We start from the raw sequence: 288358 nt of genomic DNA on the forward strand, positions 1-288358 counted from the left end.
TTCTGCCTGCATCTGCTGGGTGAGTAGCCATGCCGTCACTATTAAATGAACCGGTGACCACACTTCCCCCTAAACCTTTGCAATTTGTTTCTTGGAATTTGGGTGGTTTGAATACCCCTATTAAGCGGAAAAGGGTCCTCACCCACCTTAAACGTTTTAACCCGGATATAATATTTTTACAAGAGACCCATTGGCCTGCATCAGAAGAACATACTTTAAGAGCTAATTGGCTGGGCTCCTCTTCATTCAGCTTCTTATAGAAATAAGACAAGAGGGATGGCCATACTTTTACGATGAGATCTGCCAGTCTCTATACTCTCCCAAACGGTTGACCCGGATGGAAGGTATGGAATTCTAGACGTCAAATTATATCAAGCCACATATACTCTGGTAAACGTATATGCCCCAAATATCAACACACACCTTTACATTCAGGATTTAGGTCATATCCTTCAAAGTAGACTTACACATCTGCTGCTAGTTGGGAGGGGGGACTTCAACATGGTGTAAGATTCCTCGCTTGACAAATCACCAGTGATGCTAAGACATCAGATGTCAAATAATCGTATGCTCAATACATTTAGGCACAATTTAAATGTGTCAGATCCGTGGCGATCATTGAACCCCACTGATAGAACACATACATATCTATCCATGGTACATGGATCTCTTTCAAGAATTGATAAAATATTGATCTCTGATGGTTTGATGTCTGAGGCTCAGGGGTGGATATCCATGACATAATTATTTCAGACCAAGCTCCTGTCTCTCTGGCTCTTACCCGCACATAAAACAAATAGATTGTTTGGCGCTTTCCACATTATTTTGCTCAATTTGATGATTTCAAATCATACCTTATTCACCACTAGATGAACTACGTAGACGATAACCTGTCTTCTTGGGATGATCCTGTTCTCTTTTATAGAGCCTCTAAGGCTGTGATGAGGGGCCATGTTATTAGCTATATGTCCCACAAACGTTGAGAGGCTAAGGCAGAATACAAGGCCTTAAAAGATGTAGTGCAGGATACCTTTCAACAATACACTGTTGATCCCTCACCAGAAAATATGAACTTGTACAAACAAGCCAGGCAGTTATTAGAAACATATCTGCTAACACAGGCAAAACATTCTATGGCATACACTAAAAACAAATATTATCGTTGGGGAAACTAGGCAGGCACGCTTTTAGCAACCTTCTCCAAACCTCATAGATAACACCGCACAATTACTACACTAAGAAACCCTATTACAGGGAGAATAATAACTGACTCTAAAGAAATTGTTAATCAGTTTCAAACTAATTTTGAAGAATTATTTCGTTCCTCGCCTATCGATAACACACTTCAAACCGCTTTGCTCACTGATGAAGTATTACCTAAGTTAACAGTGGATCAAAGGGAGATGTTAGCAGGCAGTATTACCATGGATGAAAGTAATAGTGCCATAACATTGCTCCCTACAGTCAGGAGCGTATCTACCCATTGGCCAAGATGGCACTCCCCAGGGGCGCCGACCAAAGGGGGGCTGCCGCCCGGCAGTGCCACCAGTAGCCAAGGGGTGGACAAGTCCCTAGACCCCACAAATGTAGGGCAGACTGCAGTGAGAGCGGTCTGCCCTACACAGTTTACAAACACGCAGCCGCCAGCTGCTGCGTCGTCCGTGGAGGGAGCCGGCTGGAGCTCACTCATGAGCTCCGTGTTCCGGCTCCCCCCGCAGCATGTGACGGGAGAGACGTCATACGTCATACATTTCTCCCATGCAGGAGAAGAGCGGCCGGGACTCGGACATCGGCGGTCACGTCAGGACCAGGGACCAGGTAAGTTAAATTTTTTTTTTGTTCTTTGTGTGTGTGTAAGCCTGGCACTACAGGGGGTGGGCACTGAAATAGGGGGTGTCCGCTATTGGGGCACTTTATGGGGGGGTGCCCGCTACTGTATTGGGGTGGCCACTACTGGGGGCAATTTATGGGGGTTGGCCACTACTGGGGGCACTGTATAGGGGGTCTACAACTGGAGGCACTGTAGAAAGGACTACTACTGGGGGCACTGTTTAGGGGGGCTACTATTGGGGGCAATGTATAGGGGGGACTACTACTGGGGGCACTGTATAGGGGGGACTACTACTGGGGGCACTGTATAGGGGGGACTACTACTGGGTACTATTACTGGGGGCACTGTATAGGGGGGACTACTACTGGGTACTATTACTGGGGCACTGTATAGGGGGGACTGCTACTGGGTACTATTACTGGGGGCACTGTATAGGGGACTACTACTGGGGTCTACTACTGTTGGCACTGTATAGGGTGGACTACTACTGGGGGCAATGCAGCATAGGGGGGATTACTACTGGGGGCACTGTATAGGGGGGCTACTACTGAGGGCAATGCAGCATAGGGGGGTTTACTACTGTGGGCACTGTATAGGGGGGCTACTACTGGGAGCAATGCAGCATAGGGGGGATTACTACTGGGGTATTACTACTGGGGGCACTGCATAAGGGTGGTATGGGGGTGCCAGTACATTACATTGCCAGGGGCGCTTGGAACCCTAGATACACCACTGCCTACAGGTTAATCCCCTGGGCCAGATGGATTATCTGGCGAATATTATCGAATATTACAAACCTACATAACCCCAACATTACTGGAATTATATAAGACTATACACGACAATAATACACTATATGAGACCTTGAATGAGGCACATACAATTCTGCTGCCAAAACCTGACAGGGACCCAACTTTGATGTCATCTTATAAACCTATTAGTCTCCTAAATGTTGACTTTAAACTCCTGGCTAAGATTATGGCGTTATGACTCCAAAGAATTCTACCTCACATAGTAACAGAACATCAAACGGGGTTTGTACAAGGGCGACACGCAGTAAAGGCTATAAGGACGGCAATAGCAGCAGTGGTGGCGTCGGGTGGTTCGTCGGGTGGTGAAAATATACTTTTGAGCTTGGACATTCAGAGAGCTTTTGATATGGTCTTATGGTCATACTTGTTTAAAGTTCTGGAGAGAAGAGCCTTTGAGACTAGTTTTGTTGAGCTTATACGTTATTTTTATTTAATCCTTCATCATCATTAATGGTTAATGGAGTAGTAGGTCCCCGTTTTTATCTAGAAAGAGGCACCCATTAGGGTTGTCCCTTTTCGCCGCTATTATTTAATCTGGCATTTGATCCCCTCCTTTGAACCCTTCAGAACTGGCATGAACTTAACGGCATCTCCGTAGGTAGACAGGAGTTAAAAAATGTCCGCATTTGTGGACGATATTCTTCTCTATGTTGGTAATCCTGAACAATTTCTTCCCCTTCTGTTACGTAAATTGGAACAATTCGGTCTAGTGTCTGGTCTACACATTAATATGAGTAAGTCAGTGGCTGTGTCACTTAAAGGCTCTACTAGATCTCCTGGATGGGCCTCTCAATACCCCTTACAATGGACTAAACAGTTCATACCATACTTGGGAATTTTTTTACCACGAAATATTTTCAATCTCTATATATTGAATATTAAAAAAGCGATTAACATATTGAGTGCAGATATTAGGAGATGGGAGCATCTTCCTTTGTCATTTTTGGGAAGGGCTAATTTGTTAAAGATGGTGGCTATCCCCCGTTTAATGTATCCCTTACAATCTCTCCCTGTTATTTTAACAAAAGCAGATCAAATTAAAATTAATATGTTGATACATCAATTTATCTGGAGTGGAAGCAGAGCTAGAATAGCCCAATGAAAACTTTGTCAGCCCCGAAATAACGGAGGCATAAACTTTCCAGATATAACTACATATAACCAGGCAGCTCTATTGCGACATTTGCGCGACTGGTTGCTTCAATCCTCCATATATACTAATGTCCCAGTAGAACAAAGTTTTATAGCAGAATGTGATATAATTAGCTTTCTTCATCAACATGATCAAGAATATTTCTGAGATATATAAATAAAATCCGCTATTGTGGACAACTCGAAAAATATGGCATATCTTATGACATGAGGCTGGATTAAATGCCTATCACACTCTTCATCTCCCACTGATCCGTAACCCCAGTTTCCTTGACGGCATGGCTGCTCACCCTTTTACATTATGGCGTTTAGCAGGTATAACCAATATTAAATCCATGGTTTCAATGGAGGAAAAGCGAGTTCTTACATATATGGAGGTCTCAAATAATTTCCCAATGATAAACCCTTATCCATTGGCATTTCTGCAAATGCGCTCTTATCTCACACATGTTTTGAAGCATTTCTCTGATAAGGACTGGGATAACACGTTGGACACTTTTCTGTCATATCAGGTACCACAACGCAGAGCTATCTCAATCCATTATACTTTCTTAAGAGATATAGTAGACCACTCCACGATTTCTGGAGGTATGGCTAAATGGCTTCTTCATTTCCCAAATCTGACGATTCCTAGGTTAGAGACGGCCTTGGAGTTCTCTAGAAAAACCTTGTCACCCAGCATGTATACTGAACTCTTTATAAATATCTATCACAATGTTTATTTATCTCCAATTAGACGTTTCAAAATGGGTTCATCTAATAATCATTTATGTCCACGATGTCAACTGGAAGAAGCAGATAACTTTCACTGTCTCTGGGCATGCCCAATAGTTAAACATTTTTGGTATCAGATTCGTAGATATGCAGAGACAAAATTTGTAAACTATGGGCCTGATTCAGAGCCGCTCGCTATTTGCGGTCGTTCGTTCTAAAACAAGGGGTGGCTATTCAAATGAACCGTTCGCTAATTGCGGTCTGTTCACGCCTCTAAGTCTGAACGAGCGAGCAAAACTTGCGGTTGTAATTTTGAAAAATACACCCCCTGGCCGCTCGCATCCTACATCATGTCCGCTATTTATTAGATTAATCGAGCACATCGAACAGCGTATGAACTGCTCGCTATTCTTGTGGCTGGTTTTTTCAACCGCTATTTTGCGAGCAGTTCGGGGTAAAAAAAAACCAAGTGACGTGGTCAATGACGCTGCTGTATTAATTATGCACTCCCTTAAAATGCCCGTTTTGACCTTTAAGCACGCCTGCGCTAATTCCACACCCCCGTTTTCAAGCACCTTCCCCTGTTACCACCCACATACGCCTCCTTCTGTCACTCAAAATAGCAGGCATTCGCTATATAGCGAACAAACGATTTTCGGCCACACTGATTGGTTCGCGCATGCGTATTACAATCCGTGCGCATGCGCAGATGTGCGAACATCGGTCAGAACGAACGAGCGACCGCTTACGAGCGGCTCTGAATCAGGCCCTATGTCCCTTTTTTCTCCTGAGTGGGCAATACTAGGGGTTTTTGACCCAGAACAGCATATGACCCCAGATAGTAAGAGATTACTGATGATCATGAGTGCGGCAGGCAGGAAAACCATACTGCAGGGTTGGTTAGATATCTCACCTCCCCAATGGTCTATGTTCATGACAAAATTATATTTTATTTTCAAAATGGATTGGGTAGAAACCATGATACAAAAAGAAAAAAGGGTGGAACGTTTCTTTTCACTATGGGAAACGTACATAGACACACTTCCACTTACCACAAGAAAACAAATACCTCATAGTTTGAGGAATACCACATGGTATTTCACAAGACTGGTGGTATGTGACCTTCCAATAAATATCACCTAGGTGGGTTAGGCTGTTTTTTTCTTCAGGTCCCCAGGAAAAAATTTACTCAAACAACCACAAATCAAACAATAATTTCGTACTGATTTATTTTATTAAATAGATATATGCAAAAGACAAAACTATAGATTTGTTCTCAAGTTTATAAGATATATTTTAAACTGGATAGTTGAATACTATATATGAATAGAATTTGTTTCTGTATTACATTTTATTATGTATGATTGTATATCAAATGATGTTTGAAACAAAAATATGTTCCTTATTTTCTATACACATTGTCTCAATAAAAATATTTTAGAAGAGTGACCACTGAGTACCTGGACCATCCTGGCTCCAGTTTCTGGGCTCCGGAGTTACTTTGAGCCCCATATCCAAGTGAGGCCTACGTACTCCTCTACAGCCGCGGCCTTGGGCTTGGGGCAGCACGGACTTCCGGCGACGCTCCTGTCGCGGCTGCTGCCGCTGAAATTAACTGACTCCCGGGACGTGCCGCTGCCACCACCTCTACTCATGGGAGTCCTGCTACTACAGGCTTCCCTGTCACCGCTAGCGGAGCCCTGGAAGCGGGTCTTTGGACAGCCACACCTCCGTTACGGCGGCTGCCGCCGCTGATCTCTGCTGCTCCTGCCGGCTCCTGCAGCCCCCTGGGGTGCGCCACTGCCTTCATCCGGGGGGGCCCTTCTGGTGGAGACTACCCTACTATCACCTCTGGACTCCTGGAGCGGCTCTATAAGGTACCGCAATTCGCACCAATCCACCATTTTGGTCATCAGTACACTGCCTTCAGCCACCATTACAGTCCGTGGTCCACTGGCCCCTGTCACTCCTTATCAACAGTAGGGGACTATTATGGCTGCCTCTATACCCTCCACTGAATAATCCCCTCCATATCTATATCTTGCCACAGAGGATATTCTGTACTGGAACAAATAGATATTACATTCCATTTTTATTGAATGTGTGCAGTTCTTTTGAAATACTGGTACTCCCCCATGTGGTCATAGCTGGGTGGTGCAAGACATAAAAGCATTTGATACTAGATGCTGGAAGGAGCAGACGTGTGAAACAAGAGCTCCGCTAAACACCCCTAAACTAGCGAATCCCTTTTGCTCTACATTTCCCCCCAATAACTGGGCACTGACCCCCTCACTGAAGGGCATTCCTGACACTGGCTAGGACCCTCCTGATTTACCTCTATTCACGGGACCCACCCAGCTCTCTACACTAGCAACGTGATTTGTACCAGCTGCATTAAACTACGGGTGCCGCAATTTTACCGGCTTTCACTGCTGAGGGGGTCTAACCTTTTCCACTCGCTGGCAAAGCTCAACAGACACTACACGGGAAAACCTCCCAGATCATAGGTGCCCACGAGGCCCACTACTTGCCTAGAGGTTACAGCCTCCAACACTGCACTGTCTGCATCGCTACCTGGATTCAAAGAGCGACTCCCCGCCGCTTACTAACTGCAAGCATAATACTTCGCCTTACGGACTTCCACTTCCACCTCACCTATGAAGTTTTGTATGGCCTTCCTGCTCTCCTGAAAGATGCAACTTGCCATATAGCTCGTCATTAGCGAAGGGGACCTCTCCTATGTAGAATATCCTCAACCACTCTTTGACTCCTCGCGCTCACCATCAGTGATCTTTTCTACAACCCATCTTCAACTACTCATTCGACTCGATCCGCTCCGATTACTCAATATGTCTAATCGTAACAAAAAATCTGTTACAAATGAGTCGACTGATTTCTTTTGTCTCAAAGATAAAAGCAAATCCAGTTCAACGTCAGCTCACTCTCCGCGTTCCTCTGAAATGACCTCAGGATCTGTAGACGACAGCTCGACGGTGTCTCTCTCTTCTGAAATCACCAAAATGATACAGACAACGATACAAACTGAACTCCACTCCTTGATCTCCTCTCTCAAAACAGAGATAGATTCTTTGGGTACAAGAACGGACTCCCTCGAGCGCAAGGTTGATGAGATCTGTCAGTTCCAAGACGTCACCAATCAGGAAATGTCAGAAATGCGCTCTGAAATTTACACTCTTAAGGAGCAGATGGAGGATGCAGAGAATAGATCCAGGCGCAATAATATCCGCTTGAGAAACATTCCTGAATCAATTGACTCTGATGCGCTCCCCGAATATTTGGAGGGATTGTTCCTTCAATGCCTACCAGATTCCCCCATAGACTCTTACCAATTGGACCGTGCCCACAGAGCTCTGCGTGCCAAGCCCCCACCTGATCAACCTCCTCGAGACGTACTAGTCCGTTTTCATTATTACAAAACCAAGGACAAGCTTCTTTCTTCAGTCCGTTTCTCACCAACCATTTCATTCCGCGGTCATAATCTTCAGATGTTTCAAGATCTGGCTCCCTCCACCCTGAAGAAGCGTAGAGACCTCATATATGTCACAAAAACACTCCGAGAACCACAAAATCAAATATAGATGGGGGTTTCCCTTTCATCTTTCTGTGACTCATGATGGCCATAAAATCAAGACGCCAGAAGAGGGACTTGCTCTGCTCTCCACTCTGGGTATCTCACCCTCTCCACCTACTGCATCTACTGGCGGAGGATCTCCACAACGGTCTTCCCCATCTCCAGAATGGTCTAAAGCCTGAGGCTCCTACGCTAGTTTCAGATTTTCTTTTTTTCTCTGACTTGCTTTCCCCCTTCTCTTTGGTCTGGGCTTCCTCATCTTTCATCTTATTATGTTTTTGTCTTATGTTCATTGAGATGTTTTTCAAATAATGAGCTTTGTCCCTGGAGGTTGATCGAGATTGGGCCATGCTGCACCTATTCTGGTGTTACCTGTGAAGCTCTTATTATGTACATGGTCCTCTCTTGCTATCTCCAGCCTCAACCTCATTGAGTTAATCTGTATTCCATTTAGATTGCTAAAGATGTCACTGTTCAAGTGTTATATTGTGATGTCTTTCATCTCAAACCTGTCCCTCTTTAAATGTTTTAAATGTTTCTACTCTTTCTCTGTTGTCTTTCTTTTAGCCCCTAGGCCTACCGCCTCTTCTTACTATATTTTTAGATATCTCTTTCTCCTTTTTCTTTCACTGATGTGTTAGACCGTGTTTTTCTTTTTTATAATCTCAATTTGACAATTGCTATTCGAATCTTCTAAGTTCCCCACGCTAGTTCTGTTTGTCACATGACTTTACTCATGTTTTGTGTCCTTTGTGCTACCACCCCCGAGCCCCAAGTGCACAGGATGTGCTGTTTTTATTGTATTATTGCTGCGTTCTGTGGAACAGACGCAGTTCCTACTATCTCTTTTCCCTATCCCATACTAACAACCCTTCCTTTTCCACACCTCTCTCACCCGATTTCCCCGCTGGCGTTGAGCGTTTGTTGTGAGTGCTATTTAGGTTTAGGAGCTCCCCTAACAAAATCTCCATGTCGCTGAAACTAATCTCCCTTAATGTAAATGGTCTCAACTCCCCCCAAAAACGAACCATGACTCTCCAATACCTTAAGCGACGACAAATACACATAGCATTACTGCAAGAGACTCACTTTCTCAAAAATCATCCAAACTTAACCAACAAAACATTCCCCCATGCTTACTATGCTTCAACTGACCATAAATCTAAAGGAGTTGCAATCCTCCTACACCAGTCCTCCCCGTTCGTAGTTGACTCCTCTCATGTTGATCCTTTGGGTGGTTACCTCTTTCTTACAGGCTTAATTGGTAGTGTCCCGGTGACGATTGCTAATATATACGCTCCTAATGTCTTTCAGGGTGCTTTTCTCTCTATGGTCTTTTCTAAATTGTCTAAGATCGCTAAAGGTAAAATTATAATCGTAGGAGACTTCAATGTGATTCCCTCCGTCGACATGGATCATACTGGCCCTGCCAGGTTTTCTCCTATTCAGGTACGTGAATCTATTAAATTCACCTCTTTATTAAAACTGTATAATTTATACAACGCATGGAGGACCTTGTACCCGTCAGCTCGCGAGTACTCTCATTACTCCCACTCACATAGAGTTTTCTCCAGAATAGACTTCTTCTTAGTTGACCATACCTCCACCCCCATCCTCCGGTCCTCGGAGATCTCCCCTGTGTCTTGGTCCGATCATTCTGCGGTCCTTCTGGACCTGGTTTTCCCCACTATCAGCCCTCATCGATATATATGGAGATTAGATGACTTCCTTCTTTTGCGTGAGGAAGTACGTAACCAAATTCTACACGCAATTTCCGACTTCAACCTGCATAACATCCCGGATCACACCTCGCATGCGATAAATTGGGAGGCTCTTAAAGCCTCGCTTCGCGGCCACTTTCTACAGATCTCCTCCGCCCGTAAAAAAATTGAGAGGGAAGAGATATCAAAATTAGAGGATCAAATTGCCTCTCTGACAGAAAAGTGTCAACGATTCCCTAAAGACAAATTTTTTAGACAACTACGTTTATTTAGAGGTCAACTAAATCAACTTCTTTCATCCAAAGCCTCTCGTACCCTTAACTGGCTGCAGCAGAGATTCTATGAACGGGGAGACAAAGCTGACGCCATTCTTGCACGAAAACTTCAAACCAGACGAACTAAAAATAGAATTCTACATATTAAAGATTCATCTGGTGATCACTATGATCCGAAATCCATAGCCAATAGCTTTAAAATTTTTTACTCCTCCGGACTTCGGAATCGTGAGCTATCACCTTCCTCCCTTTTGGATGCAACGCGGAAATATCTTTCCTCCTGTAATTTGCCCCATCTCTCTTCCTCACAACTATCCGCTCTTAACGAAGCAGTTACTGTTGAGGAACTTGAATGTTCTGTGAAGTCCATGAAATCCTCTTCTGCCCCCGGCCCAGATGGCTTTCCTGCAGCCTTTTATAAGAAATTTATCTCTCCTTTGTCTCCTCTGTTAATAAACCTTTTCAATTCGATTCTGTCTGGCCAGAAATTTGATGAAGCCACCACCAGGGCGGAAATAGTGGTCATACACAAAGAAGGCAGAGAACCTAGTTTGTGCTCTAGTTACCGGCCGATCTCCCTTCTAAATGTGGATTTAAAAATTTTCGCTAAAATTCTTGCCTCCCGTCTGGCCCTAGTTATCCCTTCGTTGGTTCATTTAAATGAAGTGGGTTTTATACCGGGTCGACAGGCCTCCGATAATACACATAAAATCATTGATCTCATCAATTTTGTTAACACTAAGTTGCTCCCCGCCCTGTTGGTGGCCTTGGATGCGGAGAAGGCCTTTGACAGGGTCGATTGGACTTTCTTGAGGTCTACTCTACATGCATTCGGCTTTCATGGAAACTTTCTGAATGGAGTGGCTTCTCTATATTATAATCCCTTTGCCTTAGTCTTAGCCAATGGGTTTGCTTCCTCCTCCTTCAATATCCAAAATGGCACTCGACAAGGCTGCCCCTTATCACCACTTCTCTTTCCTTTAATTATGGAACCCTTAGCAGCCAAACTTCGAGGTAATCCTGCTATTACAGGAATCCAAGTTGGTCACACAAATCACACCGTAGCCTTGTATGCAGATGATGTTCTGCTTACATTGACTCATCCCTTATCTTCTCTCCCTGCTGTCTTTGATGAAATCCAAATTTACGGCCGTTTATCGAATTTTAAAATTAACAGCGACAAAACTGAAATCCTACCTTTACTTCTGGATCCATTCCTGACACAATATCTCAACTGCGTAGCTCCTATGATTTTCGCTGGTGCTCCCGTTCCTTGAAATACCTAGGGATCCATCTAACTAAATCTTATGATAAATTATTTTCTGCAAATTTTCCACCTCTTTTTGATAAGATACGCCGTGATCTTAACTCGTGGGGGACACACTTTATTTCTTGGATAGGGCGCGTAAATGCTATCAAAATGAACGTACTTCCGAGATTTTTATATCTTTTTCAAACCCTTCCAGTCAGAGTTCCTTCCAACTTTTTAACCTCTCTTCAGCGGCTGGTTTCCAGATTCATCTGGGCGAGCCGCAAACCCAGAGTTAGATTTCGTATTCTTTGCTATAATGTCAAAGAGGGAGGTTTGGGTTTACCTAACTTCCATAAATATTACTTAGCGGTCCATTTATCCCAGGCTGTTCTTGCACACGCTGCCACACATACTAGAGATTGGGTAGATCTAGAAGCTCAACTTCTTAATTTTCTTTCTCCATACTCCCTTTTTTGGATGGACCATAAACACAGACCGCATTACTCCTGCATCCCCCCCACACTCCGATTCTCCCTGTCTATATGGGATTATTGCAAAAGAACCTTCTCCCTAATTCAAAATCAACTTCCTATGACCCCTCTTTGGAACAACAAGGGTTTTTTACCTGGCTTAGATCATGGAACCTTTGCTCCTTGGATTTCCCATAACATTAAGTTTCTAAGAGACATTTCCCCCCTTTGTCCATTCCCAGAATTTTCTGAATTACAAGACAGATTTAACTTACCGAGGAGATGCTTTCATCAGTATCTTCAAATACGCCATCTCTTTTCTTCAACTGTCGGCTTTAAGTCTCATCCATCATACTCTCCTTTGGAGTCCCTCTGTTTACTTAGATCTTCTTCTAAAGGCCTTATATCCACCCTTTATAATTTACTAATTGTTCATAATCGTCCTCTTAAAGACCCACATGAACTAGCTTGGGAGAAGGATTTGGGGAAGTCCCTGGAACCTAGAGAGTGGTCCAAGATTCGCGAGCTGGCGGCGAGGGCTTCAATATGTGTCAGAATAACAGAAAATACTTATAAGAGACTATATAGATGGTATCTAGTTCCCACGCATATCCGAGCCATGTTTCCACAGTCCTCCAGTGCATGTTGGAGGGGCTGTGGAGAGGAGGGAACGTTTGCACACATTTGGTGGCATTGTCCCAGGATTAAGATATTCTGTACAACCGTTCATCGACTCATCCTAGATATCACAAATTTCTCTCTCCCCTCTTGCATGTCTTAATATTTACTCCCGAGACCTATCCATAACTGTGACAAATATACCCAAACGCTCATAAGACATATTACTAATGCAGCTAACTGTGCAATCGCGGCCTCTTGGAAGAAAACTGACCCCCCCTTCTCACACCGCTCTGATCAATTCCATTTGGCAAGTGCACAGTTTGGAATATATTACTAGTCAAATACATGAAAGCCATAATAAATTTTCGGAGGTTTGGTCCCCTTGGTTGACCTACCATGAGATGCACTCTTGAATTTGGTTGGCCTCACGATAGACGCTCTTTTCGCCACCCTTCCCTTCCTTGCACCCCTCCTCGCCAGTCTCCCCTTACTAACATTCCCTAATTTCCCGTCTATTGTGGACCTTCCTCCATTTCTAGTTACATAGTCTTTTTCCGACCCTCATAAAAATTACCGGGTTTTCGCTGCTTTTCTAAACAGAGGTTAAGTTGTCCAATGTTTATATTATCTGTATTTTTGGTTTTATACCAATTCTTATGGATGTATTTATATTTGTCTAAAGACGTACCTTTTATATTATGTACCCGTAGAAAATTTTATAAAAACTTTTCTCAAAAAATAAATAAATATATATTTTAGAAAAAAAAAAATTATTGTATTATTTGCTGTACCTGAATGGCCTCTGGCCCTGATTCAGAGCCGGACGCTCTAACAGAGTGCTCGCTCTGAATCAGGGCCGCCCTGCTCCTTTTTGGAGTGGCCTCCTGGCTGCTCGCATAGCTGTGTGTGATCACCCACAGCTATAGTGGGCGGCCAAAATGATGGTCACGATGGTCCAGACCATCGCGACCATCGGGCTTGCGACGAGACCCTGCGGTAGGGTCTCACTGCCGCAAGCCCAGGAGTGCTTTTGGCTCTATCAGAGCCAAAAGCGCTCCCACTGACATCACTAGTGATGTCAGTTGTCAGTGGGGCCGGACCCAGACGGTAGGCGTTCCAATGGGAACGCCTCCGTCTGGGCAGCCACGCCCACCAAAGGGGGCGTGCTGTCAATCACCATCGACAGCACGCCCCCTTTGATGCGAGACCCTTAACGACGGCTTGGCCGTCGTTATTCGGGTCTCGCGCATGCGCGCGACGGAGCCTCCTCCGTTGTGCGCATGCGCACTTGGGCACCATCGACCCACTTGCGAGCGCTCAGCGCTCGCGAGCGGGTCTGAATCAGGCCCTCTGTTTGTACACTTGTATGACCCTTATACAGATCCATATATAGTGGTTGCTTTTTTTGACAAAATACTGCGAGAGTGTGAGTAATGGAGAGTGATTGCAGAATGTCTATGGGATCTGGAATGGCGAGATAGAGTTTCTGGGGAAACTGAAAGAAGACAAGAATGGTATTGGAGGGGTTATACACCCCCCTGCAAATTTCAATATTGCTGGGAAACGTGGTTTCCTGTACTATGCGGGTCAGCCTACCTATTGTAGGAAGTGTCCTTGTTATGGTCCTATGCAGGAAGATTGCCGGGGAGAGAAAAAGTGCAGGAATTGCATGAAGCCTGGTCATGGTGCTGGGAAAAAGGATCAGTATTTTTCATTTGAACATATGGTATCAACTTTATTATCAACTTCACAACAACATAAATTACATCTTTTGTGACTTTGGTACAATTACTGCGATGGGCTCACATTATTGAAGTCCACCTATCACTAGGGAGATGCCCAAAATATATACGAGGCTATCCAGTGTTACCTCTGGATTTCCAGTTACATATTGATAGAGTCCTGTAATTAGATTCTCCAGTTTTTATGTTATTGGTTTTTCACAGGTGGTATTGGGGACTGATTATTGGAGCCTGATCAACTCCTCTATTTGTTTCCTCTCCCTGTGTTATTTACTATCTGTCTTTTACTTGTATGCAATATGTATTAGTACAGTCCTATGTTGTGTTATTTGTGTGTGCATGGTACTAAATAATGTACTGTGTTTGTTTTAGGTAATTAAATGTTATATTGATAGAATACGCAACCTTCGTGTTGTTCCTTTGTCCCTGCGGGAATATTAGAGCGCAGTATTCTTTTTTTTCTATATTGCATTTAGTGAGGTTGGCAATCACCTCTGTATTTACTGCAGCATTGATATTTGAGTCCCTGGCCTGTTAGCGCTAAGGTTTGTTTGTGTATGGTGCTGGGAAGTGTCCAAAGCAAACTTACCAACTTTACAGTAGTCCTTTCAGGGAGCAGCCAGAGAGGACCTGGTGCACTCAGCGTCGGGGGGCAGGGCCAGACTATAGCCGTCATTAGGCCCTGCCCCCTTTACAGTAAATCACTGCGATTTGCTGGTCTGTGTGGTGGGGGTGGGGCTAAATTACATGATTTGCATCGTTAAGCCTCGTCTCCTCCCTACGGACCTGCAAGTTTCTTGGAAAATCTCCCCATCCTACTCACTTCACTAGGAAGTGGGCGGGATGCGGGAGATCTACCTACTTTTCCAGGGGTGCGGGGGGTTACCCGACAAATCGGGAAAAATGTGTGTGTTGAGGGCAACAATGGTATCAGATGTTAAAGTCATAATGCATTATAGGTAGGATGATTTGCATATATGTCATTTATTTTACCCAGAATGCATTTTGTTAGTGATGCAATGTTTGCAGTCTCTTTTCCTGTGTTGTTTGCATGAAGGAATTAATAAACAGTGATTTGCAATATAGTGAGTGTTATAAATTAAATATATATTAGAAATAATAAAAATAGTCTCCCTATTTCTACAGGTGTGTGATTTATACTACCCCTAGTGTCATGTTAATGTTTTAAAGTAGGGGAAAGTGTATATGGTCCTTATGGGCTAGACCAACCTGGGGGTTAATAATTAATGTAGTTATTTTATTTTTTATTGGAGGGTTGGCGCCATTTGTCAGTTACGCCTCTGTTCCAAAGATCACCCGAGCATATGGATGCCCACTGCTGCCTTCTCATATGTGTACGGCATTGTATACCTGCAGAAATATCTGTAACATCGACGCACATTGAGCGCCCATCTTGCCTTTGCAGCGGGTTCGACTAGCCGAAGACTGCGTAGAAGATTGCAAGGGATAAAGTATGCACGCCCATGTAACAGCGTTGAAATGGTCAGACACGCCTGTATTTTTTTGACCACCTTCCCCCAAAACGCTGTCTAGCAGTCACTGACTTTGCGGATGGATCCTCTGTGTATGCGGAATCGCAAGACAATTGCAGCACATGCGCATTGCAGCTTATATGCTCGCACAATGGAAAACAAATGCTCATTCTGCGTAAAAATTGCATTATCGTCCATCTCTGAATCAGACCCATTTAAGCAGCTAGGCAATTCCAATTCACAATGGATATGTATCCCTTGATATTTGAAAGATTTGTAGACAGACACGTTTTTAACCAGTTACCTGGTGTGGTCGTATCGCTCGCAACCATGACCGGCTGTGCGTTACCTGACATGAGGCCTGATTCAGTAAGGATCGCTATTGCGATTACGCAGGCAACCTAACATAAGGACGCCCACTTCACCTTACACACATCTGTAATACTTAGCAAGACTGCGATACCATCAGTAACATGGAGTACCATCACAGCCTCACGCACACTTGCACAAGCTCTGACCTTACTCAGGAATTGCTAACTTCATCACATGCAGTGAAAGCCCAAACTGTATATGGCATCACAGTGGCTAATTTATGCACACCCCTGTAATGCCGTTCAAACACACTGGCACACCTGCATTTCACCAACCACCCCCTGTCACCACCCCTAGACTGTAACTTCCTGTCAATCACACTGCGATGGGTCTTTGTGGTCACTGCGATCACAGTCCCGATTGCAGTGGAGTGTTCGCGCATGTGTTACTGCAATGCATAGATATTAATATTCGAGATGAGCGGTTCGGATTCTGTGGAATCCGAACCACTCTGAACATTGGGGATCAGAGTCCACCCGAACCCTGTTCGGGTGTTCCCCGCCTGACTCTGTTCCCCTTCGAGGCTGAACGGCGGCCTCCTGATGTCGGATTTTCGCAAGAGAATCCGACGTCATGGCCCCACTAGTTTAGGGAAGACCGCAGTGATAGCATTCTGCCCTACACAGAACAAACACACAGCCGCCAGCAGCAGCTGTGTGTTTGTAATAGCAGCCAATGAGAGTCACACAGACTCTCATTGGCTGCTGCACGAAGGGAGCCGGCTGGAGCTCACACATGAGCTCCATCTTCTGGCTCCCTTCGCAGTGCGTGTGTGTGTGTGTAAGGGGACATACTACTAGGGGCACTGCTAATGGGGGCATACTACTGGGGGCACTGCTAATGGGGGCATACTACTGGGGGCACTGTTAATGGAGGTATACTACTGGGGGCACTGCTAATGGGGCATACTAGGGGTACTATTAATGGGGGCACTGCTAATGGGGCATACTAATGGGGGCACTGCTAATGTGGCACTACTACTGGGGGCATACTACTGGAGACACTGCTAATGAGGGCATACTACTAGGGGCACTACCACTGGGGGCATTACTACAAGGGGCATAACTATTGGGGGCACTGCTACAAGATGCATTCCTACTGGGGGCATTACTACTGGGGACACTGCATAGGGGGCCCTACTACTAAGGGCACTGCATAGGGGGCACCGCTACTGGGGCATTGTGTAAAGGACACTATTGCTATGGGCATTGTATAAGGGGCATTATTACTGTGGGCTTTGGGTAAAAGGGTCACTACTGTGGGCATTGTGTAAAAGGGGCACTACTGTGGGCTTTGTGTAAAAGGGGCACTGCTGTGTGTCGTAACATAAATAATAGACACTACTTTATGGTGTAAAGTGAATCAGGGGCACTATGTACGGTGTAATATGAATAAGCCCACTTTGTAAACAAGTACTGTGATTCTGCTGGCCGTACCCCACTGGGTGGGTGGGAGGGCCCAGGGACAATTCCATCTTGCACTACTTTTCATTTCTGCCACTGCTGTGTGGCAATGTGTCATAGATGTGCTTTAAACTGTGGTGTCTGTGTCGCTGCTCTGTTGCTTAGTAACCAGTTAGCTCACTGCAACCTTTGGCCAATAATGGTGAAAACAATATTATAAGCTGTGAAGTGGTCTAAATTGACTGGAAATTAATGTTATCGAGGTTAATAATACTCTAAGAAAAAAAAAAACACTTTATGTGATTTTAGCTTTTTTTGTCAATTTTTGTAAAAAATCCAAATCCAAAACCAGTCACCGCAGTTTTGCAAAGCCGGACAACGAATTAGAACCAAATTCAAATTTGGCAAAAATGGTCCGGCGCACATCCCTAACTAATATTAGGTGTTTAAAAATAAGATATATATTTGTTTTTATATAATTGTGATGGATAAGTTATAATTAGATGTTCTTGACCTAATTCAATCATGAAGCGTTTTTTGGAAAAAATATTAGCCAGTTAAGTGGTTATAGATAGCATGGTTAGCAAAGTGGTTAGCATTAATGCCTCACAGCCCTGTGGCTATGAATTTAACTATATGTATGGAGTTTGTATATTCTCTCTGCATTTGATTGCGTTTGCTCCGGTTTCCTTCCACTCTCTGAAAACGGGTGTGGTATAAGAGATAGACAGTAATTAGTTAGACAATGTCTAGGTAGACACCAGATGTTAGTCAAAAGTTAGACAGGGAAAAAGTTAGACACAAACAAAAGTCAGACACATTAAAGTTAGACATGTACAAAAGGTCGACAGGGTCAAAAGTTCGACACGAAAATGGTCGACACAAAAATGGTCGACAATCATTTTTATTTTTTAGCCCTAATCTTCACCCTAACCCTCCCCGTGGTGCCTAACCCTCCCTCCTGGTGGCTAACCCTAACCGTGGGGGTAAGTGCCTAACCCTAACCCTCCAGTAAGTGCCTAAACCTAACCCTAATCCTACAAAAAAATAAAAAAAAATGTGTCGACCATTTTTGTGTCGATCTTTTTCATGTCGAACTTTTGACCCCGTCGATCTATTGTACCTGTCGAACTTTACAGTAAATGCAGAAGTGTGGTCAGTAATTCCTAGCAGTTGCTGAAATAACACAGACATCAAAGGAGCTGAACCTTAATTGACTTATCAGTCTCTTCTAACTCTCTGACTCCCCTGTTATCTTATTAATGGAAAATATAGCCCATTTGTCATTAAGGTGTCATTAAGGTGTATGACGCAAGCACAGAAGCAATTCATCATGACTCTGCCTTGGAGACAGCTGATCCAAAAATCATCTGTCATTGCAAATCCTTTCACCATTACTTTAGTAGCAGTGATAGTTAGCACTACCAATCATATTTACTTGTACCTGCCGCCTGGGCAGCTGAAGTGAAAATGAGCTGTCTCGGCAAACACTCTTTTGTGGAGGAGAAATGTGTATGCCAGTCAGTGCGCAAGCTCCGGTTCATGCACGCGCACTGTGACAGAGAGAGACTATTGTCAGATGCCAAGGAGAAAGGAAAGGGGACTGCGCTGATCTGATGCCGCCAAGGATCCTCAATTAAGGTAGGATTGTTTATCTGAGGGGAGGAGCCTATGAAGCAAGGCATCATGGGAACTAGAGGGAGAAGGAGATGAGTCATTGTGTCCCAAGCCAGCTGACAGCATGAGAAGGCAGGGGAAAGGGGAAAGTTATTATCCTGGCTGTTGGGATGCCTACATTGGAATACAGACACCAGTCAGGATCCGGGCGCTGGCCTCCCAATGCTAAGTAGTGGAGTTAGGGAGAGGGTTAGGGGTTAGGGTTAGGCTGCGGATGGAGGGAGGTTAGGTTTAGGCACTAGGGGGGAGGGTTAGAGTTAGGGGTAAAGGCCAGAGACTATACTTACCTTATTCTGTCAGAAATTTGATCCTGTCCACCAGGCTCCCGAGCGCTGGCATCCTGTACCCAACCCGGGGAAGGTATACATAACACCAGAACAGAGTTTTGGCTGCATTTTAGCCTTAGTACATCTGCCCATAGGGAAAAGTTGCTGTCAGCTGACAATCAAGACAGACCAGGGACATGCGTTGAGCTCAATGGATGGGGAGGCACTGGTTAGTATCAGAGCCAGATATATACACACATATATGAACCTGCCCCACTTGCCCAGATCTCTCCCCAAACACAGATTCCCGTAGCACAGATCCCCCTCACACATATCTCACACTAGCACAGAAGATCCCCCTAGCACAAAAGATTTCTCCCACACACACACAGGTCTCTCCCTAGCAGCGACCCCGCCTCACCTTTTTCTCATTTGTGTTTCCTCTGTCTGCATATTCCAATTTCCTCCCCTCCTCAGTGCTGCAACTGAGCTCCAATACCAGAGTACTTCCTGGACTGACCACCTGATCGTCAGGGGTGTCCATCAGAGCTCAAGGCATGCCCCCTCACAGTGAGGCATGCCTCCATTAGCTCTTTTTCTCTGTTTTATTGGCTCCTGGAGAGATCAGCTACCACTTATGTCCCCCAACTTCGTATTTGTAAGGATTTATACATTATGTTGTTACCGTTGATTTATTGGGCCTGATTCAGAGGTGGATGCAGTGTCCATGTTGGACACAGTGGAGCAATTCTCTAAATCAGTGCAAGCACAAATTCTTGCGCATGCGTGGCAATTGGCTCGAGACGGCAGTCGCTCCAACTATTTATTCCCAATGTGAGTGACAGGCAGTCAGCATTTGGGGGAAGTAACGGGAGATGGCTACAAAAATGCAGGCCTGTCGGGACCGGTTTCTGGGTGTACCCTATTGAGCCCCTGCAAACTTCGTATCCAACTGCAACGTTCCCGGCGTCTTAGGTGAGACTAACATTCGGAGACAGCGTAGGGTTGCTCAGAGGTTCAATGTGCGACCGATGTTTCTCATGTTTCATTCTATGTTTGCAAGCGGCAGATGTGAGACACTGAAGGTGGGCGTCTCTGCACAAGACATCAGCTAAGCGGAATGGCGGTGGCGACAGTATTTGATACACCTCTCAATCAGGCTCGATGTTACAATATCAGAAATTTTAATACATCACCCCCTGAATGTGTGACATTATGTTACTCATTACGTGTTTTTGGATGCCCCTACATCCTGGCAATGGCTCCCTAGGCAACTGCTTAGGATCAGCTAGTGGTACCACCAACCTTGGCTCTAGAACATATTATTTTACTGTGAAGAAGGTAACACCAAATGTATGCCATGAAGAAGGTCAAAATATTAATAAAAACAGATAAAAAAAAATGCATAAATTGTTTTGGCCCTCTGTGACTAGGGGGTATATTTACTAAACTGAAGTGGAGATGTTGCCCATAGCAACCAGTTAGATTTTTAACTATTATCTTCTAGATGGTGCTAGATAAATGATAAGTAGAATCTGATTGGTTACTATGGGCAACATTCCACTTCTAAAAACATGCACTTTAGTAAATATACCCCTAGTGATCTTCCTCTCTCCCTAAAAATATCTATTAAAATCATAAGCTAGAATCTTTAGAATCGGATGCAGGGGGCTGTGGTGACAAGGCCTAGGTTGTTATGAGATGCAGGGGACTGTGGTGACAAGGCCTAGGTTGTTATGAGATGCAGGGGACTGTGGTGACAAGGCCTAGGTTGTTATGAGATGCAGGGGACTGTGGTGACATGGCATAGGTTGTTATAAGATGCAGGGGGCTGTGGTGACATGGCTTAGGTTGTTATAAGATGCAGGGGGCTGTGGTGACATGGCATAGGTTGTTATGAGATGCAGGGGGCTGTGGTGACATGGCGTAGGTTGTTATGAGATGCAGGGGACTGTGGTGACATGGTGTAGGTTATTATGAGATGCAGGGGATTGTGGTGACATGGCATAGGTTGTTATAAGATGCAGGGGGCTGTGGTGACATGGAGTAGGTTATTATGAGATGCAGGGCACTGTGGTGACATGGCGTAGGTTATGAGATGCAGGGGACTGTGGTGACATGGCATAAGTTGTTATGAGATGTAGGGGGTTGTGGTGACATGGCATAAGTTGTTATGAGATGTAGGGGGCTGTGGTGACATGGCTTAGGTTGTTATGAGATGTAGGGGGCTGTGGTGACATGGAGAAGGTTGTTATGAGATGCAGGGTGCTGTGGTGACATGGAGAAGGTTGTTATGAGATGCAGGGCACTGTGGTGACATGGCGTAGGTTGTTATGAGATGCAGGGTACTGTGGTGACATGGTGTAGGTTGTTATGAGATGCAGGGGACTGTGGTGACATGGTGTAGGTTATTATGAGATGCAGGGGACTGTGGTGACATGGCATAGGTTGTTATGAGATGCAGGGGACTGTGGTGACATGGCGTAGGTTGTTATGAGATGCAGGGGGCCGTGGTGATATGGTAGATGTTTACAGGATAGGCTGAAGCCCCCTAGGTAAAACCAGCCAGTGGAATCAGCCCTTAGTGTGCTTGAGAATTCCCACTGTTTGTGCTGCCTCAGCCAGTAACCAGGTCTATGTGCGATACTCTACAGTCAGGTTTGGATACTGAGGGTAACGTGAGCACCCCCAATCATTTACTAGGTAGGCTCCATAAGATTCTGGTAATATCTGATCACCAGTGTTCCCACCCTCCCAGCAAAGCCCCTATACCTGTCCCTGTACAGGCAGGATAGATTCAGCCTCCAGATGTGTGTATGCATGTAGAGAGAGGGCAAAGTTTGGAACTAATTCAGAAAAAAACCTATTATCTGATGAAACAAAACATTTCTTGATGTTGATTGTCTGGCTTTTTGTTTTTACACAATATATAAGGTATGGGAAGCTGTGTAGTCGCAATATTATAGAACATAGGTGTCTTCAATAATCCAGAGGAAACAAAAAATAGGAAGAGGGACTTTCCCTGAGGAGCGGGCTAGCCATTTACTAGCAAACATGCAACAAAGGAGGCAAATATTTAAAATGTAAGAATTCACATAGATGATATTTGCATGTTTTAATAAAAAAAAACCTCATAGCTCAGATCCACATATACACTTACAGCTTAGCTGCCAACCTAAGCTCGGCCAGCCATTGCAACACTTCTAAGCACTTTATGGCTGATTCACGCATGTAGGCCGCAATTGCTTTCACACTGTGCATAATCGCCTGTACGCAGAGCAGTACTCATCTATGGGACTGCCCTGCCTCTTTCCATACGCTTGGTTTCAAAGCTGTCGTCATTGTTAGCACACACTTGCACCAGCCATATCCTTGATGCAAGAGATGATAATTTATGAATCTCTGTACTTATAAATCAGCACACAGTGGCCGATAATTCCATCTATGCAGCCTTGGGTAACTTAGTCTGCATGCAATCACCCGCAGCCACTTAGTAACGCGCATTCGGTGGAGATGTGTCTGAGATGCGTACAACATGAAATCTGCAGTAAATGCGGGTGGAATTTACAATCGGGTATATTGCTGACTCCATTTGATGCTGAAGATATGAATTTGTCAAAGCAACTATCGTGACATTCTGCAGCCATTGATCGCCCTGCTGTTTCCTGTTACATCAGGTGACAGGCATCCTACCAGGGCTGCAGGAGATCAGTCAAGTCCATGATACTAAACCCGGCAGCCTTTTCATCAAATATAATATAACTTAGTTCAGAGAATTAAATAGTTCCAGCACGACAAGTACTCCATACATGAACGTGTGACGAATAACTTTCTGCTGTATCATTTTTCTGTTCTAAAGACATAGAGGACCATGAATTACTGTTTATACAAATAATATATTTAGATTACATATAACACAAGTCAAAGCTAAAAGTCAGTTCACTGTAACCACGTTAGCTAAGACTGCAGTTGCCATTTCTCAGTCTGCGCTGTACTGGAATGCACCAGGATGCTGTATTGCAGTTCAAGGTTGTCCTAGATATTCATGGTGACTTTACTTGGTCACGTAACTTGCTGGCCTGGTTCCGTCCCAGTGTCATTTTTCTTACTAAGCATGGTGTTGAGTTCCTGAAGAAGTTTGTCTTGCATATTACTAGAAAGAGGAGAGGTCTTCTTCCATGCAGGAATTTTGGGGTCTGTAGGGGCTGTCGGCTCAAAGAACAGTGGCAATGTGCTCAAGTCCAGCGTGCTTTTCCCACCCTGGCTCCTCGCAAGGCTTGTTTGAGTCCGGTTTGGCTCCACCTGTCTTTCAAGAGAAGCGGTTTTTATGGCGTTAGTGCCAGATCCTCTATCGGGTATAGTTGTTTTAATGACGTCACTTGGGGCGCTAAGGTTTCTTTCTAGAGACTGAGTCTTATTATAGTTCTCCCTTTCTGGTTTCTCTGGGGACCGGGGCTTTGTTGGTTCCGATCCTGGTGGCTTTATTTGTTTCTGGCTAAGTACTGGCTTTTTTGTCCGGTCCAAGGGAGGAGGCAGCTGAAGCCGTTCTGTTGACAATACGCAGTCAGGCTCTGGAGGTGGAACCCTCGGGAAATTTCCCACCTCCTCATACACAGGCTCATGCTCGTCACCCTGTTTTTCCTGAAGCTCTTCCAGGGAGTCCTGATGCACCTTCATCGGCTACAAAAAAGGATAAAGTCCTTGTATTAGAAAAATAAAATAATTGCAATGTATAATGTTCTAACTGTAACAGGAAAACAAACAGTTTGCAATGGTGTCATAACGCATGCGGGAGTGATTGTGTACACAACAAACACATGCCAAGTACATGCCAAGAGCATCATGTTAGTGCACCAACGTCAAGAACACAAATTTGACATGCCTCAGTATTAAAGGAAACGCGGAGTCTCAAGTCTATTCACGCCAATCCCGAGTATAAGTATAGAATGCATATAGCCAAAAGTACATTTAATTGAAAAATGAACAGCACTATAGAGGCCAGTCTTACATTGTATATATAAATAATAATTTATAGGACAGGAGTGGGTTGACAGGCTTTAAAGATTGCATTGAGAACTGCATTATTTATTGCTTTGCTGACAAACAGGTAGTGGGCAAAACGAAAAATGGAAACACCTGGGTGAGTGGGGGCCATCCAGGGCTGTAACTAGGGTAGTGCGACCTGGCACAGGGCACTGCAGGTCAGGGGGCGCTGTTTGGACCTCTCAATTTTCTGTTTATTATCATTCTCACTTGTAGCGTCCTCTTATTTTATCCCCAGCATCTCCTGGCCTCCCCTATCTCTTCACTGGCCCTTCCCCATGAGACCCTGGCCCTTTTTCGGGTGTTATCTCCCTATTTAAAAAATAGGGGGAGGTGTCAATGCTCTTTCTGGCACAGGGCACCAAAAAGTCTAGTTACGGCTCTGGGACCACCAATAATTATTGGAAGCTTCCTCACAGGTGTAGCTCATGTGTTATTTAAGGAAGCAACATGACGACATAACAAAGCTGAACTGCTCTGTGTGACTATAATTATGGCTAGCATGGTTTCAAGAGGCACAATGGTCGGGTTGGGTTTGACAGGAGCTTCAGTGACCAAGATATTCAACTTGCTAATATTTCATGAGCAACGTTGTCTAACGTGATGTCAGCAACTCTAAGGGAAAAAATCCCACCAGCAAAGGGAAACAGTGGGTATCAGGATCTTTTCACCAGTGTATCATGGCCAGATGAATCATACTTCACATGTTCTCGATGAGCAACAACGTGAATGTGTGGAGCCAACCTATAGATCTCTATAGCCCTGAGCACTTGCTTCCTACAGTGTAGGGTTTCTGGTGGTCCCATAGTGTTAAGGGATGCATTTTCCTGGCATGAATCCCCATATGGCATGACTTTCTCAGTCATCGGGAGGGGGGGGTTATTTATTAAGGAGCAGGTAGTCGAAAGCTGCCGATCATTGGTGGCTTTGGCCAGTAGTTTTAATACGGCAATAAAAATAAATGCTAAACCAGGCTTGTTTAGAATTCTTCCTTTTACCATTTTATAACTAGCAGTAAATATAATCTATTAGTTAATATACTCCCAGATCTCAATCCAATAAAATATTTCTGAGGATATATACATATAGGATATTCTGGAATGTTACCTGAGATTCTGCAACAATCAACCAGATGTCAGTTGAGTGACTTTGTTTTTGGAGGGATGGTGATAAATCCCTCCTGCATAACTCTGGCTATTGGTAAACCCATTGGCATAGCACATTCAGGCTCTCCTGGTCACACACAGATGTGCAACACCCTATGAAGTGATTTTACAGTGGAGTTTCCAGTTGTCAGTGGTTACAGATAACAGAATGGGAACAGAAACCAGTTAAGGTCATTGTGCCAGTCGCACTGAACCTATGGCCTAGTAAATTGACATGTAACATGCAAAGCATGTTAGGAGCACATGCAGTTCCGCATACTGTCATTTAAATACTTACAAAGAACATTGACATCGTCCTTCGTGTGTGGAGACGGCGCTGAGGAACAGAAATCAGGTATGAAGGAGGAACTGGGAATTACATTTTACAATAAAGGTGCCAGGGTGAAAGTACCACCTGGGCGCAGGCCATAAACAACGTGCTAGTGACAACAGGCATCACCTTCAAGCTCAAGGTCCTTTCTACATTCTAGTTTTAAAAAGAACCATTTCAAACACACATGACCCAACAGTGGCAACTTCAGGACATGAAATAGGCAATTTGCTGTAACACTGGATACAGTAAAGCTTAATTTGTGCTGATATCATAGTACATGATTTTGTTTAAATTGGGACAGTGCAAAATGTGGTCAGAAGATGCGGGGCCGGATTAAGGTCTGTAGGGGTCTCTGGGCAACAAACATGTGGGGGCCCCTATTAAATATGGCCGAAATGAGGGTATGTGCAATGGGGACTATATCACTCGTAAGCGGTACATTAGCAAACAGCGATAAGCTAAGCTCAGCGCCGTTTGCTAAATACTGAAAGGAGGACATTACCCCTTTAGCGAGTGTCTCATTGTGAAATGGGGCCCATGGGCTCCACATGAAAAGAAAAACACAGACACACACACGAAAAAAAAAAACACACAATATACACCCACAGGAAAAAGAAAACACATATAGACACCCACATTAAATATTTCTCACCAGTTGCGCAATCTTATCCACATTACACTGCACATAGGGTCTGATTCAGACCCGCTCGCAAGCGGGTCGATGGTGGGGTACTGTGCACGCGCGGCGCGCGCATGCGCAAGCCCCGAAGTGAGAGAAAAATTCTCTCGCTCCGAGACTCACAACAAAAGGGGCGGCTGTCGATGTTGATCGACAACTCTCACCGTTTTGTAGGCGTTACACAAACGGAGGAGTTCCCGAAGGAACGCCTGCTGTTTGTGGGATGGGAGGCACCACTGACATCACCAGTGATGTCAGTGGAGAACTTCCTGCTCTGTTAGAGCAGGAAGCTCTCTGGGGCTTGCGACGGACGAGACCCTACCACAAGGGTCTCGTCGCAAGCCCCGATGGTCGCGACCATAACCTGGCCGCCCGCAAAAGCTGTGGGTGGTTACCCACAGCTTAGCAAGCGGCCAGGAGGCCGCAACAAAAATAACATCCCTGAATCAGAGCGAGCGCTCTTAAAGAGCGTTCGGCTCTGAATCAGGCCCATAGTGCCCCTGATTCACATTACACCATATAGTAGTGTCCCTTATTCATGTTATGACACACAGAAGTGCCCCTTTTACACAATGCCCACAGTAGTACCCCTTATACACAATGCCCACAGTAGTAGTGCCCCTAATACACAATGCCCACAGTAGTAGTGCCCCTAATACACATAATGCCCACAGTAGTAGTGCCTCTTATACAATGCCCACAGCAGTAGTGCCTCTTATGCAATATCCCCCAGTAGTGGTGCCCCTTATGCAGTGCCCCAAGTAGTGGAAGTGCCCAATATGCAGTTTCCCCAGTAGTGGTGCCCCTTATGCAGTGCCCCCGAAGTAGTGGTGCCCCCAGTAGTGACAGTGCCCACAGTGATAATGCCCCTTATGCAGAGCCCACAGTAGTGGTGCCCTTTATGCAGTGCCCCCAGGAGTGGTGCCCCTTATGCAGTGCCCCTTATGCAATGCCTCCAGTAGTCATGCCCCCAGTAGTAGTGCCCCCTGTGGTATTGCCCCCTATGGTCATGCCCACAATAGTAATGCCCCTGTGGTAGTGCCCCCAATAGTAATGCCCCCTGTAGTAGTGCTCCCAATAGTAATGCCCCCCTGTAGTAATGCCCCTGTAGTAATATCCCCAGTAGTAATGCCCCCTGTAGTAGTACCCACTGTAGTAGTGCCCCTTACAGTGAAGCCGCTTACATGACAAAAAAACCCACAATACTTACCTTCAGCCCCGCTCCTGTGTCCGAGCCCGTCCGTCAGGCTGCTCCTCGGAACTATGGGAGAGACGTCATGTTGTATCTCCCATAGTGCACTGCACACTGCGGAAGCCGGAGCTCAGGAGTGAGCTCCAGCCTCCGGCTGCCGCCCGCGCTGTGGGGAGGGAGCTGGGCACCCGCTGGTAACCCGACTGGGCGCCCGGCAAACAGAGCCTCCCTGCAGCGCCGGACTAAGGTGGGTTCCGTCACGGTTCGCAAAATACGCGCTATAGCGCGTTTTTACGCACTATAGGCAGTTGGTAACCCAATTTTAAAAACTAAGCCGGTCCTCTAGGACGCTCTGGAACTGTGTGGCTTTGCCAGCGCCACAGCAGCCAATCGCCGCTGCCGGCGTTTATTCAACCAGTAGCCAGTCAGTGTCGATGTTTGCTTAACTTGTCCCCACAGTGCGGCGTCTCCTCACCCAATCAGAGGCAGCTTCCTTCCAGACACCGGCCGGCCCAACAAGGCTCCATCCCGGGATCGCAAGCCCCCACCTGCTGCCCGGGAGCAGTACCTCCCCCCTGCCCCCCAGCCGGACCCCGTGCGACGTCTGCATGCGGCTACTCACCGTTGGAACATATGAGAGCCGGGAGTGAAGTGCAGCGGTACCTCAAAAGGCCCTGGCGGGAAGACGTCCCCAGCTGCAGGATGGCTCTGGCAGCAGGACATCCCCGGCACCTTGACAGGCCACCGGCGGGAGGATGTCCCTGGCACCCGGCAACAGGACAGGCCCCGGCGGGAGGACGTCCCTGGCACCCGGTGGGAGGTAGGCCCCGGCAGCAAGACAGGCCCGGCACTGGTGAAAATCCTGATCGTCCCTTTTGGTAAGTATCGCTAACCTAATTCCCACCCCTCCCTAACCCTCCCATAGGGGTGCCCAACCCTAACCTTCCCCCAAGTGCCTAACCCCCCTCTAAGTGTCTACACCTTAGCCCCCCATCCCCGCAGCCTAACTATAAGTCTCCCGGTGGGGTGCCTAACCAACCCCCTAACCTCCCTCAGGAGGTGCCTAACCCTCCCTTCCCCTAGCCTAACCCCAACTCTCCCGGGGGCGGGGGGGGGTGCCTAACCCTAAGTGCCCCCCTAACCTAACCCTCTCCCCCGGGGGCTGTTCACGCCCCGGGAACTGGCTTACCTTCGATCGGTATGTCGGGTGTCGGGCTCCCGGCGTAGGTCTAATGACAGGCGTTGGAATTTCGACGCCTGTTATTAGTACCTTGCCGGGATTAGACAGTTGGGAAGCCGGCGGCCAGGATTTCGTCCGTCGGCTTCCCGACTGCTTCCCCTCAGAATGGCCGCCTTAACTGGAATACCGGAGCCCTGATTCCTGCATACGGATAGCACACGCAGGATGTGACACACCCCTGAAACGGTTGAGACACGCCTGCGCTTTTAGCTGACACTTCTTGTTGCCTCCCTCAAACTCTCCCTGCTTGTCACTCACACTGCGAATAAATACTCGCAGCATGCAACTACGGTAGTGTACCCTGACGATAGCGCTTTGCGACTCAGACGCATGTACAGTGTCAAATAATCGTTCAGTTTGCGAAAACATCAGCAAAGCGTACAACTATGATCCCGAAGTTATTTATTCAGGAGAATATAATTTGGGAATTTACAAATCGTTGCAGTCCATGTTTTTGGAGGACAGCAGATGCCAATAATATAAATAAAACCTGCTGATTTTAATAGTCTTATTAACAACTAGCTGTTGCCCGCGGCTTCACTCACTGTGAAATCACTTCTGCCAACAAATGTCTTTATTTGAGGTGTTCTAGTTGTATTGCTTTGCATAGGAGGCCTTTTGTTCAAGTGGCCCATGTGACCAGCAGCCCTATACAGACTGGTGGCAGCAGCGTCTTCACCCACCACTCACACCAATGTCACTGTGTGCCCTGTGCACAGACTGCTATGTATCCTATCCTATTCACCCACCACTCACACCAATGTCACTGTGTGCCCTGTGCCAGACTGCTATGTATCATATCCTATTCACCCACCACTCACACCAATGTCACTGTGTGCCCTGTGCACAGACTGCTATGTAACCTATCCTATTCACCCACCACTCACACCAATGTCACTGTGTGCCCTGTGCACAGACTGCTATGTAGCCTATCCTATTCACTCACCACTCACACCAGTGTCACTGTGTGCCCTGTGCACAGACTGCTATGTAGCCTATCCTATTCATCCACCACTCACACCAATGTCACTGTGTGCCCTGTGCACAGACTGCTATGTAGCCTATCCTATTCACCCACCACTCACACCAATGTCACTGTGTGCCCTGTGCACAGACTGCTATGTAGCCTATCCTATTCACCCACCACTCACAACAATGTCACTGTGTGCCCTGTGCACAGACTGCTATGTAGCCTCTCCTATTCACCCACCACTCACACCAATGTCACTGTGTGCCCTGTGCACAGACTGCTATGTATCCTTTCCTATTCACTCACCACTCACACCAATGTCACTGTGTGCCCTGTGCACAGACTGCTATGTAGCCTCTCCTATTCACCCACCACTCTCACCAATATCACTTTGTGCCCCGTGCACAGACTGCTATGTAGCCTATCCTATTCACCCACCACTCACACCAATATCACTTTGTGCCCTGTGCACAGACTGCTATGTAACCTATCCTATTCACCCACCACTCACACCAATGTCACTGTGTGCCCTGTGCACAGACTGCTATGTATCCTATACTATTCACCCACCACTCCCACCAATGACACTGTGTGCCCTGTGCACAGACTGCTATGTAGCCTCCTATTCACCCACCACTCACACCAATGTCACTGTGTGCCCTGTGCACAGACTGCTATGTATCCTATCCTATTCATCCACCAGTCACACCAATGTCACTGTGTGCCCTATGCACAGACTGCTATGTAGCCTATCCTATTCACCCACCACTCACACCAATGTCACTGTGTGCCCTGTGCACAGACTGCTATGTAACCTATCCTATTCACCCACCACTCACAACAATGTCACTGTGTGCCCTATGCACAGACTGCTATGTAACCTCTCCTATTCACTCACCACTCACACTAATGTCACTGTGTGCCCTGTGCACAGACTGCTATGTAGCCTATCCTATTCACCCACCACTCACACCAATGTCACTGTGTGCCCTGTGCACAGACTGCTATGTAACCTATACTATTCATCCACCACTCACACCAATGTCTCTGTGTGCCCTGTGCACAGACTGCTATGTAGCCAATTCTATTCACCCACCACTCACACCAATGTCACTGTGTGCCCTGTGCACAGACTGCTATGTATCCTATCCTATTCACCCACCACTCACACCAATGTCACTGTGTGCCCTATGCACAGACTGCTATGTAGCCTATCCTATTCATCCACCACTCACCCCAATGTCACTGTGTGCTCTGTGCACAGACTGCTATGTAACCTATCCTATTCATCCACCACTCACACCAATGTCACTGTGTGCCCTGTGCACAGACTGCTATGTAGCCTATCCTATTCATCCACCACTCACACCAATGTCACTGTGTGCCCTGTGCACAGACTGCTATGTAGCCTATCCTATTCACCCACCACTCACACCAATGTCACTGTGTTCCCTGTGCACAGACTGCTATGTAGCCTATCCTATTCATCCACCACTCACACCAATGTCACTGTGTGCCCTGTGCACAGACTGCTATGTAACCTATCCTATTCACCCACCACTCACACCAATGTCACTGTGTGCTCTGTGCACAGACTGCTATGTATCCTATCCTATTCATCCACCACTCACACCAATGTCACTGTGTGCCCTATGCACAGACTGCTATGTAGCCTATCCTATTCATCCACCACTCACCCCAATGTCACTGTGTGCTCTGTGCACAGACTGCTATGTAACCTATCCTATTCACCCACCACTCACACCAATGTCACTGTGTGCCCTGTGCACAGACTGCTATGTAGCCTCTTATTCACCCACCACTCACACCAATGTCACTGTGTACCCTGTGCACAGACTGCTATGTAGCCTATCCTATTCATCCACCACTCACACTAATGTCACTGTGTGCTCTGTGTACAGACTGCTATGTAGCCTATCTTATTCACCCACCTCTCACACCAATGTCACTGTGTGCCCTGTGCACAGACTGCTGTGTAGCCTATCCTATTCATCCACCGCTCACACCAATGTCACTGTGTGCCCTGTGCACAGGCTGCTATGTAGCCTATCCTATTCACCCACCACTCACACCAATGTCACTGTGTGCCCTGTGCACAGGCTGCTATGTAGCCTATCCTATTCATCCACCGCTCACACCAATGTCACTGTGTGCCCTGTGCACAGGCTGCTATGTAGCCTATCCTATTCACCCACCACTCACACCAATGTCACTGTGTGCCCTGTGCACAGACTGCTATGTAGCTTATCCTATTCACCCACCACTCACACCAATGTCACTGTGTGCCCTGTGCACAGACTGCTATGTAGCCTATCCTATTCACCCACCACTCACACCAATGTCACTGTGTGCCCTGTGCACAGACTGCTATGTAGCCTATCCTATTCACCCACCACTCACACCAATGTCACTGTGTGCCCTGTGCACAGACTGCTATGTAGCCTATCCTATTCATCCACCACTCACACCAATGTCACTGTGTGCCCTGTGCACAGACTGCTATGTAATGTATCCTATTCAAGTGACTGCGGGCCAAAAGGACCTCTCCCCCCACCCCTTACCGGCCGCACGCATGGTGCCACACCTATCTCTTGCATTGATGATGTCAATACATGTTGTTTTTGTTATTGCTCAACTTTAACTTAACAGATCGAGAACAAAGTGCAGGTTATTTCTAGGAATTTCCACTACAAAATGATAGTTTTCATGAAAATCAGATTAGTCGTTTGGAACAAACAGACAGGCACAACGTTCTGATTAGTATAGACTGTAATTGGTGCAGCCTTTTTAAAGTCAACTGCAGTAGGAGTTTATACGTGTGCACTGCACATGTAATATCTTTTTTACATTTTAACGTGTGTGTAACACAATACATACAGCTCACCAGTATACTATTTAATTAAACCTGCTTTGCTTCTGCTTCACCCTCACCTCACCCATCAGCCATAGTGTGTCTTTAAATAAACTCACCAGTGTCTGATTAGCATTGACCATGACGGAATTGGTGTCATCCCCACGGATTGGCACTAAAGGCATAGTGCCAAATTTTTGCTTGGTCACATCAGAGGAGGAGTGACGCCTTAAGATAACCGGGCGGAGATCATCATGCTGGAATGAAAGAGATGGTATGTTTAGTTTACCATTGCTATATATTGTAACTATGCCCAAACTCATTGCAGTGATTTCATTGGCCGTTATAATTGGTGCTGCAGTATCTGTATAACCTGATTTCCACAATAATTAGTATACACACAACAGGGCCCACCTAGGAAAATCCATTTCTAGGTGGGAATACAGATCTAAAGCTATGTGACAATATACATAACTGTCACTAAAATAAGACCTGTACAGCCAGCTACACACTGTCAGGTTTTTTTGATCAGAACGAGAAACGTGGCGATTTTTCAGCAAATTGCCCACCCCAGTATCTGTGCTACACATTGTGCACTTTTTCCATAGAAGCTACCGGTTTTTCACCACACCGCACTCATTTTGCACAAGGATGATGACATAGTGACAGGAGAACGTAGGAAATATAGGCAAACGCAGGGGGGGGTTCCGTCTGCCTGGAAACCCCCCTCCCCAGCCCACACCATGACCACAATAGAAATAGTAATATAATAGATTGTTACTAGTGCTGCATGTTCTTTTCAGTATCACAAATGAAATAATTAACACCACCTGTGGATCTTTTAACATGTATCAGTCAGTAATAAATAACCTGTGCACCAACTAGGAGATCTGGAAAACATGCACTATTAGGGATGCACTGCTATAGAGCCCAATATATAGATATATGTCCAGGGCAGTGCTAGGTTCTTCTGCTGCTCCTCCAGGCTCCCGGACTTGCTCTAATAGTCTGGAATGGTGCCCACATCTAAAATAAATACGTCCCGCTCAGGCAGGATTGCCTACTGACGCATCTAATGACTTACTGTGATCACTGATCGTGTATATGCTGGAATTAATACACACAATACACTTTGTATGATGCTTATTAAAGCTGGTTAAGTACTAATTCTGCCCTCTTTATTGAGAGGCCACACTCACTCTAAAATGAATCCTTTGGAAACCCCCCTCTGGAAATCCTGCGTTTGCCATTGCAGGTTATAGAGAATGCACACACACTGCTCGATATCGGGAATTTGGCCGAGATTTTCGTTCTTGGCCGACAGATCAGATAATGGAAGGAATGCGTTTGTGGATGTTTTCTTACCGTCTTATCGCTGAAACACTGAAACGATCGTTCATACACACTATACAATAAATCAGGCCGATCACCTGATTATTCGCAAATTGGCCCAATAATTGTATAATGTGTAGGTAGCTTTTCACTTTACTATTTATAAAAAAAAGAAAAAAGTTTTTATTGTTTCTGAGTGAATTGATAGTGCCTGTCTCTTCTGTGTGTAGATGACAAGAACTCATTTTGGTTAATACATAGTTTTAAATTATTCTGCCTTAACAACCAAATCTTCATGAACAACAGTGGCGTGCTCGCTGAATGCAGTTTTAAAATCTCAGAGAAAACAAGTATAAAGAAGGCAGCCTGTTCAAAGAAGCCACTAAGTTGTTGGACTTTTATGAGAGACAAAAGGACACAATTGCGGAAATGAGGAATCTTTAGTCGCCCAGATGCACCTAAGGAAGTATGGCCTTGTGTAAAGGGGGTGGAGCCTGGGGAAACAGGCACGGAGCCTTGCGGCACACCCATTTACGTCACTGTCGGGGCGTGCCCAGCACTCTCCGAGATGCTGGGCTGCCCCAGGCACCCCCTACACTGTTAATAGATGGCGTGCGCACGGCATCTATTCTCCCCCCAACTGCCACCCCCACCGTGAGACACTGCGGCCCGCAAGTGGGACAGTCCGAAAACACGGTACCATGTGACAGTTGGGAGGTATGCATTACTGAGTCAGCGGGACGGGAGCCTATCACGGTGATAAGTGAAAAATAAAGTGATAGCATTACAATCACTTTACTTCCTGCTTTGTACATAACCAGCCAGATCCGTTCCAAACCCAGCCCCGATTCACCCAGGGACAGTTGGGAAGTATAAAGATTAGTCATTTATGTACTATTGTATAATAAATTCATATAGTGACGCTTACTTTAATTGCCATTGAGTTTTACTATGAATACTAGTAATGTTGTTACCTGAGCCTTGAGAATACTCGTAATCCAGTCCCACATCTCTGTCTGTACTGTGCAGCATAGGTACCTGCAAAATGCAAAATATATATTCTTTTAAGGACAATAAGTATATTTTGTGCAGTACTTTACATCAGCCAATCAGATTTTAGCTGCCAATTTTCTACTGCTACTTTCAAAATGAAGAAATTGGTTGCTAAGGGTTACCACACGCATATACTGTGTGTGCATACAGCTACTGATAAATGTTCATCTTTATCTATCGTGCTGCAGTGAAGCAGTAAAATATGATTGTGGGCAAAGCTTGTCACTCTGCACCATGCCATATGCAGCATGAAAATTGGCAATGTTGGTTACTTAGGTAAATGTAGTGTAAATGTTGCTTTCTGACGTCTGAAATCCCCGGTGGGCCCCACCCCCTCCTCTAATGTAAGGTGTACTCTAATTGTTACTCTGCTAGAGCCAGGTACCTGGTACAGCAGGAACATGGAGGAACATGGGTGCTTGGTTTGTTTCTATAGAAACTCTTTCCTGCCAATCAAAATTAGCAGTTGTGCTTTATTATTATTCACATGTACATTATACTGCATTCCCAATACAGGTTGAGTCCCCCATATCCAAATATTCAGAAATACAGATTATTTTTAGCATGACTGAGATAGTGAAATCTTTGATTCTTGATAGTTCAATGTAAGATAGTTCAATGTACACAAACTTTGTTTAAGGCACAAATTATTAAAAATAAAGTATAAAATGACCTATAGGCTGTGCATATAAGGTGTATATTAAACATAAATGAATTTCATGTATGTACACAAACTTTGTTTGATGCACAAAATTATTGAAAGTAATGTATACAATTTCCTGCAGGCTGTGTATATAAGGTTTATATGATATATAAATGCATTCTGTGTTTAGATATGGGCCCTATTCCTAAGACCTTTCAAAATGGTATACAAATATTCCAAAACACGGAATATCCCGATATCCAATATAGCCTTGGTCCCAAGCATTTTGGATATGGGAGACTCAACCTGTAGTATAATGTATTCACTACAGTGCATAATCTGGTAGATGATACTGCATGACCTATCAATATTTACTATATATACTGTATTTATAAAGGGGCACAGACCATGCACTTTACTATCCATGTTGTTTGCAGGAAATGTCCTCTATAATGATTGGCCAAGTCTCTGTGGTGGTTGGCCACACCCCCTGTGGTGCCTGGCCACACCCCTTAAGCATGAGCTCCTTCCACTGCATTCCCCCGGTCGGCCCTTTATGCCCCAGCCCAACACTTATTCCTTCTCTACGGTAATCTATAGTAACCATAAGGTATACAATCGGGAAGCCAGCTGCCTTAATACCGGCAGCCGGCTTCCCGACTATCATATCCGGCGAGGGATGAAATGCCGGGCGTCTAGATGTAGATGCCTGACATTTCCCCAACGCCGGGAGACCGAACGAAGGGATGCCGGGCGCCGCGAACGGACAGCCGTGGGGGTGGGTGGGTTAGGTTTAGGGCACCCAGGGGGGACTTAAGAGTTAGGAACCCCCCCGGGAGGGTTAGGCTAGGGGAAGGGAGGGTTAGGCACCCTCGGGGGGGACTTAGGGTTAGGCACCCCCCCGCGGGACATAGGTTTAGGCAGCGGGGAAGGGGGGGTTAGGGTTAGGCACTTAGAGGGGGGATTAGGGTTAGGCACTTGGGGGGGAGGTTAGGGTTAGGCACCCCTAAGGAGGGTTAGGGGGTTAGGTTAGTTAGTACCTACCTATTCATTATCGGGATTTCCAGCGCTGTCGGGCTTCCACTGGCGGGAACTCTGCTGTTGTCGGCCAGGCGCTGCCGGGAATCGATGCGGCTGGTGGTATTTCATACCGATTCCAACCATAAAAGGTTTTTCTGGGACTATTCCGCTGTCCCACCCATGGGCCGCAGTGTCCCGCAGTGGGGGGTGGGGGGGGTTGTGAGCAAACCGCTGCGGGCAGCGGGTAAGCAGAGGTAGACCAGATGCCGCACGGCATCTATTAACTAGTGTGGGAGCTGCCCAGCATCTCAGATAGTGCTGGGCACGCCCCCACAGTGACGTAAACGGGGGTGCCACGAGGCCCCGCCCTGTTTTTTTTTCTGATGCACCTCCCCTTTTACACAAAGCACCACCCCTTTTGGTGCATGCACTGCCGCTGGCTACCACTACCCCCCTCCATCTACATTTCAAGGTGAATATGCACAAATGCAGAAGCAGGTGTATCCCTCTTTTACTGTCCCGATTTGTGGATTTTGTCACGTTTGGGTACAGTTTGGAAATATGTCAACATTGTACACTAAAGTGGTGTTTTGGGGGAGGGAAAGGGAACAGCCTAGCATATTGGAAGCCGGCCCCACTGTGACCTGTACATGCCCCTAACAGGACATGACCACGTCACCTTTCTGCTGTGTCCCACTTTGATATTTTCAATTGTTGAGAGCTATGTTTTACAGAACCAAGAGGACAAAGTGCAAAGGCAAAAAATGAGCTGTAAAGCAAAGCAACCAATCAGCTATCAGCTATGAGATAGACTATTAATTAAGTTACTATTGTTTACTGTTGGTTGTGGTTAGATTTAATCCTATTATGTTATTAGAAGCCCTATTATGATCATGTCATGTACTGTATACTGTGAATTACTGCCCAAACTGAAAACACACTATAAAGAGAAAAACAAAGTTGTCGTTTTTTAAATAAATCTTTGATTAACTCTAAAACATGAAATTATCCCTGATCTATTCAATGATTATATGTATGTAATACATATTTTAGTATCAGAATAATGGCTTTTCTGTAATTATACCAGTTTTTCATACACATATATTTAGCACCTAAAATACTTACAGCTGCTGTTTATCCAAGTAAATAGTAAAGCCCCACCTAGAAAATAACCAACAGATTGCAATTAGCATGTTTACTATATACACATCAACACAGAAACATACTCTGGCTTTTAGGCTTTTATTTTTTATTTACTTTGCAACACAAAAAGTAATTTAGCTGTATCTATAGAGGGCCGCTGCAACACTGCCATCTGCAGGCTACAAGACTGTACTACAGCCCACTTAAAAAACAAGAGGAAGTTAAAAAAATTAGACCCAGTACATTTTTGCATAACAACACTTCCTTAACAACTTGCCAACTACGCGCCAAAATAAAATGTCATAACGGAGGGCTCCTAGGTCTAGGAAGAAAACTCTGTCAGTGCTTTCCTGAGTGAAGTAATACCGCTAATACTGTACCTTCTGTCATCAGCAGCTGATGGACAGAGGGATCCAGGGAGGTTAAGAGGAACCATTTGATTCGGTTCCTGGCACTCTGACTGCAGCATATGGCATTTACTCATGTGCTGATTGTTTAACAAGGAAATCCTCTGATGCCACTTCCCCAAGCAAAGTGTAGTCACAGGGCCATGTAAGACAGACCAGTATCATCAGGCCTCTCCTCCCTGCTAGGACTACTGGATCCATGTACACTGACGGTAATAAAAATCACTTCTATTACATCCCGGTTGCACTGAATTCTATCGTGCTGGCAAAGCATTGACCCAACATACAGTTAAAAAAACGAGTAACACTAGTAAATAAGTAAAACTGCTTTACTTACGGTGTTGGAGGCTTTAATTTCTTCCGAATCCCCATGTAAACTTTCGCAATTTCAAGAGGCCACTCTCTCTCTGGCTTGGAACTCTGTAAAATAAATATATGCATTTGGTACTTACTGTGCCTATTTCATTATGGATCTCAACTGCAATAGCACACGCAGCTGGCCGTCGCATCGCAGAGCTACACTGCAATCACACTGCGATTACGCAGAGCATGGTAAGCCATCGCTGCGTGAGTGACCGGTAGTCAGCGCTTGGGGGTGCTGATGGGGAGTGGTTGTCCGTCATCACCCCCGTTTGAACGCCGTTACTTGGGCGTGCCTATATTAGCCATTGCGACAGTATGCGCAGCTTGAGTGCTTACTGCATGTAACGAGGATAGCAATTTCTAAGTAAGGTCAGGGCTGCGGTAATTCTGCGATGTTACTCAATGTTACTGATGTATACGCAGGACTTCAAGGTATTAAGGGTGTGAGATAGCGGTAGAGGGAGGCAGTGGGCGTCTCTGGCTGTGTGACGGCATTGCGATAGCATTAATTAGCATATTTTCACAGCAAACCGGCTCTTCTTGAACAGGACATTAAGTAAAATATATGGGGAGAGCAGTACGTGGACATATTTCCTTTACAACCACTGAAAAGATTGGAGACTCAGGTCCTGATTCAGCAAGGGACGCAACTGAGAGAACGCACGCACCCATCCGCTGCGAGAATATGCTAATCAATGCATACGCATGGAGACTGCAGCGCAAGATGCAAACTCCCAGCCCCACATTAAGCCGCCCATCTCCCTTTACTCAAAGCCTGATCAGTACGCAAGATAGCGTAAACATCGGTAACATCGAGAACCATCGGATCCATTAGCATATTAGTGGTTGACCTGACCTGCCGCAGGATTTTTACCGCTTCCTGTGTAGGGCTGACAGTATGGCTGCGCATGCCGCTGCACTGCCTTAATTATGCACACCCCTACAACGGCGTCCCAACGCACTGGCACGCCTGCGTTCGCCCGATCGCCCCTCCCGTCACCGCCCACAAACGGAACTTCCTGTCAATCACTCTACCTTAGGTGTGCGTAGCCTTTGCTCATGCAGTTCCCATCGCAGTTGATAGTTCGCGAATGCGCGTTGCGATGCATACACATGCGCAGTGCGGAAACATGGGCCAAGTGCGTGAATTCTCTCAGTTGCGTTCCTTGCTGAATCAAGCCCTCAGTTGTGGTATTCAGTACATAATAATACGGTCGGAGAGGATTACAAGGAGCAGCCAGTTCTCAGAAAATTGTGGATGGCTGCAGAAACCATTTAGGAGGCTGATGGAAACGTTTTATGCTCGCAGCAGGTGCAGAGCTGCCAGTTAGGGTGTGAGGGGTGTATGACATTTTAGTAGCACAAATAAGAAGTACATGAGGTTTTTGGCTTGAAAACATCTCTCCTATACATAAGGAGAGATTTATCAAAGGACGAAGAGTCCTAAAGCTGTCACCCATCACAGCCTGCTCTTTACTAGCAGGCTGCTGTCCCCGAGCCTGGCAGCCTACCAGGATGGTTTTGCCTTTTAAATGACTGCCTCTTTAAATCTACCGGCTAAATCATCGGCGTTGCGTCAGTTCCTGGAACTCAGGGACTATTACATATGGGCTCCACGTGTTGTTAATACTCCTCCACTTAAACTTCCCATTGAAATATACTGGGAGTTCACGGGAAAGACAGAAAAACACTAGCGATGTTGCTTTAAGAGTATTGCTCCATCTTGTGCGTTTATAACAATGGGCAGCTTTAAGAAGAGCTTTTAATGAGTAACGTGGTACTTGCCCTACATCTCCCTAGCCGTTCCAAGTCGATCTAGAACTTTTCGGTACTCCTGTTCTGTTTTGAATTTTATTTTTTATTTTGTTGTCCAATTGATTTTACTTAATAGATCTTTTTTTTCTTATATATTTGTATTTTTTATTTTATTTTTAATTCTTTACAATTGACATCCGGGTAATGTATTCTTGCACATAAACTTTTTCACTACAGAATTACACTCTACCATTAGCGCTCCCACTTCTCTAAACTTATCATTGTCAAATTTATTTACTTTGCAACACAAAAAAGAATTTAGCTGTATCTATAAACGGCAGCTGCAACATTGCCATCTGCAGGCTAAAAGACTGTACTGCCCACTTAAAACAATAAGAAAAAAAAATTCTACCCAGAAAAATTATTTTTTTCTAGTGAAAGAAAATGAAAACTTCAATAGTTGGTCGTTGCACATATTTAAAAATTAAATTTGCAAAATAAAATTTCCATACCAACTTGCCAACTACAAATGTCATAACAGAGGGGTCCTAGCATGGGCGCCAACTACCATAGGTGCAAGGGGTGCAGCTGCTGTGGGGCCCAGAGCTGAGGGGGGCCCATCTTCCTTGTCAAAATTACATGTGTTATACACATTTGTCGCCATTGGGTGAATAAAAGGGATTGGTGTGTGTTGGTCTGCACCGATTGGAAGTGTCAAATATAGTTGATGTGCAGAGGTAAGTTACTGCTATGCCAGGGATCTTTTGACACTGGGTGGGGGCTATTTTTGATGGGGGGTGGACCGTTAAATTACAATGGGGGCCTATGGACAGAGGAGTTGGGGGGGATGCAAAACATCCCCTAGGGGGTCCTTACAAACATCTTTCAAAGGTCTTTTTTTCCTTGCAGGTATGCAGGATGGAGTGAAGACAGGGATTAGTGTGTGTTGGTCTGCACCGATTGGAAGTGTCAGATATAGTTGATGTGCAGAGGTAAGTTACTGCTATGTTAGTGAGTTACTGCTATGTTAGTGAGTTACTGCTATGTTATCGTGGAAAAGGTGGTGCCATGGGCAAAGGGTTACTCTCTACCCTAAACAGCAGGCAGACATGTAGTAGCTGTGGTGCTGACAGCCATCTCTATACTTGGGGCAGTTAGATGGGGATGGGGAGAACCTATAGCAGGGCCGCAACTAGGGGGGGGCTAGAGGTGCACATGCACCGGGTGCCAGAATGCAGGGGGTGAAGAAGGGCTGACTCAGCCCCTGCACACCCCATGCAGTCTTGCAGTGTGCGGTGACTTGGGGCTACAGATTCCATGCGGACCAGCAGTCCGCATGGGCTCTGCTGAAAACGGCCATCCACAAATGGCCGCCGCCAAGGAGGAGACAGATGCTAGAGGTCCTACTGGATCTCTAGTGTCTGTTAGGCCAGCGCAATGCACATAGCGTTCCCAGAAGTATCGGTAACGCTGGCGCTGCAGGGAGAAGATGAAGAACGCTGCATCTTCTCCTGTGAAACCCCATGGCAATGAGCATGAAACCCCATGGCAACGAGCATGAAACCCAATGGCAACGAGCATGAAACCCCATGGCAACGAGCATGAAACCCCATGGCAACAAGCATAAGCCCCCTGGCAACGAGCATGAAACCCCCTGGCAACGATCATGAAACCCCTTGGCAATGAGCATGAAAATGAGCATGAAACCCCCTGGCAACGAGCATGAAATCCCCGACAACAAGCATGAAACCTCTGGTAATGAGCATAAAACACCTGACAACGAGCAGGTAATTTTAAAGTAATTAGAAGCCTTACTGTGGGGCATAAAATGGTGTTGGGCAAATATGTAAGTGGCGCTTTGGTAATAGGCATTACAGTGGGTGGCATAATGTGTAATGGGCATTATGGTGTGTGGAATAATGTAAGTCACTACACCAGGGACGTCTGACTAGTGCACTGCCTTATGGAGGAGAAAGGACAAAATCCAGGTACAGGAAGGGAGGGGGGCGCAAAATTACTGCCTTGCACCGGGTGACAGATATCCTAGTTTCGGCCCTGCCTATAGGTACAAGTGTAAATTGACTTGATGATTACCTAACGGCAGACATACACACGTACCCTCACATTGGGTGCCAGCACTCTGCTAATAGTGAATTGTAAAAGTTACTGCAAGTTCTATATATTATAATACCTTTTTCTCCTTGAGCAGCAGAAGCTTGTGATCCCGGATAACAAAGTATCTGTCCTGGAACTTACTGCCCAGAAGCTTCGGCGTTTCCTCTCTGCACTTCAGCAGTCCACATTTTGGAGTTTCTCTCTTTGTACCTAAATGGAACAAAAAAAAAAAAAGAAGTTGCTGTCAAAGCTGATAATTAGGCCTAGGGCGCACTTACTAATTATCTGATTTTTAATAATTATCATTTCTAATCACTACTATTCGCAGCAATAACAAATTATATACTGCCGGCATATACAGTATCATCTCACACAGGCACGTACGATATGTAGAAATAAAGTGATCTTTCAATTGCCAGTGGCCGCCGCACTACTGCACATGTGCGGTCCGCTGACCACGAGTGTCGGGGAGGGGGGATCTTCTCCTGGTACTCTTCGACATTGACTAACGCAGGGGTTCCCAACCACGGTCCTCAAGGCACACTAACAGTCCAGGTTTTAGGGATAGCCATAATTGAGCAAAAGTGACTTAATTTGTACCTCAGTTATTTTGATTTAACCATCTGTGCACAAACATGGATATCACTAATACCAGGACTGTTAGTGTGCCTTGAGGACCGAGGTTGGGAATCACTGGACTAACGCTATCCTCATATGGCGTCGGCTACTGGGGCCAAGTTCTGGAATGCATCGCATTCTGGAGCTTGGTAAATTTGGCCAGAAAGCAGCACCCATAGGTTTCTATAGGGGCTACTTTTGCAGTCGAAAACGGGAGATCGTAGCAGACAGAGCCGTAACTAGACTTTTTGGTGCCCTGTGCCAGAAAGAGCATCGGCGCCCCCCTCATTTGTCAAAGGGACATAATGCACCCAAAAAAGGGCCATGGCTTCATGGGGAAGGGCCAGGGAAGAGATAGGGGAGGCCAGGAGCTGCTGGGGATGAAATAAGAGGAAGCTACAAGCAAGAATGATAATAAACAGAAATTTGACAGAACCAAACAGCGCCCCCTGACCTGTGGTGCCCTGTGCGATGGCACCAGCCGCACTACCCTAGCTACGGCCCTGGTAGCAGATATCAGAGGTCTTCTATAGATACATTTGGAGGATACTTTTTTTTTGCTGGTACCCCCTTAAAACTGGTGTTTTCAAATAATAAATGATAAATAGGCCCCTTAGACCTTTATCTAGGCAATGCATTTATATTATTGCCCAGTCAATATCATGTAGGCAGAGTCTGACTTCATATATTTATGAATTGTATTTTCCTTTAAAACCTTGAGTATCTCTATTCCGTAATGTGCAGGTTACCTGTGAATAGGCAGCTTCCTTCACCGAAGGAGATCTTCTTTACAAGAAGAAATGCAGAACTTGGCTCGGCCAGTTTGCACCACTGCAGGGCTTGCTCCAGGACCTTCTCCTTGGGATGTAAAGGTCTCTCTGGGCAGAGATAAGAACAGAATAAATATTGGAATACATTTAGTTGCTTATTAAATTCCTACTGTCTTTCCTTATTGCTGCCCTTAGTTACATTTTACATATGGACAGTAAGGACAGTCCATCGATGGGCAACCAGGTAAGACAGGGTTCCAGACCTACATACAGATTTGTCCACATACATCTATCCTCCGTGCGCTACAAGTGGCATTAAAATGATATGCGGCATGTGTATATATTGAGTGCGACTGCGGTTACTTCTGCATGCGAAATGCTACGTTACAGCGCCAGCTGCGGTGACACTGTAACGTAGCATTAGGCAAACAGATACACCCGCAGTCGCACATAGAATATAGGCATGATGCATATCATTTTAATCAGCAGAAGTTGCTTGTGCATCCTATTCATATAACACTTTGCATTATAAGGGAAAAGGTCACACAAAAGACGCTCAGTGCTTACGAGTCACGCCACGGCACGACGCGACTAGAAGGGTTGTTAACGCGTAAGGAGGCTACATATAGGTGGACACTTCTATATGGATTCAAATCGGGAGAACATGCAGTCAGAAGGGTTTTCCTTAAATGTTAGATAAACTGATTAAAACAAAAGATCTGCTCTGATTGATCTTAATGGGGATCTAGGTCCAATGTTTAATGTCTTTTGTTCCAGCACTTACCCAGTTCACCATTTTCAAAAACTTCAAAGATCAACCAGATGTCAACGCTGGCCGCTATATTCCGCATATCCAGAACCTGATTGGCCAGTTCTTCTGCTGTCATCATTGGAGAGACCTAACAGAGATTCACGTCACAAGTCACTTTCATAACAGTGTTCAAATAGAGTGGGACAGTTCAATGGGTGTTGTTGTGTCAGACTGTTCTATAAGGGCAGCTTGTTATTTCCCATCTCTACCAAATATCATCTGATCAGATTATTAGCACTAGCAGGGAATATGGCTCTTTATGTCACATCCTGCTTATTAGCTACTGTAACTATATCTGTGTGTTTATCTGCCTTTAACTTTATATACCTGAGTGATTTATGCCTGCACACAGTCTCAGCACCTCCCGCTTCTTAGTGAATGGCGCACTACACATAAACGCTCATCACGTGCCCTCTAACAATGATATAAAATGGATGGTGTTACTGGGGTGTGACAGAGCTGGATCATCCATTGTGCAACCAAGGCTCCTGACTGGATCCCAGTGAAGACATTACATTCAACTTTGTCTTGATAAACAAATGGGTGAGAAGGGGAATGAAACCCATGTCTCGCCGAAATGCCTAAAGGCCCAGGGGGTCTTAATTCACCTCCGTGGTGTGACCGGTGCCGCGGTGGCCTCCAGATTCTGCCATTTGCCTAAAAGACTCGTACCTCATTTGAAGTTATTTTAATTAATATAGTAGCTAGAATGCACAAAAGGAGGCATTTAATACCATTTAATAAAATGCATTTCTCCGGGGTGGTCAGAAAAACGCAGGCGTGTCAGTACATTTCAACGCCGTGCTTTAATTATACACAGCGTCGCCATACGCAGCAGGAGCTCTAGCTGCGTACAGGAAGTTTAGCAATTTCTGGGTAAGGTCTGACCTGCCTTAATTGTGTGTGAGGCTCCGATAGTACTTGATGGTACCGATGTTTTCGCAGACTTGGCAGGTATTACGGATGTGAGTAAAGGGAAGTGGGCGCATTTAGGTTGTGCTGCGGCGGCATTGTGATCTCAGGGCCTGATTCACCCACAGCTTATGCGAGCGGCCAAAAAGATTGGTCGCGATGGTCAAGACCATCGCGACCATCGGGCTTGCGACGAGACCCTGCGGTAGGGTCTCGCTGCCGCAAGCCGCACTCCCACTGACATCACTAGTGATGTCAGTGAGGCCGGCCCCAAACGGTAGGCGTTCCCATGGGCTCCGTCTGGGCAGCAACGCCCCTGGCACGCCCACCAAAGGGGGCGTGCTGTCACTCACCATCGACAGCACGCCCCCTTGGCCGTCGCTATTCGGGTCTCGCGCATGCGCACGACGGAGCACCATCGACCCGCTTGCGAGCGCTCGCGAGCGGGTCTGAATCAGGCCCTCAGTGATTTGCATCATTTCTCAGCAGAACTGCGTACGCGCTTGCTGCCGCAATCGCAGCAGCGATCCTTGCTGAATCAGGGACATAGAGCCATATTCAATTGCAAAATTTCGCCTAAAAATTTTTTGCCAAATTCAATTCCAGGACAATGTCACCTAAGCGGAAACTCGATACATTGAATTCTCCAAAAAAGATTCTCCAATCAATAGCAGGTGAAAAGAAATGCAAAATCTTTATTTTGGGGTGCAAACGTGAGGAAATGACTCAGAACCCTTAGGACAGCCCCCCAAAGGACAAATCTGCAAAAAAACAAAAAAAAAAACCTAAGAACACTCCAAAATAAGACATGTCATTTTTGGGGTAAAAATGTAAAAAGTCGGGGGACAAGCATAAAAACTAGCAAAATAGGCTTCTAGGGGGGCTGCAAGGATGGCTCAGGTGGTTTTGGGATTGCAGGTGCATGTAGCAGGTAGATTTTTCACGTTTTTTTACAGTTCACTTTAGAGATATAAAAATATGCTTGCACCCATTTTCAGGGACCCCAAATTTGACTGGAGTACTTATTTTCACCAAAACATACTGCTTTATGCCATTCTTCACCACTTTTACAAAGACGCTAATAGCAAGCTATTTACACAACTTAAGTATCCACACATTTGTTAGGGCTATTAGTACATATCGACATTGATTCCCTATGTTAGTGCATCTTTTTTGGGAGTACAGACTGATTTCCCAAATTCTTTCAGTACTTTTCTCCTGTTCCGCATTCGCCTAATTCCGTTTTTGCCTGTTTTGCAATTAAATTTGGCTAAAAGCGGGGACGCGCATGGAATGATTTCGCCTCTGAAACAGGCGAATGAGGCGAAAAGTCGGACAGGCGAAAATTTTCAGAATTTTCGTATCTAATTGAATTCCCCTCCTAGTTCTCACATAGACAGCGATAGGCCGGGCATTATACGTTTACAAGAGCAGAAACATCTGAAGCACCATCTCTGATTTACAGTAAGTGTATTGTGCTTCATATGTTTTAGGAATATACCACAAGCAGACAGGGAGGGAACTGATAGATGTGTGGTGGTATATACTGACAGGGCGCAAATGTATCATCTCCTGCGTTATGCTATATTGTGTGCAGGCTTATAATGGGTTAGGCTGCGGGGGGGAGAGATAGAGCTATTTCACACATGCCGGTTTTGACAGGGCGGCAAAAAGCCGCCCGGTATTTAACTGGCTGTGAAATATAGTACTGCAGGGAAAGGACAGGCTCCTTTCACAAGACACGGTCACGGCACGGTCGCCGTGATATAGCCGGAAAAAACTACTATGCAGGACGGTGCCGTGCAATGAAAGGAAACAATGTTTCCTTTCACACACACTGGCTTCTGCCAGCCGGGCTTGTGCAGCAGTGCTGGTGCTGTACATGCCCAATAGGGGAAAAAAAACACCTGACATAAAAAGCGCCTCAAAGCCGCTGCTTATGAAAGGCACTGAGTGCCAGAAAAAAGCCGGCCGGTTCTTGCCTGACCGGCCGAAACCGGCATTTGTGAAATAGCTCTTAGGCTGCATGGGGGGGTTAGGATTAGGCTCTAGGGTGAGGTTTAGGGTTAGGCTGGGGGGGGGGGATTAGGGTTAGGCTGCGGGAGGGGAGGGTTAGGGTTTAGGCTGCAGGGGGGGATTAGAGTTTGGCCGCTGGGGGGGGGAGGTTAGGCTGCGGGAGGGGACGTTAGGCTACGGTAAAGGTGGGTTAGAGCTAGGTCATTCAGTGTTGCTACAGACATATTGATAGACAATGGTATAAAGGAAAATGTGACATTTTAAGTATGTTTTGAATTACTGACCTTTAAGGTGACACAACAGTCCTGCTCCTTCTTTTCCAAGTAAACCTCAATAATGAGATCTCCGGCTTGTGATAACTAATGACAGAAAAGTGGGGTGTCAGTGTCTTGTGCACATTTGCATTAAATTAAGTGCAAAATAATATTTTCTGTATATTAAACATAAGACAATTAAGTCTATGCAGGAGAAACATAGATGTTTTGAAGAACCTGCATGTGGTGTTAATGTAGGACCAGAGCGCACTACCTGAACGTCCTTCCAGGTGGTTATTAGGCTGTTTTCCAGGTCCATCTGCGTCACGTGCTCTTCATCAATCTGGAGGAGAAAAAAAAATGTTCCCCATTTCACAGCATATACAGTATATATTGTGTAATGTAACCCTATCATTATACACTGCATACCAGACATTGGGCCTGATTCATCACGGATCGCAACTGCAACAGCGTACGCAGATCGTCCGATGGTGCGTACTGTGCATGCGCATGCCCCGCAGTGTGCGTGCCCAGGCCAAGATGGCGATAGCCCTGCGATCACGCACGCAGACAGAAAGCCATCGCAGAGTGAGTGGCGGGACGTCAGCGTTTGGGGGGTGCCTGTCCATTTGAACACCGTTTCCTGGGCGTGCAATGGCAATCGCAGTCTGAGTACTCACTGTGTGCGACGAGACTTGCAATTTCTGTGACAGGTCAGACCTGCTGTAATTCTGTGTGAGGATCCGATGTTACTCGATGTTACCGATGTATACGCAGGATTGCGAGGTCTCTAACGGAGGCGAGAAAGTGGTAGTGGGCGTCTCTATGTTGACTGAGCGGTTGAATTCATTAGCATATTTGTGCAGCAGAACTGCGTGCGTAATCACAGCTGCGACCGCACTAGCGATCCGTAATGAATCAGGGCAATTGTATGAGTCTGCGCAGTTACTGCGATTGCAGTCCCGATCGCAGTGGCCGACTTGTGCACGCGCACTGCGAAGCACACGCATGCGCAGTACACAAAACTCGGTCGAATGTGTGCTTAATCGCAGCTGCGAATGGTAATGAATCAGGACCAAAGTCAGCAGGAATCTGAGAGTAATGCCTTTCCTGGAATAACCGATACAGCTATCCCTAACAAAGATCCAGCCTTCTATGCTGGAGGAAATATATGACATTGTTGGGATTCACAGTGACAATGAGCCAGCACTCCCATGCCACCTCCTTGTACAAACAGCATTCAGCTGACAGATATTATGTATATACATAGAGTGACTATGAATATTTGGGGAAAATACATTTGGAATGCACCCAGCAACAATCTCGGGTTGCCCAGTAGTCTTTCTGATATTGAGGGGAGACTCACTTATGCTTAGATTATTATATTTACTACAGTCTTAAGGTGCCTACACACTAGACGACTCGCAAAAGATGCAATGTCATCAACGATTCCCTTGAACTCCCCCAGCAACTCCCCTGTACTCCCAGACAAACAATATCTTGCATAAACTGTCCAATCTGACAAACGATCTCACCGACGACCATTAATCTTATTAACGAGATTGGCAGATCTTGCCTGCTGTAGGCAAGATCGGAAGATGCGATGAACGACCCGCGGGTACACGCATCGGGATCGTTACCGTGAGTAGACAGTCACGATTTGAACATATCTTACACGATTCGTTGTTCTGATGCGTCGAAATCGGGCAAAATTTCAGATGGTGTGTACGCACCTTAAAAGTAAGGTTGGATGACAACCCCAGGAATGAAAACTTTTTTTTTTACTCAGTTTCAGAATAATTTGTGAACATTTTTGATTGACACATTGTTACTTTATACCACAATTCCACCAATATTTAGAGGCAGTACTACCTAGCAGTGATGGAGAAACAGGGAAGCTAAGAAAAGGATTTACTACCTTAGAGCTCTATGTATGGTATATTTTATCAATGTTGACCATGTCGGCATTCACAATGCAGACATGAGAATGTCTCATGGTCTTAATTTTGACAGTGAACATGTCCACATGGTCAGAATTTCAGCAATGTCTGTTTGAGGTAAGCCTGATCCTATAGTTAACCCTTAAATCTAACCCTAATGCTAACCCTAACTTCTAAACCTAACCCTAGCCCCTAAACCTAATGCTAACCCCTAAACCTAATCCTAACTCCTAAACCTAATGCTAACCCTAACTCCTAACCCTAATGCTAAACCTAACCCTAATGCTAACCCTAACCCCTAAACCTAATGCTAACCCCTAAACCTAACCCTAATGCTAACCCTAACTCCTAAACCAAACCCCTAAACCTAACCCTAATTCTAACCCCTAAAGCTAATCCTAACTCCTAAACCTAATGCTAACCCCTAAACCTAACCCTAACCCCTAAACCAAACCCTAATGCTAATGCTAACCCCTAAACCTAACCCTAATGCTAACCCTAACTCCTGAACCAAACCCTAATGCTAACCCCTAATCCTAATTCTAACCCCTAAACCTAATCCTAACTCCTAAACCTAATGCTAACCCTAACTCCTAACCCTAATGCTAACCCCTAAACCTAACCCTAACTCCTAAACCAAACCCTAATGCTAATGCTAACCCCTAAACCTAACCCTAATGCTAACCCTAACTCCTAAACCAAACCCCTAAACCTAACCCTAATTCTAACCCCTAAACCTAATCCTAACTCCTAAACCTAATGCTAACTCCTAACCCTAATGCTAACCCCTAAACCTAACCCTAACCCCTAAACCAAACCCTAATGCTAATGCTAACCCCTAAACCTAACCCTAATGCTAACCCTAACGCTAACCCCTAAACCTAATCCTAATTCTAACCCCTAAACCTAATCCTAACTCCTAAACCTAATGCTAACCCTAACTCCTAACCCTAATGCTAACCCCTAAACCTAACCCTAACTCCTAAACCAAACCCTAATGCTAATGCTAACCCCTAAACCTAACCCTAATGCTAACCCTAACTCCTAAACCAAACCCTAATGCTAACTCCTAAACCAAACCCTAATGCTAACTCCTAAACCCTAAACCTAATGCTAACCCTAACCCCTAAACCTAACCCTAACTCCTAAACCTAACCCTAATGCTAATCCTAACCCTAATGCTAACCCCTAAACCTAACCCTAATGCTAACCCTAACCCCTAAACCTAATGCTAACCCTAACTCATAAACCTAACCCTAATGCTAACCCTAGCCCCTAAACCTAATGCTAACCCTAACCCCTAAACCTAACCCTAATGCTAACCCTAAACTCTTAAACCTAATGCTAACTCTAACCCATAAACCTAATGCTAACCCCTAAACCTAACCCTAATGCTAACCCTAACTCCTAAACCTATTGATAATGCTAACCGCTAACCCCTGAACCTAACCCCAAAGCCTAATGCTGATGTCAACATTTTCACAACGTTGACATCTCACTTTCCAGGTGTCGACATTTAAAATGTCGACATTTTAAGCATGCAAACATCATAACTGTTGATATTTTGGTGTCAACATTATGGATGAGATTCGCTGTGTATCATGTGATCATGGTGCTAATCTCCACGGCATAATGCCAACAATCGCCCTCAGCCCTCCTCTCATCTACATGATCTTCCGAAACACATCACAGAAAGGTGGACAAGTATAGACTGTGAGATGCATCCCAGCATTGGCGTAACTATAATGGGTGCGGGGTGTGCAGTGCTAGGGTGGCCCACACTCCATACCCTGTACCCATAGGCAATCCTTACTTAACTGTCTGGGAGCTATTTTCCCAGAGATCTGCGTATGCACAGTACAGCGATCACCAGGAAAATGGCGCGGGCACCATGTTCCCAGAGATCAGTGCACGCGCAATAGTTTCTGCCACAGTGCCATAGTCTACTCGGTTAATGTGCGGGGGGCGCACACGGAGGCTGCACATGGCCCCACCCTCTCTTAAGCCAACCCTGCATCCAAAGGATGATGGGCTACTCTTCAGTCGCCCATCTTGTGGTCTGGAACAGATGTTTCAACATAAAGGGAGAGGTGACATATAATGCACGAATGGTTATCTCAAAAACAAGACAAAAAGAGTCACTTACACCAAAAACACTGGCATAGTTGTCTATCAGATCCTCCATTATCTTCACCTCGTGTTCTCCTTTCCCCTCCGTCTGAAACAGGCTGGGAGCGAATAAAAGAGAAAGGTTCTTGGTGCACATCTGGTTTAAGGCGGCACATTTCTGGACCCTGGGAAAAATGAATTTGAGCAAACAATAAGATACAAATTTATAATGATATGGAAAGGAAGGCAAACGGGCACTTGTCATAATCTGCATGTACTGGTGGCATTATAATGACTTCTGATCAATAATGATATGGAAAGGAAGGCAAACAGGGGCACTTGTCATAATCTGCATGTACTGGTGGCATTATAATGACTTCTGATCAATAATGAGTAACACACCAATTTTCTTACTGCAAAAAAATGTAAATGAGCACTTTCTACTTTGCCGGAAAGAAAAATAATGCTTCAGTTTGCAATAATGTATTATGCACAGTAAAAGTTTCTATAAGAGTGTGCGTATTTTCTGTATTTGCCAGGATTTCTGGGGATCGTCTGTACTGATTGGACGATAAAGAAAATTTTAACTTATGCATTAATATTAACTCATAATCCATGTTCCAGACTACACATCACTGCATTCACTAATTGCTGTGCAAAGCAATTACTCTGGGGTTCTTTTTATGTAATGTTATTATTATCTTTTATGATTAAAGTGTAGGGCAACTCACTGTGTCTAGTAGGCAAGCAGTGATACGTTGGGCGATTGATGAGCCTGTACCTAACGTAAGCATCAGAGTCACTGAACAGTATTTAGAGACAAAAGCCAAGGAGCACAGGTGGCATGCATAGGGCATACGGTCAGAATGCTGATTTTACCCAATGTTAGGGTTACAGTTAGGCTTCGGTTAGGGTTAGGTGTTGTTGAGATTTCTATGCAAAACAGTATGGTTGACATGCCAACTGTCAACATTCACAATGTCGATATTTCGGCAAGCTCGACAATAGAACAAGAGGAAAGAGAATCCTGCTTACATACTATGAGGTGGGGTGAACATTTTGAGGGTGAACTATGAAGAATTACAGGTCAAGTCTGGATGACACACATGCCCCCTACCCTCCTTCGTCTTGCCACGTATGCCACCCACTATTCACTGGTCACTTATGCCTCTCCCAACTCTGCCCATGTCACATATACCCCCACACCTCCCTTCTCTACCACCACCTTCAAATATGTCCCACCCCCCACTGGTACCTCCCTGGCTCTGTGTCGGGTGAAGGAGGGCGATAGACTTCCTCACAACAACTCATACCACTGCTGCGCCATGTGTGACAGCGCCCTTGCCTCAAATTCAATCCTGAGCCCCACCTCAAGTTACATAGTGCAATTACAATTATCCCTTCTCACATATGACCCCCAGGCAGCATCGCACCCTTGTCACACACAGTACTGTATGTGCTATATCCTCCAACTTTTGTCACATATGCCCCAGATCCTCTCATCACTGATCACCTCCACCCTGGCACGTACTGTCATATACAGTATACTGCACACTCTATTCTTGTCATTTATATTCCCCCTCACCCTCCCCATACACATGCCCCCCCCCCTGCCATGAGAACCCACATTGGCCTTTCTTAGATCTGCTCCCCCAATGTTCTCTCCTGGTCAAGTACAATATGACCCTTCCCTTCCTTCTCTTTTTGGGTCTGGGTGGGCAGCTCCTAGTGAGACGGCCCAGGACAGAAATCCCTGTTGTCACCTCATGGTGGCGGACATGCCTATATATAGCCTGGACATCAGCTGCTCAGACTCAAACACCCGATAACTGGATACATCCCGTTTTTCTAACTGTGTATGCGGCTAAATTGTTAGGTGCTCTGGCCCAGCGCTGGGATCACGCCATGTTTAGCCAGCTTTACTAGTTATCTAAGCTACTGTCATAGGAAACACACTGCATGCGCTGCACAGCTTCTGGGAATTGATAGTAATATCTGAGATCTCTAAAGCTCATTACCTATAGAGATGACCGATCAGTGCTACCAGCGTAGCTCGGTTGACCTTCGGAAGACGGTTAATCAGCTCCATGTATTTCTCCAGTCTCTTTGGCCTTTCAGGATGCTCTGAAAAATAAGTCAATTGGATGACAAACAAGGACAATAATGCTAGAAAGAGAAAAGGAGGTATAAACACTGGCGTATAGAAAACACTTTATCATACTATCATGTCCTGCTCTCCTGGGATGTCTGGGAGACTCCCAAATTTCATTTTCTTCCTGACTCTTGGGAGAAAAGAGAGAGCTCACAGATCCCACTCACTTCAATGCTGATGTGGATGTGGATGGGGCTTGATTACATGATTCGTAGCAAATCACGCCATTATGACTGCGACCCTTGTGGCGTGATAGTTTGCGGTATTCCGCTGCGGATGGCAAAGCTACGACGGCATAAATTGCGGCACCTCACCCCCTGCACTTGCGAAGGCGAAGGAACACTTCAGAGATCCCAGACGGGATGTCCCAAATGTCAGTAAGCTTGTGCTGTAACGTCTTCTGCAAAGCTTAATTTTGAAATAAAAAACAGGATACTAAAGTGATCTACAGTTTGATCGGCCACTAAAATCAGTTGTGCTACAAAATGTTGACATTGTCCGGATGTCGGCATTGTGAATGTTAACAGTCGGTATGTCGACATGCTGTTTTTAGCATACTTGAGCACTAACATTGTGCCACCTCCAGTGACCTTTCTACCACCCTTTTACTGCTGTACCCACCAGTGGCAGGAGCGTGTGGCACCCTTTCACCCCTCCTCTGCTCTGTAGAGCAGTAAAGAACTATACCTCCCAAAAACCCAGAGACCAGGACAAGTCAGTGCCAATTGTGACAGCGGGGCAGAGCCCTCATACTGGCCTTGAATAACATGTTTCTGCACATATTACTACCAATCCCAGTAATTAGAACATTGCCCGCAAAAAAGTGAGTGAAGATTATAATTGATTCGATCCCTATAATTGTGAGAAAAGCTACTGTCTGAAATATTATAGCTGCTGTGATTTATACTGGACAAAATATGGCCACCACGGTTTCTGTGACTGCTTTGCAGCAGGTTGCCTAGTTAGATGGGAGGTGCTTCTATACCCAAGCAGGCAGAATTTGAGCGGCACTCACAGTGCAGAAAGATAACCGAGGTTCGGATAGAACAGAGGGCACATAAACCCCTAGGCAGGGATGCGTGGGGTTAATAAAGTTACAGTAGCTAGGGGAGTGTTAGTGTTTTATGGTCAAATTGACATTAGGTTAGGATTGGTGGAGTGTTGTGTAAGGGGTGTGGTTAATAGGAGTGTGGGTAGGTCAGCAATGTTACACTGCTTCTTTGGAATCTGATCTGCTAGCTGTTCAGTCACAGGTTGTAGAGCTCTTATTGTATTTCTTTTATTTCTTCCTTTCTACTTTATTCTTCACCTCTCTCTACTCTTTCTATCTGCATATTTCTTTTTCTCTCTGTCTGGAGGTCATTCAGACCCGCTCGCGAGCGCAGGATGCTCGCAAGCGGGTCGATGTTACCCCACTGCGCATACGCACGTCGCTCCGGATCTCGCACCAAAGGGGGCGTGCTGTCGATGTTGATTGACAGCGCGCCCCCTATGGTGGATGTGCCGGGGGCGTGGCTGCCAGACAGAGGCGTTCCCATGGGAACGCCTACTGTCTGAAGCCGGCCCCACTGACATCACTAGTGATGTCAGTGGGAGTGATTTTGGCTCTGATAGAGCCAAAATCACTCCAGGGCTTGCGGCAGCGAGACCCTACCGCAGGGTCTCCGTCGCAAGCCCGATGGTCGCGACGGTCTTGACCATCGCGACCATCATCATGGACGCTCGCATAAGCTGTGAGTGGTCACCCACAGCTATGCGAGCGTCCAGGAGGCCGCTCCATTTTCATTTAGGAGGGCCCTGATTCAGAGCGAGCGCTCTGGTCAGAGCGTCCGACTCTGAATCAGGCCCTCTGTTCTCTCTAGCTAACCTGCAGTTCTAGTCCCAGCGTGCCCTTTCTGTCCCTGCCCAGCTGGCTGATGCTGCCGGGCGTGGTTCATGTCCCCTAGGTAGTACCCGCTATTCCCCGCTCCCCTTGTGGGGACTCCGCAGCCACACCGGTCCTCCGACACTTCGTCTGGGCGGCCGCGGCTAGTAATATAGCAGCTGCACAATCCCGCGCGTGCCGCCGTTGCGGCCGCGTGCAGTGCTTCCTCACTACAAGACGCTCCTGTCCACCGGCGGTGCCCCGCCTGCGGCGCAGGGCGGCGGGGGGATGAGGCGCGGTCGTGGGGTGCGGGAGCCGGGTGCCTGTCATGGCGCCGGCTCCCTTCACAGCAGCGGGGGGGGCGGTGTCACGGCCATCTTCGGGCCCCAGGGGGAGGGGCCAGTGGCCAACTTCCCATTTCAGGGGAAGGGAAAATAATGCAGCAAGGTCTGCCTTCTGTCAAGGGACCCCCCTTAGCAGCCCCTGTCCCCATCCTTGGTAGTGCCAACATAGTTCCCCAGGGATAGCAGGCTACAGAAAAGAAAAAAAGGTTGGTGCAGCATGGTCTGCCTGCTGCCTTGGGTTTTTTCTCATGGCAGCCCTGCACACCTCAGCACAGCAAAGTATGTTTGCTGCCATGGGGTTTCACATGGTGGCCACAATACCCCTCACAGCTGGTGTGGGGGCTGCTAGTTACAATGCAGATAACATGAGGTAAGGGTTTAGGGTTCAAGGCCAAGGACAGCCTATTTATATTTCAATATATTTTGGTAATGTTTATAGTTCCAGCGATGGTGCTGCCGCACTGGATCCTGGTACTATTGCCGGACAGCTGGGGGCAGTGGGGGTGCTCTTACCCCCCCACGGTCTCCGCAGCCTGGTGGCGTGGGGTAGTCTTTAACACCTCGGCTTGCCTGCGTTATGCTTCACTCGGGCTCAGCAAAAAAAAAAAGAAAATATGGTCGGCCTCGCCCTCCGCCTTTTCTTTTATGCAAGCATAAAGTACTTAGTAGTTTACGCACATTTCATAATTAGGGCCAGATGATACCGCACATTTCATAATTAGGGCCAGATGATACGCATGGTGGTAAGGGTGCTATTAAGTTGATCCTTAATTAGGTAGATGGTATATGGTTACGCCTGTGGGAGTTATGCATCGGTAAGCCTATAGTATATTATATTAATAATAACGTTTGGGAGGCGGTGGTCTTTTTATCTGGTTGCAGATTAAGAGCAGTTCTCCAGCGCTCATGACAGACGCAGCCCCTGGGTTGGGCTTTGGGAATAGGTAATTACAGTGTAGGGAGGTTTCCTCACGTCTCTGTGTCAGGAGACGGCGGTCTTTCGCTCGCTTGTTATTTGCTTATTGTTAGGGCTCATTTCATACGTAACACACGACTACAAATACGTGGCGTATCTCGTTTCTCAGCCAAGGCAATTTCCTCAGTAGGCTTACCAGCCCACCCCCCTCACATTCTTTATTTGGTCTACTCACAGTCGGCTGGTCAGTGTCAGCTAAACTAGCTTTAATTAATTTAGTCATAAAAACAGTTTTGTTAATCAATACTATTGTCAGAGCACTTATTTCATAAATAAATGCAGTTATTTCGATACACGTTGAGTGCGTTGTATCACACGTTCGCATAAGCCAGCAAGTCAGATACCGCGGCTTTGTTTTGCGGTTCTTCTGCCCGATTTATTATTAGATCTATTGCGTTATAGATATTGTCATATGACATTCATGTAATACAGCAAACAGTCTAGTCATGTACATTGTTGACATTCGAAAATTATAAGCAGTACGCGCAATAAAGATATATTCATTTAATATTAATACAAGCAATTATTTCAATCTGTTTAAGACCATATCATCCATCAATCTCATTCGTTACAGCGAAACATTCGTGTGTAGTCATGCCCATAGATAAGAAAATAAGTGTTGCAGAGTGGCGGATACAAGTACGATATGTATCATAGGATAGTCTTAAGTTAAGCTATCACAAATGTGTTCTTGCGCATTATTAATATCACGCTAATATATACTTTCTGTTTCTTAAATGTACTAATTTACATTACATGGGTATCACTGAGTTTAATAGAGTTTGGGAGTGTCTTGGGACCCTATGACCACGTAGGGACTTGAAGCGTGCGCCGCTGCCCCTCCCAACATGTGCTCGAGTTGGAGTCAGCTTGTGAATGGTATCATGAGCTCATAGTGTATAATCAAGTATTAGGAGCCTATCATCTCCTCTTCTGTTATTCTTCACTTGTTTACTCGCTTTATCTGTTATAAACTGTTTGGACCACCCATTTGGTCATAAGCGTGCATACATAGGAACACCACGTGTCGGTGCGTCATTTTTCTTTTGTCCATATGAATTCCCCTTATACTTTCTGTAGCTGAATTGTATTGATCCCCGTACAGTAATTTATGCTCTTTACCAGTAGCCGGTGCTCGTGCGTGCTATACCACTTAATGAGTGTATCAATTTTCTTTTGTCTGTATAATTTTCCCTGATACTTTCAGTAGTTGTATTGCATTTATTCCTACGGATTTCTGGACCTTTTTCCTATAGCTGGAGCTCGCGGTTTGGTTTTTTCTTACCCATGAGGAGGTGTTTTTTCCATACCATTTTAATTTGGCAGCTCTGTCTAATACATTGTGAGGTCATACATAAGGTACGTTCATGCGATAGCTGCTGGCATGATTGCACATATCCACTTAGCGGTTCAGTTCCTCCTCAGACGCAGTATCTGACCTTTGGGAACATTTGTTTTATATTTTACATGTGGGTGTGGACAATTTTTATATTCCAAATATTGTTCATAGTTAGGCAAGATACACATATTTGCATTGTAGTGTCATCCCTATTCCAATTGAGACCTAATCATATATATATTTATCTTACATACAGGTACAGTTTTGACCCAAGTTCACCCCCCACATGCAATGCTCTTCAAAATACAACATATCTCATATTTACCCCCCTTTTATTTTACAAATATATGTTCATAGAATTTAGGAAGCTACACAAATTACATTGCATTCTCATTCCCATTCATATATACCTAATCATGTGTATATATATATATATGTATATATATATATATATATATATATATACCTGTCATCGGAAAACAGGTTTGACCCGAGTCCACCACCCCACATACAACACTTTTTTAAGCACACCATAGCTTATACACAGCCCTCGGTAATATCGGGACACGCCTGGCTGAGGTTTCCCCAGGCCGTGGGTTGTGGTCTCCTAATGGCTTGGTGAGGCTAGGCCAGTGTTTTATGCGGGGTTGCCTGTATCGGGGAATTATACATTCCTCGATTCAGGTGCCATCACTGCTCTGCGTGTGTCTGTGCAGGCGCTTTGTGGCCCCTGCTGTCACAACAGTCGGGGGGCTCTGTTTACAACGGGGGTTGGCATTGTTTTACCCCCTCCCCAGCATCGGCCATGTTGACGCGCCGGGTCCACTTATTCAGCAGATAGGTTTGATTTGCAGCTGTGGCTCCTTGTGTCTCGTTTGCTCTGTTCATTGCTGCGCCTGCGCATTGCATGAATTCATGGGACCCTGGACTTCGACACTGCCCCTGATTTCTCTTTTTGTTTCAGACATCGATGTGACCGGATCCCCTCCTACTGCCACCCCAGGTATCGATTTGTTGCTTCTGTTGTCAGGGATGGAGTCGTCGGCACAGATGATACCCCGTACAATCTTCAAGACGTCATGGAGAGTTTTTGCATGTCGGTCCTTGGCTCCTCAGTCTTTGGATCGCCTATCAGGCTTTGTGGCAGCAGTGAGAGACTGTCTTGCAGTCTCAGCTCGGCAGGGGATACAGGCTCTATGATGATGGAAGTCCAACGCCTATTTCATGTGGACTTATGATGTGTTATGTTTGTTTGTGGACTTGAGTGCTTCGGCCAACTTGCCACCTTTCCGGTGGGGGTCTCGAGGGATTTTGCCCTATTTTTTGCCCTGCGCAAGACAACGTTTGGCTAATACCAATAGATAAAATGAATGACAAATAACATCATGAATATGAGAACGACATTACTAACGAAAATAAAAAGATCCAGCAGGTTTTTTGTAGGTTTTTACCTCGGGTCAAGTCCTCCTTCCCCCCCTTTCCCTCCCCCCCATCACCTCCCTCTGCAATATGCCATAGTCACGGTACTCATGTGGAGTTTGTATATTCTCCCTGTGCTTGCGTGGGTTTCCTCCGGGTGCTCCGGTTTCCTCCCACACTCCAAAAATATACTGGTAGGTTAATTGGCTCCCAACACAAATTAACCCTAGTGTGTGTGTGTGCACATGTGATAGGGAATATAGAGTGTAAGCTCCACTGGGGCAGGGACTGATGTGAATGGCCAAATAAACTCTGTAAAGCGCTGCGGAATATGTGTGCGCTATATAAATAACTGGTAATAATAATAATAATAATAATATTTCATGTATTGCAGGTGGTTTACAGGATTATAGCTCATTTGTTTATCGGACACTTGTTTATATTTTGGGCAGGTCATCCCGCTATGCTAGTTTGGGTTGAGAGGCATTAGTGCCCTGTATACGGATGTCAGTGGAGGACTTTGGTTCTCCTTTGGTCTTAGCAATTCACCTGGGAGGGAATGATTTGTGCCGGCAGATGTCGCTTTACTTGCGGCACACTATTTGTTCATGATTTGGGTGGGTTGCTTGGCTTTGGCCAGATGTCGTGATATTTTGTCCGATATTGTGCTAGCCTTTCCTGGTGATGTAGGTGCATGGTTGGGGGGGGGGGGGGGAGATTTGTGGAGCATCACCCTTTAATGGGGTACAAGATGCCTAGAAGGGTCAAATTTCATTTATAGAGTGTTTTTTGTTCGGTGTGGGGAGGTTTTAGAGAGTAGGTTGTATGGTGGCGGGCATGTTCCATCATTGGGAACTTGTGTGGCGGGAAAGAACGGCGGTATCTATAAAGCGTCCACCTTGCTGCAGTATGAGCGGTGCGCCTCCGTCAATGCACTGGTTAGGCTGATTTTACCCTACTGGGGTCAGAGGCTAAAATAGTGCATTGGGATGGGGCTGGATACCGTCTCACTTGCCAGAGAGGGATATCGGCCCTTGCAAGTTTTATATCACTATTACACTTGAATTGGGATATTGGCCCGTTCAGTGAGTGTTTTTACATCCTTGCATAAGTCAAGTGTGGGGCCTCAGGTTACTGGACGTTCTTTCTTATGCCACCATACTCTGATTGTAAAATAAATAAAGCTGACCATATATTTTTGATCGCATATATACTTGGTCTGTCTCTTTATTTTATTTAAGCTTGGTTTAATAACTTTGTGGTTGCACGTATTATCTGCGGATGGGGAGTTTAATGCCCTGTATGGATTGGTGGATTCACACATAAGGGGCGGGCCAGTGATGTCACAGCAACTCAGAAGACTGCATCCTCAGTACACTGGTCTTCTAATGTGGGAGCAGCTTCAGTTGATGGTAATGTAGTTGGGTAGTAATACTTTACTTCTTACTGAGCTGCAATGGAAAAGTAATGTTACGCTGAACAATGTACTTAACCTCCATGGTTCATATCTGCATATTTCAATTTTGCAGTTTAGTGATCCTTTAAATGCTTCTTTGGCCTTTTGCTGAGATGTATGTAAGCAAGAGGAATTTAAAAAAGAAACAAAACAGATTGTCAAAATATCAATTACATTTAATAAAAGAGGAACGTGTACACTTTGTCCTATTGTTGCTTTTCATGAATTTTAATTTCATGGGTTACTGAGCAGTACCTCCGTTTTATGGTAAATTGCAAATGAATTAACGACAAAGATCAACCTCACAATTCTGTAGCAGGACACAGGATGTTATGTATGGGAAAAAGTGAGTGCCATTGCTCACATGCCTGCCGCAGTGTAATCACAGCTATGTGAGATGTATGATACAGCTGTTTTACTGACTCAGGGGCTGCTACTTGTTTCCATTAAGCACAAAACGTAATTGCTATTTTTTATTCATCTGACACTGAGGGGTCTATTTACTAAGCAGTGTTAGGAGACAGAGTGAAAAGTGATAAGGTGCCAGCCAATCAGCTCCCAACTGTCATCTCACAGGCTGTGTTTGAAAAATGACAATTGGGAGCTGATTGGCTGGTACCTTATCACTTTTCACTCTGTCTCCTAACACTGCTTAGTAAATAGACCCCTGAAAGTGTTAGTCATTTATTGATGGTCATTTGTCCAATGGGTATTTAATGAGCACACTAGGCAGAACTGGATGTGTGAAAAGGATACACAAGTACGGGTCTCTCTGATCACTGTATATATATTACTATAGTAGCTGGGATACCCGGAGATGCCCGGGCTGATGAATGGACCATGAAGTACATCTGCAGCCTTCATTTTTTACATTGCCCTCATCTATAGCCCCAATCCATAGATCCTGAAGAGGACCCCACTGTTTGTTAACAGGGTTTTAGCGTCGAAAATGACCTATCTATCCATTTAGACATTGTTACCTCAACACTGAGGTATAAACAATGTTGTTTTGTTTTTCCATGAGGAGCCAGAATGAAAAGGCTGTTGGAAGCCCCCACTCTTGAACATGCCGCATACAACTTCCCAGGGGAAAAGCAAGGAGTTTGCAGGCCAATGCCTGCTGCCTTCAAAGATTAACCTTGGGCATTATTGGTGGTCATTGCAAAAGAGAGTCAGATTAGAAATGGAATACAAATGGCATGTCTGTTGGTATGAGTGGGCTGAGCGGAATGAAGACATACCCTCTTGTACCACATCCTCGAATATAGCGAAAAACCTAATCCTGGTCAAAATACGTTCACCACCATGCCAAATTTAGTGGAGCTACGGTATTGCCTGGCACCATAGTAAACAGACACTAGTCATCTGCTCCTGGTCATCGGCTATTCTGAGATCTGATAGCAGATTTATTGACAACATCAAAGAAACTAGCTACCGCTCTATAAATCTATAGAAAATTATCCCTTACTGTTTAGATTCAACAAATACAACAGGACAATACAAAATCTATGATTGTGTCCTTTTAACCTTTTTGGCAATTTTGATGGCCAGTTTGATCATTTTAAATAGAGTGACGATTGATCATGACTGGGACTGGTAGAAAATAGAGATGGATGACGGCCGCGATGTGACAGCGTGTCGGCTGGATGCGCTAACATGGCCGCAGCACGTAACAGCCTGTCCTGCACTCAGACTTAGTGGTTGGATCAACTCATTTGATAAACATTATGTCCTAATAATCTCTACTAAAGAATCTTCATTGCTCTCAGTCTATATAGCGCAGGATACCCCTCTTTCCCAGAAAACATAATGAAAGCAAAACTCTCCACCTGTTAATTTCGGGTTGGGTACATAATGCCTGCGCTCAGGATGGTCAAAACCCGACACCGGCATCCCGACAGGTCAGTATCCTAACCCTCCCCCTCTTCCTGCCCCTAACCCTCCCCCCCTAGTGCCTAAACCTAACCTCCACCTCCCCACACCCTAAACCTAACCCTCCCCCTTAGTGCCTAACCCTAACCCCCACCTCCCCGCACCCTAAACCTAACCCTCCCCCTTAGTGCCTAACCCTAACCCTCCCCCTCCCCGCACCCTAAACCAAACCCTCCCCCTTAGTGCCTAACTCTAACCCTCCCCCTCCCCGCACCCTAAACCTAACCCTCCCCCTTAGCGCATAACCCTCCCCCTCCCCGCACCCTAAACCTAACCCTCCCCCTCTTCCTGCCCCTAACCTTCTCTACCTAGTGCCTAAACCTAACCTCCACCTCCCGGCACCCTAAACCTAACCCTCCCCCTTAGTGCCTAACCCTAACCCTCCCCCTCCCTGCACCCTAAACCTAACCCTCCCCCTCTTCCTGCCCCTAACCCTCTCTACCTAGTGCCTAAACCTAACCTCCACCTCCCGGCACCCTAAACCTAACCCTCCCCCTTAGTGCCTAACCCTAACCATCCCCCTCCCCGCACCCTAAACCTAACCCTCCCCCTTAGTGCCTAACCCTAACCCCCACCTCCCTACACCCTAAACCTAACCCTCCCCCTTAGTGCCTAACCCTAACCCCCACCTCCCTACACCCTAAACCTAACCCTCCCCCTCTTCCTGCCCCTAACCCTCTCTACCTAGTGCCTAAACCTAACCTCCACCTCCCTACACCCTAAACCTAACCCTCCCCCTTAGTGCCTAACCCTAACCCTCACCTCCCCGCACCCTAAACCTAACCCTCCCCCTCTTCCTGCCCCTAACCCTCTCTACCTAGTGCCTAAACCTAACCTCCACCTCCCGGCACCCTAAACCTAACCCTCCCCCTTAGTGCCTAACCCTAACCCTCACCTCTCCGCACCCTAAACCTAACCCTCCCCCTCTTCCTGCCCCTAACCCTCTCTACCTAGTGCCTAAACCTAACCTCCACCTCCCGGCACCCTAAACCTAACCCTCCCCCTTAGTGCCTAACCCTAACCCTCCCCCTCCCCGCACCCTAAACCTAACCCTCCCCCTTAGTGCCTAACCCTAACCCCCACCTCCCTACACCCTAAACCTAACCCTCCCCCTTAGTGCCTAACCCTAACCCCCACCTCCCTACACCCTAAATCTAACCCTCCCCCTCTTCCTGCCCCTAACCCTCTCTACCTAGTGCCTAAACCTAACCTCCACCTCCCGCCACCCTAAACCTAACCCTCCCCCTTAGTGCCTAACCCTAACCCTCACCTCCCCGCACCCTAAACCTAACCCTCCCCCTCTTCCTGCCCCTAACCCTCTCTACCTAGTGCCTAAACCTAACCTCCACCTCTCGGCACCCTAAACCTAACCCTCCCCCTTAGTGCCTAACCCTAACCCTCCCCGCACCCTAAACCTAACCCTCCCCCTTAGTGCCTAACCCTAACCCCCACCTCCCTACACCCTAAACCTAACCCTCCCCCTTAGTGCCTAACCCTAACCCCCACCTCCCTACACCCTAAACCTAACCCTCCCCCTCTTCCTGCCCCTAACCCTCTCTACCTAGTGCCTAAACCTAACCTCCACCTCCCGGCACCCTAAACCTAACCCTCCCCCTTAGTGCCTAACCCTAACCCTCACCTCCCCGCACCCTAAACCTAACCCTCCCCCTCTTCCTGCCCCTAACCCTCTCTACCTAGTGCCTAAACCTAACCTCCACCTCCCGGCACCCTAAACCTAACCCTCCCCCTTAGTGCCTAACCCTAACCCTCACCTCTCCGCACCCTAAACCTAACCCTCCCCCTCTTCCTGCCCCTAACCCTCTCTACCTAGTGCCTAAACCTAACCTCCACCTCCCGGCACTCTAAACCTAACCCTCCCCCTTAGTGCCTAACCCTTACCCCTGACAGGATTATGACCAGATCCTGTTATGTTCACATATATGACTAAATAATCTGTACTTGGATTCTTAAATTAAGTGTTAGATCCACTTTTAAAAGGATTTAATATGGATGCTGTACCTGCTCTTCTATTATAGATATATACAGGAGCTTATACCATGAAGAGCTTTTATTACCTGTATTACAATAAAGGAATAACAGTAAGCCGGCCATGTACAGTATCCCTGTTTCTGGGATGGCGGCCAGAGGAACCTCTTTATACCGTGACGTGATCAAGGTGATTTACCTGCAGCTTCTTTCCACTGTGGGTGAAGTTCTGTGGTGAAAATGGGATCATCCAATTCCCTGAAAAACCTCTTCAGCACATCTGTCACATCTTCGATGAAGTTGTCATTGATACGCAGTTTGACGTTGCGTGCATCTCGGCGGAACTCGTCCATCAGCAGCTTTATCCGAGACTTGGCGCCGTTTTTACGGTATATTCCCTCATGACACAGGCCTGCAACGGGATTTCAGACCAACACACTCAATACCCCCTGGCACAGATATCTGGTAAGTACGCCAATGTACAGTACAGAATATATGCAATAACCTACTATACACCGACTAGTAATACACCGCCAGGATTTGTGTTGAGTCGCCCACCGGCGGCAGCTCTGAGTCAGACGAATCTCAGCATTTCTGGGTGGAAACTGGGCGGTAAAAATAACAAGGCACGTAAGAGAACCATCTTGTGGGAGTGTTAGGGCGTGGACACGTAGTCAGAGATCCATTCTATTCTACATTGTGCGTATGGCGAGGGGACGCCAGTTTCTGACGAATCTCTTGCACTCAGCATGCGCAGTGGCGTATCATGGGTGCAGGGTGTACAGTGCACACAGGCACATCGGCCGCACCCATGGCACTATCATTTTAGTGATGCATTCAGGAAGATGGTGCCGCGTAGGAACATGCGCCATGTTTCTGAATTTATCACTGGAAATAAGGCGCCTCGGAAGAAGCTCAGGAAGCTGGCGCACTGCGCAGGTGAGACACATTTCATCAGGTACGGGGGCGCTTCGTAGGTGGGGGGCCCGCTACAAATGGGCTAACCAGTTCTTAATATGCCCCCCGAGCATAGGGTAGTTATAAGTACTCATACTAGTAATGGCGGCTGCGCTTGCGGACAGAAAAAAGTATTGACGCTGCTGTCGCAGAGGTGTGTGCGACCATCAGCAGATACTCGCATATGCATTCCGCTTGAAACTCAGACGCATTGGGATCTGCGCGTGACTCATAGTAAAGCCCCGTTCTCCGCAACGCTGCACTTCTGCAATATAGCCAGTCCTGCCGCATGACGTACTGAAATTGCAACCACTGAGACATAACTTTTATCATTTGAATACATCTGCGCTATACGCACCAATTAAAGGAATATACATCTTAAACTGTAAATAATTGTGTCCTCATCGGGAATATTAAATAATTTTCAATGTTGCAGAAATGTTTTCTGGAGATTTATCCAGACCTGGATCTAATATGCGTACAATAAAAGACTCACCGTATTGAGTGAGGAAAGCAATGCAGCTGTCCACGATGATAGGGATGTCATTCCTGCTAAGCTGCTGGTCCCGTAACATGTTGCCCCCGCTGCATGCTGCTGCCTGGATGTCCGTGCTCCATGCCAGGAAATCAGCACGTGTAAACCCTTGCAGGTACAAAGTCCTTTAGAAGGAATAAGAATCACGGCATCATTAGGCTGCACAGGAAGGGAACACAAGACCCGATGCATGATAGGAGGGCTATAGGGAGGATTCTCTGCAGGTGATTGATGGAGCAAGGAAAACAGCAGCTCCTAGAGGCCAGCATGGGAAATGACCATTAATAAAACGAAGTTCAAGGCCAACATAATGAAGACACATTGAATGTATGACCTTTAGCAGAAGTCCTTTTATTATTTTCCGGGGAAGCAATTGGTGATTGGTACAGAAAAAGTAGCAGGACAATAGAGGTAATAAACTTGGTATAAGTAATATAAACCCTCAGCGAGGCTAACCCTGAACAGTGCCCAGTATAATGATATACCTACTGTACTTTCCAGCCATCCCAATCCCAGCAGGACAGACCCGTTATCAGGACGTTCATTCCTGATTTTTTTTTTTTAATATATTTTAACACTCTCAGAGAGCTCATCTATTTATTAGAGCATACTCCAACCTATACTACCCACTAAGGGGCGTATTAAGGACCTCATTCAGAGCCGCTCGCTATTTGCGGTCGTTCGTTCAAAAACAAGGGGTGGCTATTCAAATGAACCGTTCGCTCATTGCGGTCTGTTCACGCCTCTAAGTCTGAACGAGCGAACAAAACTTGCCCCCTTGCCGCTCGCACCATACGTCATGTCCGCTATTTATTAGATTAATCGAGTACATCGATCAGCGTATGAACTGCTCGCTATTCTTGTGGTTGGTTTTTCCTACCACTATATTGCGAGCAGTTATGACTATAAAACAACCAGGTGACGTGGTCAATGACGCTGCTGTATTAATTATGCACACCCTTAAAACGCCTGTTTTGACCTTTAAGCACGCCTGCGTTCTGAATTCCACTCCCCGTTTTCAAGCACCTTCCCCTGTTACCACCCACATACACCTCATCCTGTCAAAGTAGCAGGCATTCGCTATATAGCGAACAAACGATTTTCGGCCGCACTGACAGGTTCGCGCATGCGTATTACAAACCGTACGCATGCGCAGTTGTGCGAACATCGCTCAGTGCGAACGAGCTGCAGCTTACGAGCGGCTCTGAATCAGGCCCTAAGACAGAAGGGGGCCCCTGTGCAGTGTCCGTCAGGGGCCCCCTCCTCTCCTACTCTGCAGTGCACTGGCTGTAGCAGTAGACTCTGGGCACTAGTAAACTCTAGCGCTGTGTCAGAGTCTACTGCGCATGGCAGCCATGTTCCCGGCAATTTCCCTACTGTGCATGCGGAAAATGCTGGGAAAATGTTCGCTGCGTCATTTTGCCTGTCATTTCACGGCGCTGCTACCGCCAAAGCGAGACCCAGAGGTGGTAAGTATTGTAGAAATAAGTGCAAGGTGTGTGGTGCGGGCCCCCCCCCCGGACCTAGGAGCCGGTGTGCGCCACACAACCTGCACCCATTCTAGATGCACCCCTGTACCCACCCTAGCATACCCTTGCAATCCCCAATCTGAGCCACACTCGCTCCTCTGATTTAATCTGTGCTCTCTTCCAATTAGATTGTAAGCTTTCTGATGTGCAGGGCCCTGCCTGTCCTGTTTTTCCCTCCCTATATCATTTTTTTTTTTTACTACCAATTATATATTTTTATTTTAACAGGATAACTTTTTTCATTTCTAAACTAGCTTTATAATCGAGTCTGCTTAGTAATTATCGATCTGGTTACAAAACCATCAGATATCATAGAGGATATATTGTTTATGTTAGTGCTACAACGTAACCTAATTTGTTTCTGTGTGTGATGTGTAACGTGCAGCAAATTTAAATGCAATCTGCTCTTCTGAGCAGTGACCACCAGGTGGCGCATGTGCCCTATGTGTACTAAACCAAGCAGTCTTTTTAAATAATAATATACTCTGTATGCAACAAAACTCACCGTCCTTTCTCAACAAGTATTAATATATCTTTCTTTTCTGAATTTTCAGTGCTTGGCGATACGGCTAGTGTCAAGAAAAAAGCAAACAATAATCACTATAGACAGAAGACATATTTCAGTACACTTTCTATTATTTAAAATATAATTAAATAATATATATAACAGGTACCACCAGTTAAACATACTATACTGTGGTCTTTAACAATGTGGTTTGTTGGACAGATGACAGGTTCCCCAGCTGACTTGTACTGGGGACCAGAGCTGTTGGGGGGGGGGGAGGGGGGATATAGTTACAGACCCATCTGACAGATGTGGTGGTTGGAGTCAGTCACACCCATACAGAAGCATTGGCACAGTGACCGCTGAACTCCAGTTATCATTGGTGAAGACAACAGTAGAAATCTGCCTTTATAAGTAATAAAACTCACTGAGCTCTTGGAGACTACGCAGATTGACGGTGTCCTCTGCCGCACCTTGCTCCTCGGGGCAGATGAACAGGTGACATTTCTGTAACAGGAAGAAACCCTCCATCCACTGATCTGGGTTCAGCATGGCTTTGTAGCGCATCCTCCCCACCCGCTGGAATTCATACCCCAAAAGGCAGTGACAACTGATTGGGGTGAACCACTGCAAGGAGATGAGAAGTTTCTGTCAGGGGCCCAGTACAGAATTATCGGGCATAGATGTAAATTATAGCTATAATAAACCCCCTCACCTTCCCTATGGCGCTTGTCCAGGTCTGGAGTGTTTCAGGAGCATCGGTGCCAAACTGGTACACTTTTTCCGACGCTAGGAAAATCTCAAATGTGAAGCGAAACCTAAAACATAGGACACATGTATCTCAGAGTTATTGTCCATCGACACACCGATGTCTGGTACAGGGACCCGCGATAGGCTTGTGCGTTCCATTGAGCTTCATAATTTACTTTCATTTGTCTGTGTTAATCATTGCACTGCTGGACTATTGGATCTGCCTTCTACAAACACCTTCCGGCTCCACGAAGGTTCTTTCCACCTACCTGGGGAATATCTGACACCTACACACGACTGCACAGAGCTGCAAGGAAGCCTTATCCTTTGGCAATTCACACTTCATGGACTAGTGACGTGGAGCTGGTAATTAACTATCTCTAATTGTTTAAAGACATTGCATCCGGAACTATCTTCGCATCAGTACACAGCCACTCAGCTCTTTGAACCTTATTGCAATATGTTGCAATACCTATACCCCAAGAAACGCCTTATATAGGGTGTTATACATTTCCTATTGATATGGTTCTATTTTGTTTGTTTATATTTCAGTTTTGTTGTAGTTTATGGAACGCTTGTGGTAATAAATATTTTTACTATATATTGTAACACAGATCTTAATCAGTTATTTTGGGCACATATTGTGCTGTATTGCACTGTTACTGTTTTTGCATGGTGCATAAAACTGACTGCTGGCATCTGTCTACTGGAGTCAATGTCTACTTCCTTAAAAGGTCAACCACTGTACAGTATGTAAATTGCTATTGATGCTTTTACTGGAAGAAGTGAATAACAGTTCTCTGCTCATTATAACTATGGTTTTCCCACTGCTATAGGATAAAGAATTATAAACAAATTAAGCCTTAAGGACTTCTGTATTTATATAAAAAATACTAATAATCCATATTATTATTATTATCATTTATTTATATGGCGCCATAAATGTTCTGCAGCGCCTTACAAAGTACATAAACAAATTGTAGGCAAGCGACTTACAGAACAATACAATACAGGACATGGATAATATATATTGCTACATTAGTGACCATAACACCCAGATAAGCAACAGAGCATAAGTAACCAAGTGTTAGGTGCCCTGGTGGTGAGTAAGAAGTAGATGAAACTAAAGTATGGAGAAGCACAAGAGGGTAGAGGGCCCTGCTCGTAAGAGCTTATATAAAACAATGATAACAATGTGACACCTACAGGCTATGAGGAGGTACTACATTTAGTGAATGAGAACTGTCATAGATTAAACCAGAGGTTCCTAAACTCGTTTCTCCAGGCACCCTAGCAGTCCAGGCTTTAAGGATATCAATGCCTCAGCACAGGTGGCTTAATTAGTACCTCAGACAATTTGATTTAACCATCTGTGCTCAATCTTGGACATCCTTAAAACCTGACCTGTCTTGAGGATCGAGTTTGGGAATCACTGGATTAAACACTCACACGCCTTTAATGTAGTATTTAGTGTATGTTTCTTTATGTTGGTCTGATTTACTGACATGACCGACATTCCCCATTAAATTCTCTGCCAGCTTAGTGTGATCCTGGCTCGTACCTTTCCACTGGGACGGGGCAGTTTAAGATGTCCACCTTATTTACTCCCATACAAACGACTTCTGATGGCTCGATCTTTCCGATTTGCTCTGTGCCTTTATCATTCTCGTAGAAGATGAGGGACTTTTCCAGGACACACCAGTGTTTGTGGAATTCTGAGCAATGAAAAACCTACAGATTAATCCTGGATGTCCTTCTCTTCTACAACTCTGCAATAAGAGGCTTTTACATTGTGTCATCCTGTCTCACCATACAGGGGGGAGATGTACTAAGCCTTGGAGAGAGATAAATTGCCAACCAATCAGCTCCTAACTGTCATTTTACAGTCTGTGGGGTCTATTTACTAAACCGTGGAGAGAGATAAAGTGAACTGAGATAAAGTACCAGCCAATCATCTCCTAACTGCCAAGTCACAGGCTGTGTTTGAAAAATGACAGCAGTTGGTTGGTTGTCTCCATGCAAGGCTTAGTAAACAGAACCCTGTGTTTGAAAAATGATGCTTAGGAGCTGATTGGTTGGAACTTTATCTCTCTCCAAGGCTTAATACATGTACCCCAGGGTCAGTAAGCTGGATGATTATTATTTTTTTTTCTTTTACTTTGTCCACATAGTTTGCGGCACTTTCCTCCACACTGTATATGTGGAAAACACTGGCCGTTCAGAGGCAGGAATTACTCATTGTCATCGCAGTCTATTACTGCTAATAAACGTGGGTGTATGTTATTGCCACATATTAAATATCTGTCACATTAAGTCCTGTCTACAACAAGGTACTGACACTGATGATTCCTTTCCCTGGACAGTGAGCACAAATGAATGCCTAATGTTCCGGTAGAGAGCCGCCATGTTTATTATGTGACATCCAGCAGGTCAGAATTACAATTATCTCTGTTGCCTCTGGAATCCAGGACAGCATAAAACGTGAGCGGATCTGCCACTAATGCAGCTAGATGTTATCCCCAAGTATCTCGCCTGCAGCAATTACATTTGTAATTAGATATGTGCGCGGACCCCCGTGTTTTGGTTTTGGAAAACCCACCCTCAAATGTTTTGGTTCAGATTCAGTTTTGAATTTCTCTAAAACTGATAAAAACAGCTAAAATCATATAATTTGGTCCTGTTTACATGCAATCCAATTCCACAGATTTGCTTTTTTAAATCCGAGTTCAGAACTTACAGCAGACCTGAGCCGGGACTTGGTTCTACTCAGAACCCTGAAAAGTGATCTGATCTGGGATTCAGTTCGACACAGAACCCCAACGTTCGAGTGTGTTCGTTTTCCAGGTAAACCGCTCTGCGCATAAGCAGAACGGGTCCTGCGATCTCGCCCGCAGACCCTCCAAAGCCGCAGCATGACTGACATACTGCGGCATTTGGGGGGCGTGGCTGCCCATCATTCCCGGAAACGGGGAGGTGTTCCCCCCCGTTTTCAAGGAAGGATGATGCTGGCGAAAGGAGCAACCCTCGCGACCATCAGTCAAGATGGTGATCCCATGCTGTGACCTCGGTCGCGTCGCTGGGATCGCAGATGCAGCAGGAGGTGTCTGTTTCCTACATACACCCCCTGCTGCTTTGCATTTGAGATGGACGGAATTGTACAGCCGCTAAGTGCTCAAAATATTATAAAATAAAGCAGCAGATTAAGACGCATATTTTAAGAAAAAAACCATGTGGCGCAGCTAAATCGCAAAGTCCTTGGTGTGCGCCAAATGGTGCTATTTGGCGTGATTTGAGGATAGGTACTTGTGGGCATCTCGACCGAGAGAGGGATCCACAACAATTCAAAATGTAACACACTCTTAACAGGACTTTGATAGCTGATTAGCTGCAGCGGGTTTCATACATTGTATTACGAGCATTTATCAGAAGTCGCTTGGCTTCACACCAGTTCGCAGGCTTGCAATACATGTAATTCTGCTTGCTACTTTCCTTTGTCATAGTAATTTTACACTAACTGCTAACACCTATATATTACACCCAGGGGCGTCTTAAGAGAGGAGGGGGCCCGTGTGCACTCCCCGTGCGGGGCCCCCTCCTCTCTCTCTGGTGGCCGGCAGCCGACTGGCACGGCTGGCCAGCCACCGGAGCATTAGTAGACTCTGGGCACTAGAGTGTGCCTGGAGTCTACTGCACATGTCCAGAACGCCGGAAAAATGGCCGCGGCGGCCATTTTCCGGTGTTCTGAGCAGAAGCTGACACCGCCGCGGGACCACGGACAGGTAAGTTTAAAATAATATAGGTGCAGGGTGTGCGGTGCCCCCCTGGACCCAGGGGCCCTTGTGCCCCGCACACACTGCACCCATTATAGATATGCCACTGATTACACCACAGTAAGAGCTTTACCATCTTTCATCTTCTTAGCTGTGAAAGTCTTGCTCACGCCAATGGCCTTGTTCAAATACCCAGAACGCACCAAGGGCTGCATGATCTCATCGTACACTCTAGCTTGGTACGAGTCGTCTGGAGGAAGGCCTTCAGCTGCAGGAGTAACGAGCACAACATTATCATTGATGCGGTCATCCAAACGTGTTCATTATCAATGTATAAATAGTGTACATATAACTACAACACTAAAAGAAACGAGTCAATGTGTTAAGTATATATATATATATATATATATATATATAATAAAGGTGCTGTCAATCACTTAAATGTTTTATTACAATAAAATATTAATACCACAGCTTAAAATAGCAATATATATATATACGTTAGATACTGTATAAAACCTGTACACAAAGAGACATACCGTATGCCCTTATTCTAGGTACATAAAACAACAACACTTAAAGCACTAGTTAGATTACTGTAGATATTGTTAATAGCACATTTGGATTCTGCAGAATAATTGTTACTAATTGTAGCAGCTAGATTTGTTAGTTGCCGCACAAGTGCTGTTAATTCACTAGTCCATTTAGGGCAGTTCACTTGTTAGTATGCAAACACACTTATTAAATAGACTTACGCTGGGTACACACTGACAGATATCTTGGCCGATCAATTGATCGGCCAATATATCTGCTGCCCGTCGGCCAGTGTGTACCAGCGATATGTCTGTGAACGGCGTCTTTCGCAGACATATTGCGTTGGCTGCGCTGCACAGCTGATGAAGAGATATGTCTGCAGACCGCCCGTACACACACAGCGGCAGCCGCAGGGAGGCAGACACGCCCCCCCCCTGCCGGGACACGCCCCTGACCCACCCCCTGCCCGCTGGGACCCGCTGCAGCATGCACATGATGGTAGTTCAATGTGTATGAATGACCATCATCTGCAGATATATCGCTTAGGTGTGTACCCACCATTAGTGTGCCAACCAATTTTTTTCTTTGCAGATAAACGTTATTAGTGGCTAGTTGCTGAAATCAAGCTGATGTAGCTTAAGCTAAAAGCAGTGCCACAAATAGTTAGTATGTAAATTGATTATTGCAGAGTAGGAATATAATGGGGAGAATAATATGGACCAATTACCGCTCGCAGTCCCAACTTTCTCTTGTGGCTCAACTACCGTGAGACAGGAGCAGAATCTCCCCTAGATGTAGAGTGCACTACAGCTCACCACTTCTTTGGAGACAAGAGTTCCTCACTGCCAAAGGAGAATTTCTGACCAAAGCAGTCCCAAGCCGTGCCGTAATTATGGGGGCAAAGTACTAACGCGTTTCTCCGCCTATGCGCATGTGCAGAACGGGTCCTGCAATCTCGCTCACAGATCTCCCAAGCAGCAGCATGATGGACATGTTGTGGCGCGTCGCAGATTCCTGTGTGTGCAGGAACCGTTCTGCGCCTGGGCATAACGGGTCCTGGATGATCGCACGCAGCCCCTGCTATGCCTCTGCCTGATTGAAAAGCAGAGACATTTACGGGGTGATGCAGGGCCGGGGCGGCCGGCGTTTCCGGAAAGTGGGTAGGGAGTGGCGAGGTGATGGTCGTGATGGTTATCCCAGCCTGCGACGCTGGCCGCAGTGCTGTGATAGCAAATGCAGCAGGGGGGTATCAGACAGCTCCTGCTGCATTTCCTTATTTGCCAGGACAGACTGGCAGAGCTGCTTGTGTGCGGCTTTGCAACTCCATCCTCTGCTGAATCAGCCCCTAAGATGCAAAACTGAGGAAAAAGTAAGACAATAAAGGAAAAAGCTGTAAAATTGGGGAAACATTATGCAGCACAGTAATGGTGTCAGGCACAACAGGGATATGTGTGTGAGGACACATCTGTGCATGTACGCTGTACTCCACTAATGGAAATGTGTACTAGACTGTAGCAATGTGACAAGACGCTAATCTGAGAAAAAAAGGGCGATATGTCTGAGATGCACCATGCTTCCTGCCACGTAGAATTATGTGATTTTACTAGGGGTGAGCGGGTTCGGATTTACTCGGTTCCTATCGCCACTTAACGCAAGTTCGGATTAGTTCGGATTTATTTTATTGGCTATCCAAAACACGTGATAGCCGATAGCCAATACAGTGCCATGCTGAGAACCGAGTAAATCCGAGTAAATCCGAGCCCGCTCATCCCTAGATTTTACACTGCCACGATTGCGAGAGAAGTGCAAATCCTAAGTCCCCAGCACACTACAAGTTTGTCAGCATACGGCTGCAATGCAAAAAACATGCTATGCAGTGCGATAAGGACACTAAAATGTGAAAGTACCAACCTGACTATACATGGCACAACATCCAAGTTGTGCCAAACATCTTGCGCCATATAGCGCAAAGACACTAGGATGAGGTGAATGAGGACACATGTGTATGCATCAAGCCACTAAGCTTATTCATCATTCTTGCAGGACAGCAGTTTATTTAAATCAATTTATCACAGACAGCAGATGAAGAGACGGAACAGTGGAAAATGCCAGACATCAGTAAGTGATAATAACTCAGACGTCATTCTGAAAAATGATTGTGCGTCAGTTCTGTATTTCCACCTGATATTTATAATCTTTCATGATTTTAAACAACAAAGGCCCGGACTTTTCGCCTACATTGCGTATTTTAGCAGCGGAAACTTATCGTGCGCGTACCTGCGATTCGCCCTATTCAATTCCAAAATACGCGAAAACGGAGACACGCGAAGTCCGAACAGGAGAAAAGTGGTGTCAGAATCAGGGAAATCAGCCTGAACCCCCCAAAACATGAGGAAACATTGGGGATCAATGTAGTAGTGCCCGATTTGCCCTAATTAAACTGTTTGGGGTACTTAAGTTGGTACAATTACCTCTAATTAGCATCTTTACACAAGTGGTGAAGAATAGCATAAAACAGTAATTTTAGGAGAAAATAAGTAGTCCTGACAAATTTGGGGGACCTGAAAATGGCTGCTAGCATATTTAAAAGTCGCTAAAGTGAAGTTATAAGAAATGTAAAAAACGCACCTTCAGCAAACTCCTCACCCATACTTGCAGACCCCCCAAAAGTCTATTTCGCTAGTGTTTAGGTTTGTACCCCCACTTTGCAGACCCCCCAAAAGTCTATTTCGCTAGTGTTTAGGTTTGTACCCCCACTTTGCAGACCCCCCAAAAGTCTATTTCGCTAGTGTTTAGGTTTGTACCCCCACTTTGCACTTTTTCACCCCCATTTTCAAAGTGCTTTTTTTGGGGTGTTCCTCACTTTTTTTTAGTTTTTTTTACTCAGTTATCCTTTGGGGGGCTGTCCCAAGCAGAGCCTGCCCTAGGCATAGGCATTCTAAGCAAATGCCTAGAGCATCTGGAATCCACGGCTCTGCAGCACCCACCCCTCCTCTGCCGCCATCGGAGCTCAGCAGTGCAGCAGTCAGCCAGTCAGGTGTATGTCAGAATGAGCTTCTGCACAGAGGCTCATTCTGACTAAACAGGAGACGGGTAAGATGGCCGCGACCGTGGGAGGGCATGCGAGCATGCCCGGCAGCAGCCACTCCTCCCATGGTCCTTTGTGGAGCAGAGCAGTGAGTGACAACTCACAGCTCCGCCTCCATATTAGATGCCGCCCAGCACCCGCCGCCCATCAGACCAGTCCACTCCAGGGCCAGGCATTTGAAGAGAAGACAGACACCAGTCCAGTGGCCCAAGAGTCAAAATGGTCCCACTCCAGCCTGGCTGACCTGAGACCACCAGGTAAGAGTAAAGTCTCAGGGTGAGTTTGCTTAGGCTGGGAGAGGGCCGGAGCACTCAGCGGGCAGAGAGGGGTTCAGGCTATATATATATATATATATATATATATATATATGTGTGTGTGTCTATATATATATATTATTGTGTGTGTGTGTCTATATATAAATATATATATGTACTTGTATATATATATATATATATACAGTCAGGTGCATAAATATTGGGACATTGACAGAATTTTCATATTTTGGCCTCTATTCACCACCACAATGGCTTTGAAACGAGACAAACAAGATGTGCTTTAACTGCAGACTTTCAGATTTAATTTGAGGGTAATTACATCGAAATCAGGTGAACGGTGTAGGAATTACAACGGTTTCTATATGTGCCTCCCACTTTTTAAGGGGCCAAAAGTAATGGGACAAACTAAACTATCCTAAATCTAACTTTCACTTTTTAATACTTTGTTGCAAATCCTTTGCAAGCAATTACAGCCTGAAGTCTGGAACGCATAGACATCACCAGACGCTGGGTTTCATCCCTGGTGATGCTCTGCCAGGCCTCTACTGCAAATGTCTTCAGTTCCTGCTTGTTCTTGGGGCATTTTCCATTCAGGTTTGTCTTCATTAAGTGAAATGCATGCTCAATCAGATTCAGGTCAGGGGATTGACTTGGCCATTGCATAACATTCCACTTTTTAGCCTTAAAAAACTCTTTGGTTGCTTTTGCAGTATGCTTCAATAAATACAAGGAAACAAGTTCATACAAGTTCATACATGCCCACGCCATGACACTACCGCCACCATGCTTCACTGATGAGGTGGTATGTTTTGGATCATGAGCAGTTCCTTTCCTTTTCCATACTCTTCTCTTCCCATCACTCTGGTACAAGTTGATCTTTGTCTCATCTGTCTATAGGATGTTGTTCCAGAACTGTAATGGCTTTTTTTTTATGTTGTTTGGCAAACTCTAATCTGGTCTTCCTGTTTTTGTGGCTCACCAATGGTTTACATCTTGTGGTGAACCCTCTATATTCACTCTTGTGAAGTCTTCTCTTGATTGTTGACTTTGACACATATACACCTACCTCCTGGAGAGTGTTCTTGATTTGGCCAACTGTTGTGAAAGGGTTTTTCTTCACCAGGGAAATAATTCTTCTGTCATCCACCACAGTTGTTTTCCGTGGTCTTCCGGGTCTTTTGGTGTAGCTGAGCTCTCCAGTGCGTTCTTTCTTTTTAAGGATGTTCCAAACAGTTGATTTGGCCACACCTAATGTTTTTGCTATCTCTCTGATGAGTTTGTTTTGATTTTTCAGCCTAATGATGGCTTGCTTCACTGATAGTGACAGCTCTTTGGATCTCATATTGAGAGTCTACAGCAACTGATTCCAAATGCAAATGTTACACCTAGAATCAACTCCAGACCTTTTATCTGCTTAATTGATAATGAAATAACGAGGGAATAGCCCACACCTGTCCATGAAATAGCTTTTGAGTTGATAGTCCCATTACTTTTGGCCCCTTAAAAAGTGGGAGGCACATATAGAAACCGTTGTATTTCCTACACCGTTCGCCTGATTTGGATGTAATTACCCTCAAATTAAATATGATAGTCTGCAGTTAAAGCACATCCTGTTTGTTTCATTTCAAAGCCATTGTGGTGGTGAATAGAGGCCAAAATATGAAAATTCTGTCAATGTCCCAATATTTATGCACCTGACTATATATATATATATATATATATGTATATATATATATATATATATATCTTATATATAAGTATAATAAAATATCTTTTGGCGTCTGCGTATAAACATTAAGTTCGGTGGTGAGAATATATGTTAGGGGGCACCAGCCAAAATCATGCCTAGAGCACCAAAATGGCTTGGGCCGGCCCTGGTCCCAAGGGTGCAGAGTGGTTTCCCCAGCGATTTTGCACTTTTTCTCTCCACCTATTCAGAGGTGAATCTTTTTAGCCTATTACATTGCATTGCGTTATCGCATACGCGAAAAGTGTTTGCAATTGAATACAGTGATAAGTTTCTGTCTGCTGAAAACTCGCAAGCGGCGATACTTTTCTGCGGATCTTGGCTTTTCGCTTCTAATTGAATACGGGCCAAAGTAGTAATTACAATTTGTTACTTTGGTGTCCACAGTGCTAATAATTATAGGGTGAGTTTTATTTTCTGAATCAGAGGTAAATGGTTCAATGTAGTATTTGGGCAAAGAACGTGTCACCGAAATAGCCTCCCGTGGGCAGCACGTGGATTGAAACAATGAGCTCTTGTTTTCAGTGGAATAAATGTTTAAAGGGGATTTGTAAGCAGAGTTGATTTGGCCAGAGAAACACGTGAGCTTTTGGCTGTTATATGCAGACACTATGCCTTCTCTCACAGATACCATTTAGACATTGCACACATTGTTCTGCAGAAATCCTGCTGCTGCTGTGTAGAATGATGGTATAAGGTACAGAAATGTGCATTCAACGCTGCCAGAAATTCAAATATCTATCCATAAAAGGAAATGATGACTGAAAATGACTTGTTCTGAGAACAATAAATCAGTTTTATATGCCCCTTTGTACTGAAAATACAGTAATTTCTCATGTCTGACAGTTTATTCATGCAAAAGACATTACTTTCCAGCATTTCGCGGTCATTTAAAAGAGCCAAACATTTTTGGGCCCTGTGCTCTGATGCAGGAGAGAACAGGGCCTGTGCAAGCCTTGGGGGCAGCACCTAATTAACACCCCATGGGGCCCTTAGTAAGATTCTGGTTTAGGGCCCCTTCCTCCCTGCAAGTTGCTAGATAACACCCAGATAACTACCAGTGATGAATTAGTATAATAACTACCTATATCAATAGATTGCATTTTCTTCTGACGGTGAAAATGTATCACACTTCGGAGGCAGCCATTTTCTCAAATTAATACAATCTATCAATTTACTAGGAACCAATATCATTATTGAGGGGCTTAGTAACTAAAATGCCTTAAAATTTATGAGGTAATGATTCCTGGGTTGGGTACAGGATGGTGGCGCTCAGGATACCGGTGGTCAGAATCGCGACAAGGTTAGGATACCGACACTGGTTGGTCAGTATCCTAACCCTTCCCCTCTCCCAACCTTTAACACTCTCTTCCTGGTGCCTAAACCTAACCTTCCTGCCGAGTGCCTAAACCTAACCTGCCCCTCACCACACCCTAAACGTAACCCTCCCCCTTTAGTACCTAACCCTAACCCTCCCTCTAGTGCCTAACCCCTAATCCTAACCCTCCCCCTAACCCTAGTACTTACCTTCAGGATGCCGGAGGTCGGGATGCCGGCACCGAGATTCTGACAGGTGTCGGGATTCTGGCGCCAGAAATCTAAGTAGCGGCATCCCGACTGTTGGGATTGTGACCAGATCCCTGACTCCTAGTGACTTGCCCAATTACAGTACATTCACATTGGTTAGCTCACAAAATGGCTGTCTCTACTGCATGTAAGAAACACTGGCATTTTTAAAATGATACTTTATGTTATCTCAGAAATGAACACGCTACCTCATATTAGTAAACGTAAACAAGATGTTAGGGTTAAGTCGCCTCCAGCTGCATTTTTTGAAGGGCATTCACAGAAAACAAAAAAATTGGATTTGCTAATAAGTATTCTTTTCTTAATGGCTGTTGTTTTAGGATGAAATACTGCAGTGATATAATTACTATTTATGCTGTGGGTGCTCGCTCTCCAGTTGTCAGCCGACTGTATGGAGAGTGTAGGACTGTCAGCTTGATCGGCAACAGACTCGGCATCAGAGAAAAACTGCATCACCGTCTTCAGCAAGTTTGGTCCTGCAACTGCACCACAGAGCACCTGGAAAACATGGCAATGCTACTGTCAATCTCCAACACCGCTGGAAAGCTAAGGTTATGGGTGTAAAAGTAACTCTACCACCTTTGCCAACTACAATCATACTATAGTAAATACATAATACATCAAATGAGAAAAAGATCAGTAGCAACTTTAATTAACAGTTACTATATAAATGTAAACAGTATGTAATGTAATTTTGCATTGGAAAGACAAAATAGGATAAAATTCTGTTAGTCTCAAATTGCGATATTCCGTACTGCGCATGCGCGTTTTTCTGCAATCCCTGTCTTTTTTTCGTGACAAGTCTGACTTGAGATGCTCTTCAAACAGAAGGCTATGATCTGCTTCGACCAGATGGCTTAGACTGGGGCTGGAATGGGCATGGACTCACAGAGAGTCAAGATAAACCTGGCCGCCGGAAGCTCTCATAGGCAGCCTCCTGAAGGGCTCCCGTGTTAGTGTAACAGTGGATAGTGATGACTGTAAAGCTGCTAATGATGACTGCTATGAAAAACACATCCATTTATTCAAACACATAAAAACGGCAGGAGCAGTGTTTAAAAAGTCACTTTACACTGCAACGAACCCTCGTTCTGCACAAATACAGAATGATTCATGTACAATTGGGAAGGGGAACTCTGCACAATTATCTATAATTGATTAAATAACGTTAAAAAATATATATTTGTGTCTGCTTCACAAAGCAATGCTCCAACACACTACGGTACTTGTCAACTGCACAGTCCGGACCAGTAACTTCAATATATTTTCATTGTATGCTGCGATTTTAAAATTTTCAGTACTGATAAAATTAGGAAGGGTCGATATATATTCTGTAAAGGGTCAAGCAAGGCTGGGTCTCATTATAACTCATTGGGAGAGGAAGCATATCGATCTTACACTTATTGAATGTCAGGTATGCTGGTCTTTGCAGTGTGCTATTTACAGTCACGTCCAGCTGAGCACATGAATGTCACCAAGTACCTCCACCTACTTTACAAATTATCATGTGTTGCATGTTTGACAAAAATAAATGTAGAGCAAGCTTGACAGGGCTGATATAACAAGAGATATGGTAAGAACTTACCTTTGTTATCTCTGTTTCTACGAAGTCCATAGGGTCCACAGGGTTGACCTTGGGGTATAGCTGGATCTGGATCCATGGGCACCACGCAGTTAAAGCTTTAGCTGCTCCCAGGATGCACTTGGGTCCGTCCTCCTCCATACCCCGCCCCCGGCCACAGCACCTCAGTTGGTAAGCAGCCAAGGCCGGAGGAGGAGACTAAACAGAGAGAAGGAAGACTGGAACACACAAGAAACCATACTCACAGAAATGGGAGACGGAAAACCGGTGACCAGCCACACAGCCCATTTGAAGCCAGGTGCGTCAGGGCGGGCGCCCTGTGGACCCTATGGACTTTGTAGAAACAGAGATAACAAAGGTAAGTTCTTACCATATCTCTTGTTTTCTACTTCAGGGTCCATAGGGGGTCCACAGGGTTGACCTTGGGGATGTCCCAAAGCAGTACAACTAAGGGCGGGGACGCTCCTGTGCTGAAAGGAGTACCCGGCGCCCAAAGGATGCATCCTGAGAGGCAAAGGTGTCAAACGCATAGAACCTCAAAAACGTTTGAATTGAAGACCAAGTGGCCGCCTTACACAGCTGAACAGCAGAAGCGCCACGTCTAGCAGCCCAAGAGGGACCCACAGAACGAGTGGAATGAGCCTTAACAGAGGCTGGCACAGGTAAGCCCTCCTGTGCATAAGCCTCACAAATAACGGAACGAAGCCAACGGGCTAACGTTTGTTTGTTGGCAGGCCAACCCCTCTTGTGAAAACCAAAGAGGATAAACAAGGAATCAGACTTCCTAACCGAAGCCGTCCGGTCTACATAAATTCTAAGCGCCCGGACCACATCTATGGAAGTCTCACCAGCTGAAAGATCAGGGGACTGAAAAGCTGGCACAACAAGTTCCTGATTAATATGGAACTTCGAGACCACTTTGGGCAAAAACTCAGGACGAGTGCGGAGCACCGCTCTGTCCTGGTGAAAAATCAGGAAAGGAGGGCGACAGGAAAGCGCCCCCAATTCAGACACCCTCCTGGCCGAAGCAATTGCCAGGAGAAAAACCGTCTTAAATGTCAGCCACTTGAGCTCCACCGCCTCAAGAGGCTCAAACGGAGGACCCTGCAGGCCCCGTAGCACCACCGCCAAGTCCGAAGGAGCCACAGGAGGCACAAAGGGAGGCTGGATCCTGAGAACACCTTGGAAAAAGGTGTGAACGTCTGGTAGTATTGCAATCCGCCGTTGAAACCACACGGACAAGGCGGACACATGAACCTTCAGAGATGCAAGGCGTAAGCCGAGATCCAATCCTGACTGAAGAAATTCCAAGATCCTAGAAACTCGGAACACCTGAGGATCATAATGTCTGGACTCACACCACTGAAAGTAAGTGTGCCACACTCTGTGATAAATCCGTGCTGAAGCAGGCTTGCGTGCCCTGAGCATGGTACCAATAACTGAACTGGAGAAGCCCCGAGACCTCAAGACGGCTGTCTCAAGAGCCACGCCGTCAAAGACAGCCGACCCAGATCCGGGTAAAGGCAGGGCCCCTGAGACAACAGGTCCCGACGCTGAGGAAGAAGGTACGGAGCGTCGATGGAGAGGCTCCTGAGATCGGAGTACCAAGGACGTCTGGGCCACGCCGGAGCTACCAGCACGAGCATGCCGCCGTCCTGCTTGAATTTCCGCAGAACCCGAGGAAGCAGGGATATCGGAGGAAACAGATACGCCAGGTGAAACGTCCATTTCACCGACAGCGCGTCCACCAGACTTGCACCTGCGTCTCTTGTCCTTGACCCGTAAACGGGCAACTTGTGATTGTGACGGGAGGCCATCAAGTCCAGCTCCGGCAGTCCCCACCTGTCCACGAGTAGCTGAAACACCTCTGGGTGAAGCGACCATTCCCCGGGATGCACGTCGTGACGGCTGAGGAAGTCCACCTCCCAATTGAGGACTCCGGGGATGAAGACCGCCGAGATCGCTGGAATGTGACCCTCCGCCCAAGTCAGGATACGAGACACCTCCGACATCGCTGCCTGACTGCGAGTTCCGCCTTGGTGGTTGATATACGCCACCGTGGTGGCGTTGTCAGACTGCACCTGTACCGCCCTTCCGTGAAGAGCGGGGCCGGACGACTGCAGGGCCCTGTATACTGCCCGCAGTTCCAGGATGTTGATGGGGAGAAGTGCTTCTTCCGCTGACCAACGACCCTGAAGCGACAAAGAGCCGGTCACTGCCCCCCAACCCCGGAGACTGGCATCCGTCGTGAGCAGGACCCAGTCCGGGATCCAAAATGGGCGCCCCTCGACCAGATGAGCTGTCTGAAGCCACCAAGCCAAAGATTGCCGAACGTCCGGAGACAACACCAGCACCTGAGAGAGGATCCGGTGAGGTAACCCGTTCCATTCTGATAGAATCAGCCCCTGCAGGTGCCGGGAATGGAACTGGGCAAATTCCACCATGTCGAATGTCGACACCATGGACCCCAGAACTCTCATAGCCGAATGGACCGACAGGCGGCAACGGCTCAGGCAACTGCGTATCCGCAGCTGTAGGGAGGCGACCTTCTCCGGAGTCAGGAAGATCCTTTGCTGACGCGAATCCAGCAGGGCTCCCAAATGAACCATCCGCTGTGATGGAATCAGGGAGGACTTTTTCCAATTTATCAACCACCCGTGTGCTTGCAGGCAAGCGATCGTCAGGTGGAGATGTTGAAGCAGTACCTCCGGGGAGCTCGCCAGCAACAGGAGGTCGTCCAGATACGGCAGCAGCCGTACATTCTGGTTCCGAAGATGTGCGGCCATGACCGCCATAATCTTCGTGAACACCCTCGGTGCCGTGGAGAGACCAAAGGGTAGCGCCCGGAACTGATAGTGGTGTTGAAGGATAGCGAACCTCAGATACCGCTGGTGTGAAGATGCTATCGGAACATGGAGGTAGGCGTCCTGGATGTCCAGGGACACCATGTAATCCCCCGGTTCCATCGCCAGAATGATGGAACGTAACGTTTCCATCCTGAACTTGGGAACTCTGAGGAATTTGTTCAGAGACTTCAAGTTGAGGATAGGGCGATGAGAACCATTGGGTTTCTGCACCAGAAACAGAGACGAATAATACCCCGTCCCTCGTTGTGATAGAGGAACGGGAACAATGACCCCTGCTTTCAGCAAGGACTCTATAGCCTCCTGAACCTGTAACGCCTTGGTCTTGTCCTGAGAAGGACTTGTGCAGAAAAACTGGTGGGGTGGTCTGTGCCGAAAAGACAGGGCGTACCCCGGGGAGACCACTTCTCGAACCCAGGCATCCGTGGTGGTATTGTGCCAGCACTGGGCAAATAGAAGAAGTCGGCCTCCCACTCTGAGGTCCCCCAGAGGGAGGCCCGTCCCATCAGGCCGCAGGTTTATCTTCCTGCTTGGAAGAAGGGCGCCGAGCACTCCAGGCTTGCTTCTTGGGTTTAGAGGCCGTCTTACTCGCAGACTGTCTCGGGAAGGACTGACCTTTCGCCTTACCCTGAACCCGAAAGGAACGAGAAGCCGAACTCCGAACCTTAGCAGGCAGTGCCGCCGAAGGGAGGAAGGCCGACTTGGATTTAGCCAGGGTGTCCACTATTTTGTCCAAGTCCGGACCAAATAGTAATTCCCCATTGAAAGGTAAGGCCTCCAGACCTTTCTTTGAATCAGAGTCCGCTCTCCAAGACCGCAACCATAAGGATCGGCGGGCAGACACCGCTGCAACCGATACCTGCGAGGTCAGCAGACTAGCATCTAAAGAAGCTTCTCCAATGTAAGAAGCAGCGTCCCTCATTTGTCCCAACAATGCCCGCTGGACATCCGGAGCGTCGTCCGGGAAGGTATCTTCCAATGCATTGGCCCACCCCTCAATGGCCTTGGCCACCCAGGAGATGGCCATGGACGGTCGGGCCACCGCCCCGGAGAGGGAGTAAATAGACTTTAAGCAAGTCTCAACTTTCCTGTCCGTGGGATCCTTCAGCGAGGATATCGACGGTAATGGTAAGGTGGCGCCCCGAGTTAAACGGGTGACATGGGAATCCACCGCCGGTGGAGTTTCCCATTTTTTACAATGTGCCTCAGGGAAGGGGTAATTAGAAGCCAACCGCTTCTGAGGAAGGAATCTCTTACTGGGCGCCTGCCAAGCTACCGCCATATGATCCGTCAACTGCTCCGACAGGGGAAACACCGCAGAAGCCACCTTAGTTTTTTTTAAACTAGGAAACTTCGACTTAGGAACCGGTGCCTCATCCTCTATAAGAAGAATAGCTCGCACCGCCCTAACTAGTGCTCGCACATTAATGGACGACTTGGTATCCATTTCCTGGACCGAGGCGTCCGAGTCAGTGTCATCAGGGACCTCCCCATCATCTGAGGAACCCTCTGAGTCCGATACCTGAGCAGCCCGTGTCATGAGTGGGCGTTTTGAAATCCTAGAAGGCATGTCAGTCTGCAACATTGACTGAAAAGCCGAGGATGCGGCCGCCAAATTTTGCACGGAGTTGGAGAGCACATCCACCCAGGGTGGAGGAGTCACCATAGGGGCCTGAAAAGGTACCACAGGCTGCTGCGGCACAGGGGAAGCCTGTATATACATAGGCAACCCCGCATAGGGACCCACCGACTGAGACCCAGGAGGACCCCGCAATAACTGTGGGACACCCGGGGAATGGGGGATGGTCGGCTGGGGCAACGCCCTAGTAGGGAGAGCAGTCAGGACCGACAGACGGTCCGCAATAGACACCAGCACTTGAGAAAACATCGCCCACGGTGGTTCCTGCGCCAGAGAAGGTCTGGATGGGCCAGGAGCCACCTGGCATCAACTACACAGGCCATCCTGTGACAAATCCTCCCTATCTACTCCTGCAGAACAGCGTCCGCAGGAGGCCAACACCGGAGCCACTGAGCGCTCAACCTCCTCGTCTGACATGACAGAATATATTATATAGTCAAAAAATATATCTGGCAACAGGGCAGAAGAAAACGCACTCACCTGTGTGCTAAACAACAGCCCACAATACGGCACTGTGTAGCACACAACTGTATGTGACGGACCTCACAAATACGTGATGTATATAAGTGAGGTCAGTAGAAACGCCCCTCCCCCACACACCTGTAGGGCTTGTAGGAGAAGTAAAGGGACAGGTATAAGCTGACAGTAAGCGGAAAATAAGCACAGACAGGCAGCACTAGCAAAAGTCACATACCATGCAGGAAGATATACCCACTGCACCTTTACACTACAATCAACCTCCCAGATTCAGTGTCTGGGAGGGCTATAGTGCTGTGTACGCTGTCCTTAATCAGGGGAGAGGTACACAGGGGGACCGGTCCGCGTGCTCCCTGAAGATCTGCGCTGCCACTGTGAGAAAATGGCCGCTGGAGACCTCAGAGGAGGAGTGGCCGAGGAATCTGCAGCTCAGCGACGCCAGACTCCGTGTTGAAAGGCGCGCTGAGCTGAGGGGAGGAGCCGCTGACAGGGAAGGCTTCCTCCCCTGGCTAGCATATTAACCCCAGGGCTTGCCGGCATCCCGCTTGCCATATATCCCTGGTGGTCTAGTGGTCCCACGGGTTATTCCTCCTCAGAGGGGGAGCCCGCCGCCACCGCTAGCGGCCCCCGGTCTGTCCCCTAGGACCGGGGGCAAAGGACTGCATTTGCAGGCAAAACCCGCGAGCCGCCGCTAATCGGCGACTCGCGGCTTACCTTGTCCCCGGCGACTCCGGCAGCAGTCCAGGGAGGGACCCAGAGTCCGGCTAGTACGGACTCTGACCTCCCGCCGCGATCCCCAGTGCAGTACTGGCGTCACGGCGCCAGCGGGGAAGGAGAGCGGCAGCGTGGGTGTCTGCATAGACAGCCCGTCGCTGCCACACTAGAGCCTCTATTTTAAAATAAAAATCTAACAGGCTCTTTTTTTTTTTTAAATAAAAATAGAAAGCTTTTGGGGGCTGCTCCTGCAGCCCCCCTGCGCAGGTGACCCGACTCCGGCCGGGCACCAACTCAAACTGAGGTGCTGTGGCCGGGGGCGGGGTATGGAGGAGGACGGACCCAAGTGCATCCTGGGAGCAGCTAAAGCTTTAACTGCGTGGTGCCCGTGGATCCAGATCCAGCTATACCCCAAGGTCAACCCTGTGGACCCCCTATGGACCCTGAAGTAGAAAATACATTTTGGGATCAAATATTTGGAGGTCTGGTTAGAAGGGAACCAGCCATAGAAGCTCCAAGTTAAGGTATAGAAGTCAGGGGTTCAGGGTAGAACTATGTTGGCCCAGCACAGATCTGTAGTGATTTCAAGGTGGCACATGTCCCTTTCGACATATGTTTAAGATATACGGGTGAAGGGCACCCCACTAGAGACTGTCATCAGGGGTCTGGTCTGGACCTGTGATCCTGGCTGTCCCTGGGTCAGGTGCTTCATAATAAAGCTCCTTTGCCCATTTGTTTAGATGTCTTAACATGATGATTAGTTCGCTATCCTCTCAGTTTTATCTTCAGTTTCAAGTTGCCCATTCGGTGGGAGCTTCACGTGGATTCAAAACTTTAGGTGCCCATCCACTAGGTGATTAAATTGAGCGATTGAACGATAACGATATCGTTCAATAATCATTCAAAAATTGTTTGCAGATTGTTTAAAAAAATGTCTAATATGACCAGCGATGCGCGCTCCCGGTGGTTGTTTAGACATCTATCATCAGGCAAACATGCTGGATAACGTGACGATAATGTCAGGTTCAGCATGTTTGCAGATGATTGATGTGCCTGCACTGAACGACTGCTCATTCAGTGCAGGCTCATCACAGACTGACAAACGACTGCACGATTACAATGTCGTCATCGTGCAGTCGTTTTGAGGTCTGCTAGTGGATGGGCACCTTTAGATCTGCAGTCTGCCTACATTTTCAGTTGGTCGGCAGATGACGCATGTGTAGACCTTTCCTCAGCAGCTGTTGTGAGAGCATTGCATTCTGTACCTGGGTGTTGTGTCTACGACCGCACGGCCGCCTCGATGTTTTGCCAGTGCGCATGCGCACGAGGGAGCCGACTCCCTCGTGCGCATGCGTGAGACCCGCTACGACCGACAGCTCTGGTCGTAGCGGGTCTCTTTCCAAAGGGGGCGAGCTGTCGATGTTGATTGACAGCTTTCCCCGTTTGGAAGGCGGGCCGGGGGGGTGGCAGCCCAAACGGAGGCGTTCCTATGGGAACGCCTGCCGTTCGGTGGAGGCCCCACTGACATCACTAGTGATGTCAGTGGAGAGCTTCCGGCTCAGACAGAGCCAGAAGCTCTCCGGGGCTTACGACAAGTGAGACCCTACCCTAGGGTCTCGTCGTAAGCCCCGATGGTCGCGATGGTCTCTGACCATCGCGACCATCACCCGAGCGGTCATTAGAGCTGTGGGTGTTAACCCACAGCCTAACGACCGCAACAGAGGCGGGCGGTCAGGATGCAAGTGGCCGCCCAGTTTCTGAGCGACCGCTTGCATCCTCCGACCGCCTCTGAATGAGGCCCTCAGTCTCTCTTAGGGATGCTGCATTTTACATTCAGTATATTCCTGCGGCCAGTTGCAGCAGGCTGTGGTCGTTCTATCTATACCACATCATTTAGTTCGTTTATAACAGGATATACAGGATGACTTGAGAATGTGCAGTATTATCTTAGAAAAGTTTAACAGAGTTTGAGTATGGCTGTCTCCTGTGATGGCTAGTCCAGGACTCCAGCTGTTTATGGAAGCAGCGCATTCTATTGGATTTGGGCCTACCTAAAAGGAGCATAGTGGCCTTACACCTGGAGATAGAAAGGATGATGGCGAATCTAATGCTGTTGGAGCATTTACCGATCCTGATTACAGTGTAGTTATTGAGATGGGGGGGGGGGGGGGGGGCTTGAAAGACAAAGCAATTGTTTTCTGGTGTTATACAGATGTTATACAGATGTGTCCTCATACATCCAACCTCAATATGCCACGCAGTGCGATTTGCCTGGCATGAGTGATCCTCCCAAGGCCCCGTGCTAGTCTGCTAGCGCTGGGCGTCTCTTTTTGACGAAAATATGTCTAAGTCGCAATGCGATGCGACTAAGATGCGCCAGCAGACTGTGCTGATTAATTTGATATACAACACTTGATGCCTGGCGCTAGCAGATTCTCACGGGACTTGGAGCACCGGAAAGGATTTTTAGCGCGACTATCCTATCCTCATGCCGTCTGAGGCTTCGTCTTATTCGTAGGATAGTTGCTAGCAGAAGAACATCTACTTTTAGTCAAATCACGTCTCTGAGGTTGAAAATCAGATAGCTGACACTTCATCTCTCTATTGCTTATTTTTTCAAAGTTTCTTGGAGTTAAGGACCCTATGAAGTCACCCTCTTGTCCAAAGCACTTCAGTGAATTTCCCCCGGCCATAAACGCATACCTATTGACCTAGATTTGTTCCCTTCATTCATGGTGTCTGAAAGTCTGGCTGCATGGGATGCATTTGAGACTAACTTACTTTGGCTGGCATTTCTGCGGCATTATTTGGCACCTTTTGAATTAGTGGTCTGGTCTCCATGGGCGAGTCATTGGCAGCATCCAGTTGGTCCTCTTCAAGGAGATTCAGCTCCTTTGTAAAATCACTACGTCCAAGACAGATTAGTTTGAAAAGGAAAGTGGGTTTCCTTGCTTCATTGGTTACATGACCTGTTTTGATAACTGCTGCCTCAGTGTTACTGGACTGCTATAATTAGTGTATGTGGACTAAGGTCCAATTTCATACTTTTTAAGCATTGTTTGTTGGATTTAATCCTTGACAGTAAGGACTTTTGAACCCATTAATTGAGGAGCAGCAATATGCATAAATGAGTCAGGTTGCCTTGTTGAGCAAGTTATGGCTTTGAGAAGATGGAAGACTTCCTTTTATAAGGTCTAGGGCATTCGGTATGGAATGCCGGCTGCCGCATGACCGGCCGTTCGAATCCCTGCTGCGGCAGCCCGACAAAACAGCAGAGCCCGGCAGCGGAAGACCGACAGCGCTGGAAATTCCGATTGTGGTGAGGTAAGTATGAACTAATCTAACCTAACCCCCCTAACCCTAACCCTCCATAGGGGTGCCTAACCCTAACCTCCCCCCCCAAGTGCCTAACCGTAACCTCCCCCCTCTAAGTGCCTAACTCTAAACCCCCCAGGGGGGTGCCTAACCGTAACCTCCCCCCCCAAGTGCCTAACCCTAACCTCCCCCCTCTAAGTGCCTATCCCTAAACCCCCCGGGGGGGGGGCCTAACCCTAAGTTCCCCCCGGGTGGCCTAAACCTAACCCTCCCCCCCCCGCGGCTGTCTGCTTGCGGAGCCCGGCATCCCTTTGATCGGAATGCCGGGCGCCAGTGTGCCGGCGTTGGAAAAATGACAGGCGTCTGGATTATAGATGCCTGTCATTCAACCCTAGCCGGGATTAAGGATTCTAGATGCCGGGGGTCGGGATTGCAACCGCCGGCATCTTAAACGTATCCCGGGCTAGGGATGTAGTAAATTCAGAATCCCGACCCGGGACTAAAGATAGGTGTAGAAATCCCGGAGACAAAATTCTGCTGCCTATCTTTAGCCTGACAGCCGGCATCCTGAACGACGGTAAGCGGGGCCCTGTAAAATGTTAGCCGCGGGGGGAAGCGTTAGTTTTAGGGGCCCCAGAGGGAGATTAGGGTGAGGCACCCCCGGGGAAGTTTAGGTTACGGGGAGGGGGGTTAGGCTTATGTTCCCCGGGGTTGGGGGATAGGTTAGTGTTAGGCAACCACCTGGGAGGATTAGGTTTAGGGTGCGGGTAGGGTGGGTTAGGGTTAGGCACCCCCGGGGGAAAGTTAGGGTTAGGTACACCCTAGGGAGGTTAAGGTTAGGCACCACTAATGGAGGGTTAGGGGGGGGAGAGGGGTAGGGTTAGGGTACTTACCTCCCCTGTCAGTATCTTCAGCCTTCAGCTTCTGGCGTCGGGATATGAACCGGCTATTCAGCCGCCGGGACTTCATACCCATTCCAAGGGCTATATGGGTAGCAATCATTGGTAGTACACTGTGCCTCCCTGTACTAGAGTAAAACTTGTGACTTGTGTCCTCATACATCTATCCTTTTTCACCATATGGCACAAGATGCCTTGTGCAATTCTTGTGTAGTGCAGTTTCCACAATTTTGCTACTTTTTCTTCACTTTTGCGCCTTAGTTCGCATATAGGGCCTGATTCAGATCCAAACACAAAAACCACTGCAGCTGCAAACTCTCACGGATCACAATTGCGAAAATATGCTAATATCACTTGCCGTCCAGTGCTTAGAGACGCCGCTGAAAGTATCCGACGCTCATGCACAAAACCAGATACATCGGAAGCATGGAACGCAGATCAAACGGCCATCAGTCTCCTGAGCAAGTCTAAGCTGCCGCAGACACGGCGGGTCTCCAGACAAGCAGATGGCTCTTCTGCAGCGAGCAAGGACGCAGTGGCTAATTTTTGCATGCCCAGAAAACAGTGTTTAAACGCTACCGACACGCCTGCGTTTTTATAACCACCTCCCCCAAACACTGACTACCTGTCACTCACTTTGCAAGTAAATAAATGGCTAACACTCAATCTGCACAAACACTGGAATTTGTGTGCGTAGCTGAATCAGGCCTACAGTGTACTAGGATTAGTTTTTTGTTGCAAAGGAATTAGTATAAAGTAACATAACGATGCGTGATAGAGGTCACTCGTATCGACCTGTTTTTTTGTCTTTTTACACAGAATAATTTTTCCTCAATTTTGCTACTTTTTCCTCAACTTTGTATTTTACTTTGCTTATAGTGTTCTAGGTATTTAGGATTAGTATTTTTGAAACAAAGGAATTGCTATAAAGTAACAGATTAAGCTTAACATGCATGGCTTGGGTCTCGTTTTTTGGCACTATTGAGTCACAAAGTCTGTGGCACGCTATACAGAGATAGGTGTATGTGGACACATATCTTCTCGCCTATGTAAATGGCTCTACCTCATTTTTCTCTTTGTGATCCTGGTTTATGGACTCCCAGGGGTTTTATCAGATTTTCACCTTCCTCAGGATTCTTTCCCTCCTGTATTATTAAACTGTGTTATGTTTATGGTATTTGAGTTCTTGTACATTGTGTGTCTGACTTGTGGGAACTCTTTTTTTCCTGGAATTCCTTGGGATTCATGGTCCAGCTGGTTGTTGGGCCATTCTTTTACCATGAAGGACGAATGCCACATGGCAGGCATGAGAACAGCCATCCCTGTTAAAGGGGTGTGGTCGAATATTGTGCCTTGGTTGTTTTGAAAGGGTAGGCCAGACAGACTGGCTTTAGACAGAGTGTGGAAGAAGGTCCCCCCAAGGGACCTTCATGTTTTGACCATTGGGGGTCTTGTGGTGAGGCATGAATGAATAGAGGGGATGGATTTGTTTGTTGGACCACTGTTTTTGTTTCAGGATTGAGTGGGTGTCAGGCTAGGGTCTTAGAACCCGGCTTTGACAGGAAAGCACTGGTCACCCATCGGCAACTATACTGGACATGAGTTGATGAAGTGCATTCCCCTTTGATCCATGGCGAGTTTTATCCCCATCTCAGGGTTTGGACCTGGATACTTTGTGGAGGTAAGGATCCAGTGCTGTGCCAAAAAGGAGGAGTGGTTCCCTGGCAATCCAGGTGGCATCTGAGGTCGTGGATCTGCCCCCAATTAATTGAATTTGACAGGCTGTTTTGTTACAGAGTTTTCATGCCAGCCTGTATGATGTATAATTATTCTATCAAATCTGGGGCACCAATACTGGTATCAGTGTCTTTCTTTAAGGGCATTTGGAAGGGAGGGTGATTTTGGTATGATGGTTAAGCTGGCACTTGACAATACAGGTTTAGCTATAAACTATGTTAAAGGTATAAGTGAAATTGATAGGAGACTTACTGTATGTTAAAATAATTTCAATGCTGTAAAATTTACAAAAAAATACCTTGAGAATCTCCTCCTGTGTGCTGTATTGGGGGTGGGGGCCTCTATACTTTCCATCTCGGTACTTGTGTGCTATGAAGTCTCGCCTTTGTTCCGTCCCATCGTCAGGATGAAGGACCTCTGATGGTGGCACACGTGCAGCCCAGAACCGGTTTGCCCGATCATTACCCAGGATGATAAATAGCTGCAAACGTAATAACCACTCAATTACAAACATAACAGCAATATTAGAAAAAAAAAACACACATAAAAACATTTTTATTTTGTATCTTTGCAATTTAACAACAACAAAAATTATACCAGTTTTTGTAGATGCCTGTAATACTGTATACAGTAGTTGCTAGCTGTCACATGGGAAGTGGAACTGAAAGCACAGATTTGGGCTTTCAGTTCAACTAATGTGGGAAAAGAAATGTTTAAGAAGTTTAAAAATAGATACAACTTATTTAAAAAAAAAAAGTAAAAAAAAAAAATGTATTCAAAGAATAAAGTATTATTTTATTGTTTTTAATCTGTTATAACCAAATGGCGATAACAGAACAGATGATGCGGGGATACTAGTATAGCTGCAGTACTTGATAGTATGGTTTTCTCTATGCCAAGGCCGGGGATCAGCCTTCGCCCATGTAAGCAATTGAATCTTACTACCAGCAAGGCTGTCACAAGAGAACACTGCAGTCACCAGTAGTAACGCCCAGGCAAAATGGAAAACAAAAGCCATATCGTAGACTAAAACATTTTCACTGGTTACAGGGCCTCATACAGGAAAATTATACTTGGGCAACCTAGGGCTCTCCAGCTATTGTTGTCACATGCTGATAGGGTATTTTGGGACCTGAATTTTTGTGTCTTTGATTATTAAGGCAAACGTGTGTCAACCCTCTGGGATCTTGTTCACTAGGCTGCGAATCACCGTATCATGGCTTGGTGCCCAGCAGGTTAGATGCCTTGCGTATTATATCGGGGAACCACTTGGAACACCTCTTATAGGGGTCTATTTATCAAGCAGTGAAAAGTGTGGAGAAGTGAACCAGCGGAGAAGTTGCCTATAGCAACCAATCAGCTCCTACCTATTATTTTATAGACTGTACTTGATCAATATACACAAATAGAATGGTATTTGTATGTTTGCGCCAAGCTGGCTGCTTAGGTGAGATCTCCTAAGGGGGAGGTATCTAACTCCTCCAATAATAAAGCTTACACAAAAATATATCAGGTGTCCCACCTTAGCGCCTGCTCCAAAGAATGATCAATTGATACTTAACTTGTATCACATTCGTGATACATATAAGTTAAGTATCAATTGATCATTCTTTGGAGCAGGCGCTAAGGTGGGACACCTGATATATTTTTGTGTACTTGATCAATGCTACTTGAACTCTGATTGGTTGCTATGGGCAACTTCTCCACTGGTCCACTTCTCCACACTTTCACTGCTTGATAAATAGACCCGTCTTTAAACACATACAGAAAGCTGCTATTTTTGCGCTGGAAGTTGCCATGTTATTTAGCACAAAGCTGAGGAAAAAAAAATTCCAGAGCAGTTTTTGTCTGTGAAAAATGAGCCCCCCGTAAGAATAATCTAAACTATGTGTTTCTTACAACAAAATACTATATTTCAATGTTCATTTATGACTAATTGTACAGAAATATCTACATTTATATTTGACACCCCGGCTTTAAACAAGTATAGCCTGATGTTTTATTAGGATCCCATAAACATACATGGGAACTTCTAACTTCTAAGGCAGGATATAATGAAAAATAATTATCACCCCTGGGTTTGGTGAGGAATTACTGTGACAATAGCTGAACGGCTTTATACCTGTGACAACAAGCCACACTGTGAATTATTTTGATATTTAGCCATCTAAGTTCAGCAACAATGGCGAAACGTCCCGGGGGTAGATTTACTAAAGCTTCTAAAACAGACAAGTGGTGATGTTGCCCATAGCAACCAATCAGATTCTAGCTATCATTTCTCTATTGTAAACTAGAAAATAATACACAAAACCTGATTGGTTGCTATGGGCAACTTCACCACTTGTCTATTTTAGAAGCTTTAGTAAATATACCCCCTGGACATCAGGTATCTCTGTCTGACTGTAGGATTGAAAACTACTGACGTGTGTGGGATGTTTAAGCCCAACAGCTTGAAAGACAGGCACAAGCTGGAGAGTGGCAGGAGGAATAGACCTGTCCAGACATATACTGTGAGACGTTAGTCACAATGAGTCATTGTTTCACACCACTAGTAGTGTATCTGATCTGTAGACAGCCGTATCCATCGCACCTGCACAATCTCATTGCTCCAGATGCTTGTGTCTAGTTTCAGACTCTGCACTTTGGAAATGTTTGTTCCCAGGCTTCTGTGCTGACCTGCAGAACAAACACAAGCATGTTAGTGACATGTCCCTGTTCTTCAGGGGAATCCAATATACTTCAAAATATACTTTTACAAACATAAGAAGAATAATTACACGGTGCAGATAATGATATTGTCTGCAATACTCCATTACTGGGATTAAGAAAAGAATACTTGTCAGCTGCTGCAAATCATGAACATCAGACTTGGGAAACAAGGCTGAGTATAAAAGACACATACTGTACTGTATGTGTCCTCAGGGACCTGGCACGACTTAAAGCCCCCATACATCAGAGATTGATTGCAGTAATCGTGCAATTTGCAATCGATTGTGTATAAAAATCTTTCCCTTTTCTAACTGATTGTGACAATTCTGTAATCTGCAATCGATTGAAAAAGGGAAAGATTTTTATACACAATCGATTGCAAATTGCACAATTACTGCAATCTCTGATGTATATGGGCCTTTAGATGTTCCGCCACTGATAGTGATTCCTTCACTTTAAGTACTTATTTCTGAATTTAGCGTCTTATTTGCGTAGTAGCTGCATCCAAAGTCACTTATACCCCTTTTACACCAGAGCTAAAACCCGGTTATTGCAGGGTTAACCCGGGTAGCTCCTTGGTGTAAAAGGGGAGAGGGTTGGATCGCCGGGTCGAGTGACCCGGCAATCCAACCTAGGTAACTAGCACGGTTTAACACGGGAATAACCCATGAAACCCTGCTGTGTAAATGGCGCGATCCAGGTCAGGGTGACCTGGATCGTGCCGCATGCCTGCCGATTGGCCGGCTTCATTGGCGCTTGGAGATGACGTCATCTCCAAGCGTCCACTTCAACGCCAGAAAAGCCGGGTCTCTGCAGACCCGGCTATGGTGTGAACGGCACCAGCTCGGGAAAATCCTGGGTCGGCGCCGGCTAAATTCCGGGTCTGATCCGGATTAGAACCCTGTTCCAACCTCCGGGTCAGACCGGGAATTTAGGTGTAGAAGCGGTGTCCTGGACACTTGGGATTAGTATTTTTTGTCGCAATGGAGTTGGTATAACATCACAGGTTAAGCACAGCAGTGTGGAGCACGCATCCCCTTGCGACTTAGACGCATTTTTGGAAAAAAAGACGCAAAAAAGTCGCCTGGCGCTAGCAGAGTCTCACGGGACCAGGTGCGCCGAGGTGGCTGTTTGATGCGACGGCAGCAAACACAAGTGAGGAGAGGGGCGTATCTACCATTCGCCAGGATGGCACTTGCCAGGTGTGCCGGCCAAAGGGGGGGCGCCGTTCGGCAGTGCCATCAGCAGCCAATGGGTGGACTACCCCAGGGGCTTGACGTGGCCCCACTAGTCCTCCGAGTGAGAGCGGTCTGCCCTACACAGTAACAAACACACACAGCTGCCAGCGGCGGCGGTGTGTTTGTTATAGCAGCCAGCCAATGAGAGTCAGGCAGACTCTCATTGGCTGCTGCGTCCACGGAGGGAGCCGTCTGGAGCTCACTCATGAGCTCCGCCTTCCGGCTCCCCTGCTGCGGGTAATGGGAGAGATGTTATGACGTCTCTCCCATCCCATAGTGCAGAGCGAGAGCGGGCCCGGAGGAGTGGACAGTGGCAGACGTCGGCAGGAGCAGGGATCAGGTAAGTTGCTATTTTTTTTTTCTGTGTGTGTTTTTTTTTCTGGCACAGCACAGGGGGGGAGTGTGACTACTAGAGGGCACTGTATAGGGGGGGCCGCTACTAGGAGCACTGTATAGGGGGTGGCCGCTACTGGGGGCACTGTATAGATGGAGGCCGCTACTGGGGGCATGTTATGGGGGTGGCGGCTGCTACTGGGGGCATTGTATTGGGGGGGCCGCTACTGGGGGCACGTTATGGGGGGGATGGCCACTATTGGGGGCACTGTATATGGGGTGACTACTACTGGGAGCAATACATAAGGGGGACTACTACTGGGGGCACTGCATAGGATGGACTACTACTGGGGGCACTGCATATAGTGTACTACTACTGGGGGCACTGCATATAGGGGACTACTGCTGGGGGCACTGCATAGAGGGGACTACTACTGGGGGCACTGCATAGAGGGGACTACTACTGGGGGCACTTCCTGAAATTATGGGGGGAGGGGGGCGTCAGTCCATTACCTTGCCAGGGGCGCTCGGATCCCTAGATGCACCCATGACAGGGCCAATACTAAGATATCTGTCACCCGGTGCAAGGCAGCAATTTTGCGCCCCCTTCCTTCCTGTACCTGGATTTTGTCCTTGCTCCTCCATAAAGCAGTGCACTAGTCAGATGTCCCTGGTATAGTGACTTACATTATTCCACACACCAGAATGCCCATTACACATTATGCCACACACGGTAATGTCTATTACCAAAGTGCCACTTACATATTTGCCCGACACCATTTTATGCCCCACAGTAAGGCTTCTAATGACTTTAAAATTACCTGCTCGTTGCCAGGGGGTTTCACGCTCGTTGCCATGGGATTAATGCTCGTTGCCATGGGGTTTATGCTCGTTGCCAGGGGGTTTCACGGGAGAAGATGCAGCTTTCAGCATCTTCTCCCGACACTTGTGCTGGCCTAACAGACACTAGAGGTCCAGTAGGACCTCTAGTGTCTGTCTCCTTCTAGCCATCCGCATTTAATCTGCTGAAAATGGGCATCCAAAAATGGCCGCCGCTAAGGAGGAGACAGACACTAGAGGTCCAGTAAGGACCTCTAGCATCTGTCTCCTCCTAGGCGGTGGCCATTTTTGGATGGCCGTTATCTGAATCTGCAGCCAAGCCACCGTGAGTCAGCCAACCTTTTTTCACCCCTTGCACCCCTTGCCCATGAGCAGGGCCGCAACTAGGGGGGGGCTGGAGGTGCACGTGCACCGGGTGAGCCGCTGTACCTGGTGCCAGTGACCTCCAGCCCGGCGCTGCAGAGAGGCTCCAAGCCGGACGTCCGCTGGTAATATTTATTACCAGCGGGCGCCCGGCTCCTTCTCTGCAGCGACGCGATGTAGCCGGAGGCTGGAGTTCTCTCCCGAACTCCAGCTTCCGGCTCTCCCCACGGGCACTATGGGGGAGACGTCATGACATCTCCCCCATAGTTCCAAGGAGCAGCCGGCGGACCGGACGCGACGCTGGATGCAGGAGCGGGGTTCAAGGTAAGTATTTTTTTTTTAATAAGCTGCACTACAGGGGCATTATTATGGGGGCAGGGGCATTACCACAGGGGCATTACTATGGGGGCATAGGCACTACGGGGCATTACCACAGGGGCATCACTGTGGGGGCATGAGCACTACAGGGGCATTACTGTAAGGGCACTACAGGGATATTACTATGGGGGCATGGGCAATACAGGGGCATTACTATGAGAGCATGGGCACTACAGGGGCATTACTATGAAAGCATGGGCACTACAGGGGCATTAATATGGGAGCATGGGCACTACAGGGGCATTACTGTATGGTGGGCACTACAGGGGCATTACTATGGGGGTATTAACATATGGGCATTACTATGGGGGCATTACAATATGGGCACTAGTGCAGGGGGAATTACATGGGGGGCGCCAAATTACTGTCTTGCCCCTGGTGACAAAAATCCTAGTTTCGGCCCTGCCATGAGTGAGGACACAACTGTAGCATGTACTTGATAATACTAGCTAGATGTTACAATCGCACTATCACAGGCGCTGTGACGTCATACTCTCTCCTGCCACTAATCACTGCACTTCTACTATAGAGAGTATGGAAAGGAGTGCAGGTGATGTGTGTGTAACACTGGCTTCCAGTTATTGCAGTGATACCGGGAGGCGACACAGTATCGGAGAAGGGTTGGCCATACATTCCACTTGGGTATCATAAGGGAACAAAATGATTCTGGGAATTACCCAAAATATATCTTAGTTAGATAAATGCACACAGTAGAGAAGACGTTGATGAAGTACAAAGTGACAGGAGGCGCCTACAGTTATTAATTACATAAAAAAAAGCAACTGCATACTTTTTCCAAGAAATACATTTTGTTGGGTAGTTTGTAGGTAGGATTCTGCTCTTCAGCTTACTCTATAATCTGACGTTAGTATTTTGTATGTTACTGAGAACCACCACAGCCCAGCACACACCTGCACACTGCTTGCATATTATGACGCACAGGTTGATGGAGGCCCAGTCAGGGTTGAAGGCTTTGCAGTCAGCACAGGTCTTGTTTCCTTTGTTTGACCAGATCTTCTCAGCGACTTCATAGTCTGAGAGCGACTCGGATATACATTCCAGCAGGGCTTCCATCCACTCCTTCTTCTCACGCTCTGATTCTGCAGTGAAGCTGGAAATAGATGTATATCATAGTTTAAATGTATTTGAATAAGAAAGTAATCATATTAAAATACAACACTGCAGGCAGTTATCACTACTAAAATGATTAATCAGTAACCCGGCTCCGACCCGTGACCAGTCCCAGGTCAGACCCAGGTTTTTGGTGGAAAAAGGGGTACAATTTAGATACATATGGGTTCACCAACCACTATCTTTAAGTGGTTGGTACTGTCCTGTACAGCAAGCAGAATATAAAATGGTTAATAAGGTAAACATAATGCAGGCCTTTCAGACAAATATGGCAGTAGGCACTGAGTAACATAAATTAACTGAAATGAATTGTATTAACATTTGCAGAAAGGTGCAGCTGTAAACCCATATGCTTAAATGATGGATGCATCAGTCTTCCCTGTCGGATATACCTTGTTCAGATTAATGGGCGTTCCGCCACTTCTATTTGGAGATGGAACCAGTTCTGCCTCCTCCGACCCACCTAATCCCGGCGCAGCAGGAATGCTCCACTGGGATTTTGTTGCCAGCGGGCGCCCGGCTCACTCGCCGCAGAGGCTGGAGCTCACTCCCATAGTTCATAGGAGCAGCCAGACGGACCAGGCGGCAGCGGACGCAGGAGCGGGGCTTAAGGTAAGTATTTATTTTTTGTTTTTTTCATTAAGAGGCTTCACAATAGCGGCATTATTACTGGGGACACTACTAGTGGGGGCAATACTCGGGACATTACTACTGGGGGCAATACTCAGGGGACATTACTGCTGGGGGCACTACTCAGGGAGCACTATTAGTGGGGGCAATACTCGGGACATTACTACTGGGGGCAATACTCAGGGGACATTACTACTGGGGACACTACTCAGGGGGCACTACTAGTGGGGGCAATACTCAGGGGACATTACTACTGGGGGCAATACTCAGGGGACATTATTACTGGGGGAATTACTACTGGGGGCATTACTCAGGGGGCACTACTACTGGGGGCATTACTCAGGGGGCACTACTACTGAGGGCATTACTCAGGGGGCACTACTACTGGGGGACACTACTACTGGGGGCATTAATCAGGGGACACCACTATAGGGGGGCACTACTACTGGGGGCACTACTACAGGTGGCATTACTACTAGGGGCACTACTATTGGGAGCACTATTACAAGAGGATTACTAATGGGGGCACTGCATAAGCGCCACCACTCCTCGGGGCACTGCATTAGGGGGGCTCTGCATAAGGGGAACTACTACTGTGGGCTCTGCATAAGGGGCACTAAAACTGTGGGCACTGCATAAGGGTCACTACCACTACTGGGGGCACTGCATAAGGGGCACCACTGCTGAGGGCACTGCATAAGGAGCACTACTAGTGGGGGCAATACTCGGGACACTACTACTGGGGGCAGTACTCAGGGGACATTACTACTGGGGGCACTACTCAGGGGGCACTATTAGTGGGGGCAATACTCGGGACATTACTACTGGGGGCAATACTCAGGGGACATTACTACTGGGGACATTACTTAGGGGGCACTACTAGTGGGGGCAATACTCAGGGGGACATTACTACTGGGGGCAATACTAAGGGGGCATTATTACTGGGGGAATTACTACTGGGGGCACTACTCAGGGGGCACTACTCAGGGGACATTACTACTGGGGGCATTACTACTGGGGGCATTACTCAGGGGGCACTACTACTGAGGGCATTACTCAGGGGGCACTACTACTGGGGGCATTAATCAGGGGACACCACTATTGGGGGCACTACTACTGGGGGCACTACTACAGGTGGCATTACTACTAGGGGCACTACTATTGGGAGCACTATTACAAGAGGATTACTAATGGGGGCACTGCATAAGCGCCACCACGCCTCGGGGCACTGCATTAGGGGGGTTCTGCATAAGGGCCACTACTACTGTGGACACTGCATAAGGGTCACTACCACTACTGGGGGCACTGCATAAGGGGCACTATCACTGTGGGCGCTGCAGGGGCACTACCACTTCAGGGGGTACTGCAGGTTTTAGAAATGGAGATGTTGCCCATAGCAACCAATCAGATTCTAGCTATTATCTTCTAGAAGGTGCTAGATAAATGATAAGTAGAATCTGATTGGTTGCTATGGGCAACATCTCCACTTCTAAAAACTCCTCACTTTAGTAAATATACCCCTAGGAGCGAATGTTAGTACCTATTATCTACTTTATGTGGGGGACAAAATAGAGGGGAGAGAATATGGATCAAAAAATGACTGCAGTGTTGAATATGCAGTTTTATACTAATGTGTTAGAAGCACAATAAAAAATCAGCAATTTTCTTATACGGTTTTGTCCTTAATAAAATTGCCGTTTTAAATTGTTGTAAAAAATTGTCGTTATTATCAAACCCCAAGTTGATACATTTAACCCTTTCACTTTGTTAGTAAATAACTCTGTCAATCTTCATTCAATCCAGATATATACAAGGCCCATTTCTTTTTGTATTACCTGAAGGTTTTATGTGGCGTAATCAACTCAAACGTCTTGTTGCGTGCATCTCGAATGGTTGAACCGTGAATTTCAATCACAAACATTCCGATGCCCATTTTGAAATACTACAAGGAACAGTTGCAATCAGTGATATTGAATTTATTACATTATATTTACTACAATTCATATATTTGCTTCTCTGTAGCTAGATGTAAAATGCACTATACATAATGCTGTATGACATTGCAGCACGTGTGGCATCAACATGATAGCAATGACTGAGAAACACCCTGTAAGAATTAGAGATTTGCGCAGACCCCGTGTTTTGTTTTTAGCATAACCACCCTCAAGTGTTTTTGTACAGATTCAGTTTTGGTTTTCTTTAAAATTGATAAAAGCAGCTAAAATCATGTCATTTGGATCTGTTTACATGCAATCTAAAACCCGAGATTTGGTTTTAATCCGAGTTCCAATCTGACAGCAGGCCCGAACCGGGACTCAGTGCTACTCAGAACCCCCAAAGTGATCCAAGCTGGGACCCGATTCAACTCAGACCCTAAAGTTCAGGTGTGTTGGGTTTTCAGGAAAACTGGTCCGCTCATCTTTAGTAAGAGTGGACAGGAATCAGATCATTATCAGGTTACCGATAAATACGGTTGAATGGTGAATGCTCATTTATACATCCACCTTCCGACCGTATAACCAGATCTCAGTGATGTGGGACATGATCGGGCCGCTCAGCCCCAACACCAGCTAGATCTGTGCCATCTGGACAGCCACGTACAAGCTGCCAATTCATGTGGCAACATAGCAGTGTGTAGTCAACTCTAGCTTGTACCATGGATGTTGGATTGTCCCCAAGTACAATGCAGTATGTTGAGATTTACACGCAGGGCCTGGCATTCTGCCTCTATGAATGCATACAAGAACGGGCAGTGCATGGTCACACGCATTTTGATTCCATCTCCACTGATGACTGAAGTGGCATACTGGGGCTGTAACGAGGTGTAAGAGCAGTGAGTGTGTGTCGTCGGAACTGCGGGCTACGCAGAATGGGGAGTAAGTGCAAAGTATATGTATTTCACCAGGTACAGGGTAGGTGCAAACCAAGCGTGCAAACACGGTGGCTAGAGCGCGGCAAGATGTGTACAACTCTGCATATGGGAATATATTAACATTTTTTTTTTGTGCTCGCACTATGGGCGAACATGTGTCCAATTCTGACCAACTAGGCATCAGGCGTAGTATTGCTAGGCACACTCCCGGCCTCTTGTACTGCCAGAAGAGCAATGAAACCATTTCTTACCTGCTCATTTTTATGAACCCACAATTCGTCTGCGGTGAGGACTGCAAAGATTTTCGACTTGAACCCTTTTAGCTCTAGGTAGCCCGACCTCTGACTAGAGAAGATGCAGCTTGAGCGTGCGCGTGGGTTAAACATACGCTGTTCTTTCACTCTATTCTGTATTGTTGAGCACCATTCGCTCCTTTGCGCTGTGGGAATAAAATACGTGCACAAGGGTGAAAAAACGGCAGGTTAATATATGAAATCCCTATTGCGGCAGCATATATTTTAAGCCATGCAGCAGTGTTTAATGGCCTGTCAGAATTTTCAAAGCCCCCCGGAATGCTTTTCATGATCCAGTAGCAGGCGTGTAACTCCCTCTATAAATACATTATCCCAATTTTTCAGGGGTAACAAGTTATAGAAATTGGCAACTGGCAAGGGCAGCTCAGGTTAGAGTGAATTGGCCATCCAGTGTTTTTGGCTGCAGAAGAGCTCTGGTAACTTACTGCATTTTCTTTATACCTAAAGTCACAAAGAAACACACTAGAGCCAAAACATATACTAGAGGCATTTTGCTGCAGCCAAAGTTCATTAAAACATGGGTAGATAAATAATAACTTTACCTTCCCTATTTATTATGAATAAGGGATAGAACCGGGTCTTTGTTGCAGCAGTAAATTCAATTTGCGAACTGCATCGTCAGTCCCTTAGACCGCCCACTTCACTCTGGAAGGGGGCGCATTTCAGATCCGAGCCTACTATCCCCAGGGGGCCGGGAGATCAATCCAAAATCTGTGAGTCTCCTGGACATTCCATGAAACTACGTAAGTATGGCCTGGATGCCCCTGTTCAGTAGCAAAACTGTCCCTGAAAATTATTTTGAACACATTGGCAAACAAACTTTATACCCAACAAAAAGTTGATGCGTACCCCAAACACATTAAACCGTCATTAAAAAGGCAGAAATAGTATCCTAGTTGTTCCATTTGGTTGCGGTATAGAAGAACGACAGTGTCTACTAGATAGACACTCAATAGATCAACAACAGATGGTAGACAGACAATAGGTCGACATGGACAAAAGGTCGACAGGTACAAATGGTCGACACAAAAATGGTCAATAATGGTGCCTTACCCTAAACATCCCCCTGGTGCCTGACCCTAACCCTTCCCCAAGTGCCTAAACCTAACCCTAACCATCCCCCATGTGCCTAACCCTAACCATCCCCTTCCGCAGCCTAACCCTCCGGCAAGTGCCCAACCCTAACTCTCACCATAACCCTAACCTTAAAAGTTTTGAAAAAACATGTGTCACCCATTTTTGTGTCGACCATTTGTCCATTTCAACCTATTGCCTGTTGACCATCTGGTGTCGACCTATTGAGTGTCTCTCTAGAAACTATTGATCTTTAATCCGGATACCATTCCACTTCCTGATCTGCTAAATGTGTGGCAAAGCATGTTTTCCTATAAAATCCAGACATCCTGCTCTGTGGAACAGGAAGTCCTATTGTGCAGCTAGCAAGGGTCACGCATCAGGATGTAACTCAGTTAGGACGACATATATAAAATTGTTGAAGACAGTTGCCTGCATTCTCTCTTGTAGAAACTTTAATATTGTTTAATTTTTAAAACAAATTTATTTTATATTTGACCTACTTAAAATGTGGTGTAGAAATGATGACAACTTGTATTTTTACAATAGGCTTTTCTATTTTTTATTGTTACCTTAATGATGGTTAATAGCAGGCAAACATTGGAAAACACCGGTGCATACCTCCCAACAGTCCCCAATAAATAATAAAAATAGGGGGGGGGGGCACATGGGTGTTTAAATAGCTGGGGAGGGGACGTGTGCAGCGGTCCCCCCACCACGGTGCAGCGCAACCACCCTCCCACTTACAGTCAGTTGTCAGTTCCAAAAAAATAATCTGGGAGCAGTTGAGTGACCTAAACGCACCTTCACTCTCAGCTCGGAAGACGAAAATCCTGTGTTTTGTGACTACTTCAAACTTGTTCTCCTTGGTGGAACGAGCCATCTCAATGGAGGTCAGGGGAATCACACCTTTGGAATAGATGTCCTACGGTGAAGAAGAAAAGAGCAGGTTTATATTTTGTTTGCAATTTGCTATTAGTTTGATCACTTTTGTGTATATCATTGTGTATACGTCATTGCTTGGTCCCCTAGCAATAACAACGAATGAAGTATCTAGAGAACAACCCCTTTATATCAATCATAAATGACAGTCTACTGTAACTAATACAGCAAGTAAACATCTGAATTTAAAGCCATAATAAAATTTTAATTAACAGGATTATATTAAGTGAATGGGTATGTTATTGAAAATGCAAACTGATAACTGTAAACCTCAATTTTGGACACCGACAACAATAAAAGAATGTCATGATATATTTGTCATTGTACCCTAATACTGTATCAGTTTAAGGTTTTCTACAAAGTTTTACTTGGGCCTTCCACCTTCAGACTTAGGGCCTGATTCAGACCCGGTCGCAAGCGCTGAGCTCTCGCAAACGGGTCGATGATGGCCCAGAGCGAATGCGCACGACAGAGCTGGCTCCGTCGTGCGCATGCGCGAGACCCGGATAGCGACGGGCAATCCGCCGCTCCGGGTCTCGTACCAAAGGGGGCGTGCTGTCGATGTTGAGTGACAGCACGCCCCCTTTGGTGGGCGGGCCGGGGGGGTGGCTGCCCAGACGGAGGCGTTCCCATGAGAACGCCTACCATTTGGGGGTGGCCCCACTGACATCACAAGTGATGTCAGTGGGAGAGCTTTCGGCTGTTTGAGCCGAAAGCTCTCTGGGGCTTGCGGCCACAAGACCCTACCACAAGGGTCTCGTCGCAAGCCCGATGGTCGCGATGGTCTTGACCATCGCGACCATCATCCTGGCTGCTTGCATTAGCTGAGCGGCCAGGAGGCCGCTCCATTAAAAAAAAAAAAGACGCCATGATTCAGAGCGAGCGCTCTGTCAGAGCATCCGGCTCTGAATCAGAGCCTTAGTTCAGAATTATATCTTTCTTAACATATGTGCCGTAAATTCTCTAAAAATAGGATTTTGACTTTCATATTTTTATATAATATTAGAGGGAAAAGGGGGGGGATTTATCAAATTTCGGAGAGAGTTAAAGGGGAGAAGTTGCTCATAGTAACCGATCAGCTTCTAACTGTCATTTGTCTAGCATGGCCTGTAACATGACAGTTAGAAGCTGATTGGTTGCTATCAGTGAAGTGCGGTGAGGTCAATGGCTGGGGAGGGGAGTATGACAGTGGATGCTCTGCCTTCCCTGTCTACCCTGTCTGCACGTCCCTGGTTGCTATGAGCAACTTCTCTACTTTTATCTCTTTCCAAGATTTCATAAATCTCCCCCCTAAGGGTCATTTATGGAGGTGCGAAGGTGCAATCCAACCCTGCAAATGCTGCTTTGCGATGTCATGGCTCTGCTTGTTATCGGGCATTTGCCTTTAAGGTGCATATTCAATTAGCCGCGATTTTGTTTTCGGCAAAAAAGTTTCGCTGATGATGTCATTTCGCCAGGCGAAAACTTATCCCCGTATTCAATTCCAACGACTTTTCGCCTACGCGGAAAGTCAATGCATTGGTATAGGCGGTAAAGATTTGCCTGTGAAACTAGGCAGAAAAAAAGTGCAGAATTGCGGTTTTGGGGTGCAAAGGTGGGGAAACCACCCTGCACCCTTGGGACAGGCCCCCAAAGGTTAAAATTCCTAAAAAAAGAAAAATGTAAAAAAGACTTTGAATAAGGGGGCAAAAAATTATAAAAGTTGGGGTACAAACTTAAAAAGTAGCAAAATAAGCTTTTGGGGGATCGGCAAGTATGGGGGAGGTTTCTTTTTGGATTGCAGGTGCTTGCTGAAGGTGTGTTTTTAAGGTTTTTTATACTATCCGCCATTTTGATGTACCCCAAATTTGCTGGGACCAGTTATTTTCTCTAAAAAACCTGCTAAATGCTATTCTTCACCACCTGTGCAAAGACGCTAATTAGCAACAATTGAGAGCATTTAAGTACCCCAAAGAGCTTCAGTAGGGCTATTTCGGGGGCATCTACGTTGATCCCCAATGTTAGTGCATCTTTTGAGGGGTATCAGACTGATTTCAATAAATCTGACAGCACTTTTTGCCTGTTTGAGTTTCGCCGGTTTCCGTTTTCAGGAATTTGAATAGGGCGAATAGCGGGGCCGCGCACAAAAAGTTATCGCTTCCACAACACGCGAAGTCGGCGAAAAGTACGGCAGGCGAAACCATTCCGACTTTTCGCGGATAATTGAATGTGCCCCAAAGAATTAGTAGGCCTAGGTGGGAATAGCTATTAAACTGCTAAAGCTTGAACCAGCCAATGGGAGTAGTTTTGGTGTTCCCTGATGATTCCCACAGACAGTAAAAATATGGACATTCCCCTTGCATTGTGCTAACGCTGAAGGAGGCAGACTCCAGTGTATAAAGACACATTTTGTGGCTCGTAAATTAACCTTTTAATGCTGGTGGAAAAGTAAGAAAGGATGACAAGGAGGAATTGCAGTCCAGCTAGTATTATACTCTAATGCTGTAACTATATGGAACAGGGACTGGAGAAGAGAGTTCAGTGGTGCAATGCAGAAAACAGTCATTGTCTGTAATCCATAATGATATGGTGCATTAGAAACTGCAGATCTGCAAAGTTCTTTGGCAAAAGGCCCATCTAAAACTATTACTTTGCTGATCGTGCTCCAACAGAACATAGAGTACTCATTATGGATAAATTGAGAGAAAAAAAAATCAGCAAACTGAATATAAAGGGAATTTCCCCCCCCCTCTAACTTCACCAACAGAAGATATAGGCAATCTGCCGCTCTCCAGCGGTTTAGTACTGTAATTACTAAAGGTGGGTACATACACACCTAGCAGATATGTCTGTAGATGATGGTCGTTCATATACACTGAATGACCATAATTTTCCAGGCAGCCGCAGGTCCCGCTGGTCAGGGGACGGGGGTGGGTCTGCCCCCCTCCCCACGGCTGCCGCTGTGTATGTGTACGGGCGGTCGGCTGATCGCCCGTACACACTTGCCGATGGACAGATATATCTGCAGCACAGCCAATGTGATATATCTGTGAACAACGTCGTTCACCGACATATCGCTGGTACACACTGGCCAATATATCTCTCAGTGTGTACCCAGCTTAAGGAAAAACATTACTGTGCCACAAATTGAAATCTGAAAGCAATACTCAGATTACTCCTGCTTAATGCTTACACCGATCTAATATGGCCCTAGCTTTTGTTTAGGCTGTCAGGTGGATTGTACACTTTCACAACTTGGTGCTTCACATCTTTGCTGTAGTCACGCTGAAAAGCCCCTCTTGTTGTGCCAGTTCCCATCAGACTGGGCTTTTTTTGCGTCTTTTTTGCTGAAAATGCATCTAAGTCGCAACTAAGACACACATCAGACTTTGCTGATTTATTTGATATGTGACAGTTGTATATCTGTGTTTTCGACTGAGGGCCGTATTCAATTAGCCGCGAAAAGTCGAAATTCGCAAAAAAGGATCGCGGATTGCGACCTTTCACCAGTCGGAAACTTATCTCCGTATTCAATTGCAAATACGTTTCACTTACGCGGAAAGTCAATGCAATGTAATACGCGATAAAGATTCGCCTCTGAATAGGTGGAGAAAAAAAGGGTAAAATCGCTATTTTGGGGTGCAAAGGTGGGGAAATCACGCGATGTCTGCGAAAAGTGCGGCATGCAAAAATGTTCCACGGGTGCAAAACTAATTGAATACCGACCTGAGTCTGACTCTGTATATGTAGAGCTACAATGTAGCGGCCGCAGCTTTTTTCATTCCAAGTTCCGTTGTGTTTCATATACACAGAGGTGCACACAGATATACAAGTGTCACATATCACATTACTCAGCACAGTCCGCATCGCATTACGACTTAGGCCCTGATTCAGAGCCGGACGCTCTGACCAGAGCGCTCGCTCTGAATCAGGGCCCACCTCCATTAATATGGAGTGTCCTCCTGGACGCTCGTATAGCTGTGGGTCACCACCCACAGCATATACGAGCGTGCAGGATGATGGTCGCGATGGTCTTGACCATCGTGACCATCGCCACTGCGAGCAGAAGCCTGCGGTTGAGTTTCTCAACCGCAAGGCCAGGAGTGATTTTGGCTCTATCAGAGCCAAAATCACTCCCACTGACATCACTAGTGATGTCAGTGGGGCCGGCTTCTGACGGTAGGCGTTCCCTTGGGAACGCCTCCGTCTCGCAGGCACGCCCCCGGCACGCCCACCAAAGGGGGCGTGCTGTCAATCAACATCGACAGCACGCCCCCTTTGATCAGACACTACGAGCGAAGGAAAGTCCTTCGCTCGTCGCGTCTCGCGCATGCGCACGACGGAGCTCCCTCCGTCGTGCGCATGCGCAGTGCAGACCATCGACCCACTTGCGAGCGGACAGCCGCTCACGAGTGGGTCTGAATCAGGCCCTTAGGGATGAATTCAATTAGAGGCGAAGAGTCGCAGCCGGTGAAATGAATTCGCCGCTGCAATCTTTTCGCCTCATTCGCCTGTTTGTACGCAAAGTTATAACATACTTTCACTATGCGCATACCCGCTTTTCGCCCAACTCAATTCCAAAACAGGCGAAAACGCAATGTGCGAATGCAGCAAATGGCGAAACAAGCGAAAAGGACCTTATTTTGGGGAAATCAGTCTGTACCCTATGAAAAGCCTAACTGACCCTGAAAATCAATATAGACGTGTTTTAATAGCCCTAATAAAAGTATTTATGGTTCTTAAATTGAGTGAAAGGGCTGTTATATGCATATTTGCATAAGTGTGGAAAAATTATCTAAAGCAATTTCTTTTGTGAAAAATAATTACTATGGTTAAATTGGGGGTACATATAAATGGGTGCTAGTATGTTTTTTGTGTCTCTGAAGTGCCTTTTAAAAAACTTAAAAAAAAAACTCTTGCTGCAGCCTCCTGCAGTCCTAAAAACACCTGTCCCATCCACACCCAATACTTTTGCCCATTTTCAAACACTTCTTACGTTTTCACCCCAAAAATGACATGCCGTTATATCTTTTTACATTTTTTGGGCCTAATTATTCATTAGGGGGGGTGTCCAAAGGGTTCTGCACCAAGGGCCTGATTCAGACCCGCTTGCGAGCGCTCCCCCACTGCGCATGAGCCGCTCCGGCGTGCACATGCGCGAGCCCCAGCGAGCGACGGCAGCTCCGTCGCTCACTACAAGACGGGGCAACTATAGATGGTGATTGACAGCTCGCCCCGTTTTGTAGGCGGGGAGGGGGGGTGGCTGCACAAACGCAGGAGTTCCCTTAGGAACGCCTGCCGTTTGTGGGCGGCCCTACTGACATCACTCGTGATGTCAGTAGTGGATTTCCTGCTCTATTAGAGCAGGGAGTCCACTCGGGCTTGCGGGAGTCGAGACCCGCCCGCAGGGTCTCGACGCAAGCCTGATGGTCGCGAAACGGCCTGTTCACACTAGTGAGTGCCTCTGAATCAAGCCCCAAGTCCCTACATTTTTAGCCCAAAATAGAGATTTTGCACACTTCTTCTCCTGCCTCTGGGTGGAGAAACTTTAACGCCTGTTTTTGCCTATAGACTTTTCGCATATACTAAAACGTCCAGGAATTGAATAGGGTGATACGTGGGAATGTGGCAAAAACATTGCATCGGCAAACGCTTTTCGCTGATCGCGGCTTTTCGTTTCTAATTGTATCCGGCCCTTAGACGGATTTTCAGCAGAAAAAGACACCCGATGTTAGCAGAGTAGCCGGGACCTTGCGGCTCTCTCGCACCAGGCAAGTCTCGCTGCGTGGCGAATTGAGGTTAGGTGTATGAGGACACATCTGTCATTCTATTTAGCGCACTCTCCCCGTATGACCACTGCTAACACCACCACTGTTTCCACAAACACATGACCTTATCTAACATATTCTGTATCCTTACTATAAATATAAATATCTATAAATGTGATTGTCCAGTGTATGGGCAGCTAATTTATTTTTTAGAGGTTTTAATAAAAGTCTCAACAGTTGGAGTCTTAAAAACTTTATTCTCTTCTATCACGACTGGCCTGATTATTGATGGCTTACATGTGTGTAATTGGAATTACAGTATTCATTGACAATTTCCAACCTAGTTAATTTATTATTTTTTTTATATTTACTTTTATTATTTTTCAAAACGTAAGAAAAGGAAAGGGAGGGGGTAAAGCAAGGAAGAGATGTGAAAACCAAAGTTTATTTTTTAACACCAGTGATCACCCTGTAAAATTACCTCACGTCATTGTCCAGTTCCTTTGAAGCAACAGAGAAGAAATTATAGGAGTATGATTAGATGAAGACATAATAGAGCAAGAAGAAAAATGAAGGATAACTAATACTGGGTGTGGTCCTGTCTCTTTAAGGCAGGACCCAGTTTCATGTTTAGAATGTATGCAAGCTTGAGCCCAAGATGGCAGATCAAGTTCATTTATCTGAGAATCAGTGTACAATATTTTGGAACCAACATTCCCTATGTTCAAAGGAGTTGCAGTTTGAAAAGCATGTGAGTGCCGAGTTTGTATGATATTTTTTATATATATATATATATATATATATATATATATGATGTGTCCTGTTAATGTGCACATACAATCAGCATAGTGGTTACTATGGGCAACTGCCCCACTATATGTCTCTGATTGGTTTGATACATCTCCCCTAGGCGATACAATGCTGGGCAGAACACAAGTTAATCTTTGATTAATTCATATGTACTCTGACTGGGAAGTGCACAGTGAAGGCAGCATCTGATTGGATGGCCTCTGCATCTGTCCAATCAGGCTGTGGGTCACTTCCTTTGTCTCTATCTATAGCAGTGATAATCCCAAAAACAGCTACAGTGTTGAACCTTGTCTACTTTCCCAGCTTAGGCCATCGGTATGGTTACCATCGAGGGCAAAATAACAAGTGGCCATCGATGGTTACCCATTATGCAATGGATGACCATCGATGGTTTCACCAACCGATGGCCTTCCCTGTACTATGACTGACAGTCCCGTGGGCCAATTAGAACCGGGGGCGTGGCTTCGCGGGTGTGGGGGGGCAGGGCTATGCTATGTGCCCCGACACTTTAAAAAACAAACAAAAGAAAAACACTATTCGGTTATGCTTTATCATCGATGGAGGTAAACCATCTGGTTCTCTCCCATCGATGGGAAAAACATTCGACATCGGCCATAAACCAGCGATGATTATGAATTATTGATGGTTGATGGCCATCCCTATCCCAGCTTGCAAACAGCCTGGTCTGGCTCTTATTACCAGGTCAAGGTTGGAACTGGCACAATATACTGTAACATAAAAAGCTGGCATGCCTGTGAAAAGACATCTGCTAAAGTACTTACCTTGTCACTGCTGAAATACATCAGATTCTTGCCATCAAATCTTACAAATCTTCTCTGAAAAACATAGTTCCTGGAACAATGTAAGTAGGAATTAATTACAGATTATGGACAAAATGTATCAAAGATAAAACTACGGTAAATTCCCCATAACCGCCATAGGCCCTCATTCAGACCCGGACGCAAGTGACCGTTCGTACGTTCGGCGTACGTAAAAAAAATATTTAAATTCAAGCACTCGCTCGTATTTTCGCACGCAGACAAACATCCTCCCCAAACTCAAGCGACCCCTCCTCTAACTAACGAGCGTGCCAAATAGCGAGCGTACATCCCCGAAGTGGCTTGAAGGGAACGCACGCACTAGTACTACCCGGAAGTTGGACTGTCAGATTTCGATTAACTGCTCGTTTATTCTGCCTACCTCCCTCAATCGTATCATGCCAATCAATATATCAATTCGCTAAATTGTTTTTTTTTTTTTTTTGTTTTTTTTTTAACACAATGCAATAAACTTTATTCATGTCCGTGTTTGTGTTTACCAGCAGAATACGTACGGCTTAAACATTCGCTTTTAATTGTCAAAATACATGTTAGCCCCAATTAAATAATTGTTCTATTTGTTTTTCTACCCGCATATTTCCTGGAGTTCATTTCTTTATTTAAATTTGCTTACGCATGTCACTGCATCAAGCCTATCATAAGTCTCAAGAGATTTCTGGCCCTGTCGAACACATGACTCATACACTAACCAATAGAATTGGTCCTGTTAATTACCCAAATACATTAGCCAATCAAAAAAATTTGGGGCACTTTATTAAAAATTATTTTTAATAAAAACACCATGCCATCATGAGAGCCTCCGCATTCACCAGGCGCGAGCTGCTGGTGCTAACGGAGGTCATGGATAGGCGGATCACCAGCCAGCCTCCACCCATCACCAACCGCGAAAAGCGTTCCGCATATGCGGAGGTAAGGGCCCGCCTGCGCTGCTTCGGCTCACGCCGCCACATCGGGCAGCTGGAGCGCAGGTGGTCGGACCTGCAACGGCGGACGCCCCGCTTGCTGGCATGCTTTCGCATGCAGATCGCCGAAAGTAAGTTTTATGGATTGTGGTTTTCATGTTTGTCTTTGTGGCCCTAACTGCGTGTGCATGTTTTCCCTGTATTTCATATTTATTCATTGTACTCATATCTGCATGGCCATGTTTTCCCTGTATTTCATATTTATTCATTGTACTCATATCTGCATGGCCATGTTTTCCCTGTATTTCATATTTATTCATTGTACTCATATCTGCATGGTCATGTTTTCCCTGTATTTCATATTTATTCATTGTACTCATATCTGCATGGCCATGTTTTCCCTGTATTTCATATTTATTCATTGTACTCATATCTGCATGGCCATGTTTTCCCCGTATTTCATATTTATTCATTGTACTCATATCTGCATGGCCATGTTTTCCCCGTATTTCATATTTATTCATTGTACTCTTATCTGCATGGCCATGTTTTCCCTGTATTTCATATTTATTCATTGTACTCATATCTGCATGGCAATGTTTTCCCTGTATTTCATATTTATTCATTGTACTCATATCTGCATGGCCATGTTTTCCCTGTATTTCATATTTATTCATTGTACTCATATCTGCATGGCCATGTTTTCCCTGTATTTCATATTTATTTATTGTACTCATATCTGCATGGCCATATTTTCCCTGTATTTCATATTTATTCATTGTACTCATATCTGCATGGCCATGTTTTCCCTGTATTTCATATTTATTCATTGTACTCATATCTGCATGGCCATGTTTTCCCTGTATATTTATTCATTGTACTCATATCTGCATGGCCATGTTTTCCCTGTATTTCATATTTATTCATTGTACTCATATCTGCATGGCCATGTTTTCCCTGTATTTCATATTTATTCATTGTACTCATATCTGCATGGCCATGTTTTCCCTGTATTTCATATTTATTCATTGTACTCATATCTGCATGGCCATGTTTTCCCTGTATTTCATATTTATTCATTGTACTCATATCTGCATGGTTCGTTTTTTTGGGGGGGGGATTCGAAAATGGTGTTTTTCGCGGATTTGTGTTGAAACTAACCACAATTTGTTTCACATCTTTTAGGGGCCCAGCGGAGACTACGCCGTCATCGTCCGGCCAGACGGCGCTCACGGCCACTCTCCCCAACCCCCAGCCAACACTCCACTACCACTAATTCCCCTATTCCCCACTCTTTCCCAGCCTTCAAAGACCCTCAGGCAGAAATTTCGGGGCTCCTTCCCCTCCGTCCCAATTCCCCCTCTCCTCCAACCACCCCTCTTAGAATTACCCCCTCCCCGGAGTCGGTAATTACCCCGCCCCGATCTTTGGGGAATGGAGGCACCTCCGAGGAGGACGATGGAGGGCCTTCCGGAGCTGGCGTTGTATCTTCCGGTATGTTTTTCTTTGCGTTTTTTTATCGACACAAACTGTTTGTATGTAATCATGTGTGGTTCCTTTTTTGGGGGGTTTTGGCTACACTTTTGGGGATTTTGGCAATTGCCTTTACCTGTTACTGCTGATTTCAACATACACATATCACACCTGTCGGAATTTGTACATTGGCCTTATATTTTTGGCCTACACCATTTTAGTTTGATGTGTTTTAATGGTGTAATTATGGTTTTTTTTTTGTTTTGTTTTTTGTTGGGTTTTGGTTTTGGCTTGTTTTTTAATGTGGTTTCAGTATTGTTGTATTAATCCCCACACTTTTCTCACCCACAGAGGAACAGAAGCGTCGGGCAGAATTATCCGCCTGTGTGGCCCGGATGCGCAACAATATAATCGGTGTGCTGGTGGTCCTTGACCATATGTCGGTCCTCCTTAGGGATTAGTTTTTTTTTTTTTTGCCAATTTTATAAATAAAGTGTTATTTTCTAAGTAACGTTCTGGCTCATTCGTTTTTTCTAAATCACAGATTGTTTACCCTGACATAAGTAGACTGTTCCTGCAAGGATTTCCATTTTTTGACACTAAGATTGTGTGTTGTATTTTTATGTAAAACAGCCACAAGAAACACCTAACAGTAACAATCTCATTTCCCTTTTTTGGTGTAGTCACAATTAGATATTACTACATTTTACAGGTTCCTAGTTGGGGTGCAAGCTGCTTAGGCCAATCTTACGAAGCCAAATGATTGTACAGGCTTCCTTTGGGTGTTGGTTTGGACCCTGAAAACATATTACATTTTAGCTCAACTGGCGTCAGTACTGGATTACCCCTTAGTCAAATGTAACGTGTGTGAACCTGGTTACACTTGCTTGTAACGTTCCAGAAAAGGTACAACATTTCACTCTCAAAACATTTATTCACAACATAACTGAAAAATCAAAGTGGTCACTCACAAACAAAACACACAGTGATAATCACAAATACAACACATACCAACAAAACCAAATAAAAAAACAACAAATCAAGAACTGGTTGACGAAGGACCATGCCAACATGATTCCACAAATATGGCGTTGCAATATGGGTTCCATAATATATCCCCAAAATTTTCACATACAGGTTTTTTAAGGGTAGCAGGAAGTAGTCATCGTTGGAGTGCCAAAGATTATGTGAAAAAACAGAAGATGGAGAAAATAAAAATAAATAATTAGATGTTCTCAAACAAACCCTACCACATTAGGTATAAACACTGTTGTTTTGTCAATAATTACCTAAAAAATCTGGCCACCACATCATCGCGTATGGCCCCCCCACATACTGACCTCCGACCAACCTCGGGGGGGCCATCCTCAGGTAAGGCATCCTCTGGCTGCGTTGGGACACCACTCCTTATGGCGATGTTGTGAAATATCCCACACAGGACCACAATTTTCGAAACCATATCCGGCAAATACATGAGCTCGCCACCAGAGCGGTGGAGGCATCTGAATCGGCCTTTTAAAAGGCCGATACAGCGCTCCACCACTTGCCTGGTGGCTGTAAGTGCGGAATTATACTCACTTTGTGGCCCTGGTGTGGGAGCCAAATAAGGAGTGAGCAGCCAGGGCGTGCAAGGGTAGCCACTGTCTCCTGTGAAAAAGAATAGTCAACATCAGGCTCACTCTGTATGAAGCTTAACATTGTTATGTACTAAAGGTCTCCACTTACCCAGAAGCCATGCATCACCAGCTTGTAGGTTGGTTAATTTGTGCCATATCCCTGATTGCCGGATTACGAAGGAGTCATGTGCACTTCCTGGTAATTTTGCATTCAGGGACAGGATCTGGAGGGAGGCATCACATACCACCATTACATTGAGGGAGTGATAGTGTTTCCGGTTTCTAAATATTGCCTCCAGCCATGCTGGAGGCTGAAGTGGTATGTGAGTACCATCCACAACCCCTATGATGTGTGGGAAGCCAGCTATTTGGTAAAAATTGGCCTTGGCCACACTAAGGGCACCCATATCCAAAGGCATTTGAATACAATGATGGAGGTGCTTGAAAAGTGCCTCCATCACTGCCCTCAGGAGTCGGGAAAAGGAGGATTGTGATATGCCCACCACTATTCCCACCATTGTTTGGAACGATCCTGAGGCACAGAAATGTAACACCGCCATAAATTGCGTAAGTGGTGGTATTGCTGTAGGACTGTCAATTTGCCGCTCAAGATCACTCTCTATTAATGAGAGAGTGTCTATGATGATTTTTGGAGGAAGACGGTAGCATCTTAAAACCTCATCATCGGGCATTCCAAAAAGGGTGACACGTGTTCGAAATATCTGGGGCCTTGCACGCCTACGATGCCTATGCCTGGGACGAGATTGAGGTTGGTCGGCTTCCGGGAGCAGGGCCAGAACAATCCGACCCATATCAACCTGAAATGGCAAGATTTGAATGTCAGGCTTTTTACCCCCCCAAAAAAATGTAAATTTTTACTTAGCTTGAAGATACCATCCATTGATGCTTACATGCCGGGGTATTGTCATGATATGTTGAAACTGGAAATAATCACAACATAAATATACATCATTTTATGCTGGCCATTTCTGTTTCAAAAATTTAAGCAAGACAAAACATAAAAGGGGACACACACACATTTGGGCAAAGAGCAAAACGACGTTGCGCACACTACGTCAAATTGAGGCCAAATGTAAGCAACAAATGCTACCGAGAAAACACAAACAATTTTAAGGGATGAATAAGCATTTCACAAAGCGCTAATTAGTTCGCAAATACAAGTCACAATAGTAAGTAGTAAAAATGCGCTAATTAGTTCGCAAATACAAGTCACAATAGTAAGTAGTAAAAATGCGCTAATTAGTTTGCAAATACAAGTCACAATAGTAAGTAGTAAAAATGCGCTAATTAGTTCGCAAATACAAGTCACAATAGTAAGTAGTAAAAATGCGCTAATTAGTTCGCCAATACAAGTCACAGTAGTAAGTAGTAAAAATGCGCTAATTAGTTCGCAAATACAAGTCACAATAGTAAGTAGTAAAAATGCGCTAGTTAGTTCGCAAATACAAGTCACAATAGTAAGTAGTAAAAATGCGCTAATTAGTTCGCAAATACAAGTTACAAAAACGCAGCGTAAATAAAAAAAAAAAAAAAAAAACAGATTTCGGATTTGGAAAAACAAAGGTTACATGTGTAAGGCCAACCAAAGTTGCGTAAAGACAAACAAGAACATTTCCAAAACAGTTTAACAAATGAACTTACCAAGAGATAATATATAAGAATCTGGATCAAAAGGTCTTTGGGGCAGAGCCAAAATAAAACCTAAGAGAGATGAAATGATGGGAAAAAAATATTAGAAAATTCTTAACCAGAATGAGAGACAAATTGACCCAAAGTTAGACTTCCCCAAACTTACCAAAACTGGAAACGACCAAAAAAATTCAAAACGAAAAAAAAACGAACGGAAATCAAAAAACGAATATATCCAAAAAAACTACTTCCAAAAACGCAAACTCCTACACCAGCCAACAATCAACTCCAACCACCGTAACCTCCAACATTAAAAAAACGCCACCTCGAATCGAGACGCCCCAAGCCATAAATAGTGTTTCGTTTCCCGCACAAATTAAGGAGGGATCATAGGAACGCACAATCAATGATGCGGCCGCAAAATAAGGACGCATGTATAAATACGTCATGAGACAAAAACAAAATTGTGCTGTATTTCTTGTTTGGAGCTCAGACATGGCTACAGACCAGGGAAACAATGGACAACAGTCTGGCGGTAAGTATTTCATGCATTTTGACTCAATGATTAATTAGAAACATAATATTGTGCAAGTTGTGAAGTTGAGAATTCTCCAAATTTACACAAATAGGTGAGGAGGATGACATGGAAGAGGCTGCTGGGCCCAGTATTCCGGGCAAAGCTGCCAAAAAGAAAAGGCAGCCACAATTCACAAGAAAGGAGATGGAGGTTTTGATTCAGAAGTGTGTGGACATCCTGCCACAGGCAGACAGGAATATGAGTTCAAGCCAGAAGTGGAGAATGTGGGAAGAGGTAGCCGTTGAGGTCAATAGGGTGGGTGATTATGTCCGTCTAGCCCGGGATGTCAAACGGCGGTAAGTAAACACTTGACCACCCTAAAACCAAAAACAAAAACAAAATAATGGTTCCTTTTTCACCCACAGATGGCAAGACTTCAAATATCGCCTGAAACAAAAAATGGCGGACAGGGCTAGGCATGCAAGGGGGACAGGTGGAGGTCCCACCCCTGTGTCATTGGAGTTGACTGATTTAAAAGAGCTGGCACAGGGGTGTGTGCAGGCTGTGGTGGTGTTTGGCGTGTCCAACATGGATACGGACATGCCAGACTTTGCGGCTCCTCATGTTGTCCCAGGTAAATATTGTGATGTCACCAACTCTGAAATGTTATTGTGCCAATATGTAGATTCTAATGTGAGTCTTTTCTCATTTTTCCAACAGAGACACAGGCGGATGAGTCTGCTCCAGAGGGGAGCCTTGGCCGCAGAATTTCGGCAGGCTCTGCAGGGGATGAACCAGTACATCCGGCTGAGGACCCTGCAGAAGCCAGTCCAGGGCAATCCCCCTCGCAGGCAGTGTCCCTCCTCACAGAACTCAATTTTAAATCGGATTTCCATACGGAGATTCTGCAGAGGATGGACGCCAGTCTGGTACGGGTGGCTGAGGCCCTGGAGCAAAATGCTGCGGCCAACGTGACCATTGGTCAGGCCCTGGCGGAAAATACCCGGGCCAACATCCGCATCGCCACTGCCCTGGAGCAGCTCGTTCGCCAGCACATGGTGGAGCCGACCTCCCTTCCTGCCGGAACATCAGGATCCTCCATCTCTGGCACAACATCAGCCAATCCTCCAAATGTGCCTAGCCCTCTGCCTAGTCCAAAGGCCACAACATCTGCCTCTGGACAGGCCAGCCCGATGACATCCCGGACCCGGACTGGCGCCCTCCCTCCCCCAGCCAAACGGCCGAAAAAACGGTGACAGCATTGGCTACTTTTCTCACACTCCTTCTGTGCTTGCCTCATATTCCTTTCTGGCCAAAACTTCCCTCTCCTTTCTTGTGAATTGTTTTTAATTTTTGCATTTACGTTTACCAAAAATTTATTGTTTGCACAATTAATAAATATTGTGGAATGAACACTGCCAAAAATGTTTTGGTTAAATATGTGCATTTATTTTTTGGGGGATACCAACCAATACATTTACAACAAATGTATGACTTTGTATTCTGACATTATTGTAAAAATGGGTTACATTTAATCCGGGCCCACAAGCCAACAACGATCAACCTAAAAAATTACACATTGGAAAAAAAGGGCTCGTTAAGGAACGTTTAAAACATTACCTAAGGAGGAAAAATCACCTTGCAAACACAAAATGAGGCACCAAACCTAAACATGATGACATTATTGTTACAATAGTCCAAAAACAATACATTGCGGCCAAAATACACCCCCACAAATGTACGCTAATTGATTGTGTAATCCAGACATTAGCAGCTATGATTTCCACCTGCGTTCGGGTTTGTGCCAACCAAAAAAACTGCTTTCCAAACACATACCAAGCCGGGTTTCAATCAAACACTAATTGATTTTCTGACAAGCCGTGATTAATCGATGCTACATCGTGGAGTGCCGGGACGGAGAAGAAGGCCATCGCCACTGTGGTCGAGTTATCCAGCCCCTAAGCTGTGCGAGCATTTTGAAGGGAAAGAGGATCATCCAGTGACGTATGAGTTGGTACGAACACATTTGATGTTCGCATTTGTTAATGTATGTACGCCCCAAAAACGCCTTGCCACGCCTGCGTTTTTCCATCTCCTCCCCCGTCAACACCCAAAAACGCCCTGTTCTGTCAATCACATTTGACATGTCACTTCCTGTACGCTATTTGACGAACGAGACAAAATAAGCTCGCAATCTGCCGTACGCACATGCGCAGTGTAACACCGACGCATGCGAGGTTACTCAACATCGGAACGCAACGAGCGTACTGCTGGTAACGAGCGGCTCTGAATGAGGGCCATAGTCCTTTCAGCAATTATCTCACACTAGAGTCCCCTGACGGGTGGGGCCATAGAAAAGGGTCAGTCTTCGGAATGCGGATGGATTCCAGCGAAGGGTCTTATTCAGAATTGTATGCCAATGCCGCCGCTGCATCTGTGTACGCAGCTGCTGTGTGATTATATGCAGCTGTAGCAGCCGCCGGGATTTGTATTGAGGCGCCCACCTGCAGCTTTGCAAATCCAAGCATCTGAGTACAACCCTAGGGCTACCCTGTATGGCCGCGGGACCTGAGACGCCGGAGACATTTTCACTGCGCACGGGATCGCTGACTGACATGCCCCGAACACAGTCACAACACCTGCGTTCTTTGCAGCCACTCCCCATCACCTCCTACAAACGCTCCCTGACTGTCAATCACACGGCGAGTAAAGAGCCAATGTGAGCGACTACGGTAATGTACCTTGGCGCATTCGCAGTGTACCGATAATTGCTCAACTGCGAAAATATCGGCACTGCGTACATCTCTGAATCAGGTTCTAAGCGCCTAACTCCTGTATGAGACTCCTTACCCCACAGTCCCGCCACATAGATAACATGGGAAATAATTACATTCATTCCATATGCAGGAATATGAGTGGCAGTTGGTATTGAATAACAGGGACAATTTCAGGGACAAATCTTTAGAACCTGGGACTGTCCCTGTACATGGCCAGAGCATTAGCCTGCAGATGACTTACCCTTGTGGAGATAACTTGTCCAACCATCCACTTTGTACTGGCCTGGACTTGTCATGTATGGATGTGAAACTGGCATACGGTGAGATGGTCAAGTCCTCTAGAATTTCATCCTTGTACAAGTGGGAGGGGAGGCTAAACCTCTTGTTATCGGCAGGCAAATCCAAGGTGGAGTAACCCTCCTGCTCATTATTTATAATCTGTGCGATTCGCTGTGTTTTTCCCTCCTCGCCATCAATCTTCCTCTCCTTAGGCGCGTCACCAACATTCCTGTACAAAAAATAAAAAACAACACAGTAATTTAATCTCCATCTGCATAAGCGTAAAGTGTAGTTGGTTTCTATCAATAATATTTGTGTGTGAGCTATAATGTATGAAAGCAATGCGATCACTTGGTTGATTAAGAAAATGACTTTAATCACCTAAACAAATCTCAAGATTTAAACGTTTATCTGCCATAACATAAAATAATCTGGAAGTGATGTAATAAGTATGTGAATAGTAACCTGATAAACAATTACAGGTCATTTACGAACTGCTAAATCTTTATTCTTTATGTGCGCAAATTGCACCTACAGATGTGTCCACGCACTGTACACCTTTCCTCACATCGTGTCACATAGCCCCAAATGGCCCACCAGAGACTTTGCGACATAGCCGCGTCATGCCACTTTTACTTAAAATAATAGTCGTTATGTGCTACTGTATACCAATTCTTCTGCAACACGAAAAACTGCTAATCCTAAATACTTAGGGGCTGACTCAGAGATGGATGCTAGGGCGATATTTACGCACTTGGGCAATTTTTTAAAACTGGGCATGCGCCAGGACAGCGTAGCGATGGTGCTGAGGCTCCGGTAGCAATACCCTAGACTATACAGCCTGATTGACAGGCTGCAGCTGTTTGGGGATGGGGACGGTGAGGGGCTGCATTCTCAAAAACAGGGCAGGGACTCTGGGCCTCATTCAGAGGCGGTCGTTAGATGCAAGCGGTCGCTCTGAATCAGGGCGGCCGCTTGCATCCTGAACGGCCGCCTCCTTGTCGATCGTTAAGCTGTGGCTTAACACCCACAGCTGTAACGACCGACATGGGTGATGGTCGCGATGGTCATCACCATCGCGACCATCGGGGCTTACGACCAGACCCTAAGGTTGGGTCTGGGCTCTCGTAAGCCCCAGGGAACTTCCTGCTCTGTTTGAGCAGGAAGTTCCCCACTGACATCATCAATGATGTCAGTGGGGCCGCCCCCAAACGGCAAGCGTTTTGACTGGAACGCCTCCGTTTGGCCGGGCACGCCCCCAGCCCGCCCAGCAAACGTGGCGAGATGTCACTCAACATCGACAGCTCGCCCTGTCTGCTATGAGACCCCTAGCGATGGAGCGGCCGTCGCTAGCCGGGTCTCGCGCATGCGCACGACGGAGCCGGCTCCGTCGTGCGCATGCTCTCTGGGGACCATCGACCCAGTTGCGAGCGCATTGACGCTTGCGACCGGATCTGAATGAGACCCTCTGTTTTCAAGACATGGCAAGACCACTGTCAGCATCTTCCGATGCAGATTTACTGGCCTCAGCAGAGGAGAAGAGGTGGCCATTTTGAGTAGTCTAAGGCTCACTCAGATGGCCGATGCTGCGACCGATGGTCCTGATGGTAATCCGATGACGCGTCTTTGGATGCAGCACTCAGATATGAGCTGCCGGCAGTGGGCGTCTTTTGACTACAGGGGCGGTTTAAGAAAGGAGGGGGCCGGTGTGCAGCCTCCGTGCCAGAGTCTACTACTGCACATGTGCAGATCTCCGGGAACATCAGATCAGGGGAGAATTCAAGTATATTGTGGAGAACAGAAAGGCCGTGCACCATCCTATAAAGGAGGAAACACCCCACAATTGCACTCAACTCACCCCTTTATCTTATTTAAATAATCCCATGCCAAAAAAATTTAATTTTTCCCGCTCTGAGCAAGGAATGCCCTTCATCCACCCATACCATTCATCATTATAAAGTATTGCACCACACAGACGCCACCATCTTCACCCGCAGATCCATGTTCTTATCACTGTGGTGGCTCATAAATGACTTGTAATGTTTAATTTTATTATTGCTCTTGTTTCTTATTGCAGCTCTAGAAAGTCCTCTATTGCCATTGGGGTCTATTCACTAAGCCTTGGAGAGAGATAAAATGGAGACAGGTAAGTCCCAGCCAATCAGCTTCTAACTGTCATTTTGAAACACCACCTGTAAGATGACAGTTAGGAGCTGATTGGCTGGGACTAATCTTTCTCCATTATATCTCTCTCCAAGGCTTTGTTTCTATGATTATTTCCTGCTACCACCTTAATGAGAGAGCGACTGTGGTAAGCCTTCCAAAATAAAGGCCAGTAGTCTATGTCTAAGGGAGAATCTCACTCCCCTTACCCGGTGCCTGTGCATGTCTATGCGGCACTGTCCACTAGATAAGTATAGTGCAGGGTGAGTGGGGCCCCTTCCCTGGCACAGATATTCATGTGCACTGCACACCCTGCACTCATCATAGACATGCTCCTGGTCCGACAGAAGGAAGGAAATAGTCATCTCGCACAAGAGGATGTGGAGATCCTCTGATTACAAGTGGTAACATCTTCATTCATCTGCTTAATAGCCGGTTAATTTAAATTGAAAAAGGGTCACTAATGCTGGGTACACACTGGCACAGCCGATGCCCAATATATCTGCAGATATATTGGGGCATCATGCTGTGTGTACGAGTGGTCAGTGGTCCGCCCGTACACTTGCTGCAGAAACCACGCAGAGGGGGATGCAACATGCCCACCCCGCGGCCAGCGGGACCAACGCTGACAGATGATGGTTGTTCAGTGTGTATGAACAACCATCATATGGTGATATATCGAGTGATCTGCAGATATATATGTTAGGGGTGAACCCAGCTTTACTTTTACAGACCCCATGACAAATGTTACCAGTTCACCCCTGTTTTGCACTTAGGGGATATAGCATAGTTGAGATTGATCAGTGGCGAATTTTACCTCTATGGTTGCTGCAACGCGTTCCTACTTCCTGAGGACGTCCGCAAAACGCATTGCAACAACATCACATTGAGATAACAACATTTCTTTTATTTGCTTTGATGCTTATTTTGTTTTTAAAGTACATCTTCTGTTTTTTTATCTATATTATTTTTTTTTAAAGGCCCACTATATGTATTATATACTGTAATACTTTTTATTGTCTATTATTGTGAGATTGCACTCTCCAAGACAAAGAATACTATTGTATGTTATTTGTGGATCTGTACCCACATTGCTTCTATTAGTATATTTATTTCAGTTGATCTCTTGGATGGACAATCTGTGATTTCAGCTCTAACATGAGGAATTAGATGTGTGCTATCATTCCACACTTGTAATATTCAGGCTCATTTTAAATGGAATACATACGGGAGACCGGCAGTCGGGATGCAGGCGGTCAAAAGACCGACAGCGACACCCCGATCCTAAGAATCCCAACAGGGGCTCCTTAAGCGTCCTAACCCTCCCCCCTTCACCCCCTAACTCTGACCCTCCTTTCCTTTGTTCCATCCTCCCCCTGGCGGTGCCTAAACCCTGCCCGCTAAACTTACTTTTGGGATGACGGCTGACGGAGGGTCTGGCGTCGGCAGCTCAAGTGGTGTCGGGATTCTGGCGCCAGTTTTCTGGCTGCGGGTCGGGAATCCGGCACCAGGATTTTGACCGCCGGCATCTTAACTACATCCCTTTTAAACAATATCTGTGATTCCATAATACTCTAGGGTTCATTATTCCTAAGTCAACAGTAGAGTACCATTTTCGGTATGGTCAATACGACAAGTCTTACCTGGGATGACTTCGATCTTCCGCAGGTGTAAACATGGGCATTGTGGCACAGGTTCGAATTTTGGTGTTCTTGGCATCCTGTTTAGCAAAAATGAAATGAGATCACTCCAGTTCTATGACCATATATTAATCTTACGTATATATAAAGTCACATTTCTTAGGTTCTCCCATTATAAAAATGTGATGAATCCAGTCAGTATTTAATAAACAGAACTTTATAAAGTGTAAGAAGGTCCCGCATTCAGCTATGAAATGTTGGTACACCAGTTTGACTACTGTTCTACCACTTGAGGATGGTTTACGCTATTACGTTACCTCCCTTATTATGCGCCCCAGGAGTGTCAGTAATGTCTGCCCCAGCTCTTACCTTTGACTCTTGTGCTTGAGGGATCCGGTTGAAGACAGTTTCACAGTATGGGTTGATTGTTTCATCTGTTACTAGATTAGAACAAACAGAACTCAGTAAAAAAGAGAAAAATATGATACATTATACTATGCTTCTGCCACAATGACAAAGGCTTTCCTCTAAAATATTCTGATGTCAATGAAAAGGAAGCCGGGGGGGAGCCATCGTGTCACACTCGCTGGATCCCAGTGTGTGTCCTCATGACAAGCTGGCTGTAATAACATTATAGAAACGCTAGAAGTGCAAAATGTTATTTTTATTTTTTTCTTATAAAATATATTGTTAAATATATTGTAACTTCATTACATAAAAATGCATCTCTAATCAATTTTGCCATACTGGCTATGCAAATAACCTGTCCCCGTAATTTTAGTTGAGAGCATCTTATACTTGTGGTCATTTTGATTGCTGCTGCTTCATACAGTACACGGTATCCGTTAAGAAGGTTGACAATATAAAGGTCGACAGTCAATGGGTTGACACCAGATGGTCGATATTCAATTAGTCAACAGGTACAAAAGGGCAACAGGTACAAAAGGTCGACATTGCAGGAGGTTGACAGCCTATGGTCGACACAAATACGGCCAACTCATTTTTTATTGGTTTTCAACATTTTTAAGGTTAAGATAAGATTTAGGGTGAGGCACTTATGGGGGAGGGTTAAGGTCAGGCTGCTGGAGGGGACGGCTAGGGTTAGGCACTAGGGGGAGAATTAGGGTTAGGTTTAGGCACTTGAGGGAGGGTTAGGGTTAGGCATCAGGAGGGGGGGTGTTGGTGAGGGTTAAAACATAAAAAATAAGTCGACCTGTTTTGTGTCTACACTTTTGTGTCGACCATCTGAACCTGTCAACCTTTTGTCCATGTCGACCTTCTGCACTGTCGACCTCTTGTACCTGCAGACCTATTGCATTGGTGTTGACTGTGGACCTTCCCATTGTCGATTTTTTGTACTACACCCACAGTACGCCACTTGTATGGATCCCAGATTTTCAATGCCAGCATTGCACTTTCCAGATTCCTCATCTGTCGGTTTGGAAACATCTGAATTAATGTACAGTTTCTACTTTCAGAAATTGAATGGTTTGAACATGTCAGAAAACGACACATGTAAAACTGCAAAGAACAATCTAAATAAGATCATTATGATTTTGCTCCGCGTATGAAGACTTCAGGACTATACAGATGAATCCGTCTCATACTGTACCTTTTATACAGCAAGTATATAATTACAAAATCTGTAATTAAATCTGAAGCATATTATTACAAATGATGTCATTATATTTGAAAAACATGGTTGTTGATATGTTGTGTCATTTTTCCAAGGATAATAGAGTAAAACAATGAAGAGATAAGAGAAATAAAGAGATAGCACGACCCTCTGGGACACATAAATAGTCCTTACCTCCCAACATCTGAAGTGGGGGAATCAGGATAAGGTGCACACGCTACAAATTTGTGGTAGCACTCACACGAGAAGGGAGAACCATGACTGGACATGGCCACAGCATGTTGGGATACTGCCATGTCTCTTCCTAGGAAAAGGATGTCTAGGACTTGCAAGTGATGATGGGTGCACATAGCTTCCTAATTTCCCACAATGGGACAAAGGTGTCCATGGATGGGTTAGTGACACTTAGCCCTCAAATCAGGAATACCCTCCTTGAATTGAGCATTTGAACCTAGTGTAATGTTAGTAAATGCATAGGTTCCAACTCTTCCATTTTAGGCTTTTGACCTAATAGGCGGATTGATGGACGGTATGTCCAGGTCATCGCTGCTGTTCATAGTAGTTGCACATGACAATGAATGTCTGTTTCTGGGAAGAGGAGGTAAGGGGCTGCATAGAGCTTTAAAAGTGCTATTCACACCCCTGTGGTTGATGTGGCCACACCTCCATTGTGACATGACCACGCCCAAATGGTGACATGACCACGCCCATATCATCGTCTGCAAATTTGTCAGTGATGGTACATGACTTCTTCCAATCCTGTCTGACATTTTCATTGTTATGTGACTTGATAGCAAATGTGAACTCTTCACTGATCTGTCAAGTTAAACATTTTATCTAGGTTTGGTTTTTGTGTCAACGAGAAATTTGGTAAAACAGAGACAAAATTCTATTCTCTTACCTAAACTAGAGATGGGTCTTTCTGGAACGACAGGCAAATCTACCTCTGCAGACGTCAAGCAGCTTTTAGGGGAAAAAAAAAAAAAAATTTTTATAAGCTCATCAGATTAAATCATGTTACAGTCTCTATTGTGCCTTTTTTCTTATTTTTTTTTTTTACTTTTAAAAAGTTTTAATTTCTGTACAATCACATAAAGATACAATTGACACATGCATTGTCTAAAAAAAAATGAATGTATGCATTTGACAGAGCAATGTACGACAGATGTAGGATCATAATATTTGATTCAAATTTAACACGATCATTTCACATGACAAATCGAATCGAATTGGAATATCAAGCGATCTAGCAATCTGCAGTACATTTTATTGTATTGTATTATATATTGTAAAATACACACATCGATTCTTTAACTACTGATCGGATTAAAATGTCACACCTGCTGACTGTCCCTCAGTCTCAGGGACAGCGTTTAAAGATTTGTCCCTGAAATTCCTTTTTCCCTCACGATGTCCCTATTTTCTAATTTTGACCAACAGACTCAATTTTCTCATGCCCCCGTCCCCCCATGCTTTATAATTTAATATATAATGAAGGAAAGTGTTTAACCCTTTTGCTGCTGAGGCCATTTTTCGATGTCTGCCCATGTCACATCTTATAGCTGAATTTATGCAGCGCCCACACAGTCAGAAGACAAAATTTTCAGAAAATACTATTAAGGGGGATATTTACTAAAGTGAGAGTGTTTAGAAGTGGAGACGTTGCCCATAGCAACCAATCAGATTCTACTTAACATTTATCTAGCACCTTCTAGAACAGTGTTGGCTAACCTTGACACTCCAGCTGTTATGGAACTACATAACCCAGTATGCACTGCTATAGTTTTGCTATTAGGGCATGCTAAAACTGTGGCAGGGCATGCTGGGATATATAGTTCCACAACAGCTGGAGTGTCAAGGTTAGCCAACACTGTTCTAGAAGATAATAGTTAGAATCTGATTGGTTACTGTAGGCAACATCTCCATTTCTGAAAACCTTTAGTAAGTATACCCCTTAGTTTCTTTGCTCATTCTAACATGTCAAATACAATATAAGCAAAATGGCCAAAAAAGTGCCTTTTTTATCGGAAATTCAATAAAGTGAAGGGGCAGCTATAAAGTTGTTGTCAAGTATAGTCTGCATATGTATTGGCTTATTATCTACCAGTTTCTGTTACATTATACAGCTGTGCCTCGGCGCGAGTGATCTGCAAAGTATTATAGCGTCTGTTTTTAGTCTGTTTCGCTTGAATGCGCGTCTTAGCGCAACAGAATTAATTTATTACCAGTTATTTATATAGCGCACACATATTCCGCAGCGTTTTACTGAGAATATCTTACCATTCACATCAGCCCCTGCCCCAGTGGAGCTTACGATCTATATTCCCTACCACATGCTCACACACACACACACTATGGTCAATTTTTGTGGAGAGCCAATTAATCTACCAGTATATTTTTGGAGCGTGGGAGGAAACCGGAGTACCCGGAGGAAACCCACACAAGCACAGGGAGAATATACAAACTCCACACAGTTAGGGCCGTAGTGGGAAACGAACCCATGACCTCAGTGCTGTGAGGCAGTAACGCTAACCATTACACCATCTGTGCTGCCCACAAGACCCATCAGGAGCTTCACGAGCCTGCACTGATTCATTTGATATGCAACACTTGTAAACAGTACAGTCTCATGAAGTGTTTTTTGGGTCGCGAATAAGATGCACATTCGACCAAATAAGACACAAAAAAGACAATCGACACAAGCCAAGTCGCAAGGGACCTGGCACGCCGAGAAGTGCTGTTTGGAGTGACTGCGGCAATAGTGTATGAGGACACATCTGTATGCCGTGTGTACTCTGAACAGCTCTCCTATCCATGAACTGGTCATTTTACAGCTACTAAAATAGTTTCTGTATAAATAGCAACTAGTACGTCATTAAGTGATTAATGTAGGCAGGCTGTAGCTCTAGGGGAGATGTATCAAGCCTTGGGGGGAGATGTACTTAGCCTTGGAGAGAGATAAAGTGAACGGAGATAAAGTACCAGCCAATCAGCTCTTTACTGCCATGTCACAGGCTGTGTTTCAAAAATGAGGAGCTGATTGGCTGGTACTTTATCTCAGTTCACTTTATCTCCATCCAAGGCTTACTAAATAGACCCCATAGTACCAACCAATCAGCTCCTAACTGTCTTTTTTAACATGGCAGTTAGGAGCTGATTGGTTGGTACTTTATCTCTCTCCAATGTTTGATACATCACCTATTGGGTGTTGCCCAGATTTCCAGTTACAGATGTAATGGAACTGTTGTGTGACATGCCCATCATTCACTGCAATGGGGCCCCAACTTGACTTTCAAATAAAAACAGCCCCAGTGGCAAACGCAGGATTTCTAGAGAGGGGTTCCCAAATGCCTGATTTTAAAGCAAGTGTGGCCAGTCCATGGAGAGGGCATAATCAGCACTTAACCAGCTATAATATACGTCACACGAAGGTACTGTATGAAATAATTCTGACATACAGTATACAGGACCAGCAATCACAGTATGCAATTATGTCTGAGCTGATTGTTGTTATTTCAGATGTGGGCTCCATTCCAGATTATTTGCGCAAGTTCGGGAATCTGAGGGGGGCAGAAAAAGAACCTTGCTCTGCCCTGGACACAGATGTACAGATTGGTCTCCTTATGTACAGGATAGTGTTTTATTATACAGCATTAATAATTTACCCTATAGATGCTCCATATCAGTGCACCCCTAACAGTGCATGTTCTCCAGATCTCCCCGTTCATTTGGGACACTGAGGAGATCTTAAAAACATGCAACATTAGTATTATATGCTATTTCTATTGTGGTCATCATGGTGTGCACGAGGGAGGGGGGTTTCAGGCAAATGCCCCCCCCCCCTGCATTTGCATTTGAGCCCTGTAACGATGCTGTGTTTATGATAGTTTGTATTCAAATGTCTGCTAAGATATTTGCACTTCTCAGAATGCAAAAAAATCCTTCTTCCACTTATTTTTTAGAAGGTGGTGGGAGGTATTAATCACAGGGATCGATTCTAATGCTCGCAAAGTAAATAGCGCCGGGAGGGAACTCCTGGCGCTATTCAATCCAGGGGTGCGAGCAGAAATTCGACAAGAGTACAGTCGCGATGCTGTTTTCTGCCTCTAGAGCGGGGAAAACAGCATCGCGCCGGGAAGTTTTGTCGAAGAATGTCCGTAGTCGCGACTAAACACCCTGTTTAAGGCACGAGGGGCGGGAGAACAGGCATTCCCCGACCTAACAGCGCGCAGAATTGAATAGCGCTGGGAGCTCCCTCCCGGCGCTATTTACTTCGCGATAAATTGAATCGAGCCCATAGATTACTGTACAATATTATATAACAATTCCAGAGGAAGAGTCTCATAACCTCACAACTTTTCAAGTTGGGCAGGCAAGGTAAATAAGAGTGAGCACAGTGAGGGTGCAATGCCACGCACAACAGCGATGGAACCAGCACTTCTGACCTCAGGAGAGGTTTAAAATAGGAGGGGGCCCATGTACTATCTACTGTGCATGCGCAAATCTCCTGGCGCCAGCACCATTTTCTTTGGGATTTCTGTGGAATCAGCGTTGAGGTAAGTATAGTCCGTGGGTGCAAGGTTTGCAGTGGGGGCCTGTGGGCTTTGTATGTCTGACAGCGCCGTGTCAGGGCTCAAGTGCGCCCTCTGCTGGCCTGCACCCTAAGCAACATGACATCATTACATTGCGCAGAGGAGACGGAGCTGGCAGCACCAGTAAGTGCAGCTCTGACTGGAGCGTCCTGAGCAATCGGCTGTACAGGCTGTAGGGTGCCTGTCTGGAGGGTCTAAAGGATGCTCTGGCTGTGCTTCAGCAACAACCCTGGCTGCACGGTGCCACCCTGCTAGCCAGAAGCAAGGGCCGTGGGGCGGCGACAGTGCAGCCCACAGAGTCCTGCGCTTTGCGTCGTAGCAACGGTTGCACACCCTTAGTTACATCCTCGATGTCTCCCATGTTGGACTCCCCCTTACACTTCCACTCCTGACTCCGGACCACCCATTAGCCAGATCGCCGATCCGGCCTGAATTTAAATGTAATTTATGTCCGTGTCTGCACGGTCAGGAACTAATTTCATTGCCTGCCCCTGAGCTGGAGGAGCTAGTTTGTTCCCCTGTTGTTATAAGCAGCACCACTGGCAGCAACAGCATGTAGACCAGCATGCGACAGCATGTAGACCAGCAACGTATGCGACAGCATGTAGACCAGCAACGTATGCGACAGCATGTAGACCAGCAACGTATGCGACAGCATGTAGACCAGCAACGTATGCGATGACATCACGCTGCTATTGCACACCCACTCTCTCTCTGTGTGGTGTGCTGTGCCCAAGGAGAGGGGCTATGGAGGAGCTGCCTCAGCTGTGCACCACAATGCCAGGAGGAGGACCGGCCAAACAATAAACAGTGGGTACAGATACAGGAGTCAAATCACTTATTTGACAAAATATTGCATGTTACATTTCAAATATGAAACATTGTAAAAAGGCATGTCAGGAGGGCATATTTGTGGGAGTCACAAATTTATAGTTTGCAGGGGGGCGCAGAGCACCCTAGCACCGGCCCTGTGTATAAGGACACATCTGTAATTCGGGACACTGCACATCCTAAGGATGTTTGTTTAGTTCTCAATCCTTGTGATAACCATCAATCAATCAAGCACCAAAGTCCCAGAAAAGGCAGATGGAGCTTGTAAAATGTTTCTGTGTAGTGGATACGGGGTTAGATGTCAGGAAATGTTAGGGGGGGTTAGGTCCTAGTATGATATTGCACAGAGGCCCAGTATATTTGGTTTTAGCAGGCAATATATATTTTCACACACTTTAATATTCCATTATACTATCTGCCCTTATGGGAAACCAAACAATCCGCATAGAAAGTGTCAACAAGATGGTGCTGTTTCTGTATATTTATTGTATTATTGCTGGAGAGTAATCACCCACAAATCTGTTCTGCAACAAACACATGAAAAGAAATAGATATCTTTAATATACCGGTTTTACGACCCAAGGGCGGTTATTCCATAACAAGGTGTAAAAACCCATAACATCTATACAGAAACCTTCTTCTGTTTTCTAATTTCCAGTAAATGAATCATCCTGACCACATGCTGAGATAGCACAGCCAGTATTTGTACTTGGACTAATGTCGCTCTGTGTGTGGCCTCATCACGACGATACAAGCCAATGTGCAGTCTAGTACAATTGGGTAATTTAGGGGTATATTTACTAAAGTCCAGGTTTTTAGAAGTGGAGATGTTGCCCATAGCAACCAATCAGATTCTAGCTATTATCTTCTAGAAGGTGCTAGATGAATGTTAAGTAGAATCTGATTGGTTGCTATGGGCAACATCTCCACTTCTAAAAACCCGCACTTTAGTAAATATACCCCTAGAGTCAAAAGAAAATGCAACTACAGGATGCACACCACGGTGTTATGTGAAGAGAACAGATGCAACCTCCTATTTGCAAGCCAGAAACATATTGATGCAGAGTTTGCCTTTTAATGCAGATTTTTCTTCTCAGCTACGGAGGCTGCGAGGAAAAATCCACCCTCTGGGGCTTAGCGCACGGGTGGCGTTTCCCGTTGTAGCTTATGGACTAACGATCGTAAGACTTACCGGGAGAGGGGTCCGTTGGATCCCCCTCCGGCACTCTTCACTTGCTTATGTGCGGTCCTCAGACCGAGCATGCACAGTAGCAATGAGGGTAATGCATTAGCGATCCTTTCACTTCTATAACACTGCTGGATCGGGTTCCTTTCAGAGCCCCTGTCCCGGCGGATGTTTTTTTAATACATCTGGTCCATCATTAATTTCTTATCACCGCAAATCGGGGCAATAAGAAATGATAATTGCTGGGTCTAGGATCTGATAATTAATAAATATGCCTCACAGAATAGTGAAGTCATTTACCATAGATTGTGGCATTGCACTCATCAGACCTCAGCTTGCCTCTATCCTGACTATATTAATGAAAGGAAAAAACACAAAAACTCTATTTTCTTCACACCTGATTGGGCAGGACGTAGACAAACTCAGATTTAAGCTTTTAAAATTATTGGCCTTTATAAAAGCCCAATTATACTTTTATTGGAAGAGACCTTGTCAGTATGCAAAGTAAACACATTGAGGTATATCTACTAAAGTGAGAGTTTTTAGAAGTGGATATGTTGCCCATAGCAACCAATCAGATTCTAGCTATTATCTTCTAGAAGGTGCTAGTTAAATGTTAAGTAGAATATGATTGGTTTCTATGGGCAACATCTCCTCTTTTAAAAACTCTCACTTTAGTAAAATGACCCGATAGAATACTGAGGGTCACTTGAGAAATATTATAGGAAAAAATTATCTTGCTAATAAAGACAATCCTGGCCCTCAGGGTGTGCAGGGCTTCATTGAGAAGCCCTGCCGTGGAATATAATTTCACGTAATGCTGCCCATCCACTAGGCGATTAAATTGAGCGATTGAACGATAACGATATCGTTATCGTTCAATCGTTCATTAATCATTTGCAAATAGTTCACTAAAATGTCTACAACGACCGGTGATGCGCGCTTCCGCTGGTCATTTTAGACATCTATCATCGGGCAAACATACTGGACAACCTGTCAGGTTGAGCATTTTTGCAGATGAACTGAATGACTGCTCGCTCAGTGCAGGCTCATCACAGACTGACAAACGACTGCACGATTACAATCTCGTAATTGTGCAGTTTTTTGCCTGTCTTCTAGTAGAAGGGCAGCTTAAGCTTGTCTCCATCTTTGTCTGTACCAATCTACCTCTGTGCTTGAAGCAATACCAATACACTGTAGTACTCCATGTGGTTGTTACAAACCTAAACCTTCCTTCTGCTGGTCCATCGAGAACAAGTAGGGTGGACGTTTTACATTGACAGTCATGCAGATGTAGAGTCATCCAGTGGCAAACGCAGGATTTCTAGAGAGGGGTTTCCAAATATTTCATTTTAAAGCAAGTGTGGCCAGTCCACAAAAAGGGCATAATCAACACTTAACCAGCTATAATATACGGCATACAAAGTACAGTTTACAGTAGTGTATAGTATGTAATAATTCTGACATACCGGTATACAGGACCAGCAATAACAGTAAGCCATTATATTGGGCAATAGGGCCATCCTGTCTGAGCTAAATGTTTTTTATTTCATATGTGGGCTCCATTGCAGATCATTTAAGCAAGTTCGGGAATCTGGAGGGGCAGAAAAAGAACCTTGCACTTCCCTGGACATATATGTACAGATTGGTCTCCTTATGTACTGGATAGTGTATTATTATACAGTATTACTAATTGATCCTATAGATGGTTTATATTAGTGCACCCCTAACAGTGCATGTTTTTCAGATCTTCTAGTTGGTGCACAAGTATATTCACTACGGACTGACATATTTTAAAAGATCAACAGGTCAAGCTAATAATTTCATTTGTGACACTGAGGACAGACTTCTGTATTATGTGCTATTTCAATTGTGGGCATCATGGTGTGGGCTAGGGAGGGGGGTTTCCAGGCAACCGGAAGCCCCCCCCCCCCCCCCCCCCCTGCGTTTGCCTATGGAGTCATCATAAATTTTAAGACAACTTAAAATGTATTGAAATTGTACTTTTGTCATAAATAAAACTAGTTCAATAATATCAAATTAAAGATGTCCTTTAATAAGCATTGTGTTAATTCATTAAGTCCTCTTTAATTAAAAAATGACAATAATAATAATAATAGTTCAAAGACAAGAATATGAAGTGCTGAGTTCTGCCATTTAAAACTCAATTCTGTCCAGAATATTAAATGCAATAAAACACAAAACAGCAAGCAAAAGCATGCACATAACAGTAAAAAAAAATTAAGAAAAACAAAAAAGTGCAATAGAAGAAAATGATCCTTTCCAAATGGTTGCATAAAAAGTTTAAAATAACATACATTACATATCCTTGTATTTTTATTTTTTTTTTCTAGAAAGACTACAAAAATATAGCATTGGTTTAATCTTAAAATGTTAAAAAGTGCTTTGAAAGAAAAATAAAAAGTAAAAATGGGATTAACTTTCCACTAACCAGTAGTGGTGGTAGATAAATATAATTACATCTCTTACAAAAATGTCACATTGTGCTATTTACTCTATGATTACGTATTTAGAAAGCACTGGGGTGTTTCAAGATAGGTTTGTCATGACATACTGTACTGAACACAAGTAAACACTGTTCAAGCTAAATTGAGAAATCTAGAAATGAAATAGTTAAAAACTTGGTCGAATGCATAACCCCTACCCTACCCTACCCTCTTGGAAGGACTGCATTTTAAGCATTTTCTGTTCGATGGAACCTTGCACAAAAGGTATTTCCTAATTAGTTCAATTTGCAACATTTACAAAGCCCTTACATTAAATAGCGCATGCAAATGACACATTTCACATTGGATTTAGTTCTGATACATACTGAGTTTCTTTGCACAAAACCAGGTGAAGAGATTTAACCCTCTAAAGTTTTGAGGGTTAAATGTGTAAAACAGAACACATTAGGGATAAGCTGCGGGTCGGTCGGGAGGATTATTGTTAGACACTAAGGGGAGGATATGGTTAGGATACAAGGGGGTGGGGAGGTTAGGGCTAGTCACTAGGGGATTGGTTAGAGGTAGGAATTAGAGTTTGGGATAGGGCCAGTGTACTCACCGGAACGCCACTCCATCAGATGACTCCGCCGGAACTGACAGTCACATGACCGACAGTACCCGGGAAACACGGCAGCTACCGAAAGCAGGTAGATCACCACTTGGCCACCAGGAACGATGTGTTGACATTCTATAATGCCGACATGGTCAATGCATGTTGACAATATGAATGTGGACATTGTAAATCATACCAAACCCAACTGTTTTGCAACGATAACTTTAATAATGGGGCTTATGTTTGAAGCATCGCAAAAAAAGAAAAAAAAAGTAATTTTGTACCTGGAACAAACCATGGTGCAATGCAAGGGGTGCAAATACATTTATTTTATTGCATGCAGGGTAAATACTGGCTGCTTTTGCATGTAGCCTACAAATGCCGGACAGCTTAATTTTTACAATGCAATTTAGATATAAGTTTAGACACACTCCTGCCACATCTAAATCTCTTTGTACAGTTTACATTTGAGACCCCTGCAGTGCATTATGATTTTACCAAGGTGCAAAGCTACTTACTCTTTTTTAGGTCTGCTACCACTTATTGGATGGATTCAATCTCTAGTAGAATATATCTTAAGCCGCACATCCACTAGGAAACTAGGGAAAGACAGTACGATTACAACATCGCAATCGTACCGTCGTTCCCCATCCCCTGCAGTGCCTACACTGAACGATATGTCATTCAGTGTAGACACCCTCCGTCATCCCCGACATGGCCAATCTGTCGTTATCGGCAGATTGACTGGCATGTTTGTGCGATGACAGATGTCGGAAACGACCAGTGGGAACGCGCATCGCTGGTCAGTTACTGCCATTATAGTGCACGATTAATGAGCGATTGCACAATTACGATGTCGTAATCGCGCAATCGCACATTAATATCGCCTAGTGCAGTGTTGGCTAACCTTGACACTCCAGCTGTTGTGGAACTATATATCCCAGCATGCCCTGCCAGTTTTAGCATGCCCTAATAGCAAAACTTTAGCAGTGCATGCTGGGTTATGTAGTTCCATAACAGCTGGAGTGTCAAGGTTAGCCAACACTGGCCTAGTGGATGTGTGCCTTAACTTGTACCTTTTTGTAAAGAATCTTCAATATTATTGGGCCAGGGGTCTGCAGAGAGTAGGTGGGCTCACGCAGTCCTAGGTGTAAAGATGATCCTACCTCTGTATCATCTGCACAACATTATCTTCCAAAGTAATTTGCTTTTAAAGCTACTTCGGACTTGATTATGGGCCTGATTCAGAGATGTACGTAAATCCGATGGTTTATGTACATCTCCGATTGTTGGATCTGCGAATGTGCAGGACCCGTTCTGTGCATGTGCAGAACGTGTCCTGTGTGATTGCTCGCAGACCCCCCTTAGCCGCAGCATGACAGACAAGGTGGAGTGGAGACAAACCGTAATCCAAAACGGGGGGGCGTGTCGTCGGGCGCAGACTCCCTGGATCCGGCCGTCCAGTTCCGACGACCAGGCTGAGAAAGTTTCAGCTTACGCAGCCTGGCCAAAGCAGCAACCATCGTGACTGATTGTTACAATGGTCGCAGTGGTGATTCGAGGCAGCTGGACTATGCATTTTAATTGGACGATATTGCACAGCCGCTTTCCTGCGTCTATGCAGTACCATCCATCTGTGAATCAAGCCCTATGTCATGTACTTTACCTGGAGATGGGGGTCAGACCCATGCAGTTTACTTATGGAACCTTTTATCCACAGAAAGTCCACTAAAAAAGTTACTTTGGGAAAAAAAAAGCACAGAATTCGCACATTTTTGGAAGGGATAGGAAAACTTTCTTGGCCATGAGAATTTGATTGCCAAACACTACAAACACAACACGATAAACAAACAAACAGGCGCCAACAACAACATCAAGCTGCCATATTGAGGGTGAGGTTTAAGATACAAACAAATATGAAATTATTTTAGATTTCCCCTTTTGTCTCGTGCTCTTTCAAAAAGTTTTCATAGCTACCCTTCTTTTGTTTTGGAACTCCAATATTTTTGCTCAAGGAATGTGTCACTTAAATGAGATCCCAATAGCCTTGGCCTAACGAGGACTAAATGTTCATCCTGAATTGGTTTAAATGTAGCGGCATTTGCCCTAAGTGCGGCTTCTAAAGACTCTTCGGTTAGGTTCATCTCCCAAGAGTCTGTATATGTTTTGTGTAAGTCGTCACTGTCCTCAAATGGGGATAAATCCCTCAATGCAGTTATACCATCCTCCTCTTCCTCCTCTGTTACACTAGGAGCAGTTTTCCTCCCTGGAGAACAGACTAAATAACTGTTCTCTCCTGCTCTGGAAACGGAAGTCTTTATGAGGGAAACTTTAGGAGGATACTTTTTCTGTATAAATGGTAGCCTTGGCAAGAGATGGCCAGCTATTGTTTTCGGTGGAGTTCGAACAATACCTTCAGCTGGTTTTCCACAGTTTAATGATACTGTGCCTTTCGATTTAGATGCAGGAGAAGAAATATTTCCCACTGGTTGTGGTCTTGCTGTAGTAGTGTTTGTCACTGTCGTGTCCTTTTGTTTTGGTCTTGCAGAGGGAATATTCTTTATCACTTTTGATAATGATATGGCAGTATTTCTTAAAGGCCTTGTCACCTCAGCATTCCCCAGTGGCTTTTGTAAAGAACCACTCGAGTTTTTCATACTCGACACAACATTCCTGCATTTAGGCGGTTGTGAACCATTGTTTCCTATTAGCTTTGGCCTCTGGAAAGTTACACTTCCCGGAGATTTCTGTACTGATAATCCACATTTTTCTGACGGTTTCTGCTTCAGTGAAAACTTATTCCCCTTTGTTTTTGATCTTTCTGGAGAGCATTGTTCCACCTCTACTGGTTTCAGTGACAAATCGCTTTTTGTAACTTTGACTTTTTGTGTGGCAGCGTTCCCTATACATTTTGTCCTTGGCACCCATCCAGTTGGCTTTGCTTTTGGCCAAGGAGCAAGTTCAGGTGATCCCTGATGTGGAAGACCGATATCTCCTACCTTTGATTTGGGCATAGGCAAACCACTTACTGCTGCTCTTGGTGAGGGAATATTTGGCACAGGTTTCCCGATAAATGTTTTTTTAAGAGTTGAAGATGGTGAAATTCCCATAGTAGTGGGTCTCTTTGAAGCAGGACTGTTGACAGTCACCACACATTTCATGTAATCCTGCTCTGATACAGTTGAATGTGTAGGGGAAATTGGTTTCACAGGACCTGAGTGTGTTGCAGAAATTTTTTGCACTTGAGGTCTTTTTGGAGTTGTGTACCTCATCAAAAACGATTTCTGAGATGGAACATTAGTCGATGGCATGTTACAGGTACCAGCATTACCTACTGGATTTGGTCTGTGCGAAATATAATTTGTATCCACCATTGGAGATTTTGTGGAATTGCTTCTGGCATCCAATGCAGGTCGAAAAAATGTGTTTTTTGTGACAGACTTTGTCCTCTGCAGTAATGTGATTCCTGTTACTTCTTGCCGCATTGTAGACTGTTTATTCTTCACTGGCATGGGAGATGGAGCATTATTGAAGGGTCTAGGAATGTCATCAGTCTTTGTGCTATTTGTCATTTGTGAAGGAGAGTTCCTCCCACGGGACAACATTGGAGAAGCAGAGTGCCCAATCGGTGAAGGTCGTGGGAAAGCAACATGCCCTGACCGTAGAAGCCTCGGGGACCCAGAATCTCCTACTGGATTCGGTCTCAGAGAAGCAGTAGAAAATGTAGGAGGTACAGTACTCCTTTTCAGGTTTGGTAGTAGTTGAGTTTGATTACCAACTGGCACGGGTCTCACTGGCGCAGCCGTCCTCAACCGTGAAGTGGTCGGTGAAGCAGAGATCCCTACAGGAGCAGGCCTTGGTGATACACCATCTTGTATCCGTCCTGGAATTGGTGACGGTGTGGTCCTCATTTGGGCTGGTTTTAGAGTTGAACTCCTCATCTGCGGTGATCTAAACGAAGCAGCCACTAATCAGGTTTAAAGGCTAGTCACGGTGATGTAAAAATAAACATTCACCCTGCTCTTGCTGCAGCAGTACCTATTGTCCATGCATGTTGGAAATCCTATTCCACCAGAAAAAAAAGTAATGTGGATCTTTCTCCCCAAAGCAGGTATAGCTTGGGTGTAGCTATTGCCTTTAACAAGTTATGTAAAGTCATTATTATAATTTCATCAAGGTCAAGACTTCCTTCAATTGTCTGAGTCCCAGCTGTAATGTGATCTCCACCCTTTCCTTAACCACTGACTCCAGGAAACCATCTAAGACTTGCATGGTTGGCTCCCTCAGTACACTTATCTTTAGGAATCCACAGTTCCCATTGCTAAGACTTATGCAGACTTTGTTTTAACCTCCTCCTATCCGATGTACGGACCATCTTATTCAGTAATATAAGGTCTAAAAATTTTAACGAACAGAAGATCGGGTCACATGGGCAAATTATAATTTTTAATTTTTTTCATTTTATCAGTATGCGGCCAAAAAAATTTTTGAATGACAAATTTTTTGCGTTTGGAAACCATTCCAGTATTCAAATGGTTAATATACAGAACCATCCCTGTTACTGGGCTATTTTCACTGATTATTTTGAATTGGATTTTTGGGGGGTTTTCATTCTCTCTACATAAGCAGCTGCAGCATCCAACACTTACAGTATCTGTATAAACATGTACAACTATAGATATAAATCTTGCATGCACACAAAATACAGTGTTGTATAATAATAATAATAATAATAATAATAATAATAATAAAAAAGAACCTACATGAAATTAGCTGTAGAATTAAATGCCTTACAGTAAACTCAACCCAAAAACTAAAAAAATAACACTTATAGCGGGGATATTCTTAAAAAAGAATGCCCGAGCTGCATAAAATGGAAACCGTGCAACAATTGCAGCTTTTAATATCACTTTTCAAAGGATAGCAATGCAATAAGGCATTGTGCGCGTTACGCAAGGTATACTTGGTAATTATGTCTATTCAAACCAAAAACTTTGATGTTTAAAACACGTTATATGGTTTTTATGCATTTTCCAATTAAAATGTGAACGGCAAATTTTTTTTATTCAGTGTCATTTTTAGCGTTGGCTGACTTTTGTCGAGTCGACTACATAAGAATTCTCTCACAGTTAAGCAAAGGTGTACACTGTAGTGTTTCAAGGTAGCAAGGAATCCATCCCCCATTATAATGTTTTAACATTATCTCTATCACTGCATAAAGTAAATGCAAGTCCCTATTTAATTACATACACCAAAACATCTACTTTATAATGATGTAGTATGAATTATTATACTTACTTTATCCTTTCTGGTGCTGATGCAGTTTCTTGCCTAATCATGTCAAGAGGGTTTAAATGTAGTCGTGGGGCTTCAATGTCTGTGGCACAGCTGAAAGACCCAGTCCTAGGACCAAACCCAGCATAGATCTCATTGGATATCATTGTTAGTGTTTCCTGAGGAGAAGTAGGACTGGTTGAAAAGGAGGTGACTTCCTCTTTGCTTCCAGCAAAGGAAGGTGAAATCGATAACAGAGAGCACTGTATGGTATCCGCTTCCATCTGAAGCATGTGTTGCTGGTAAGACGAGCCAGGCTGTGCTGTTTCTTTGTTCTGACGCACGGGCAAAGAAGAAATGGGATGAAATGGTTTCCCAGCCCCAGCGGATGTATACTTTGGAGTCCCGGCCTCCAGCTCCACCCCTCCTGGCTTCGGCCCCATACACGAATTACAGTTGTCTGGATCCAAGCTGCTTCCTCTTGGAACAGTAGTTTCCTGCATAGAAGACTTTTTAGCGGCAACTGAATGGTTGTCTAAACAAACAGGTGATATGGTAGTGGTCATCACAGCCGGTGTGAACTCTTTATTTACTGTTGCAGTCATTTTATTAAACACCGTTCTAGGTTTTGGCACTGGCCTGACCACGGGTTCTGAAACGCCTATTTTTCCATCTGTGTTATTTTTATTTCCAGCTCCATTGCCCTGTTCATCTCTGCTGTGAAATTCCTGAGAGTCTGCCTTCTCCATGCTACCCGAAGCGGAGATCGAGCTCGTTTCACCAGAAATGTGTCGCAAGCGGCTTATAATCCTCTTTCTGTGGCCAGTGGCACCAACACCAATTTTCTGTAGGACTTCATTGTCCACGGAGAGGATATCTTTTACTCTGTGGTAGCCATGCTGCCTAAAGCTGTCCTGGTACCTTTCAAGATGGATGGCCAGGAGCCAATTAGAAATGTCCAGCTCTTCATCACCGCTAGAAGTCATGGCCACGGTGACCACAAATCAGCCGCTTACCAAAGAAATTGCCAATCCACCATTTTCACACTGTGGGCGGGATCAACCTGGAGAATAAAGAACAGAATTCAGAAGCGAAGTTGTACAATATTTTGATAACTATTGACTATTGGAAAAAAATCACATCATTCTATTTTTGTAATACACTAAACACTGATTTGTGTGTGAGGTACAGTATATCTAGGTCAGAATTTTTTAAATTAGCTATGGGTGCATCACGACCCAGTTATGTAGGCCAAGCATGTCAATAGAAGGTACCAGATCACACAGTGTCAGCACCCAAGCTCACAATCTTATTCTGGACTGCCAGCTCGCACTGGTGCAAAATATAAGGACCTGCAAAAAAAAAGAGGAAGTGTGTTTCAGAGATCCTGGAAGTGAGTAATTGACCAGGTTTTAGGGGGTTAGGGTCCCGGTCGGACCTTCCGTTGACGTACGCTGGGCAGAACTTTGAACCGGGGAGCATGTTCTGAGCCTTCCGCTGGATGGATTTGGACGAAAACTTCACAGAGGGATAACATTGGATCCCAGAAGACCTACTAGGGATTGAGGTGCCGGTCAGACCTGCTGTTGGTGTACGTTGGGCAGAACTTTGACTCGGGGAGCCTGTTCTGAGCCTTCCACTGGATGGGTTTGGATGAAAACTTCACAGAGGGGTGGCAATTGGTCTGGGATGCCTTATTGAGTGGTTGGGGTCCCGGACAGACCTCACGGTGGAGAGTGCAGGGAAGAACTTTAGACCCAGCTACTATAAATATATCAGGAGTGGGGAGCGTCAGGCCTGCAAGCTGTATAAGGCCCGCATAATCATTTGCTCTGGCCCTGCCAAGGCAACCGCAGATGGGACTCAAAAAACAATAAAGCTAGAAGCTTTTTTTCTCCTAGCCTCATCTGGCTAGCAGGGTGCCTAGAATGGCACCCTGCAGCCAAAATCTATGCAGCAGTTCCATAGGGCGCTTCAGACGGTCACACCGCTGCTTTTACAGCTTCCCGGAGCATCCTCAAGATGCTCCAATTGCTGTAATCACTGGCGATTGTGGCCTCTCCGTGTGACGTCACACTGAGGGGCATGGCCTGCATCGGGCCCGCAAATTATATTATTAATACCCAAATATATAAACAAGATGTATAAAATATAATATACAAGATAAATAAATGTACAACTTTTACAAAAGGAGTGCAGCCAAACCAGTACAAGGCACTTTCCTTATACACTTTTCACATCAGTCCCTGGCGGAGAGAACGTACAAACTCCACACACATTGGTCATGACTGTGAACTGAACTCATTCCCTCATTGCTGTGAGGCAGTAATGCTAACCACTACACCATCCGTGCTGCCCTACCAAATATTAAGCACTGCCTGCAAGCCTATGCCTCTCTACGAAGTTACTGCAACTAATAGGGAGGTTAGTGTAAGGGACCCATTCCAGGTACCCAGACCTGGCTGCCAGACCAGAATGTAGATTATCAATGTGGCAGATCTACACTTAGGGCCTGATTCAGAGCCGGATGCAATTAGCGCTCGCTCGTTCAGAAAAAGGGGGTGGCTATTAAAATTAACCATTCGCTCCTTGCGGTCTGTTGACGCCTCCATGTCTGAACGAGCGAACAAAACATGCGGACGTTTATTTGAAAAATACGCCCCCTGGCCGCTCGCATCATACGTCATGTCCGCTATTTATTAGATTAATCGAGTACATCGAACAGCGTATGAACTGCTCGCTATTCTTGTGGTTGGTTTTTCCTACCACTATATTGCGAGCAGTTCTGACTATAAAACAACCAAGTGACGTGGTCAATGACGCTGCTGTATTAATTATGCACACCCATAAAACGCCCGCTTTGACCTTTTAGCACGCCTGCGTTCTGATCTCCACTCCCCGTTTTCAAGCACCTTACCCTGTTACCACCCACATACGCCTCCTCCTGTCACTCAAAATAGCGAACAAATGATTTTTGGCCGCACTGACTGGTTCGCGAATGCGTATTAAAAACCGTACGCATGCGCAGATGTGCGAACATCGCTCGGAACGAGCGTACTGCCGCTTACGAGCGGCTCTGAATCAGGCCCTTAGTGTAAAGTTAGTTTTAAGTAGACATTTCTTGAACAACTATGCTGCCTATTCACTAGGCGATTAAACCTAGCGATTTAAACCTAGCGATTGAGCGATAACGACCGTCGTTATCGCTCAATCGCTTGAAAATCGTGTGCAAATCGTGTAGTACAATGCCCTAAACGACCAGCGATGCACGATCACGACGGTTGTTTCAGTCGTCCTGTTTTGCCCATCAATCCATTGTTATTGGACATCGTTACCATTCAATCGTTCACATTTTCAATGCCGGAACAAGCAACGACCAAAGACCAACGACCTACCATATAAACATATATAGATTTAAATAAAAATTTCAGCCCACTTTTATTAACAACTGGTTTGAAAATTGTTGGTCTATGGTCTATGATCTTTGGTCGTTTTGTGCAATCGTTCACAAATCGTTCATGCACATGAACAATAAATTGATGAATGATTTGTGTAGATCTTTTGATCTTTCATCTTTCAAAGACAAGTCTGCTAGTGGATGGGCAGCTTAAGGATAAGAGATATTAGAATTAAAGCCCAACTAAACTCCAAAAACTGGTACGACTAAAAAAAAAGACACAAGTCCATTAAGTTTAATCATTCACTGAAGTATTGTGAATATTACCTGTGTGTTATGCATTCCTTACACATATACACATGTCAGACATGCAACAGTACAGTGTCAATGTTACAAACAATATCCTTAGTTGTGATGAAGTCTGTAAATATTTAGATCTACTTGTAAATGCTGTATGTATTCCCAGCTATTATTGTTATCCTGTTATTTATAAAAGACTAACATTTATGCACAAAAGTACAGTAGCCCAGTTAGCTTTCAGTTCTTCCCATGTATGTCAGTGTTTCAGTAAAGGATAAGTTCCTCATCGTACCTTTCCCTTACTCAAAGGTAAACCATAGATCATATAATGCACCATTTTTACCAAATTCTGGAAAGGTTCCAGTAATTCGAACTTCTCTGTGAATTGTCCAATTTATTATTATTATTATTATTATTATTATTATTATGCACAAAAGTACAAACCCTCTACATTTGTAAAAGCATGCTATCTCCTGGTGCTTCTAGCTCATCTACCAGTGACATCTAGGAAGTCTCAGACCACCAGTTGGTCGGGTGAAAGATAGTAAAGTAATGGGACTTTGTGGCAAAAAGGGGCGGGGCATGATTTAATGTAAGCATCACGTGACCCCTCACATTTAATCACGTCACCCCTCTTCAGTGGAACACCAGCTGCTTCTGTGTCTCTCAGCAGTTGCATAGTACAGCCCTTATGGTTGACTGCCTTGACAAAGTAATGCAAGCGTATCGCGATGTACCACCATCTGAATGTGCAGCTATCTGTCATCAGGATTATACAGTCTGAGGGGTATATTTACTAAAGTGAGAGTTTTTAGAAGTGGAGATGTTGCTCATAGCAACCAATCAGATTCTTCTATTATCTCCTGGAAGATGCTAGTTATATGTTAAGTAGAATGGGATTGGTTGTTATGGGCAGCATCTCCTTTTTTAAAAACTCTCACTTTAGTAAATATACCCCTTAGAATCTAGCCTGAGAGGGAGCTATTTACACATTACTACATAGGAAAGGTATATTTCCCCTTCAGATACTGTACCTGGAAGTGACGTGGACAGAGGGCAGAAGTGCAGTTTTCTGCCAACACAGTCCACCAAAAAAAGAAAATGACCACCTCACGGGCACGCTTCGCTCGCCACACTTCGGGCTTGGTGGCTCACTACATGATTATATTCCCCCTCTATGCCCAATTGGATGGTAGGGAATGACGCTGGACACTGGCTGATGACATCAGGGTCAATCTACAGAAGGGGATCTAGCTGTTCCCTTACTTACATATATGGTCATGTCTGTGTATAAGCGAATGCAACAACTCAGTAGTCTGATTTCATTTTAACCAACAGTGTGGAACTTATAGTAATACCCTGCAGCAAGTAGTGATATGTGTTAAATAGACCAACTGTAGATGGTGATTGTGGGAACAAGGGCCAAGTTACTGATATAGTATGAAAGCAACAGAGCATCACGCAGATTATATTACATAACCTATTATTGATACAATTGCTTAAGAACATTAGCTGGTAACAAAATATATGATTTGCCACAAACTTATCAAGAAGTACAGACATAAAGTTAAGATAATACAAGAACAACTAAAAGTGATATCTACCTTTTTGTCAAATTTGCCAAGCTCAGGAATGCAAAGCATTGCGGTGCTTGGCCCTTGTAGCTGACGCCATCTCCAGATGACATTACCCATTGTCGCCTAAGGGCTATAGTCCACATAAAATAACCCATACGCTATTTTCACCGCTCACACATGTGTGTACCCATAATGCATCCCACGCTGCTATAGCACACTTACATTCACTTTCTGGGAATGCACAGTGCAAAAATGCTGGCCTCATACTCACTATGCAATAGACCCTTAAAAGCCAAGTATTGATTGACACTAATGCACAAAAATAGATTTGGCCTAGATGTGTGCTACATATTATCCATGTATTTAAAGAGTGAATGTCGTGGAGACTGCTATGAAATCCCCCACCATGCTGAGTTGAGTATATATAGTGCCATTGAAAGGAATTAGCCCTTGGATGTCCTATTTGATTAAACACTTTGAACGGAATTATGGGGATGGTGTTCCCAGCATGGTTATCAAATTCATAAACTATTTGGGGCTTAGGGCCTGATTCAGAGCCGCTCGTAAGCGGCCGCTCGTTCGCTCTGAGTGATGTCCGCACAACTGCGCATGCGTATGGGTCGTAATGCGCAAACCAGTCATTGCAGTCGGAAATCGTGCGCTCGCAAAACAGCGAGGGGCTGCTAATGTGATTGACAGAATGTACCGTTTGTGGGTGGTAACAGGGGAAGGTGCTTGAAAACGGGGCAGTGGAGATCCGAACGCAGGCATGCCAAACGGTCAAAACGGCGTTTAATGGGAGTGCATAAGTAGTAAAGGAGCGTCATCGACCACGTCACTTGGTTGTCTTTTAGCCTGAACTGCTCGCAGTGATAGCGGTAAGAAAAACCTACCACAAGCACTGTGAGCAGTTCAGATGCCTTTCGATGTACCCGATTAATCTAATAAATACCGGAGATGACGTGTGTTGCGAACGGCAAAGGGGCGTCTTTACAAAATAGCGAGCAAATTTTTCGTTCGCTCACTCAGACATAGAGGCGTCAACAAACCGCAAAGAGCGAGCGTTCAATTTAAATGGCCGGCCCCTTTTTTGGAACGACCGTCCGCAAATAGCGTCCGGCTCTGAATCAGGCCCTTAGAACAATACAGGTTGAGTCTCCCATATCCAAAATGCTTGGGACCAAGGGTATTTTGGATATCGGAATATTCCGTATTTTGGAATATTTGCATACCATAATGAAATGTTTTAAGAATAGGGCCCAAATCTAAACACAGAATGCATTTATGATTCATATACACCTTATACACACAGCCTGCAGGTAATTTTATACAATATTTTCAATAATTTTGTGGTTCAAACAAAGTTTGTGTACATACATGAAATTAATTTGTTTCATATACACATTATACACAAAGCCTATAGGTCATTTTATACTTTATTTTTAATGATTTTGTTCCTTAAACAAAGTTTGTGTACATTGAACCATCAAAAAGCAAAGGTGTCACTATCTCAGTCATGCTGAAAATATTCCGTATTTCGGAATATTCTGTATTTCGGAATATTTGGATATGGGAGACTCAACCTATAATAAGTAAAACCAATTTATTTAGTCTTGTCTCATAGGGGCATAATTATGAACGTTATCTTGTGGGAAATCCCCCCAAAACGTCTGTTGTGTTGATTCGCTCAAAAGTTAAGTAGCCCTTAGATACCGTTTCAGACTGCAAAAGGAGCCACCAACACTCAGATTTACTTTCGCATTCCGGAGCATGGAGCGGCATCAGAATATTTGCTTCCGGAATCTTAAGATGGTGTTAGCCCATCGTACCTATGGGCTATTCTTTCTGATTTGTACCCCGTCACCACTACTGATGCATGTGCAGACTGACAGCTGTGTATGAGCAGTAAGCGCACTGTTTCCTTGATTTGCCGATCCTGACCAAAATATGATTGGTATCATCAAATCAGGGATTTTTAACATGAAGAATCTCCCCATTCCCCAACGGATCGGTGATAATCAGCGTTTCCAGTTGGAGCGAGAAATCAGGGAAATGGCCGTCTGATGTACCCTGCATGTGAGAGCTGCTTGTAATTAAATTGAGCGTGGCGTGGTTACCTAACAGTGGTTACCTAATAGTGCCGATTGACTGTGTCTGGTATTTAAGCTCTGTCTTAACACACCACTTCTGCCAGTGATAGTGTTTGCTCCCAGGGTAGCATCCTTGTCCCTGTGCTGTATATTTCTTGTTCTTGTCTCCTGATACAGCTTCTATGATTCCTGGTCCTTGTGCAACATGTTCTGGTTCAGTCTTCTGATACAGCTGCTATGTTTCCCAGTTCCTGGTTACAACTTACTACTGACCCTCCTTCTAAATTTGGCAGGTCCTAGCCGAGACTCCAGTTCGGTTTCCTGGCCAGCCATCCATGTTCCAGTTTCCAGTCTGGCCTCCTGATGCTCAGCATCGAATCCAGTTGGAGATGTAGGCGTCCCATATTGCCACATCTGCAGAGCTATTTCCCTTCATGTTTACTTTCACCGTTGGCCGACATCTGGTGGTTTAGCCTTTGGTGCCTTGGTCTGGTATTCCGCACATCTGCATCCGGTCTGCATCATGTTCACCGTCTGCACTCACCTCAGCTACCAGCATCCACCTAGTGTGGTAAGAACTGTCCAAGACTCACCTTGGGATCTCTTGCCAGATTCACTAGGGGACTCTGGGACCATCTCAGTCGCTGGCTTTACCTGGACTCTGTTTGTGCTGATAGTATACTGTGACTATTAACCTTTACCATGTCTGCCCAATTAAAAAGAGTATTCCTGCATTGTGTTGGGACAGTCACTTATCTACTTTATGCTCTGCAAGTGACTTTCTGCATTTGTTTTTCCTTATTTATATCCTATTCATGCCTACCTACATTTTAAGTTCTGTTTATCCATTGTGAATATTAGCATATCAGTTTCATCTGTTTAAGCTACATTTATTACACACCTTGTGATTTCTGTTACAAACCTAACACCTGTACTGAGGAATGCACCTCTTGATACTTGCTAGGTTTTGCTCTAGTTACAGCTCATCAAACCGTAGTTGTTGCTTTAGTTACACCTCAATGAACTAGAGTTCTAGCTGTCCCATCAGCCTGATCACTACAACAATTACTGAATGGCTGGAAGCTGCACTGGACACTAATACAGAGATAATAAAATATCCTGCATATTATTAGCATGGAAGGTCCCAGCGCAAAACTGGTGGCTAATTGAAAGGCTAATATGTAATTTCCCTATCTTGGGCTGTGCATTGTATGTTCAGTTGCCCCGGGACTCAGTGGTGCTACATAACTTATGTTTGTTGTTACTTTTAAAATATGAATTAGTTGTAAATTATTTATTTTAAATGCAAAAAAAATGTGAATATGTATAAACTGTATGAAACTCTTGATATATTTAATGTTGATACAACAAAGACAATATTTCTGGTAATTGGAGACACCTCTGTAAATGACGCGTGGAAAACATAAGCCTGACGTCTCTGTTTTCTATAAACAAATATAAAATAAAGTGACTTGTGTCTGGACTTATTAAGGCTACTGTAGCTCACTGAAGCTTAACAATCAGCGCAGGAGAGGAGAGAAGCCAGAGAATCTCGTGTCTCCCCAGCCAGAGCATGAGAGAGGTCACCATGCTGCAAAAAACAGAGACCCCACAAGAAAAATATGGGCAGGGGGAAATCTGTAACTCTTAGACATTTCCATCTCTTATCTTGAGTCTACTCTGCTCCCTGATTAACATAGTTCCTCCTACAAATGTGAGACTGCTCACTAGTTATATTAACCCCATGGATAACATTAGCCAGAAATAGTAGGAAATTCAGATTACATTGGACTTCAAACAAAATCAAGATATTGCTGGCTACATTTGCTGGATAATTGTAAGTAGATTAGGTTAATGGCAATCACCTAGGTGTAGTGTGAGTGACCAGTACATAACCAGAGCTCTAGTACAGTAGTGGACCATCATTTCTACATTTGACAGCTATGCACCCTGCCTTTAAGAATATGAATAGATTCTGTCTACCATGGGCTCCATTTAAAAACTAGTCCTAACCCCTTTAGCACTTGTTTATGATGCTAAAAATCGGTTATGACATGGATTCAGCATTTAGCAAACGTCATGACGTCACAGGTTTAGGTGGCAGGGGCGGCATTGAGCAATGTTACAGCACTGTTCATAAAGAAATCTAAAGCTTGGTACACACCTAGCAGATATATCTGCAGATGATGGTCGTTCATACACACTGAACAACCATCATCTGTGTTCTGTGTGTTGGAGGACACCCGCTGGCGTGTCGTACCCCTTCCCTGCGGCAGCTGCTGCAAGTGTACGGGCGGGCGACTGATCGCACGTACACACAGGGGACTGATCGCACTTACACACAGCGTGTGCTGAGCTGTAGCGGAGACTGCTCATGGCTGCTGAGCAGCAGCCACAGCAGTCTCCTATGCCTGTGGGGGGAGCGATCACACTGATCGCGCCCCCCCTGGCTTTGAGCAGGGCTTAGGGGGCCCAGAGCAACCCCATCCCCAGCTCGCAGCGCCACTTCGCGGTGCTGCAAATCTTTTTTTTGGGGGGGGGGAAGGGGGCATGGCCATGCCTCCCACGATTAGGCCACGCCCCCTATTACCCGGGCCTGCCACGGCTCTCAGCGGGCCTGCGTACACACAGCATGATGCCCCAATATATCTGCTGATTGTGTTTGAAAAATGACAGTTAGGAGCTGATTGGTTGTTACGTTATCTCTCTCCAAGCTTTGATAAATCTCCCTCTAAGATTACACTTAGGCACAAGGCTTAAGCTGGGTACACACTTTTTCGATTACAGGCTGATCGGGTAAAGCTGTCCCCATCAGCCGTGCAGTCTGTCCCCAGTGTGACCCCTTGTCAGCTGCCTGAGAGCCGCGTACGCACTGTGCAGACATAACACAGTGTGTACGGGCTTCTATGGAATCGGGAGGTCGAACTGATAAATATTAAACAGTACATAAGATGCGACCTCCCGATCCCAACCGTTGCAGGAGCGTTAAAAGCCGTTTATCGGCTAACGCTCCTGCATCGGGACAGCGTACACACCTATACAATCCAATGGCCGTCCTCTCGATATTGGATGAACGGCTCGATGATTGTATAGGCGTTTATCCAGCTTAAGACACGGTTCAAGCTACGACACTGACTTCTTACGGTGATATCAATGTCCCAAAATATCCCAAACTGAATGAAGGTTTCTGGAACTAAAAGCACAAAAGAGCGATTGTCAGAGGTCCTTAAGCATTATCCCAGTCAAAAAAACACAAGGTTCAAAAAGATTTGTTTGTACATTTAGATTATATCATTTTAGAGTGTGGGCTCTGAAAATCATCGCTCTGTTCAACTGTTTTATGGAGTCTTCTTTAATTCCTCCTCTTTTTGCATTAATTCTTAAGAAAAGTAAAGAATTCAAAATGTACAGTATCTCTTGGCAGATTACAGTTTAATAACGCTTCCAATGCCCTTGTAGCTTGGCCGAATCGCAGGACCTCCTCTTCGAATTTTGTTGTACTTTAAGCTACAAATTATTGAGGACAACATGAGGCTTGCCTATTCGAGAGGGTTCCCAAACTCTGCCATTACAGTCCACGTTTTAAGGATATCTATGCTTGAGCACAGATGACTTAATTAGTACCTCAGTCAATTTGATTTAACTATCTGGATGGCTATCCTTAAAACCTGGATTGTAATCAGGGGGGTATCTATAATGGGTGCAGGGTGTGCGGGGCACACGGGCCCCTGGGTCCAGGGGGACCCCGCAATGCACACCCTGCACCCATAGTATTACTTACCTCTGCGGAGTCCCACGTCGGCGCGGGGGTCCGGAACTGTAAAAACGACTGGAAAATGGCTGCTGCGGCCATTTTCCCGTCGTTTGCGCATGCGCAGTACAGGGAAAATGGCCCGGTGACCTGCGCATACTCTATAGACTCTGGGCGCACTCTAGTGCCCAGAGTCTATAACTCCGGCGCTGGCTGCGCACAGAGAGGAGGGGGCCTGTGTCGGAGACTGCACACGGGCCCAATCCTCTCTAGAAACGCTGTGATGACAGCGTTTGGGAAACTCTTACCTAGTTAATTACCTCCTTCTATCCAACAGTTTTTATGCTTCAACAATCATATCAAATGACAGGTGTCAGTATCTAAGTATTTAAAACGCTGCTTGTCCATGTATGAATATAATTTCACACCCGTTTATGATTTGCTAAAGCAGACTTAGTAAAGTGGTCAGTCTTTAGTTAAGATCCTAAAGAAACATCTATTATACATGGTGGACCCCCATATAACTAATCAATAGTACATTAGAGTATTTGCATATTATTAATCCCAAATATATTTAATGATGTTTGTATTAATAATATTTTGTATAGGTTTCTCTATTTAATACCATTGGTCTATTTAATACCATTGCTACATTCCCCATTATGAAGTTACTATGATGAAATGTGTGGGGGAAGACCTAACGCTGCGTCTGGGAAGGAAAATCCCATTAGTTTACAGCAGCCGGTTATCGTGCTGTAGGGACTTTCCGCAAGGCAACGGAGAACATGATTCTATGTATATAACAAAGCTAGCTTGATCCGTGACTTCAATGAGACAGAGAAGGCCTTTTACATTTGTATTCTTTATTTATTCTGTATTTTAACTATATGAGAATGAAAGATTATTCAGTGATGCACTGTATGACGGGCTCATTTTCTGCCTTGTCCTGCACCCACTGACTCTTAAAAGATTCACAGGACGTAGACCAACAAAGGAATAATATGGGGGATTCTTCATGTCCTGGGGATTAACCAATTGTGGGCAGATAAGCTATTTCCTGTCTATTATATAGTATATTAAATAAGTGTATGGAAATTAAATTACTATATCATGTTAAACAAAGGCCTCTCTGTGTGCTTATTAAATTCCATCGTCAGAACAATTTGTGGAATCACTGCCTGTGCCATTCCCCAGTGTTCAACCCACCTTAACGTACGTAAGGGTCTATGTACTAAGCCCTGGAGAGAGATAAAGTACCAACCAATCAGTATTTAACTGTCATTTTTCAAACACAGCCTGTAAAGTGACAGGAGCTGATTGGTTGGTACTTTATCTCCATTCACTTTATCTTTCTAAAAGGCTTAGTACACTACATAGACCTCTTAGTGTTCTGTTATGGTTATCTCTCCCCCCCAGAGACTACACAAAATAATCCAATAACATAATAAATTGCTTCTCATATGCTACTGCCTTCCTTTAAACTAGGGATGGGTAACCTCAGGCCGGGAGCCGTATAAGGCCCGCGGAATCATTTGGTCTGGCCCTTGGAGCATTTCTCTGCTAGCCTCATCTGTACCCTGCAGCCAGAGTCTATGCAGCTGTGCGGCCTGGAGTGTCCCTAGGACGCTTTAGATGGTCACACCGCTGCCCTTACAGCTCCCCGTAGCATCCTCTGAATGCTCTGGGCGTTGCTGTAATCACCAGCTATTGTGGCTTTGACCTGTGTGACGTCACACGGAGGGGCGTGGCCTGCACCGGGCCTGCAAATAATGTTATATCAAAATGGCCCTCAGCAGATAAAAGGTTCCCCACTCCTGCTTTAAACTTACGTTTTGAACACATTTTTGAACAACAGGATATAATACTTTGGGAGAAGGGGAGAATATTGGCCCTCATTCAGAGCCGCTCGTTAGCGGCAGTACGCTCGTTCCGAGCGATGTTTGCACATCTGCGCATGCGTACGGTTTTTAGTACGCATGCGCGAACCAGTCAGTGCGGCCAAAAATCGTTTGTACGCTATAAAGCGAGTGCCTGCTATTTTGAGTGACAGAATGAGGCGTATGTGGGTGGTAACAGGGGAAGGTGCTTGAAAATGGGGAGTGGAGATCCGAACTCATGCGTGCTTAAAGGTCAAAACGGGCGTATTATGGGTGTGCATAATTAATACAGCAGCGTCATTGACCACGTCACTTGGTTATTTTATAGCCAGAACTGCTCGCAAATTTGTGGTAGCAAACACCAACCACAAGAATAGCAAGCAGTTCATACGCTGCTCGATGTACTCGATTAATCTAATAAATAGCGGACATGACGTATGGTGCGAGCGGCCAGGGGGCGTTTTTAACAAATAAACGAGCGTATGTTTTGCTCGCTCGTTCAGACTTAGAGGTGTGAACAGACTGCAATTTGCGAACGGATCATTTGAATAGCCACCCCTTGTTTTTGGACGAACGACCGCAAATAGCGAACGGCTCTGAATGAGGGCCATTGACTGGTAGCAAATGGAAGTGATGTACAGAAGGGGTGAAGACAATTTTTTTTTCTTTATTCCCACTTGATAGTAAGATTACAAATTTTGTTACTTTCTGATTATTTGTTGTTGTAAAAACAACAGAACTTGTCTTTGCAACAAGAATATGGACCGTAAATAACGCCGGTATGCATGATTAAAAGCTCAAAGGACAGCACTCCCGGTAAGAGCTGTGCTTTGCGATAGATGAACTTACGGGTTTATGACGCAGGGGTTGCTGGGAGAGATCCGATTGGATCCCTCAGAGGGCGTTGCAAATAGAAGCCCATAGACTTCTATTGACCCTACGGCAACCACAGACTACTGCCTAGAGCAGGGGTGGACAATAAACAACCCTCCAGCTGTTGTTGAACTACACATCCAATCATGCTTTGCAACAGTTTTAGCATGACCAATACCAAAACTTTGGCAGGGAATGCTGGGATGTTTAGTTTTACAACAGCTGGGGAGCTGATTGCCCACCCCTAGCCTAGAGTCTACTGCTTCGTCAGTGCGCTGCCGGCCGCCGGAGAGAGAGGAGGGGACCCCGGATGGGAAATGAACAATGACCTCCTCCTCTCTTAATATGCCCCTGGATGCATCCCGCCCTATGTGCGGTGGTAGATATGAGCGCAGACTGCTGTCATAACTTTTTAAATAATTTAGAAATAACTTTGTGAATTACATAACAGAACAATTTCATTAAAAAAAAGGCTAGATATGGCTGTCATAAGAAATACAAAATAAAGTAAGTAAAGAACTAAAACAAAAAAATATTTTATGATAACAATAATAAAAACATAGGCACTATAAGGAACAGGCTAGATGAACCAATCAGTTTTTTTCTTCTAGCGCATAATATATCTCCAAGAAATTCCCTAAACTTCACATATCCTTCAAAAAAGCTAGGTACACACTGTCAGATTTTCTGGACGACAAATGGTGCAATTTTTTGGTGAATCCAAAGCCTCAACATCTGTGTCCTGGTGTGTGGCCTGGGGGGCAGTGACGCGATTCGCGCTGAATCGCATCTTATTAACCCATCACCCCACTACACAATACCTGTTTTCCCGGCAATGTATAGCATGGACAACGGCCCCTGCACAGTTCACCTTTACGACCGCCACACCACCTCTGTGCCGATCTGGCTGCCCCATCCCAGAGAAGGGGGCAGCAAGGTCGGCAAGTATGGCCTACACACTATACAATACATCCATCCGGCTGATCACCAATTATTGGCAAATTGGCCTAATAATTGTATAGTGTGTACCTAGCATTACAGTCAGCAGCACTGATTTTTCCTTCATCCAAATCAGCTCTGCAAGGGAGATTACGGTGAGGAAGAATAATTCATCTTTAATTACAAATGATAAATGACCACAATATTATGGTTCACAGTGAGTCATGGTGAGTCTGGCAGTTCTGTGCTTTGTATACATATGTCATCAGTGATTGAGGTCAGTAACCTTCAGCTAATGGAAAGAACAAAGGCTGATCATCCATCTACAATGGGTATGTGCACTAATGCTGGAATTTAAAGATAAGAAGACTGACTTGTTGATGGATTTTAAACAATGCAGTGATACTGCATGTCCTGGTCCGTCACAGACAATACTACCTATAAAACAGAGAATAAAACAAAGAAACAATCCACACTAGTTTCCCTAAGTACTCTTGTGAGCAGGGGCGTCTTAAGAGAGGAGGGGGCTCGTGTGCATTCTCCATGCAGGGCCCCCTCCTCTCTCCCTGGCAGCCAACTGACGCGGCTGGCTGGCCACCACAGAACCAGTAGACTCTGGGCACTAGAGTATGCCCGGAGTCTACTGCGCATGCGCAGAACGCCCGAAAAAAGGCAGCGGTGGCCATTTTCCGGTGTTCTGTGCAGCGCTGACACCCGACGCTGGACCACGGACAGGTGAGTTTTAAATTATATGGGTGCAGGGTGTGCGGTGCGGGGCCCCCTTGGACCCGGGGGGCCATGTGCCCCGCACACCCTGCACCCATTATAGATACACCCCTGCTTGTGAGTTTCGCTATGAATGATTTACATTAAGTCTTCCCTGTGAATCTACCCAGTTATTTAGCAACTGCACCTTTGCATCTGTGGGAAAAACAACAATGGATCTAACAATAACGGTATTAAATTCACAAAATACATAATACAAATATTTCATAAACACATAATAATACAACTGTGGACAACTCCATCAATCTGTGATTGAATATGCCCAGACATGTCCAAAAATCATATTAACTGATATCCAAATGTCAACATTTAGAATGTTGACATGGACAAAATGGACACAATGTCGACAGTAAGGATTATGGTTAGACTGTGTCTACGATTAGGGTTAGGCTGTGGTTAGGGTTAGGCTGTGTAAACGCTGTGGGGCACATGGCACAGTTTGTACGCTCAAACGGCTGACTAGCCGATATGCCAGTTCAATCTGGCCTCTGAAGACGGCATCTGAACTGCCAGTGATCTACACAAGGATTGCATAGTATGTACAGGAGAAAAGATTAATTGGATACAATGCTCCGACATAGGGGCATATATTCAATTAGACGCGAAAAGTCCTGTACTTTTCGCATGCCGGACTTTTCACCAACATCGCTGGTTTTCCATGAGAAAAAGTATCACGCGCGTCCCCGCTTATCCCCGTATTCAATTAGAAATCAGCGAAACGGGACCCGGCGAAACTGTAATGCGAAAAGTATTGTCAGATTCGGGGAAATCAGCCTGACACCCCCAAAAGATGCACTGACATTGGGGATAACTATAGATACCCCCGAATAGGCCTGCTGAAGGTTTTTGGGGCATTATCTCAATAGCTGCTATTTAGCGTATTTGCATAAGTGAAGAAGAATAGCCTTTACCAGTGTTTTTTTGGTGAATATAAGTAGTCCCAGCAAATTTGGGGCACATGACAATGGGTGCAAGCATATTTTAAAGTTGCTAAGTGAAGTTTTAAAAAACGTAAAAACACCTTCCGCAACCACCTGCAAACTTAAAAACACCTGGGGCCTACTTGGGGGCCCCCTTGGAGTCAATTTCGCTAGTTTTTAAGTTTGTCCCCCAACTTTGGTCTTTTTCATCCCAAAAATGAAAGTACTTTTTGGGGTGATCTAAAGAATTTTTTAAACTTTTTTGTAAGCAGTTTACCTTTGGGGGACTGTCCCAAGGGTGCAGGGTTTTTTTCGGAGGTTTGCACGCCAAAACCCCAACTCTGCACTTTTATTCGACACCTATTCATAGGCGAAACTTTATCGCACATTCCAATGCATTGGGTTTCGGCTTCGGGGAAATGTCTCCGGAATTGAATACAGAGGAAACTTTTTGCATGGCGAAATGATGTCGCTCGCGATGCTTTTTCGCAGAAAACGGCTTTTCGCACCTTATTGAATACGGCATATAGTGTGTATGCACTATATCGCGTGTTCTGGGATGAAGGTAAACTGGAATGATCATGTGTACCCGGCCTTAGTCGAGCATGTGCATCTATTAAGACTTCTGTATCGAACTTAATATAAATGACATTTTACAGCACAAAGCTCTAAAACACCCAACAAATCAAAATAAAAGGTCCCTTACCAAATTGCCTGCGTGTTGCAGGAACTGGCAAGATCCCGGCTAGTTAGCCCCTTAAAATAACAAACCTATAAGTCAGACACTTTTAGAAGGTAGTGGATGAGGCATCACCCGGAGAGGAGATATTAAATGTCGGTAAGTATGGGATGAGTTTGTACATACAGAACTATAAACCAAACATAAAACAGTAATAGGACAGGTACACATGGAGATCTGGGTACCAAGCATCACAAAGTTGTTTTATAAAGTCACCAAAATGCAGCTGTGACAACAGCCTTAAAAGTTCCTCATTTGTGGGTTTATTTAATCATATTACAGGAGAATAACACACAATTTTGTAGCCAAAAGCAGAACAAATTTAATAAAAGATGTACTTTAGTTTGAGTTCTAAAGATGAATGGAAAGGTATGGGATACCCATAGTATCTATACAATGTAAGGCATCACTTAAGAGGCTTATTATATACACCTTAATAAATGACTGTTTATTATTGTTCTACTCTATTACATGTGGCTCGTACGTGACTGCTGTTCATCTCATCACATGTATTTTGCATGCAGCTATAAACAATGGGAGACATACAAAGCATAAAGCCCTTATTCTTTAAGTACTAACTGAATTTATTCTATGGGGTTATATCAGAGAATGCATTGATTTTTTTTCTTTGTAATAAATATGTTTATATGGTCTGCAGATAGTGAAATTAGGATTTCTATCCTCATCCTCTGTCATATTATCCCCTAATTACTGTATGTTTATAGAAAAACTCCACTAAAATGATAAAGGACCTGTTCTCAGTGTTGTACGCTATTCCGATATTCACACATTTGAGTGATTATCGGTGGTCTAGGCATGTGTCACAGGCGCAATGCACACGCGCGGTGATTGAATTAAGATTACAGTTACAGTGAGGATTCATTGATTGACAGGAAGCGAACGTTTTGTGGGAGGTATCAGAGAGAGACGCTTGAAACGGGGGGGTGTACCGTCCTTTTTTGGGGCGTGTTTGGGACTGGGGGCCTGATTCAGACCCACTCGTGAGAGGCTGTCCGCTCGCAAGTGGGTCGATGTTCTGCACTGAGCATGCGCACGATGGAGGGTGCTCCGTCGCGCGCATGCGCCAGACGCGACGAGCGAAGGACTTTCCTTCGCTCGTTGTGTCTGATCAAAGGGGGCGTGCTGTCGATGTTGATTGACAGCACGCCCCCTTTGGTGGGCGTGCCGGGGGCGTGCCTCCCTGACGGGGGCGTTCCTAAGGAAACGCCTACCGTCAGAAGCCGGCCCACTGACATCACTAGTGATGTCAGTGGGAGTGATTTTGGCTCTGATAGAGCCAAAATCACTCCGGGCCTTGCGGTTGAAAACCTCAACCGCAGGCTCCGGCTCGCAGTTTCGATGGTCGCGAAGGTCAAGACCATCGCGGCCATCAAACTGCACGCTCGTATAGGCTGTGGGTGGTGACCCACAGCTATACGAGCGTCCAGGGGGACGCTCCATAGTTATGGAGGACGGCCCTCATTCAGAGCGTGCGCTCTGCTCAGAGCGTACGGCTCTGAATGAGGGCCAGTGTCTGCTTTCCTATACCCAGATAACATAACTCTGACGTCTCAGTTGCGGCGGTCATTCTGAGAGGAAGGGTACACAGCCATTTTATGCTGCAAAGGCACTCGAACATAGGCTCCAACATTGTGAGAGTCAGCAAAGGGCAGAGGGGTGGGCAATGTCACAGAGTGGGCGTGTCCATGTCACAGAGTGGGTGTGTCCATGTCACAGAGTGGGTGGTGCCTAGCATTTTTCAGAGCCATGTAGAGCAGCAGTGAATTGAACAGACCTCCCAACTGGAGAGCCCTCAAACTGGAACTGTCCAACCGAAACTGGGGCACCCGAAAGATATGACTTGAATTTTTACCAGTCCTGGGAGATTAGTTCTCATCATATACTTTTAATGGAATGCATTATACAGTTGCACATTTATGGAGAAGCATAATTCTAGATACAATTACTATATAAAAAGCTTCAGACACACAAAAATGGCAAATGTAATACAGCTATTGCTGATGTCATCTGCCTCTGAACCAAGGCATATTGCTGTGCACTGCAGAAAGGATGACCGCAGAAAACTCTTGTCTGTATACTAACTTACTGGAGCCACGATTAGTAGGGAGTGTTGTCTCTGTGAGTGGGGAAGAAAATATGACCAGAAAACTCTGATTAGCATCTGCTTGTCCTTCACATTGGGCGTCAGCCAATCAACGTTCACTGAACTGAAGTCTGTTTAGCAGCTCTAGATATCCATAAATAACAGGTAGCTCTAGGTAGTCATAAAGAACAATAGGGGGCAGATGTACTAAGCTCTAGAAAGTGATACATTGGAGAGTGATAAAGTTCCAACCAATCAGCTCCTGTCATTTTTCAAACAGCCTGTAACATGACAGTTAGGAGCTGAGTGGTTGGTAGCTTATCACTCTCCATTTTGTCACTTTCCAGAGCTTAGTACATCTACCCCAATGGATTGTAACATACTAAGCAGACTGTATTAGTCGTAATAGGTCGTCACATCCATTATAAACTTCCAGCCTTAATGTTTTTTGCTCTTGTTCTGTGGCAAAAAAAAAATAAATCTAGTTAAATTTAGAGTGTGGTAACTCTGACCAGCCAAGACAGACACAACTTTCTATAATGGACACATTTATGAAGCTCTGAATGATTGTTGCATGGCACAAAGCCAATGTATTAGCTGTGCACCTTGATCTGCACAAGTCCTCGTCAATTTCCACCAGTGCGTATCGGCCTGCGGAGCAAGATAGCAATGTTTGCGGAGGAGAACTTGTCATATGAAGTAAGAAGAGGTCAGATAGATTGAGTGCATTGGAGTAGGCATACCAGTGCTTGTACTGTAGCTGTGCAGGGCTGTGCATCATGATTTTCTATTTTGCAATCAAAGATTAAGGGACTGTTTTATGCCGAAACTGCAATTTTATGTATTGTTCCTATGAACAATGCTGGATATTTCACAGAAATCTCTGACAAAGTGCTAATCAGCGCTGCAGATCGCAGTCCCCATTATTATCAATGGGCAGTATGATCTGATCCCTATGGGCCTGATTCAGTTTGGATCGCAACTGCGATCGCGGTTGTGATTACGTAAGCAGTCTGACTGAGATGATATGCTAATCCACAGAGCCGTAGCTAGACTTTTTGGTGCCCTGTGCCAGAAAGAGCATTGGCGCCCCCCTCATTTTTCAAATGGACATAGGGCCTGATTCAGAGCCGGACGCTATTTGCGCTCGCTCGTCCAGAAAAAGGGGCTGGCTATTTAAATTAACCGTTCGCTCTTTGCGGTCTGTTCACGCCTCTATGTCTGAACGAGCGAACAAAACATGCGAACGTAATTTTGAAAAAAAGGCCCCCTGGCCGCTCGCATCATACGTCATGTCCGCTATTTATTAGATTAATCGAGTACATCGGACGGCGTATGAACTGCTCGCTATTCTTGTGGTTGGTTTTTCCTACCACAATCATGCGAGCAGTTCTAACTATACAACAACCAAGTGACGTGGTCGATGACGCTGCTTTCGTAATTATGCACACCCTTAAAACGCCCGTTTTGACCTTTAGGCACGCCTGCGTTCTGATCTCCACTCCCCGTTTTCAAGCACCTTCCCCTGTTACCACCCACAAACGCCTCATTCTGTCTCTCAAAATAGCAAGCATTCGCTATTTAGCGAGCACACGATTTTCGGCCGCACTGACTGGTTCGCGCATGTGTATTAAAATCCGTACGCATGCGCAGTTGTGCGAACATCGGTCGGAACGAACGAGCGGCTCTGAATCAGGCCCATAATGCACCCAAAAAAGGGGAATGGCCTCATAAGGAAGGGCCTGGGAAGAGATAGTAGAGGCCAGGAGATGCTGGGGATGAAATAAGAGGAATCTACAAGTGAGAATGATAATAAACAGAGATTTTTTCAGACCCAAACAGCGCTCCCTAACCTGTGGTGCCCTGTGCTATGGCACCGGCCACAGTACCCTAGCTACGGCCCTGCTAATCCATTGTGATCGCTATGCCGTCGCAGCACTACATAAGGACGCCCAACTCACCTTATACACATCCGTAATACTTTGCAAGACTGCGAAAACATCGGTAACATCGAGTACCATCGCAGCCTCACACACACTTGCACTAGGTCACCTTCCGGTACGCAGTGAGAGCTCAGGCTGCGTATCCCATCGCAGTTGATAATTTATGCACACCCCTGCAACGGCGTTCAAACGCCCTGGCACACCTGCGTTTCATCGACCACCCCCGTCACCTCCCCCAAACGGTCACTTCCTGTGAATGACTCTGTGATGGGTCAGCGTAGTCACTGCGATCGCAGTCCTGAACGCAGTCGCTGGTTCGCGCACTGTGATGCACAGGGGCGCCGAGGGGGGGGGAGTGGATACTAATCACCCAGGCTCACTCTTGCTGGAGGGGCCCGGCTGGGGACCCGGGTCTGACGCCGCCCCCTTCCTTCCTGTCAGCTGTGCAGCCCAGCACACTCTGCTGTGTGCTGGGCTGCAAAGGGAGACTGCTTGCTGCTGCCTGTGGGGAGGAGCGATCACCCTGATCGTGCCCCCCCTGGATATGCGCTGGGCTGAGGGGCTCACAGCGCCCCCCTCCCCAGCAATGTTTTTTCTTTTTTTTTTTCTTAAGGGGGGAGTGGCAGCCCTGGCAATTGCAGAACGCAACAATCGGCCGATAGCGTGCGTAATCGCAGTTGCGATCCAACCTGAATCAGGCCCTAGGTACTGTGATTCAGGTTGGATCACAATGCTGCGTTCACACGCAGCCGGCTGTTTGCAATCTGTGCGTGCGTATTAGACGATGTGCGCGTGCGCGAACCAGGCGCTGCAATCTGGAATGCGATCGCAGGCAGTATGCAGACCCATCACTCAGTGATTGACAGGAGTTGCCGTTTGTGGGTGGTGACGGAGGGGTGGTCGTGCCAACGCAGGCGTGTCAGTGCGTTTGAACGCCGAGTACTCACTGCGTGCAGGAAGTTTAGCAACTTCTGCGGCAGGGTCATGTCAACCACAAGTGTGCGGGCAGCTCCGATGTTACCGATGATTTTGCATACTTGCACATTAGTACGGATGTGAGAAGAGTGTAAGGGAGCGGCTATATGTAGTGCTGGGTGTCTACATCTTGTGCTGCGATGGCAGTTGGAACGCAGTCATTAGCATATTTTCGCAGTGGCCGGTTGCGTGCGAACGCAGCATTGCGATCCATTCTGTATCAGGCCCTAAACTCCAAAAAGCTGAGCCTTTCGGAGTTTAGCCCCGGTAGTTTACTCCATCTTCAGACATCTCGTGTCTCATTCTTTACTTTTGTATAGGACTCATTTTGTGCCTTCATCATGCACGTCTTCTAGACTCTCTGCGAGCATTGTAGGAGATTTACACACGCAAATTACTATGTGTAATAATCACCATTCTCATGTTCCCTCCTTTTCATTATTAATTACACCTGTGGCTAAACTTAGCAGAGTTTAAAGAGCAAACTGCAAATGATGGGTTAGAACTGCGCTCTGCTGTATGGGCAGATGGGATGTGAGATGTATTGTTTGTGTCGGGGTGCTGCACCTTCCTAAAAGCAGGAGTACCGGGTCCTGTGTAACGATATAATGGGGTAGAGGGTGCGGAGGGTGCGCTCGCCCTATGGGTGTAATGCTGGAGTAATAGTGTGTTGTGGTCTTTTGTGTTCGATGTCCTTTTCTTACCTCCTTGAAGAAGGCAGAGCCCCTGCCGAAACGCGTTGGAGACCCCCTACATTCTGACACCACAGCCAGCTTACACCAGAGCTCTTCATTCCTGCGGAGAACTCGGTCGAGCCTTGCTGCTTCCAGAACCCTCTCTACCCACCACCCGCAGGGCCGCGCTGGGCATCACACCTAGCAAAGCCCTTCGCACCCCTCTTGATCACCACTCCACCTGCTAGACCCAGGCGACCACGCACCGCCCCCTGGGAGCAACCAACACCAGCTCCACTCACAGCTGTTCGTCCAGCAGCAATCCCTAAGCGATCCACACCAGCAGGCACCCACCAGGCAGCGGGAACAGAATGCCAGCAACGCGGTGCACCAAGCCCCACAGTGCACCAGCAAGACACTACCACACACAGAGCTTCCTCCAACCGCTGACACCGCAACAGCCATCCAACACCGCATCTGCAAAAGGAAACTAACACCAGCTACCAGCAGCCCAAGCCTTTTTCACCAACAAATCCTACCGGTAGGTAAGTGACTCCGAGACTTATACCCCTGCGCGGGACGCCGCCAGGGTGTACATTCACAACCGCCAGACCCGCTGCCAACCCACCACTCCCCTCCCCCCGAGACATCCTAAGACTGTTGACCAAAGGTCCAGCAGGGGTAACGTGCCGGTCTATTGAACTGCACGGAAAGGAGCCCCCTAAAAGGGTCCACTCACCTCCCCAGTCTCCACCCACACACACCCCCAAGTGGATCGCTCACCCCACCTGGGTGCCTGGGACCAAACAGGATTAGTACTGTTTTTTTCCAATAAACCCTTTGGCCCCCATTTCTGCCTCTGTCTTCATTTCCTCACCCACCACCTCCAGTCCATTAGACCCCCTTCCCTCCCTACACTCCATCACTCCACAAACAACATCGAACACAAAAGACCACAACACACTATTACTCCAGCATTACACCCATAGGGCGAGCGCACCCTCCGCACCCTCTACCCCTTTAAAGAGCAAAGGCTGGATGCACTAATTTGCAAAGGTGCCTCCAAAGAGTGGGTGTGTTTATGGACAAATTAATTAATTAATTATCCAAGTTCCAGAGTTCAAAAGGCGTATTGCGGTGCACATTGAGCATTCTTCATTAATAACCTCTATTTTTCTTAAAAAAAATGGATATCATGCGATGTTTCACTGTAAGTAACTCTAGGACATACTTGCCTATTCTGTATTCCTCCCCTCCAGGAGATCCTGAGGGAGAAATCCTAGGAGGAAATAGTACTTTTCATAAGAAACAATAATTTAACGTGAATTTATCAAGAATCGAGTTTTTAAACACGTCCTTAGAAACACTAAACTCGAGTCAAAACACACTTTTAAACACACTGGTCTGTGAATAGTGTGTTTGCAAAAGCATGCACAGATCAGTGAGATCCATGCAGGCTTCAGTGTGTGTATAGTGTAAATAAAAGAGTGAAAATAAAACGGCGTGGGGTCCCACCCTTAAAGCATAACCAGCACTGGGCTTTCTGAGCCGGTCTGGTTCAGGATATACGGGGAAAAAAAATACTAGCGGGGGAGGGGTGGGCTGATGCCACAGCAGGGGGGGCACGCTTCACAGGGTCCCCCAGCCAAAGCATTAATCCCCCCCAATTAGTCAGCCCTGGCCGGGGATTTCAATAAAGGAGTGCCCCCTCCCGAGTTTATCCCAGGCCCGAGCTGACTGCAGTCCACCCATAGATTTCTATCGGAAATACCGCGTCTCTGCCTTCATTCCGGAAGTACTGTACATAGTGTACAACACTATTGTCCGTGGGCACGAGTAATTAATTTTTATTTTTCCAAGTCCCAGAATGCCTTTATGGAGAAGAGTACCGACCGGCGTGGAGTAGCTGAGTATGTAGTGTGAATGCACGTATATTAAACTGAAACCACATTTGGTGTGTGTGTTCAACATTTACTTTACAGTATGACTAGAATTGCCAGCAGTCCCATACATCCTGAAATGTATGACATTCCAGGACCGGCATGCTGGGTCCAGGAGTCACACTGTAACGGACAATATTTATTGTATTTTTACACAATTAACCCCGCACCCAACAGCCCCAGGGATGCGGGGAACGGCCCAGGGCTATCATCCAGGGCCTAGGGTATACTCGGGAGGGGAGACTCCACCATAGAGAGGTCCTCACTTCCCTAGGAATCCGCGGCCTGTGCTGACTAGTTGGGAGCTTTAATGCTTTGGCCGGGGGATCCCGTGAAATGTGTTACCCTGCTGTGGCATTACCCCCCCCCCCGCTAGTAAGAGCCCTGTGCTGATTGATGGAAATACGGGGGAACCCCCACACCATTTTCCCACCATATTTCTTAAACCAGGACTGGCTCAAAAAGCCTAGTGTTGGTTATGCTTTGGGGGTAGGAGACTCCACTGCATTTTACTTTCTATTTCTTTTTACACTATAACACACACAGAAGCCTACACAGATCTCACTGATCTGTGCAGACTTAATATTCGTGAGTGTTTGGCCGCGGTCAGACACAGGGAATACGGGGGAGTAACACGATCTCATCCACCATCGGAAAACACGTATCAGAAAAACATAATTCTTGGTAAATTTGAGTGTTCAGCTGACAAAACTCTCCCGTGCCCCTGCGATGCAGAGTGTGTTTAAACTCTGGCCAGACACGATTCTGAGTAAATTTACCCCAGGGACTCTCCATGACATGCTGGGAGAGTAGGCAAATATGCCTTAGAAAGTCATATAATAATCCGTATGCACTCATACAGAATATGTATTTTATATGTGTATACAGATGTGTCCACATACATGTATCCTCCGTGCGCTATAAGTCTTGCTACACATAACGCGGGAGCTCCATGGGATTCGGTAGCGCTGAGCGTCTTTTTGTACGACTTTTTACCTTCTTATTCGTACTAGCAGCTTCTGGTGATTAAAATGATATGCAGCATGCCTATGTTCTCTGTGCGGCTGCGGGTGTATCTGCATACGAAACGCTACGAAACAGTGTTACAGCCGCAGAAGCTGCTTGTGCTATTTATTCGCATCGCTGTGCGAAAAAGACGCATATGAACTCGCACAAAAAGTCGCTCAGCACTACCGAGTCACTCTATGGTATGGCGCAACTAGAAGGGCTGTTTAGCGCACAAAGAGGCCAGATGTATGAGGACACATCTGTAGGTTTAAAGAGCTCATTTTTTTTTTATTAAACTGGAAAAAAAAAAATCATCATTCATGTACAAATGGAGAGGTGATTTCTGGTCATGTTGCTCTAATTCACTTTGAAAACGTTTGAATGCAACAATGTCAGCTGTGGGCACGCTCTGCAGTTTCTATATGACAATGCTGTCATGTGCGGAAGACAGAGAGAGGACTTGATTCATAAATGCACGCAATGCCTGCTTTGCTGTTATCCCATACGTAGTGGCTTTGCCAGAATATACCAATGACTCAGCCGCCATCTTGTACAAAAAGACTGCTGGTATCTCACATCCGTCTCTTACGTATAAAAGCGGAAACATCGGTCGCACATCGGACTTCTCAGCAAGCCTGTGCTGTCTCAGAATGAGCACATCACCTCTCAGGCTGCGCACGAATTAGCAGAGGCTCACTGGGGCACGCCCAGAAAATGGTCCCAGCGGGTCTGTGATTTTCTAGTTACCTCCCCCAAATACTGACCACCTGTCACTCAATTTGCGAATAAATCCTCTCTGCGACCGCCATAGCTAATCAATCGCTTCTCTTATTTTTGGGTGGCTTCACTTGTTATACAAGAAAATGAATAACGCATAGTAGATGTATTGTGTTACAGAAACCAGGGTGCAATGCCTTCTGCCTGCACACAGCATACTACTAGATGGATTTTATTATATGCAATGACATTTCCAGCATTGATCACATTTACCTGGAATAGAGCTCTAGCGATTGCCCATCTCCTCTCTCCCAATGTGCACTCTCTGGTAAGCAAATCTGGGTAAATGCAGGCCCCTGTCAGTGTGGCTGCTGCGTGTTAGGTTCTGGGCATCCTCCCAGCCTGGACATCATTTTTGCACTAGGCATCAGGGCTCTTATGCAAAGGAAAAGGAAAGGGAAGTGACAACAGCTGAGAAATGAACTGTAAGCACACCATTTCTGTTAACGTTATCATAACTTGTAGCTTATCTGCTATTTCATACAGCTCTATCTGCTCCCCAGTCTGTGCACTTGGCCTTTCAACATTTGGTCATTTATAATACACAATCACTATGCCTTATTTACCCAATATGATGCAAAAGGCTTAGAGGTACTGTTATGCATGAAAATGAATCATATAGCCTACTATACTACATGCCCCCCACCAACCTGCCATCTCGTAGCACCTCTCTGTGATAGCAAAATCATAAAAGACTGCAACTCCCTGCGACGAGAATGAATAAAAGCAACAACCGGCAAAAGACAACACTGGGCTGTTAAAAAGCCAGAGTGAGTTCAGCACTAAACAGTGCAGACAGCACACAACCATTGACAACCATCCACATGCCAAAATCACTGCTGCTGTAATACAATGGTATAACGTAGATATTGTAATAACAACACGATAATAAAAACCACATTTCTATGCGATTAGATTATGTCACTAATGACATCAATCAGGCTGCACAGTTGGCTTCATGGTCAGCATTACTGCCTCATGGCACTGAGGTCTTGGGTTTGATTCCCACCAAGGTCTTATCTGTGTGGAGTTTGTATGTTCTGCCTGGGCTTGTGTGGGTTTCCTCCGTGCACTCCAGTTTCCCCCCACAATCCAAAAACATACTGGTAAGTTAATTTGAGTCTCTGTAGAACATGCATGTGCCTTACATGCTGACCTTTTGGCTGCCCCTTACAGCTGTACGGATGATATATTGTGCAGTGTGTACCCAGCATTACTTACATCACATCAGAACAGCTGCACATGATCCAATCAAAATGGTTGAATCAGATGAGACAATCCCACCTTTGTAAAAACTCCATGATCAGACCCTTCCTCATCCTGTATGTAACAAAACTCGCCTGTTACTAGTCATCTCCCGGCTGGACACCTGCAACCTCTTCACCTCTGGCCTTCCCTAATCCTGACTTTCTCCACTTCAGTGTATCCTAAATGCCGCTGCTCGGCTCATGTTTCTCTCCACTAACTCTGTATCTGTCTCCATAAGGAGTTTAGGTAGTTTAGGGATGTGGCATACTTGCCTACTCCTGAAAATCGGATGGCGCAGCGCTCCCAGCCACCCGGAAAAGCAGCCAAGTCTCTCACACCCCCCTCCACGGCCCGCAACTCCCCGCTGCCCCACTCCACCCGCTCAAGCGCCCTCCCCCATCTTCGCGGTGAAATGCTACCACGCCCCCTATGTGCTAACCAGGCAGCATAGTAGGTAAGTATGGGATGTGGGTAACTGACATGGTCAGGAATGAGGGCACTAGCCCATCAACTGAACAACAGAACGTTGGGCTGACAGTTTATGGAGAAGCTGTAAAGAAAAATCTATCTATACAGAGTACTGTACACATTCCATTCACATCTGGAGTCCACATTGATTCTATATGCCATTCATACACAGCTGGAGGGCTCAATTTTTGCTATAAAGTGGTTTCTGAATTCTCCTGTCTCCACACATCTTGCTCATTGTCCCACGCTTGCAAACCACACTGCCCTAGGCATAGCAAGTGATTGAGTACTAGGGGCCTGCTTGTGAGTTGGGAGCAAAGCAAAAAAAAGCAAGTAACTTTGCATCTGGAATAAACCATGTAGCACTGCACGGGTACAAGTACATTTATTATTTTTGCATGTGGGGTAAATAATGGCTGCTTTTGCATGTAGCCCCCAAATGCTGGACAGCTTCATTTTCACTCTGCAATTTACATTTCAGTTTGGACACGCCCCCTCCCACATCTAGGTCTCTCTGCACATGCGCAGCACGGGGTTACCAAGGTGCAGTGTCACTTTTTTATTTTTTGCTTTGCTTCCAACTCAGAATAACATCTAAATGAGGATCTATGGGCCTCACTCAGAGTTCTACGCAAGTCAAACAGTAGCTGCGTCTTTTGGTTGCAGCTGCTGTACGAAAATATGTAAATACAGGTTGAGTCTCCCATATCCAAATATTCCGAAATACGGAATATTCTGAAATACAGAATATTTTTAGCATGACTGAGAAAGTTAAACCTTTGCTTTTTGATGGTTCAATGTACACAAACTTTGTTTAAAACACAAAATTATTAAAATACAGTATAAAATAACCTTCAGGCTCTGTGTATAAGGTGTATATGAAACATAAATGAATTTCATGTATTTTTACAAATAATGTATAAAATGACCTGCAGGCTGTGTGTATAAGGTGTATATATAACACATAAATGCATTCTGTGTTTAGATTTGGGTCATATTCTCAAGTTATCTCATTATGGTATGCACATATTCCAAAATACGGAATATTCCGTTATCCAAATACCCCTGGTCCCAAGCATTTTGGATATGGGAGACTCAACCTGTATCCACTGTCAGGTTTGCGAACATCTCTGAACCAAGCCTTTATGTATTCTAAATGGTAAAGACTAAATAAGAACAATTAAAGGACGGATATAATTTACACAAATCCATTTTTATGCTGCCCTCTGAACAGCAGATCGGAAAATAGGAACCACTCATGCATGGTACTGTTGCTACCCATTTGTATACCCCTTAGATTGACAAACGCATTGTATAGCCCTTAGATTGACATACCTATTTGTAGACCCCTTAGATTGGGTAACCCATTTGCATACCACTTAGATTGAGTAACCTATTTCTATACCCCTTAGATTGGCTAACCCATTTGTATACCCCTTAGATTGAGTAACCTATTTATATACCCCTTAGAGTGGCTAACCCATTTGTATACCCCTTAGATTGAGTAACCTATTTGTATACCCCTTAGATTGTGTAACCTATTTGTATACCCCTTAGATTGAGTAACCTATTTATATACCCCTTAGAGTGGCTAACCCATTTGTATACCCCTTAGATTGAGTAACCCATTTGTATACCCCTTAGATTGGGTAACCCATTTGTATACCCCTTAGATTGCATAACCCATTTGTATACCCCTTAAATTGCATAACCTATATGTATACCCCTTAGATTGCATAACCTATTTGTGTACTCCTTAGATTGCGTAACCTATTTGTATACCTCTTAGATTGTGTAACCTTTATGTATACCCCTTAGATTGGGTAACCTATATGTATACCCCCTAGATTGGGTAACCTATTTGTATACTTCTTAGATTGGGTAACCTATTTGTATATCCCTTAGATTGGGTAACCTATTTGTATACCCCTTAGATTGCGTAACCTTTTTGTATACCTCTTCAATTGTATAACCTATATGTATACCCCTTAGATTGGGTAACCTATATGTATACCCCCTAGATTGGGTAACCTATATGTATACCCCCTAGATTGGGTAACCTATTTGTATACCTCTTAGATTGGGTAACCTATTTGTATATCCCTTAGATTGGGTAACCTATTTGTATATCCCTTAGATTGGGTAACCTATTTGTATACCCCTTAGATTGGTTAACCTATTTGTATACCCCTTAGATTGGGTAACATTTGTTTACCCCTTAGATTGGGTAACCTATTATGTATACCCCTTAGATTGAGTAACCTATTTGTATACCCCTTAGACTGGCTAACCTATTTGTATACCACTTAGATTGGGTAACCTATTTGTATACCCCTTAGATTGCATAACCTATATGTATACCCCTTAGATTGAGTAACCTATTTGTATACCCCTTAGAGTGGCTAACCCATTTGTATATCCATTAGATTGAGTAACCCATTTGTATACCCCTTAGATTGGGTAACCCATTTGTATACCCCTTAGATTGCATAACCCATTTGTATACCCCTTAAATTGCATAACCTATATGTATACCCCTTAGATTGCATAACCTATTTGTGTACTCCTTAGATTGCGTAACCTATTTGTATACCTCTTAGATTGTGTAACCTTTATGTATACCCCTTAGATTGGGTAACCTATATGTATACCCCCTAGATTGGGTAACCTATTTGTATACTTCTTACATTGGGTAACCTATTTGTATATCCCTTAGATTGGGTAACCTATTTGTATACCCCTTAGATTGGGTAACCTATTTGTATAACCCTTAGATTGGGTAACCTATTTGTATACCCCTTAGATTGAGTAACCTATTTGTATAACCCTTAGATTGGGTAACCCATTTGTATACCCCTTAGATTGCATAACCCATTTGTATACCCCTTAGATTGCATAACCTATATGTATACTCCTTAGATTGCATAACCTATTTGTATACCCCTTAGATTGCGTAACCTTTTTGTATACCTCTTCAATTGTGTAACCTATATGTATACCCCTTAGATTGGGTAACCTATATGTATACCCCCTAGATTGGGTAACCTATATGTATACCCCCTAGATTGGGTAACCTATTTGTATACCTCTTAGATTGGGTAACCTATTTGTATATCCCTTAGATTGGGTAACCTATTTGTATATCCCTTAGATTGGGTAACCTATTTGTATACCCCTTAGATTGGGTAACCTATTTGTATACCCCTTAGATTGGGTAACATTTGTTTACCCCTTAGATTGGGTAACCTATTATGTATACCCCTTAGATTGAGTAACCTATTTGTATACCCCTTAGACTGGCTAACCTATTTGTATACCCCTTAGATTGAGTAACCTATTTGTATACCCCTTAGACTGGCTAACCTATTTGTATACCACTTAGATTGGGTAACCTATTTGTATATCCCCTAGATTGGGTAACCTATTTGTATACCCCTTAGATTGGGTAACCCATTTGTATACCCCTTAGATTGCATAACCCATTTGTATACCCCTTAGATTGCATAACCTATATGTATACTCCTTAGATTGCATAACCTATTTGTATACCCCTTAGATTGCATAACCTATATGTATACCCCTTAGATTGCATAACCTATATGTATACTCCTTAGATTGCATAACCTATTTGTATACCCCTTAGATTGCGTAACCTTTTTGTATACCTCTTCAATTGTGTAACCTATATGTATACCCCTTAGATTGGGTAACCTATATGTATACCCCCTAGATTGGGTAACCTATTTGTATACCTCTTAGATTGGGTAACCTATTTGTTTATCCCTTAGATTGGGTAACCTATTTGTATATCCCTTAGATTGGGTAACCTATTTGTATACCCCTTAGATTGGGTAACATTTGTTTACCCCTTAGATTGGGTAACCTATTATGTATACCCCTTAGATTGAGTAACCTATTTGTATACCCCTTAGACTGGCTAACCTATTTGTATACCACTTAGATTGGGTAACCTATTTGTATACCCCTTAGATTGCATAACCTATATGTATACCCCTTAGATTGAGTAACCTATTTGTATACCCCTTAGAGTGGCTAACCCATTTGTATACCCCTTAGATTGAGTAACCCATTTGTATACCCCTTAGATTGGGTAACCCATTTGTATACCCCTTAGATTGCATAACCCATTTGTATACCCCTTAAATTGCATAACCTATATGTATACCCCTTAGATTGCATAACCTATTTGTGTACTCCTTAGATTGCGTAACCTATTTGTATACCTCTTAGATTGTGTAACCTTTATGTATACCCCTTAGATTGGGTAACCTATATGTATACCCCCTAGATTGGGTAACCTATTTGTATACTTCTTAGATTGGGTAACCTATTTGTATATCCCTTAGATTGGGTAACCTATTTGTATACCCCTTAGATTGGGTAACCTATTTGTATAACCCTTAGATTGGGTAACCTATTTGTATACCCCTTAGATTGAGTAACCTATTTGTATAACCCTTAGATTGGGTAACCCATTTGTATACCCCTTAGATTGCATAACCCATTTGTATACCCCTTAGATTGCATAACCTATATGTATACTCCTTAGATTGCATAACCTATTTGTATACCCCTTAGATTGGGTAACCTATTTGTACACCCCTTTGATTGGGTAACCTAGTTGTATACCCCTTAGATTGAGTAACCTATTTGTATACCCCTTAGATTGGGTAACCTATTTGTATACCCCTTAGATTGGGTAACCTATTTGTTAGATTGGGTAACCTATTTGTATACCCCTTAGATTGGGTAACCTATTTGTATACCCCTCAGATTGGTTAACCTATTTGTATACCCATCAGATTGGCGGTGAAGAAGGTTAAGCTTTATATAGTCAAGACTGGTCATTATAAATGACCCACACTGTTTAATCCATACACACACTCAATAGGCCAATTAATCAAACACTATTATTTTTTACACTGTGAAAGGAAACCAGACTGAATGGAAACCCGGGCCAACTAAGGAGGAATAGTATCAAGCCTTGGAAGGAAATAAAATGGAGTATTTGCCCAAAGGAACCAATCAGCTTCTAACTGTCATTTCATACTGTGCTAGATAAATCAGGGCTTGACAAATTTTTCTAAAATCTAGGAGCCAGGATGAAAATGTAGGAGCCAGATCACTGTCCCCCCAAAAAAAATTACAGGAGTGAGTAAGGAGCACAGCTCTGTGTGTTATACACACTATGCTAGTCCTCAAAATGGTCACAGAGAAATGGTATAGTAACGTGGAGGCCCCTTCACTGCTCTGCACAGCTCCCCTGCTCTACCCTCCAGTAATAATGGACCACATTTCACATAAAACAATGGTGGCAGAAAGTATGGTACCATTGGTCACACCACTATCCCTCTGAAGCAGCTCCGCAATAACCTGGGCACTCATAGACCCTACTACCGGAGAGCTCTATGCAGCCGGAGATAGGAGACAGCAGACAGCTGGGATGTACAGGAGGATCAGTGTAGACTGTAACAGACAGCAGGGATCAGAGCAGGCCAGGATGGAGAGGAGTCATCCGTGCAGGCCGGGACGGACACAGGCACAGCAGTCACCGCAGGCGACACTCAGCACATGCATTCAGGGCCGGTTCTAGACATTGTGGAGCTCAGGGCAAAAGTTCAGAGTTGCGCCCCCCCCAAAAAAAAAAAAAGAAGAAAGAAATAAGTTTTTTAGATAACATAACATTATGCCACACGCAGTAATGCCCTTTATAACACACTATGCCACGCGCAGTAATGCCCTTTATAAACACACTATGCCACATGCAATAATGCCCTTTATAACACATTATACCACATGCAGTAATGCCATTTATAACACATTATGGCACACGCAGTAATGCCCTTTATAACACATTATACCACACGCAGTAATGCCATTTATGACACATTATATGACACACAGTAATGCCCTGTGTAACACATTATGCTATATGCAGTAATAACCTGTATAACACATTATGCCACATGCAGTAATGCCCTGTATAATACAATGTGCCACACACAGTAATTACCTTTATAATACATTATCCCCAATTCAAATTACACCACACAGTAGTCCCTTATGTTATGACACAAAGTGGTGCCCCTTTTACATAATGCCAAAATTAGTGTACCTTATACACAAGGCCCACAGTAGTAGTGTCCCTAATACAATGCCCACAGTAGTAGTGCCCCTTATACAATGCCCACAGCAGTGGTATCCCTTACACAATGGCCCCAGTAGTGGTGCCCCCCATGCAGTGCCCCCATTAGTAGTACCCCCAGTGGTAATGCCCCCAGTAGTAATGCCCACTATAGTAGTTCCCCCAGTAGTAATGCCCCCCATTAGTAATGCTCCCCAGTAGTAATCCCCCCATTAGTAATGCCCCCAATAGTAGTGCCCCCATTAGTAGAGCCCCCATTAGTAATGCTCCCCAGTAGCAATCCCCCCATAAGTAATGCCCCCTATTGTAGTGCCCCCATTAGTAATGCTCCCCAGTAATACTGCCCCCATTAGTAATGCCCCCCACTGTAGTAATGTCCCCAGTAGTAATGCCCCAAGAAATAATGCCCCCTGTAGTTGTGCCCACTAGTAGTAATGCCCCCTATAGTCGTACCTCAGTAGTAATGCCCCCGAGTAGTAATGCCCCTATAATCGTGCCCCCAGTGCTTCCGACTGAAAACAAAAAACCCACAATACTTGCCTTTAGCCCCGCTCCTGCTTCCGCTGCCGCTGCCGTCCGGTCCGACCGTGGCTCCTCGGATCTATGGGAGAAACGTCATGACATCATGACGTCCCTCCCATAGTACTCTCTCTGCCTGAAGCCGGAGCTCAGGAGTGAGCTCCGGCTTTCGGCTGCCGCTGCAGGGAGGGAGCCGGGTGCCTGCTGATAACAAATATCAGCGGGCGCCCGGCAAATGCAGCCTCCCGGCGGCGGCGGCTGGGGGGGGGGGGTTGGGGGTTGGGACTGGCATATTTTTTGTTTGTTTTTTTTCCCTTGTAGGTTTTTTTTTCGGGGGGAGGTGGGGGACTCAATGGCGCCCTCTAGGTGTCAGCGCTCCGGGCGACGGTCCTGTTAGCCCGCACCTAGAACCCTAGAACCGTCACTGCATGCACTCCTGTGCAGGATATGAACACCGCAATACTATAGGCACAAATCTCCGCCAGAGCTGATGAGGATCTGCTTCCTCCCTCACTGCAAAATCTAGTAGCCAGGCAGCAAAATCTGGTAGCCATGGCGACCTGGCCCCCGGGATTTGTCGAGCTCTGAGATAAATGACATAAATGACATATACTGTAGAAGCTGATTGGTTGATTTGGGCAACTTCTTCACTTTATCACTCTCCAAGGTGCATGTTTAACATAATCCGCATCTTAGATGCGGATTGGCTGTGATAAATTTGCCCAATATCGCAATGCAATATTTAAATACTTTACAAGAACGTATCAAAAATCGCATGCAGGGACAGACCTTGCAATAAAGCTCTGTCCCTTGTACATTGCACATGGGCAGCTTTATAAACTAGAAGGAAGAAATTACCCTGCATCCCCCTCTTGTAAAACTTCCTGTGGAAAATGCTGTGTATCTGTGGACAATCAGTGTTGTCATGTGTGTCTATATTTATACATAAACGTTCAATGACATCAATGGATTTTTTTTGATATGTGTAAAATACACTAATTAAATTAGTTCTGCCATTGTAGCAGTTGTGCAAGAGCAAATTATAGAACAGAATTAAATTCAACTTCAAAGCACCACTTGAATATACTGTAACTTTTGTTTTCGTGTGCAGGCTTTTAATGTATGTAAAGCTACAGGCTCAGGGCTCACTTTGCGCCAAACAATGGATACAATAGGCTTTAAATAAACACAGTTAGCTACAACGAATGCTGACAATTGAGTGGTGAAAAGAAACGATGACTCTACCTTGCAGAACTTATGCTCTATTGTTATATCATTTTACATCGTAAAAATTAACTATGTGCTGGGAGATTCATAGGATTCAGATTCAATTAAGCCGTGACAATGTACGGGTACCCACATAACAGGCACGGCCGGAGCTCAGGGCATAAGTTTTCTATGGCGCACTGAGCTCAGGGGGCGTGGCTTGGTCATGGTCGCAAAAAAATGCGAGTCCCTCCTCCTTGCTGATTCTGCTCCTCTGTCCTCTCTCTCCTGCGGTCGCTCCCAGAATGCCTTCCACGGTGATGGACTCCCAGCGGGAGGGAACAAACGGCACCGCGGTCCCCGCAATCTGTAAATATGGTGGGGAGCAGATGAGACAGTGCCCGCGGGTTGACTGTGGCCGTCCCCTCAGATCACAGTTTCCCAGGCGATAGAACCGCACCTGACAACGGGTTATAATAGTAGGAAAATCCTGCCTGGCTTTTGCTCGCACCTCTATAGGACATGAGCAAAATCAAGTGACGCTTTCCTGCCAGTATAATAGCGGGGTATTAACGCACAAGCAGTCATCGGAACTGCACGGCTAATTGAATCTGCCCCATTTGTTGGGACTTTGGGCCTGATTCAGACCCACTCGCGAGCGGCTGTCCACTCGCAAGTGGGTCGATGTTATGGACTGAGCATGCGCACGACGGAGGGAGCTCCGTCGTGCGCATGCGCCAGACGCGACGAGCGAAGGAAAGTCCTTCGCTCGTTGTGTCCGATCAAAGGGGGCGTGCTGTCAATGTTGATTGACAGCACGCCCCCTTTGGTGGGCGTGCCGGGGGCGTGCCTCCCTGACGGGGGCGTTCCCACGGGAACGCCTCCCGTCAGAAGCCGGCCCACTGACATCACTAGTGATGTCAGTGGGAGTGATTTTGGCTCTGATAGAGCCAAAATCACTCCGGAGCTTGCGGTTGAGAAACTCAACCGCAGGCTCCGGCTCGCAAATTCGATGGTCGCGATGGTCGAGACCATCGCGACCATCACAATGCACGCTCGTATAGCCTGTGGGTGGTGACCCACAGCTATACGAGCGTCCAGGAGGACGCTCCATGAAAATGGAGCCCGGCCCTCATTCAGAGCGTGCGCTCTGCTCAGAGCGTACGGCTCTGAATGAGGGCCTTTATTTTATGATTTATATATAACTAGCTGAAGTATCTGGCATTGCCCGGGTTTAAATCTTCAATGTATTAAGTTTTATTATGTGATGTTGTTCAAATCCATCCAGTGGGAGGCCCAGAACAGACTCCCTGGGTCAAAGTTCTGCCCGGCGCAGTCTGCCGTGAGGTCCGCCCGGGACCCCAACCACTCCATTAGGCATCCCAGACCAATTGCCATCCCTCTGTGAAGATTTTATCCAAATCCATCCTGTGGAAGGCCCAGTACAGGCTCCCCGGGTCAAAGTTCTGCCCAGTGTACACCTACAGGAGGTCTGACCGGGACCTGGAAACCCTTAAAATTCATCCAGGATCCAACGGAGCCACCTTGCGTGGCTTTATTCCTAATCGGTGCAGGGGTGTCCAAATGCATAACCGGTCAAACAAACACAGAAATGGGCCAATTAATTTTATATAAGATAGACAGGCTCCCTAGGTGAATAACATACTTTGGCTCTCAGTAACACCAGTGAAATAACCTATGATATCTATGATTCCTAATATACCTCATCATAAAGGACCAACCATAACCCTTTATGATGAGGCTCCACCCATTTCCCTTAGCAAGCCACACCCTTTTTGCAGCCACACTCCCTTGATGGTCCTCAAACAGGACTGTCTCAATGAAATCATGACAGTTCAGGTAGACATAACAGTGAGCAATATCCTAGTTATTTTTATTTTTTTTCTTTATACTTGGGTGATGTGCAGGCGAGTCTTTAGTTATTACACTTTATAACAAGATAAAATCCCAAATTACTGACACAGACCCCAAACCCACAGCTGTATTTCTCAACTCTGTTTAGAGTTTAGACTAAGAAAATGCTAAATAATTATAATTCTGAGATATTGCAAATTACACTACAAGACAGAGGCAACACATATGGAAATAACTGATCCATCCATAGTTAATTTATTTGCATTTAAGTGCTCACATATGATAATTTTAGAATAAAAAATAAGCAAATTCATTTGGATCACAGAAAAATGTGTAAGAATGTCAGTAAAAATGTGTATGTACCTTTGTACTACACAGAACGGAGGCATACATATTATGGACTGAACCTATAATCATAAGATTGAAGCATATTTATTCAGTAGGAACCAGTGATTGAGGCATAAGCTACCTCACACCTCCTACCTCGGTGATGTCACAGTTTCCTACTGAATAAATTGATTGCAATCAAATAAATACCGTTTCAGCTCAAAAAAATATCTGATTCCACTGGATGTAGGTGATTGGCACACTTTAAGTAAAATACAGAGCATGTGACGGTCTAGAACAGTTCAGAACAATGAGGGCAAATCAATGGGTAGAAATGAAGCCAGCCTTTGTTCTATCAATGTTCATCGATTGTGCCCTTGCAAACCAACAGCTGGGCTCCTGCGTCCAGCCTGCTAGCTTCCAGTTTCCATCTTCTTGCCTGTTTCCAGCTATTGTTAAATATTCAGACTTCCTTCCTCTCTCCAGATCTCCCATGCGCCCATTCCCCCCTCCCCCCAGAGAAAGAATAACAGCCAAGTCCTAACTGCATATATTGTAATACTAAAAAAGCCCACAAGACAGAGCTGATTTCCACCTGGGGACGGTAATCAGAGAAATACAAAGGATTCTAAAACATACATCTTAAACAATGCAATAAAGTAATAATAGACTTTGTGAAATAGGTGCATCTATACCGAGTCTGTTAACAAATCTGCAAACTGCTTTTGGCTATTAGCTAATAACGAAACCACTGAGGGGTACAGGAGGTCACGAAAAATTTTGTTCCCGAAATGTAGAATCACCCATTACGCTTCACTATTCATTAGGTAAAAGCCCAAATGTGCACAGATCCTGTAGATATCTGCAAGCTGCAACCGCACTACAGAAAGCAATCGCAGAGTGCACATGCGCTGTACAGGGGAAGAGACAGAGAGTGGGGGGATCGGGTACAAATTACCCAGGCCTGTTGGTTGGGCCCGGGTCATCTGCTGAGTGGTACAAATGTCCCCCCTTTGCAGCATGCAGTGACGGGAAGCATAGTATTTTCTATCATTTGATTTTTCTGGAGGGGTCGTGGTCATGTCTCCCAGATTTGGTCACACACCCTTCAGCATAATTGTCTACTTTGGAATTCTCCTCTAATGTATCATTAGGTCCCACCCCCGATGCGGCAAAATGCTGCAAATCACTGGTCCGTGGAGAGAGGACGGAGCTAAAACATTGCGATTTTACGTCATTTTAACCTCGCCCCCTCCCTACGGACTGGTGATTTGAGTATTATCTCCCCATCCTGCCTCATTCACTAGGAAGTAGGCGGGACGCGGGAGATACACCTGCTCTTCTGGGGGTGTGGTGGTCTGCCCGAACAATCAGGAGTCTCCCGCACCTTCTGGGAGAGTAGGTAAGGCTGCTCTTCAGTAATAGCTAGAAAAATGATAAAGTAGCGCACACGATATCAAAAATAACTCACAAATGAGGGTTTGACTGCATTTCTTATATGCACCAAGCCGCAGAATGCGATGCACTGGATGCGGTGTGTAACTCCGTCTCCTAATGGCGTCACCTTATAGAAGCCTAGGGACTTCTATTCTGAGAGTGCTGTGAGAGGGATCCCATCGGATCACTCCCAGCCCCTGCCCCAAGCGGTGCGTACGCATGCTCAGAAGGACGCCAGAGGAACTTCCATGTCATAGAGCCGGAAGTCCCTCATTTACAAAGGACAGTTCTTACCGTGAGGGCTGCCCTTTGTGATTTTGTTCGCGCATACCGCCATAACTAGCGCCGCCATGCATGCGAAGTGTGGCGGGATCCCGAATGCAATGGGTCATGCATCCTGCCCATGGAGAGATCCAATGATCCACACCCTGGTAACAGTATAAGGAATATCAAAACCAAGTAGGAATCACCGCCACCTTCAAATAAAAGCTGACGCACATATATAAAAGCTCTCTGTTATTGGAACTCTTCCTGTGTAGTGTGAGCACTTTCCCAGTTTAGCAGAAGCTGCTTACACCATTCAGTATATAAGCAGAGAAAGGAAACGCATCTAGCGTAAAATAGTCAGACTGACCTATAGCAGATTTTAGCAGATCATCATCCAATAAAAACATCGGATAAAAGCAGATAGGTTGGCTGCCTTCCCGCCCGAGCTGATCACAGTGCATGTCACAGTCATTTATGTGAAAAGAGCCTGGGATCTTCCGCTAAACGTCCGTGCGGATGGTAGTCTGAAAGCTCCCTCTGCTTAACCTACCGTCACCTACATGGTTTCAGTATCTATTACTGTATTTGTTATTACTGTATTTGTTATTCTAGTGCCTACTGGTGAACACATTAAGAGCCGTATTCAATTTGAGCCGAGCCGCAATACTTTTTTGCGGCCCGGACTTTTCGCCTACTTCGCCTATTTTGCAGGTGGAAAAGTATCGCTTATCCCCGTATTCAATTTGAAAGCGCGCAAAAATGGGACCCGGCGAAACTTAAACAGGCGAAAAGTATTGTCAGAAATGGGGAAATCAGCCTGATTTGGCTTGCTGAAGGTATTTGGTGTTTTTAAACGGGCTCAATAGCTGCTAAATAGCGTTTTTCTATACGTGATGCAGAACAGTATTCTGGAGTATTTTTTCAAGAAATAAAACTTATCCCAGCAAATTTGGGGTACTTGAAAATGGGGGTCAGCATATTTAAAAGTTGCTAAAGTGAAGTTAAAAAAATCATGAAAAATCCCAGTTCTGCACTTTTTTCCGCCTGCTATTCATAGGCAAAACTTTTTCGCCTAGTACAATGCATTGACTTTCTGCCTAGGCGAAAAGTCTTTCAAATTGAATACGGGGTAAAAGCAAAACAGGCGAAAATGACGTCATCGGCGAAAAAGTATTGCGGATCCGGACTTTTCGCCTCAAATTGAATACGGGCCTGAGAATAGCGACCTGAACAGTGCTTAATATACTTCATTTCTTTTTTATGTAACATACCCTTCAGTACCCGGGCCCGTCTCAACGGCCCTTGTGCTGGACTGTGCATACATACATGGACACAACCTGAGGCTGAGTTCTGATTCCGAATTTGGACAAAGCAAAAACAGCAAGTAATTATGTATCTGGAACAAACCATGTTGCAATCCAAAGGGTGCATATATATATATATATATATATATATATATATATATATATATATATATATTATATATATATATATATATATATATTTTTTTTTTTATTTTTTTTTTTTTTTTTTTGCATACTGGCTGCTTTTGCCTGTAGCCCACAAACGCTGGACAGCTTTATTGTTACACTGCAATTTAGGAGTCAATCCTATTAGGTGTGAATTGTGAGATGCAAGTTGGGATTTTCACTTCGAATCTGCATAGCGAATTCATTTTGCAATCCAATTAGCAACTCGCACTGATCAGTCAGACTGAATTCGCAAGTTTCCACTCGCACCTCCCTGAGGGTGAGAGATATAAAGGAAAATCTTTATTTTAAGGTTAAAATGTGGGGACACTGTGCTGAACCCCTTGGACATTCCCCCTAATGACCAATTAGGTAACTGGAAGTTTCTAATTCGCTTATTTAGTTCAATAACTACATGTAATTTTTTTTAGGTAAAAAATGAAAATGTCCTCAAATTATTCCAAAATCAACTTTTTCGTTACTTTAGGCACCCCAAATTTAATTACAATAATTTTTTAGTTGAAAAATTATTGTTTTTATCATTTTTTTTCCATTTTTCAAGGTTCCCTCAAAATACTCCAAAATCACCCTTATTCCAACTTTTATTTGCATTTTCATTTAATTCGTTTAAGGTTAAACGAAAAAAGTAGCATTTTTTTTTTTAAAAAAAGCACAAATCAGCCATTTGACACCATTTCAAAACCTACAGTACCTTCCTAATGGCCACAAACAGCCTTCTATACAGTCCTGCTAATGAAATTATCCATTTTGGGGGGTCCAGGATGGTCTCCCCACATTTTCGTGCATTTCTCGCAAATCTCATTTGGCAGTCAATTCGCACCCCTCCGCTGCGAGTAGTGCGAATAGGCATTTTTAATTGGATTGGAGAATTCTCGGGAGCGCACTTCACGGCGAAGTGTGCGAGTTTAAAGAAACAAACTCGCTGCTTGCAATTCGCACCTAATTGGATCGAGCCCTTAGATTTCAGTTTGGACACCACTTCCAAATCTAAATCTCTCTGCACATTTTATATTTGCCCCACCTGCAGAACAACATGGTTTTACCAAGGTGCAAAGTAAATTGCTCTTTTTTTTCTCTTTGCTCCCCGCAGAATCAGCCCCTGAAAGTGCAGACGGATTGATCTGTCTGTTGACAAATCTCTTTTGCATGAAGTCGGAACTTCTGCCCAGCAATTAGGTGATTATGGCACAGATTAGTGTCGTGGGAGTGTGATGGCAGTGTGGTGGGCATGTAGGCCAACTTCCGTGCTCGCTTGGAGCGTCCGGACGGAGGTGGGACGCCTGCTTCTAATGGAACTTTCACATCATTGCATTCTAATGATGACAGCTGCAGATAGATAAACAGTTGGCGGTGTAGGTATTACGTACACCATAATATTTATTAAACATTCATAAATTTCATCAAAATAAGGGAGTATGGCCCTGATTCAGACCCACTCGCAAGCGGCTGTCCGCTCGCAAGTTTTCAACCGCAAGCTCCGGAGTGATTTTGGCTCTATCAGAGCCAAAATCACTCCCACTGACATCACTAGTGATGTCAGTGGGCCGGCTTCTGACGGGAGGCGTTCCCGTGGGAACGCCCCCGTCAGGGAGGCACGCCCCCGGCACGCCCACTAAAGGGGGCGTGCTGTCAATCAACATTGACAGCACGCCCCCTTTGATCGGACACAACGAGCGAAGGAATTTCCTTTGCTCGTCGCGTCTGGCGCATGCGCACGACGGAGCTCCCTCCGTCGTGCGCATGCTCAGTGCATAACATCGACCCACTTGCGAGCGGACAGCCGCTCGCGAGTGGGTCTGAATCAGGCCCATACTCCCTTAATTTGATGAAATGCATGAATACTTAATAAATAAATAAAAATTAAAAAACATTCTTATATGTCAGAAAGATCCCGCACCAGGCTATCTGTAATACATCTTTGCAAAATGTCAGAAAGATCCCGCACCAGGCTATCTGATTGCAAAATGTCAGAAAGATCTCGCACCAGGCTAATTATTTAGAAACAGATCTAGCTAAATAGCATTTATATCTGCTAGCTTAACCAGTATGTTATGACAACTATAATAATTGTTTTACAATTAACAAATAACAGGAATCATTTGTAAACTGCAATTTCTGGCATAGATCTTAATAATAAGTTGCCGGTTTAAATATAATAACCTTGCAAGGTTAAACACACACATGTAAGAGAGGTAATATATATATATATATATATATATATATATATATATATATAAAAAAATGGCATAAAGCTTGGCACTCCTCCTCAGTCAGTGATTTTCGGGTGCCCTCCGCAAGTAACAAAAAACTATAATGTAGAAAGTGATAGCAGCGGCACTCCTTAGTAATAAATCAATAAACAGATGAAGTTCTAAACTTCTTTACTTCAACGTTTCAATCTTTTGGATTTTCGTCAGGAAGATAACAAACAAACATAAACACACTTACCTAAATAACATACAGAGTCCACCCCGAGTGCGATCGTCTCCGTCCATCTGAGAGGGCGTCTGACGTCATCGCGTAGCACCACGCAGCCCACGTGACGTCCAGAGCTCCGCTCACTATGGCAACCCAGAGAAACAAAATTATTAAGTGAAGAACCTTCACCAAGTTATATACAAAAGGATCTATCAAAACAATATTTCCGATGTGGGTGACATATCCAGACAATGTAAAATTAATATAGATGTATATATCAAGCAGAATAAATATATATCTATAAAATCGCTATTACAATATAGTTGGGGTCTCTAAAACAAAGTGGAGAGACCTTAAAGATGAAGTAGCAAAAATATTAAATAACATAAGATTAGTCAAAGCAGGCTAACGATACTGTCTCATTGAGACCATGGGGCTGCAGAGTATTAAGGCGGTAAATCCAATAGGCCTCCCTTTGTAACAATTTTCTAGCTCTGTCACCCCCCCTGTGATGATCTGGGACCTGCTCTATCATTTTGTATCGCAAAGTAGATAAAGTATGTTTACAGATACGAAAATGGCGAGCCACAGGTTGTTCATTCTCTTTACCAGACAAGGCAAGACGGATGGCAGACCTGTGTAAGGCCATCCTTTCCCGAAACTGTCTAGTGGTTTTCCCTATATAGAGTAATCCACAAGGACAGCGTATAAAATAAATTACAAATTGACTGGTACAGGTCAGTACTTCACGAATATTAAATCTTTGTCCCGAGTGTGGATGGACAAAACTGTCACCTATCTCAAGAAATCCGCATGTAGTGCATCCCAAACATTTGTAATTCCCTGGTTTTTTAGTCAAAAAATTAGTGGAAGGAGTGTGGCCAAAGCCAGTGATGTCATTGTGGACTAGCCAATCGCGAATATTTTTGCCTCTTTTATAACAAGGTAACAAACTGGTGTCCTTAAGACTTTTTAGTCCTGGATCAGTATTTATCATAGGCCAAAATCTTTTGGCCGTGCTGACTATGGACTTACTAGCTGTGCTATAACTGTTAACCCATACTAGTTTATGAGCTGTATTTTTTCTCTGAATTTTGTTACCGCTGTCTTTAGGGGCAGCTAGAGCTCGTGATTTTGCTTCTACCAGAATGTTATATGAGTAACCCCTGTTGGTGAATTTTTCAAACATGTTATCGATCTGCTTAAGTTCGTCATTAGGATCACTGCATATTCTATGTATCCTTAGGAACTGGGAATATGGCAGCCCCCTCTTAAGGTTATTGGGGTGAAAGCTGGAGGCTAGAAGCAATGTGTTACGATCTGTGGGTTTCCTATAGATTGAGGTTTGGATTTTGCCTTGTGTGATTTTCACTGAGACATCTAGAAAATGAACCTCTTCCGAATCAATCTCGTAAGTGAATTTAATATCGCTATCCAACAGATTAATTCTCACCATCATGTTAATGAATTCATCTTTACTGCCTAACCAGACAATAAATATATCGTCTATGTATCGTGTAAAAAACTTGATCATCCCAGCATACTCAGGTCTGCTGAAAAAAAGATCCTGTTCTACACGATACATAAATCCATTAGCGTATGCCGGTGCTGCACATGAGCCCATGGCACATCCATGTGTTTGTAGATAGAAACTACCATCAAAGACAAAGTAATTCCTTGTCAATGTGAGCCGCAACAACTCTATGAAAAAAGATAGGTCAGGTCCACAATAGTGAGGGTTGTTAATTAATAGGTGTTCCATAGCTACAATACCCCTGATGTTGGGGATACTAGTGTACAGGCTGACGACGTCGACTGTACATAACCAGCAATCCTCCGGTAACGTTCCCAAAGTTACAAGTTTCTGTAAAAAAGAGGTAGTATCCTTTAGGTATGTTCTTTCAGCCTGTATCACTGGTTGCAAATGAAAGTCGATGTATCGTGATACTTCATAATATAAGGAATCCCTTGCCGATATAATCGGTCTACCCGGTGGATTAACAGGGTCCTTATGAAGTTTGGGTAGTGTGTAGAAAACCGGTACTCTTGGTAAAGTTGGTAGCAATTGATCTTGAATGGATTTATTAATTATTTGTTCATCTACAGCTGATGATAGTATTGTAGTTAATTCTGCATGATATTTCTTAGTGGGATCCCCCACTAGTTTGCAATAAACTTTGGTGTCCGCCAATTGCTTCAATATTTCATCACGGTATACAGAAACATCCTGTATCACTATTCCGCCCCCTTTATCAGCGGGGCGGATAGTTATACTAGTATCCCTGCTAAGTTGTTTAAGAGCAGTCAACTCATTTTTAGATAAGTTAGAATGTGTTTTATTACCGCGTCCTTTATTTCTAGAGATGCACGCATCAATTGCATTAGTAAATCCCTTTATAGCCAGATTGTTGGAAACAGGCTCAAAGATAGATTTTGAATGGCTTGGCTGAAAAGTGGGAGCATTAATCCCTAAAGTGGGTTTATCATCAAAAAATTCCTTAAGTCGAAGTTGTCGGTTGAGTCTATGTAGATCAATTTGACTAGTAAGGGTATCATGCTGTACTGTCGGGACAAAGCTCAATCCTTTGTGTAGTACACTTAGTTCATCAACCGTAAGGATTCTTTTGGATAAATTGTAAACTATTTCCTCTTTTTTAGTGGCTGCTTTTTTCTGCCTCTGCCACTGACCTCCTCGTCTTGTATAGTGTCTGGGGGGTGATCTTTTTTGGCTCTTGTAGTAACCCCTAAAGGGGGCCTGCGAGCAGATTGAGTCCCACTTGTGCCAGCACATTCCTGGTCTGTAGACTGCCCTCCACTGGAGGTATCTGTTTCAAGGGCAAACTTTTTGTATCTCCTGTTAGGGCCTGTGTATTGTGATCTTCTTGCCCCTGTCGGGTTATTTGCCCATGAATAAACACGTTTCTCTTCGTAATCCTTGTTAACTATATTAAGTTTATTTTGTTTAAACTTAATTAGATCACTGCGATATTTTTCTATTTGTGTTTGTAATTTAGTTATCCAGTCACAGGTATTATCCTCAATTAGTGTCTGGTGATATGCGGTCTCGAATACCTCAATTTTGTTCTTTATTGCGTTTAACTCCCTACCAGCCTCCTCAATAACTAACAGGATTAGGGGGATCCCACTAAGAAATATCATGCAGAATTAACTACAATACTATCATCAGCTGTAGATGAACAAATAATTAATAAATCCATTCAAGATCAATTGCTACCAACTTTACCAAGAGTACCGGTTTTCTACACACTACCCAAACTTCATAAGGACCCTGTTAATCCACCGGGTAGACCGATTATATCGGCAAGGGATTCCTTATATTATGAAGTATCACGATACATCGACCTTCATTTGCAACCAGTGATACAGGCTGAAAGAACATACCTAAAGGATACTACCTCTTTTTTACAAAAACTTGTAACTTTGGGAACGTTACCGGAGGATTGCTGGTTATGTACAGTCGACGTCGTCAGCCTGTACACTAGTATCCCCAACATCAGGGGTATTGTAGCTATGGAACACCTATTAATTAACAACCCTCACTATTGTGGACCTGACCTATCTTTTTTCATAGAGTTGTTGCGGCTCACATTGACAAGGAATTACTTTGTCTTTGATGGTAGTTTCTATCTACAAACACATGGATGTGCCATGGGCTCATGTGCAGCACCGGCATACGCTAATGGATTTATGTATCGTGTAGAACAGGATCTTTTTTTCAGCAGACCTGAGTATGCTGGGATGATCAAGTTTTTTACACGATACATAGACGATATATTTATTGTCTGGTTAGGCAGTAAAGATGAATTCATTAACATGATGGTGAGAATTAATCTGTTGGATAGCGATATTAAATTCACTTACGAGATTGATTCGGAAGAGGTTCATTTTCTAGATGTCTCAGTGAAAATCACACAAGGCAAAATCCAAACCTCAATCTATAGGAAACCCACAGATCGTAACACATTGCTACTAGCCTCCAGCTTTCACCCCAATAACCTTAAGAGGGGGCTGCCATATTCCCAGTTCCTAAGGATACATAGAATATGCAGTGATCCTAATGACGAACTTAAGCAGATCGATAACATGTTTGAAAAATTCACCAACAGGGGTTACTCATATAACATTCTGGTAGAAGCAAAATCACGAGCTCTAGCTGCCCCTAAAGACAGCGGTAACAAAATTCAGAGAAAAAATACAGCTCATAAACTAGTATGGGTTAACAGTTATAGCACAGCTAGTAAGTCCATAGTCAGCACGGCCAAAAGATTTTGGCCTATGATAAATACTGATCCAGGACTAAAAAGTCTTAAGGACACCAGTTTGTTACCTTGTTATAAAAGAGGCAAAAATATTCGCGATTGGCTAGTCCACAATGACATCACTGGCTTTGGCCACACTCCTTCCACTAATTTTTTGACTAAAAAACCAGGGAATTACAAATGTTTGGGATGCACTACATGCGGATTTCTTGAGATAGGTGACAGTTTTGTCCATCCACACTCGGGACAAAGATTTAATATTCGTGAAGTACTGACCTGTACCAGTCAATTTGTAATTTATTTTATACGCTGTCCTTGTGGATTACTCTATATAGGGAAAACCACTAGACAGTTTCGGGAAAGGATGGCCTTACACAGGTCTGCCATCCGTCTTGCCTTGTCTGGTAAAGAGAATGAACAACCTGTGGCTCGCCATTTTCGTATCTGTAAACATACTTTATCTACTTTGCGATACAAAATGATAGAGCAGGTCCCAGATCATCACAGGGGGGGTGACAGAGCTAGAAAATTGTTACAAAGGGAGGCCTATTGGATTTACCGCCTTAATACTCTGCAGCCCCATGGTCTCAATGAGACAGTATCGTTAGCCTGCTTTGACTAATCTTATGTTATTTAATATTTTTGCTACTTCATCTTTAAGGTCTCTCCACTTTGTTTTAGAGACCCCAACTATATTGTAATAGCGATTTTATAGATATATATTTATTCTGCTTGATATATACATCTATATTAATTTTACATTGTCTGGATATGTCACCCACATCGGAAATATTGTTTTGATAGATCCTTTTGTATATAACTTGGTGAAGGTTCTTCACTTAATAATTTTGTTTCTCTGGGTTGCCATAGTGAGCGGAGCTCTGGACGTCACGTGGGCTGCGTGGTGCTACGCGATGACGTCAGACGCCCTCTCAGATGGACGGAGACGATCGCACTCGGGGTGGACTCTGTATGTTATTTAGGTAAGTGTGTTTATGTTTGTTTGTTATCTTCCTGACGAAAATCCAAAAGATTGAAACGTTGAAGTAAAGAAGTTTAGAACTTCATCTGTTTATTGATTTATTACTAAGGAGTGCCGCTGCTATATATATATATATATATATAAAATTGATGACAGCACGCAACCTTGTTTTTAATATACACCGCTCTGTCTCTTCCCCCATCCTCCCCACTCTTATCCCATCTGCGCAGCTCTATCTTCTGCTCAGACCACAGTTGCATAAACTGCATGTGTGTATTCCAATGAGAACACAATTCTGCGGATTAACAGCTCCGCCATTTTGTGAGTGACAGCAATCTCACTCTGCGAGAGTGCTGAATCTGCAGTTATCCACAGGGTGTGATGGCATACCATATCTTTATTGCACAAGGAACACGTCCATTAAGGCTTTAGCCTTAGTGATCGGAATTTCATTGCTTTTTTTTAGTTTGAGTGGCAGAAATTCAGTAGGTTTTGTGAAATTTCAGATCATGTCTAAGAAGCCTTAATGGGACATGTGAAACCGTAAGGTTTTTTGGCTATGGAATATATATATATATAAATAACCTCCCAGTTGCTCCTTATATGTTAGCAGACTAATCCACATTCCCTAATATTCCACCAGAATGTTAGCATATGAGGTAGGCCATGCATACAGGAATCCTTACCGCCATTTTTTTTCAACAGCAAAAGAAAAGAAAAAATAATTTTTACATTACCAAACATACACTTACTTGGATTTCTTTTTTACTCTCTTTCTCTGCTTCTCTCTCTCCCTCTTTTGTCTCTTTTATTTATTTTAACTGGGCTGCTCTTCTCCCCCCTTCCTCGCTTCTGCTCTTCCCCATTGCCCTGCATTTTTGGGAGTCTCCTATTGACAGAGACTCCCATCTAGGTTCATATGGGGCCTATTTATCACAATCCACATTTTATATGCGATTGTAAAGTGATTTTTTCAACTGAACACACATTGCATTGCTGTCCTGGAGGCAGCAGAAGGGGCGCTGGCGGCTGCTGCTGAAGATCCACAGAACTGTCCTGGAGAGATCAGAGGGGGAGACTGCGGATGCTGCTGGAGATCCACGGAGCTGGAAGACAGGGCAGAGGAGAATAAATGGCCTGGTAACCATGCTGAAACGTAAGTTTCCGCATATTTAAATTACCGGGCCATTCATCATCAGGAGTCCCAAATGGACCACCTGATATTCAGCAAGCTCCGAAAACTGAAAATTTTCGGATTTTGCTAGCGAGAACAAGCGCCATCTTCAGATGCTTTTTTATAGCAGCTGTCCCCGCAGCGGAGCAATGATGAATTGCTCCGGTGTGAAGTTTCTCACGCCCAGGGGCCCCCACACTTTAGGGGCCCCAACACTGTACCAAGCATTGCCCTGAATCGGACCACTCTGGACCGCTATACACTACCTTGCCGGCTCGTTTTGGTTTGTTCCTTGAGACTGACGGAGGAAGCTTTGTCTCCGCCTCTACATTGGGTGGCCCAGCCGTGGCTGCCGATCAAAGCCCCGCCTCCTTGCTGGCACATTGCCGTGATTCACAGTGTATGGGTGGGGGCAGGGCCTAATGTCGTGACATTTCCGTCTCCATCAGAAGAACCTCATGCTGGAAGCCTGAAACACAAACAGGTAGTTTGACTGTGACACTACTAGCGTCAGTGTGTGTGGCTGTGTGTGTGCTCGTGCTCTCTCGCCCTCCCTCTCTCTCTCTCTCTCTCTCTCTCTCTCTCTCTCTCCCCCCTTCTTTCCCTCTCCTCCCCCCTCTCTCTATTTTTCCCTCTTTCTCTCATGCTTTCCCTTACTCTTCCTCCCTGTCTCCGGGGGTCATGGCAATTTTATTGGTAGGGGCCCCCACAACTCAGTTGCCCTGGGGCCCCCACAAGCCTTAATTCGGCCCTGTGGATACTTAGGTTTCCCTTGCAGCGAGATGAATACTTAATCATCGGCGGCCATACAGCCTCTGATGATGAATAGGCCCCTCAATCACTAACATTTACGTATATATATGAATATTAATGAATATGGGAGTCTCCTGTTTAGACTGAGGCTCCCATTTATTCATTTTTATTATTTTTATCATTTAATCTGTGGGTGGGCTTGGGAGTTGGGGCACTTGGGCAACGGAAATCTTTGGGGGATGCTGATTCCTCGCCCGGACGCAAGTTAGTGTGTGTGCCCCCCCAGAGAAAATAAATAAGATGCATATATCAATATATATATATATATATATATATATATATACTTGCACGTGCGAATAGCATTGATCAGAAATAATTATTGGGACTAGAACCCGATAATTAATAAATATGCCACTTTGGGGCCCCATATTAATTTATATATAAATACATTCAGTCTATATATCCCTCACACAGTTCTCCCTCCTCACTGAGATCCCCCCCCACACACACATAGTTCTCTCCACTGACTCAGATCCCCCCATACAGCTCTCTACCCTAGGCTTGCCGACATTTAGCTCCCTCCTTCTGGGAGGGAGCTGTCGGGCTTACACAGCGGGGGGCATGGCGCGGTCAAAAGGGGCAGAGCCCGGTAGCTGACGATCATTGGGGGCGGAGCACGAGGGCGTGACAGCGGCATCGTGGCTCCGCCACCTCTTCACAATGCCGAGATTAATGGCATTGGGGAACAGGGGGCGGAGCCCTGATGACGCGATTCAGTGTGGAACGCGTCACCCCCCCTCCCCTCCCGCTGTCGGGGTCTATACTTTCAACTGCGGGGGGGCGGACACTCGACAGACTTGTCTGCCTTCCCGGGAGCGGCACTCGATTTTCGGGAGGCTCCCGGCCGAAGCGGGAGGGTAGGTCAGTATGCTCTACCCTCTCACTCAGCTCCCCCGCTCTCTCACACACACACACAGCACTCCACCCACACACATCCCCCATCTCACACAGAAGACCTCCACGCACACACAGCTCTCCCTAATCACTAAGATTCCCACACACAGCTTTTGAGAATTAAGAAAAAGCACAGTCTTACAAAAGCAGCCAATTTTGCAGGAGATAGGGCTTTTTAGACACTTATAAATGAACACCAAGGGCGGGAAGGTAAAAATGCGGTCAAACCTCTGAAAATGCAGTTTTCAGTGGTTTGGTCGCATTTTCCATATGCACCAAGCTACAACGCCATTGTGACGTGTGATGAGGTAAATGGCTGCAGGGCCCTCGTCCCTCATGTGCTTTGCCTCCCCTTACTTATACTTTCCTTTAAAATGTAAGCTCTCACTAGCAGGACCCTCGTCCCTCATATGCTTCGCTTCCCCTTACTTATACTTTCCTTTACTGCTAACTCCCCAGTTGGCACCTAACACTTGGTTGCTGAGGCCCTGCTGCTTGTGCTATGCAGCTATGTTTAGTAACCATGTCCTTGTCCTGCACTGTTTTGTACTACTATTACTGTTTTTCTTGTATGTTACTTTATGTACTGTGTAAGGCGCTGCAGAACTTTTGTGGCGCCATATAAATAAAGGATAGTAATAATAATAATGGCTGGGGAGGCATTGGCACTGGCTACTATCAGAGTAGTGGTATCCCTCCCGCGGTGTCACCCAATCTGGGGAGGGACAAAATGTACGCACCCCTGAAAAGGGAGTGTGACCTCACAAAAAGGTGTGTGGCCACTTGGGAAGGGGTGTGGCCTCATGGCCGAACCTCATGGTCCCGTTATTACTGGGGAAACGGGGGTGTCAGAGGTGCGGACTGCCCTGTGTGCAGTGCTGGCTGGGTCCCTCACTCTTGTCAGGAGCCGAGTGCTGCACTTATTATACAGTGCAGCACCTGGCTCCTGTCACTGAGGGGGATTCTGCACCTTGGTGTTACCCCTCAGTGAGTAACACCCGGGTGCGGCCCGCACCCCCCTTGTGATATCACTGTATCAGAGCCAGATTTACAGATATATACATGAACACAAGGGTACATGTGGGCATTATACAGAGGTGCAGCAGTATATGTGTGGAAAAGGTAGACAGGGGAGGCAGTGCCTCACCTGCCATACACTTTTTACTCCAGAGTTTTGACTATAAAAATGATTAGTATAATACAAAGAAGATATTTATAATATTTTCTTTTTCTTATCATTTTTATAGTCAAAACTTTGGACTATACCTAAGTATGACAGCGGAGGCTCTGCCTCACCTGACCGCACATCACTGGATGTAGGTGCTTGATAAAATCCTATGGGCTTGCCTCTGCATTGTACACCGAGAGGGATCCAATTTATCTCTCTCCAAGTCTTGGTACATCTCCCCCTGAATAATTAGAAATTGTGGTTTAATTGTAAAGTTTTATGAAGCTTTATACAACATGCCGTTATGTAAAGAAATTAAATAATATATAAGTTTAGCAATGGTTTGAACAATACACCCAGTCTTCTATATAAACCAAACCCACTTACTTCTCAGGCGCGCTATAAAAAAATTAAGCTTTTTTCCTCTTTCTCTTCTCGCCCACTGTTTACAGGTCTTTGAAACTGACTCCTACAACAAACACACAAGGATCTATTCTTTGGGCTCTTGTAATGTTCTCTTGTTTTATTACTTGGCCTCGGAGATTTTACATGTCATTGCTAACGTACTGGAGAACACAGCTTTGAAATCAGCTTTAAATAATTTTTCTTTGGATATTAAGTATAAGATTTATAACTATGTGAATTCAATTTTACTTAGACTATGTTTTTAAATAAAATAAATAAAATAAAGATGTCTGTTAGTGCAATGTGAGCACGCAGATATCCCATACTTGTCCTGATTTGTGACAGACAAAAGCGATATGTACTTAAAAAAAAAAATGTCTTCAATTTGCTTAGATCCAATTAAGACTGTTGGGAGGTACAGCATGAATATACTGACGTGTCCTCACACACTGTGGCTCAAGTCGCGGCAAATAGCCAGATTACTCGGCCGCCCTGAGCGTCTTTCTCGCTTAAAATGTGCGTCTTAGGCACATAAAGAAAACTGGGAGCGAAAAAAAGTACTTTGCTAGATTCCACTGATCAATTTGATGTGCGACACTTGTAAATCTGTGTGCGACTTAATCTGTGTCCGAAGTGCTATGATGCAGCAGCAGCGGCTTTTTCTCAGGCCAAGTTGTGCTACGCTTCATCTGTGTCTGTGTAAGTGTCTAAAACTAATTCATGTGCGGTAAAAGTCGCAGCCCAGCATCTCTAGTACACTGCGAGTGGTGTTTCGCTGCGTCTGTGATGCGAAGAAGACGCAAACTTTAAAGATATAGAAGGAACGCTACACCTCTCATAGAGTCCATTGATACAGACTCTCTGGCTACCCCTTCCGGGAGCGAGCCGTAGCCAGGTCGGCACAGCAAGGGGCGTGCCTTGGCAAAGGGGACGGTGCAGGGGGCATAACGTTGCGACCATCGTGGACTCACTGCCCCACTTTACAATGACTAGATAACCGGCATTAAAAAGCGGGTGGGGGGCGTGGCTATTATGACACGATTCATTGGGAATCGCGTCATCATCTATCCAATTCACATAGAAAGTGGATGGCGCCGGGCAGAGAAGTCACATTTCTCTGAGTGGAACTCTTCTTTCAGTGTTTTGCCTAATTAATATGTGGCACTTGCCTTCGGGAGATGTACCAGCCACATACACAATACTTCAATTTCACTGAATGGCCGCAAAACTAGGACAATGATAAAAATGCAATTGTTGAAATCATTGTTGGCAATACTCATACGTTGACCACTATTGGCCTATGTATGCAGCCAGCCTTGGAGTGCAATAAAATTCCCAATGCGGTCCAAATGCCAAACTGAGCCTGGAATGGATGGAGCTGGTCCAGGTTCACAAGCAACATGCTAGTCCAACATAACTGATTGTGTAGAGCAGCTTTAAGAACATGCAAAGTGCATAAAATATATGATGATATTTTATATTAGACTAAAATAATTATATGTATATATATATCTTGAGAACGATGCATTAAAGGGCATCGAAACGTTGATGCAATAATTCCTGCCTACTGTTATACTTTTCGTGGAGTGCCGCTGCCAGAGGAATTGTATTTGGGACCATTGCTGGTTACAAGCGGAGGGCACCCTTCTTTGTTGGTGACTGGAAGTGCCATCTCTTCTGGATATATTTATATATATATATATATATATATATATACAGTACCAGTCAACATACCTTCTCATTCAATTGTTTTTGTTTATTTAAATTATTTTCAACATTGTAGATTAATACTGAAGACATCAAAACTATGAAAGAACACATATGTAATTATGTTGTAAACAAAAAAAGTGTTAAATCAAAATATGTTTTATAATTTAGATTCGTCAAAGTAGCTCCCTTTTGCTTTGATGACAGCTTTGCACACTCTTGGCATTCTCTCAATCAGCTTCATGAGGTAATCTCCTGGAATGGTTTTGAATTAACAGGTGTGCCTTGTCAAGAGTCTATCTGACAGTCACCTTACCAACTGAGTCACCTCATAGTACAGTAAAAGCCTGTGAATTCTAACTATATCAAGCTACTACACATTCTTATTTATAGTCATGCCCCGAAGGGGGGCCCATTTTTTCATCTTGCCCTGGGCACGAAATACTCTAGTTATGCCTCTGCCTAAAAGCTACTATCAGTGCACAAGCACAAGACTGATAAGATCTGAAATGGTAGGCTCTTCCTTGCCCAGCAACCTGCTTATTTTCATTCCCTGAACCCCTGACACCTTCTCTTCATTTGATCCCACAAATGAAGATGAGGTACCTACACTATTCTCATCTTTCTACTGTACAATCTCTCCTCACAAATCAGTAGAGCTCTGTCACCTGTGCTCATCCCTACCTTAATTCAAATAAGTGCTTTCCCTTTCTCTCTTCTGGTATCTTTCCACATTATTCAAGCACGCAACTATTACTTCCATTCTGAAAAAAAAAAAAACAGAATTCTGATCCTAACTCTCTCTCTCATATTATTGTCCCTTCTCTCAGTTCTCCTGCCCCTCCAAGCTACTGGAGATACTTGTCTACACCCGCCTCACACCCTTTCTTCACTTGCACAAGACCCACCTCAGTCAGGCTTTCGTTCACAATACTCCACAGAGACAGCACCGAATTAAGGTACATACACATACTAGAAGATGTACTCACGATGCCATATCGTGAGCGATTTCCCTTGAACTCTCCCTGGCACTCCAGGACACGATATGGTGTTAAAAAGTGTCCAATCTGACCAATGATCTATTGTGGATCCTTAACGATTTCCAGTGCGTTGTGTACGAGATTGGCAGATCTTGCCTGCTGTAGGCAAGATCTGAAGATGCGATGTACGACCCGCGGGTACGCGCATCGGCTGCGTGATGGTGAGAGGACACTCGCAATTTGGACATATTTTACACAATTTGTCGTTCCGATGTGTCGAAATCGGATGAATCGTGCAAAATATCGTCTAGTGTATACGCAATTTAGAGGTAGTGAATGATCTGATCACTGCTAAGTCTAAAGGCCATTACTCACTTATTATCCTTCCAGGTCTCTCTGCTGTATATGACACTGTTGACCACTCTCTTCTTATTTAACTCTACAATCCCTGGGTCTTCAGGGCACAGACCTATCCTGGTTCTCATCCTACATATCTAATTGCTCATTCAGTTTTAGTTTCTCTGTATCCACCTCCTCTTCACTACCTCTACCAGTTGAAGTACCTTACAGTAGGTCCTCCGCTTTTCTCAATCTACTCCACCTCTCTTGGCAAACTTATCAGCTCTTTCAGATTTCAGCATCATCTGTATGTGGTTGATACTCAGATCTACATATCCTCCCCAGATTTGTCACCATCTGTGTTGGTCCGTGTTACTGAATGTTTTTCTGCCATTTTATCTTTGATGTCATCTCAACACCTTAAACTTTCCAAAACAGAATTAGTAATATTTCCACTGGCCAACAGTAGTTACCAACCTGATATCTCTATCACTGTTGATAACTCGACAATCAACCCCACCCCACAAGACCGCTGCCTAGGTGTCATCCTTGACTCTGAAATGTCCTGTGTTCCCCACATTCAGTCTGTTTCCTAATCCTGTTACATGCATCTAAAAAACATATTCAGAATACGGCCATATTTTACACAAGACAGCAAAAACTCTAATTCATGTACTCTTTATTTCCTGCAATGATTATTGCAGTAGTCTCCTTACTGGTCTTCCCCAAAGCAGACTCTCACCACTACAATCCAATCTGAATGTAGCTGCGAGGCTAATTGTCCTCGCTAAACGTTCATCGTCTGCTTCTCCGCTCTGTCAGTCTCTCCATTGGTTACCTGTATTCAACCAAATTCAATAAAAAATACTTTTACTTAACCAAACTACACCGACATACAGATGTGTTCACATACATCTATCTTCCATGCGCTACAAGTCGCGCTACACATAACACGGGAGCTCCATGTGACTCAGTAGCGACGAGACTTTTCATGCAACTTTTTACCTTCGAATGCGTCTTATTCGCATAGCGATGCGGCTGTATCTGCATGCTAAATGCTACGTTACAGTGTTACAGCTGCTGCTACTGTAATGTAGCATTTCACATGCAGTTACACCCACAGTCACACACAGAATATAGGCATGCTGCATTTCATTTTAATCAGCAGAAACTGCTTGTGCTAACTATTCACATTCACGCTATTCACTATACGAATAAGACACATTTAAAGGTAAAAAGGTGCACAAAAAGATGCTCGGCACTACATAATAACGCCACGGCATGGCACGATAAGAGATGTTTAGTTCGCAAGGAGGCTAGATGTATGTGGACACATCTGTACCTTTTTTTTACTTATCTCACAATATCTCTCAAACCCGACCTCTTGTCTCTGCACAAGATCTGCATCAATAATCCACACGCATCACCTGCTCCCATTCACAGTTAAAGGACTTTTTTTGGGCTGCACCCACATTGTGGAATGTCCTCTCACGCACAATAAGACTTTCCTCTAGTTTCCAAACCGTTAAGCGTTCCCTGAAAACTCACCTCTGCAGACAGCTTATCAAATTCCAGAATCACCCATATAACCTCCATTAGCTATCCTACCCAACTACTTACCCTCTAAACAATCCACATATAACTTTACAAACATTTTCTTCCTTCACTACCACATTATGCCAACTGTAGGTTAATATTCCTGTGTAACCAGATCATACAGCCCACCAAGAACCTCTGCAATCTGGCTGGGCCAATATGAAAAATTGTAGCACTTATCCTTGTGCATCAATGCCTATTTCCCTATAGATTGTAAGCTTGCAAGCAGGGCCCTCATACCTCTATGTCTGTTTTTTATTACCCAGTCTTGTTTGTTTACAAATGTAACGTACAGAATATGCTGTGCTATATAAGTAACTGTTAATAAAATAAAAATACATTTGTAACATGTGTCACTACCATATGGACTGGTTTAATTACAGTGGTCTGAATGTACCTAAACTGTCTTTCTCAATCTAAAGTGCATAATCTGAGCAAACAATTGGGCTTTAACTTTAATTGGAGCTAATTTACTAATGCCTTTTTTCCATCAACATTTTGGTGTTGACATTCTGAATGTGGACTTTTCATCCCACACCAGAACTAAGCAACCAACTTGCAATTAACTTTTAACGATCTAGTGTAAACATGATAATTGATGTCCGATTGGTGTCTGTGATTCACTGCAAATTTTGCAAATGGGAAGAAGACCGTGGAATAAGAAAAGGTTTGGGGAAGTGGAACATTACTGAGCTAAGAATAATCTAGTGTAACACCGAGTGCTTGCTGCAGGCTGTGACCAGAAGTCTGACCTTGAATCAATACATCTGCTTGGTGGTCAAGAGCTCTTCAGTCTTTCATGGCCTTGTGTTGCATACTGATCTGTTATTGTCCCTTTGGGGGTAGCTGCACAGCACTGTGCGGCCGCACGGTCGTAAGGGAAAAGGGGCCGGATATGCAAATGATGCACTCGCAAGTTGCGTCCTTAAGATCGGATCGGTAGCTGGCCGACCAAGGGGAGGATTCGGCCGTAAGACAAAAAATACGCCCCCTTCTCGTACGCATTACCAGTCATCTCCGGGCATATAAGGATTAATCGAGACCATCGGGAACCATCGCAACTGGTCGTAGAGCTTAAGGTTAACCATACCCTCTCTTAAGCTCTACGATCAAGTCAGTGTAAAAACCTCCCATGTCACGTGTGCTATGACACTACTTTGTTAATTATGCACTCCCATAAAACGCCGATTGCATAGTCAGGCACGCCTGCGTTCGGATCTCCACTCCCCCGTTCACAAGCACCTTCCCCTGTTACCACCCACAAACGCCTCATCCTGTCACTCAAACTAACGACCTGGCCAAGTTCAAGGAGAGAGATATTTCCGATCATAACAGCTAGTTTGCGCACGTGCATTGCGAATTTTACGCATGCGCAGTTTACCGAACATCGGTGGCGTACGACCGTGCGGCCGCAACGACTGACTCTGAATGAGGTCCTGTATGCCTCTAGTAGGTAGACAGCCCAGGGGAATGTTATCATCAGCTATGCTAGGATATAGTCTGCATTTCTTTTCCTTCCAGTTCATCCCAAAAGCTGTCATTTCTGTAGGTGGGAAGAAAAGTTAGAGGTGGACACATGTCTGCCTATGGGGTGATCTGTCTTATATGCCTTTACTGGGATCCGGTCTAAAGAGCTACATTAAAAAGGTCGACAATGTCTGGATAGACACCAGATGTTAAACAGTCAATAGGTCGACAGTGACAAAAGATCGACAGGGACAAAATGTTGACACCCTAAATGTCGACATATAAGGTCGGCATGTACAAATGGTCGACATGTTCAAAAGGGTTGCCACAAAAATGCTTGGCACATTTTTTTTGTTTGTTTTTTTAGGGTTAGGCACTTACCGAAGGGTTACGGTGAGGGTTAGGGTGAAGATTAGGGTTAGAAAAAAAAAATTGTGGCGACCATTTTTTGTGTCGACATTTTGACCGTCGACCATTTGTACTTGTTGACCTTCTCACACGTTGACCGTCAGTGTGTCGACCATTTGTCCATGTCCACCTTTTGTCCCTGTCGACCTATAGACTGTCTAACATCTGGTGTCTACCTAGACATTGTCTACCTTTTTTCTGTAGATCTTTCAATCCACACCCCCATTACTGAGGCTCCCAGCTCTGTCCTAGAATGGATACTAAGGGAGGAAACACTCCAGTGTAAGTTTGAGGTTTTTGGGTACAGAAATGAACTCCATGAGGAATGAATGCAGGCTAATGCAGAGAATATTAGTGGATTTAAGGGTGTCAATACACAGTGTAAGTACGGCACATAAGGTTTGAGGCTATGGGACGAACTTTGTGCACTTAAAATGACAGGTTAATATGGCAAGCGGAGGTGGTGGATAACAGGGAACTGTTCCTAATTACAGATGCAGCAGTATCAAGGCACACATGATAAATAATTTGTCAATATGTTGGCAGTGGAACTATAATGTAAAAGCTACAAAGACAGGATGGCAGACATGCCCCTCGAAGTATGAAGGTGAGATATTCCATTTGGTCTTTCCTCTGGTCTTTTGGAGTCAATGGGCACGATTCTATTCAATGCGATGTGAATAGCGCAGGGGAGTGGGCTCCCGGAGCTATTCAATACACCGCGCTGTTAAGCCCGACTAAGGCTTTCTTCTCGCAGCCCTCCGGGGATGCGAGCAGAAATCCGACAAAAGTCCAGGCGCAATGCTGTTTTCTGCCCTTAGCGCCGGGAAAACAGCACCGCGCAGGGAAGTTTAGTCAGAGAATGCCTGTTCTCACGACTAAACACCCTGTTTAAGGCTTCGAGAACAAACCTTCCCGCAGAATTGAATAGCTCCGGGTGCTGATTCCCGGTGCTAATCACATCGCATAGAATAGAATCGTGCCCATTGAGGGAAGCTACGAGCCAAGAATTACCCGCTAATGCAATGGGGTGACGCTCAGGGGAATCATCGCACCAGCCACTACGGCTGTCTGCAGCAAATAGTTAATATGAGCATCTTTGCGGTGCCAGACTATAGGATGTGCTCGGTGAAGCTGATAATGATAGGATGCTAACTATGCTTCTCCTTTTATGTAATTAATAAGTGCAGTGGTCAATGTACATCCATGCAAATGTGGGTGGCACTTTTAGGGGAGCTGTTACAGGTACGTTATGGTGTGAGTGGGACTGACGCTGCAGATGCATTAGCCGCAGGGTCTAGAAGAATTCGCAAATGGAGGCGGGAGTTATTTTTGTACACGGAAATGCTGCTGAACTGCAGATGCTACTGATAAAAACAGGGTATTTTTTCCATGTTGCATAACATTTCTGTTCATTCTAGTTCCCCTTTAAAAAGAAATTACAATACTTATTTGTTGTTAACATACTGTACACTGTGCAAAAATGTAACATTTTAAAAATAACAACAGCCCCTAAAGAAGAAGTATACATTTTGGAAATAACATATGGGTCAGGCCAAGTCACAATCTATCACTAATGCTGGGCATACACAGCCAGATAAAATGTCTGTCAGACCGACAGACATTTTATCTGGCCAGCTGCCAGCCGCATATGTCGCCGGCATACACTGTGAGAGAAATCTCACAGTGTATAGCCCGACATCCGCGCTCCGCCCCCGGGGGAGGAGACATTTCCCTGTTCCTTCCGTAGGAAGGAACACAGGAAACGTCTGTCTGTCGGCCGCGCTGGGCATACACTGCCCGATGCGGCCGACAGTTACCGGGTAAATATCGCATCGGACGGGCATGCTGGACAATCCTGCATGCCCGACCGAACAATATTTAACCCTCGGTCGCCCGCACACACGCTACAATTATCGGGGCGATCCGACGATATCAGGCGGATCGCCCCGATAATTGTAGCGTGTATGGCCAGCATAAGTTTTGGGGAAACCATTTCTCAAAATTCTTCATTCAGCATGACATAGAGACAGTAAATATAACTGTGCCAGATAGTGATCATATTGAAATCGAGAGGATCATTATTAGCCATGGCGGTAGCAATTACTACCAGGGCTAATAATGGTCCTCTCAACGCAACAGGGCAGAGGAAGACCGCAATCAGCCTTTGCACAGCTTCTGACCGCACTAACAGCCCCAATGAAGGCAAAAGTAATCTACGATCAACATATGGATCTGTGAGTATACCACAACTCAGTATACTGTTACCCTCTCTCGGTCCTCCATTGCAGAGACTTTCAGGCCTTTTGTTTTGACTGCTCCCTGGGGAGGGGACGGATTCCACTATCAACCCAATGTACAGGCTTGGTCCTAAGCAGGTCTGTGTCTTTTTGCTTTTTCTCGTACCACAATGTTCCCCTCATTTCCCATTTCCAGGTGAAATTCCTCCCTTCTACCAATGGTATGCAGTCGGGAAGCCGGCGGACCTAATCCCGACAGCCGGCGAGGGTTAAATGACAGGCGTCTAAATCTAGACAAATGCCATTTTTTCCGACGCCGGGAGACCAGCGCCCGGCATCCCGATCGAAGGGATCCTGGACGCCAGGCGCGGACAGCCGCGCTTTTAGGTTTAGGGCTCCCAGGGGTTAGCCACCCCCCCGGGAGGTTAGGGTTAGGCTAGCAGGAGGGATGGTTAGGGTTAGGCACCCCCGGTGGGGTTTTAGGGTTAGGCACCCCCCGGGGAACTTAGGTTTAGGCGGCGGGGAAGGGGGGGTTAGGCTTAGGCACATAGAGGGGGGATTAGGGTTAGGCACTTAGAGGGGGGATTAGGGTTAGGCACTGGGGGGAAGGTTAAGGTAAGGCACCCCTCAGGAGGGTTAGGGGATGGAATTAGGTTAGTCTATACTTACCTTAGGGACGATCAGGATTTTCAACCATGTCGGGCAGCCACTGTCGGGATTCTAACCGCCGGGCTTGCGTCCAGTGGTAAATCATACCGGTTCCCTAACAATAACCCACTCTTCACTTAATCATTGTATAGTATACATTTGACTCTATGTTAACACTGTGGGGCAACAAATGCTCTGTAACTTTTCCATCTGGCCGCAGATGTGTGCTAACTACATATTGATAATGCAAGAATCCACCTGTGCACAGTGAAAAAATGTGCACTCTCATGTGAGAGCCTGTCCCACCCACTGTTCTTACGCCCACTGCCGCAGCTGTTGTCATCATCATTATTAGTATGTGGACTTATACCAAACCCATGCTGGGGGCAAATGTTCCGGCTGAAACAGACGTCCCATCTCTGTCCAAGCGCTACGATCGAACAATGAAGTTAGCTTACACGCCCATGCCACTCCCACATGACAGAAGAGTTCTGTGTGCAGTGTTCTCCCCAGGCTGTTTTTTAGCGGGCGCACCACCCGGCAAGAAACAGCTACCGCCCGGCACTTACCCCAGCCTCATTGCGCGGCATCCCCTGTTGCCCGGTCACGCTCAATGTGTCCTTGTTGCCATGGACACGGATGCTGGATGTGACGCCGAGCTGCACCGAGGTCGCATGTTCTTCCCATCGGAGGTTCCCAATCCATCTGACATCTGTGTCCACCAGCAATCAGGACACGTTAGTGAGGGTTCTGGGCGATGGGACGCGGTGCATTGGGGCAGGGAGGAGTGCCGGGCAGTAGGTTGTACGGGGATGCGGCGCATTATGACAGGGGAGAGTGCCGGGTGGTGTAGCTTGGGCTAGTCACAGTACAGGGTGGTATCAGGTTGGAGGGCAGACGTCCCTCCCCCTGTATAAAAGCAAGGGCGTGCTGTTCGGGCGGGGACAGTCGTCTGAACACATAAAAGAGAGTAGACCTGCGTCCACTCTCTGTCTGTATAGGAGCTGAAACAAAATCTGTGGGGAGAGGAGTCTGGAAGTAGGGACAGCATCTGGGCGCTGTATAAAAAAAACATTGTGGTGCCAGCAAGTGGGGGACAGTATCTGTGGGGAAACTGTATCTGGGAGCTATATAAAAAATTAATTCTGTGGTGCCAGCACTAAATAACATGATGCTGATTTCTCTAAAGGGACCAGAAGAAGAGGAGAATTAATATATAATTATGTTAATTAATTATATAAAATGTTATTCAAGTTTAAATCATTATAAGGTCAGGGTTTAAAACATCTTATCATTGCGAAGGCCCCACCCCGCTACTTCTTGATGCCACCCGGCTGGAAAAATTTTCTGGGGAGAACACTGGTGTGATCATATGGTTGCTACCCAGTTACCAGCAATTTCACTGATAGTGTGGTCTGTGCCGGATCAATCAGTAGGCACTAGCAATCTCTGCCCATATGCCTTGCGGAGAAGCAAGATGTCTTTCTTTAGCGTTTGCGCAGTATGCTGAAATCCGCGAGATCCCACTTGCGTCCAACTCGGAAGCAGCCCCTATTTATCTATTCTGGGAGGTTCTCGGACTTTATTACATTGGGCGAGCTTAAAAAGTGTGAGAGAGTACAGCTAAACTCTCACCCTATTACATTTGGCCCTTTTTTGTATTGTAAACACGTGAAATTAAGTATTTTCAAAAAATAAATAAAACAAAAAATGTGCTAACCTACTTAGCGACACTTACCACCATCTTAAAATATAGGCGGCAATGGGTGTACCAGCCACTGGATCCCCTCTGCTCAAACTTCTGTGAACATGCGACTTTTGCTGTAACCGTTCACTAACAGCATTACAAGAAAACCCGTCCGAGCAGGTTAAATACCAGCACAACTGTTATCTGTATAACTGCGTTATCTTATCTAGCGCTTTATATATTGATAAATAGACCCCTTGCTCAGCTGCAAATAAGTCAAGCAAATAAAAACATTTATATTTATATTATCAAAATGTAAAAATTGCAGCTTCAGTGCAACTCTCAGAATCAGGTCTGGAAGATAAAATGTAAAAACCAAACAAACAAAAAACGTTCCGCACACAAACGGGAGAATATACGAGAAGCCGCTGCTTCCCAACGGGTTACCGGTCTATGGGGCATATGTATCAAAGGTTGATGTGAGATAAAATTGAGAGATATATATCACCAACCAATCAGCTTCTAACTTACATTTTGCAGGCTGTGTTTAAGAAATGATAGTTTTGAGCCAATTTTATCTCACATCAAGCTTTGATACATATACCCCTATATTTCAAAATGGCACCCGCAGCCCGGCATGCTTAACAATGACTGTGGGTGCCGTTTTAAATACTCACATACAACCCATCGGGAAGCAGCGGCTAACAGAAGCCACTGCTTTGTAAATTCTCCCCAAAGTGTTGACAACAATAACTGCCATTGCCCAATACTATATGATATATATCACACAATAAAAATGTTTTTTTATTTGTTTATTTATGTCAATGATAATCAGGAAATATAGATTGTATCCAGTTGGAAATATTTGTTTAAGGACAGAGTTGATCTCATGGTGAACGAGATAAAAATATGTTCCCAGCCTCTCAGAACATATTAGACACTAGTTCCATTACAAGGGCGGGACGATAGAATTCCTTTCATTACACAAATAATTCCATCTGATGATTCCAAATGAGGACATAACTTGTTATAGAATTTTTATTTTATTTTATAAATGTATATGAAAACTATATGAGAATTCTTGTGCCCATTGCATTAGATACAATTGTATCCATTGACCAACTTTGTGTTTCAATCTAGGAAAATTAACATAAACGTATCTGAATAAGGACTTATTAAGGGCAATTACTGTTCAATCTGCCTCTCTGATATACAGATAGGGGACGATGAACAAGCAGTTGCATAGGGGCAATGCGGCTGCAAAAATACATGCAAGGCTGCATACAGGTGAATATCCGCATTGTACTTTGTAAGGCGCTGTAGAACCCTTGTGGCGCCATATAAATAAAGGATAATAATAATAATAATTACCGGGAATCTGCGCTTGCGCAGGACATGGGTCCTGTGTGATCGCACGCAGCCCCTTCCGTGCCTATGCCTAATTGACAGGCAGAGGCATTTAAGGGGCTGTGAGGGGGGCGGCCGGCGTTCCCGGAAATGGGGGCGTGTCTGACGTTTTCCGGGAGTGGCAAGGCCAGGGTCTGCGTCCATAGATTCAGTTTCCTGGCCCAGCAAGTCAGCCAGCCTGAGTAAGCTGAGGCTTACTCAGCTGGCTGAAGGTCCAGCGCCATCGACCATCGCGAACGTTGGTTGCAATGGCTATCCCGCCTGCGACCTCTGTCGTAGTGCTGGGATTGCAGACACCTCCTGCTGCATTTGCATATTTACAAGGACGGAATTGCAAAGCTGCTCGCGTGCAGCTTTGCAATTCCATCCCATTCTGAACCACCCCCTTAGTTCCGTGCACGCAGTGCGAGTGTAATTGCGTCCGAGTTGCATGCGAGCGCTGCAGAATGTGTGCGCTAAATAAGTAACTGTTAATAACTAATAATAAGTGATTAGACATTCTCTGTACAATGATGCCCAATACGTTGTACAATGATGCACAAAAAGTTATTAATAAAGTAGAGCAGAGGGTGTGAGCTGTTAGTAAAATAAACTCTTAGTAAACAGACACTACAATAAATACTGTTCTCTATGAAATTGTTGACCACTGAAAACAGTTGACAAAAATCACCAGAAAAGCTGCCAAACATTTTATCACTTAGCTGGATGGGTCTAAAGCTGGGAACACACCATGCCATGGTCCGACCCAGCGACGGTGCAATGCGATGTAACGATACACCGCGGACGCCATACACACGGCACGATCTAGTGTATGACGGTCCAATGTGTTGTTACCTGCAGCACTGTCATTTATTACAATGCATTTGAACGACCACCATGAACGACAGATCGGGCGTACACACTATATGTTTTGTTTGGCATATCGTAACGTTCCACTTTGGAAGTATACATCGTACGGTATATTGTATAGTGTGTACCCAGCTTTAAGGTCGCACTGCAAATAGGGAAGTCCATGGTAACTGCAAAACAAAGGACGACTTTGGATTCCAATGACCGAAAACCAAAAACAGAAAACAAAGAATTGCACGGCTCTCTTGTACTGTGGGCCTGATTCAGAGACGGACACTCTGAACGAGCGCTCGCTCTGAATCAAGGCGTTTTGGTTTTTTTGGGGTCGGCCTCCTGGCCGCTCGCATAGCTCTGGGTGACCACCCACAGCTATTGCGAGCGGCCAGGTTGATGGTCGCTATGGTCAAGACCATCGCGACCATCGGGCTTGCGACGAGACCCTTGTGGTAGGGTCTCGTGGCCGCAAGCCCCAGAGAGCTTCTGGCTCTCTCCACTGACATCACTGGCGATGTCAGTGGGGCCGCCCCCAAACGGCAGGCGTTCCTTCGGGAACGCCTCCGTTTGGCCAGCCACCCCCCCCTGCCCGCCTACCAAACGGGGCGAGCTATCAATCACCATCGACAGCTCGCCCCCTTTGGTGCGAGACCCGGAGCGACAGAGTACCCTTCGCTAGCTGGGTCTCGCGCATGCGCACAACGGAGCCGGCTCCGTCGTGCGCATGCCCAGTGGGCAAACATCGACCCGGTTGCGAGCGCTCAGTGCTTGCGACCGGGTCTGAATCAGGCCCTGTGTGTGTACCTTTGTTACAGACTGTAAAAGTCGCTACTTTTTCATGACAATGTGTATTTCCGCACACAAAAAGTCGCTGTAAATGTATAATAGGCCGTCAATGGAACAAAAGGGTTAAACTGTGAACAGGAGACACTACTCTGACTTGGCAAAAGTTTAATCAGCAACTTCCTGCAAAGAACAGAGGTTTACGTTTGAGGTGGTTTTAGGGCATGTCCAGTTATAATTTTTCTTTTCTATCTTACAGTTCTATTTCCTGTTAAAAGAATAGTGGGCTTATTTTAGGAAATCCCTTGTCTTCCTTTCTACTTTCTAAGCCTGGATAAAGATTTCTATTATGCTTAGATTATCCCCCCTCTATGCCGCCCCCTCCTCGATATGACCCACTAATAACATGCAAGCCACCATCCGTACAAGCAGATGCACCATGCTGTAAGCTTGATCCCTGCGTGACACTGTCTCCGTGTGGAACACTGTCACCCCAAATAGTTTACTCAATGTTATTTCAAGATACATTAGGACCAGGTGTTTGGTATTCAGCTGAGGGGTTTTTTTTTTTAAAGCTATTTCTAGGTCTGGCCGAACCTGTAAAGAGTCAGCGGACAAAATAGGAATCTTAATTTCCCTGCGAGGACAAAGCGCTTCAGCGGATAAGGTTACATCTGGTCACTGAGGCCCTCCTCAGCTTCTAAATTCTAACATGCAAATAAGGGTTTTAATCCAGATTTGGCATTTAGTAGACCGATTTCTGAAAGGATTCGGTATTTGGTTAATTAATTCATTAGAACACATCTCTAAACATTATAAAATATACCCTTCATATTATAAGAAACAAAATCCCCATGACTGAAACACAAATAAAAAAATGGCTAATGCCATTTTTTTAATGAAACACAAATGTCGATATATTGTTTGTTCTGTCGACAACCAATATATCGGTTTGTATGCCTGAAATGTCTGTGAGTGACATCATCACAGATATATCAGGTCAGCCCTGTGGCACAGCCGGAGCCGATATAGCATGCAGATATTTTGGTGCATCTGCGTACAGGTGGACACGGGCCGCAAGGACTCCCGACACTGACATCTCAACTGGACGGGCAAATTTAAATGTCTGGGTAGACATATTAAGTGATCAATTGGTAATAACTATATATGGCTGACCAACAGGCCAGTCGGCCGCTGGGTCGGGTAAGTATATAACCAGCTTTAAATAGATAATTATTATTTATTATTACCAGTTATTTTTATATCGCACACATATTCCGCAGCGCTTTACAGAGAATATTTGTCCATTCACATCAGTCCCTGCCCAGTGGAGCTTACACTCTATATTCCCTATCACATGCTCACACACATACACACTAAGGTTAATTTTGTTGGGAGCCAATTAACCTACCAGTATATTTTTGGAGTGTGGGAAGAGACCAGAGTACCCGGAGGAAACCCACGCAAGCACAGGGAGAATATACAAACTCCGCACAGGTAGGGCGGTGGTGGGAATCGAACCCACGACTTCAGTGCTGTGAGGCAGTAACGCTAACCATGACATCATCTGTGCTGCCATAGATAGATAGATAGATAGATAGATAGATAGATAGATAGATAGATAGATAGATAGATAGGATAGGATAGACAAATAGAGAAGTATGTATAGCTGACCAATAGGCCGCTTTGACGGCACAACGGCCAGTAGGCCGCTGGGTCGGGTAAGTGTATACCCAGCTTTAGATAGATAGATAGATAGATAGATAGATAGATAGATAGATAGATAGATAGATAGATAGATATATAGATAGATACTGTAGGTGTGAGATAGATAGATAGATAGATAGATAGATAGATAGATAGATAGATAGATAGATAGATAGATAGATAGATAGATAGATACGAGGGTGGATCCAAAAGTCTGTGTCCTGACGTAGTAGCAGATGTTGCCCCGTATTGATTTTATGTATGTACTAAAAGTCTTAGTAGAACACTGGACAATTACTGCACTATTTGTCTTTTATTATTGCAGATACTGAATAATAAACAGAACCATATTACTAAAAATTGGGAATAACATCACTTATAGTTGAAAGATGGAGAATGCTGGAAAATGGAGAAAACTGAAATTCGAGCCAACATTAAAAATCTGCAACTGAAATGATGCCTAATGAAATTCACACTCAAGCTTAAGGAACACATTTGATGTCACGACTGCTGTACAGGACTGGTTTGAGGGCCAATCAACTGACTTTTTCCTGAACGGAATCAAGAGGTTGGGGCAGCAATAGGAGAAGTGTATTGCAGTAAATGGAGACTATGATGAAAAATAAATGTCATTTGAACTTAAATTTCTTTGTTATTCATGGTCAGGACAACAACTTTTGGATCCACCCTTGTAGATAGATAGAGCCTGATTCATTACGGATCACAACTGCGATTGCAATATAGATTACGCAAGCAGTCTCACTGCGATAGTATGCTAATCCATTGCGATCGCTATGCCGTCGCAGCACAACATAAGGACACCCACTTTACCTTACACACATCTGTAATCCTTAGCAAGACTGCGAAACCATCTGTACAATCGAGTACCATCGCAGCCTCACGCACACCTACTCAGCAATTGCTAACTTCATCGCATGCTATGAGTACTCAAGCTGCGTACGGTATCGCAGTGGCTAATTTATACACACCCCTGCAACGGCACGACTGCGTTTCATTGACCACCCCCCGTCACCTCCCACAAATGGCACTTCCTGTCAATCACTCTGCGATGGGTCTGTGTGGAGACTGCGATCACAGTTCCCATCGAAGTGGCAGGTTTGCACACTGCGATGCATACACATGAGCAGTACGCAACAATCGGGCGATTGCGTGTGTAATCACAGTCGCGATGAGTAATGAAGCAGATAGATAGATAGATAGATAGATAGATAGATAGATAGATAGATAGATAGATAGATAATAAGATAGATAGATATGAGACAGATAGATAATATGATTGATAGATAGATAGATATGAGATAGATAGATAATAAGATAGACAGATAGATAGATAGATAGATAGATAGATAGATAGATAGATAGATAGATAATAAGATAGACAGATAGACAGACAGATAGATAGATAGATAGATAGATAGATAGATAGATAGATAGATAGATAGATAGATAGATAGATAGATAGATATGAGATAGATAAGGGAAGCAGTCGGGAAGCCGATGGTTGCAATGCCGACCGCCAGCTTCCCGACTGTCTAATCCCGGCAAAGTTCAAATGACAGGCGTCAAAATCCCGACGCTTGTCCTTAGACCTACGCCGGGATCCCGACACCCGGTTTGCCGATCGAAGGTAAGCCACTGGGGGGCAGGGTTACGTTAGGGGCTCCCGGGGGGGGGCTTAGGGTTAGGCAACCCCCCTGGAGGATAGGGTTAAGCTAGGGGAAGGGGGGGTTAGGTTTAGGCACCCCCGGGGGGAGGTTAGGGTTAAGCTAGGGGAAGGGGGGTTAGGGTTAGGCACCCCCCCGGGAGACAGAGTTCGGCTGCGAGGAAGGGAAGTTAGGTTTAGGCACTTAGAGGGGGGTTAGGGTTAGGCACTTGGGGGGGAAGTTAGGGTTAGGGAGGGTTAGGGAGGAATTAGATTAGCGATACTTACCTTAATGGACTATCAGGATTTCCACCTCTGCCGGGCTGCCGCTGTCGGGATTAGAACCGCCGGCCATGCTGATTCGATAGATAGATGGATAGATGGATAGATAGATAGATAGATAGATAGATAGATAGATAGATAGATAGATAGATAGATAGATAGATAGTATTTGCAGAGCTGCAAAGTCAGTTTCCTCGTATATGTATGAAAACATGAGAATACACAAATGTAATCATGCTAGAAGTAAACAAGCTTCTCATTCAGACCAGACAAGGAATCACTCTTTGAACAAACACTTCAGTCATGATGAGTCCTGTCATTACTGGACAGCACAATGATTCATGACTCTCATAAGAAAACACTGTTCTCGACTGTCTTTAGTTTCCAGGACCAACACCAGGATTTAGATGTTTGTCTCTGGAGTTTTTCTTATCACTGGAAATGTCCATTATTTCCACTGCTGACCAACTACCAATAAAATTCCACTTGTACGAAATGCTGACCGCAAACCATACCATCTCTTCTCATCCATTGCTCTGGGGTTGTAAAAGTCAATATGTCTTGAAAAGATACTTTTAAAACAAGCAGAAATCATATTATAATTAAATTCAGTGAAGCTTTCATACATGGGGATTATATTAAGGCCCTTAAATGTCCGCCAAAGACAATATCCATGCTGTCTCCTGCCAGGGGACCATGGCTCAGCTGCAACACTCCCTGGGGGAGATGTACTAAGCTGTGAAAAGTGATAAATAGGAAAATGATTAACTACCAGCCACTCAGCTCCTAACTGTCATGTTACAGGCCGTGTTTGAAAAATTACAGGTTGGTCATTTATCACTCTTCAATTTATCACTTTCCAGAGGTTAGTACATCTGTCCCCCTGGCTATTAGTTTGCATATAAGAGAATTAGAATCATTTCCCTCAGCAAAGTGCAACTAAAACAGGAACCAATAAGTCTATTTTAAATATTTAGAAAGCAGCCAGTTCTAGTGGGTAATAATATACCACCAGCTACAGACGTGTCTGAGTAATATATATATATAGCTGTAGTTACTATGGCAACTCCCTTGTATGCTGATTCATTTTAGTAAAGTTGTTACACCGTAGACAAAGAATTCAGTGGACCATAGAGAAATATCTTATTTTTGTTCACATTCACATTTTGGAGAGTAAATAAAAATACATGCACTTTATATATGGAATAAGGGATCAAGCAGTTCCCATCTAATGTAATATACACACTGTAAAATCAGTACTCACCACGGTCAGTGGGTCTTACACGTCCACAGCCTGTGAAGATGGTCCTTGGACAGTCCAATCCTCCAGTTTAATTTGCAAATCCTTGCAGACAGCTGTGTATTTCTCTTTTGCACTACGCCACGGCGCACAGATACGCCACTGCTGCGCTCTCCCTGCCCTGGGGTAGCGCCTGACCTTCCTCCCCGTTCTCAAGCACTTTATCCGGCAGCATGAGCCAGACAGGAGCCGCCGGGCTGCTGCCTCCTAATTAAAGGGGAGGATGGAAGCTATCTAACTGCCGACAGGAATCCCCATGACACAGCAACCATCAGCTCAGCGCTTCTCACCCCTCCTATCTGTATCCTGACTACTAGCACAGCCTATGTATGTTCCCCTGTGATGCTGGACAGCCCCCAGTGGGCTCTGAGCTGTGCAGTAAATGAATATACCATGTTTGCAATATGCAATGTATACAGTTCTTTTTTTTCTGTTTATAAGAATGCACAGGATGCAAAGAGGAAAATGTAAATTATTCAAGTTCTGTTTATTATTAGGACATGATCCATGCTAAATATTTGTAGCCGCTTACAGTAACACAGAATTAGTGGCTGTAAAGCATTGTGGAAAATGTTGACAGTCCTATAAGAACATTATTGAACTTAGGATGTGGTATTTAACACAGACCCCATGTCTACAAAGATGTGTTGGGTACACGATCGGCGCTGATGATGCTGGAGTCCAGAATCCCAGCAGCGTAATCCTGATGATGGAAATTCTGACGCATGCAGGTAAAAATTGTAACCCTTCTCCTAACCCTAACCAACCTTTCCCGCAGCCTAACCCTAAAAGCCCCCCCCCCGCAGCATAACCCTAACCGTCCCCTCCTGCAGGCTAACCCTAACTCTCCCCCCTCTACAGCCTAACCCTCCCCCCTCTGCAGCCTAACCCTCCCCCCTCTACAGTCTAACCCTCTGCAGCCTATTGCAGCCTAACCCTCCCCCCTCTGCAGCCTATTGCAGCCTAACCCTCCCCCCTCTGCAGCCTAACCCTAACCCTTCCTCCCTGCAGCCTAACCCTCTCCAGCCTAACCCTCCCCCTCTACAGCCTAACCTTCCCCCCTCTTCAGCCTAACCCTAACCCTCCCACTCTTCAGACTAACCCTAACTGCCCCCCCTCTGCAGCCTAACCCTCCCCCCTCTGCAGCCTAACCCTTCCCCCTCTACAGTCTAACCCTCTCCCCTCTGCAGCCTATTGCAGCCTAACCCTCCCCCCTCTGCAGCCTAACCCTCCCCACTCTACAGCCTAACCCTCCCCCCTCTGCAGCCTAACCCTCCCCCCTCTGCAGCTTAACCCTCCCTCCCCTGCAGCCTAACCCTCCCCACTCTACAGCCTAACCCTCCCCCCTCTGCAGCTTAACCCTCCCCCCTCTGCAGCTTAACCCTCCCTCCCCTGCAGCCTAACCCTCCCCACTCTACAGCCTAACCCTCCCCCCTCTGCAGCCTAACCCTCCCCCCTCTGCAGCTTAACCCTCCCTCCCCTGCAGCCTAACCCTCCCCACTCTACAGCCTAACCCTCCCCCCTCTGCAGCCTAACCCTCCCCCCTCTGCAGCTTAACCCTCCCTCCCCTGCAGCCTAACCCTCTCCAGCCTAAAGGAGCGTACACACTAGACGATATCGTCTAGTGTGTCCCCGGCAGGGTGTGCTCAATGTCGTTCCCGACATTGAGCACACCCGCTGAACGATATCATTAACGATATCGTTCAGTGCCAGGCTCTCTCCCCCATTCCCCAACATGCAGCAATCTGACGACATCGTCAAGTTGGCCTGCATGTTTACTTGATGAACGATAATGACGAACGACCCGTGGGAACGCGCGTCGTCGTTATCGTTCATCGTTTTGATGTTAAAAGTGGACTATAAAGTGGACGACTGAACGATAACGATATCGTTATCGTTCAGTCATCCACTTTAATCGCCCAGTGTGTACGCACCTTAACCCTCCCCCTCTACAGCCTAACCCTCCCACTCTATTCAGCCTAACCCTAACCCTCTCCCCTCTGCAGCCTAAGCCTAACCCTCCCCTCTGCAGCCTAACCCTAACCGTCCCCCCTCTGCAGCCTAACCCTAACCCTCCCCCCTCTACAGCCTAAACTCCCCTCTACAGCCTAACCCTCCCACTCTTCAGCCTAACCCTCTCCCCTCTGCAGCCTAACCCTCTCCCCTCTGCAGCCTAAGCCTAACCCTCCCCTCTGCAGCCTAACCCTAACCGTCCCCCCTCTGCAGCCTAACCCTAACCCTCTTCCCTCTGCAGCCTAACCCTAACTCTCCCCTCTGCAGCCTAACCCTCTCCCCTCTGCAGCCTAACCTTAACTCTCTCCCTTGTGCCTAACTCTAACCCTAATACTCACCGTCGAGATCGCAGCCGTCGGGATTCTGGAGGCGAGATTTTGACTGCTGTGAGAATGCTGGATATTTCTATCAATATGGGTGCAGTTATTACTGGGTGCAGTTATTACATTATTCTACAGCATAAAAGTGTTCCCATAATGCTCTGCAGTAAGCCACAGGGTCTCCTATTGGTCAGCACTGTGTGGTCTCCGGCCCTGTTTTGTTTGTGTGTATATAATATATATAAAAATATATATATATACATTTATGTATATATACGGGTTCGGTATAATTTACCGCCAGCCAGGTCCAAATCCCGACAGCGGCTGCCCGGAAGGGATGAAAATCCAGATCGCCCAAGGTAAGTATTTCCTAACCCAATTCTACCCCCTAACCCTAACCCTCCCTTTGGGGTGCCTAACCCTTACGTTCCCCCCAAGTGCCTAACCCTAATCCCCCCTCTAAGTGCCTAAACCTAACCCCCCCCTTCCCCGCTGCCGAAACCTAAGTCCCCCAGGGGAGTGCCTAATCCTAACCCCCCTTCCCCTAGCCTAACCCTAACCTCCCGAGGGGGTGCCTAACCCTAAGTCCCCCCTCGGGAGCCCCTAACCTATAACCCTCCCCCCCACGGCTGCACACGCCCGGCGCCCAGCTTACCTTCGATCAGGATGCTGGGTGTCGGGCTCCCGGCGTAGGTAAAATGACAGGCGTTGGGATTTCGACGCCTGTTATATAACCCTTGCCTGGATTAGACAGTCGGGAAGCCGGTGGTCGGGATTCCGTCCGTTGGCTTCCCGACTGCTTCCCATATATACTGTATAAATAAATAAATATATATATATATATATATATATATACATATGTATACAAATCCACAATCTGCCGGCACTCCGTACAAAAAACAGTGATATGCTCTGGTGCCTGTCACATCACAAATGTAAAGTTTCCAAGAAAAGCAGCACTCTGTATACTGCAAAAAAATGATATATTCCAAAGGATCAACGTTTTGGGGAATATAGCCCTTCATGGTATGTGGTCCTGATGAAGGGGTCCATTCCCCAAACGTTGATCCTTTGGAATATATCAGCTTGTTGCAGTATACAGACTCCGAGTGCCGATTTTCTTGGAATCTCTCTTTCTCTGTCTCTCTCTCTCTCTCTCTCTCTGTACATATATATTCTCGTATATTTATTATAAGGGCACAGTCGTGCCATTATACAGATAGGGAGCTTCAACTTGTTGTGCAGCCTCTGTAGGTGCCTCCAGTAGGGGGGTGTACTCACTGTGGCTTCATTGGGTGCACAGAGATGGCTGTCCTTTGCAGGCGGTAGCGGCGGTGGAATTTGGGGGAAGTAAGCGTCTGTTTGTTGCAGCCGGGACCCAGGGTAGGTAGCAGGCGATAGCCGGCCGTTAGCAGCGGCATTAGCGACGGTTCGGGCAGCGGTGGTGCGGGCTGCAGGACCAAGGGGAGGTAACAGGCGTTAGTGGCAAATGCAGGCATGGAGATCCGTCTGTGCTTCTGTGTTTAAAAAATTTAACCTGTGTACAAAAAGGGGGGAATATGCCATTGTTTTTCTTTTTTATACAGGTCACATTTTTTTTAACACAAAAGAACCAGTCTAGAGCTTTGGAGACCCAGTACTGCTTCTGCTAAATACAGGGGACAACGACATAGGGGTCCCCTGTATTAAACACATCCAGCAAAACAAAATAAATGCAAATACTCGGACCCGCAAACTAAATACTGTCCTCTAAGGACAGTACTACCCGAATGACAGCTCAGCCGCTGGATTTCACTATAGAAATCCCGCTGCTAAGTGCTCATTGGCTGAGAGTGAGCCTCCCGCCAATGAATGGTCTCACAACTGAATTAAAAGATGGCCACCACGAGCTAATCATGGCTTGCAACATCATTGCCCCGCCCCCTTGGCTGGCTTATTTAAGCCAGCGCGAGGCAAGGGCATGGCAGTGTTCAAGAGCTCCCGAAGAAACAAGATGCCTGGAAGTCCTAGTGGGCGGAGGCCATGAATAAGAGCAGCCAAATAAAATATTTAAAAAATGGTGTAGTGTATTTATTTTGATATTTCTTTTACTGGTGTACTACAGGTACCAGCGGGCCCTTAATGCCCCGCTTATTTTTATTTGTAGTTCTCCAAGTACCAGCATGCGGGGAGGCTTGCTGGGACCTGTAGTTTACCTTCAAAAGACAATATTTACACTGCACTACACAATCAACCCTGCATCCATGGGACGGGGTGCTGGGGATAGCCCCGGGCTATCAGCCCAGGCCTGGGGTGCCCTGGAGTGAGGGACCCTTATTTTGGGGGGGTCCCCAGGGATCCCCGATCTGGGCTGACTAGTGGTCAGGTGTAATGCTTTGGCCTGGAGGACCCGGTGAAAAGGCTCTCCTGGCTGTGGCATCACCCCCTCCCCCCACTAGAAAGGGTCCATTGCTGGCTCTGGATTTTACCTCTACTCAGTTTTTCCCCTGTATTTCCAAAACCAGGAACGGCTCAGAGCCCAGTGCTGGTTGCACTAAATACAGGTAACCCCCATGTAGTTTGTCCCCTGTATTTTAGCAATCAGAACCGGTTATAAATAGCCCAGTGCTGGTTGTGCTAATTACAGGGGACCCCTATGTCTTTTGTCCCCTGTATATGTACAACCAGGACCAGCAGTGTAAAGCCCGGGGATGGTTTTGCTTGGGGTGGGGGTGTGTGACCTTACATAATTAACAACCCAGCACCCACCGCCCAGGGGTGCTGTGGATCAGCCTAGGCCTGGGGTGCCCTGGAGTGGGGGGCACCCTTATTCAGGGGAGTGCTCAGCTCCTAGGCATCGGCTGTCAGGGGTAATGCTTTGGCCGGTGAAAGATTTCCCCTGGCTGTGTCATTACTCCCCCACTAGAAAGAGCTTAGTGTTTTTTATGGATAATACAGGGGACCCCTGCTCTTTTTGCACCCTTTATCTCCAAAACCACGACCGGTTTGGCTGTGCTCAGTACTTGTTGTAGTAAATACAGGGGACCCCTATGTATTTTGTCCCCTGTATTTTGACATCCAGGACTGTCTCTGAAAAGCCCAGTGCTGGTTGTGCTAAATACACAACCAGGACCTGCAGTGAAGAGCTCGGGGCTGGTTGTGCTTTGGGGGGGGACATGTTTTATTGATTTGATTTTCTCAGGTGCATGCCCAGCATTAGTGAGTATTCCAATGAGCACACAATTTTGTGAATTAGCAGCTCCACCATTTTGTGAGTGACAGCAATCTCACTCTGTGAGAGTGCTGACTGCAGTTAACCACAGTGTGTGATGGCATACCATATCTGTATTGAACGTCCATTAAGGCATCAGTGGCAGAAATTCAGTAGGTTTTGTAAAGTTTCAGAACATGTCTAAGAAGCCTTAATGGGACATGTGAAACCATAAGTTTTTTTTTGTCTATGGAATGTATATATATACATTATATATACATATATATTATATATACATACATGTAGGCCTGTCTCTGCGGTTTTATGCTTCAAATCAGTGCACAGGGGGAGGAGCCATGATGACATGAGTCACAGTGACTGCTGCATCTCCAACCTGAACCTCCATATTCCAGAGAAACCGTGGAACATTTGTTAATTATGCAGTAACGACAAATTACATATTATGTTACTCGTCAGGGCAATAGAGGGTAATGCAGCATGCTTTAGCAGGAATATATTATCCGCTACTGCTGCAGTCTCCCAAGGCAGGCCTGGGCTAGGGTACTTTCTACTCTTAGTCCCTTTGCGCCACTGGAGCAACATCTATGCAGACAATTGCTGAGCTGTCTGTCAGGGCACGTACTTATAGCTGGGTACATGTCTTTTAGATCGCGGCTGATCGTTTAACCTGATCAGCCATGGATCCAAAAGGCATGTACCCAGTTTTATGGTCACCTCTGCCACATGCCTGCAGCCCCATACACACTGTGCTAGCCTTAAGCTGGCCACACATCTAAAGATTATCTGTCCAGCCAGCCAACTAGTTGATTGGTTGGAATGAAAATCTGGTAAGGTATACAATCAGCAATTTGCTCTCAAACACTGGAAAATGGACCAAAACTGTTGTTTGAACAAATAGTTTAGATCAAACATTTAACAAACTTGTCTAACGACCATTTTCATCTGTTTTCTGGCATTTAGGAGCAAATTGCTGATCATCAGTTACTCCCATATGTTACCAGATTTTCATTCCAACCAATCAACTAGTTGGCTGGTTGGATGTAAATTGGTCTAGTGTGTGGCCAGCTTCAGTGTTTCAGTGTGTATGGACTTCTATGAAATCGGGAGGGCGGGCTGAGAAATATTAAACAGCGCATAAGGTATGAGCTCCCAACCCAGACCTTTGCAGGAGCGTTGTAAGCAGTTAATCGGCTAACGCTTCTGCGTGCACACCTATACAATCGTCGGCCCGATCACCCGATATCGACGATTGTATAGGTTTGTACCCAGCTTAAATGTATGTCTCAATATAATTATGCAAAGGAGACAGCAAGGTTCACAAAAAAATGTGTTGAAATTTGAATCTCAACATTAAGCAAAAACAATTCAGACCCGGTCGCTAGCAGCCGTCCTCTCGCTATTGCCGATGTTTGCTAATCTGTGCATGCGTATGCATCGCAGTGCGCGTGTGCGAACTACTCATAGCGATCGGGAAGCGCTCGCTCACATGGCAAAGTCAGTCCAGTGTAATGAGTGACAGGAGAGGCCGTTTGTGGGTGGTAACAGGGGCAGTCCTGTAAAAACGGGGGAGTGGAGGTGTGAAGACAGGCGTGCCTGGGTATTTTTAAGGCGTGCATAATTAACAGGCAGCATCATAGTACACGTCACATGCCTGGTTTTTACACTGAAGTCCTCACAATGTTTGCGGCAGGGTAAGGCTACCGCAAGTGCTGCGTTCACTACCGATGGTGCTCGATGTACCAATGTTTTAATACACTTCCTGGAGATGACGTGCGCTAGTGGGCGTCTCTACATACTCTAGTGGGTGTCTGCATACACAGAGTGATCGCTTGCACAGCTAAAGTGGGTTTGCTTATGCCTTAGCGAGCGCTCGCTTCCCATGACGTAACTTTGAAAAATTTGCATACGCTGGATGCGAGCAATCGCATCTAGTGAACGGGTCTGAATCAGGCCCAAAGTATCTTCTGGATATAAGAAGCAGGGATCACAGTGGATATATTTGATATCTGCTGCTAACCCTCCAGTTTCGTTTGATAGCAGTAGCCCTCATAGGTTTCCATGGAGGTTGTTAAAATGTGAAATTTACCAAGCATTCTGGCTGGGTCAGATAACTCCTTTGGCCCAAAGTAGCCTATGGCTATTGCACAAGCGAATTAGGCACCTTTGCTTCTAGCTGGGACACGATTTTCCTGGAAGCTCTAGCCCTGATTCAGACCCACTCGCGAGCGGCTGTCCGCTCGCAAGTGGGTCGATGGTCTGCACTGCGCATGCGCACGGCGGAGGGAGCTCCGTCGTGCGTATGCGCGAGGCACGACGAGCGAAGGACTTTCCTTCGCTCGTAGTGTCTGATCAAAGGGGGCATGCTGTCGATGTTGATTGACAGCACGCCCCCTTTGGTGGGCGTGCAGGGGGCGTGCCTGCCAGACGGAGGCGTTCCCAAGGGAACGCCTACCGTCAGAAGCCGGCCCCACTGACATCACTAGTGATGTCAGTGGGAGTGATTTTGGCTCTGATAGAGCCAAAATCACTCCTGGCCTTGCGGTTGAGAAACTCAACCGCAGGCTTCTGCTCGCAGTGGCGATGGTCGCGATGGTCAAGACCATCGCGACCATCATCCTGCACGCTCGTATATGCTGTGGGTGGTGACCCACAGCTATACGAGCGTCCAGGAGGACACTCCATATTTATGGAGGTGGGCCCTGATTCAGAGCGAGCGCTCTGGTCAGAGCGTCCGGCTCTGAATCAGGGCCTCTGTCCTGGCACCTGCGGAATGGTACATTTTGTCGGTAATTTAGATTACGGCATAGCAAGTAAGGGCAATATTGTCGCCCCACAACAGCATTTTAAATAATGATGGGGATGAATATGCCCCATAGTGATGCGCCCAATGCTGTACCTCATATTCAGGATATGATCTATCTCGTTTCCTTTACAATACTGATACTGTGTTTGATCGTGTACTTTAATCCCAGTCTTTATGCATCCCCAGATTTTATTCACCTTTGTAGCCACTTCCTGACAGTGTGTCCTGCTCATCAGGGTTCTGTGAACTAGGATTCCTTGTATCTCAGTGTTATTACCTGTTAGGAGCTGATCCTGGGTCAGACAGATCCCTGTACAATCGCAAATAGCAAGTTTTAGCCAAACCACGCATTTTTGTTTATCTCTGTCTGCTTCTGAGTTGAATGGATCTTGGGTGGTTCTGTCACTCCAGGAAATGGGTGTTTCCGGGTGGGAAGTGGGTGGCGACAATGTGATGTTGGAGTATCATGGGCGGGTAACTTGAGTTACGGGCTATTCTGAGCATACTTGCCTACTTTTGAAAAAGCATTTCAGGGGGATTGTGAAAGCACCACCTATGAGCGCGGAGGTAAAGTGGGCGTGTACTGCTACATCTGAGAGGCGTGTCATAAAATTGATTTACATCCACATGTAAATAAGCCCCAAAGCAGTTAGTAAGATCTACTTGTTAATGAAAACACACTGATACTTCTCAGAAAATACATGTAACCATAGGGATCATTGGCCCTCATTCAGAGCCGCTCGTTAGCGGCAGTACGCTCGTTCCGAGCGATGTTTGCACATCTGCGCATGCGTACGCTTTTTAGTACGCATGCGCGAACCAGTCAGTGCGGCCGAAAATCCTTTGTACGCTATATAGCGAGTGCCTGCTATTTTGAGTGACAGAATGAGGCGTATGTGGGTGGTAACAGGGGAAGGTGCTTGAAAATGGGGAGTGGAGATCCGAACGCAGGCGTGCTTAAAGGTCAAAACGGGCGTTTTATGGGTGTGTATATTTAAAACAGCAGCGTCATTGACCACGTTACTGGGTTATTTTATAGCCAGAACTGCACGCAAATTTGTGGTAGCAAACACCAACCACAAGAATAGCGAGCAGTTCATACGCTGGTCGATGTACTCGATTAATCTAATAAATAGCGGACATGACGTAGGATGCGTGCGGCCAGGGGGCGTTTTTAACAAATAAACGAGCGTATGTTTTGCTCGTTCGTTCAGACTTAGAGGTGTGAACACACTGCAATGTGCGTACGGATCATTTAAATAGCCACCCCTTGATTTTAAACGAACCACCGCAAATAGCGTGCGGCTCTGAATGAGGGCCATTGTGCCTTATACCCAAAGCAGGGAAATTATACTAATGATCCCATTTGAATGTATATATCTCTGTTTTTTCTTTTATATAACAGTGTCATAATGGGGGTAAGGTGAAATGAGGGAGATTGGTAGACTCTTCATGGAGACAGGGAGATTGCTGCTATTTCAGGGAGTCTCCCTGACAATGAGGGAGAGTTGGCAAGTATGATTCTGAGTCATGCCTAGGGGGGGGGAGAGAAGCCTGTTTCAGGCAGATCTCTTGCACCTAGCATGGGGCTGGCTGGTGCAAGTCATACTTGCTTACCCTCCCGGAACCTGCGGGAGTCTCACGATTTTTCGGGTAACCCTCCACAACCCCCGAAGAGTAGGCACTTCTATAAGAATCGCACCATTTGACCCCGCCCCTTATTTAAATATGCGGTATTCACGACAGTTTACCATAAGGGGGCGAGGCTTAATGACACATAACATCCGCCCCCCCCATCACCGCCCACCTGCTTCTCCTCCCTGGGCTTCTCCCAGGCATGAAGAACAAAAAGTAGGTAAGTATGGTGCAAGTGCCGATACTAATGGTAACATTTGCGGCTGTAGATGGAAAAACAATGGGTGGAGCGGCTTCCTGCTTGAAGCCATATGGACCGTTACATTACCATAAGGTAGTAAATCAGTCTTCCACGGCATCTTACAAACACAGGACCTCATTCAGAGTCGGTCGTTGCGGCTGCTCGGTCGTAAGATAAAAGGGGCCGGATATGCAAATGAAGCGCTCGCAAGTTGCGTCGTTAAGATGGGATCATTAGCTGGATGAGCAAGGGGAGGATGTGGCCGTAAGCCTAAAAATACGCCCCCTTCTTGTTCGCATTACACGTCATCTCCGGGCATATAAGGATTAATCGAGACCATCGGAGCTGGTCGTAGAGCTTAAGGTAGACCATACCCTCTCATAAGCACTACGATCAAGTCAGTGTAAAAACCTCCCATGTCACGTGTGCATGACACTACTTAGTTAATTATGCACTCCCAAAAAACGCCGTTTGCATAGTCAGGCACGCCTGCGTTCGGATCTCCACTCCCCTGTTCACAAGCACCTTCCCCTGTTACCACCCACAAACGCCTCATCCTGTCACTCAAACTAACGACCTGGCTGTGTTCAAGGAGAGAGCAATTTCTGATCGTAATAGCTAGTTTGCGCACGCGCATTGCGAATTTTACACGTGCGCAGTTTAGCGAACATCGGTTGCGTACGACCGAGCGGCCGCAATGACCGACTCTGAATGAGGTCCACAGTCACTTTGCATCTGAATCGGAATCAGCCCCTTAATGTGTAAATTGCAAAGTTAATACTAGGGCCCAGGTGCATAACTCTACAGTTATCTACATTATTACCTCAGAGGTGAGCAGGTGTGTAAGTTCATACCAGGAGTCCGGAAAAGAGATGGTTGTTGGAGCACAGCCCCTCTGTTCACATTCACTACCAACACCCCAGTCCCAGCAGCATTCACACAAACTCCTCCTAAACCACATTCACTACCAACACCTGAGCAGCACCCAGTCACACACACTCTCCTCCCCCTCCCCTTCCACATTTATTTCCAACATCCCAGGAGCATCCAGACACCCCCTCTCATCCTCCACATTCACTACCAACACCCCAGCAGCACCAAGACAAATACTCTTACCCCCTTCTCTCTCCACATTCATGTCCAACATCCCAGCAGGGAATTGGTATGAAATACCACCGGCCGCATGGCTGACAAAAGCAGAGTTCCCGGCAGCGGCAGCCCGACAGCGCTGGAAATCCCGATCGTCGCTAAGGTAAGTATAAACTAACCTAACCCCCTAACCCTCCTTAGGGGTGCCTAACCCTAACCTCCCCCAAAAGTGCCTAACCCTAATCCCCCCTCTAAGTGCCTAACCCCCCCTTCCCCGCTGCCTAAACCCAAGTCCCCCGGGGGGGTGCCTAACCCTCCCTCCCCCTAGCCTAACCCTAACCCTCCCGGGGGGGTGCCTTACCCTAAGTCCCCCCCGGGTGTCCTAAGCCTAACGCTCCCCCCGTGGCTGTCCGCTCGCGGTGATCGGCATCCCTTCGATTGGGATGCCGGGCGCCTGTCTCCCGGCGTCGAGGAAATGACAGGCGTCTAGATATAGATGCCCGGCGTTTCACCCTCGCCGGGATATGACAGTCGGGAAGCCGGCTGTCGGTATTAAGGCAGCCGGTTTCCCGATTGTATACCCCCAGCAGCACTCAGACAAATTATTCTCCACGTTCATTCACTGCCAACACCCCAGCAGATACCCAGATACACACTTTATTCTCCTGCATTAACTACTAACACCACAGCAGCACCCAGACACTCTCCCCCTGCATTCACTGCTTACACTCCAGCAGCACCCATACACATTATTTTCCCTGCATTCACTACTAACAACCTAGCAGCTCCCTGACACACAACTCTTCCACTGCATTCACTGCCAACACCCCAGCAGCACCCCCCCACACACACACACTCCCTCTCTGCATTCAGTACTAACACCCTAGCAGCACCCAGACTCACACTCCCTCCCCTACATTCACTGCCAATGCTCTAGCAGAACCAACATACTCTGCTCCTCTGCATTCACTAGTCACTTGCAACACCCTAGCAGCGCTCAGACACACACAAACTCTCCCTGCATTCACTGCCAGCACCTCAGCAGACCCAGACACAAACTCCCCCCTGCATTCACTTCCAACAGCAGCACCCAGACACACTCTCCACCCCCTGCATTCACTTCTAATACACCAGCAGCACCCAGACACACACTCTCCACCCCCTGCATTCACTTCTAATACCCCAGCAGCACCCAGACACACTCACCCCTGCATTCACTGCCAACACTCCAGAAGCACCCAGACACAAATTCTTCCACCAGCATTCACTATTTACAACCTAGCAGCACCCAGACACCCAACCTGCATTCACTAACACCCACACACACTCCCCCCCTGCATTCACTGCCAGCACCCCCGCAAAACTCACACACTCCTCTCCTGCATTCACTTCCAACACCCCAGCATCACCCAGTCACATACTAACTCCCCTCTGCATTCACTGCACCCCAGCAGAACACTCAATCTCCCCAGCATTTACTGCCAACACCTCAGCAGCACATATAAGCACACAAACTCCCTCTGCATTCATTGCCAACACCCCAGCAGCACCCAGACACACACCCTCTTCCCTCCTGCATTCACTTCTAACACCCAAGCAGCAGCACCTAGATAAAGACCCTTTCCCAATTAACTACCAACACTCCAGCACACAAATACTACCTATTGCTGTTTAGGGTCTTCTCTACTTGCTATTTGCTGCTCCCATAGCAACAGCAGAGAGAGCAGGTCCTGCATGCGTGAGGAGAAGAACCAATAAAGGAGGGAGGTAGCCATTCATTCCTGCCTCTGTCCAGCCCATTTTTATGTACATTAGTGCAATTTCCTTGCTGGAGATCTGTCTCTAAAAAACAGCCTCCAGGGTGTGGGCCCTGGGATGAGGGAGGACCACGGCTCATGCTTCCTGGGCTTCCTCCTTATTCCTGCTTTGGGGCACATAAAGCAGGACCTTTAGCAATGAAGGTCAGTGTGTGTTCTTCAGGGCCAGTGCCCAGAGGTGACCGCCTTCCATTGTCTCCTGTATTTCCACCCCTGGAGGAGAGGCAGGCATTTTGAGTCATCAGTTCCAAGAATTATTTCACCTACCCACAAAGATACCAGATGAGGCAGCCATCTTGGGCACATAGGTTACACTGGGCGAAATAGGCAATGCGTGAAAGAGATAACATGTAATGGGGTAGATAAAGAATACTAAAGTGAGATACAAGCCAAATGAGCCTTACAAAGTCATCAAATCCATGCATTGTTTATCCTAGCCATGTGAGTACCTGAAGAGTTAGCCATCTAATACTGTATATGGAAATAAGACAAAAATGAAAAGTGACTAACAAGACATCTATTGAATAATAGTTCCACGTGTTGTTCATCATGCCCATGAAAGTATCAGGCCCAGCACCAGTATGAAAAACACCTTGTCGTCGATCTGCAGAGTTGTCCCTCCTCATCCACTGGTTTGTTGCCAATTAATGTTAATATTTTTTGAAAGGTGGTCAAGCAATTTATGTAAGGCCGCATGGCTGGCAGTCAATTGTCCCTCTGTTACAAATTCAATCCACCAATACGGTCTATAACTATCTGGTTTGGGCAGTATAAAGCCGGCTTAATTTGAGCATGCCAGGACTGCAAACAATAAGTGTTGGAACAATTATCCACCATGTTCCAGCACAAATTAAGCCCTGTTTCTATGGTGTAGCTGTTCCTTCATGAAACCATGCTAATACTGTGTCATGATTGGCTTTTCTACAATATATTTCTTCTCATTTTAAGCAAAAAGTTTAATATTCTAAATAAAAAGTTGGAGAATGATGGGACCCTTTCCATATGCAGGAAAATATACAATTTGGTATAAGCTTGCTTTTCAGAGTAAATAGTTTCATAGCGATGTCTATTAATAGATTTACTTGAAGAGACTATAATGTACGTGAAAGGTAAAACAATAGAGTGTTCTGTATTCAGGATGAATGAGGAATGTTACAGCATTCCAGTCTTCCGCTTCAGAGATCTTCACCCTGTGCATCACTGCTATCCCTTCACAGCATAGGCAAACGCAGGGAGGGTTTCCATCTGCCTGGAAACCCCCTTCCCCAGCCCACAACATGACCACAATAGAAACAGTAATATAATAGAATTTTACTAGTGCTGCATGTTCTTCTCAGTATCACAAATGTAATAATTAGCACCACCTGTGGATCTTTTAAAATGTGTCAGCCAGTAATAAATATACCTGTGCACCAACTAGGAGATCTGGAAAACATTCACTGTTAGGGATGTGCTGCTATAGAGCCCAATATGTACATATATGTCCAGGGCAATGCTAGGTTATTCTGCCGCTCCCCCAGACTCCCGGACTTGCTCTAATACTCTGGAATGGTGCTCACATCTAAAATAAAAATATTCAGCTCAGGCAGGATGGCCCTACTGCCACATTTGTGATCGCTGGTCCTGTACATGCTGGAATTATGACACAGAATACACTTTGTATGATGCATATTAAAGCTGGTTAAGTGCTAATTCTACCCTCTTCATGGACTGGCCACACTCACTCTAAAATCAAGCATTTGGAAACCCCCCTCTAGAAATCCTGCATTTGCCACTGCATAGCACAACGTCCCTCCCTCAAACTACACAAGTCCTTTTAACTACTGTTAATACTGTTAGATGACACACCGTTAGCTGCCATTTGCCTTTTAATTGACTTATCTAGAAAGCAATTGCAGATACTAAAAGCTGAATATTATGTTTGTTTCAAGCATACTGTCAATTCATTTTAATTTATCTACAATCAAACAACTTTAATGTTCTGTGCATCGGTTCCGAGAAGGGAGGTGGTGGGAACGAAGGGTCTGGAGGCGCAAGCTTGCAGTACCGTAACAGGGGTCAACTGCGCCCAGTGCTGATAGCACCGACAAGTGCAGCACTGACAAGAGCGGACTGTTCAGACCTGAGGATGCTCTAGACGGCACTGCAGCAGCAGCGATCCTGGCTGCAGGGTGCAATTCCAGAAGAAGGGTCATGGGGCAGCAACAATGCCTCCCACAGCCCTTCTGCAGAAGTCCCCAGCATTCAAAATGGAGTATTGCCACAAACCCTCACAATTGGCCACACACCAGAGCGTATTTACCGCGAGGCAACCCAATCGGCCGCTTAGGGTCCGGCGTGTCCCAGGGGGCCTGCTGACAGTGTTGTCAAATATCAGAGTGCTGGGCTGGCTAAGTCCTGGCAAGCTGTCAGTGATTAGACAGCTGCCGGATGCCAGCTCCAGCGCACACCTGTGTCCTACTCAGTGTGTTGTGTGTGTGACCCATCATGACATCACACGCACAGTGCGTGTGAGGAGCCGGGATTGGTTGTTGCTAGATCCAAGTTGGAGAATGGACCTCTGACGTCACAACCAAGTGACCGTTGCAGCAGGGCTGGACCGCTACCAGTGTTACTATCCACGTGTGCATAGAGGGGGTACATAAACCTGTGGCGAGAGGACACTTTTGGCCCCCTTTCTAAACCTTGCCCCTCCCCCTTTTGCCATGGGTCACGTGTTTGTGACATCAGAGGTCCTTTACAGCACCTCATTCTAGACCTAACCGAGTTGGGATGTGCCAAGAGGCGAGTGAAGAGGGTGAGTGAAACTGAGCCTGAAGTACACAGTTCCGCAGTGATCTCCCTCTGCTGGCATCGGTCATCTTCCTGTGACTGTCCTGCTTTCAGTGCCTGCAGCAGCCAGCACAGCCAGGCATCTCTCACCTGAAGGTCTGCCCTACTTAGTGGCAGCACATCCTTCTTCCCAGCATTCAGCTGGTACGCTGCAGCAGTGGTGGCACCGGTGTCGGTAACACCCGGTGCAACCAATATATCCCCTGTGGCTAAAAAGGGGATGTGGCTTTGCGAGAACTCCGGTGACATCACTAAATGGGCGTGGCCACACGGGAATCCCTCGATTACTTTACTCCAGGGCAGTGTGGGCTGCCCCTGGAGACTCTGCCTGAACTGTTGGCTCCTCAGTGACAGAAGCCGAGTGCTGCAGGCAAAGGCGCAGAGAAGGGGGAGAGTGGGTACTAATTACCCAGGCCCGGGCTGCTGGAGTGGTCCAGGTCCAGTGCCACCCCCCTCCCTCTTAAATCACAGCAGCCCAGCACACGCTGCTGTGTACTGGACTGCAGTGGGGGGACTGCTCACGGCTGCTGAGCAGCAGTCCCAGCAGTCTCCTATGCCTGTGGGGGAGAGCGATCATGCTGATTGCGCCCCCTGCAGCCTTGCGCCGGGCTGAGGAGCTCACAGCGCCACTCTCCCCAGCGCGCACCGCTGCTATGCAGCCCTGCAAAAATTTATATATTTTTTTTAAAAACCTAGGGGGCATGGCCACGCATCCCGTGATTAGGCCACACCCCCTTCTCCAGGGCCCTGGCTGCAGGGTAGTGGCACACTGCAGCACCCGGCTCCTGTCACTGCAGAGGAGTTGGTATTTTGTTGTCACACTCCAGAAGGGCGACACCCCAGTGCGTCCAGCACCCTATTGTGACGCTTTTGTGCTGTAGCATCGCCAGCCCCACAGGCATAACTGGGGCAGTGTTAGTACCCTGCTCGGCAATCTGAGGCTGCTGTCAGGTGATGACGTAGGCTGCTGCACTGATACCCCCACCTCCTTGTCCCTTGGGCCCCCAGCCTAGTGCCGAGATCCCCAGCCTGCTTCCTACAGCCCCTCTGCCAATCTGCCATCACCCTTACCTTGTACAATGTATGCCGCCCATCCCTGTGATAGTTACACTGTGCCAGGTATTTGTATGAAACATAATAAGTATATGTACAGTTTGACAATGTTTTATATGCCGTATAGATTACTAATGTCATTATACATACATGTGGGGAAACTCCGTATACAGTAAATGATAAGATGATTTGTTTGTTATCAACTACTTTATGGTTGAAAGATAGCATATATGCAATGTGTCTCTTAGCAATGTGTGAGATGGAGATATTATACTACTGTGTGGGCATAATGTTTAAGGGGCACTACTGTGTGGCATAATGTAGCGTTCCCGCTAGGCTGTTTTAGCGGGGCGCGGCGCCCTGCCCTCCTTCTGGAGGGCAAAAAGCACCCTGCCCTCCAGGAGGAGGGCAAAAAGCGCCCTGCCCTCACAGCCTGCGGGAGCCGTTCTCACCCGCGGGACGCAGAGTCCCGCGGGTGGAGAAACATGCGGTGACCCGTCACCGCCAGAGAATAGACGCCGGGCGCATGCGCCCGGCATCTATGCTCCCTGTCTGCAGGGCTTGGGGGCTGCCCGGCGTGTCCGTAAGTGCCGGGCACGCCCCCAAGAGTAACGAAAATGGGACGCGTCTTATAGACACGCCCCCTTTTCCGCTGACCACGCCCCCTTCTCGGTCGTGCGAGCGCCTTCGGCGCGCGCACGGGCATGCCCTCTCTAGCTCCGGCACCCTGCCTCCCGCCGGAGCTAGAGGGAACACTAATAATGTGTAAAAGGAGCACTACTGTGTGGTGTAACATGTATGTAAGGAGCATTAGTTTAGTGGTTTGTGTTAGGGTATTCTGGATAGGGTATTATATTTGGTGTAGCGGTTTGAGTATTAAGGTTAGTTTTGGGGTTTGGATATTAGGGATAGGGTATTAGGGTTGGTGTAGCAGTTTGGGTTAGGGTTAGTTTTGGGGTTAGGGATAGTGTTTTAGGGTTAGTGTAGCGGTGTGGGTTAGGGTATTGGCATTAGTTTAGGGGTTTGTGTTAGGGTATTATGGATAGTGTATTAGGGTTAGTTTAGGAGTTTGGGTTAAGGTATTAGGGAGAATATAGTGCTATGGATTGTTAGAGGGGGGGGGCCCAATCCAGTATCTTGCCTAGGGCCCCAAGAGTTCTAAATCCGCCTCTGCCACACGCCCTAGGGCCCGATGTATCTCTTGGCAGCCCTTATTATGTTTTACATACTGTACTGTAACTTTGTATGAATATATGTACAGATGTGTCCTCATAACCTATCCATTTAGTGCCATATGGCAACACATGGTGTGACTTAGATTCCCCGCCATGGGTAGCGAATCCAGGAGTTTTATATTATTTTTTTAAATTTGTAGTCTTATTCACAAAGTAGCTGCATACAAAGGTGCTTATATTGTAAAGGAATGGGTACAAACATTAAGCAAAACCAACTTGTAATGAACCTCCGTCTTTTGCCTTTTTACCTAGGTTAGCGCTTGAGTCGCACACAGTAACTGCGTGCAATGCCAGTGCCATTGTCTAGGGTACCAGTGCATTGTAATTTTGTTGCATGAGAAAAAGTCTGTTGCGTGATGCATGGCGTGACTTAGTTGCAAAGTCCACGGCGCACCAATTGGGGCTATTTGGCATGATTTAAGGATAGGTGTATTTAGCCACATCTGTATTACACCGGGAAAATTAAAGAAAAACAACTTTACTTAGTTTTTTGGTGAAAAACAACAATACAATTTACAAAGAAATGGGTTGGGTATGAAATACCGGCAGTCGGGATGCCTGCTGTCAAAATGCCAACAGCGGCATCCCGATGCTCAATATCCCAACAGGGGTTGGGTAAGTATACTAACCCTTCCCCCTTCTACCCCTAACCCTCCTTTTTTGCACTCCTACTCTAACCCTCCCCGCTAGTGCCTAAACCCTAACTGCCACAGTGATGCCTAACACCTCCCCCCCCAAAACCTAACCCTACCCCCCCCATGGTGCCAAAACCTCCCCCCCAAAACCTCCCCCCACCACGGCTAACAGCTAAGGCGCCCCAGTGCACCTTCGTCCGAGATGGTGTCTGTCAAGATTCTGGCGTCGGGATATAGACTGGCGTCAGGATTTCCGTGCTTCTCTTTAGTCCCAGGTCGAGCTTCCGACGTCGGGATTTCGGTGGCCGGCATACTAACTACACCCCCAAATAACTAGTTCTAAATCATTTAAAGTAATAATTTCATTATAGTGACTTCCTCTCCAGATCAACTGTCAGCACAGTAAGAGCAGCCAAAACTCTTTTAATACATGACTTATTCTTTAAAAAAAACTCTTTCTCTCTCTATCATATTTCTATGTTTCACTAACTATTTATTTTGTGCTAGTTATATGTTTTGATATTATGATGCTTGTGTTAGAATGGCTATTTTACAAGCAACAGTTACAGTATGTATCAACCTCCACTGTCAGAAACATTTTATTGTATGCAACAGCTAAAGTAGTCATGTGATTATTGTCAGAATCATTTCACTACATGCAACTGTCACAGTATTGGTGTATCCCTGTTGCCAGAACCATTAAATCATTACATTCAATGCTACAGTTACAATATTTATAATTCCTTATTGTCAGAAACATTCTATTACATGCAACAGTTACAGTATTCATGTTTTTGTTGTCAGAATGATTACATGTACAGTAACGGTTACAGTATCTGTATGTGGTTATTGTCAAAATCATTTTATTGCATGCAACTGTTACTGTATTTATGTATCTCTGCTGCCAGAATCACTACGTTCAGTGCTACAGTTGCACAGTTACAGTATTTATAAAGCTTTATTCTCACAATTACATTACAGGCAACAGTAACAATTATTGTAGTACAGTAAAAAGTGACAGAATTTATAGGTCTTTGTTGTTAACATCATACTATTACTTGCCACTATTAGACAACATATATCAGTTACAGGGGGAGATGTACTAAACTTTGGAGCTTCTAACACAGCCTGTAAAATCACTGTTAGGAGTTGATTGGTTGGTACTTTATCTATCTCCACGTTATCTCTCTCTTCTAACACTTGATACATCTCCCCCACAGTAGTTATATATTGTTATCAGAAAATTATAATAAATTTAACACTCAAGCACTAGGCTCACCCCGGTGGAGTAGCTATGACCCATTGTGATTGGGCCAGGCGTTATTCCATAACATGCCGCAATTACAATATTATATATCTCTTTTGTGAAAATTATTACACAGCATATAACAGATACAGTATTTATATATTTTTAGGGGGTCTATTTATGAAGCTGTGATAGCCCCTTTCTCCAGCTCTTTATCCAGAGAAAGGGGCTATCTCCGCTTCTTCCTATTTCTGAAGAGGAATAATGCAGAGAAATGACTGATTTATCTTGTGGTCCCCCTATTGTCGGAGCTTAAGGTGCCCACACACATAGCGATATTCTACACGATCTGGCCGATTCCGACGCATTGGAATGACAGATCGTGTAAAATATGCCAAATCGTGAGTCCCCACTCACGGTCACGATGTGATGCGCGTCCCTGCAGGTCGCACATTGCATTTTCAGATCTCCCGTGCAGTAGGGCAGATCTGACAATCTAGGAGGCAATGCACTGTGAAAGTCTGACTGCAGGAGAGATCGTATGAAGATTGGACACCAAATTGTGTGCAAATCGTGTGCAGAGCTGCCGGGGAGAGTTTCAGGGGAAATCGTACACAAATCGTACACATCGGCTGATCGTGGGCAGATCGGTATATGTGTGGGCACCTTTACTGTGTGCTAATCGGACTGTGATGTCTATTTATAAAGCAAAGCTTTATTCCATTAGTTAACACTAATTTAAGATATCATACACTAAGGGGCAGATGTACTAACCTCTGGAAAGTGACAAATTGGAGAGTGATAAACTACCAACCAATCAGCTCCTGTCATTTTTCAAACACAGCCTGTAACATGACAGTTTATAGCTGAGTGGCTGGTTGTTTATCACTCTCCAATGTATCACTTTCTAGAGCTTAGTACATCTTCCCCTAAATCTTTCTATGGTACACCTACAAAGCCGGAGAGACCTGCGGGAACCTCACTGCCGCTGTGTCAAGTCTCATTTGCCACACATGCATGTATTGCCCTAACTCCTCGCCGCCAGTGCTAGGCTGCCAGTTAGGGAAAGAAAAACCTCTGTATAGGAAAGTTCTGTTAGATCTAATTTTAGTCTTTCAGTTAACAAAAAGGGGTCTATTCATCATCGATAAATGGCCCGGTTACCATGTGGAAACGCTAAACAGACCACCTGATATTCAGCAAACTCAAATTTGTTTGCGAGAACATGCGCCATCTTCATAGTGGTAGCCGGTCTTACTATTTATTAGGGTTGGGTATAATATGTAGACATAAGATTGTCTAGATGATCATAATGTCAATGTTGGCCATGTCGGCATTCATCATATAGACAGTGATGAAATGATGATATGTTAGAATGTTGTCATATTATCCCTGGTGGCCCTGCTCCTGAGGGCTGCAGCAAGTCTAGCACAGCTTCTGGCCACTTCTCACTGACCACCGGGACCCAGCTGACTTCTGGTTCAGAGCTGTGATTCTTCGGTGTTTTGGTGAGTGCTCCTTCCCTGTCCCTAACCCTAATCCCAACCCCTAACCCTCCCTCTGGTGCGTAACCCTAACCCACTTGCAGCCCAAGCCTAAAGTCGTCATTCTGATAATGTTGACATTTCACCTGTCGACATTCTGAGAATTTCGACACGTTGCATCATAACTGTCGACAGCATTGACAACATGGATGTTGGCGGTCATTGTCGACCTTTTCACTAAATTAAGGGTCTCATTTATCAACAAGTGATATTCTTGCTGTCAGCTCCTAATGGTCATTTTCAAACACATGACAGGAGCTGATTGGTTGGAGATTAGTAACAAGTGATAACAAGAATATCACTTCATTGATAAATGAGGCCCTAAATCCCATTCATGTTAGTTCCATATGTTTAACTTTCCTTTCCCATAATCCCTTTGTATTTTCCCACAACTCTCCTGTCAACTTGAGTAGGGTTTTATGTCTATGGGATGCGTCCAGGTCTAGAGAGAGAAGCAATATGTAGAGGTGTACACATCTTGAGATGTGACTGCCCCTATGTGTAAGCCTGGTTTGCTACTTGTCATCATTATCAGCGGTGTCTGTTACCTGTCTTATCCTAGGTGCAAATGGGTGTGGCATGCAAAGTCAACATTCAGAATGACACCAGAATGTCGACAAGTTCTGAATGTCGGCTCTGAGAATGTCAACATTGACTTTAGGTTGACATCCAAAGTGCCGGTATTCAAATATGCCGACATTGTTGAAATGTCGACATGTTCATACTGTGTTGACAGCAGACTGTCGACATACATTTTTTCTTATTTTAGCCTAATCCCTAACCCTACCCCTAAATATAAGACAAAAAAGTCGACATTCTGGTGTCAACATGTTAAATATTAACATTCTAAGGGGTCTATATACTAAGCCTTGGAGAGAGATAAAGTGAATGGAGATAAAGAGCCAACCAACCAGCTCCACTGTCATTTTTCAACCACAGCCTGTGACATGGCAGTTAGGAGGTGATTGGCTGGAACTTTATCTCCGTTCACTTAATCTCATCCAAAACTTAGTAAATAGACCCCTTAATGATGAAATTCTGACCGGATCCCGGTGCGAAAGATAGACCTAAAAACAGGCGTATTTTCATTTAAGTCCAGCCCACTACGCACACACAGAACTTTGCCTACATGAGAATGCTGTCTCTGAGCCTGCTGCTGCCCCACTACGCCCACACTGAACTTTGCCTACATTAGAATGCTGTCTCTGAGCATGCTGCTGCCCCACTACGCCCACACTGAACTTTACCTACATGAGAATGCTGTCTCTGAGATGCTGCTGCCCCACTACGCCCACACAGAACTTTGCCTACATGAGAATGCTGTCTCTGAGCATGCTGCTGCCCCACTACGCCCACACTGTACTTTACCTACATGAGAATGCTGTCTCTGAGCATGCTGCTGCCCCACTACGCCCACACTGTACTTTGCCTACATGAGAATGCTGTCTCTGAGCATGCTGCTGCCCCACTACGCCCACACTGTACTTTGCCTACATGAGAATGCTGTCTCTGAGCATGCTGCTGCCCCACTACGCCCACACTGTACTTTGCCTACATGAGAATGCTGTCTCTGAGCATGCTGCTGCCCCACTACGCCCACACTGTACTCTGCCTACATGAGAATGCTGTCTCTGAGCATGCTGCTGCCCCACTATGCCCACACTGTACTTTGCCTATATGAGAATGCTGTCTCTGAGCATGCTGCTGCCCCACTACGCCCACACTGGACTTTGCCTACATGAGAATGCTGTCTCTGAGCATGCTGCTGCCCCACTACGCCCACATTGAACTTTGCCTACATGAGAATGCTGTCTCTGAGCATGCTGCTGCCCCACTACGCCCACACTGAACTTTGCCTACATGAGAATGCTGTCTCTGAGCATGCTGCTGCCCCACTACGCCCACACTGAACTTTACCTACATGAGAATGCTGTCTCTGAGCATGCTGCTGCCCCACTACGCCCACACTGTACTTTGCCTATATGAGAATGCTGTCTCTGAGCCTGCTGCTGCCCCACTACGCCCACACTGTACTTTGCCTACATTAGAATGCTGTCTCTGAGCATGCTGCTGCCCCACTACGCCCACACTGTACTTTGCCTACATGAGAATGCTGTCTCTGAGCATGCTGCTGCCCCACTATGCCCACACTGAACTTTGCCTACATGAGAATGCTGTCTCTGAGCATGCTGCTGCCCCACTACGCCCACACTGTACTTTGCCTACATGAGAATGCTGTCTCTGAGCATGCTGCTGCCCCACTACGCCCACACTGAACTTTACCTACATGAGAATGCTGTCTCTGAGCATGCTGCTGCCCCACTACGCCCACACTGTACTTTGCCTATATGAGAATGCTGTCTCTGAGCCTGCTGCTGCCCCACTACGCCCACACTGTACTTTGCCTACATTAGAATGCTGTCTCTGAGCATGCTGCTGCCCCACTACGCCCACACTGTACTTTGCCTACATGAGAATGCTGTCTCTGAGCATGCTGCTGCCCCACTATGCCCACACTGAACTTTGCCTACATGAGAATGCTGTCTCTGAGCATGCTGCTGCCCCACTACGCCCACACTGTACTTTGCCTACATGAGAATGCTGTCTCTGAGCATGCTGCTGCCCCACTACGCCCACACTGAACTTTGCCTACATGAGAATGCTGTCTCTGAGTATGCTGCTGCCCCACTATGCCCACACTGAACTTTGCCTACATGAGAATGCTGTCTCTGAGCATGCTGCTGCCCCACTATGCCCACATTGAACTTTACCTACATGAGAATGCTGTCTCTGAGCATGCTGCTGCCCCACTACGCCCACATTGAACTTTGCCTACATGAGAATGCTGTCTCTGAGCATGCTGCTGCCCCACTACGCCCACACTGTACTTTGCCTACATGAGAATGCTGTCTCTGAGCATGCTGCTGCCCCACTACGCCCACACTGTACTTTGCCTATATGAGAATGCTGTCTCTGAGCCTGCTGCTGCCCCACTACACCCACACTGTACTTTGCCTACATTAGAATGCTGTCTCTGAGCATGCTGCTGCCCCACTACGCCCACACTGAACTTTGCCTACATGAGAATGCTGTCTCTGAGTATGCTGCTGCCCCACTACGCCCACACTGAACTTTGCCTACATGAGAATGCTGTCTCTGAGCATGCTGCTGCCCCACTATGCCCACATTGAACTTTGCCTACATGAGAATGCTGTCTCTGAGCATGCACTCAGTTTACGGAGCATACGCAGCATGAAAACACGCAAGGTATGCTTTGCAAACAGGCTTACATTCAACTTTGCACCTGCCCCAGTGTGTGCAGAGGACAGTGGCATATCTATAATGGGTGCGGGTTGAGCAGGGGGGCCCACACCATGCACACATATACTAAACACTCCAGGGTCCCACATCAGTGCTGCAGAAATCACAGAAAAAAGGGTGCAGTGGGGGCCATGTTCCCGGAGACCTGTGCATAGGCAATAGACCACAGTGCCGTGAGAGAGGAGGGGCCCTGCACAGAAACTGCACACAGGACCTTTCCTCTTTATAACCGCTCCTGGCAGATGTATAATATAAAACAAAGTATAGCAAATACACAAAGCTGATTAGTGGATTTCCAGACCCCGGTGCTGGGATGTGAGAACAGCCGCTGCAAATGCCTGTGCTGTACATGCTGTCTAGAGGGCATGACAGCGCGCTGTACCCCTCCAGGGCCCACATGCAGCTTTGGCAAAAGCAAGTTCTGCTCCAGCCGCCTAGGGCGTGTGACTGCAGAGACCTAAAGGAATCTATGTGCATGCAAAGTAACTTTCCCACATGCGCTATCCAATTCCATCCACCCTCTCCCAGGTGAGGACCAGCCAGCCTGGGGACTTTGTACCCTCTCTTTTTGATGCCCTTACACACACATTCCCAGGAAAATGGCACAGTCGAGTAATCTATTTCTGCAGCCTTTAACAGTCATCCCGCCAGCGATGTACTAGCCTGGGGCCGGGGTGCTGGTGTAGTGATCTAGCCAGACACCAGCGCAGACTGTAGCCTGGGCCCGGGGCACAGCTGCAGTCATCTAGCTAGCCGCCAGCACTGTTTAGTCTGGTGGCCAGGGGCATCTTCCTTTCTCCTCTCAGGCGTGATGAAGTTTTGACACGTGATGTCATCACACCCAACATTCGTGAGGAGCTCGGAGAAAGGAGTTGCGAGTCTGGCGTGCCACGTTTCTCACTTGGAGTGGTGCGTGAGTTTACGTGAACCTTAAACCTTAAGTGAGCTTGGAGGGAGAGAGACTGTCACTGATACACTGAGTATGCGCACCACCCCCTGCACAGGCCGGCAGCTCTCCGGAGACATCGCAGGGATCACAGGGATGGGCTCCTTTCGGAGCCCGTATCCGTCATGTCCCGGATGATACTTTCGGCCATTAGGATCGCTTTTTGCAATGCGATCAGGGGCGTTACTGGCAAGCCCTGATCGCATTGCAAAAGCGATTATTGATAAATGGGCCCCTCAGTGCCCTGGATTAAAGTCTTTACTGACTGACAAATGCTTTGTATTGTGCTAATTATAGTGAAAGAAATGCTCCATCTAAATAAATAACAAAATTCCTTTAAAATAATGAGTTGTACAAAGGTAACACATTCTGCTGCTAAAGATTATTACATTACACTTGGTGCTTATTCCAAATCAGTGACTTGAGTGGAATGATTGGTAATCAGTGGCAGCTCCTACCTTTGGTCTTAAGGGTATCCGGACTAAAAAAGTACAGTAAACAGGTCAGCAATGTCTAGATAGACACCACATGTTAGACAGTCAATAGGTCGACAGGGACAAAAGGTCGACATGGAAGGTGAACAGGTAGAAATTGTCAACGGTCAAAAGGTCAACACGGAAATGATCAACACGCTAATGGTCGCCTTACTGGAAGGTTAGGATTAGGCACTTACCGGAGGGTTAGGGTTAGGCACTACTAGGCACGGTTAGGGTCAGACACCTACCCTGATGGTTAGGGTTAGGCATCAGGGATGTAGTTATGAGACCAGCAGCCATGATGCCACCGTTCTCAATACAGACTTCCAAATCCCGACAGGGGACTTACGATAGGCATCGAAATACCGATGCCTATCTTAATCCTGATGCCGGAATGCCATAGTACCCCAGCCCGAATTAGGTTAAGTCCGGGGCACCCTTAGCGTTAGCCACAGGGGCCGGGTTAATTTTAGATAGCGTAGCGGGGTTAGGGAAAGATTTTTTGGGGGTTGGCACCCCTAGGGGAAGGGTTAGGCTTAGGCACCACTGAGGGGAGTTAGGGTTAGGCACTAAAGGGGAGGGTTTGGTTTAGGCACTAAGGGGGAGGGTTAGGTTTAGGCACTAAGGGGGGGAGGGTTAGGTTTAGGCACTAAGGGGGGAGGGTTAGGTTTAGGCATGAAGGGGGGGGTTAGGTTTAGGCATTAGCGGGGAGGGTTAGGGTGCAGAGGATTAGGCTACAATAAGGGAGGGTTAGGGGGGCAAAGGTAAGTAATCAGCTGCAGTCCCTAGAAGCATTAGAGCTGGCAGAAAGGCAAAGGATCGGCTTCTCATTGCCGTCTGCTGATCGCAGTCCAGACTGTCTGTCCAGCCTGTGATTAGCAGATAGTCCTTTCAGTGGGAAGCAACTGCAATCACTAGGGGCTCAATGGTGGTGGAGGATTTTTATTGGAGGACTTTAGCCTGTAGGTAAAATCTGACAGTAGTGGTTATTACAGACAAACGAAGAGGTAAGAGGGCCCTGCTTGCCTCCAAAAACACAATAACACAGTGCTGTGTCCCCAGTACCATAGAAAAGTCAGTGAAAGTCCCCATGAAATGTACATATAAGGTGTCTGTTAAAGGTTTTAGATGTAGATAAATCTGTCCCTAAGTCTATTAGATGGAATAACCTTGCTGCAAAATAGAATGATACATTAGATATAGTAAACAAGGACTACAATAGCTCCAAGCAACTAAAGCTGGCTATACATCTATGGTCCTATTCCCCTATCTGTCGATGCCAATCCCATTCCCTGATCAAAAAACACTGATCAGCGGACTTTGATGATCGGCGATCCATCTGGGAATCAGGGAAATCCAGCATGTTAAAAGTCTCCTCGGCCATTTTTGGACCGTTATCCGGAAATTGAGATCGTCCAACATGTTCGATTGCTCCGCTCCTCCGAGCCCGGCGTTGGCAGAACGGGGAATTGCCACGATAGCGGCTAGTTGTATGGGCCCCTTAAAGGTGGGTACACACCTAGCAGATATATCTGCAGATGATGGTCATTCATATACGACCATCATCTTCCAGGCAGCCTCGGGTCCCCGCGGCTATCGTTGCATGTGATCGCCCATACACGCTTACTGATGGACAGATATGTCTGTAGATATATCTGTCCATTGGTTGTGCAGCACAGCCGACGCGATATGTCTGTGAATGACATCGTTCACAGACATATCGCTGGTACACACTGGCCGATGGGCACCAGATATATCTGTGAGTACCCAGCTTTAGTGTCTTAGAACAGTTTGTTTTCCATCAAGATATGGATATATGCCAAATATTTTTTTTTCTTATTTGCTTCTTTGCTAAGTGCTGATAAGGTCTTGTTTAATTTCCTCTTAGAGACTGTGCCAACATCAAAGAGGAAGCATTAAAAGCAATTGACACATACTCTGTGTCCACATATACGTACTTACACTTGACTCACACTGTGCAGAAGCATATACAGAGCAATGTATTGTCAGATGGGATTAATAATGCAGTTACTTCAATGGGGGGTAGGCAAACGGAACTTAATACAGACAAAGCTAATGTATCCATGTCTGAATTCAGGGTCAGATAGTTCTGGTTGTGTTCCACCGCTGGCCATTATCTACCTAAAGGACTAATGGCCCTGATTCAGATGCACAGCTGCAAGGAAGTGGCTATGTAATACCGTCCAGCAAATATTTAAATGGTGCAGGAGGCGTCTTTAGGAAGCAGATGCCTCCTGACAGCAATTGCAATCCAAGTGCAGCCTCCGTAGACACAGCTTGGATCACCGTGGCGACAATCGGTCGTGATGGCGGCAGCACCGGCCACTCAGTAATCTTCAGCGTTACTCAGGCTGGCAGCTTGCGAAGCCAGCAAATCTGCATCCACCGACACAGGCCTTAATTATAGTACATAATACAGAGGGTAAAAAGGACCTTAATAAGGTGCACAGACAAAAATATATTAATGAAATACGTATGTTTTATTGCCCATAGCTTGCTGAGTACAATTAAATTTTTACCACAGTTCTAATACCTTTCGGGAAAATATCTCCCTTTCTTGTTATATTACATAGTGGTTGTCATGGAGAAGGTTACAGGGGCATATATATACATATATAATGGGTGCAGGGTGTGCTGTACACATGGGTCCACATAGTGCACCTTGCACACATAGATTATACTTTCCTGTCTGCTGAGAGCTCCAGAAATCACTGGGATAATGGCACCAGTGCCACGTGCTTTGGGTCCCCACTTCTCTGCCCCATGGGGAGAGACAGTGGGTGACTGAGCAGGTGGAGGGTAACAGAGAGAGGCAGAGGGTGACAGGGGAGGCAGAGGGTGGCAGAGGGTAATGGGGAGTAGTCGTGGGTGATGGGGGAGCAGGGGTAGGCAGAGGGTGACAGGGGAGGCAGAGGGTGGCAGGAGGAGGCCGAGGGTAATGGGGAGTAGTAATGGGTGATGGGGGAGCAGGGGAAGGCAGAGGGTGATAGGGGAGGCAGAGGGTGGCAGGAGGAGGCAGAGGGTAATGGGGAGTAGTAATGGGTGATGGGCAGGGGCTGGCTGGCAACTTTCAGCCTGGGGGGCAAACCAGAGCAAGTGGCCCTGCTTTTCTACCGGCGAGTGCAATTTTAAAAACGGGCATGACAGTAATGTTGGGGGTGTGTACCACAGTAAACTACTACATGCCTGATTTTTTTAACCTTTATGGTACACATTTTAATTACCTGGCACTGGGACTGTCCCAGTGCCGGTCAACAAGCGGCTGCTCTCTGCTTGTTTAAATTTATCTCCGACAACGAATCAATCATGGCTCGCGGAGCAGCAGCCAATCAGGGGAGGCTGGGGCTGGGACTATCACTGTCTCAGCGCCGGTCACCAAGCAGCTGTATGTTTAAATTTGGCTCCGGCCACGAGCCAATCACGGTTAACGGACCGGCAGCCAATCAGGAGCGGCCACGTGGCCGCCCAATTGGCTGACAGTCCGCGAGCTGTCATTTGCTCACAGCCGGAGCTGAATTCAAAATGCCAGTACCACCAAGTAGAAAGATTGGGGAAGGGCCCAGGGAAGGGAGCGCAGCAACCGCGTTTACCAGAGCAGAGCAGGGTGAGGTGGGCAGTGTGCTGTGGTGTGAAGTATACTATGAGCTATGGTGTGTGGTGTGTTGTTTGTGAGGGAATGTGGGCCTAATTCAGACCCACTTGCGAGCGCAGGACGCTCGCAAGCGGGTCGATGGTGCCCTAACGCGCATGCGCATGACGGAGGGAGCTCCGTCGTGCACATGCGCGAGACCCACATAGCGACAGCCAAGCTGTCGCTATGGGTCTCGCACCAAAGGGGGCGTGCTGTCGATGGTGATTGACAGCACGCCCCCTTTGGTGGGCGTGCCAGGGGCGTGGCTGCCAGACGGAGGCGTTCCCGTGGGAACGCCTACCGTCTGGGTCCGGCCCCACTGACATCACTAGTGATGTCACTAGTGATGTCAGTGGGAGTGATTTTGGCTCTGATAGAGCCAAAATCACTCCAGGGCTTGCAGCAGCGAGACTCTACCTCAGGGTCTCGTCGCAAGCCCGATGGTCGCGATGGTCTTGACCATCGCGACCATCATCATGGACGCTCGCTATAGCTGTGGGTGGTAACCCACAGCTATGCAAGCGTCCATGAGGATGCTCCAAAAAGGAGCAGGGACGGCCCTGATTCGGAGCGAGCGCTTTGTCAGAGCGTCCGGCTCTGAATCAGGCCCTGTGTGCGGTGTTTAAGAGGACGTGGGGGTATGGAAATATCAGGGGGCTCAGGATTTGGGACTGCCTAAGACCTCTGATATTTCCATACCCTCACTTCAAAATGTCCACGCACAGATTATATATATATATACACACAATCGCACACACTCAACACACACAGTCACACTTAGCACACACACACAGTCACACTTAATCAGCACACAGTCACACTTAGTCAGCACACACACATACACACAGTCACACTTAGGACCTCATTCAGAGCAGCTCACAAAATGCGAGCGCTCGCTCTGAAGGAGGGCGACCGTTTTTGGTTTTTTTTCGACGGCCTCCTGGCCGCTCGCTAAGCTGTGGGTTGCTACCCACAGCTTTAGCGAGTGACCAGGAGATGGTCGCGATGGTCGAGACCATCGTGACTTGCGACGAGACCCTTGAGGTAGGGTCTCGTCTGCCGCAAGCCCCAGAGAGCTTTCGCCGCTAACAGAGCCGGAAGCTCTCCACTGACATCACTCGTGATATCAGTGGGGCCGCCCCCAATCGCATGGGAACGCCTCTGTTTGGCCAGCCACCCCAATGGCCCGCCTAACAAACGGGGCGAGCTGTCGATCACCATCGACAGCCGCCCCGTTTGTAGCGAGCCCCGGAGCGAGAGAATCTCTTTCTCACTCCGGGGCTTGCGCACGCGCAGTGCGGCTGCACGTGCACAGGGCACAACATTGACCCACTTGCGAGCGCTCAAGCGCTTTCGAGACGGTCTGACTGAGACCCTTAGTCAGCACACGCACACACACAGTCACACACACAGTCACACTTAGTCAGCACACATACAGTCACACTTAGCATGCACACAGTCACACTTAGGGCCGGATTCAGAGCCGCTCGTAAGCGTCCGCTCGTTCGCTCCGAGCGATGTTCGCACATCTGCGCATGCGTATGGGTTGTAAGGCGCATGCGCCAACCAGTCAGTGCGGTCAGAAATCGTGTGCATGCAAAATAACGAATGCCTGCTAATTTCAGTAACAGGATGAGGCATTTGTGGGTGGTAACAGGGGAAGGTGCTTGAAAATGGGGAGTGTAGATCTGAACGCAGGCGTACCAAACGGTCAAAACGGGCGTTTTAAGGGTGTGCATAATTAACAAAGCAGCGTCATCGACCACGTCACTTGGTTGTCTTTTAGCCTGAACTGCTCGCATGATTGCGGTAGGAAAATGCTACCACAAGCACTGCGAGCAGTTCAGACGTCTTTCGATGTACTCGATTAATCTAATAAATAGTGGAGATGACGTATGATGCAAGCGGCCAGGGGGCGTCTTTACAAAATAGCGAGCGCATGTTTCGTTCGCTCGCTCAGACATAGAGGCGTCCACAGACCGCAAAGAGCGAGCGCTCAATTTAAATAGCCAGCCCCTTTTTCTGAACGAGCGTCCGCAAAAAGCGTCCGGCTCTGAATCAGGCCCTTAGTCAGCACACACACACACAGTCACTGTCAGCACACACACATACAATCACACTCAGGGCCTGATTCAGACCCACTCGCAAGCGGCTGTCCGCTCGCAAGTGGGTCGATGGTCTGCACTGAGCATGCGCACGACGGAGGGAGCTCCATCGTGCGCATGCGCCAGACGCGACGAGCGAAGGACTTTCCTTCGCTCGTTGTGTCTGATCAAAGGGGGCGTGCTGTCGATGTTGATTGACAGCACGCCCCCTTTGGTGGGCGTGCCGGGGGCATGCCTCCCTGATGGGGGCGTTCCCAAGGGAACGCCTACCGTCAGAAGCCGGCCCACTGACATCACTAGTGATGTCAGTGGGAGTGATTTTGGCTCTGATAGAGCCAAAATCACTCCGGGCCTTGCGGTTGAAAACCTCAACCGCAGGCTCCGGCTAGCAGTCGCGATGGTCACGACCATCGCGGCCATCAAACTGCACGCTCATATAGGCTGTGGGTGGTGACCCACAGCTATACGAGCGTCCAGGAGGACGCTCCATTTTTATGGAGGGCGGCCCTCATTCAGAGCGTGCGCTCTGCTCAGAGCGTACGGTTCTGAATGAGGGCCTTAGTTAGCACACACACATACAATCACACTTAGTCAGCACACACACATACAATCACACTTAGTCAGCACACACATATTTTAAATAACAAAACAACACAAAGTTTATGCCACAGTCTGTGACACCCTTCACTTACCTGGTATGGGTGTAGAAGACAGGAAGCAGGCACTGCTCATCTCTGCAGCTCCTCTTTAGGCTCTTCCCACTCCCCCGATAGGCCACGCCCCCTTTTTCATTCTCCAGCCTCTTGGAATTGTGGGTAGGGAAACCTGGCTCCCCATTGGTCAACAGCGGCCATCTTTTTGTAGCCTGATATGGGGGCAGCCATTTTGTGTTAGCCCCTGTTGAATCGTCTCTCTCTCTCTGGGGAGCAGCATCGCATCCTCTGCATGCCGGCCCTGACACACCAGAATTGTACCGGCCCGGGGGGCAGATGGCACCCTGCCCCCCGGCCCAGCCCGCCACTGGTGATGGGGGAGCAGGGGTAGGCAGAGGGTGACAGGGGAGGCAGAGGGTGAGCAGGAGGAGGACGAGGGTAATGCAGAGTAGCCGTGGGTGATGGGGGAGCAGGGGTAGGCAGAGGGTGACAGGGAAGGCAGAGGGTGACAGGGGAGGCCGAGGGTAATGGGTGATGGGGAAGCAGTGGGTAGCAGGGTAAGGCAGAGGGTGACAGGGAAGGCAGAGGGAGACAGGGGAGGCCGAGGGTAATGGGGAAGCAGTGGGTAGCAGGGTAAGGCAGAGGGTGACAGGGAGAGGCAGTAGTGAACAGCACCCGCGCACGCAGGGGGAATTTCCGAGTACCTAGAAACCACCCCTGCCCGCTGATCCATCCATGCAGATGACCTTCCCGCTGATCCATCCAAGGAGCACAGGCAGGCTGTGTTTGTAATGTGCCGTCTGCCTGATTCCTGGATGCAAACAGGAAGCTGGTATTTGCTCCAGCTAACAGGCACTTGAGAGTGCTGTTAGCCAGGAGAGCGGGGGCAGAGTGTGTGGAGCCAGGCAACCAATTCGGGGGCAGCGCGCAGCGGTGTATATGTGGATGAAGAAAAGGGGTGGTCCGTTTGTGCACAAGACCACCCCTTAGAAGTGTGGACTGGATAGCGGGAAAGTGACCGACCCGCGGAAGCCAGTCAGGACTCAGGAGCGGGTCGCGATTGCGGATGTAGCCGGGGGCAGGGCACCTCCTCAGCTCCCCTTCCCAGTGGTCCAGCCCGGTCTGACCACAGTGATCCTGGACCCTGCGGCAACTGCATTGTAACAGCATCACCTGCTCGAGCTCTACTTGCTTGGAAAGGTAAGAAGCAGGTGTCCTATAAGTTAATATGAGCAACCAGGTCACTGACTGTCCAGCTGCGATGAGACTACAAGTCCCAGCATCCTTTGTCAACTGGATGTGCTGGGACTTGTAGTGCCATCACAGCTATATATATATATAATGAATTTCTTGAAATTCTTCCTGTCCTATGAATCTGTTCATTTTATTATTTAGTCTGCATGGTAATATATAGTTTATTTAGTGTGTATAGATAGCAATATATCAGTGTCCCTGTGCTCACTTTCCCTTTAACTCCCCCCACGTGGGGGGGGTAGTTTTTAATAAATGATGTTGGCCGGGTGAGGCACTCACTGTCTTCCCCTCCCGATGTTCTGATGCAAGTATTTTTCTGGCTCACATGTCAATGGGTGCGGGGGAGGGGGATATACTGTGTATATATAATAGATATATATTATAACGAGATGTAGTCGGCATCCCGGCGTGCAGGATTTTGGCGCAGTATTTATACCATCGGCATCCCACAGGTAAGTATCAGGGTGTTAGGGCGAGGTTGGGGTGCGGGGTTAGGGTTAGGCACTAGGGGGAGGGTTAGGTTTAAGCATCGGGTAGGGGGTGTTATGTTTTGGGTGCTGGGAGGGGGGTTAGACTTAGGCATTAGGGGGGAGGTTAGGAAAACACTTACCGTTCATTCCTATGGGTGTTGGGATTCTGGCTGTTGGGATGCCGCTGTCGGTATTCTGACCAGCGGCATAACGACAGCCAGGATTTCATACCCAACCCTATTATAAACACTTGAACTACACAATAAAGTGTATGCTGCAGGCTTATTCTGTTTAGACATTTTTCATTGGTTCTGTAATGAAGTATTTGGAAACCCCCCTTTAAACCCAGACAGTGGGTGGCAGGGGGAGGTAGAGAGTGATTGGGGGACAAGTACTCAATTTGGCGCAGTGCTGTCATTGGCAGAACCTACAGATGTGGATATACACAGTTGTTGGCAGCGGTGTGTGATGGAGATCAGTCCACATGATGAATAACATAACCAGGTTTTGGCTTATTAACCAGATAGAATGGGTTGCTGAATAACATAGGGTTAATGTGGTAGGCATACAGTGTAATTATGTTTTTTTTAATGATAATTTGCGCTATTAGTATTAATATCGTAAAGTCTGATATGTGAAATAAAAAATACTTATATAGTACGCAACAGATGTTGTTTTATTATTGCGGGCAGCACAGACGTTGTAATGGTTAGCGTTACTGCCTCACAGCACTGAGGTTGTGGGTTCGATTCCCACCACGGTCCTAACTGTGTGGAGTTTGTATATTCTCCCTGCGCTTGCGCGGGTTTCCTCCAGTACTCCGGTTTCCTCCCATACTCCAAAAATATACTGGTAGGTTAATTGGCTCCAAAAACATAAAAAATACTTATATAGTACGCAACAGATGTTGTTTTATAAACATAAAAAAATGAACCCTAGTGTGTATGTGTGTGAGCATGTGATAGGGAACATAGAGTGTAAGCTCCACTGGGGCAGGGACTGATGTGAATGACCAACTATTCTCTGTAAAGTGCTGCGGAATATGTGTGCACTATATAAAATAACTGGTAATAAAAAATATTTTTTAATACATAAAAGAGTATATTTGCACAATACAATCTATAAAATAGAAACAACTGGTTGTATTTATGAAATCATAACATATATCTATACACACAATTATATTTATCCTAAAAAATATATAAGACTGGGCTAATTGTGTAATGATTCACTCACAGTAGCCAAATTACTTTATGTAACTTTGTAAGGATATGGGGTCTCATTCAGACCCGGATGTAAGCACCGATGCGCTCGCAACCGGGTCGATGGTCCCCACAGAGCATGTGCACGACGGATCCGGCTCCGTCGTGCGCATACGCGAGACCCGGCTAGCGACGGGCGCTTCGTCGCTAAGTGTCTCGTAGCAGAAGGGGCGAGCTGTCGATGTTGAGTGACATCTCGCCCCGTTTGCTAGGCGGGCTGGGGGCGTGCCCAGCCAAACGGAGGCGTTCCAGTCGGAGTGCTTGCCGTTTGGGGGCGGCCCCACTGACATCATTGATGATATCAGTGGGGAACTTCCTGCTCAAACAGAGCAGGAAGTTCCCTGGGGCTTACGAGTGCCCAGACCCAACCTTAGGGTCTGGTCATAAGCCCCGATGGTCGCGATGGTGATGATCAGCGTGACCATCACCCTGATCGCAAGCTAAGCTGTGGGTGGTAACCCACAGCTTAGCTTGCGACCTGGAGACAGCACTTCTAAACAAGAAGTGCCCGCCCTCATTCAGAGTGAGCGATCGCTTCTTGCGCTCGACTCCGAATGAGGGCCATTGTCCTCTTTATATCGAGTGAGAGTTAATAGTCACCTGGCCTCTCAATTCTCACCTGTCTTTCCACTGCAGATAGACGATATAATATGTGGACAACACAGAGGATTGCTTTCAATTGATAACATATGATGATCTTCCGTTATACTATCAAAAACTCCACTTCTGTGGGGTAATCCATCCCCAGTGAATAACATAAATAAATATCCAGACGCTTACAGATGGTAATTCAAAGGGAGCCGTGTTTGCATGTCATGTTACACGGATCTCCCTAAAGTCCACAAGTATACAAAGCTGTGAATAGCTGTGCACTACAATGAAGCCGCAGCTTTGCTCTCACCTGCCATCCGGCAATGTCATTCCACACATCAACTGCGTCTGACTGTCTCTGTGCCAGTGCCCGGCTGCAGCTCCCGGAGCACTCACTTGGCCCACACGTGGGTCTATTCACATTCAGCAGCTAGCCCCTGTCTCAATTGTCTCCACAGGGCAGCTGATATCCCACGTGTGCAGAAGGGGAAACAATTTCAAAAACAAAATGTTCCAATATGGGTGAATACATCAAACGATAACAAATCCACCTAGTGGCAGAGCAGGTAAGTGTCCAGTGTACCTAGCAGGTTCAACACATCTAGGCAGGAACGTGTTGGGTGTAATACAGGTGGTGTGTTGTTTAGTGAGGCACACAGCTGCACTAAGGGCAGTGGAGTGTACGGTGCAACTAGCGGTGGAGACACAGGGGCACTTGCAGGATCTCTGGTGTAACTCACCCTCTCCATACAGGAGAGACACACAGAGGCACGTCCTCCCACAATGGAGAACAAACTTAAGATGCAGAGACAAGCTGTGCATGCGAGGTAGCACATTTAGCTGGCCGAGTCGGAGGTTGTGGTGACACGGCTCTAGCAGTATGGGGGCCCAGGGGAAAACTTATTGCTGGTCTGGGCAGCCGCGGCCACCTTAGTACCCAGGGACCACAGTGCACCGAACCAGCTGCACCGCTAATAGCTCCGCCCTTGCGGGCCTCCTCACTCTCTTTTAAGAGGAGGTTAGAAGGATATTTTTAGATATGGTGTGAGATGTATGTGTTGGCATGGCTGAGAGCTTTGTAGGTGAGTAACTTTAATTGGCCTCTATAGAATATGATGAGGCAACAGGGGCATATCTATAATGGGTGCAGGGTGTGCGGGGCACACCCTGCACCCATAGCATACTTACCTCCCCTGAGTCCCACGTCGGAGCTGGGGTCCGGCGCTTTAAAAAACGACTGGAAAATGGCTGCCGTGGCCATTTTCCCTTCATTTGTGCATGCGCAGTAAAGGCAAAATGGCAGCCGCGGGCATTTTCCCGGTGACCTGTGCATACTCTATAGACTCTGGGTCTCATTCAGACCCGCTCGCGAGCACTGTACACTCACAAGCGGGTTGATGGTGCCCAAGTGCACATGCACACGACGGAGGGAGCTCCGTCGTGCGCATGCGCGAGACTCGGCGAGCGACGGGGAAGCCATCGCTCGGGGTCTCGCACCAAAGGGGGCGTGCTGTTGATGGTTATGGACAGCACGCCCCCTTTGGTGGGCATGCCGGGGGCGTGGCTGCCCAGACGGAGGCGTTCCCATGGGAACGCCTTCCGTCTGAGTCCGGCCCCCTGACATCACTAGTGATATCAGTGGGAGTGATTTTGGCTCTGATAGAGCCAAAATCACTCCAGGGCTTGCGGCAACGAGACCCTACCGCAAGGGTCTCGTCGCAAGCCCGATGGTATCGCGACCATCATCATGGACGCTCCAATTTTAGGTAGGCCGTCCCTGATTCAGAGCGATCGCTCTGGTCAGAGCGTCCGGCTCTGAATCAGGCCCTCTGGTCGCACTCTAGTGCCCAGAGTCTATAACTCCGGCGCTGGCCGCGCACAGCTCAGTGCGCTGCCGGCCACTGGACAGAGAGGAGGGGGCCCATGTCTGAGACTGCACACGGGCCCCCTCTTCGCTAGAAACGCCCCTGTGAGGCAATGCAGGAGTTTGCAGGCTATTGCAGCTAATGTGGAGAGGTGAGAGAGGAAAATCTTCTCCTACAGCTTTTTGGTTGTTTCTTGGCTCAGTTAAGCCACATTCTAGCAAGTTATTCAAACATGGAGGTGACAAGATTGCAAAAGTGATTTGTTGTGAGGATTCAAGGGTGACACCAAGTCAGTGGGAGACTGAGGAAACTGTGGTGGTGGTGGTGATGCTGAAGGAGATACAGTATGTGGAGAGGTAGTGCCAGGGCTTAGAGACACTTGAAGTAGGAAATAAACAAGATGAGAAAAATGTTACTAAGGTAAATAAAATAAAGAGGGTGCAGGAGAAAATGGTGATAAAAAGTGCTGTACACATATAGTTTATCACCTTTATAAGGAAAGTCTTAGTATAAAGTTAGGAAAAGAAGCTTCCACAGGGTCTAAAATAGATAGTAAGGTGGGAGGATGACCACAAGCTGGCCACGTAGTCTGGAGGCAAAGGAGCAGAGAGACGTATGGTGAAGCCGGAAACAGAGGCTGGCTTCAAGAGATGAGTGTAGCTAAAGGAGGATGGGAACGTGTCATTGAGACAGATAGATTGAAGAGGTGCGTCAGAAACATGCATGTAATAGGGTGATGGAGGTGATGAGAGGGAATAGGAGGGTCACAGTGGCCAGGTGAGACAATGAGATCAGTGCTCCGACTTAGGGACTGGTGCCAAGTTAGCGTAAATTATGCAGATATCTACTTGTGCGTGCTACTAACCAAAACACACTCATGTCTATATAAAGATTTGGTACTTGGGCCTCCATAAGGTTGGAGAGATGGGACAGGTGTGGCAGAAGGGAAGGGGAGTCATTATATATACACACTGATCATTATGATGGACTACATCCGCTTTTTAGGGCTTATTATTTGAATGTATATACACTGCAGTCAGCTCAGCTGTATCTCCTTTGTTTTCAGTTACAGGGAGAATAAACTGAGGATCGCAGGGGGGTTAGAGGTATTATTAGGATTTCTCTCACATCTTTTGAAAAATTTATGTATTTTGTATTTTGCCCATTTCTAAAGATTCAATATAGCTTATGATTTTAATAGATATTTTTAGGGTGGGAGGAAGATCACCAGGGGTATATTTACTAAAGTGCGGGTTTTTAGAAGTGGAGATGTTGCCCATAGTAACCAATCAGATTCTACTTATAATTTATCTAGCACCTTCTAGAAGATAATAGTTAGAATCTGATTGTTTGCTATGGGCAACATCTCCACTTCTAATAATCCACAGTTTAGTAAATATACCCCCTAGTCACAGAGGGCCAAAACAATTTAAGCTATTTTTTTTATCTTTTTATTCATACTTTGACCTTCTTCATTGCATACATTTGGTGTTACTTACTTCACAGTAAAATAATATGTTCTAGAACCATGCCAGGTGGTACCACTAGCTGATCCTAGGCAGTTGCCTAGGATGCCCCTGCCAGGATGTAGGGGCACCCAAAACACGTAATGAGTAGCATATTGTCACACATTCAGGGGGAGATGTATTAAAATTTCCAGTATTGTAACAATGAGCCTGATTCAGAGGTGTATGCAAATACTGTCGCCACCGCCATTCCGCTTAGCTGATGTCTTGTGCACAGAGACGCCCACCTTCAGTGTCTCACATCTGCCGGTTGCATACAAAGGGCAAAACATTGGGAACATCGGTCGCACATCGAAGCTCTGAGCAACCCTACGCTGTCTTAGAATGTTACTCTCACCTAAGACGCCGGGAACGCTGCAGTTGCATACAAATTTCGCAGGGGCTCAATAGGGTACACCCAGAAACCGGTCCTGACAGGCCTGCATTTTTTTAACTACCTCCCGTTACTTCCCCCAAATACTGACTGCCTGTCACTCACATTGGGAGTAAATCCTTGGTGCGACCGCCGTCTCAAGCCAATTGCCGTGCATGCGCAGTGTAGCATTCGTGCGTGCACTGAATCCAAATATCGCTCCACTGTGCCCAACATGGACACTGCATCCGCCTTTTAATCGGGCCCAATAAATCAGCGGCAACACCATAATGTATTAATCCTTCCCAATACGAAGTGGGGGGGGGGCAAAAAACTCACCCTACCTGCGATGAGAGCGTGTCCATCAGAGCATAAGCAGTAGCTGATCTCTCCAGCAGCCAATAAAACAGAAAAAAAAAGACAGTTTCATCACCGTTACATAGCCGCGCATAAATTAGCCCTTGTTATCTCCTACGCAGCATGGAAGCTGCATGACAGGAGAGATGCCAAGTTTGAGGCTGGTCAGACCTGCCGCAGAGGCAAGATGGGCGCTCAGTCAATGTGCATCGATGTTACCGACATTTACGCAGGTATGCAATGCTGTATGCATATGGGAAGGCAGCAGTGGGCATCCTTATGCACGGACGATCCTTGGAACAGAGGCGTAGCTGACAAATGGCGCCCATCCCCCAATGATAAAAGAAAAAAATGATATAAAAGAACTACATAAATTATTAATCCCTAGGTTGGTCAAGGTTTTCCTCAGCTCTCCCCAGTAGAAGAATGAATAGCACATAAGGCCTATATACCCTATCCCCTAACACTGGTGGTAGTATAAATCACACACCTATAGAAATAGGGAGACTACTTTTTGTATTTCTAATATATATTTCATTTATAACACTCACTATATTGCAAACCACTGTTTATTATTTCCTTCATGCAAACAACACAGGAAAAGAGACTGCGAACAATGCATCACTAACAAAATGCATTCTGGGTAAAATAAATGACATATATGCAAATTATCCTACCTACAGTATATTGCATTATGACTTTAACATCTGATACCATAGTGGCTCTCTACACACACACACACACACACACACACACATTTTTCCCGATTTTTCAGGTAACCCCCCCGCACCCCCGAAAGAGTAGGTAGATCTCCTGCATCCCGCCCACTTCCTAGTGAAGTGAGCAGGATGGGGAGATTTTCCAAGAAACCTGCAGGTCCGTAGGGAGGAGAATGGGCTTAATGACGCGAATCATGTCATTTAGCCCCACCCCCTCCTCTTGGACCAGCAAATCGCAGGGATTTACTGTAAAGAGGGCGGGGCCTAATGACGGCTATAGTCTGGCCCCTCCCCCGACACTGAGTGTACCAGGTCCTCTCTGACTACTGTAAAGTGGGTAACTATGCTCTGGACACTTCCCAGCACCATGACCAGGCTTCATGCAATTCCTGCACTTTTTCTCTCCCCGGCAATCTTCCTGCATAGGACCATAACAAGGACACTTCCTACAATAGGTAGGCTGACCCGCATAGTACAAGAAGCCACGTTTCCCAGCAATATTGAAATTTGCAGGGGGGATGTTTAACCCCTCCAATACCATTCTTGTCTTCAAGTTTCCCCAGAAACTTTATCTCGCCATTACAGATCCCATAGACATTCTGCAATCACTCTCCATTGCTCACACTGTTGCACTATTTTGTCAAAAAAGTAACCACTATATATATATATATATGGATCTGTATAAGGGTCATACAGGTGTACAAACTGAGGTCTTTCAGGTACAGCTAATAATACAATGATTTTAATGTCTTTCAGAACATGACTTTTACCTCTGATACATTCAGCCAACATGCCATATACTTCAATGCAGTGTTTTTTCTTTAACAAAGGTAATGTCATACATCCCGGACTTGGGAAAATCCTGCAGACAATAAATGTCACTTTTCTTCACGGCTACTACTGCAATAAGGATCTTCTCCATAATGTACTTTAAGTCCACATGTTTTTACCTCCAGCCAAAAGGCCGAGAAGTAGGGATGGACATCGATGGTCGATGTTTGCCGATCATCAATGTTTTTCTTGCGATGTTAGTGTTTCTACCATTCGATGGCAGCATTTCGATGTTTGACACCATCAAAAGGTAAACATTAGATGGTGTTCCCATGGTGGCTTTTTTCTTTAAATCCTAAAAGCTATGCCTCCCATGGCTGCTGTGTGCTGTCTCTGCATGTGGGATCGTTGGAGGCTGTCTCTCACTGCCTCATTCGTGACCCTCAGTCCCTCCCTTCCTCCCCTCTCTGCTAGCTCTGATTGGCTCTGTGAGACAGTGAGAGCCAATCAGTGTGCAGCCCTGGCCCTGCAGCAGCAGCAGTCACTCACAGACACAGACAGACAGCTACCAACCTTTACACCAGCACAGATGGAAACTGTCATTCTCTGCTGGTGCTGTAAGAGGTTTGTATTCCTCCTTCATGATCCTACATTCTCCCTTTCTTCACCTATCACACATCTACCGTCACATCTGAGGACTAAGCAGCCTGGCTGGTAGTGACCCCTCTGATACCTTCTCTAGCCAAGTGGTTCTTCCCTGGAAGCAACCAGCACCATGACACTGTGTTTTATTAAGTATATTTTATATGTTTTTAATAATAACTATGTACTGTATATATTTATGTATTTTATGTATAGGATTCTATGCAACTCATTTAATATATTCTATTTTTCTAACATCTAACCTAGTGGACACTGAGATACCTTGGGACAGGGCTGGCTCCAGGGGTCTGAGCACCCTGTGCCGGCCCGGTACGCAGCGTCCTACAATCACGCACGGCTGAAATTGGGACTTAGCGCCGGGGAGGGGTAGCAGTGGCGACTGGTCGGCGCATGCGCGGGCAATTAGTCACGGTATTTTTTGCGAAAATACCGTGATAAGGCTCCGAAGGGGATTCGCAGGGACAGAGCTTTATCGCAAGCTCTGTCCCTGCAAGGGACTTGTAGTAAATCCCTGTGATATTGCCTGAATTCGCAATGCGAATTCAGTCATTAGTATCACACTACAATCTGCATTCAATATGTGGATTGTAGTAAATAGAGCCCTAAGTCACTGTTTTCTTGTTTGCTTAATTGTTTATATATTTTGCTAGGCGAAACCCTTGTGATTCCATTAAAATAAAGGATAATAATAATACTGTCCAGTATTTGTGGGCTACAAGCAAAATCAGACAGTATTTTCCCTGCATGCAAAGAATAAAAATAAATAAATATATTTTCCCTCCATGCAGCCAAATGGTTTGTTCCAGATACAGTTATTTTTGTGTGATTTGCTCCCAACTCAGAATCAGTCCCATAATGTCCATTTTTAATCATGCAGCAAATCACTGAGCTCAATACAGTTATACAATAGGCTTCTTGATTACTGCCTTTGTAGTTTGTGCTGGGCTGTAGTGAGCAATGTGGCATAATATGTCCTGGGGACACTGGCCCTGATTCAGGGCCGGACGCTTTGAAAAAGCGCTCGCTCTGAATCAGGGCGTTTTTTTTTTTGGAGCCGCCTCCTGGCCGCTCGCATAACTGTGGGTGACCACCCACAGCTATAGCGAGCGGCCATGATGGTCGCGATGGTCAAGACCATCGCGACCATCTGGCTTGCGACTAGAGACCCTTGTGGCAGGGTCTCGTTCATCGCAAGCCCCAGAGAGCTTTGGCTCTAACAGAGCCGAAAGCTCTCCACTGACATCACTCGTGATGTCAGTGGGGCCGCCCCCAAACGGCAAGCGTTCCCTCGGGAACGCCTCCGTTTGGGCAGCCACCCCCCTTGGCCCGCCCACCAAAAGGGGCGAGCTGTCACTCAACATCAACAACTCGCCCCCTTTGGAGCGAGACCCGGAGTGACGGATTGCCCGTCGCTAGCCGGATCTTGCGCATGCGCACGACGGAGCCGGCTCCGTTGTGCACATGCGCTGTGGGCCACCATCGACCCAGTTGCGAGCGCTCAGCGCTTGCGACCGGATTTGAATCAGGCCCACTGTGTGGTACAATATGTACTGGGGACACTATGTGGTATAACATATAACTGTGCGGAGTTTGTATATTCTCCCTGTGCTTGCGTGGGTTTCCTCCGGGTGCTCCGGTTTCCTCCTACACTCCAAAAATATACTGGTAGGTTAATTGGCTCCCAACAAAAATTACCCCTAGTGTGTATGTGTGTGAGCATGTGGTAGGGAATATAGAGAGTAAGCTCCACTGGGGCAGGGACGGATGTGAATGGACGAATATTCTCTGTACAGCGCTGCGGAATATGTGTGCGGTATATTAATAACTGGTAATAATAATAAATAAATAATAAATAACATGAACTGGGGGCACTGTGTGGCATAATTTGTACTGGCAGCACTACGATGTGACATATTGTAAAATGGTAGCACTACAATGTTGTATAAAATGCATTGGGGACACTGTAGGTGTAATGTGAACTTGGGCACTACTATGGGGCACTACTATTGGTAATAGCATTACTAGGCACTATGATGGAATATACAATTTAATAATATATAATAAGTTATCTAGGGCACTATGAGACATAACATTAACTAGGCACTACTATGGGACATAAAATGACTTTGGGCATTACTATGGTTCATAAAATGACTTTGGGCATTACTATGGGGCATAAAATTACTTTGGGCATTACTATGGGGCATACAATGACTTTGGGCATTACTATGGGGCATACAATGACTTTGGGCATTACTATGGGGTAGGGATGGGACATAAAAAAAAACATTGGAAGTACCAATGTTTTTAACATTGAATTTAAAACATTATTTAGATACAAACGTTGGTTCTCTGGAACCAATGTTAACCAATTTTTATATACAAATGGTGCAAAAATGATAAGGCTGTATGCAGTTTTAAAAGTAAAGTAAAACGTTTTGTGGTAAATCAAACTTGTTATTGAGGGTGTCTTACTCTCTTCTCTTTCTCAATTTAATTTTTCTTGTTGTTCATTCCTCCAGACTTTACTCTTTCAGCCTGAGCCTCCTCTTTAATGTTTTTCTCTCTCTCTTCTACACTCTCAGCTATAGTCTCTGTCTATATCATCACACACACACACACTCTCTCTCTCTCTCAGCTCCTCACCAATGATGTCACTCCAGACACTAAAGGTGCGTACACACAGGGCGATCAGGAAAGACAGTACGATTACAACATTGTAATCGTACCGTTGTTGCTGATCACCTGTAGTGTCTGCACTGAACGATCAGTCGTTCAGTGAAGGCACACTCCTTCATTCCTGTACATGGCCAATCCGTCGTTCACTACAGATTGGACTGCATGTGCAGGCGATGGACAATGTCGGAACGACATGCATGAGTAGCTGGTAGTTTCCGACATAAAAGTGCACGATTTGTGCATGATTACTGAGCGATTGTACGATTACGATGTTGTAATCGTGCAATCACTTAGTAATATCGCCCAGTGGTTACACACCTTAAGGCACTGCTGGGTCTGTCATGCACATGCAGTGAGTGCCTGATAGTGACACTGTGACTGACTGCTCAGTTACCAATAGCTGCAGCAGCCAGACACCCCAGCAGCCAACCAGTGCTCACTAAGAGTATCACCAGTGACAGTGAGCCAGGGGTGGGACTGTCCTATGTGTTGCAGCTGATTGGCTGACCAGAGTGTCTTTCAATTCACTCTGTCAGCCACCACGCCCCGCAGCAGCAGCATGCAGCAGTAGTAGTAGTAGCCCAGTCAGTGTTTGTACTCTCTTCTTAAGTTGTAATTGAATATAAAACAAGGAGAGAGCCAGGTGGCAGCCCAAAGCAGTGACAGCACCACACAGTGTCACAAAAAAAAAAAAAAAAACCATTGGAAAAGCAGGGAAAAACATTGGGGGAGAAATCTTGCGACGGTGATGGAACATTGGACCCTAAACATTGCAGGGTTGAATATTGAACATCGAAACCATTTGACCGATGTTTCCGATGATACATCAAATTATTCCCATCCCTACTATGGGGCATAAAATAACTTTGGGCATTACTATGGGGCATACAATGAACAACTGATGTGTTTCTCTTGAAGCATTGGGTGGGGGCACCTTCAAAATGTTGCTATGAGGCCCTCAAAGTTTTAGCTATGCCCCTGTACACATGTCGATGTCATGATGTACACAGAGCAATGGCATCTAAGCTTTCAACCCATACTGTACATGAGGGCTCCTCCATGCTGGTCACACAATCAGCCAATTAGAAGTGAACAGCTGGTGCTGCTGGATGTCACCATCATTGTGTATGGTTGCACCAGCACTCCAGCCACTGCAAGAGATACATCTCCACCCAGGTGTATCTGCCTTCAGGTCTGCATCAGTCATAACTATGAGAACACGCCCCCTTTCCTCCCCTTCCTCATGTCACTGCTCCAGGGCCTAAGAAATCCTAAGTGTAAGAGGCGCCAAAATTAAATACGGATGTATATGCACTTTTTATGGTATGTAGATGCAGTATGAAAATGTGCATCTGACTCAGAATAATAGATGTACGTCCAACACTATATGAGCCTCACTCTGTATATGTTTCCACTGATGCATAGTATGGGCCTGTATGTATCACAGACACACACAGCGCACAGATAATACACATCACTGCTGTGTGTAATGATTATATTTCTCCTCATCCCAATTATGTGTTTTGATTTACTGACATGTAGTAATCACATTGTATTTACTATTAACCCACAATGTCCTGACTGAGATACATGGCAGTGCTCCCCTGCCAGGGCACCTAGTGATGTCATAGTAGCAGCTGATGATGTCACTATTGGATGGTGTGATGGGTATAATAAGGCAGCTGGATGCTTCCTGTGTCTCATATCTGATATTGCTGGACTAGTGACAGTACAGATATTTTTCTTCTCATTTCTGAGTGGATAAAATGATTTTAAGATGAAGAAGGCGGGAAATAACCATCCTAAGGACCATCATATTACTGTAAGTATCTCTTATAGAGCCGCCATGGACTCACTGTATTACTGCTGGGGAATGATAATAGGTCATTGTTATATGATTTCATATAAGTTCAGGGTAGAGTTAGATACATTAGATACATTAAAATCTCCCCTTTTCTTTGTATTTATATTATTTACTATTAATATGTGTTTTGCTTAGTAGCTTTCCAGACTTTCTAATAATTATCTTAAGGTTCTGATTTCAAATTATATAAATAAAAGCAAAAATATAGTGAAATGCTGTTATACCAGGGGAAGTGCACCTATATCACTGTTTGGTTTGCTTTATATTAGTGTTTTTGCCACTATAAGGAGGTTTCCTTGTCATTAATAATCCTGCATTGTTCTTATGTCTGTTTTATTATTTCACAGGTCGCTCTGCGCATCCGTCCATTTAATAGGACAGAGGCTAAGAGCAGCGCCCGATGCATTGTACACCAGCTCGGGCCGCAGGTAAGAAAATGCTAATAACATTATTTTAGTTTAAACAACTGAATTAGTTTAACATTTAACACAATTAATTATAAAATTGTTTTCTTACCAATACATTTATTCTTATGTTGGGCTTTTGGCATCTGGCTAAAGATAAGCGTCGGGATTTAGAAGCCTATCTTTAGTACCAGGCCGGACTTCCAGCGTAGGGATTCCGACAGCTGGAATTCCAATGGCTGGCATTCCGGGTGGCGGTAAGTTAACCGCATCCCCTCTGAAGATAGTGTGAGAAGTTGTATCTATGTTTATACTGCAGAGAGGCCAGGCAACATCTTCCATCTTGCGCTATCTGCCCAATCCAGGGTTCTCAGTTCAGTAAGGAAAAAAGATGTCATACACATATTTTATGGACAGTAACATGGCAATTCCCTTCAACAAGGAGGGTATGCTGAGCATTGTAGTTCCCCAATAGGTAGCAAACCACTTGAGATACAATCCAATAAGTTATTATTACTTACAGTTGAAAGGACCCCCAGGCTTATGAGGTAGATCATTCTGTGTTTTAAGGGCCTAAGAACCAGTGACCAGAAGAGTTTTTATAGAGATCAGCAGAATGTTCCTGGGAACTGTGCTAAATGCTGACAAATATGACTCTATACTCACATGTGTGATTTCGCTTTCATCCATTAATACAAACTGGACTTAAGATCATCTGCTCCAGCCGCAGAGGTGCTTGTAGGACCTGGTGACATCTACCGAACATGTGTCTTCTCTTTCCTTACAGACAGTACTACTCCAGGACCCTGGCGAGGATCCTGATGATGTCCTGCGTTGCTGCAGGACCAGGGAGAGGACGTTCACCTTTAATGAGGTGTTTGACCAAGCAGCGACCCAGGTGATTGTAATCCTAAATTATTTACAATGAATAATAAAAGTTAATAGCATATATAATACAGTACTCAGGGACATCTTATGAGAGGAGGGTTCCTGTGTGCAGTCTCTGAACGGTTCCCCCCCAAAACCATTGTACGCGAGGTGTAGTCCCTGGTACTGTGCCAGAGCCTATTGTGCAGGCATACTACATATCTCTGGGAAAATGGTGCCACAATGGAGATTTCTTTTGGGGCAGCTGCATGGTAAGTACATTCGATGGGTGTATGGAGTGCGGTGTGGGCCCCCCTAGATTCAGGTGCCCACGTGCACTATACACCCCACACCCATTATACATATGGCAGCGCTGCTCATAGCTCGATGTCATTTCTCCTTATTTAGTATACAGCATATTTTTACATTGTTTTTGCATGATTGCTTATGTAGCATCAATAAATGTGTCTCATTTCAGGAGCATGTCTATCAGTCCACAATGAAGAACCTAGTGGATGATATCATCTCGGGGTACAGTGCTGCTATATTTGCTTACGGCCCAACAGGTAATATTAATGTTATTAATACATAAGTCTAATTGTTTATATTGTATATGTAAAAGTAGTGAGCTGGTGAAATGAGTGGTGGTAAAACATGTGACCATCTGTACTGTTAGTAATTGTGAGCTAGTAGTTTCCTTACGGGCTGTGCAATTATCCAGGTGGTTCCAGAAAGTGAGGCGTTAGGTACATGGCACAATCCGGGTCTGAGCACTGAATCCTCGGTCTAGTGATCACAGATACAGGATAATAAATGAACAATTGAATTGAAAACATCCAATAAGGGCACAAGTCATAGTTATTAAGGATAACTCTTTTGGGGCATGGTAATAGCATGAGAATGGTGACAAGTGTAGTTAGAAGGGAAATCTCATTTACCAAAATATTGTTATAGATTTGTTCTATACTCTAACAATATATTACACTATAGGTGTACAGGTAAAATTATATTGGACATAACTATGTTACACAATGTTGTTTTGTGTTGAATGAACTCCCCAAAATGTGCATATTATAGATTTTTATATAGCATCTTAATTGATGTTTATATTTTAATGGTTACATTGTCAGCTTGTGATAGGCTGTGGTTACCACTGCTTCTAACTCTAACTGACCAGGGAATAGGTGCACCCATCACCAAATATGGAGGCAGCGTTTTATGGGCAGAACAAATATACAATGGTGCACAGTCTATCCATTCACTAACAAGTGGTGACATCCCTGAGAGAGTGAACTGATGAGCAGCATCCTGATGAATATTGGTTTAGTCACATGATGTCTGTCACTGTTCATTACTAACATGACACATTGTATAATTACAAATCTGTCATTCTTTCTTGTAACGTTAGTGTGTGTATGCCTAATACCTTTATATTTATCACAGGCACCGGGAAGACCTTTACGATGATGGGCAATGGTCATGAGCCCGGAGTGATATTTCGCGCTCTGAAAGATCTATATAAGACCATCGAGGTGCAGAGAGGGCAGAATAAGTTCTCCGTTACATTGTCCTATGCTGAGGTAAATATATGAGGAAGATGTGCTTGGTTTATGTTCTATGGGCGGAATTCAATTGATTATTCCCCCTTCACACCCGACGGAGCTATTCTATTGTTGCTCCTGTCGGGTGCGATCAGCTGCTAGCGCTCATTTTCAGCTCGCAGCCCCAGAGGGGTGCGGGCTGAAATCGGCGAAAAGTGTCCTGTTTGGGCGCCCAAACAGCACTTTCCGCGATCGCGCCCAGCACTTTGGTCGGGGTTAGCCGTTTTACGCGGCTAAACCCGACCACTTTGGGTGCGATCAGCGTGAAACGCTGGCACAATTGAATAGCGGCCCGCGATCTCCTGTCACTTTAGACGGGAGATGCGGGCCGCGAAATCAATTGAATTCCGCCCGAAGTGTCTTATTTAGAGGTGGATGGAACTCTGGGGGTTTAGCATAAGATATGCATTTACATACTGTGCATGCACAGGCAGCGGCGAGCATACGTAGGCCAAGTAAATTGTAGCACAATTAGACATGACGCCTAGGCAGATTTTGGGATGTGTGTCTATTGCCGATACTGGAGGGCCAGATCAACTACACAGAGTGATGATAACTGTTAGCAGCGCTGTCCTCTGATTGGCTGATTGTGTATCTACCCCATCAGCTGATAGTAGTAGATTCAGGCTTATATCCTGTTATATGGAGCCACGTCAATATATTCACATTACTTAGTTGATACCACTAGAACTACTCCAGGACACAGTCATCTCATTGAGTTTTGAATGAGGTAACAACAAATGTTTTTATTATTATTATTATTATTATTATTATCCTTTATTTATATGGAGCCACAAGGGTTCCGCAGCACCTAACAAAGTACATAAACAATTGAGCAGACAAGAAAACAGTGACTTACAGTACAATGCAGGACATTGCATATAAATATTGCTGCAACAGCGAAATAAGCTTTTTATGTGTCCTCTTTATGTACATTCTGCCCACATATGCGGCCAACTATAAATGATCCCCCTACATATAATAACATGTAATAACATATAATTGGGCATAACTAGCAATTACCAGGCCTGTAACAAAGTTTGAGGGGGCAACTAAGACCCTCTACTCTGCTTTTTTGAAAAATGCATGGTGACTGGTGCAGAACTGAATGCTGAGATGGGCCCCTGCTATGTCTGTACATTCCCCCCAAAAATTTTCTTCATGATATACAGCATCTTGAGAATCACAAGTAACCCAAGCCCTTTCCAGAGAGTACATGTGGATTACACACTTATCCTGTATTGCAGAGAGTGATTATTCCTTCATTACATTTTCAGGTCTACAATGAAACCACTCGGGATCTGCTAAGACCGTCCTCTGGATGTATGAACCTCAGAGAGGATCCCTCTGGCAACACCAGGATAGAAGGGATCGCTGAGTTCTTCCCTAGCAGTCCTGAGGAGGTGACTATCATTAGTCTGTGCTACCCTTATGCAGTGACCACTAGTCATCCCTGTCTATATTATTATTATTATTATTATTATTATCATCTTTTATTTATAATGCACCACAAGGGTTCTGCAGCACTGAACAAGGGGGATACAAATGACAATATATTATATAAGTACAGACTAATATAAACAGGGTTGCTGTCTGTAAAGAACCTATTAATGAGTGAATGAATAAGCAGAGCCTATGACTATGTGATCGCTGGTGTAGTGACCCTGCTGTAGCTATAACACATGGGCAAGTGTAACTGTATGATTGTATTGTGTAACCACAAGAGTGTTGGAGCATCTATATTACTCTCTATTTCAGGCCATCGCATTACTGGTGAAAGGGAATAAGCGCCGCTCTAAGGCAGCCACAGCTGCCAATAAGTTCTCATCCCGCTCCCATGCTGTTGTACAAGTCACCGTAAAGCAGACGAGCAATGATGGAGTGTGCACGGGCCGGCTGTACATGGTAGACCTGGCGGGATCAGAGCGAGCATGCCAGGTATCACTTGTATTTTACATATCCTTATCATTTCTTTGTATTTCCCCCTGCAATGCCAAAGAGGTAAATATAGTGTTTGCTATCCTTCTGCAGTATTCATGCTTCACCACTAGTCGTCACTGTCTACTCTATAGAGAGAATATTTATCAGTCACATCAGTCCCTGGCCCATTGCAGCTTACAGTATATATACTCTAACACACATGCACAAACACAAATGCACAAATGCGCACACACGCACTCACATACAGGGATCCAATTTTTTGTCCAGCAGCCAAGTCACCTGCCAGTATGATTTTGAAAAAAATCAGAGCACTCCGAAAGGTCCCACACAATCACAAAGAGGAACATACCATGTGTTTTCGAGATTATAGAAGGTTACTAAAGCTGCACTATGCTAAATGCTTTGGTATTGCACTAGTGAGCACAGATAGTGCACTCAGAGCATGCCTGGGTATGTGCCTACTCTACGCTCTAAGTAGTGCTAGGGTAGTCCTTGTACTGTATGCTGAGGTGGCATGTAAAGTAAGCTCTTTTCTTTGATTAAAGCTCTTATGAACGTTGTCATTTGTTTTTGCATCTGTTTGTAGTGAAGGAGTTATAGCAGAGTCTTTTATGTTTATAGCTCTTTTTTCTCATGTATGTAGTACTCCCTAGCGTGGCCTCTCTCCCTTTATAGCGGTGATTCCCAATCTGTTACCGGCCACCGTCCCCTTAGTTACATACATTTATGTCAGTGACCCCCCCCCACTGAGACCTTACTCATAACAAATTATATAACATTTTGATTAATGTCATTTTTTTAATTAATAAAATAAATCAGTATCAAATTAATGATACAAAGGAATTACATTATTTTTAGTAGCTTGGGTTAAATTACCTGCAGTAAGAAAAGCATTTCAGCCAATATCACTAACAGAACAAAGGTGAATGGGAGTCACTGTCTTGGGACACAATGGAAGTAAATTGTGCAAAGTTTTATCATACAATAGTTTGTGTTTGTACTGTCAGATGTATTTCATTATCTTTTCTGTTTCTATATCAGACTAAGAACACTGGCCAAACCCTGAGAGAAAGTGGCTATATAAACCGCTCCCTTCTGGCCCTAAGGAACTGCATTATGGCGCTACGTAAGAGACCGGGCACCCATATCAATTATCGGGACAGCAAATTGACCTGGCTGCTAAAGGTATGTTATTACTATGAGATTTCTTACACACATATGACAATACAACTGTACCTGATGTCAGGGACAGCGATAGGAAGGAAGGGCCCCGTGTGCAGTCTCCATGCAGCCTCCCCCTTCTCTTACAGGCACATGCACTAATTATACTCTGGCACTGAGCTTTCTCTACTGGGCATGTGCAGAACCTTGGAAATATGGCACCCATGTCACTTTCCCGGTGACTACATTGATAATTACAGTGGCATTGGCAGAGCGTTAAGTGTAAGTTATGGGATACAGCTAGGGGCTTATTTATAATCGGTGCAGGGTGTGCAGTTTAGGGGGGCCCACACTACCCTGCAGCCATACTTTTTTTTTTTTTATACTTACCTCTCCTAAGTCCCACAGACTAGTGCTACACAAAATGCCTGGAAAATGGCTGCCGCTGCCATTTTCCCAGCACAGGCGCAGTAGGAAGTCACTGGGAAATGGCTACCACCCATGGCTGATGTATAACACATGGAAGATGACTGCCGCTGCCATTTTATTTATTATTTATTTATTTATTACCAGTTATTTATATAGCGCACACATATTCCGCAGCGCTTTACAGAGAATATTTGGCCATTCACATCAGTCCCTGCCCCAGAAGAGCTAACAATCTATATTCCCTATCACATGCACACACACATATGCACTATTTTCCCAGCGCATGTGCAGTAGGAAGTCACTGGGGAAATGGCTGCCACTCAAGGCTGATATACAAGTAGAATTAGTCACTCCTTAGATATTTTTTTGGATACATGCATTTAGAAATATGAATGAGTTATCAAACAGGGACATTAAGAGACTTTATTATGCCCTAGTACTAAAGGGGTGCGTGGTTATAGTGTATGGGTGTGGCCACATCCTATTGTAAATGCTGAGGCCCAGTGTACAGGGGATGTGGCCACAGCATCCACGATGGAACCTCAGTCATCAGGAATATTGCTCCTAACACATTGTTCTGTTGTTTTATCTCAGACAATGGCTGCAATCAACCATGATATTAGTAATTAGTGCAATCATTTGTTTCTCACAAACATAGTATAAAATAATAGTAGTAGATCTATAAACTGCTCGTTACAATGTGTAAGGATTCCTCAGTGATCTCTCCTATAACCAGAGCTTTATCTATCACAGGGAGCACTGAGTGGCAGGAGCAGAATGGTGATGATCACACACATCAGCCCTGCGGATGCTGCCTATGCAGCACACTCACCTACGGGAGCAAGGCCAAGCACATGAAAACACTGGTGAGCAGCCCCCAAGGGGTAACTGCATATTTATCTGTGTTACTGGGTATAACTGTGGTGGAACAAGGGATTTATTATTAAATAAAACAAACATTATGAACATTCAAAATCCGTATTATTAGAAGATTGGTTGGAATGTGATCTTTTACTTTCTATTGGAAATTCAGCTGCCAATTTAAAATATGTTAGAAATATCTACTACAGGCTCAATCAGTCATAAAAGTGACACCTGTGGTATTACATGTCTGTGTGAGGACACGTAGGTTACCTATCCATAATCTCCTTCCTCCTGCAGGTGGAGAGGAACCGTGTGTGTGCCCCCCACAAAATCCCCAAGGCTACAGGAGAAGACAAAGTGCAGCTGAAAGACCCTCATCCTCCAGGTATTCTTGTTTCTTGTAATGAAAAGATTAAGAGGTTGGTTTATCATAGTTGTGCAATAACAATCTGCATCACCACTTATCGCAGCAATACAGATTGTAGTTACACCACAAGTTACCATGCTGGGAGGTGGGAGGTGTGTACATATCCCGGTCTTTACAGTTACAGATTAGGCAAAGGAAGCGACTGACCCAGGAACAATAGGAACAAATAGGGGTTTACACTTCCAAACTATATTCCATTGGCTAACTGACACAAAACATATACCAGACATAGTAGTAACTGTACTATTACTGTATTCTTTTCCACAGAGCCAGCTCATAAGGACAAAGCACCCTGTTCCAGTAACACTGGTCCTATGAGACGCTCTGAGTAAGTACTTTGTGCAGATATCACATGAACAATAAGTGACAATGCGTTTATAGATAGAAATGTAAAGTTATGAAAATGAATGTAATTTAAAGATAAGAATAGATTATTATGAAGTTTTTTTAGCTATTACTATATAAATGTTAATCATAATACACCATAATATGTAGCTATGGGTACATTATTATATTGTACTAATCTTAGCTATTGTTACATTCTCATAGAGTCCTATAGGTGCAAATGTGTCTGTTTTCTCTTTTTAGGTTTTCGCTGCATAAACTGCTCTCTGTAGTCCCTATGCCAAGTAAACACCTGGCAGTACCTGAGGCCGTGGTCCCTATGCCAAGTGAACACCTGGCAATACCTGAAGCCGCTGTCTCTATGCCAAGTGAACACCTGGCAGTACCTGAGGCCGTGGTCCCTATGCCAAGTGAACACTTGGCAGTACCTGAGGCCATGGTCCCTATGCCAAGTGAACACCTGGCAGTACCTAAGGCCATGGTCCCTATGCCAAGTAAACACCTGGCAATACCTGAGCCCGTGGTCCCTATGCCAAGAAAACACCTGGCAGTACCTGAGGCCGTGGTCCCTATGCCAAGAAAACACCTGGCAATACCTGAGGTAAGTTCTTTCAGTGACATTGTGGTTACTTACCTTTTCCTTATGTCCTAGTATTTATATATCTCTTTGTCATACAATGAAATGCTTATTACACTGACAGTTACATATTATATTACTCCACAAGTGTCACAATTTATACACATTATGAGAAATGAAACATAGGTTTCTTGTAATGCAAATGATCTTAAAAAAACATAGTCCAATATAATTATAAATTAAATAAAAATAATTGGTAGTGGACAAGTCCATGGCCACGATTCAATTCAAAGCGATGATGAATAGCCCCAGGAGGGAGCTCCCAGAGCTAATCAATTCAGTCTGATGTTTGGCCCGACTAAAGGTTTTCTTCTCGCACCTTCCTGGGGGTGTGAGGAGAAATCCAACAAAAGTGCGCTGACAGCCTCACGGCCGGCACTTTAGTTGGAGAATGCCGGATCTCATGACTAAACATCCATGTTAAGTCGCGAGAACCGCCATTTTCTGACTTAACAGCGTGATGAATTGAATCGCGGCCAATAAGATGAGCTAAATATATAAAACTTAGAAATGTGAACAATGGGATGGAAAATCTCCTATTCCAATTCTATACAATCTAGTCATCCATTGTAGTATTATAGAATTAAATACTGAAATTCTATTAGAAATTCAGCTGCTAATTAATATGTTAGAAATATCTACTATAGGCTCAATCAGTGATAAAAGCTACACCTGTGGTATTACATGTCTGTGTCAGGACACGTAGGTTACCCATCCATAATCTCCTGTCTCCCTGTTTTCTGTGAGTGTGCCGGTGCCCAGTAACTTACTCTCTGCTGTCACCCTTCCTCCTGCAGGTGAAGGCGCACCATCTGAGTCTGGCCCACAAGATCCCTGAGGGTGCCAGAAAAATCAATGTTCAGCTGAGACTCATCCAGCAGGTATTCTTGTACCATGTAATTAAAAGTTTAAGGGATCTGGTTATCATAGTTGTGGACTGACAATCCGCATCACAGCTTATCGCAGCAATGCAAATTGCCTAGTAACTAACTCTCTGCTGTGTACCCTTCCTCCTGCAGGTTGAGAGGAACCATGTGTGTGCCCCCCACAAAATCCCCGAGGCTACAGGAGAAGACAAAGTGCAGTTGAAAGACCCTCGTCCTCCAGGTATTCTTGTTTCTTGTAATGAAAAGATTAAGAGGCTGGTTTATCATAGTTGTGCAATAACAATCTGCATCACCACTTATGCAGCAATACAGATTGTACTTACACCACAAGTTACCATGCTGGGTGGTTGGGAGGTATGTACATATCCCGGTCTTTACAGTTACAGATTAGAAAAGGAAGCAACTGACCCAGGAATAATAGGAACAAATAGGGGTTTACACTTCCAAACTATGAGCCTGATTCAGTGGCGGTCGGAGGATGCAAGCGGTCGCTCAGAAACTGGGCGGCCACTTGCATCCTGACCGCCCACCTCTTGTTGCGGTCGTTAGGCTGTGGGTTAACACCCACAGCTCTAATGACCGCTCGGGTGATGGTCGCGATGGTCAGAGACCATCGCGACCATCGGGGCTTACGACGAGACCCTAGGGTAGGGTCTCACTTGTCGTAAGCCCCGGAGAGCTTCTGGCTCTGTCAGAGCCGGAAGCTCTCCACTGACATCACTAGTGATGTCAGTGGGGCCTCCCCCAAACGGCAGGCGTTCCCATGGGAGCGCCTCCGTTTGGGCTGCCACCCCCTGGCCCGCCTTCCAAACAGGGCGAGCTGTCAATCAACATCGACAGCTCGCCCCCTTTGGATCGAGACCCGCTACGACCGGCGCTGTCGGTCGTAGCGGGTCTCACGCATGCGCACGATGGCGCCGGCGCCGCATGCTCTGTGGGGGGCCATCGACCCGGTCCGAGCGCATCGGCGCTAACGACCGGGTCTGAATGACCCCCTATATTCCATTGACTAACTGACGCAAAACATATACCAGACATAATAGTAACTGTACTATTACTGTATTCTTTTCCATAGAGCCAGACCGTAAAGACCATAAGGACAAAGCGCCCTGTTCCAGTAACACTGGTCCTATGAGATGCTATGAGTAAGTATTTATGCAGACATCACATGAACAATAAGTAACAATGTGATTTATAGATAGAAATGTAAAATGCTGAAAATTAGTGTAATTTATAGATAATAGGTTACTATAAAGTATTTTTTTAGCTATTACTATATCAATGTTAATCATAATACACCATGATATCTAGCTATGGGTACATTATTATATTGTACTAATCTTAGCTATTGTTACATTCTCATAGAGTTCTATAGGTGCAAATGTGTCTGTTTTCTCTTTTTAGGGCTTTCCTGCATAAATTGCCCCCTGTGGTCTCTATGCCAAGTAAACACCTGGCAGTACCCGAGGCCGTAGTTCCTATGCCAAGAAAACACCTGGCAGTACCTGAGGCCGTGGTCCCTATGCCAAGAAAACACCTGGCAGTACCTGAGACCGTGGTCCCTATGCCAAGAAAACACCTGGCAATACCTGAGGCCGTAGTTCCTATGCCAAGAAAACACCTGGCAGTACCCGAGGCTGTGGTCCCTATGCCAAGAAAACACCTGGCAGTACCTGAGGCCGTGGTCCATATACCAAGAAAACACCTGGCAGTACCTGAGGTAAGTGCAGTGTAATGCTTATTACACTGACATTTACATCTTATATTATACACAATATGAGAAAGGAAAATAGGTTTCTTGTAATACAAATTATCTTACAAAAACAAGGTCCTTTATAATTGTAAATTAAATAAAAATAATTGGTAGTGGACAAGTCCATGGCCGCGATTCAATTCAAAGTGATGATGAATAGCCCAGGGAGGGAGCTCCCAGAGCTAATCAATTCAGCCTGATGTTTGGCCCGACTAAAGGATTTCTTCTCACACCTTCCTGGGGCTGTGAGGAGAAATCTGACAAAAGTGCACTAACAGCCTCGTGGCCGAGACTTTAGTTGGAGAATGCAGATTCTCATGACTAAACACCCATGTTAAATTGTGAGAACCGCCATTCTTTGACTTAACAGCGTGATGCATTGAATCACGGGCCAATAAGATAAGCTAAATATATAAAACTAGGAAATGTGGACAAAGGCATGAAAAATATCCAGATACAACTAGTAAAACAAATATAATCCAATTCTATATAATATGTCAAGTAATTAATTGTAGTATTTTAGAATTAAATACTGAAGTTCTCTTAGAAATTCAGCTGCCAATTAAAATGCTAGAAATATATACTACAGGCTCAATCAGTGATAAAAGCTACACATGTGGTATTACGGTACTCTGTGAGGACACGTAGGTTACCCATCCATAATCTCCTGTCTCCCTGTTTCTCTGAGTGTGCCGGTGCCCAGTAACTTACTCTCTGCTGTCCACTCTTCCTCCTGCAGGTGAAGGCGCACCATCTGAGTCTGGCCCACAAGATCCCTGAAGGCGCCAGAAAAATCAATGTTCAGCTGAGACTCATCCAGCAGGTATTCTTGTACCATGTAATTAAAAGTTTAAGGGGTCTGTTTATCATAGTTGTGGACTAACAATCTGCATCACAGTTTATCGCAGCAATGCAAATTGTAGTTACCCCACAAGTTACAATGCTAGGACGGTTGGCACGTGTGTACATATGCTGGTCTTTACAGTTATGCAATATTTATCTATGTTACTGGGACCTCGGGTCACACATGCATAGTCGGGATGACGGGGAGCAGTTAAGTTAAGCAGCTACTTCTGTAGCTGTGATACTAACCGAGGGGACAGCTGCTTTTCAGAGCAGCTGTCCACACACCGGCGCAATGATGAATTGCTATGGTGTCTAGTTTCCCCCGCTGCAAGTTGGATACTTAAGTATCCCTTGCAGCGAGACCATTACTTAATCATTGGGGGCCATACATACTCCAATGATGAATAGGCCCCTCAGTCATAAAAGCTACACCTGTGGTATTACGGTACTGTGTGAGGACATGTAGGTTACCCATCCATAATCTCCCGTCTCCCTGCTTTCTCTGAGTGTGCCAGTGCCCAGTAACTAACTCTCTGCTGTTTACCCTTCTCATGCAGGTAGAGAGGAACCATGTGTGTGCCCCCCACAAAATCCCTGATGCTACTAGAGAAGACAAAGTGCAGCTGAAAGACTCTTGTCCTACAGGTATTCTTGTTTCTTATAATGAAAAGATTGAGGGGTCTGTTTATCATAGTTGTGCACTAGCAATCTGCATCACCACTTATCGCAGCAATACAGATAGTAGTTACACCACAAGTTACCATGCTGGGTGGTTGGGAGGTGTGTACATATGCTGGTCTTTACAGTTACAGATTAGGCAAAGGAAGCAACTGACCCAGGAACAATAGGAACAAATAGGGGTTTACACTTCCAAACTTGAATCCATTGACTAACTGACACAAAACATGTACCAGACATAGTAGTAACTGTACTATTACTATATTCTTTTCCACAGAGCCAGCCCATAAGGACCATAAGGACAAAACACCCTGTTCCAGTAACACTGGTCCTATGAGACGCTCTGAGTATGTACTTTGTGTGGATATCACATGAACAATAAGTGACAATGCGATTTATGGATAGAAATGTAAAATTATAAAAATTAGTGTCATTTATAGATAATAAAAGATTATTATGAAGTATTTTTTTTAGCTATTACTATATAAATGTTAATCATAATACACCATAATATGTAGCTATGGGTACATTATTATATTGTACTAACCTTAGCTATTGTTACATATAGAGTCCTTTAGGTGCAAATGTGTCTGTTTTCTCTTTTTAGGGCTTTGCTGCATAAACTGCCCCCCGTGGTCTCCATGCCAAGAAAACACCTGGCAGTACCTGAGGCCATGGTCCCTATGCCAAGAAAACACTTGGCAGTACCTGAGGCCATGGTCCCTATGCCAAGAAAACACCTGGCAGTACCCGAGGCCGTGGTCCCAATGCCAAGAAAACACCTGGCAGTACCTGAGGCCGTGGTCCTTATGCCAAGAAAACACCTGGCAATACCTGAGGTAAGTGCTTTCAGTGTCATTGTGGTTACTTACCTTTTCCTTATGTCCTAGTATTTATATATCTTTGTCATACAATGTAATGCTTATTACACTGACATTTACATCTTATATTACTCCACAAGTGTCACAATTTATACACAATATGAAAAAGGAAAAATAGGGTTCTTGTTATACAAATGATCTTACAAAAACATAGTCCATTATAATTGTAAATTAAATAAAAATAATTGGTAGTGGACAAGTCCATGGCCGCAATTCAATTCAAAGCGATGGTGAATAGCCCAGGGAGGGAGCTCCCAGAGCTAATGAATTCAGCCTGATGTTTGGCCCGACAAAAGGATTTCTTCTCACGCCTTCCTGGGGGTGTGAGGAGAAATCCAACAAAAGTGCACTCACAGCCTCACGGCCGGCACTTTAGTTGGAGAATGCCGGTTCTCACGACTAAACACCCATGTTAAATTGCGAGTACCGCCATTCTCCGACTTAACAGTGCGCTGAATTGAATCGCGGCCAATAAGATAAGCTAAATATGTAAATGTGAACAAAGGCATGAAAAGCCTCCAGATAATACTAGTAAAACAAGTATATTCCAATTCTATATAATATATATAGTCATCCATTGTAGTATTTTAGAATGAAATACTGAAATTCTATTAGAACTTCAGCTGCCAATTAAAATGTTAGAAATATCTACTACAGGCTCAATCAGTGATAAAAGCTACACCTGTGGTATTACATGTCTGTGTGAGGACACGTAGGTTACCCATCCATAATCTCCTGTCTCCCTGTTTTCTCTGAGTGTGCCAGTGCCCAGTAACTAACTCTCTGCTGCCCACAATTCCTCCTGCAGGTGAAGGCGCACCATCTGAGTCTGGCCCACAAGATCCCTGAAGGCGCCAGAGCAACCAATGTTCAGCTGAGACTCGTCCTCCAGGTATTTTTGTACCATGTAATTAAAAGTTTAAGGGGGTCTGTTTATCATAGTTGTGGACTAACAATCTGCATCACAGCTTATCGCAGCAATACAAACTGTAGTTGCCCCGCACGTCACCATGTTGGGATGTGTGTACATATGCTTGTCTTTATAGTTCTGCAATATTTAAAAATAAAATAAAATAAAAAAGGCTGCCTTGGGGTATGCTGTAATGGAGGGGTGTATAGGCAAAGGAAGTGACTGACCTGGGAACAATAGGAGCAAATAGTGGTTTATACTTACAAACTATATTCCATTGTATAACTGATTCAAATCATATACAGTACCAGACACAATAGTAACTGTATTATTTCTGTATTCTTTTCCATAGGACCGGACTGGAAGGACAACAAGCTCAGTTCCAGGGACATTGTTCTTATGAGATGCATGTATGTACTTTGTGCTGATATCGCATGAACAATATGTAACAATGGGAATTATGGATAAAAATGTAACAATGAAAAATAGTGTAAGAATAGATTACTATGAAATATTTTTAGCTAGTTCTATTTCAATGTTAATCAGATACCATAACAGGGCTGTAACTAGGGCGTTGTGGCCGCTGCCTCCGCACAGAGTGTAACATGCCCTGAGGGCGGATCCGGCTTCTCGACGCAATCTCTATATGCCACTGGGTGCCCACTGCTATGTATTAGTAGCAGTGCACCCGGCTACTTTACTGCAGCACCAGCCCTGCCTGCTCCACCTCCTGACCCTTCTGCAGGGACGGGAGAGATGTCATGGTCTCTCTCCTCAGCTCCCATAGTTCCAAGAGAAGCTGTTTGTTGGAACTTAGGTGCGCGAGGAGACGGTGGCAGCGTGACAGGTCTGGCGCCAGTATCCTACATAGAAGGGCCCAGTGTGAGTGCCACTATGATACACGGGACTCCAGTGCACAGTCACAGCAGGTAAATAGGTTACACATATCACAGTGCCCTCATACTGACAGTTACACTATTTTATCTATAATAAAGCTAATATAAGTACTGTAACGTATGTATGCAGCAGTTTCAGGGACTCGCTGGAACCACATATATTTTACTATATTACTTTACACCATGAGGATATTTCTCATCTACACAGCAGATTATGGAAGTAATGTAATGTAAGGACACTACTGCCAGACTCTACTATTAGGGAATGGTATCCTACAGAGAATAATATATTGTGTTCTATTGTGTTCTTCAATCTATGTACAGTACATACCTTCCAGCAATTATACACACAAAATGGGGACAACAATATTAACAGCCAAGTTCCCCAGGACCAGCCTGTCACAGTATCATTTCCAGTGCTGCAAACTAACAGTAATATCAAATTATGACATTGGGGGGGGGTGCACCGATGCTCCTTCTCGCACAGGACACCACAATGTCTGGTTACAGCTCTGCCATAATATCTAGTTATGGATCCCATTCATATACTAATCTCAGTAGCTGTCATAGAGCATATTACATTTTACTTATAATGTCACTGTAATATATTTATTTTTCTGTATAATAAATATAATATAGAATAACTGAAGAGTATAAAATGAGGAGCACAATGTCCCAATGATGTGCATCAGCCTCATTAAGTTGTAGAATGTTCTCATGGAGTCATTTAGGTACTATGGTGTCTGTTATCTCTTTTTAGGGGTTTGCGGCATAAATCGCCCCCCGTGATCTCTATGCCAAGGAAACATCTGGCAATACCGTAAGTGCTCTCAGTGTTATTGTGTCTACTTTCACTTTCCTTATCACCTAGCATTTATACATCCCGTATACAACCTGGCACTCAGGATCCTTGCAGTAAGAATCCCGACACCGGCATCCGGACAGGGTTAGGATACTGACACCTGCTAGTATGTATCCTACCCCTACCCCTCCCTCCTTGTACCCTAAACCTAACCTCCCCCCTAGTGCCTAACTCCTAACACTCCCCCCTAGTGACTAACTCCTAACTCTCCCCCCTAGTGCCTAACTCCTAACCCTCCCCCCTAGTGCCTAACTCCTAACCCTCCCCCCTAGTGCCTAACTCCTAACTCTCCCCCCTAGTGCCTAACTCCTAACTCTCCCCCCTAGTGCTTAACTCCTAACCCTCCCCCCCTAGTGCTTAACTCCTAACCCTCCCCCCCTAGTGCCTAACTCCTAACCCTCCCCCCTAGTGCCTAACTCCTAACCCTCCCCCCCTAGTGCCTAACTCCTAACCCTCGCCCCTAGTGCCTAACTCCTAACCCTCCCCCCTAGTGCCTAACTCCTAACTCTCCCCCCTAGTGCCTAACTCCTAACCCTTCCCCCCTAGTGTCTAACTCCTAACCCTCCCCCCTAGTGCCTAACTCCTAACCCTCCCCCCCTAGTGCCTAACTCCTAACCCTCCCCCCTAGTGCCTAACTCCTAACTCTCCCCCCTAGTGCCTAACTCCTAACCCTTCCCCCCTAGTGTCTAACTCCTAACCCTTCCCCTACCCCGCTTCTTACCGTCGGGGTGCCAGTGCCGGGGTTCTGACTGGTGTCGGGACTCTGGCATTCTGAGCGCCGGCATCCTGACCACTGGGATTTAAACTACCTCCCATTTATACATCTCTTTGTCATACCAATGTAATTCTTATTACACTGACATGTACATTTCATATTACTCCTCATGATCATAATACATACACAATTTGGAGAAAGGAGAAAAGAAAAATAAGTTTCTTATAATGGAAATGACCTGGCAGAAACATAGGGCCTGATTCAGAGGTGGGCACTAATGCGTACGCAGCCGCACATTCCCACGCTCTCCGCTGTGAAAATATGCTGATGTTAGCAAAGATCACCCGAGCATAAAGACACCCACTTCTGCCTTCGTTCTTGCATGCACCATCGCATGCATGCATAAATATTGGTAACATCGAAGGACATCGACAGCCATTTTACCCTTGCGGAAGCTCTTCTGCCACGCAGGGCTGAGTACGTAACGGCGTTCAGACTCCCAGGCATGCCTGTTTCTTTAACCATCCTCCCCGTCAACACCCCCAAATGGTCACTTCCTGTCAATCAATCTGCAATGTGCCTCCGTGGTCTGCGGACTCGCATGGCTATCGCTGCGGGATCACACAGCTGCCTTTGCGCACGCGCACTGCGATGCATGCACAATGGCAAACAATCGCTCAGTCTGCGTGCGAATTGCAATAACATCCGCCTCTGAATCAGGGCCTTAGTCCATTATAGTTGTAAATTAAATAATTGTCAGTTTTAGATTTATTGTGCCCAGCAGTGGACAGGTCCATAAGATAAGCTAAATATATAAGACTAAGAAATGTGAACATAAGTATGGAAAACCTTCAGCTAAAACTGGAAAAAAAAGATATATTCCAATTATATGTAATATATCTAGCCATTCATTAGGTTTTAGAATGAAGCTATCCTTGTAGTAAAATATGCTCCTATTTTTCTATGACCCCTATCTGGTGGCCAGTATACTAAGCAGACCCCTATCTGGTGGCCAGTATACTAAGCAGACCCCTATCTGGTGGCCAGTATACTAAGCAGACCCCTATCTGGTGGCCAGTATACTAAGCAGACCCCTATCTGGTGGCCAGTATACTAAGTAGACCCCTATCTGGTGGCCAGTATACTAAGCAGACCCCTACCTGGTGGCCAGTATACTAAGCAGACCCCTATCTGGTGGCCAGTATACTAAGCAGACCCCTATCTGGTGGCCAGTATACTAAGCAGACCCCTATCTGGTGGCCAGTATACTAAGCAGACCCCTATCTGGTGGCCAGTATACTAAGCAGACCCCTATCTGGTGGCCAGTATACTAAGCAGACCCCTATCTGGTGGCCAATATACTAAGCAGACCCCTATCTGGTGGCCAGTATACTAAGCAGACCCCTATCTGGTGGCCAATATACTAAGCAGACCCCTATCTGGTGGCCAATATACTAAGCAGACCCCTATCTGGTGGCATAAAGCAGCTACTCAATTACTGTATGTATCTGTTGTACAAAACAGTCCCATAAACTGATGGCTACTGTATGGTGTATATCAAATTTAATGGCTTCTGCATTAACTAGGCTTCTAAGATGGGTTATTAGTCTATCAACTACACTTTATTCCAGTTCATCAGTGGGGGTGGGGTGGGACAATAAATCAAGAGGCTGGGTAGAGACCCTGCATCCATGCTGTATATGCCATTGGTTATACCAACATTCTACTGTATCTTTCCCATTCCTGTCAGTGGGCATTCCAGTGGCCCATTTATTCCAATGGAGTTGTGTGCTACACATAGAAATGCTATTGAAATCATATGAAATTTAAGTGAACGGGACATTGACAGGAATGGAGCCTCATAGCATTGCTAATTATATTTTTTCCCATGTCAGCAGAGATTAATTTAATCTGTACTGATGTTTGGTTAAAGCAAATAATCCTTACGACTCCCCTCACAGTCTACCAATCACAACAGCTAGTGTAGGAAAGCACTTGTAATTGGCCGAGCAGTCAGCTCATAGTCACTCTGCAGAGAAAGTCTGAGCGGAACTGGTTGTGTCTTCCATTGTTTTTTTTTTTTTTTTTTTAATACATGCAGATTACACATTAGGAAGAGTTCCAGTACATTACAAGAAGAAAAAATTTATTTGACTATCAATTAAAAAGATGTTCCTGTAGATAAAAAGATTTCAAATGTATTTGCCTTAAAAATTAGGAAGATCCCATTGGATGACAAATGAAAAATATTTTTACTGTGGATTCCATGTACCGTATAACACAATCCCATTGGATTACAAATTAAAAGTTGGGATAAAAAAAATTACTGTTTTTTACATGACTAAAACTATGATTGCTTACACTTTGTCATTACACACTTTCCATTAGAACTCTTTGGGGAATTGTATTCTGTTTACAATTTCCCTTTTTATTGCTGTTATATTTAGAGTATTCTCACTATTGTTAAAACATAAATGTTTAATTCTTCCTATGAATTGATGATCTGAAACTTTAATTGAATTCCCTTTAGATCAAGACTACAGCTCGTTGTAGCGCACGTTCTGTCATCCATCTGGAATGTGCCCAGAGAAAGTGATGAAAAGATCCGCTTGGGCCGAGGCCGTCACCTTTCTGCGTTGTCAACTAACACCATCGGCCACTTGTCAAATAACATCTTACCAATTAAATAAACATCATTGGTGATTTTAGTGGTTTCAGTTCATTGCATTTCACAATTGAATTTTATTGTAACCTTATTTTATTGTATTATTGTTACATAACATTATACTTAGATCTCATAATGTGTATGTTTGGGCAGTACCAGGGAGAGATGATAAGACCATGAGAACTTTAGGTCTTCACCTTTAGCAAGCTGCCTTTCCCTTACAGCAAGATGTGCTTAAGCCCTGGGGATCATATGGTCTACATTTCTCATCCCACAAACACACTAATACACAGGTTCTCAAACTCGGTCCTCAGGACCCCAAACAGTGCATGTTTTGCAGGTCTCCTCACATAATTACTAGTGAAACTGATAGCTGCACCTGTGGATCTTTTAAAATGTGTCAGTGAATAATGAATACACCAGTGCACCTGCTGGGTGACCTGCAAAAAGTGAACTGTGTGGGGTCCTGAGGACCGAGTTTGAGAACCACTGCACTAATACATAGTAAGTGTTTGGACAGTGGGAGCACCTGGAGGAAACCACACAAACATGGGGAGAACATATAAACCACATACAGGGGTGTATCTAGGGGTTTGGGCACCCCTGGCAAAGTAATAGACTGGCGCCCCCCTTATTTCCTGAATTACACTCTGTACTTATAACTTTCCCCCCAGCCAGCCCCCCTTCTGTCTTCCAAGCTAGCCCCCATGTTTCATCAGCCAACATCTCCTTCTGTTTAATCAGGCAGGATCCCTTCTGTCTCCCCAGCCAGCTCCCCTCCTGTCCTCTCAGCCATACCCCTTCTGCCTCCAAAGCCAGCTCCCCTTCTGTCTCCCCAGCCAGTCGGACTGGGGCACGAAGGGTCCACAGGAAAATACAATGGAGTGGGCCCGCTGAAGCGGCATGGGTAGGTGTAGTCATCAAATAAGTGTGGCCAAAGAAATGAAAGATTAACAGATTGTGAATGGAGACAAGTTTGATGCTGATAGAGCCTGTATTCCAAAAAGCGCACAAGAATGGGGGAAAGGGAAGTGGCAGGATCACTGGCAACAAGGAGAAGCGTCAGGATTAGTAGGAGGAGGATGTAGTAAAAATATCTATGGAAGTAATGTGGCTTTGTAGGTGGATGAGGCGTAGTTAAGAGTTGCAGAATGTATCATAAAAAAATGGGGTACCCATGGGTAAGGCTGGAGGGGATTAAGGTGGATGTAAGTGGGGGAAGGGGAAAATGGATGGTTCGAAAGGAGTGGAGGAGGAAGTAAAGATTTATGTGAGTGAAGGAGGAAAAGTGTAGAGAAAGCAAAGTGATGGGACATAGAAGGAGCAAGGCATGGGAATGTGGAATCGGGTTGGGTATGGGATGCCGGTTCTTGAGATCCCAGCTGTCAGAATCCCTACGCCGGCATCCCTAAAGGGCTAGAATACCGACACTTGTTATTCGGTATTATAACCCTCCCCCTCTCCCTACCCTAACCCTCCATCCCCCATGCCTAAACCTAACCCTTCCTTCCCCTAATCTGTCGATACTTATATTCGGGATGAGGTGGCCGATATTCTGGAGCCGGGAACCCGACTGCCGTCGGGATTCCAGCGCCGGTATATAGATCGGCAGCATTCCTTATGATGGGATGATAACCACATCCCTGTGAAATCATAGGGTCGCTGAATCCTAGCCTTGCATACCGGCCAGCCTGTGTAAGCTGAGGCTTACCCAGCTGGCCGGCGCGGTCCACGGTCGTGATGGGATCACAGATGCAGCAGGGGGTGTCAGACACCCCCTGCTGCATTTGCATATTAGCAAGGAAGTGTATGTGTATATATATATTTATTTATATACATAAACATACTGGAAGTAGAAATATATACATACATAAGTGGAAAAAGATGGACAGTACTAGTAAGAAATTATGTATGTACAGTATGTGTATATATATATATATATATATACTGTATATTCTATAAATTTCTACACACAAACATACTGGAAGTAGATATATATATATATATATATATATATATAATATACATACATAACTGGGAAAATATGGTACTCAAGGACTTTCTTGATAATAATCACTTTTCTGTAGTCTTAGCATATCATGTTCAGATGACTTCCTCATGGAGCCGTCACCCTGCTCCATACACGAATCGCTCCCGTCCTCAAGTGCAGTTCAGTGGGGATCACTGAACTGAAAGAAGGGCTGGGGAATAGAGGACATGGGCGGATCATCTATCCGCAGTGTAGAAGAGAGCCAGCAACGTGAGGCGGGGGCAGTAGTGTAGTGCTGTGCGGTCGCAGATTACACAGCCCGCACCTCAGGCTGCAAGTGACTTGGGCTCCGCTGGTGGTGACGGAGGCAGTGGGTGCCTAGCAGGCAATCTAGCCAGTGCCTGTAGTGTGGTACTCAGAGAGGGGATGGGAAATAGAATCAGCGCTGCTGGTGCAGCACACTCGGAGCCCGCAGCTTGCTATAGTAAATGGCCGCCGGTGACCTAGACAGTCCAATCTTTATTCTGCTTCCTGGCCACGGGTGGCACCGCTGAATGGTGCCCCCCTTGGCCGGCACCCCTGGCGAGTGCCATCCTGGCCAAGGGGTGGATACGCTCCTGACCACATACATATAGAGCTCATGTCAAAATATAACCCATGACCCCAGTGCTGTTAGGCAGTAGTACTAGCCACTGTATATTCATGAGAAGGCAGTTGCTAATTTACCAGTAACAAGTAACATCATAGAGGCATAAGGCACTGGTTCCTGGTAACTACACAGACTGAAGTACCATTAAGCAGCTTTAGGCAGTTGCCTAGGGCACCAGCAAATGAGGGGATGGCACTGAGGCTGCCAGCACAATAATAAGGATGTCTCTGATGTCATTATTTTACTGAACACTGGTGGCAGCCACAGTTTGCATAAACCGTGGCACTTGTCAGCTGCTGTCTGGCTGAGACTGCAGACATGTTAGTTTGACATGTCTGGTGCAGCCAGTAGCAGCAGTGCCCATCACCTCCCCCTTCCCTCATTCTCTGCATGATGGCTAGTGACTAACAGCTACCAATATACTGTAGGGATGGGCATCGGAAACCAATAGTTAGTAACCATCAATGTTTCCGACTCGATGGAAGTACTTTTTTAATCAAATACCAGGAATTTGATGGTTGCCAGCCATCGGATGCAGATTTCCGATGCCCATCCGATGGCTGGCTGTGGAGTTAAAGCACACACAGGACCTCATTCAGAGCTGCTCGCAAAATGCAAGTGCTTGCTCTGAATGAGGGCGGCCACTTCCTTTTTAAAATCCGGCCTCCAGGCCGCTCGCTAAGCTGTGGGTGACCAGCCACAGCTTTAGCGAGCGGCCAGGTTGATGGTCGTGATGGTCAAGACCATCGCGACCATCGGGGTTTGCGACGAGACCCTTGTGGTAGGGTCTCATCTGCCACAAGCCCCAGTGAGCTTTCGGCTCTAATAGAGCCGGAAGCTCACCACTGACATCCCCCAAACGGCAGGCGTTCCTTCGGGAACGTCTCCGTTTGGCAAGCCACCCCCACCCCGCCTACACAACGGTGCGAGCTGTGGATCACCATCGACAGCCGCCCCTTTTGTAGTGAGCCCCGGAGCGGCCGCTGTGCGTGTGCAGGGCCTCAACATGAGTCCCACAGTGCAGTGGGAGAATAGATGCCGTGCACATGTAATGTTTGGGAAATGCTTAGTAAAATAATATTTCCATCGTTCTCTGTATATTCGCATTTGTGAATTAGTTTGGCCGGGCACACACCTCAGCGATGTGCCGACCCAATGACACAGAGATGTAACGAAATATATCACTTGCAATAAATCGTTACATGCTTATTAATGCAATAACAGTGCGTCATATGTGGCGTTGTCCCATCAGCAGCACATCCAATGAGAAGATGCGACCACCCAATTCATCAAACGATGAATCAGATGGATATGGGGGTCACACTATACGATGGTCGTTGCGATCCATCGTGGATCACAAGATCAGCTAATATAGTTTAGAATTTGCACCCAGTTTAAGAGATGGCAGTTACATTGCAGAGTGGAGATAAAAAAAAAAAAATACTACATAACCAAAGAAATATAAGCGTGCGCTGAAGTAAGCAATTCCTGAGTGAGGTCTGACCTGTCCTAACTGTGCGTATGGGTCCGATGTTACTCGATGTTACTGATTGTTTCGCTATGTTGACAAAGTATACGGGAGTGGGTAAGGGGAAGTGGGCGTCCTTATGTTAGGCTGCGATCGCAATGCAAATGCAAATATTTACATATCCCCACTGATATTAGCAACTGCGTTGCGTGCGTATAAGCAGAATAGCAATAGCAGACCGCAGTGAATCAGGCCCTTTGTCCTTGTGCATATTGCTGTATGTTTTTCTGCAGCTAAACAAAGCTAAACAAGGTTTGTTACATGTCCTTTGTGTGATAACATGGTCCCTACTGGTATACAGCTGCCTACTTATCTCAGGGTGACCTGAACTTCCCATTTCCCAGAGCATACAGTCTCCGGAAGATAAACGTCAGGATTCAATCAGTGGCAGGAAGTCACTGACCAACACTCAGAGCAGGATACAGCCATGAGAGTAAGTCA

General features: G+C 45.5%; 1 protein-coding gene across 3 annotated transcripts; it reads right to left on the bottom strand.

The window, feature by feature from the left end:
- Positions 1 to 22506: 22506 nt before the first annotated feature.
- On the bottom strand, positions 22507 to 216959 carry ARAP3 (ArfGAP with RhoGAP domain, ankyrin repeat and PH domain 3). Of its 3 annotated transcripts, XM_088447430.1 has the most exons (35): positions 216746 to 216959; positions 170801 to 170962; positions 143942 to 144980; positions 129876 to 129937; positions 127708 to 127778; positions 127342 to 127418; positions 123498 to 123764; positions 114265 to 114334; positions 106788 to 106908; positions 104847 to 105034; positions 103559 to 103665; positions 100874 to 101073; positions 96692 to 96777; positions 94400 to 94582; positions 81222 to 81372; positions 73777 to 73911; positions 71435 to 71588; positions 69839 to 69941; positions 69552 to 69750; positions 69124 to 69187; positions 67051 to 67214; positions 65797 to 66009; positions 54148 to 54253; positions 52167 to 52314; positions 48355 to 48423; positions 48111 to 48185; positions 44872 to 44986; positions 44067 to 44195; positions 42776 to 42909; positions 38804 to 38886; positions 38042 to 38077; positions 35175 to 35238; positions 32988 to 33125; positions 25880 to 25918; positions 22507 to 24073 (listed from the first exon to the last, which is right to left on the bottom strand). In XM_088447430.1, exons 3-35 carry the CDS (start codon positions 144901 to 144903, stop codon positions 23456 to 23458), a joined length of 5331 nt encoding a protein of 1776 aa, XP_088303556.1. In that variant the 5' UTR covers positions 144904 to 144980; positions 170801 to 170962; positions 216746 to 216959; the 3' UTR covers positions 22507 to 23455. The 3 variants fall into 3 exon arrangements, with proteins under 3 accessions (XP_088303556.1, XP_088303557.1, XP_088303558.1); XM_088447431.1 differs by lacking the exon at positions 170801 to 170962; XM_088447432.1 differs by lacking the exon at positions 25880 to 25918.
- Between the last annotated feature and the right edge of the window lie 71399 nt (positions 216960 to 288358).

The sequence above is a fragment of the Taudactylus pleione genome, unplaced genomic scaffold, assembly GCF_031769625.1.
Source record: "Taudactylus pleione unplaced genomic scaffold, aTauple2 ptg000431l, whole genome shotgun sequence".
Taxonomy (NCBI): Eukaryota; Metazoa; Chordata; class Amphibia; order Anura; family Myobatrachidae; genus Taudactylus; species Taudactylus pleione.

Excerpts from the sequence above, each read along its gene's own strand:
- ARAP3 (XM_088447431.1), bottom strand. The coding sequence starts at position 144,903 with ATGACTTCTAGCGGTGATGAAGAGCTGGACATTTCTAATTGGCTCCTG. Across the intron at positions 127,419-127,707 it reads CTCAAGCACAAGAGTCAAAG|GATGCCAAGAACACCAAAAT; the intron begins GTAAGAGCTGGG and ends TTTGCTAAACAG. Across the intron at positions 38,078-38,803 it reads AAATTAAAGCCTCCAACACC|GTGGGGCTTTACTATTTACT; the intron begins GTAAGTAAAGCA and ends GTTATTTTCTAG.